Source organism: Dipodomys spectabilis, unplaced genomic scaffold (genome assembly GCF_019054845.1).
Source record: "Dipodomys spectabilis isolate Male_0828 unplaced genomic scaffold, ASM1905484v1 ptg000147l, whole genome shotgun sequence".
Taxonomy (NCBI): Eukaryota; Metazoa; Chordata; class Mammalia; order Rodentia; family Heteromyidae; genus Dipodomys; species Dipodomys spectabilis.
Genome location: NW_024870824.1, coordinates 7740652 through 8029009, shown reverse-complemented (window position 1 = coordinate 8029009; position 288358 = coordinate 7740652). Strand labels below are relative to the sequence as shown.

At 40.1% G+C, this 288358-nt stretch overlaps 15 protein-coding genes, 2 non-coding genes and 1 pseudogene across 19 annotated transcripts; 1 reads left to right on the top strand and 17 right to left on the bottom strand.

Annotated features, from left to right (window-relative positions):
• Positions 1 to 18060: 18060 nt before the first annotated feature.
• On the bottom strand, positions 18061 to 20514 carry Pcdhb1 (protocadherin beta 1). Its single transcript, XM_042691885.1, has one exon. The coding sequence runs from the start codon at positions 20512 to 20514 to the stop codon at positions 18061 to 18063; it is 2454 nt and encodes an 817-aa protein (XP_042547819.1).
• Positions 20515 to 58483: 37969 nt separating this feature from the next.
• LOC122118215 (protocadherin alpha-C2) lies at positions 58484 to 212260 on the bottom strand. Of its 3 annotated transcripts, XM_042692156.1 has the most exons (5): positions 181190 to 183533; positions 150953 to 150957; positions 87364 to 87422; positions 85104 to 85192; positions 58484 to 61186 (listed from the first exon to the last, which is right to left on the bottom strand). In XM_042692156.1, exons 1-5 carry the CDS (start codon positions 183531 to 183533, stop codon positions 60876 to 60878), a joined length of 2808 nt encoding a protein of 935 aa, XP_042548090.1. In that variant the 3' UTR covers positions 58484 to 60875. The 3 variants fall into 3 exon arrangements, with proteins under 3 accessions (XP_042548090.1, XP_042548089.1, XP_042548088.1); XM_042692155.1 differs by lacking the exons at positions 150953 to 150957; positions 181190 to 183533 and adding an exon at positions 209778 to 212260; XM_042692154.1 differs by lacking the exons at positions 150953 to 150957; positions 181190 to 183533 and adding an exon at positions 98447 to 101252.
• Positions 126447 to 126572, bottom strand: LOC122118293. Its single transcript, XR_006149327.1, has one exon. It is a non-coding gene; the product is annotated as a U6atac minor spliceosomal RNA (small nuclear RNA).
• Positions 152881 to 155340, bottom strand: Pcdhac1 (protocadherin alpha subfamily C, 1). Its single transcript, XM_042692157.1, has one exon. It carries the CDS (start codon positions 155338 to 155340, stop codon positions 152881 to 152883), a length of 2460 nt encoding a protein of 819 aa, XP_042548091.1.
• On the bottom strand, positions 155366 to 177320 carry LOC122118013 (protocadherin alpha-13-like). Its single transcript, XM_042691867.1, has 4 exons — positions 174906 to 177320; positions 172076 to 172100; positions 155815 to 156191; positions 155366 to 155701 (listed from the first exon to the last, which is right to left on the bottom strand). The coding sequence occupies exons 1-4, from the start codon at positions 177318 to 177320 to the stop codon at positions 155366 to 155368; spliced, it is 3153 nt and encodes a 1050-aa protein (XP_042547801.1).
• Positions 186022 to 189643, bottom strand: LOC122118012 (protocadherin alpha-11-like). Its single transcript, XM_042691866.1, is given in 3 exon segments — positions 186022 to 186057; positions 187234 to 188136; positions 188138 to 189643. Coding segments are annotated over 3 exon segments (2445 nt in total).
• On the bottom strand, positions 189701 to 197347 carry LOC122118010 (protocadherin alpha-10-like). Its single transcript, XM_042691864.1, has 2 exons — positions 194954 to 197347; positions 189701 to 189874 (listed from the first exon to the last, which is right to left on the bottom strand). The coding sequence occupies exons 1-2, from the start codon at positions 197345 to 197347 to the stop codon at positions 189701 to 189703; spliced, it is 2568 nt and encodes an 855-aa protein (XP_042547798.1).
• LOC122118009 (protocadherin alpha-10-like) lies at positions 202077 to 205216 on the bottom strand. The gene is made up of 2 exons (XM_042691863.1): positions 205186 to 205216; positions 202077 to 204499 (listed from the first exon to the last, which is right to left on the bottom strand). The coding sequence occupies exons 1-2, from the start codon at positions 205214 to 205216 to the stop codon at positions 202077 to 202079; spliced, it is 2454 nt and encodes an 817-aa protein (XP_042547797.1).
• Positions 212261 to 217049: 4789 nt separating the features above from the next.
• Positions 217050 to 219482, bottom strand: LOC122118034 (protocadherin alpha-8-like). The gene has a single exon (XM_042691883.1). The coding sequence runs from the start codon at positions 219480 to 219482 to the stop codon at positions 217050 to 217052; it is 2433 nt and encodes an 810-aa protein (XP_042547817.1).
• Positions 219483 to 224820: 5338 nt separating this feature from the next.
• On the bottom strand, positions 224821 to 227259 carry LOC122118033 (protocadherin alpha-7-like). Its single transcript, XM_042691882.1, has one exon. It carries the CDS (start codon positions 227257 to 227259, stop codon positions 224821 to 224823), a length of 2439 nt encoding a protein of 812 aa, XP_042547816.1.
• Positions 227260 to 232430: 5171 nt separating this feature from the next.
• LOC122118032 (protocadherin alpha-6-like) lies at positions 232431 to 234899 on the bottom strand. Its single transcript, XM_042691881.1, has one exon. The coding sequence runs from the start codon at positions 234897 to 234899 to the stop codon at positions 232431 to 232433; it is 2469 nt and encodes an 822-aa protein (XP_042547815.1).
• A 4821-nt stretch (positions 234900 to 239720) lies between these two features.
• On the bottom strand, positions 239721 to 242183 carry LOC122118031 (protocadherin alpha-5-like). The gene has a single exon (XM_042691880.1). It carries the CDS (start codon positions 242181 to 242183, stop codon positions 239721 to 239723), a length of 2463 nt encoding a protein of 820 aa, XP_042547814.1.
• Positions 242184 to 246554: 4371 nt separating this feature from the next.
• On the bottom strand, positions 246555 to 246884 carry LOC122118030 (annotated as a pseudogene).
• Positions 246885 to 247353: 469 nt separating this feature from the next.
• Positions 247354 to 252782, bottom strand: LOC122118029 (protocadherin alpha-4-like). Its single transcript, XM_042691879.1, has 2 exons — positions 250338 to 252782; positions 247354 to 247359 (listed from the first exon to the last, which is right to left on the bottom strand). Exons 1-2 carry the CDS (start codon positions 252777 to 252779, stop codon positions 247354 to 247356), a joined length of 2448 nt encoding a protein of 815 aa, XP_042547813.1. The 5' UTR covers positions 252780 to 252782.
• Positions 252783 to 257670: 4888 nt separating this feature from the next.
• LOC122118028 (protocadherin alpha-3-like) lies at positions 257671 to 260160 on the bottom strand. Its single transcript, XM_042691877.1, has one exon. The coding sequence runs from the start codon at positions 260158 to 260160 to the stop codon at positions 257671 to 257673; it is 2490 nt and encodes an 829-aa protein (XP_042547811.1).
• A 3172-nt stretch (positions 260161 to 263332) lies between these two features.
• LOC122118027 (protocadherin alpha-2-like) lies at positions 263333 to 268122 on the bottom strand. The gene is made up of 2 exons (XM_042691876.1): positions 265720 to 268122; positions 263333 to 263350 (listed from the first exon to the last, which is right to left on the bottom strand). The coding sequence occupies exons 1-2, from the start codon at positions 268120 to 268122 to the stop codon at positions 263333 to 263335; spliced, it is 2421 nt and encodes an 806-aa protein (XP_042547810.1).
• An 8076-nt stretch (positions 268123 to 276198) lies between these two features.
• LOC122118119 (protocadherin alpha-1-like) lies at positions 276199 to 278646 on the bottom strand. The gene has a single exon (XM_042692030.1). It carries the CDS (start codon positions 278644 to 278646, stop codon positions 276199 to 276201), a length of 2448 nt encoding a protein of 815 aa, XP_042547964.1.
• A 6152-nt stretch (positions 278647 to 284798) lies between these two features.
• Positions 284799 to 284932, top strand: LOC122118291. The gene has a single exon (XR_006149325.1). It is a non-coding gene; the product is annotated as a small nucleolar RNA SNORA48 (small nucleolar RNA).
• Positions 284933 to 288358: the final 3426 nt, after the last annotated feature.

Sequence of the window (288358 nt, the reverse complement as noted above, 5' to 3'; positions counted from 1 at the left end):
TCTAGGAAGATAACATATTACTTGCCTTTTCTGCTAGATTTTCTCACAATTTCCTGTATATTATATCATAACGTGCTGTCTTTAATAAAAGAAGCTCTTTTTTTTGTCAGTTGTGGGTCTCGAACTCTGGGGCTGGGTACAGTCCCCGAGCTCTTCTTTCGTTTTCTGGTAGTTAATTGGAGATAAGAGTTTTACGGTGAAGGAGAAAATGTAAAAACCTGGGTAGGAAGTAACCCAAAAGACCACGTGCCCAGACGTATAAGATTTATTGCCAGCATAGCTGACCAGGGCAAGTTCTCATGAGGAAAGGGAGAAAATAGTGCCATCTGGCTCCTTGGAGAGGCCCCCTTTATACCGGGGGCGGAAGTGGGAGGTGCCTCACCTACTGTGCCAGCGCAGCCATCAAGGGCGGAGATTAGGTCTGCAAGGTGGGTGTTTCCTTACACGTGGACATTCCTACCCATGCTAGCTTGGAACCACAATCCTCGGATCTCAGCCTTCTAGCATGAGCCACAGGCGCCTGGCTAAAATAAGCTTTTGGAAGTGCTCTAATAACACTAAACTATGTCTAGTCCCTACTCATATGAGGAAAGCAATAAAGCCTAAGCTTGCTAATGTTTTCCAAATCATATTTTTTCTCCCTTTTTTCAGTATTAGAGAGTGAATCCAGGGTCATAGGCATACTAGGCACAAACTCTACTAGTTGGCCCACACATACAGCCCTTCTGCCTTTTATTTTGTTTCTCAGATAGGTCTCAATAACTTTGGAAGCTTTCAAACTTGAAATACCCCTGCTACCTAAGTTCCTGGGATTATAGGCATGCACCACACACCAGGCTAGATTTTGTCTTTTCTAAATTGGAATCTTCAGCAAACACAGAGCTCCTCATCCCAGTTTTATCTTGTAATGCTACCAGGAGTCAGAACTAAAAACCTAAGCAATGCAGTACTTTTCCTGAAAAAAACTGTCAAAATCTATTCATATTTACATCTGCTGGCAGATTTCTCGGCTGTTATTTTTAACTACAACTCTGATTTTTACTTTAGGACTAGTGTCCCAAAGAACCTGCAGCCCTGAGTGCAGTTATTACAAACTGTATAAAGGCAAAAAAAAAACAAAAAACAAAAAACCCAAACACATCAAGGCAGATGTCAAATGGTGTGGGGACTAGCAAAGTGTGTTTTACTGAAGCAAAACAAGCCATCTAGGGGGAACAATCAGGGGCAAATCCAGGCCCAGTTATCTAGGAAGAACAAACAAGGACAACCAAAGGCAAGTATTCTCTGGAGCAAAATTTTCCTGGAGCTAAACAATTCATGACACACCAACAATTCCAAGAATATCACCTCTAGAGTACTTAACATAACACAGCTGCAGTCCAAAGAAAGTCCTATATCATTGCTAGAGTTTTTGAAACTGGGTAAAAATTCTCTATCATCCATTAAGCCAAGATGGCATTACTTAGATCTACTATCCATATATCAACACAATTATATTCCGGCTGTGAAAGGCTTTGGGGACATAGATTTGACTACAGCTTCTGCCTGTGTTTATAGCCTAGAAGGATATCATACGTAAAGCAACCATTATGGTGATTTTCATAGGCATTATGAGGCATTAAAGAGATATTTAAGTAAGAAGAACACAAGTGAAGTATCAGGAAAGAGCATTAGAGGAAGTAAGGTTCAAACTAAGTTGAATTTTATTTTACAACTTAAATTCAAACCACCAAAATTATTTTCTATTGCAGATGCTTTATAGAGAATATAATTTTTTTCTTGAAAGGCAGAAACATCATTGCCTATGTGGAGTGAAGTCTTCCCATCAACCAATGAACAGCATGGAGCACTGTAGGAAGTATTGAGGAATGGCAACTAAAAAACCTGGGATGGGACCTTTTTCCCAATTTGAATTTAGCTACCTATCTAGTACTCAATTTAAAGAAGAGTACTTCAGCTTGATACGTGCATGGGTGGTTGATTTTGTTTATATTAGCTTTAGAAAACATTTTAAAGGAAGATTCATATATGTGTCTGAACTATTTTCTCATCTGAAAGATGTAATTATGTATGTTATCTACCTCATGAAGCTGTGAGAATGGAAGGAACCAATGTCTAGGAAATGCTCAGTCCAGTGCCTGGAGCATCCTAGTATTAGTTTAATACTATAAAAGGAAGAGGTTATCTACATATTTCTGCAAACATATGTAAATTTAGGTGACTCCAACAATAAACTTGCCATCTTCTCATCCACATTCTTATTTATGCTAAAACCTTGAACATTTAAGCATGTGGTAAATCATGAGAATTTCACTTACAGGTTTTACTCTTGTCAAGCAGGACTTATTCTCACATCTTTCATTCTCCCTCATATCCTTATTCTCTGTTTTCAATGTATTATTTGATTGTATCTTGTGAAGATACCATATTGTCTTTCACTACCAGCTATTTCTATGAGTTCCTTATACATTCAAGTTTCTAGAATTGATTTCACATATTGTTACTTTTCAACTCTTTATTCTCTCATTTGTTTACAATTAACACTACAATATTCTTGTCAATATTATTATTCCAGGTATATATTATGAGGTCCCGTGTTTACTTGTCATTCATCATCTCATTTGAGCTTTTCATAATTTTAAGCATAAACACTCCCTTCTTACTCCTGTGACAGCAAATTCTTTGGCATTTTTCTCTCTACCAAGTCTTCTTCTTTAGGGACTCTATCTATATTTACATATTGAAATTTCTCAATTGTCTCATAACTAAACATTCTCATTCATGTGTTTTTAGGGTAGTAATTGCTGTGTACTGTCTGTGCTATGATTGCAAGAGCTTACCCTCTCTGACAATAAAACTATTTACTTAAAAGGTGTGTTATGAATTTTTATTAAAATACTTTATTTCTCCCAGACTCAATTTTTCTTGAGAAATAAAAAGTAAGTTTTTTAGACAGAGATATACTTGAATTTCTTTAAAGTAACAGACTACCTGTCTGGATAAGCATTCTATGAACTACCTAATTCTTTCTTTTGACAGTCCTGGAGCTTGAACTCAGGGCCTGGGCTCTATCCCCGAGTCTCTCTGTGCTCAAGGCCACAGCACCACTTCCAGCTTTTTTCTGTCTATGTAGTACTGAGGAACTGAACCCAGGGCTTCATGCATGCTAGGCAAGCACTCTACCACTAAGCCACATTCCCAACCTGAACTACCCAATTCTTCTAATGTAAATTTATCCTGAATGTCATTTTCATATTGTTTATACACTATCAAGTCTCAGAAACTTCCCTCATTTCTACCATTGACAATGGAATGGTATCTCAAGGAAATTATGTGACTAAAGTTTCTTAAAGAGCTCATCAATGATGGAATCCTTTAAGGATGGATATATACTATTATAACAAGCTTTATAAGAATTGTCACTGTGTGGGTGGGGAAAAGAGAGGCTTTCCTCTACAAAGACCAAAAACAAAGATCTCAAGGCTTCTGAGCACGGTAGGCAGAATTATCTTTGATGGTTCTATCTTTCACACTATCCTATCTAATTCATTAGCATATTCTCTCATGACATTATTATGACAAATTATACCACATATTATTTCTATTTGCATCAATTCACAACTCTTGTACAAGACATTTTCATTTGCCCACTGGATTCTTAATAGTCTCTTGTCTTTTTCACATCAACTCATTCCCCCTCCTCAGATACCTCTCCACTGAACAGAAGTAACCTTGTAAAAACAAAATTAAAATTTTATCACTCTCCTGTTGAAATCCCTGCAATAATTTTTCATTATTTTATTATTAAAATATAAAATCTTCAGTATAAACTAAAATAACTGATATGCCAGTGCCCTTGCCTACTTTCCTAGATTCAGGTTTTTAAGCCAGTCCTGAGGATTCAATCGAGGGCTTAGACACTGTCCTTGAGCTTTTTTTCCTCAAGGCTAATGCTCTACCACTTGAGACACTTCTGGGATTTTTTGGTGGTAAACTGGAGATAATAATCTCACGGATTCTCCTGCTCAGACTGGCTTTGAACCATGGTCCTCAGATCTCAGCCTCCTGAGTAGCTACTAGTACAGGCAAGAGTGACTGGCACCCAGCTAGATTCAGTTTTTAACAACTTTCTGTTCAGTTTTTAACAACTAAATGCCTTCACTTTAACTTTAGTCTCCAGGCCATTCATGTTATTCCTAGTGTTGATTTTTTTTCATTTGATGTTCTGTTTCCTCACATTGATTAGTATATACATTCCTTGAATTTTTGTCTGATTAACATGTGTTCCCAAACCCCTTTATTCTGGTATAATACACACACACACACACACACACAAACACATACATATGTTAGTATGTATGTATATGGATAAGTGGATAGTATGCATATCCACAGCTATATGTGCATATGCTTGATAAATTCTCCCCCAGTGAAGGATCTGCCTCTCCCCTCTTGACCCAATATTTATATGTATCTAAAGATGGAATATGAAGGATTAACCCCCACCTTATTTCCCCAGGTCAAGTAAAACAATAGGTGCAAATGAACAAGCAGGTCATTCAAAACTGGGCCTGGCCAAGGACACAACCTTTGGTCCCCAGGGGATAACAGCCCCTCAAACCAGGTGCAGCATTCTACCGGCCTGGCCAAGGACATCGTCCTGAGCCCCCCAACAGACCATAACCCATTTTTTAAATTTTCTGCTTCCTTGTTAAGCTCTATATAAGTCCACCCCAAAATCCAGTCCCTTGCTCAACCTCCAATCCCACGAGAAGATCTTGCCCCTCACCGTTCCTCAGTAAACAGTCCTTGCCTGTTGATGATCCAGTCTGGCCTATTCCTCATCGGTTCTTCCTCCATTTTCCTGAGATGGCCTTTGGAAAATATAAATTGCAAAAGAAACCAAACACTATCCTTACCCTTAAGTGGCTGATAGGGAACAAAGCCATTACTCAGATAATTTCACAAATCAATGATTTAAATTTGACCAAAGACTACAAATAAGTGAGACAGTAGCTCTCAGTGAAACTATACCGATAACATTTTATCTAGTCAGAGCAATCAGGAAATATTTCCCTTAACAAATCATAAAGGCAAAGGAAGAAAAAAAAACAATACTAAAACCAGCATTCATTCAAAACATGAATGCAGCATGCACAGTAAATTTCCCAGAACACATAAGTCTTAATATATCCATTCTCTCCCTTTTCTACCACGTCCACATTTTCAGGGAGGACAATATTTGATCATATCTTCTCATATAAGGGCCCAGTAGTTGGAATCCAAGTAGGTCACTGCAATGTGAATTTTCAATCCAAATCGGAAAAGCAGCTGTTCTAGTTAGTATCGATACTCCATCCTCTTTTATTCAATGAAACTTTTCTGATTAGCCTCAAACACAAGGACGAAATAAAAGGCTACCATGCATTCAATTTTTAAATGTCTTCATTCGCCCAGCTTGCAACAACTAATGGCAAGTGAAACTAGCTTCACCTCTCATTCGCGTAGTTCTGACAGAACTGCTTTTGTTCAGGCATTCTCAGTTCTAAGCTCCCACCTCATAAACAGCGTGAGCAGAAGCTGAAAGCCGGCTCTGTAGAACTCCTGGAGTCCTCAGCCTACCGGAACCTGTCTACCGAGCTAACTTCCGTTTCCTGGGGATAGGACTAATTTCGCTGACGGTACAGGAAGTGCTTGCCACAGGAAGTTCCGTTTTCTCGTTGTGAAAACACGGACTTGGGAAACGTACTGTGTTTGGCCTACCGTGCGAATGCGACTGTCCGTTGCCAAGCAAGTTTAGCTGCTTTTTAAGTTTTCATTTTTAAAATCAAAGGGGCGGAAGCTATTGTCAGCCTGTGTCTCGGAAGCCTAAGAATGATCGCGGCTAGAGAAGCGGCTTTGTGGGTGCGAGGGCGATCTGGCTGCGACTTCTGTCCTCCATCGATCGCTAGGGTTGATCCGGCTGCTCTGGCTGGCTAGGCGGGTGTCCCCTTCCTCCCTCGCCGCTCCACGTGCGTCCCTCCTGAAGCTGCGACCCTCCCCGATAGAGGAGGACCGGTCTTCGGTCCAGGGTATATGGGTAGCTGCGCCCCCCGGCTAGAACCTCCAAAAGCAAGCTCTGAGAAGCGGCTTTGTGAAATGCTCTTGGCTTCCCACTTCCGAAAGGGGAGTTGGGGAGGGGGAGGCGGGGTGTGTGTAGCGAACTTAAAACTTAAGAGGCGGCTAGGACTTTGTGAAGGCTTTTTTAACCCCTCTTTTAAGATGGATCTCTGCCGTCTGCGGCAAGACCTTGGGATAGGATCCGGCTCTTCAGCCAGTGTTCACTGTTTGGAACCGCAGCGCTTTGGCGTTTAAAAGGAAGAAAGCGTGGGGATGAAGTAGGGCTCAGTGGTGTGGAGCTTGTCTGGCATGAGTGTAAGAAAGAAGTGGGAGCCGGGCACCGGTGGCTCACGCCTGTAATCCTAGCTACTCAGGAAGCTGAGATCTGAGGATCACGGTTCAAAGCCAGCCCGGGCAGGAAAGTCCGTGAAACTCTCCAATAAACCACCAGGAAACTGGAAGTTGTGTTGTAGCTCAAGGGGTGGAGTGCTAGCCTTGAGCTGAAGAGCTGAGGGACAGATTTCAGGCCCAGAGTTCAAGCCCTATGACGGACAAAAAAAAAAAAAAGTGGGAAAGAGCTTTAAACATTGTTTTTTAAATCCATACTTTGAAAACAGCCCTCCTTGCTTGCATAAAGTATAAATTCACTTTTCTAAGTGGGATTAAAATACTGCTACGAAATTACCTCAGCCAGTTAAAATTTTTCTGTACCTTACTTGTAAGGCAAAGGTTGGTGTCTTACCAAATGTATAGTTTGGTCGTGCATGTTAATTCAACTTCCACGTATTACATATATTTCCTTTGATATTAAACAGCAAAATAAGAACATCAGTTGTTAGGAACTGGTGTTTATTGCTTTTGTACAGAAGAAAGCTAGAGAGTAAGTGGGTAGGTTGGACAGGTTGGAACACTTAAGAAAAATTACAGATAATTGGTTTAGGTTTTTCAACAAAGAACTTTTATTAAAGTTTATTTGCTAAACTGCCAGTACAGAAAATGTATGTACAGTACAGAAAGTGAATGTAACCATCTGTTAAAGTAGTTTGCACACACAGGGTAAATATTCTTTTCTCTTTCCTCATTCTCTTTCATTTCCTCTTTCATTCTCTTTTGAATTTTGTCTGCCTCTCCCAGTTTTCTTGATACTATGAATTTAGTTCTATTTTCAACATAAAGTAGGATTAACGTGCCTGAGCATAGAATACATGCACAATTGTCAATTAACTATGAGTGTAACCATATACAAAGGAAAACCAAATGTATTAAGAAAAAAAATCCAATTCTTTCCCAAACTGTAAACCTACAATGTCACAATCAGGAAGTTATTTTATATACTAGAGTGCATTTATATACTAAAATATGTGTATGTATATTTGTTCATGGAAGTTAATAAAACCGTATAAATATAGGTTGAGCTATCTAATCCAAAATTTGGATATTATGGTCTGAAAGTGTCACTCAAGTGGTTAAAGCACAGGCTATGAGCAAGAAGAGCTGACCAGACCTGTCCCTACCCCCACAATTAATTGGAAACAATGTTTTGAGATCTCTTTTTTTGAGAACCACAAGACATTTTGGGTTTTAGATTTTTTGTATAAGTTATACTCAGATGGTAAGGTTTGTACAAGTATCCCAAATAAGAAAAACTAAAATCTGAAACACTTTTTATGCAAGCATTTCAGATAAGGATATTCAATTTATAGCTCTAATTGAACCAATAAAGCACATGTACATTCACTCAATTTGTTGAGTGCTTATTATGTGCAAAATAAGCATGCTTAATTTAACATTGATGTTAAGGTTAGATTAAATATTCCATAAGTACAATATACTTTTATAACTCATAAAAAGGTTACCAAAACAAAAGTCTAAATTTGCATAAAATAGCACTTTAAAACACCAATTTAAATACAAGATCTTTTCTTCTAGAGCTGATGTTGTTAACATGTAAGAGTTTGTCTGCAGGTTGATTTTGTCTTCTAATTAAACATAGTCAGGGTTTTATTTTCTTTAAGAAGTTTATTTCTCCCAATAGGAACATAATGCTTAATCCATATCAGTCACTTTAGTGAAAAAAACAAGAGCATGCAGGTATCTTTTGAGAAAAAAAATCTAATGTTGTTTTGTTGATTTTATATTTAATACAATTAACTTTTCTGTTCTCTTATTCACCCTATTGCTAGCTATTTTCCCTTGTGTGAAGACATGCGTATTTAGTATGCATGTATAGAGACAATATTCTCAGACTATCTTGTCAATCAGAATTTAAAATTCAGCCAGGCACCCATGGCTCACACCTGTAATCCTAGCTACTCAGGAGGCTGAGATCTGAGGATTGTGGTTCAAAGCCAGCCTGGACAGCACAGTTAGTGAGACTCTTATCTTCGATAAAAAGATCAGAAAAAGTTGGAAGTGGCTCTGTGTCTCAAGTGGTAGAGTGCTAGCCTTGAGCACAGAGAGGCTAAGGGATCGAGGCTCCAGGACCAGCAAAAAGCAAGGGAGGGAGGGAGGGAGGGAGGGAAAGAGAAAATTTGCAGAAATTGAATTTTAAAAGCCTGATAAAAATTTTCTTAAGGTTTTATTTGGGAACAAAATAAAGGGATTTGATTTTGTGGGGACCACAGATATAACCAAGATTTGTCATTGTGTACCTTTTGAGTATTCTGAGTTTTCCATTAGTTGTCCCAAACAGTTAAATGAAAATTTCTTTCAATGTTTATGAGGTTTTCTTGTGTTTGCAAGAAAAAAAAACTTGAAATTAAAAACTTGTTTCTGAAAAAAGTGAAGGAATTAGAAAACTAATTGAGAAACATCTTGAGGTTTTATTGTGTCCTTTAAGAACTCATTTGATTGAAAAAGATGTTAACTTTCGAAGCTTAAACTAAATTTAATGTTGAAGAACAGGCTTTTCCTAATTCCTCTTAAAGCCATAGGAGTGTTCACTTTGAAATAAATTTGAGGTTAAGAAAATTGGAAGTGTCAATGAAAGGACATACCTGCTAGAAGGTTGTATTCTTAGAGTTCTCTGGGAACACATTTATTTCAACCAAAAGTCTGTAAGGACCTAATCTTAGTTGTAGTCCTTAAGCATATTCAAATTTGGGCATTTTGCAAAAGAATATTTTCCTTAATTATATTATTTTCAAATTTTTATTTTTCTCTAATTAAGGAATTTAATTTTAGAAGAAAATAGTTTTTATGATTCTGTACATTTTTAGTGACTCTTTAGAGAGATATGAATGTGTATATTTGTGGCTATTATTTTCAAAATCAATTTATTTGAAAAGTTAGGTAGATTAAGTTTGTAACTTGGGGCCATTAGAGGTCATTGTATGCATATATGTCCAGTGTGTGTATATAGTCCAGTGTGTGTATATTGTGTGTATATATAGTCCAGTGTGTGTATATTGTGTGTATATATGTCCAGTGTATGTATATTATGTGTAGTCCAGTGTGTGTATATTGTGTATATATATGACCAGTGTGTATATATTGTGTGTATATATGTCCAGTGTATGTATGTTGTGTGTATATATGTTGTGTGTGTGTATATTGTGTGTATATATAGTCCAGTGTGTATATTGTGTGTATATATAGTCCAGTGTGTATATATTGTGTGTATATATGTCCAGTATGTGTATAATTGTATGTATATATGTCCAGTGTGTGTATATTGTATGTATATATAGTCCAGTGTATGTATAGTGTATGTATATTGTGTGTACGTGTCTAGTGTGTATATATTGTGTGCATATATGTCCAGTGTGTATATTGTGTGTATATGTCCAGTGTATGTATATTGTGTGTATATATAGTCCATTGAATCCTACCCATTATGACTGTGGCATGTTTTACAAATAATTAAAGACTTGTAAAGACTAATTTGGCAACATAATGTCAGTGGTTTATATAGATTATTGTGAATTCAGTGGATTTATTGATAGCTGGATTTATAGGTAGATTTATTTATATATTTCCAGGTTGGCCCTCTGGAAGAAAGCATCACTGAGTCCAGCTTCTGTGATTTTTTGATGCATGGTTCTTTCAGAAGATCTTGAAGTAGAATTTCTGCAGTGCATGCTAATATGCTACCTGGGCAAGAACTAGATTCAATATTAACTTTTAACAATTCCTTCATTCTCTCTGGAACTTGTATTGGGCCTACGTTGAAGTTTTTCAGTTTATCTCCCATGTCTTCTGTGACAGTTGTAAAATGAGCCCCCAAATGATTTGATCACCCTCTTAAATTTGATGTCCCTTCCTCTTGAATCTGGTCTCTGATTGCTTGATCCATAGAAAGTATGGTGAAAGTGTTATTTTTCTCTTGTATCAGCAACCATTTCAAAGAAGCCAGACCACATAGACAAGACACATTCAAGTGCAGGAAAAGTCATCTCCAGATAATACTACCCATAACTATTATGCAACCCCAGTCTTGGAGCCTTTCTATTTAAGGCCTCAGGCATCATAGAGCACAGTCTATCCATATTGTGTTTTGTGTAAATCTCTGACCTACAGAGTCCATGAGCATAACAAAATGGTAGTTTTATGCCTCTAAGTTTTGGGGGGTACATTAATACACAACAACAGATAGCTGCAATATATCTATTCTTTCATGAGTCTCACCTTTTGTTTTGTGTTTGTCTTTATTTACTTTAGTGGTATTGGAGTTTGAACTTAGTGCTTTGTACTTGCCAGGTAGGCACTCTACCAATGAGGCAAGTCCCCCCGCCCCTCGCCCTTGTCTGCACTGGTTATTTTTTGAGCTAAGGTTGCCCTTCCTGCCCATGTATGTATCTGGATCACAGTCCTCCTAATTTTTGCTTCCCATAGTAGCTGGGATGACAAATGTATGCTACTGTGCTGAGAAGGGGTCTTTTGTGTATAACTACTGGCCTTGAACCATTATCTTACTCATGTCAGCATCCCAATTAGCTAAAATTAACAAGCATGAACCTTCAGTACCCAGCTTGGTAATATTTTGTTTTGTTTTTGAGACAAGGTCGCACTGTGTACTCCAGTCTGGCCTTGAACTAGCTATATGTAGTCCATGCTGGCCTCAAACTTGTGATCCTTCTGTTTCTGCTGCTAAGAGCTAGGATTACATATGCTAACATAGCTGGCTTGCTTTGTGTTATTAATGAGTTCCTTATGTATATACCAATTCACTAATTTGCTCTTCAGTAGCTCCCACCCTAAATAAATTTATGTCATCTACTGAAGTTTTTTTACATTGAATTTGTTTCATTTCTAAAATTGTATCCTAACTATATTTTATACATCATTTTCCTTCAAGTCTTACATTAGTGTTTTAAAACTTGGGCTGGGTATGTGGCTTAGTGGTAGAGTGCTTGCCTAGCATGCATGAAGCCCTGGGTTCTATTCCTCAGTACCACATAAACAGAAAAAGCCGCAAGTGGCACTGTGGCTCAAGGGGTAGAGTGCTAGCCTTGAACAAAAGCAGCTCAGGGACAGTGCCCAGGCCCTGAGTTCAAGCCCCAGGACTGGCAAAAAAAAAAAAACACCAAAAAAAAAAAATAACATTGTTAGGTGTGTGTGTGTGTGTGTGTGTGTGTGTGTGTGTGTGTGTGTGTGTGTGTGTGTGTGTGTGTGTGTGTGTGTGTGTGTGTGTGTGTGTGTGTGTGTGTGTGAATTGTGGGTCTGGGTCTGGGCATTGTCCCTCAGTTCTTCAGCTCAAAGCTAGCACTCTACCACTTGAGCCATAGTGCCACTTCCGATTTTCTGAGTGGTTTATTGAAGAGTCTCATAGCCTTTCCTGCCCAGGCTGGCTTTGAACCGTGATCCTCAGATCTCAGCCTCCTGAGTAGGATTACAGGCGTGAGCCACCACACCCGGCTTATTGCTGGTTTTGTGAGTATAATTCTTCAATTTGCCTCTGCATAATAATTTTTTAGCAATAATTGTAAAAAAAATACCTGTTCTCTTCTTTCTCCTGTGTCTCCTCACCAATGTCCATCTCCTAGACCACCTGGGCATGGTAACTTGAGCTTCAGGCCCAACAATACTGGAAACAAATGACTTCATGACACTATTGGCCTCAAAGTTCAGTATATAGTCTAGAGGCAGTGCGTATGTTCCCTGGCCTTTGTAGGCCTGCAATATACTAATAGCTTCAGAAATAATTTGGCAATGAGTTTTCAACATTCTTTCATGAATAGATAGATCCATTCTAGATCCTGGCTCTAATGAGTGACTGTAAATTTTATTCTCCATTTTCCTTGGAGGACATTTTATTCTTTGTTTTTTGCCAGTCCTGGGGCTGAACTGAGGGTCTGGGTGCTGTCCCTGAGCTGCTTTTGCTCAAGGCTATTGCTCTACACTTGAGCCACAGGACCACATCCTGCTTTTTCTGAGTAGTTTATTGGAGATAAAAGCATCAGTGGACTTTTCTGCCTGTGCTGGCTTTGAACTGTGATCCTCAGATTTTGGCCTTCTAAGTAAATAGGATTACAGATGTGAGCCATTGGCACCTGGCTCACTTAGTTTTTTTTTGTTTGTTTGTTTGTTTTTGTCAGTCATGAGGCTTGAAACTCTAGTCCTGGGCACTGTCCCTGAGCTCTTCAGCTCAAGGCTAGTGCTCTACTACTTGAGCCACAGTGCCACTCCAGACTTCTCTGTTTATGTGGTGCTGAGGAATTGAACCCAGGCCCTCGTGCATGCAAGGCAAGCACTCTACTACTGAGCCACCTTCCCAGCCACAACTTTATTTTTTATTTTTCGGTTGGTTGTAGGGCTTGAACTCAGGGCCTGGGCACTGTCCCTTAGCTCTTCAGCTCTAGGCTAGTGCTCTACCACTTGAGCCACAGTGCCACTTCAGATTTTCTGGTGGTTAATTGGAGATAAGAGTATCCATGGACTTTCCTCCTGGGATGGCTTTGAACCATGATCCTCAGACCAAAGCCTCCTGAGTAGCTAGGATTACATATGTGAGCCACTGGCACCTGGCTGCCCAACATTTTCTACCTCTGTCCCATGTCTCATTTTGTGTGTGTGTGTGTGTATGTGTGTGTGTGCATGTGCACACCAGTTGTGGAGCCTGAACTCAGGGCCCCAGATTCTTGCTGAGTTAACTATATTTTGTTTATAGCTGGCACCCTACAATTGGAACCATGACTCCAGTTCAGCTTTTTTGCTGGTTAACTGATTATAAGAGCCATGGATTTATTTGTATCAGGTGACTTTGAATTAGGATCCTCAGCCTCCAGAATAGCTCAGAATAGCTCATAAGACATAATAGCTATATCTACCATTTCTGTGTTAAAGTGGTAGCATAGTACATAAAAGCATCAGCTTACTTCACCAACTTGACCAGAGAATCCTTAGTTGTTTTTACTTGTTAATGTTCTGTTTTAATGATAAGTAAACAATATCCAAATTATATTATTAAAAAGTAGTAACACTGCCAGATGCTGGTGGCTCACACCTGTAATCCTAGCTGCTCAAGAGGCTGAAATCTGAGGATTGTGGTTCAAAGCCAGTCCAGGAAGGAAAGTCCATGAAACTCTTACCTCCAATTATCCACCAGAAAACCAGAAATGGCCTACTGTGGCTCAAAGTGGTAGAGCAGTAGCCTTGAGCAAAAGGGCCCAGGGACAGTGTCCAGGCCCTGAGTTCAAGCCCTGTGACTGACAAAAAGAAAGTAATACATAGTTTTGGAAATTAATCAAAGTTTCAGTTCAAGCGTGGACATACAGTTAGAGTTAGTCACATATTTGAAAATATTGAACTCTACAGAAAGTAGATGTTTATATTAGAGAATAATATATGGATGAATTCTACAACTGTGATGCTTTCAACTATAAGAAGAAAACAACAAAAATACATAAACATGGTAAAGTAGTATATTCTATTTATTTTTAGGTAAATTACATAAAACCAGACAGCAGAATTCAATTTTTTATGTATCTGTATATTTAATTTCAACATATACATCTATTTCACATATTTCTTCTACAGCTTATAAATATATAAAACCATTTGCATATAAATTTTAAACTTTTCATATTCAATATTTAACAATTTTGTATCTGTGTAATTAAAATTTTAATTCATGTCAGTATATTTACCTTTGAAGTTCAAATGTTTATCATAAATAAGTCAAGATAAATGAATGTTTTCTTAACATATAAGATTAAAATATGAACTTTGATCAAAGTATCTTCTTTGTGGATAATTTTAGTCTTAAAATCTGTTCATCTCAGCTAAGAGGATTTGCTGAACAAGAAAATAAATGATACTATTGGATTATAACCCAAATGACAAATATCTATGAGTTCATATATAAAGAACTTAGTGTGAAAAAGTGAAAAATGGGCTGGGAAGGTGGCTCAGTGGTAGAGCGCTTGCCTTGCATGCATGAGGCCCTGGGTTTGATTTCTCAGCACCACATAAGCAAAAAGAAAAAAGCTGGAAGTGGCGCTGTGGCTCAAGTGGTAGCGTGCTAGCTTTGAGCTGAAGAGCTGAGGAACAGCACCCAGGCCCAGAGTTCAGGCCCCACAACTGGACCCAAAAAAAAAAAAGAAAGAAAAAGTGAAAAGTATTCCTTGTAGAATAATTTTATTAACTTATATAAAAAAGGAAAATAGGAAACCGTTATTAGAATATTACAGCATCAATTGCCTATCAAAATACACAGAATAGGCTACTGAAGTTAAAGTAGAGCATTACATTTGTACAGCTTCAAAATATTGCTCCACGTATTCAATAGTGATAGAAATACTAAAAGAGTTTACTTTAGGGAAGCTTGGCAGACAGTACCTTAGCCATCTGATCAATATTAACATCACTTTAGGGCCAGGGATGTATCTCAATAGTAGATCACTTGCCTAGCCCTGAGTTGGATCTCCAGCACACAAAAAAGTTACTAACCTCACCCAAATGCTACTGAACCACTATGTACATTTAAATGATAAACTTGGTAAATTTTGTGTTTTCACAATAAAGATAGATTAACATCATGATTGTTATGGCATATTATAGCTGGTGACATCATACATTGAGAGACATAAGGGCATGGCCTCAATCTAATTATGGGAAAATAGCAATCCCAAACTGAGACATTTTACTAATACTAACCAGTATTCTTCAAAAGGCTTATGGTCATGAGAGACAGAGAAAGAATAAGGAATGGGTCACAGGTGGTAGATATCAAAGGCACATATCAACTAAATGCATTCTGGGTTCCTGTATTGGATCTTTTATCAGAAAAATGGGATAATTGGTGAAATATAAGGATGTAGTCTAATAGATTGCACTAAATTTTATTTCTTAATTTTGACAACTACCATAGTTATATAAGACTAAGAAGAAGCCAGGTGCCGATGGCTCACACCTATAATCGTAGCTACTCAGGAGGCTGAGATCTGAGGATCACGGTTCAAAGCCAGCCCAGGCAGGAAAGTCTGTGAGACTCTTATCTCCAATTAACCACCAGAAAACCAGAAGTGGCGCTGTGGCTCAAGTGGTAGAGTGCTAGCCTTGAGATAAAGAGCTGAGGGACAATGCCCAGGCCCAGAGTTCAAGCCCCATGACCAACAAAAACAGAAAACTACAAAAATATTCAGAGTTCCTGTATATCCTCCACTTAACTCTTCTTAGTCTTCTTAGTCTGAGTGCCCAGGCCCTGAAGTCAAGCCCCATGTCTGACAACAAAGTCTTTTCTTCACTACAATCTGTAATGACAGCTTGCCTTAACCCATCCTAGTGCAAGTACACTGGAAAACTACACATACTTCAAATAAGCAGAATGATACCATACTTTATGAAGAATGTTTAATATTAATAAGATAATTCATCACTAGTCTTCATTTGCTTCATCTGTTCTCAAAATACGAAAGTATTGAAAGCACCCATAGGTGATTCCAATTCTACCTTGAACATCTCCATTTTAAAAAATGACTTAGCACTAATTTTAGAGTGTTCCTAGTTATTGAGTAGACAGCCAGGTACCACCATTAGGTATCAGTCATAAATCCAAGAATGAAGTATTCCTCAATAAATGTGATGTGGTATAATTAAAGAGTTTTTAAAGAAGTAGTTTCTATTTTTACAATTCCAGTTACAAATATGACTTCCTACGTGAGAGAGAAGACCGAGAGTGTAAATTTACACAAATTTGTATAAAAATAAGACACAACTTATGCCTTATTAAAATAATCTTGATTTTCAAAGCAGTTAGAATTGGTAACATTCTTGAAATATGCTGTTTTAATGTTGTAAAGCTACAATATTTAAAATACTTCAGCATTTAAAGCTAAAATAGCTTATGAAGGCAAATAATGATGGTTCAGAAGAAGGGTAACTTATTTCCCTATTTCATCTTATAAAAGATTTACTAGGAAAATCATTTTATTTTTCTGTCCCTTTCATCATCACCCCTCACCTCACAACAGAGGACTAAGGGTCTTTTTTTATTGTGTGCTGGTTTGGGGAGCATAATTTAGGGCTCTGTTCCTGAGTTATTTTTGCTCAAGGCTACCACTCTGTCACTTGAGACACAACTCCACTTCCAGCTTTTTTAGTGGTTAATTGTAGATAGAAGTCGCATGGACTTTCCTGCATGGGCTGACTTTGAACTGTAACCCTCAGATCTCTACCTCTCAAACAGCTAGGATCACAAGCATGAGCCTGGGTTTTAGTGACCACATCTGATACTACCTAGAAGTTTCTCATGTCTTAAAGCCATCTAATTGGTATTGGCTTTTTGTGCCAAGCGCTGGTGATCTTTCCTGAAAATCTACCTACTTGAGAGGCTAAGATTGGAAGGACCACAGTTTAACCAATAGCAGGGTGTTGTTGTGCATGTTGGTCATCTCAGCTACATGGGAAGCTGAGGCCAGCAGGATTGTGGTTTCAGACCAGCTACACAGAAAACTCCAGACTCCATCTCATGACGGAGTCATCCCATCTAGGACAAGGAAGCCTAACATATGCAGTCCAGACACAGATTCAGGCAAAAAGTGAGACCTTATCTCCCAAAATGAGGACAAAATACAGGCATCATACTGCATTGAAGAAGCTGCCTAGCAAGCACAGGGATCTGAGATCAGTGTTGCCAGTACTGCCAAATAAAGAACTGTTTTTAAAAATGTATTTTTGTCTTTTAGTTGTTCACAGGCTACAAAACAGTTTAAAGTAAAATAGTTTAAAGTAATTTTAGCATGTAATGGCACCATAAAATATTCTACACTGTTCTGTGGTAGTAATTTACTACAACAATCCTAATTTCTTTAAATTTTCCTCCATCTTTTATTTCCCATATTCAAATAACTTTCTAATAAGGCAAGGACTTGGGAACATGCGAAAGATTTGAGACTTGTCTGCAACCCCAAATAACCATTAGAAATCTGTGTCTGGTCTGGGTATGGTTGCATAAGCATGCAATCCCAGCCACTCAGGACGCAGAGGTCAGAAGGACTTCAGTTTGAAGCCAGGCTACACAAAAATAGAGAGCCTAACTCAACCAGTAAGCCAGGACTAAAAGTTTCAACCAAGTACCAACACCACATACACACACCAAAAACTGGAAACTATTTTGCTTCCCTGTAAATATATTACTGTCTAGCAGATAAGATTTTAAAGGCAAATGCCCAGCTATCTCCATGGAGATAAGCATTTCCTAGGTCATTTCCTAGCATTTCATTTGATTTTTTTGTACCATAAAAGAGATGGAGAACAAGTTCCTTCCATATACATGTTTCCATACAATGGCATTTCTTTAGTTTTCTAAATGAAAAAGTGATGTTAGATAAATGGCTCAGGGATGAGGATAACTATTTTGTACTAAGGCAAATTTTACTGGGTTTCTCATTTTCAGTAAACTAGGTACTGCTTTGTCTCTACCAAAGCTGCAGTACCACCACCACCATTTTTGTTTCAGTAAGAATGGAATATTTTTGCATACTAAATATAACATTCTCTTCTTCCTGAGGGCTGTAAGAGCTACATATAATCATCAGATACCTGAGCATGGCCCTCTGACCCCCGGGACCTTTTTCTATTAGAAGGTAAACTAGAACCATTCTCTGTTTTTTCCTGTCCAGTGGCATGAGGGAAAGGGAAATTGGGCATAAAGCGCTTAAGAAACCGGAGCTCACTAGTGCCAGTACCACTGGCTGAGCACATTTCATATGAACAAGGCTGGGATAAGGATCCATTGCCTCCCCCTTGCACCAGATTGTTAGGGAAATTACAGTCATCATAGAAAGGCTCTTGAATTGTGAACTTTTCTCTATGTTTAATCTTCTGGCAAATGTGTATGATGAAGATCACTGTGACAGAGACAAGAAAGAGAAAGGAAAGCACAGCCAGAGAGATGACCAAATATTTGGTGGTTGGATTTACCTTTCTAGAATGCTTAGATGTATCCCGGAACTGCAGATAGGGTTCTGAAAAGCCATCCACTAGCAGGATGTTAAGTGAGGCAGTAGTGGAGAGAGCTGGTTGTCCATGATCTTGAACAAGAATGATTAGCTTTTGCATCATTGGGTCTCTCTCAGATATCTGCCTCAATGTACGGATTTCCCCATTTTGTGGTTGAACAGAAAATAATCCAGGGTCAGTGGCTTTAAGTAGATGGTATGAAAGCCAAGAATTCTGACCTGAGTCACCATCAACAGCCACCACTTTGGTCACCAGGTAGCCGGCCTCTGCCGACCTGGGCACTAGGTCATGACAGGGGAAAGTGCCATTTTGAAGTGGGTACAAGATCATTGGACGATTGTCATTGTCATCCAGGACAACCACTCTGACAGTGACTTGGCTACTCAGAGACAGGAAGCCCCCATCAGTTGCCTTTACCACAAACTGGAAATCTTGGATAGCTTCATAATCCATGGTTCTCAGTGCATAGAGTTTCCCATTGTCTGAATTTATGGAAATGTAAGCAAAGACAGAGAGATCTCCACTTTGGGGAGGCAACAAAGAATATGTTACCTGGGCATTCTCACCCAAATCTAGATCTTCAGCATGGACTTTGCCAATAAAAACTGCAGGACTGTTGTTTTCCCGAACAGTCAAGATGTAGGAATCTTCCTGAAACACGGGAGGATTGTCATTAATGTCCGAGATGAGCACCTCTATCACTGTCTCTGTGGACAGGTTAGGTGGTCCGGTATCCACAGCAACAAGGGTGATATTATACCCCGAGACGTCTTCCCGATCCAAGCTTCTGCCAGTGACCAGCGAATACGAATTCCGGAATGTGGGTTTGACTCTAAAGGGAAGATCTTCCTTGAGGAAGCAGGTGATTTTGCCTCCCACTCGGATGTCCCGGTCTCGGATAGTGAAGAGGGCCACCACCGTCTGCAGTGGTGAGTCCTCAGGGAGAGGGCTGGACACAGAGGAGATGGTGACTTCAGGAGGATTGTCGTTTACATCCACCACTTCCACCAGGACTTTGCTGTGCGCCGAGAGGCCTCCTCCATCTGTAGCTTGAATATCAATGTCGTATGTTTCCGTCGTTTCAAAATCTAGGGGCCCTCGGAGCCGAACTTCTCCGGTTCGAGAGTCGATCTGGAATGTCTGCAGAATTGCTTCTGGGTTTTGAGCTAAAGAGTACGTTATCTGCTTGTTGGTGCCTTCGTCTTGGTCCGAAGCAGTCACCACCGCCACGAAGGAACCGTTGGCGCTGTTCTCGGGTACCTGAGCCCGGTACACCAGGCGCGAGAACTGAGGCACGTGGTCGTTGACGTCCAGAACCACCACTCGGATGTGGGCGGAGCCAGACTTGGGCGGGGACCCGCCGTCCACCGCCGTGATTGTCAAATTGACCTCAGGCTCCTCCTCTCGATCCAGCGGTTTATCCAGCACCAGCTCCGCGTACTTGGGCCCGTGGCTGCGGAAGCGGGTGTGCAGGTGGAAATATGCATTGACACTGAGGGTGTAGTTTTGGAGACCGTTGAGGCCCACGTCCAGATCCTGAGCGCTCTGCAGAGGGAACCGGGAACCCAGTGGGGTGCTCTCTGGGATCTTTAAAACCGGTTCCTTGTTTAGAAAAACCGGGGCATTGTCATTAATATCAAACACCCTGACTTCTGCACGGAAGGACTGCAACGGCTCCACCAGCACAATTTCGAAGTGCAGAACGCACGGGTCAGCTTTGCCACAAAGCGATTCCCTATCCAGTTTCTCCTTCACGAACAAATCTCCAGTCTTGCGGTGGAGCCGGAAATGCAACCTGTTGCCCTCAGAAACCAGCCTCGCCCCGCGCTCGGCCAGTTTACCAACCTCCAGCCCCAGATCCTTGGCTACATTGGCCACAAACGAGCCGCTCTCCATCTCCTCCGCCACCGAATAGCGGATGGTGGCGGCTCCCCCCACCGACACGCACACGAGAAGGAGCAGAATCCTCACCTGCCTGCTTTGCAAAGGCTTCCTGCACTCACCCGTCGTCATCCTTTCTCAAGACGCACGCCCGGTAAATCCGCCAGCTGTGACGGATAGAGTTTCGCTTTTGTAGGAAAGGCCCAGGCAACAGGTGCTCCCCCTCCTTTCACTGGCCTCTAACCGCAGCCGAAGGCTTAGTCCAGCCAGGTAAGCTGTTTTGCACTTGAAAGAAAAATTCGCATTGAGTAACACAAGTCCCTAGTCTGTTGGATGTATTTATAGGTATGTTGTCATTCCTGAGAGTTGGGCTGAGGTTGGAAGTTTGTTGCCAGAGGAACCGCAGACGCACCTGCTAATTCCCTTCCAGGAGAGAAAGAAAAAAATAAATAAAGTCCTTGGGAATTGAGAAGCCAAGGATACCCGCTCAAGTTGAAGTCATTGTTCCTGCCAGTCCTCTGGGGCCGCCGGCAGTGACACCTTTAAAGCTGTATCTGCACACTCCACAGTTCAACAGAAATGGCGAAAGGATCTTTTTTTCTCCTGGAGGCCAAAATATATGAGCATTAGGAAAGCAGGGGAGAGTGCTGGGGAGTGTTAAAGAAGAGGAAAAGCAAAAAGAAACAGAGCAGGCAGGCATCCTTCAATTCACACAAAACCATTTTTCCCCCAGACCCTCAAAAGCTCAGGAAGCAGTTGCTGCTTATTGCTAACGCTTATTATAGCAGTAGTATTTATTGGGCATGTTTTATAGGAACTAGGACTATGTTGGGTGGTTTACATGCATTCTTAAAATGTGATGTGACTGTCACAGGAGAGACCAGGTCACATCCAATATCCTCCTTTAACTACTGAAAGTGAGAAGTAAATTGCAACTTAATATGTCTGACTGCAAAGTGTATGCTCCCAATAAATACATCATTCTGTTTCCCAGATAATGTATTAGATAAATCAATTAAAGATAAATGCTTGGTTTTGGACTTTAAAACAGCAAGATGAAATCCATTCTACCTTTCCTACTTTAAAAAGCAAAAAGCCACAGGAGCTAAAGTCCTAACTGATGTAATCACATGCCCAGTTCATACAGTACTCCTGGCTGTACAAGACTTAGAGCTTATCTTCTGGCCTGGATCATGTTAATTATAAAAAAAAAGTTTGATTTGCCATTCATGGTCAGTACTTTAAATTCTAGATGATGCTTTACAGTTACTGTCACTTAAGAGAAACCTCAGTTTCTACCAGGCACTTTGCATCCAGTATAAGAGTATATTCTTAAGCTGTCTTCCTTCACTTCTTCTTAAAACCATAAATGAAGTGTACAGCAAATGATAGTTTAAATCCAGTTTCATTCTCTCATTACTTAGTTGAATGTGAGATCAATACTTCAATACTGTGTTTATCTTGCATTCATTTACTTCTGTTACCACTTGATAGAATTTCAATGTGGATTGTCAATGCACTTTTGACAAAAACACACCTGTATCAGAAACACACCTGTGGTTAAACAAAATTGTGTTTTGCAATGAACAAAAACTACACACCATAGACAATCCTGGGGTGTTTCAATAGAAAGTTGTTAGAAATGGACATGTGATATTTGGTTTTGTTTTAGCTGATTTGGGAGAGACTTGAAGAAGGATTTTGATCTGGCATGAATGCATAAATGGATAAATAAGTGGAGTTAGTTCTATGATGGTTTCATTAACAACCTGTTATAGAAAATAAGAATGGCATAAAGAAGCTAACAACACTACTATTTAGCAAATATAGATTGTATGAAGTTCTTTTTTGTCAGTGCCTAGATATGATTATGGAGTACTCTGTTTTTCTCTTGATCTATAACCATTACAGATTGGACATCTTGGTTTTGGGCCTTGTTTTTGTTTATATCTGTCTTTATTGTTGTCTTTTCATTAGTATATGTATTATTGACAGTTATTAGCATCATCAGTAGTATAACATTATATAACATTATTAGCATAGTTGTACAACATGAAAGGCCTAATTATAAGAGAGCACTGAATCCTAATCACTAGATGACCAGGAAAGGTGAAAGGCTTAATTGTGATATTTCCATACATACATATAATGTAATCTATGTTTATTCCAGAATTCTTAACCTTTTCCCCCAACTCCTGCTTTGTAGCTTTCTTGCAAGTTCTTTTAAATGGATTTCATTATGGCTTTATGTGTGAACAAAATTAACTTTGATCATATTCTCATTCTCCACACCCTTTGTTCCCTGCTCCACTTCCTGCTGGTCCTTCCCCAGTAGTCCTCCTTCTACATTCATGACCTTTTTGTGTACATAAGAGGAAAAATGTGATATTTATCTTTCTGAGTCTCCCTTATTTTACTTAACATGACAACATCCAATTTGATCCATTTTGGGGAAAATGATATAATTTTATTGTTTTTGCAGCTGAATAATACTCCATAGTGTACATATACCGCATTTTCTTTATCTGTTCACACACTAGCCAATCAACAGATTGGCTATTGTGAGTAGTGCTCCAATAAATGTGGTGGTACACATTTCTTTTAGTTGTTGCATTTATTTTTTGCCAATCCTGGGGCTTGAATTCGGGGCCTGGCCACTGCCCCTGAGCTTCTTTTTGCTCAAGACTAGCACTATAACCACTTGAGCCACAGCGCCACTTCCAGCTTTTTCTGTGTATGTGGTACTGAGGAGTGGAACCCAGAGCTTCATGCATGCTAGGCAAGCACTCCACCACTGGGCCACCTTCCCAGCCCTGTTGTATTTCTATTTATTTTAAACCAGAATAGTTTAGAAAAATATTTTATGATGTTTGTTTTTATTCCATGAGAATGATGTCTTTTTTTTTGTCTGTCATGGGGCTTGAACTCTGGGCTTGAATGCTGTCCCTCAGCTCTTCAGCTTAAGGCTAGTGCTCTACTACTTGAGCCACAGTGCCACTTCTGGTTTTCTGGTGTTTTATTGGAGATAAGAGTTTCACCGACTTTCCTGCCCAGTCTGGCTTTGAACCACGATCCTCAGATCTCAGCCTCCTGAGGACAACAGGCATGAGCCACCGGCACCCGGCATGACAATGACTTCTTTTTCATGTCACTGCCTTGTAGGGTTGTACTGGAGGCTGAATTCCGGTGTACTAGGCAATTGATTTACCATATGAGCCACATCCCCAATCCCTTATCTTTTGTTTTTCTGGTAGAATCTCCAGCTTTTCACCATAACATCCCCAGACTTTGTTCTTCCAACCTCTGCTTCTTAAGTAGATGGGGTAACAGGCATGAACCACCATGCTTGGCTCTTCACCAAGTTTCCTAATAGAATATTTTTCAGTTGAATATACTAGTACATAACTATAATCCCAGCTATCTGGGAGGTGGAAGCAGAAGGGTGTCAAATTTGAAGCCAGCCTGGGGAAAGTAAGAGCCTAGCTTTAAAAAAAGACCTAAAAGGCCAAAGGCCTGGCTCAAGTTGTATAGGTCTTGACTAGCATACTAGAATCTCTAGGTTCAATCTCCAGTAAAAGAAAAGAAAAAAGTATCTTTTAATTATTTTTATAAATATCAGTAGTTATTGGAGCTACATGTCCAAAATTGTTTTATTAACCAGTGCTTTCCAGTATACACGAATGAGATTTATCTTGAATTAGTACATCCAATTATATTCTGTAAGTTTTCATTATATGATTACATTGTACTTTATTGTATAATATTTTATTATATAACCTTATATATACCTACACACATATATATGAAATCATGGAACTTATACTTTCAATTCACTAACATAAATTTCCTCATTTCCTTCTCCTATTTAGGCTTATATTTTCCTCTTCCCAAAGTCATACTCCTTAGTTCCTAATACTATCAATATATTTGCTTATTATATAAACATTAAAATATACATAAAGTTTTGGAATCCCCCCCAACAACAAATCAGAAAGAAACAATCACCCCATTAATAAGTGGCTAAAGATGTAAAGAGAGACTTCTCAAAAGAGGAAATAAAAATCTCCAAGACACACTTCTCTAGCCATAAAAGAAATGCAAATCTAAACACACTGAGATTTACCTCAACCCAGTTAGAATGGCTATATTCAAGAACTCTAATAACAACAGATGCTGGAGGGGATGTGGCCGAAGGGGAACTCTACATCATTGTTGGTGGGAGTATAAACTTGTCCAACGACTTTGGAAAGCAGTATGGAGGTTCCTCAAAAGACTCCACATAGAGCTCCCCTATGACCCAGCAATCCCACTTTTGGGCATTTACCTGAATGATCACAAACAAGACCTCACTAAAGCTACCAGCACAAGTATGTTTATTTACCATAGTAAATTATTATTATTTACCATAGCTAAGATATGGGACCAACCCAGATGCCCCTCAGTAGATGAATGGATTAAGAAAATGTGGTACATATATACAATGGAATTCTGTGCTTCCATCAGAAAGAATGACACTTCCCCATTTGTAACAAAGGGAAAGACTGGGAAAAAATTATATTAAGTGAAGTAAGCCAGGCCCAAAGAAATATGGCTTCCCTTATTTGCAAAAACTAGTATACTTCTGGGATAATCTTACCAGACAAGCAGAGAAGGTCAAAAGCTATGTACATATGACCATATAAGATGATGCTAAGCAAAATGAACCCCAAGAGAGGGACACAAGAGATTTTTTTCTTTGTGCTGTTGTTTTTAATGTACTATGTGATTTTGTTGTTTCTTTTGTATATTTTTCCTCTATAGTAAAACCCCTGTTGTCACTATATTTGATTCTGGTGCCCTGCATCTTGTATATACATTTTTCTAATTTGGGGAAGGGATGGGAAATGACAAAGTACTGAAACAAGGATGCAGGTTGACCCATTATAACAATGAGACATACAGACACTATGTTGAAAACAAACTTTACAACTTGTGGGGGAGGGAGGAGTTGGGGAATTGGGGAGGGAAGGGATGTAGGGGAAAAACAAAGGAGGGAGTAAAAATGTTTGATAGGAAATATACTCATTACCTTATTCATGTAACTGTAACCCCTCTGTACAGTATCTTTACAATAAAAAAAATAAGAAAAATTTTGGAATTGCCAGGCGCTGGCTGCTCACACCTGTAATCCTAGCTACTCAGGAGGATGAGATCTGAGGATCGAGGTTCAAAACCAGCCCATGCAGGAAAGTCCATGAGACTTTAATTTCCAATAAATCACCAGAAAACCAGAAGTGGTACTGTGGCTCAAGTTGTAGAGTGCTAGCCTTGAACTGAATTGCTGAGAGACACCATCCAGGCCCAGAGTTCAAGCCCTATGAGAAAAAAAATGTAATTATTGTACTATTACTAGAATGTGTGGGGGGGGTATTTGTTTTTTGTCGGTCATGGGGCTTGAACTTTGGGCTTGGGAGCTGTCCCAGAGCTCTTCAGCTCTAGGCTAGTGCTCTACCACTTGAGCCACAGAGCCACTTCTGGTTTTCTGGTCGTTTAATGGAGATAAGAGTTTCACAGACTTTCTTGCCTGGGCTGGCTTTGAACCTCGATCCTCAGATCTCAGCTTCCTGAGTAGCTAGGATTACAGATGTGAGCCAGTGGCACCTGGCTAGAATGTGGTTTTTGAATGTTATTTCAAGCAAGCCAGAGAAATGTAACTTATTTCTAATGTAAATAGAAATGCAGTTAGTACCATTGATACGGAAACAGGAAAGTGTGATGACTCTTCTCACCCATCATAAAGGTCACAACTGTTACTCCTATGACAAAACATAGTTTAAAGAGAAAAATATAACAAACTTATTAACCACAATTTTATATGACATGAGGATCTTCAGAAATGAAGATCCAAAACTTACAGGAAACTTTTTATATTCAGGTCTGTTGAAAAATGGAGAATGTGTAAAAGTGTGATTAGACCACAAGAATATGATGTAGTGATAATTGAGAAAGAAAACACAGCAAATCCTGTGCAGATTCTTTTTGGCCTCTCTGAGTAGCATTCCTCCAAGGGAAAGAGCTTAGTGGTAAAGTGGTAGTCAAAAGGTCAGATAATTTCCTTCAGCCAACTCCTACACAGAAAGGTTGGAGTAAAACTTCCAGGTTTTATGTCTCCCTTTCGGGAAAGGAATTTCAAGTATCCATGATCTGCCTTGGGGAACAGGAATTCTCATTTCTATGGATTACTTTAGTGAAGAAAGATAGTAAAGATAGGAGGGCAGATTTTGCCCTCCTATCTTTTTTGTGAAACACTCATTAAGCCAAAGCATCATACTTTGGAGTGTCATTTTCTGAGCCCAACACTAGATACAAACTGTTTTTACTAGTTACTCTGTTTTTCAATACTATATTTCTTGCTTATAAAATCCATTTATATTTTAACTTATTATAACACTTATGTAAAATGTATTTGTTGCCTCTAAGGCATATGTTTAAATGTTTCTGAGATTGCTCTGTTTAGTTTTGACATTATTTTCAACATCATTTAGAAGACATATACTAACTATAGTATTGGAGTCTTCCTACATTTATTGTTTTTAATATTGCCTCCAAACTTCAAGCCATTTGTGATTTAAATATTGATGATATTTATTGAATATTGATGATATTTTAATAACAATCCCATCCTATTTTTCTTTTATATATGTACTACTTAATGCTGATTCCTCTCAGGAAAACTATTTTAGAAGCAGCTGTATTTTAAAGCATTGAGGTCATACCTGCAGTTTTTCAAGTATTTAAGAACTCTATTCTTCTACTATGTTCTTTGATGCATTTGAGGTTTCTTTTCATATTGGCAGATACAAGATGCTTTGGGGCTTAGAAGTCTTTCTTTGGCAGCTGGGTTGACTGCAGCTGCTTTTGAGCTCCCATCTGTTGCTTTATATGATAATACCTCTTATTTTTCAACATGTGCACACACATATAATGTTTCCTTCTCTCACAGTAACATAAGAAGCCACAATATAAATGAATGCCATTAGCAAACCAGATTTATTTTACACTCTTATTTTAAACAGATGGCATTCATGTTCTTATTCATACTTATTTTTCTATTGATAGTGTAGGTTACAGCTGACTATACTTGAAATCCGAGAATGTGTGGAAAAACATTTAATCAAATGAAGGCTGGATTAGAATGACAATTCTTCCCCTTATTAAACTCTAGCCAATTTATTCATTTTAAAATTGAGGATAATTCACAGTACAAAATTCAGTGTGTAAAGCTTTAATTCAAATTAATATTTGTCAATAAAATTTTGCTTTGAATATTAAAGCAGAAATGGTATCCCTTACTTCCCATGTTCAGGGATAACTGGATTACTCACAAACAAAACGGAGTGTTCTTCTTGTATTTCTTAAGAATGATAAATTTGCTTGAAAAAAAATTACTTTACTCTCAACTTGCTACAGTTCTTTTATACTGTAGCCTATACATCGAAACACAAAATAGCACTCTGACTATGCAGCAATCACTTGTTTTGAAAGTTGGAAAGAATAATGTTGAACTAGTTGGGAAGGGGAAATTACCACAAGACATAGAAATTGGATGGTCAGTTGGAATTCTTATTTCAAGGCCTCTAAAAAAACCTGTAGCCAGCTTTTGTGCATTTTGTTTTAAAAAAATTGGGTCAGCCAAATCATTATCTCCTGATTTTTTTTCTTGCTGTATATTAAATATTTGTATGTACAAAACAATTGGAATGTTCTCCACCCAAAGTTACACATACATCTTTCATATTGACTTAATCATCACTATGTAAAATATTGTAAAAGGACACAGACTAAAAATTATAAGAATATTCTGAATTTCTCATGTTTAAAGGCTTTTTATAGCTTATATGTTAGGCCCAGGTAAAAGAAAAGAAATGTTATTTTTCTCCTAGAATTTCTGTTGTAGTTTTCTAATTTTCTAAATGTAACGACAATTTTTATTTTCCAGAAACAGATCAGAGCAAAACTTTTGGTTAAGCTTCTTTAAGTGTGTTTGGCAAAAAGGTAGAGTTTTCTTAGCACTTATTTTTGTAAAATATATTTTAATGTTTTAGTACATATTTCTAATCACCTATATATGCGAGTATTTTAAAAATACTAATTTGAAAGTAAAAATGTGTTGGAGGAAATGCTTGGAAAAATGGAAACATATGTAAATTATTCTCTTGGGCGGAAGTGACAGATCGTTCTGGAAATTATCCATTCTTTTATACCCATCTATGACTTTAAGAATTGTAAGGGTTCCTAAGACCCACCTGCGGAGATCTAAAATTCCCACACCCTCCAATTTGTGTGTTAGGAGTTTAGGGTCTTGATTCAAAGTACTTTTTGAACTTTATCACACGCAGTTTCCTCTTTCACCACCAGGTGGCAGATGGACACTCTTTTCAGAGAGCGACTGAGACCCTGCCCAACCGGAAGCTGTCATGTATAGAAAATCTCTTTGGCCACGCCTCGAGTTCAGCACCCTAGACGCGGACAGCGACACCGCCCAGTTCAGTCCCATGACTCGCTGCAGAGATTTTCACCTGACAAAGGAACTGGCCAATCCCAACTGGTTCCAAGGACCTCGTGACTGACTAAATGAACAATGCCAGAAATGGAGGGGGGGTAGGATCCCCTTTATTTGGCTTTTTCAGACTGACATGTGAACCAACTGACATTAAATAGCACCTCATGTTTCAAAATCCTTTTTTCCCCCTTCTCGTTTTCTCTCTCATGATCCATTGGAATCCAAGTCCCTGGTAAGTGTGGTCTTGCTGCGGGACAGTCATTATGTTACCCAGCCTCCGTGTGTTGGTTTATTCCAACAAAATGCGTAAGAAGGCAGAGGCGGTGCAAAAGTCTGCCTGAGATATGGCGGCCAGTGCCGCATCTTTCACAATGCTGCCTTGTCAGCTTTCTTAAAACCATCTGGGGAGAGACAACTTGCTTTTTTTGTTCGTTTTTCCCATTAAATCTCACAGACACAAGCAGCAGCTGTTTTGTTTTGTTTTGTTCGCATCAATTGGGCAAAGAGGTTGGACTGGGCCACTAGTGTGCTGCGCGTGACAGTTTAAGTGTCATTTTTCCCAGTTGCCTAGCAACTAATTGGATACGAAGAGCAGACCCGGGCGAGGGGGGGGGGACTGGGGGAAGGGGGGTGGATTTTGATTCAAGGTTCCAAGCGGCAAAAATCCAACAGTACCAGACTGCATATTACCTGACACTAGGTTCTAGAATCAGAGATTAATTGTAGGAATAATGACAAATAAGTAATATTAACAAGCTGAGTTTTCCTTGTGATTTCCTTGTGATTTCCCACTGCTTCAGGCTGCAGTAGTTGAGACTTTTTACCAGCAGAGGGCGAGTTGACCGTAGTTTTCGTCCGTTAGACACTCCCTCCTCCTTCCTTCCCCCTCTGCCTCCTGGGAAATTAATTTAGCACGGAGCGGTTCAAATATAGACTAAGCCGAGGAAGGTGTAATGGCAGGAACGCAGCACGCAGGCCTTGGCTCAGTGCCAGCCCTGTCAGCCTTGGATACGTGGCTGCTCCGCGCGTAACTGCCGGAGGCTGCAGAGGGGATTGCAGAGGTGATCGCGGGAGGGGGGGGGGGGGGGCGGAGGGAGAATGAAAAGCAGCCCCATTCTCAGAAACCATAAGTGTTTGGAATCACTAGCTTCAGAGAATTGAAAAGGTCAGAGGGAGGCTAGCAAGACTCGAATATAAATTATAAAGATTCAAAAGATGAAAGAAGCAGTTTACTTCTCAGGATGAGGAAATCTTTGTTACTGACCCCAAAAAGAGTTTTGCCACTCTAGGGGAAAAAAAAAAAAATAGAGGGAGGGGAAAATGAGAGAAGGTAATAGCAAACTGAAACTCAGTTTTGGTTGTGTGATCTTTAAAAGCGAATGATCAAGCAAGCCAGCTCAAAAGAAAAGACAATGAGAGAAAGCCTGCCAGATTGCAGGACAGAACAATAAAACACGCAGAACAAAGTTAATTTATTGTTGGGCGGAGCCATCCTCATTCGAGGTGGTCATACCGCTCCTGGGGCCACTTTACCTTGCAGTGTAAGATTTTGCAGAATCTCTCTGGGCAGAGCGCCAGAAATCCCATTAATTGAACATGCCCTTTCTCCTCCATATATTTATGTCTCCGAATTCATCTAGCTCGGTTTCAAACTAGTGAAATTAAATTTTTCCTGGAGACCGTTAAGCTAAATTTTATGCAGCATTGCATTTTTTCTCCCTCCATCATTACATTCTGTGAAGTATGCTTTTAAAGGAAATTTCATTAATAGATTCAATTCATAAAAGAATATGATTCTTTTATTTTGTGTGTTAAGGATGGAACAAAGGGTCTTTCACCTGTAAGTTAATTGGTAGGTATTTTTATCATTGCACTACATAACTGACATTAGGAAAGACAAAACTATAGTATAAATTGAGCAAAACTATAGTATAAATTATGCCTGTAATCCTAGTTAGTAGGCTAAGATTTGAGAACTGCAGTTCAAAGCCAGTCCAGACAGGAAGGTCTACAAGACTCTTACCTCCAATTAACAGGTAAAGCACTAACCTTGAGTGGAAAAAATTAAGGGACAGTGCCTTGGCCCTGAGTTCAAGCCCTATACCAGCAAAGGGGTGGGGGAGAAATATCTATACTATAGGAAAGAACAGCACTTTTCAGAAAGCATGATTTGATTGCAGTTCTCATTATTAATTTTTGGATGATTTGCACTTTGATGATGTTGTAGAGAACATCTGTGTTTCTATAGCATTCCTTCTATAAAGGAACACTTGCAAATTTTCTAGAAATATATTGAACTTCATTCATGCTGTACCGGAATGAACAAATGCTTATTAACATTGGCTAATATTATCTCCACACAGGATTCAGAATTCTTTTTTTTTTTTTTAAAAAAATCTAAGTAGTAGGCTAGTGACTAGGCATTCAATGAAAGAGAATATCTAAGCAGCCAATAACCAAAATATTTTCAGCATCATTATTCACCAAGAAACGGACATTTAAGTCACTGTCAAATAAAAGCTGACAGTGATGAACAACTCCTACTCTCACATATTTCCAAATATACACAATCTGCCTGGAAAAGCATACTTTATGACTCCGTAGTGCCTTCATAGGAATATATGATTGTGTGTGTGTGTGTACACAGAGGGAGACAGAATATATTATTGAATGTGTGTATATACACACACTCAGTATAAATACGTATATGCCAAAAATAGATGTACAAATATGTTCATCATAAATCAAACCTGAAAGCAATTCAATTGTATTTAAAAATAGAATGGATAAATATATTGTAGTTTCCACAGACAGAAATATAGCAATGATAGTCTTTAAATTGCTACTACATGTAAAAATACGACCAAATCTCAAAAATGTAATAGTACCTTAAGTGAAATTTAGAAACTAAAGAAAACTTTCCATATGGTTCTTCATTTCAGTTATCACCCACTTTTTCATCATTCTGTAAAATTTTGTCCCATACACAATGCTTTATACATATGTCTACATTAGACTGCAATAAAATATATCTTTAAGAAGACTGAAAACAGATCATGTCATACTCATGTTTAAAAGCAATCAATGGGTGGACAATGTGGCTTAGTGGTATAGTGCTTGCCTGATATGCATGAAGCCCTGGGTTCAACTCCTCAATACCACATAAACAGAAAAAGCCAGAAGTGGCACTGTGGCTCAAGTGGTAGAATGCTAGCCTTGAGCACAGAAGGCTCAGGACAGTGTCCTGAGTTCAAGCCCCAGGACTGGCAAAAATTAAAAAAGGAATAAAAGTAATCAATATTTTCCCATTTGGATTTAGTAAAATTTAATCTTCTTTTCTAGATTTAATAAAAATAAAAGCTGTACAAATCATAAATCTTTTTTTTTTTTTTTTTTTGGTGTCATGGGCTGTCCCTGCACTCTTCATCTCAAGGCGAGCACTCTACCGCTTGAGCCACAGTGCCACTCCCGGTTTTCTAGTGGTTTCTTGGAGATAAGAGTCTCACGGACTTTCCTGCCCCGGCTGGGATCCTCAGATCTCAGCCTCCTGAGTAACTAGGATTACAGGTGTGAGCCACCGGCTCCTGGCCATCAATCTGTTGATAAGTACTTTCTTCCTCACTTTCTTCACTTGAATTACTTTGGCCTTCCACTTATTTCTAGAACTTACCATCCTCTACTTTTCAGTCTTGAGCTGGCTGTTTTATCCCCCTGAAATGTGTTATCACTAGCTCTTTGTATCGCAGAGTCATGATTCTCTTTAGGGAAGCATTTTGAGACTGTCCTATCAAAAGTCCCCATGTCATGTTTTTATATCAGCTACCTTAACAAATTATGGCAATGGCTTTAGACAAAGAAAATATATTATCTATCATTTTTAAAAATCAAAAGTCCAAAATAGATCTCACTGGGCTAAAACCAAAGGTATTAGGTCATAGTACTCAATGTACTTAGGTGGAAATTGCACTGGGTAACTTGAAGGGGATGTTTGAAATTGGAATAAATGGCAGGAACAATGATGGAAGATGCATTGTGCTCATAAACTGACATGTTGAAATCTCTTGGCATACCTACGTAAAGGTAATAAAGATAAATTTAAAATAATAAATAAATGAATAAAAATCAAGGTAATAGCAAGAGTGACTCATTTCTGGATATTCTAAGGGGAAGTGGTTTCTTTGTCCTTTTCAGCTTTTATATTTGGGGGTTTGTGGTCCCTTCCTTCTTCCATGTGCAGCATCTTCAAATCTCTCTCTATGACACTCTTTCTCTCTGTTCTCTTTCTCTGCCATTTTAAGAATCCTTGTGATAATGTTGAGTCTACCCAGAGAATCAGAATGTTCTCTCCACCTCAAAGTTAGCTGATTCGCAGTGTTAATTTCCCCCTTGTCATGTAACATGACAGATTTGTAGATGCTGGGGATTAGATTGAATACATCTTGCAGGAGACATTATTTTTCCTATCACAATCCCTCTGGTTTGTTTGTGTTTTCTTTGAGTTCAGCATAATGCTTTTTTCCATAAGAACACTAATGACAATTTGAAATCATTTTATATCTTCACTCACATCTTCACTGTCACACTGCTCTAGCCTACTGTAAACTCGTTGAGACCAGTTCTTTGTTTCTCTAATGCTTACCTTAATTCCTGGCATATTGCAGAAGTTCAGCAAGTACTTATGGGAGGAATAAATAAATGATTATGATCACTGCCTTTGTTTCAACATTTAAGAGCACTATTTGTGCTCTTCATCTTTCCTGCTTATCTTGTATCTTGGGAGGAGAGAAATCCCTGGAGGAAAAATAAGTTCTCATTGTAGCTCATCATACCCACAGATAGCTTTCTCACATACAAAGTGTCATCTTATTAGACTAAATATTAGTTTGTAAGTTGCCTTCCTATGGAGAATGGCATACCATAGCACTTACACAGTTGAAGAAAAGATAATCTAGGATGAAGAGTTGGAATTCTTTTTTACAGCAGAAAAGTGTGAGAAAAATGTAGCATATGATGTGTCTACCAAGCAGCTACAAAGACAAATGTCAGAAAAGCATTGTTTATCTCTGCTTTATAATGCAGAGTACCAAAAGACTTTTTAAACATTTGGTAATTAATTCAGCAAATATTTATCAATCGTCTACTAAATACCAGGCACTCTCCAAGGCTTGGGGCATACAATATAATATAATTCCTTGCTTTTAGGGATTTTACAAATAGACATGCACATAATACCATATTGTGGAAGATAGAGGTGTTACGAAGAAAGGTAATGTTAAGAAACCAATAGTGCACTGCTTATTTTTTGTTTTCTTTCTTCCTTCCTTCCTCATTCCTTCATCCTTCCTTCTTTCCTTCTTTCTTCCTTCCTCCCTTCCTTTCTTTCTCTCTTTCTTTCTTTCTTTCTCTCTTTTCTTTCCTTCCTTTCATCTTACTTTGTTCTTTCCTTTCTTTCTTTTTGGTACTTTGAAGTCAGGGTCTTACACTTGCAAAGCAGGCATTATGTTACTTGTTTCATATATCCAGCCCTTTTTGCTTTAGATTTCTTTTCTTTTTTATTCTTACATTGCTGAGAGTTGAACTCGTCTCATATTTACTCAACTGGCTTGCTCAGCTGGTACTCTCTCCCACTTGAGTCACTAGTTATTTTGGAGATAGAGTCTCATGACCTTTCTGCCTGGCTTGCTTTGAACTTCCATAGCTAGGATTATAAGCATGAGCCACCAGAGCCTGACAGCTTTAGATCTTTTTCATATAGCATCTTTCATTTATGCCCAGGTTGGCTTGGACCAAGACCCTCATATTTATGCTTCCTGCACAGATGAAATAACATCCTCATGACTCCAGGTTCCATTTTTTATTGGTTGAAATAGAGTCCTCTAACTTTTTGCCCAGGCTGGCCTCAAACTGTGATCCTCCTGACCTCTGCCTCCCACGTAGCTAGGATTACAGGTGTAAGCCATCATGCCTAGCCCAATAGAGGGTTTCTAATGAAGGTTGATTTGCATTATAAAGAAGTCTGGCAGTTGCTTAGGTGTAACAAGGCAACCCAAAAAGGCATTAATTATATGGGGGAAAATAATGGTACTTTGAACTGGGGTGTTTGTGCAGGAGTTAACAAAAAAATAGTCAAATTTGGGATATTTTCTTTTCTCTTTCATTTTTCTTCTTTCTTTCCTTCTTCTTTCTCTCTTTCTTTCTTCTTTCTTTTTTGGTGCTGGTCCTGGGGCTTTAACTCAGGGCCTGAGCTTTTGTGCTAAAAGCCAGTGTTCTACCATTTGAGCCACAATTTCACTTCAGGCATATTGGTGGCTTAATTGGAGAGAAGAGTCTCATGGGCTTTCCTGCCCAGGCTGGCCTTGAACCATGCTTTCCTGAGTAGGTAGGTTTACATGAGTGAGCAACTAGAGCCCAACTTCTTTTTTCTTTTTTTTCTTTTTGTTAGTCCTGGGGCTTGAACTCACTGTGAGACTCTTATCTCCAAGAAACCACTAGAAAACCAGAAGTGGAGCTGTGGCTCAAGTGGTAGAGTGCTCTCCTTGAGCTGAAGAGCTGAAGGAGAGCGCCTAGGCCCAGAGTTCAAGTCCCACGACCGACAAAAATAAAGAAAAAGAAAAAGAGTTTCACAGACTTTACTGCCCAAGCTGGCTTTGAACCATGATCCTCACTCCCCCTGAGTGGCTAGGATTACAGGCGTGAGCCACTGGCACCTAGCTTATTTTATTTTTTGAAAATAATATTTGTTTACATTTTTTGCCAGTCCTGGGGCTTACACTTAGGGCCTGGCTGCTGTCCCTGTGCTTTTTGTGCTCTAGACCAGCACTGTACCATTTGAGCCACAGCTCAACTTCTGGCTTGTGCGGTGGTTAATTGGAGGTCATGGGCTTTACTGCCCAGATTGGCTTTGAACCACAATTCCGAGATCTCAGACTCTTGGGTAGGAGAATTACAGGTGCGAGCCATCAGTGCTGGACTTTGTTTACATTTTGATGGTAGATCAGATGGAGTATTCCAAGTAGCACTGAGAACAAATTGTTTAGACACATTCATTTTGAACTTGAAAAAGAAAAATCAGGAGAGGTATTGAAGATAGTCAGTATAGGAGTTGTTTACTAGGGAACTCTTTTAATGAGTTTTTTTTTTTTTTATAAAGAAGAGAGGAGTGAGCAGTGACTGAAAGGGAAAATGAGGTCAATAGATGGTTATTTTAAGAGGCAAGAAGTAGCATGCTTGGATGCAATAGGACAGATTCAGTAGAGAGGAAAAAATTGATAACATATGGTTGGCAAAAAGCAATTTTCTTGAGAATATGATTTGGGAAGGTATTAATCTCAAATGGAAAGGTATACTGGCTAGGAGAATAGCCAGTGCCCCTAATAGACACACAAAATAAGATAGTGTGTAAGAAGAGCAAAGACTGGTTACTGTGGTAGGAACTTGTAGACTCACTCTTCTGATCCTTTTATTTATAAGGAAGAAGCTATACCAATGCAGAAGATGGGAAAATACTGAAGGTTAGAAAGTGTTGGAAGGAATGAAGCAGTTGAGGCAGAATGGATGGGAAAGGAGAGTAAATGAGCTAGAAAAATTCCACAGGCTTGCCAATCCACATTAAGCACCATTGAAGAAACTGGTAATCACAATACAAAGTTATAACCACTGATAATATGGTAACATTGTATCCTCTTGCATTAATCTATGTGAATCCAAGTTTGATGTAGGCAAAGTTGTAAATTTACAAAGCACTGGATATTTTTTTGTCTGAGACTAGGATTTAAATTCAGTATCTAACATTTTCACTCATTGGTTGGTGCTCTCCCACTTGAGTTATGCCTCTAACCCAGCATTGGATTTTTTTGAGGTTTCAAATATATTTTATTCCTTCAATATATCACATTTTCATTAAGTATATAGGGCTTTCATTCAGCATTGATTATGAGTTGGTTTTGAAATAATTCAGTATTACAGAAGCTGGCATGATTACTGATCTCTCCATTCCTTTGGGGTGACTCTGCCAACTGGGGACAGGTTCCATTCAATTCCAACCTGTGTTGCTGTATAAGTCCATGTAGCAAGACAGAAAGTGATTCCACCAGCTAATATAACATTACCATATTTATCATGGAAATCAGGTGCTCTTTTCTGATGGCTCTGCCTTGCCATTGTTTGCTGAATGCTTCGAACTTGGAGACGGCTTATAGCGTTTTTTGGCCAAGGAAAACATCGCGGACCTGTAGCTAAAACAAAAGCAACGGCAGCTGGGCTTGACCACACGAATTCTCCTTAGGTACCCTTGCAAAGAACCCTGAAAAACAAAATGCCAGCATTGGATTTTTATAAGCAAATATAATGAGAGAGAATCACAGAACTAAATGTGTATAACATGAAAAGATTATAATTTTTTGTGTATGCTTGTCCTGGGGCTTGAACTCCGGCCCTGAGTACTGGCCCTGAGCTTTTTTGCTCAAAGTTAGCATCCTACTACTTGAACTACAGCTCTGCTTTCAGCATTTGGGTGGTCAATTGAAGTTAAAAGTCTCATGGGCTTTCCTGCCCAGACTTTGAACTGTGATCCTCAGATCTCATCTTCTTGAGTAGCTAGGATTACAGGCATGAACGACTGGGCCCTGCTTGTAAAGTTTATAATTATTAACTACAAATATTTAGCTGAAAAGAAGTAAAGTGGTAAGGATTACGAAAAGATTGTAAATATAGTAGCTTTTATGTATTGGGGTGGCTAAAATTATCTTTCAAATTAGGATCTGAGAGAGGTCAAGTTAGAAAAATTGGAGGGATCACCAGAAAGTTTGATATTGGACAATGCTGTAGTTATTGATACCTGAAGATTTTGTTAGACCTTCCTATGAGTAGAAATTCACTACATGCAGGGGCTGGGAAGTTGGCTCAGTGGTAGAGCGCTTGCTTGCAAGCTTGCCTGAGGCTTATGCACCACATAAGCAAAAAGAAAAAAGCCGGAAGTGGCGCAGTGGCTTAAGTGGTAGGGCACTAGCCTTGAGCTGAAGAGCTGAGGGACAGTGCTCAGGCCCAGAGTTCAGGCCCCACAACCGGACCAAAAAAAAAAAAAAGAACTTCACTACATGGAAAAGAGAGAATCAAGGAATAAGAGCATTAGACTATTAGAAGGACCAACTATACAGATGTTGAAATTACCAAGAATATGGGATGGAATAGCACTGGAAGGAATGAGAAGCCAACCACTAAAAATCTCAAAAAGGAGAATGAGTGACATAGAGTTAACAGATAAAAACTACAAGGGCTGGTGGTTGATGGTAACATTTCATTCTACAAGTTCTAAGTGAAGTGATTTTAGCCCCAAGGGAGAAACAGTAATGTTGAAGTCACAAAGAGAAGCAAGAAAGCAAATTCTTATGTCTAGGCCCAATAAGATAAAGGAGAAACCATAGTTGCATTTTTTAAAATAATAAATTGGAGGTAAAATTCCCAGGAATAATGAAATAATGAAGTTAAATAATGAAGGCAATTTTTCAGAAAAAGACTGAGAAGATAAGGAATTTTACTCATGACTGACCAGAGGACATAGTGGAAGGATATAAGGACTTGATAAGGTATGGGGTTTTTCTTTTCATTGCATAAAACCCATAAGCCTACTAAACCACAGGGGAGTTACTTTCTGGGTGAAAAGATAAGATGGGAATCTCCAAACTTCTGGGAACTCACATAAATCAGCAGGTTAATTTTGAGAGTCTCGTGGCACATAGTGGCCACAAGACTAGAGGAATATGAGTAGAGTATGAGGAGTCCAATATTTCTTGTCACAAATATTCAGAATTTGGGGCTGGAGGAAATTCTCACTTACCTAAAACTGGTGTCTTCCTTAAGCAGAGGGCCATACAGTGACTCCTTTTTGACATGTGAAGAGATGGAAGCCAGAGACAAGGGGCAATTGCCATCTGATGGTATAATTTCTTTCCAGAGTCTTTGATTATTATCCATAGTGGGAAAAATCAAGTATCTGGCTTTTCTACCCTTTTGAAGTCAAATCCACTTCTGAGCACTTGCTTCTGGAGAGGTAAGAATCGTGGAATAGTTAGTGCCAGTGGCTCATCCCTGTTATCCTAGTGACTAAGGAGGCTGAGATCTGAGGATCATGGTTTGAATCCAGGCCAGGAAGGAAAGCCCAGGAAATTCATCTCCAACTACCTACCAAAAAAGCTGGAAATGGAGCTGTAGCTAAAGTGATAAAGTACCAGCCTTGAACAAAAACCCTCAGAGACAGTCCCCAAACCCTGAATTCAAGCTCTAGAACCAGCACACACACACACACACACACACACACACACACACACACACACACACAGGGAATGGAGAGATATTAGCCACACTGCCCATGTTGCCCATTTTCCCTTAGGTCAGTGGCCTGTAAGAACAAATGGACAATAAGAATGATTAAAAATTAGTCTTGACTTGACAAATATTCATGTTTTCCTTATAGTTTGGATAAGTACTCTTGAAATGTAGAGAGTTCAGTTTGAACTTTGCAGACAATTCTTTTTAGTTTAAAAGTTGGCTACATCCTATCACCAAGATCAGAAACACAATGGCCTAATCAGTAACTGTGGACTTTTTGAAACATCCTAATATTTAAGAGGAAATTAAAAGCAAGTCTAGCTTGCTATCATTGTTAAAAATCACAAACAGACCACACACATACTGAGTCACTGTAATAATTCACTAGACTTAGTTCACTGAATCTCTGCAGATTCAATTTGGCATCAAATAACAGCCCATTCTTCTCTGCCACAATGGTTGTTTGGAGCTGATGAGTAGACAGATAGCATTTCCACTAGGGGAAAAAAAGAAATAGCATCAGGTGACAGTCTGTTCCAGAAAAAGTCTGGAAATTTATGTTTTGTGTTTTTCTGTCCAAGACTAGCCAAAATTGGAGATTTTCACCATGATGTCTTTCATTAAATCAAGTTAATTAATTAGAGATTCAAATTTCTGAGTTTGCCATTGGTTATATTCCTTATGCAAGTCACAAATTATTCCTTCCTACAGTTTCTCCATCTCTGCAAGTGAAAAAGAAAACTGTCTAAAAGAGCTGAAGGAGATTTTTGAATCATGGCTGACTTAAAACCAGTGTTTCCACACTATCGTACAATTTGGAGAGCATTTTTATGTCTTAGCCTTAGCCAAGAGGCAAGAAAAGCAAACTACATCTCTCCAAAGAAAGCTATCTTACCAAAGAAAGAAACCAGGGTCAGGCACCATACTCAAAGTGCAACCCTGTAAATAATATCTACAAGATGAATTAGGTTCTCAGTGGGACCTGATGTACCAAGACTGAAAAACCTTCTTATATAACATGTTATGGCGGCCACAGGGATTTAATTCACCTTGATACCAATTTACCTAACAGCAATTCTCCTGATGCCAACTTACCTAATTAATACATCTAAAATTAACATTTCTAGAGCAGTAATTCTCAATCACTATGCATGGTGATTCTAATCTAGGGAAAAAAAACTAAATCAACAGCATGCAGACCACAACCCCAAAGATTGTAAATTATTCTGCTTGTAAAACACAACCATTTAAAACTGAATTTAATGTAATACAAGTAGTATTTCCCTACAATATATTCCCAACATTGTATGGGCATGCTGCATGAAACATGCTAAAAAAAATTACTAACTGGAATTGTAACTTAACCAGATGCTCTGTTTTCTTTTGTTAGTTCTAGCAATTCTGCCAGTTACTTACACTTAGAACTGTTTTAGTGTGTGTAGCTCATACAAATTTGAGTGAGCTTATTTAAATTTTTCTGATTTTTTTTTTGTGCTGATCCTTGGGCTTAAACTCAGGGACTAGGCTTTGGTTATCTTTGTTGTTGTTGTTCAAGGCTAACTCTCTTCCACTTGAGCTATGGCTCTATTTCCAGCTATTGGAGATAAGAGTCTCACATACTTTCCTGCCATGACTGGCTTCAAATGGGGATCTTCAGATCTCAACTTCCTGACTAGCTAAGATTACAGGTAGGAGTCACCAGAACCTGGTAAATTTCTGAATAATTTTATGTCTTTTAAAAACTAAAAACAATGAAACAGAGGAAGTATCCAAAAATTCACATGGAACAATAAAAGACCCCAAATAGCAAAAACAATCTTTAGCAGAAAGAACAGTGCTGGAAGAATATCAATACCAAACTTCATACTCCATTACATAGCTATGCTAATCAAAACAGCTTGATACTGGCACAAGAACAGACCTGAGGACCAATGGAATAGCACTGAAGATCCAGAAATGAACTTACAGACCTATAGCCAGCTAATCTTCTATAAGAGCACCAAAAAGGGGGGGGGGGGATGGAAGAAAGACAGTCTCTTCAGTAAATGGTGCTAACAAAATTGGTTAAACACCTGTATATATCACCCTGCACCAGAATCAATTCCAAATGGATCAAAGACCTCAAGGTAAAAGCAGACACCCTGCAAACATTACAGAATGGAATAGGAGAAACTCTAGGGCTCCTTGGCACAAGCTGAAATTTTCTTAATAAAGACCCAGAACACAACAAATCAAAGAAAGGTTGGACAAATGGGATTGCATGAAACTGCAGAGCTTCTGCATGGCAAAGGATGTAGCTAGCAAGATCAATAGAAAGTCCACGGATTTGGAGAAGATCTTCATTAGCCATACAACAGACAAGGGCTTCATATCTAAAATATATGTAGAACTCAAAAAATTAAATCCCAAAAACAAATCCTCAAAGAAACAACTGCCCCATTAATAAGTGAGCTGCAGACTTAAAGACTTCTCTGAAGAGGAAATAAGAATGGCCAATAGACACATGAAGAAATGTTCAACATCTCTGGCCATGCAAAAAATGTAAATCTAAACAACATTGAGATTCCACCTCACCCCACTTAAAATGCCTAGAATCAAGAAATGCAATAACAACAGATACAGGAGGGGATATGGCCAAAAGGGAACACTACTACACTGTTGGTTGGAGAGTAAACTTGTTCAACCACTCTGGAAGGCGATATGGAGATTCCTCAAAAGATTACACATAGAGCTCCCCTATGACCCAGTAGGCCTACTTTTGGACATTTACCTGAATGATTACAAACAAGGGCAAACTAAAGCTACCAGCACAATTATGTTTATCAAAGCTATAAACTATATTAATAGCTAAGATATGGAGCCAACCCAAATGCCCCTTAGTAAATAAATGGCTCAAGAAAATGTGATACACACACACACCTGCATACACACATGCACACAATGCAATTCTATGCTTCCATCAGAAAAAATGACATTGCCACATTTGTAAGGAAATGGAAGGACTTGGAAAAAATCATATTAAGTGAAGTAAGTCAGAACCAAAAACATAGTTCCCATAGTTTCTCTTATTTGTAATAATTGTATACATCTAGGATAATCTTGACAGATGAGCTAAATAGCACAATAGCTTTGTACATATGACCATATAATATGATGTTAAGCAAAATGAACTCCAAGACATGGATACAAGAGGTTTTTCTTTGTTGTTGTTCTCAATGTACATGATTTCCTTTTTCTTTTGTGTTTTCCCCCTGTGGTTTATCCCTTGTTTCCACTGTATTCTATTTTGGTACCCTGGGTATTGTACATACATTTATCTGAACTAGGGAAGGGAAGGGGAATGACAAAATGGTGAAGACAAAGGACAAAGTTAGGACCTATGTAACAATGATACTCACAAGACAGTATGTTGGAAATGATCTGTACAACTTGGGAGGTGAGTTGGGGGGAGGGAAAGAGGGAGAAAAATGAGGGAGGAGATAGCAAGTTAGACAAGAAATGTAATCACTACCTTACTTATGTAACTGTAACCCCTCTGTACATCATCTTGACAATAATTTTTTTAAAAAACAACTAAAAACATTTTTCATTTCTAGGCAGCTCAAAAATTTATTTTAGCCTGTTAGTTTCTAAGAGATTGCCAAAATTTTGTATTACTTTTATTTCCAAAAATATTAATGTATCATACTTTATGTGATTTATCCAATCTAATTTTTGAAGTATATTTTAAAATATTTTGCTTTTTCACCCAAATCTGGTGTTCTAGCTCTTGAGCCATACCTCCAGTCTGCAATCTTTGCTGGTTACTTAGAGACAGAGTCTCATGGACTTTTCTATCTAGGCTGGCTTCAAACTGCAATTCCCAGAACTCAACCTCTTGAGTAGTTAGGATTATAGTTGGGAGCCACTGGTACCTGGCTCTTTTATGCTTTTTCTTAATAATTTTAGATGCTATGTTTACATAGAGAAATTAGATCTATTGTATGAATAGTAATAGCCAGTAATGTGTTACTTAATGATGGGAATATGTTCTGATAAATGTATCATTAGGTGATTTTGTCATTCAAGTGTCATATTATGTTTACACAAATCCAGATACTACATACTACATAATATAGCATATTATTTCTATGCCAAATCTGTATATTATGTTAAAGTGTACTGAATTCTGTATGCAATTATAATGTAATAGTAAACATGTATATATATATATAAACATAGAATATTAGGAATATAGGAATTGTCTATTATAATTGTATGGGACTACCATTGTATAAATAGTGAGTTGTTGAGAAAACATTTTGATATAGTGTGTGGCTTCAGTTTGTCTTTTGATTTTGCTTGTGGTGTTTGTTGTTGTTGTTTTAATGGTCATAATGAAGCTTAAACTCAAGACCTCACACTTCACTTTGCTTTTTCACTTGAGACTGCCGCTTTATTACTTGAGCCACACCTCCACTTCCAGCTTTTTGCTGGTTAATTGAAGATAAAGAGTTTCTTAGACTTATCTGCTCTGGCTAGCTTTGAGACCCTGTCCTCAGATCTCAGCCTTCTACTTAGCTAGATTACAGGCCTGAGCCATCAGTACCCAGCCTCTGTAACTCTTTTATTTTGTGAAACTGAATTACTGAATTATTGAATTACTGTACCCATTAAGTAAAAATGCTTCTCCCCATTCTCACAAACCCTAGTACCACTGTCTCACTTTTATTTTTACATTACTCTTTCTACATCATATAGGCAAAATTGAGTGGATTTTTTTGTAATAAGCTTTTTACACTTCATATAATATCTTTAAGGTTCATACTATATCAGGATTCCTTTCATTTTCTCCTTCTTTTTAAGTATGGGTAAGATTCTATATGTATGCATATACATATGTACAAAATACATCTTACTTAATCATTCATTGATATATACTTGGACATTTTCCATCTTTTAGCTATTCTGAGTAACACTGCTATGAACAATGATTATACTAGATCCTTCTTTCTTCCCCCACCCCCATCCTGGCACTTGAACTCAGGGCCTGAACACTGTCTCTGAGCCTCTTTGTGCTCAAGACTAGCACTCTACTACTAACACCATGCTTTCTTTTGGTTCTGTTGGTATGTACCCCAGAGTGCAAAGTGGTATTGCTGGATCACATGATAATCCTTTTTTTTTTGGATGGGTCCTGGGCTTGAACTCAGGGCCTGGATACTGTCCCTGAGCTTCTTTTGCTCAAGGCTAATGCTCTACCATTTGAGCCACAGCTCTACCTCTGGATTTTTGGGTTAGTATTCTGAAGATAAGACTCTTTCAGACTTTCTGCCTACGCTGGCTACAAACTGCAGTCCTCAGATCTCAACCTCCTGAGTAGCTAAGATTATAGGGGTGAGCCACTGGGCCTGGCTCTATTTTTTTTTTTTTTTTGAAGAAAAATCACACTATTTCCACAGTGACTATTCCGTTTTATATCCTTTCCAGCAGGGCACAAAGAGTCCAGTTCTTACACATCTTCACCAACACTTATTGTCTATTTTTTGTTTTTGTTTGGTACAGACTGCAATGAGTTTGAACTGTTGTGACACTGTAGTGTTGATTTGTATTTCATTATTAATCATATTATGCTTTTTGTGTGTTTATTTGCAGTTTGTATATCTTCTCTGGAGAATTGTCTATTCAAGTCTTTTACTTGGTTTTGAATTAACTCATTTTTCTTTTGCTATTATTGAGTTTTAGGAGTTCTCAATGTATTCTAGATCAGTGAACATACTTTTAAAAATAATAAAAGTGATACAGTTAATTTTAAAAGAAAAAAAGAAGCATATAACCAGAAAAAAGATATCAGAATTTGTTCTGCTTCTTAAAAGTAATCACTCATAAGATTTTTGGCATATTTTCTTCCAATTCTTTTTCTTTATACTTTCTTTTACATAGCAAAATACTTGACTCATAGTAGGCCCTAAAAATATTGGCTTAATGATTAAAGCATATATATTCTTTCACATCTTGATTTTTGCCTTTTAATGATGCAATATGGGAGCATTAACCATAATTGTATCATTAATAAAAATGTGACGAAGAGATTAGTGATAAATCTTTGTGTAATTGTAATTCCAAGAAATGAACAAAATCATTCAAACATCTTTAAAGCTTTAAGTACACCGTGTAAAAGGGTTAGATTTGGGCAGGTCCCAATACATATCACCCTTCTTTATGGACAATATTTAACACAGTAGAAATGTGAAACAAAGAATGCAGATGGTGTCCAAAATATACTTTTTTCCCTAAAATATACTTTTATCATTAGCAAGTCTGACTTAAGGGAACATGTTTCTATCTCCAGACAAATCATTTTATATTAATCTCTACAATTGAACCCAAGCGAGGTATGTCCATCGCACCAGCAGGGTGGAGTAAAACACAGGTTCTTGGTGAAGAGTTGATCCAAAAGGAGGAAAGGGGTCAAGGATGGCTTATTCATACCCTATTTGCTCCTTCAAACTTCTTGCCAGGAAAGTATTTTTCCTTCAGAAGAAGTGAGGGATCAAGGGCATAGGCTAAACATCAAGCCATTTGAGCTCCTGCAGAAGGCAGACAGGAAGGAAGAAGTGTTGGTTTATATCTATACAAGCATCAGAAATAGTGATTTATAAATAATTTTTGTACTGCTGAGGATTGAACTTACAGTTTGTGGCAAATGAGCTGCTACTGAACTATACTCCCAGTCTTACTTAATAAATTAATAGGCAACAAAGTATATATAATTATTTTAGTTTTTGATCTAATTATTTTTTTATTTTTTTGGTCAGTTGTGAGGCTTGAACAAAGGCCTGCATGCTGTTCCTAAGCTTTTTATTTATTTTATTTTTTATTTTTTGGCATTCCATACTAACCATCAGAGGAGGTAGTAACATTAAGTTGGAGTTAAATCACAAGGTCAGTTACCAGAATTGTAAACAATTCTTTTTTTTTTTTTTTTGGTCGGTCATGGGGCTTGAACTCTGGGCCTGGGCGCTGTCCCTCAGCTCTTCAGCTCAAGGCGAGCGCTCTACCACTTGAGCTACAGCGCCACTTCCGGTTTTCTGGTGGTTTATTGGAGATAGGAGTCTCACGGTCTCTCCTGCCCGGGCTGGCTTTGAACCGCGATCCTCAGATCTCAGCCTCCTGAGTAGCTAGGATTACAGGCGTGAGCCACCAGCGCCCGGCTAGAATTGTAAACAATTCTAAATCACTGTATAGTAATTCTTGAAAGCAAATGTACTGAAAAACAATTAGAATTCATATAAGAAATAAGAACTAAAAAAACAAAAAATAGAAAGATTTAGTGAATTTACTCAAATAGAAGCAGTTTAAAAGACATAGAAATGAAAAATATTAGAAATCTATGTACAAAAAAGCAGACATAAATTAGTCAGCTCTGGACATTTCCAGTTAAATATTCATAGATATACATATTCACCTTTTTCTTCATATAGAGATAAACACAAATGTGATAGGAAAATTCTGGAAAAAAGTCAGAAATAGTAAAAATACACTCTCAAGTTTAAAAATGGTGTGAAATATGTTTCACAGAACAACACTACATAATGTAAACCCCTGATTTAATTCCATGATTTTCATCATGCCAGAAGCATGATTGGTTTTAATTTTTTAAAAAACTAGATATTGGTATCCTATTACATTGGCTTATTAATAATTAAGGCATTTTGTATACATGGTATCAGTGTGGACAAAGAAATTTTAATATTGATTACTTACTATGGTGTTTCAAACTTTCAAAATCTTTTCAACATAAGAAAATAGCTGCATCCATTACAGTGTTTCTTATAAAACACAAATTAATGATTGGTCTTTGTAGTTCTAGTAATAAGTCCTCATATTTCCTCATATAGCATAAATGTTCTTTCTTCACAGTTCCTGAGCTTTTGTTCTAGGCTAAGTGACATCTAAGTCTATTTAAGTGATAGGCTAGTACTCTATTTCTTAAGTCACAGCTCCACCTGTTTTTCCAGTGGCTAATTGGAGATGAGTCTCATGGATTTTCCTGCCCAGGCTGGCATTGAGCCACAATCTTCAGATCTTGTCCTCTGGAGTAGCTAGGATTACAGATGTGAGTTACCAGTGCTTAGCTTTGTTGTATCTTTAATGAAGTAGAATGGTCCAATATTTCCCACATTAAAGATTTCATGGTGAATTATCTATTTTATGTCTTATAGTGTGGTGATTTTTCTGATAAATTTTTAAATATAATTTTATGGTTATTGTTAAGATGTTATACAGAAGGCTTACTATATTATAAATCAAGTAAGGAGTATTGTCCTTTGGACAATATCACTCCTTCCTTCCTTTTCTCCATTTTCTCTTCCTATCCTTGCCCACAAGTTACCAGAGCTCATTGTCCACATTGTGTATACTAAATAGAATGATTGCATTTGCTCACTCCTCCTCCTTCCCTTTACCCTTCCTCCCCCCCTTTACCCTTCCATGAAAAAGGAAAAAAAAAACTCAAAAGCAAAAACAAATATTACCACCACCAACAACAATATTAATATTTTTTAGGATTCTTTATTCAAACAAATTACCCTCCATTGTGTTTTCTGTTAAAAAAATGTCAGTTCATTTGTATTTGAAATTTGGATTTACAAATTGAATTTATATAATTATTTCAATTCTGTTCTTTGTGCTTTAATTTTTCATCTTTAAGCTTAGAAATCTCTCCTTAACAGATATTTAATAGGAAAGCACATTTGTTTTACTCTAATTCTTCTATGTTTTAACGTATGAACATCTCTTTAATGTAAATAGTATTTATGATGTTCTAATATGGTGGGAGTGAAAAAAATAACCTTTTTCTACCTTCAGCTATCTGCATTTCCAATTTTCCTCCTCTTGGCTCTCTACTTACTCGCTCCATAGATTGGCAAAAAGAAAGGAAAAGAAATGGAAAAGAAACACAAAACTAAGTGATTTGCATTTTCTTAATTAGAAGAGGACTGTTGTCCCCATACATGATCAGCTTCTTTTAGACACTTTCAATTTCCTATTAGTAGGTTAAAATATGTATGTTTTCCTGAAATTAAAATAAAAGGATCTGAGTATTCAGTATAAGTCTGAAATATGAGAGAAAATGTCAGTTTTTAAGACAAATGTACTCAATAAAGAGTAAATTCACATGTCCTATATAAAATGGGGCAAGTTGAAAAAATTAAAATTTAACTTAATTAAATGTTACAAGCATGCCTATCATCCCAGCACTGGAGATGCAGAGGCAGGAAGTTTATGAGTTTGAGTCAGCCTGGGTTACATAAAGACTGTTTCACAGAATTTTGGTTAGAAGAAATGGCAAAGAAAAGTAGAAATGAATCATTGGGAAAATATCTAAAAGGAGATAAATTAGAGCACTAGAAAGAGAATGAAGAGGAAAGAAATAGAAATTGACTCCTAATCACTCAGATAGGTGTAGTGTAAAATTATCTATCTAGTGGTGGTGTATTTTTTATAAATGGGAAGATTCTTTTTTTTCTGGTGCTGGTCCTGGAGCTTGAACTCAGGTCCTGGATGTAGTCACTGAGCTTTTTCACTCAAGGCTAGCACTCTATCACTTGAACTGAACCTCCACTCCTAGCTTTTTGGTAGGTTAATTGAAGAAAAGAATCTCATGGACTTTCTTCTCCAAGCTAGTTTCAAACCCTGATCCTCAGATCTCAGCCTCCTGAGAAGTTAGGATTACAGGTATGAGCCACCAGCATCCAGCATGGGAAGATTTTTAACATTTGAAATCAGCACATTTAGGCTGGGAATGTGTCTTAGTGATAGAGTGCTTGTATATTATGCATGAAGCCCTGGGTTCGATTCCTTAGGACCACATAAACAGAAAAAGCTGGAAGTGGTGTTGTGGCCCAAGTGGTAGAGTGCTAGCCTTGAGCAAAAGAAGCTCAAGGACAGTGCCCAAGGCCTAGACAATTTTTTTTAATTAGCACATTTATCGTATAAGTTTCACTGTGATAATTCCATAGATATATACAGTGTACTTTGAACAAGTTCAACTCTCTGTTATACCCTAGTACCTTCTTTCCTCTATTATTTCCTCCTCCCCACCCCCCACTACCACAAACAGTCCCCCTTTTACATTCCTGTCCTATCACCACCACCATCATCATCATCATCATTGTAGGTCTGGATTCCACAAATGAGCAAAAACATCTGTATTTGGTTTTTCTGAACTCAGGGCCTAGGCTCTTATGCTCAAGGCTATCACTAGAGATATAGCTTCACTTAGAGCTTTTGTGGTGGTGAATTGGAAACAGTATTCTCAGACTGCCTAGGCTGGCTTCAAACCATGATCCTCAGATCTCAGCCTTCTGATTAGCTAAGATTACAAATGTAAGCCACCAGTGCCTAAATTGTATTTTGGCTTTTTCTCTTTTTTGTCAGTGGTAGAGCTTGAACTCTAGGCCTAGACACTGTCTCTGAGCATTTCTGCTCAAGGCAAGCGTTCTACCACTTGAGCCACAGTGCTATTTCTGGTTTTCTAGTGGTTAATTGGAGATAAGAGTTTCTTTGCGTGGGCTGGCTTTAAACCATAAGCATCAGATCTTAGCCTTCTGAGTAGCTAGGATTACAGGCGTGAGTCACCAGCTCTGGGCTTTGTATTTTGGTTTTTCAGGTGTGGCTTATGTCACTGAATATGATACTCTCCGGTTTCATGCATTTTTCTGCAAATTACATAATTTTGTTTTTCTTTATGGCTAAGTAAAGAAATGGCATATCTATATATTTTTCTTTATGTATTAATTTGCTGTTGTGTACCCTGGTTGATTCCACAGTTGGAATATTGTTAACAGAACTATAATAAACAGGAGTATGCAGATATTTTTTATTATATATTGATTTACATGCCTTCAGATATATGCCAAAGAGTGACATGTCAGGATCATAAGGAAGGTCTAATTTTAGTGTTTTGAAGAATCTCTATACTGAGTTCCATAATGATTGTACTAGTTGATATTCCCACAAACACCCAAGAGAGATCTTTTCTCCCTGTTCCTCACTAGCATTTATTATTGTTTTCTTGATGATTGCCATTCTTAATGTGATAGTACCCTATGCCTGATGCTATCTTAATCTTTTTATAGATATTAATCCATTTAACCTAGTGTCCTTTTTGCTGGCGGTAAGGTGGGAGGGTTGGTAGGTTTGCACTCAAGGTCTTACAACTTGCTCAGTTTATCTGTGAATTTCTACCACTTTTGCTACTTATTTTCTGCAGGGCTGATTTCAAACGGTCATCCTCTAAATTTGAACCTCCTGAGCATCTGGAATTACAGGTAGGAGCCACTGGCTCCCAGCCTTAGTTATCATTCTTGATACATAGTGAGACAGTTTACTTTGTTGGTGCTGTTAACATATGCTACCAATTTTATTTTTCAATGAAGTTAATACCTACAGCCAGCAAGCTCTGGTTTTGCTACTTTGAGAATTAGTAATACTTGTATTCATGTGCCCAGAGAACAAGAAATAATGACATGTGAAGTCCTTTTTAGGAAAATAGAAGACAAATATTGTGTCCTCGGTTTGGCCATGATGAAGACTGAAGCATAGAATTCTAGAGCCAAACAATTGGCCTTCTGTGCTTGATAGTTCCTTTTCTTCTTTTTTTTTTTTCATTTTCAAGGTGATGTACAAAAGTAAGGTGGTGATTACATTTTTTTGTTTATCTTGTTATCCCTTCCCTCATTTTTCTCCCTCCCCCACCAGTTGTACAGATCATTTCCAACATATTGTCTTGTGAATATCACTGTTGCATGTGTGCTAGATAGTTTTTAAGCTATCCCTTTGGGGCACTGGCCTAATGCACTACGTTTCTTCTACTAAAATGTCAAGTCTGCATTTATTACAGTAATTATCCACTACACAAATATATAGACTGAACATTGATTCTGAGATCATGCACTAATCTAATATATCTACTGAGCCAAATAACAGCATCAATTTTTCACATAGTTGCAAAGCCAAATTTGCTGTTCAGATACTGAAAGGCATCCTGTATTCTGGTAAAGAGTTGACTCTGTAATTTAGACCAGTTGATTTTCTTCTGTGGGAAGAGATGGAATAAAATTTATAACTTTATAGTAATTCATGAAATGAGAGCTGAATGGCAATCATTTGCTTAGCATGTTTTCAAAATGAAAGTGATATGAACGTCATATGTAATATTGGGCAAGATGTAGAAATTCTCACAACTGTTGATTCGAAAAAATGCTGTGTTTCCATAGTTCAAAATTAATTATGTATAAATGGTTTAATGTGCATATTGTTTTCCTTATTCTACTTCCCTTATTCTACTTTGATGCCACATTTTGAACTAATTCTAAGGGAGTAATTGAACAAAGGGACCAAATGTGGCAAAAGAGCACTCATTGGGGAACTTTCTGTGGTAGTGAAAATTTTAAAGACTTCAATATCTATGAACCAAGAACTGATTAAATTAAATATAAAATAAATAATCATATCATAGAATACATGCAGGTAGTTAAATTGACTTATTTGCCTGTATGTGGGGAAAATAAAATTATCGAAGTAATACCTGTATATTTATTGAGCAATATCTTCTTCTTGCCTCTTCCTTCTAGGCAGAACACAAGAATGAGCTGGGTTTTTTTGTTTTTTTGTTTTTGTTTTGTCGGTCGTGGGGCTTGAACTCTAGGCCTGGGCACTGTCCCTCAGCTCAATTTCTTCAGCTCAATGCGAGTACTCTACCACTTGAGCTACAATGCCACTTCTGGTTTTCTAGTTGTTTATTGAAAATAAGAGTCTTATGGACATGCTTGCCCCGGCTGGTTTTGAACCATGATTCTCAGATGTCAACCTCCTGAGTAGCTAGGATTACAGACGTGAGCCCGCGCCCAGCAAATGAGATGTTTTTCCTTCTAGAGAATTCAGTCACACTGTAAGCTTTTCTCTATTCCTTTATTCATTGCTTTGTTAGGGACTTGTCAACTTGAAGAATAATGAAGAGTTAATATTTTTCTCAGCTCTGCTTCTTTCCCTCCTTGGAATTGTATTGCCTGCTGGGATTAAAAATTGTCATCTCCCATGTTGTCTGTTTTGCGTGATAGTAGGGTTCCTTTAGCAATTACATTTGGGCTAAACACTAAACTGTCCTCTAACTCATCTTTAACAATAATAAAAAAGATCTTTGCTTTCTTTTGTGCCACTCTTCTATCTTATTAACTAACTTGGTACCCTGGAAAGAAGCTGCTATTTTTATTTTTTGGTAATAGGATTTGAACTCTGGGCCTTGGGCTTGCTAGGCAGGTGTTCTACCACTTGAGCCAGTCTTGTCCATATTATTAAGTCCTTTCAAATACCTGGTTACATATGTATTGAAAAGAGAGTGAAAGAAACACTTTTAAATTCCCTCCCTCCCTCTTCTTCTTCTGTGTGTGTGTGTGTGTGTGTGTGTGTGTGTGTGTGTGTGTGTGTTGCTGGGGATCAAACCCAGTGCCTGGTGCATGCTAAGCCAATACTCTATCACTGTGCCACATCCCTAGTCCTTCGAATTCTTAGTGGTACCTCTTTGAAGATACTTCACTTGCCACTTTGTGAAGTCTAGATCATATATTTTATTTCAAGGAAAAAAATAAAATTGTGTCACCTTTAGAATCAATAAGAAGAAATTAATAATATAGTATTTTACATAACAACAGAAATAAAGTATAACAATTAAATAATCTCTCTCTCCCTCTCTGTCTCTCTCTGTCTCTCTCTCTCTCTCTCAGATCATGCATGATAATGCATGCATATGATCCCAGCAATTGGAAAGCTGAGGCAGAACCACAAGTTTAGGCCAGCTTGTGCTACATAGTGAGATCCTACCTCAGTAACCTAAACCAAAATTACAAAAACAACACTTTACTCTCTCTATAAAATTCATATAGCCTCTATATATTATACTATTTATAGCTCTCAAAATATAATGAAATAGGTATTATTTTTCAATTCTGGTGGCCTCTGCTCTCGCACTACTATTGTTGTTTTTGTTGTTGTTTTCTTTTTGTTGTTGTTTATTTGCCAGGTCTGGGGCTTGAAGTCAGGTGCTGTCCCAGAGCTTCTTTTGCTCAAGGCTAGTAGTGCTCTACCTCTTGAGCCACAGCTGTACTTCTGACCTTTTCTATTTACGTGAAACTGAGGAGTCAAACCCTGGGTAAGCACTCTACCATTAAGCCACATTTGTAGCCCCTGTTTTTTTGTGTGGGTTTTGTTTTGTTTTGGTTTTGGTTTAAATTCTCATTCACACTCCACTTATCTCCAGCCCATGGCTGATGGGACCACAACTGACTTGAAGTGATCTAATGTTTTTCTCTCCATGAAGAATTTAGAATTGGCAAATAGAAAAGGAAGGTAGCTTTTTTTCTTTATTACTGACTCAATGAATTGCAAATTTAGAACCTGTGGAAAGAAGAAAGAGAAGGAACTGATCTGCAGAAACATAAAAGGAATGAAAGAGATTAAAAGAGATAACGATGTTAAATTTTAGAAAAAAAATCTGGCTTTGGAATTGCTGCCTATAGTTCCTTCTGGAAGTCCAACCTCATTCTCATCCTTAGTTTCGAGGGATAGCCTTGTGTCATTATATAGCTATATTCTTTTTAAGCTTACGATAAATGGAATTAGTTTCTAATCTGCAATGCACATAGCTGCAAGTAGAAATTATCTTGTCCCACAGCCTTTGAATGTGGCCTATGCAAAGAAAGTTCCTAACTATTCTAATTTTGCCTGATTTGAGTTCAGTCCATGCAAGACCTTTTCCCTGGTGACCGCTCACTTTGCCTTCCTATCTCAGTATTACTCCTAAGGATGTGCTCTGTGTTCTAGAATTGCCTTACCAGAGTTGGCTTCTAAAGTTGGGCTGTCAGTTTGCTGCATCCCCTTTTATTATGATTTTTAAAATATGATTTTATTATTATTAAGGTGTTATACAGAGAGGTTACCATTTCTATTGTTTTTTTTTAAAAATATGTCTGCCTTGATCCTTAGCTGTCTGAGATTCATTATGCGCTAAGCAGTTGCTGTTTTTTTGTTCTGTTTTGTTTTGTTGGTCATGGGGTCTAAACTCTGGGCCTGGACACTGTCCCTCAGCTCTTCAGCTCAAGACTAGTAGTCTACCACTTGAGCCACAGTGCAACTTCTGCCTTTTTCTGCTTATGTGGTGCTGAGGGCCTTATGCATGCAAGGCAAGCAATCTACCACTGAGCTACCATCTCAGCCCCCAGTTCATTTTCTTAGAGTAAAATTGTTTCCACAGGTACTAAGTTTATACATCTACTTCTCAGTTAAGGTATAACCACCAAGAAAAAGGTGTGAGACTGCTACCTATCTGTGTTTGACCCATGAGCTTGTGTCTGAATTGTCTTTGAGCTCCTTTCTTTCATATCATACATACATGTATCCCACAAAACTATTCTGGAAATATAAATGAAACGAATCTTTTAACCTTTTCCTGTTTGTCTTGTGAATGTATCTGTTGCTGTTTGTCATTACCCCTCTATAAATAGGACCACAATTCACTGTTTATTACTAAAAATGAGTCTGTGTTCAGATAAAGGAATATGATTATTAAAGGAAGTCACAAGAATCTCAAAAGAACTTTCCAAATTTTCTCTTTGGAATATACTCAGGCTAGGCAGTTTATAAAGCTCGTGTACAGAATTATTGGAAAAAAGTGCTATTTTTATGTGTAGCACCAAAACTCCAGATATAAGCCAAATGCTATAATGAAGGCAGAAATAAAAAGCATTAAGATTCAAATTTACACAGGAATTTAAAAGATTTTTGTTTTAGATTTGACCTGAAGAGACCTCTGTGTTGTTAAAAAATAAAAATTACTACAATTCTTGGTAAGAAATGTACTCATTATCTTGTCCATGGAATTGTAACTGCTCTGTACAGTATTTTCACAATAAAAAAATGAAAAAAAAATAAAAATTACAGGGCAACAATTATGGCATTATTTTATTTGTCTGTCATGGGTCTTGAACTCTGGGCCTGGGCACTGTCCCTGAACTCTTCAGCTCAAAGCGAGCACTCTACCACTTGAGCCACAGTGCCACTTCTGGTTTTCTGGTGGTTAGTTGGAGATAAGAGTCTCACAGACTTTCCTTGCCTGGGCTGGCTTTGAACTAAGATCCTCAGATCTCAGCCTCCTGAGGAGCTAGGATTACAGGTGTGAGCTACTGGCGCCACGCTGCTTTAAGAGAAAACAAACCTATGTGTAAGTGACATATAGGAATGTATGCATAGAGAAAATGTGGAACAACATCTAAAACTTAAAACAAACCAACATGTAAATATATATATGAATGCATACATGGAGAAAAATAGGGGGAAAACACACTTAACACTGTTAATATTGGAGCCCTTTGTGAGAGGTAACTGAAAGAAGTTGGTGAAAAGAATTGCAATTTTTCCTAATACACCTCTGGATTCTTTAGTTTATTTAAAAGAACATGCATTACTTTTATAATAAGAATTCAATACTACATAATACTAAATAAAAGGTAGTGAAGGCAACGTCTAAAATAGGAGTCATTTAATCAATCCTCCTTTGTGTTTATACGTCAATTATCCATTTTTTTCAGCTCTGTCCTTAAACCAGCTGCTCTCTGAATTGTTCTTGTTCTTTGTGTATACATGATCCCTCAAGAGACATAATTTTATAATATAAAAAATTGATGAGTTTTATATTCCTCTCTATTCGTTTCTTCATTTTTACTTCCTTTTTACTTCTTCATTTTTATACAGACTAGAATGTATATTGTTGAAGTAACCCCAGTAGTGCCTTCTCAGAGGGGCTTAAACTCAAAGACAGGTGCACAGATTAATTAGCACAAAAGACCTTTAGGATTTTATGCCTACCAGGCAAAAAAAGTGATCCCCATGGATCAACCTCTGAAGAAAACAGAAACCAAGAAGTACTTTACCTACCTGGTTACAACAATAAATTTGTTATGTAGGCACAGTTTCTAAGGGAGGACAGTGTCTTATTCATTTACTAAAACTCACTTCTGAATAATAGAAGTGTGTGTGAGTGCGTGCGTGCGCGCGCGTGTGTGTTGTGTGTGTGTGTGTGGTGATGGTGGTTCTAGTGATATTTACAGAGTTTGGATTCAGAGCCAAAGCTTTCAGCTTCTTGCTCACAACTGGCACTCTATCACTTGAGCCTTATCTCCAGTCCAGCTTTTTTACTGTTTAATTGAAGATTCGAGCATACTGGACTTTTCTGCCTAAGCTAGCTTTAAAGTGCAATCACAGTCTCCTGAGTAGCTAGCCTTACAGGTATGAGCCATTAGAATTTGACTTATTGAGTTCTTTTAAAGAGTGAATCTTGTGTTCTATATATTTGGGACTATATATGTTAAGATAGATGTGACTTAACTTCTTCTTTATTACCTGTAGTTTGCTAGGCAAGTCTAGAGATGTTTTGTTCAACTGCCAAAAGAAGTTGTTAGAAGTGACTCTCCTTCTTGTGAAGTTGTCATACTTGACTCCTTTGAGATTTATTCGTTTGAACACGCAGTGGTGGCTTCAACCCACTTTGTCCTTGGCTTTCAGAATATTGATCACTGAAGTGGAAAAGCTATGAACACACTGATCACTCCAATACTGCAATGGTTGTTATTCAGAATAAAAATAGGTAAGGAGCTATCATACTGGCTTTTTTTTTTTGCCTCCAGAGTTGAGCAAAATGGGGAGTAATCAATAAAATATTTTGTTCCAACTCTATATTGATTTATCATTTCTCATTCACATTTTACTCAACAGGAAAGTATCCTGAGTCTAACAGACATATATATATGATAAAGAGGTAAGGGAAAGGATTATTGATAATAATGATTTATTGACCACTGTAATATGTTAGACATGGTGCTCAAAACCCTTTTGAGTATGGGAAGGAATAGGAAGGGAAAACAAAGAGGAGGCAATAATGCTTGATAAGAAATCTTGATAAGAAATCGTTATCTTGCCCATGTAATTGTAACTCCTCTGTACGGTATTCTCACAATAAAAAAAACATACCTTTTTGAGATTATTTTTCTAAAATTTCCCCACAAATATAAGGCTTATCCTATAATTATTACTTAGAAATAAGGAGATTGAGAAACAGAAAGCTCTCTGTCTAGTTAGTGACAGAGCTGTTCCAGGCTATTTATAAATACAGTCTCTATTTATATCTTGAATCCTAGAGTAATTATTAATGGTTTCTTTTCCACCTTAAAAGTGACATAAATAGCTGGGCATTGGTGGTCCAGGTGCTGGTGGCTCATACCTGTAATCCTAGTTACTCAGAAGGCTGCAATCTGAGGATTGAGGTTTGAAGTCGGCATGGGCATATAAATCTATAAGATTCTTATTTACAGTTAACCAGCAAAAAGCCAGAAGTAGAGCTGTAGCTCAAGAGGTAAAGATAGAGCCTTGAGCAAAAAGTCAATCAACAGCACAAGGCCCTAAGTTCAAACCCATGTGTACACACTTGTAAAAGCAAACTAAACAAATTATATGATCATTCTTTCTCAAGGTTTCTTAGTCTTCACACTATGGACATTTGGATCTAGAAATTATTTGCTGTCAGGGGCTATCCACTGTATTGTAGGGTGTAACAGCATTCCTGAACTCTACCCAATAAATGCCAGAGTAGCATCCAGAAATAGACAAATGTCCCCTAAGGACAACATTCCTCCATGCTGAGAACCATTGTATAAAGCCTATGTTCAAAAAATTTAACTACAGAAGGACAATCTAATCTATTTGTTACAGAACATGTACTATGAACTGAACCTTTCCAGTAGAGTGATTGGCATATACTCTGTACTCAATAAAAGTTAATTTCTTGGAGGCATTATTTTACTTTCCAGTTGTACAGAAGTGCAAGAGCTAAAGAAGGTAATGAACAAGATGACTATAAGAGCTCTAGTGATAAAAATTAGTTTTCTGAGATTATTAAAGACTAGAACAGTGTACTTGGAAATAACTGCAACCTCTTAGCTGCCAATTTTAGCAATAATGGAGACAGTTTGATTTTTGATTCCTTTGATGTTTTGCCTTAGTGATGAACATAAAAACCAGGGTGACAGGCAGAGATTGACACAGTAAGTTTCATATTGCAGCAATCTTCTTTTGTAGTAATAGCTAATGATAATCCATGTTCTATTTTCTTCTACTCTACTTAGAAATGACCACCATTGCTTTCATACCACCATTTTCCATTTATTAGCAATAACAGAGGAAATACCAATAGCACCAATTAAAAATGAATCCACATGACGTGTTTTATCCTTACAGCTGTAATAACTAGTAACTAACATGGATTGGAAAGCACTTCTGCAAATTTAAAAAGTGCTGAACAGATACATTATAATTATCATCATTAATAAATTAGCCCGATTCTCCTAGTTCAAAAGGCACGTAAGGTCAGTTACATGGGCTTCAGTGGGGCAAAAATGATTACAACCTACAATGTAGCAATGGTTCACATGTGTTTGCAACAAGTTTTACCCCATGCAATCCTGCAGAGCTGAAGTTACACACCCTTCAAAATATGGGAGAATGAAGCTAGAAGTAGACAAGACACTTTTTTTGAGATTTAATGCCTTTTTTTATAACAGACTCCTACCTCTTTTATATTAACTTTTAAATAGATAATACAATTAAGCAAACTTCTAAACTGTGCATAACAAAATTAAAATGCCTTATTTAAGATGACAGTAAATTTTATTATTTCCCATGAGCTGATATTCCAGACAGCATTCAAATTTCAAAGTTTCCTATAACTTCCAAGAGGTCAGATTCATAAAATTTGTGCTTGAACACCCTCAGGGAATATCTTCAGTACTTATTCCAGAATTGTTTCTAGAAAAAAAGCTCTATTCATCCTCTTGCCAACAGGAGTCTTGGCAAGAGACAGCTCTTGGCTGACCACAAATAAAATTCCTTGAATCACCATATCTTGATTTAAGAAAGAAATTTTACTGTGTCTTTCATACACAAAAGCTGATTAACAATGGTTAAAAAAACACTACTCCACTTTTCCACAGGTGTACAAAAGGAAGTATAATGGGATTACATTCAACAATAAAGCTTAAAGTTCACTCTAGGTAATAGTTGCATTAACATTCACATACACAAGCACAGAGTAAGTATATTTCAGGAGTCTTATAATAGCATACAGCATACATATGGGAGATTGATTTCAGGTAACATCATAGGTGTTAGTAAGATTAGCAATTCAGAGTGTTATGAAAAAGGAAATCTAAATCAAAGAGAAGGTGTAGGCTAGCACACCAAGACAAGTCACAGAATTAGAGGACTGAAAAGTCTGCTCACTGTATGGATGAGAAAACAGTATTTTTTTCTTCAATTTCTGGGTCTTGATATTATAGTTGAGAGAAGTTTGTGTATTCAAAGTGCACATCATTTTTCTTAGAAAAGAGAGAGAGAAAGATTCTTTTATTAGTAATTAATACATGCAAGAGGGAGCCCCAGAGTGACCTGAAAGAGTAAAGCTGTGATTGGCAGGTAGCCGGTATAATACAGATGTTCCAGGCAATTCTCTTAAAGCACTTCAGTAGCAGCAATGATCATTTCAATGGCTGTAGACTGAATTCTCTTTTGAGGGACGTTCAGGGGAATTGTATTCATCATATTTCTCTTTAGAGATTTATAACTATAAACTTTCTCTTTTTTTTAAATAAATCTATCAAACAACAAACAGCATAAAGTGAGGTGTTGGGTTTTTTCCTTTTGCTTTTGCATATGTATTGTTGGAAAAGGAGCTTGCCTTTTCATAAACATTGTGTGCAAAAGAATGTTTAATAAAGTGAGCACAGGACATGTACAGGAAACACATCAGAACTGCTTCAGTTGCCCCTGGCTGGCCTTCTGTTAAACACTGAACTGTTGGTTCGCATTACATGGTTTTAGGTACGATACCACAGCCAACAGACTTTAGGGACTCCTAAAGCCTTGTCAGTGGAGATAGTTTTGTCTGATAGAGGATGACCATCACCTCTTGAGTTGTAAGATTTAGAAAGTCTGGTCCCTTTGAGTTGTTTCCTTTTCCCCTCCAGAATGATGATGACTGTTTATTTCCCTTTGTTCCCCAGCCATTCTTGAGCAAACTAGTCTAACCTGACCCATTCCAGCCAACATTTGGCCCTCAAACATTTGTTGTGGCTACATCATAGCAACTGGCCACAAACAATCTGAAAACCTTTGAACCTGCCCTGCAACTGCCATCAAGACAGGATCCCCAGAGCTCAGGGAAGAGAGTCCAACTTTCACTGACAGGGCTGGGAAGCCTTTTTTTTTGCGTTGGAGAAGAAAGGATACTTGGGTCTGCTTTTTAAGTTCCGAAAACAAGCCAGAGTGGAGAGCGAGAGAGTTAACACCAGACTTAGGAAAGCTTTTAAGACAAAACCTGTTATTTGTGACCTAGACAGACACAGGGAACTTCCTGCAGATTTCTGAGGTCTCTAAGAGGGCTCATGTGGGTAGGAGAAAGGAGCAGGGAATTGCTACATGGGAGAGATTTGCCATTATTACAAAAACTGGCTAAGTGGCTTATTTCCATTTGATGACCTCACTGGTCACTGTTGTCAGTGGTGCTGTTCCCTTTCTCTTTTTTCTCCTGGGTCTTGTTACCCTTCTTCTTTTTCTTCTTTTTCTTGGTCTCCTCCTTTTTGCCGAAGGTTATGAAGTCACTTTTGTCAATTTGGCTGTTAGAAGGCTCCTGCCGGATGGAGATGATTGCAGGAGATCCTGGGATAATGAATTTGTCTGGCAACTCACCGGGACCGGATTGTTTGGGGTTGCCTGGTCCATATTTAAAGGTCCAGCTGTTGCTGTTGACACCGGCACCAACTGGAGGGGACACCTCTCCTGCTTCTGGTTCTGAAAAACAAAACATCACAAATATATAACAGAGTCGATGTAGAATATTTAAGAGGCTGTCCAGACAGCCATGTCCCAAAGAAACCATGAGATATAGCATAGCAATGATTTAAAGGAGAAGTCAGAGCTGGAGAGAAAGAGTAATGGTTTGCCTGGGGAAAGAGATCCCATTGGCAATGACATTGACACCCTCTGACCTCACAGCAGCATTTATGTATCTGACACTAATCCTCAAATAGCATTTATGTTCTGTTATAGTTTGATATTGTCTGGGTCTGCTCTTTCCATTCCTTAGTTCCTATACTACCAGTCTCTTCTAGTTTAGTGTTCTTGACCGCTAATTTTTGTTTGATTTTTCTTAGCACTGTTCATATAAGCTGCACTATATTATTTCCAAAACCAATGATCACATTTTAATCCTCATCTTATTAATTTCTTTAGGAGCATGAGTCATTTCCTCTTGAAACACCTATTCATGCATTGTTTGTCATGTAGTAGAACCTCCACATTTTTTTAGTTCAAATGAACCCCTGTTACAAAGGATAGATGACAAGAGTAAACAAATAGAAGCTTCATAACACTTACATTTCATACATACATAAGACACATCGAGGGAAGGACTAGTTCCCAAAGAGGTGGCTTTGAATTCTAGCTGAAAGTATTTGACAGACAAAAAAAAAAATGGAATTTGAGTAGCTCGGGCAGCAACTTACAGCAAGATCAATAAATGCCATACAAAGACTAGTTAAGGATTTTACTATAGAATCTTTTGGTACTATCCCCAGGCTGTTTCAAACTGTCTTCTACGGTTAAACGTTGTTCCGCTTGGTAGATGCAGGTAAAGATACGTTTTCTTTGAAAATCTAAATTCAGCCTTTAGGCAAACAGAAGAGCAAAGAGGTTTCTTGTACTTGCTTCTTCTTAGTTGCCTTCAACTTAACCTTCCTATGTTTTGTAGAGGCGTCTTCTGCTTCCCCACAGCCCAAATATCTTCCTGACCTTTCTTTTTTTTAATTATTTTTTTTAATTTTAATTTTTTGTGAACATACTGTACAGAGGGGTTACAATTACATGAGCAAAATAATGCGTACATTTCTTATCAAGCATTACAGCCTCCTCCTTTGTTTACCCTTCACATCCCTTCCCAGCCTCCCTCCCTCTCCCCATCTCCCCACTCAATCCTCCCCCCCCACCAACGTTGTAAAGTTCGTTTTCGACATGACAACTTGTACTTCTCATTGTTGCAACAGGTCCACCTGTATCCTTAAACGACTTGTTTTTCCCCATCTCCTCCACAAATTATACCGCCATCAAACATAGTGAAAGCAGGGGTTATATTGTGGGGAAGGGACATACAAAGCAACAAAGAAATAATCTTATAAATGCATTAGAAACAAATGCATGAAAGAAAAAAACATTAAAATACATATCTAAGGGTTCATTTTCCTAACATCACATTATCTGACCTTTTCTGCTTGACTCATACATATACTAGATATTGCAAATAAGGGAAACCATGGGACCTATGTTTCTTGGGGCTTGGCTTACTTCACCTAATATAATTGTTTCCAATAGACACATGAAGAAATGTTCAATCTCCCTAGCCATAAAAGAAATGCAAATCAAAACAACATTGAGACACCACCTCACTCCAGTTAGAATGGCAAAAATCAAGAACTCTAACAACAACAGATGCTGGAGGGGATGTGGACAGAAGGGAACCTTACTTCATTGTTGGTAGGAGTGTAAACTTGTTCAACCACTTTGGAAAGCAGTATGGAGGTTCCTCAAAAGACTTCACATAGAGCTCCCCTATGACCCAGCAATCCCACTTTTGGGCATTTACCCAAATGTTTCCTGACCTTTCTTTCTGGTTATTATCTTTATCAACATGTTGACACTTTGTTGGGTTTATACCATAACTCTCCTCAGCTTTCTCTACATTCTCTTCTTTGTGGTTTTTCACCCATGTTCCTGGGTATAAATATCCACAATTTCAGTTCTTAGGAAGAAAGGCAGGAAGATCTTGAGTTCAAGGCCAACCTGGGCTACAATGAGATTCTGCCTAAAAATAAATATTCAGAAGTTGGGCACTAATAGCTGATGCCTGTAATCCTTGCTATTCAAGAGGCTGAGATATGAGAATTATGACTCAAAGCCAGTCCAGGTAAGAAAGTCCATGAGACTCATCTCCAATGAACCAGCAAAAAAGCCATGGTAGAACACTAACTTTAAGCAAAAATGCTCAGGGATAGACCAGTGCCCTAAGTTCAAGACACAGGACTGGGAAAAAAAGTATATTAAAATATGCTAACAAGAACAGATTTCTATTTAGAATCCATATCTCTGTGTGTTCCAAACTCATGCTGACCTGGTATCTCTACTTGGAAATTTTAGGGAAATCACAAACTGAGGGAATCTGAAATGCAGGTTTGATTTCCTTTTACCTATTCTTTTCTAAAATTTTCTAGTCTCAGTAAATGTATCCCACTTACTCCACTGCTTGAGCCAGGAAGGTCAGAGCTATATTCTCCATTTTTCTTTCTTCTCCATTCTCCATTTTATAACATTACCAAAATCTGTCATTTTGATCTTGATTCCTTTCCTCTTCTTTTCCACTCTTTTCAGGAGGTCATTATCTCATATAAATTACAGCAATAGCTTCCTTCATGCACAATCTGTTTCTGCTTTTCTCTAATCTTCCACCCAGTCTTTTTTAAAGTCCTTCTCCCTTTTTAAAAATGGAAGTATGGTGTACATATAGTAATATCCTTTAAAAATAACATCAGATTAGATCATCTTCATGCTTCAAATGATGCAAAGGCTTTCTACTGCCTTAAGAAAAGTCAAACTCTATTAAACTATTTAAGTTCTTTTAAGAAATCTAATGGTTTTTATTCTCCAAATCTACAAGTCTTCCTCTTACCACTATACTCCAGCTACACAGGTATTTTTCAGTTCCTCAAAAATTGCTTGGAGTTGCTTTCTCTCATAATATAATAATATAATGCTCAGATTCTTCAAGTCTGTGCATGAATGTAATTTCCTCAGAGGGGCATTCTATGACTACAGTAGTCCCTTCCCCCCAGTAATATCTAACACTCTAAGATCTACCAAAGCAATATAGGTTTCTATTTATTCACTATTGTGTGACCAATGCCTAGCACAATTGCTGTCCTACTGGTTATGTAAATATTTGCTGGGTGGATGAATAAAGATACTGCTGTGAAAAGTGGAAATGGTACCTCTTCAGCAGTTCCAACAACTCTCTACAGATGGTACTTTTGGAGTCCCTAAAGTCAGTGAGGTAATGCATATAAAGTGCTAAACCAGATCCTTAGCACAATGGAAGAACTCCATAAATGGTATCACATATGGCTAACTATATATGGCACAGCTCTTGGGACTAAGAGGGTCAGATACTGTAAATTTACTGTAAGCACAGGGAGAGGAAATAAATTTCTTCTCCCCACCAAACTCCTTCCTTTATACCATATCTGCCCTTGCAGAGATGACTTGATCACATTATCAAGAGGGGGCAAGGGGTATTTTTTTTCTCTGAGGCTAGGTAATTGGTTTCAGTTGTCTAAGAGAATCAAATCTTTCATTAAATTCAGCCAAAATCTACCTGTTAACCTTTCAGATAAAAGCTCTGTTTTTGAAAGACAGAGATGAAAGCAACAAATTTAGAAACAATTTTAAAGCCTCTAATGTGGGACCTAGAATTGGGTTTCAGAACCACCCCATAAGTCTTTAGTTGCCCTTACAAGAGCCTAAAATGAGTTTGTTTGTTTTTTTCCAATCATAGCCAGGACTCCATTACATGAGGCCTCAGGGCTGTCATCTAGAGAAGCAAAGCCCAAAGATCTACACATTTGTGGAGTTAGAGGACATTTTAGCTATGTCTATTGACATAGTGGCCTCTTCACATCAGGACTACAAAGAGCTAATCAACTTCTTTAAACTGAGCTTCCCAGGCCTTTGCCAGGATTCTTAGGTCTGTGACTGCCAAACTTCCAAGAAGCAATCAGAGGTCTATTCAGGTGCATCATCCATGTATTCAGCATTTACAGAGCATAACAAAAGGTGGTTTCTCAAATCCCTCCCACCTTAAGTGCCATGAGGTGCCTAACCTCAGGTTGTGGTGGAAGCAAAACATCTCCAGTGGCTGAGGAGTATCAGCCCTCTTACAGAGGTGAAAAGATAGCTTAAGGATCTGATAAACAACATTTATTGACCTCCTTAACCTGAGTTCTTTTTGGCTGAAAGCCCTGAAGACCCTTGACTAGCTTGGCCAATAAAATGCTGTCTTTGTGGCAGATTCAATACACAGAACCTTTTGAAGAAGATAAAAAGGAAAGAGGAACTAATTCTGTTCTAAACTCCAGCCCAACGTCAGTCTCAACCGCTGTTCAACTGAGGGTATGTTTGTTCTTTCAGTGCTTCCTCTTTTCTCCCAGCAGAGATCTCCCTCAGGTCTCGCCCAAGATCTAGCTCACTCTTAGAAAAGAATGAGATATAGTTGAGACCCAAATGAAAGGCCCTATTAGAGCCTAGAAAGAGGATTTAAAACAGACCGCTTAGGGGGAATCTCTGTTTGGACAGAGCTCTTTGCAGACATTCAGATTACAGTCCAATAGGATTTAAAAGTTTTAAAAGAACATAATCATCATTATAAAACATTATTTTTCTGTGGGGATGACTACTTGTTAATTTTTTCATAATATATAGGGATATATGTAAAGAACCAAACTACAAGGCCATGAGTTCTATTTTCTGCACTTGAAAGACCTTGACATGTATCACTTGTATATGAAAATAATTTTTAAAACCGAAAAGCATATATATCTTCATTATGTACTTTAAAAACTGCTTTTTGGAGATTAAGTGTCAACTTCAAGTAATTTTTTGAGACTTAGGGACTAAGTGGTTGAAAAACCAAATGCCAAGAAGGTCCTGATGCCTCACTTGTAAAACTCACCTTGAAACCCCCCATTCTGAGCTGTTCTGGACAATTACTAAGGCCAGGAAGGTGTTTTCTAATTTCCATGGCTTTCCTCTTTCAGTCTTCACAAGAACCATATGAAGTAGGTATGACTAACATCCATGTCTGTTTTATGGATGAGAGGACTTAAAGACCAATGGATATATTAAAGGTGAAACCTAGGCCTCCAATCTAAGCAGCCTCTGGCTATGAGACTCGTGGTGGGCTGTATACCCAAGTCCTTTGAAACCCCTAAAACGTAAGTATGGCAGTTGTTAGGGTTATTAACTGTTTTGTTACCTATCTGCTTGACAGAGATGCAGGCAAGGGCCTCTAAACTAGAATCAATTGAAAGAAGTGGAGGTGGGGGAAGGGTGTGGATGCCACAGTGACAAGTCAGGAAAATCACAGCTCAGTCTCCAGGTCTCAGCCCCGCCCCTTCACTCCCCATTCATCCTTTTGTTACTCTGAGATTTCCGCGTTGAGGTTAATAAAGAACTTCCAGAAAACCCATCATTTTGATTAAAGCCGGGGCCTACCTTGCCAGACAGCACTCCGGAGCCTGCCTACCGCCCGCTCTGCTAAGTCAGAGCACAGCCAGCAAAAGCTATTAAATGATTACACACGCTTCCGGCCCAGCCAGCCAAGCTCCCCTGGACTGCTTGTTCTCCCGTGTGGGCTGCTGCTTCTGGCTGCCCAGGGCAAGAGTCAAGGCCCGAAGAAGCTCTGCAGATTCTGGGGCTGCGAGTCAACTTCCAGGGACTTTCTGCACAGGGACACGCCTCCTCTTCCTCTTTCTAGACACCTCGGCTACTTGGCCCAGCCAACTGCATTCTTTCAAGCAGCTGATTTCTTTTGTGCCCCTCGTGCTTTCAACAGCCATTTCATCTTTTTCTCTCAGAATTTAGGAGATTGTGCAAATTCTACATGCTTAGCAAAAGCAAAATAAATAAATAAAAGCTGCCATCTAGCCATTGAAAACCAAGGTCATAAAATTTCACCAGCTTGGTCTCCACCCCCTTTCTCGCCATTTGGGGGTGGGGGGACGGGAGGAGGTTGCAGACCCACGAGGCCAGCACCGCCCACCAACCCTTTATGGAGGAGGCAAAGCTAAGCTAAAGAATCACTGTACACGACGAAACAGTCTGAAATCCAAATTTGGTCCAGGATCATAGAGACAGGGAGAAAGCTGAAACATCTGGGCAAGCATTTCCCTGATCCTTCTCTAGACAGTGGAAAGAACTGTTTGTGGAAACAAAGGAAGGGAAACAAACTCTCTGTACTCTTAAGAATTTAAGCTCTTTAATCAGAATACTAAAGTTTAAACCTAGCTACATGATGTAAGTTTTGTGTTGTTCAGCAAATTATTTAGTATCACTTACCCTCAGTTTCCAACTGCAAAGCATATAATAATAGTACCCATCTCAAAGGATTGTTATAGGATTAAATGTAATTATGCTTACACAGCACGCGGCAGGGTGATTGGCACAAAGCAAAACCTCACTCAATTTAGCTTGCTAGTATAATTACAGCAGAAGATTCATTTTTTTAAAGACTATTGATTACTTATCCTGATTCAAGCAGTTTATTGAGTATTTTGCCTATGTGTATTTAAATAACTTTTATCATAAGTAATCAAAATTATATATTATATTTAAAGGACTATTAGTTTATAGATAAGAAATCTGAAGACTTTAATCATAGCAGGATGATTTGAACTGTATCATACTGGTATTTATTTGATAATGAACCTGAAAATTTATTCTCTCACTGACTCCTGGCTCCATAACCCAACAGTTACTTTGTTTCCTTAACTTCTTGGGGAGCTTTAGGAATGAGTGGCAAGAGAGAACTGAACTGCAATCACAGATAGCATTTTGATCCCCAGAGTAGCTGGAGAGGGGTGGGTACATGGGATTGGAAGTCAGGCTTAACTAGCTGAAGGCTGATCCTCTTCCATTCTCTCAGGTGGTTGGAGCAGCCCATTCCTGAGTGTTTCATTCGCTGGGTGGGATAAGTTATCTGGAAGAAGTGCTTAACCACTGTTTGCTGCCTCAGGCCACAGCTGGGCTCATTTTCTGTAATCTTGAAGCGGAAGAGAGAAATACACTTGGCATATTTTTAAAGCTACAGCTCTTGCTTTGTGCCCAAAATAACTCTGCCATTTCTAGGTTAAGAGTACAAAGACATCATGTGCTGCAAACCCAGATTCAAACACTGGAATGGCTACATCTTCAGTCAGCTTAAAAAAAAAAAATCCTATTTCTTCTTTCAACGACCCCCCACAACCCAGCAGAGCTCAGGCTGCATGGTTTTTCTCTACCTTATTTTCTGATTGCTAAGGTCCTCAGGATCTAGGGAGGGCAATTTCCCTTTATAGCCTCTTCTCAAATCCTCCCTCTTTAGCTGGCTATTATATTCTGCATGGAAGGGAATGCTTAGAGAATGTAGGTTCAGTCTCATACAACCTTGAGTTAGAATTGTAGCTTCACCACTTGGCCTTCTCATCACCCATTTTTTTTCATACATAAAAACAGGATACAATATTTGTCTAATGGTATTGTGAGCATTAAAGAGAGACAAGGCTCATAAATAAACGGAATAAAGTCTGACATTCAGGAACTCTGAAATAAAGAATAGGTATATAGTGATCCACTAGGAACCCAATTCCCCTTTTAACAACCTATTGCAGGAGGCTACTCATTTTTTGGCGGTTGTGGGAGGCTGAACTCTGGGTCTGGGCGCTGTCCCTCAGCTCTTCAGCTCAAGGCTAGCACCCTACCATTTGAACCAAAGCACTACTTCCCAGCTTTTTTCTGCTTATATGGTGCTGAGGAATGGAACCAAGGGCCTCATGCATGCGAGGCAAGTGCTCTATCATGGAGCCAACTTCCTGGCCCCTCCAGGAACTCTTTTTTACAAAGACCCTCCTCCCATCAAGCTCTGATCCTTCTGGGAGCCACTGAGGGCTTCCAGAGCTAAAGTTTTCCAGCTTAGAAATGGTTGCTAGGGAAGGCGCTCTTTACAGGGCTCTCTGAAGGAGGTACACAGCTAAGACATGGTAGAAAGCACACTGCACTACATATCAAAGACTGGGTTTAAACAAGAGTTCCATAACTCTTCTTTCTATGTTCTACTATATTATTTGGTTAGCCTTGATAATTTCCTCATCTGTAAAATGGATATAATAGTTGCTTCTGGAGTCATTGTTATTCATGCAACTCATTTTATTATGCATAATATATTAGCTATTATACTAGGAATTAGGAATAGCGATATGAATACTATTGGGATAGGTGCCTTATTCTTGGAGAATTACAGTGTTAGTGGGAGAAAAAGAGAAGTAAGTGAATAAATACAATAATAGTTTTTTTTTGGGGGGGGGGGTTCCGGTCATAGGGCCTGAACTCTGGGCCTGAGCGCTGTCCCCCAGCTCTTCAGCTCAAGGCTAGCACTCTACCACTTGAGCCACAGTGCCACTTCCAGCTTTTTTCTTTTTGCTTATGTGGTGCTGAGGAATCGAACCCAGGGCCTCAGGCATGCAAGGCAAGTGCTCTACCACTGAGCCAACTTCCCAGCCTCTACAATAATAGTTTTTAAAAGTTCAGACGAGTAACTGTTATAAAGATGGCATTGACCTTTCTAGAGATAGTATTGCCAATAGTTAAGAACACAGACTCAGAAGTCAAACAGCCTCGATTCTGATCCTCCTCTTCTATGTGACCTTATTAAACCTCACATGTCTCAATATTTAGTATAATGCATATGTAACAATCTCTGGGAGTAGATATACAGATTAAAGAATCTTATACTTGGAGCTTATACCGGTGGCTCATGTCTATAATCCTAGCTACTCAGGAGGCTGAGATCTGAGGATCACAGTTCAAAGCCAGCCCAGGCAAGAAACTTTGTGAGACTCTTATCTCCAATAAACCACTAGAAAACTGGAAGTGGCGCTATGGCTCAATTGGTAGAGCGCTCCCCTTCAGCTGATGAGTGCAGGGACAGTGCCCAAGCCCAGAGTTCAAGACCCATGACCAACCAAAAAAAAAAAATCTTTAACTGGAAGGGAGATCAATGAAAACTATAGCAAGGTCAGTACAACTGCAGATAAGAGAATGCCAATTTTATGACTTTCATATCCTATGGCCCTACAATCCCATTATAGATAGTAGGATGCATAATAATATACCTGTATAAAACATGCATCTACACTGTTTAAAAACAAAAATACCACTATGAAATTGGACACATAAATTAAAATATAGGCCTACAAGTTTAGGTAGAGCTACATATAATGACCTACAAAGGTGTCTTCAAAACACACAGAAACAAGCAAATGCACATACCCAAGCTATATGCATAGTAATATTCTGTTTTGCTCTGTGAACAGCTACATGCCTTCAAAAACATAGGAAAATGTATTTAAAAATTATGTAATTAAAAATTAATTTGGGGTCTAGGCATTGTCCCCAAGCTTTTTTTGTGCCCAAGGCTAGCACCAGTTGGGGACAGCTCCACTTCTTACTTTTTGGTTAATTGGAGATAAGAGCCAGTCAGGGATGGCCTGCCTCATCCTCAGATCTCAAGCTCCAGAGTAGCTAGGATTACAGACATGAGCCACAAGTACCAGGAATGTTTGCTGTTGTTTGTTTGTGTTTTGTTTTGTTTTGTTGGTTGGTCATGGAGATTGAACTCATTGCCTGAGCACTGTCTCTGAGCAATTTTTGCTCAAGGCTAGTTCTCTATTACTTTGAGCCATAGCTCCACTTCCAGTTTTGAGTGGTTAATTGTAGAAAGAGTCTCACAGGGACTTTTCAGCCTGGGCTGACACTGAATCACAATCCTCAGATCTCAGCCCCTTGAGTAGCTAGGATTACAGGTGTGAGCCACTGGCACCCAACATTAGGCATGTTTTATCACTTATAAAAAGAAAACTGATCTACCACTCTGGAACAAGATATTGATTGACAGTGCAGAAGGTCATACAGGGAACTCTGCTTTTTGCTCCATTTTTCTGCCAAATAAAAACTGCCCTTTTAAAAAAATAAGGGTTTTAAATTAAAATTATCAACAGTAGTTGCCTTACAGAAGCAGGAGCAACTGAGAGAAAGAGCATTTTAATACAAATAATGTTATACTGTTAATATATGCAGCAACAATGCAATTATATTTCAAAATACACTAATTTAAAGCTTTTATGAAAATTCTGGGAGATGTATACTATTAGCAGTAGCTGTTTCTAGAGTACAGAACAGGAAGTAAGCAATGAGGTATTACTGTTTTCTTTGTTTTGCACAGATTTCATCTTTTACAATCTTTGTGGTTTTTATAACTAAATAAGTAGAAAGAGAAAGAAAGAAAGAAGGAAGGAAGGAAAAGAAAGAAAGGAAGAAAGAGAGGTTAAAAGAAACATTAGATCAATGTGGCTCAAAAACTGAGACACCACGTAGCCTGGATCCACTACAGAATTTGCAGGACCTAAAGCACATGAAAATGGGCAAGGGGACTTTGTTAAGAAATTGAGAACCCCAGGACAGTGATAGCATGCTATGTAGCCAATCGGGACCTTTCTAGAACACATCCCTTGAAGCCAGATTGGCCTGAATCCAGCCCACTGCTGGGTTCTTCCTTCTGTGCAGTCACATGACAGTGACTTCCCCAAAAGTTTCAGAGACAGCTCTACCTGGGACTATGGGAGGCATGATCGTTTTTGCCTAACCATAAAGTAGCTTTCAAGCTGAGGTTGAATTTTCCAACTCCTCTACCCTCCTCCCTCACATTACAATCTGTGATTCTTAAAATTTGGCAGCAATCCCAGGCTCTGTGTTGCTGTGTCACTTCTCAGTCTTGAGGAACCATTTCTAGACAAGTAGTGCTACCCCTGCAATGAGCATATAAAATGGAGTCACTGTCTGGACACTGTCACAAAAGGAGTGCAAGGTAACAAAGAACCCCCCCTCCACCTCCATCACTACTACCTACTCTACACACTTCAGTCCCATCCATTTAATCTAGCCAAAACATTTGGGGTTCGATTTACTTCGTAGTAGGCATTTTGCTAAACATTAGGACATTAAATTGAGGGAAAATAGTTCTGATAAAGTTTTGGGGTCCTTCCCACAAGCTAAGAACCAACACAAGAATTTTGCATATATTATTCTACTTAATCATTACTACAATCTACAGTCTTTCCCCCTTTTTTGACACATCATGAACTAGAGACTCAGGCTGCACAATTCATAGATAGTACAGCAGGGATTTGAAGCACTGTGTATTGCTGACTCCCTTAAGAAACAAATCTCACAAATCTGATTTTTCACAGGCTTGATCACACCAAATCTAACAGAATTTCCTAAGAGCATCTTTTTTTGGGGGGGGGGGTCAGTCATAAGGCCTGAACTCTGGGCCTGCGTGCTGTCCCTCAGCTCTTCAGCTCAAGGCTAGCACTCTACCACTTGAGCCACGGTGCCACTTCTGGCTTTTTCTGATTATGTGGTGCTGAGGAATCGAATCTAGTGCATGCAAGGCAAGCACTCTACCACTGAGCCACCTTCCCAGCCCCTAAGAGGATTTTTAAGCTAGTCTTTTATAGATATAAAAAAAATGCTATGTTTACCTCCACTTTCAATATCCAGGTCTAGACACTTAAACTTTCCAATCCATGCTTTGGGAGAAGAAAAACATAAAGCTCTTAGATCATTAGCTTATCTTGACATCTCATAGGTTGCTTTCAAAGACTTGGTAGAGCTAAGTGACCTTAAAAGAATCTTGTTTCCTAAAACAAACTAAACTCCTAATATGCCTCTCCATTGCCAGAAAGTGAAGCTACACGTTTTTGTGGTTTTTATTTTTAATGAAGATATTTAAGACCCTACAAAATCTGATTCCAGTCTACCTTTCTAATCTCATTTCCCACCAGCTCTCTATCTTACCCACCCATCAAATACACTCCTTCTATTCACCCAGATAATGCATGTGATTTTTTTGCATCTATTATTTTTTTAAAAAATTAGAATTTCTATTTCTCTCCATATCTCATCACCTATCAGTCTGCAATATCTAGTACTAAATGCCACATAATCCCTGAGTTTATACCCTAAATTCTTAATTCCACTTTCTGGGCTCCTGTTGTATCAATTATTCGTGGCTGATGAGAAAAGGTTTGGGCCCTGTGGAAACTCTTTGGGAAACCCTGTCAGGAAAGGTTGACTATCTTGCCTTCTTTGCATAGAGTTTGTACTGATTACCACAGAGATAGACTGTATTGACAGGATCTGGTGGCTTGTCTCAGCTTTCTTTCCCTTCATTGTTCCCGCTTCTACATGAAACTACTGTAGTCCTCATAACATGTTATATTTCCATCTCTTTATATTCCTGTCTCTCCCATAGATTATACAGATATGACTGTTACATTTAATATTTTACTCATGCCACCTAGTAAAAGGGTGATTCTAGCCTGATGGATGACTATAAAGTTCTGACCAAGTTATACACTGAAGCCAAGCCAAGGAAAGCACCTAAATAGACTAGTTCATTTAGCCAGAAACAGAGTATGACTCAGGGAACTCACACTTGCTGGGCTTTCTTGTTTACAGGTAATCGTCTACTACTTGAGCCATTCCTTCAGCCTGATTTTTGGCTAGTCAATTGGAATTGGAGTCTCAAAGATCTTTCTGCTTAAGCTGGCTTCAAACCAGTTATCAGCTTCCTACATAGCTAAGTATTACAGGATCTTTTAGATCTTTTAGATCTTTTATCTCTCTGTGTGTATGAGAGACAGACAAAGTGAGAGCATAGAATGAGGAGCTTAAGTGAGAGAGCTACTTGTGCTGGTTAATTGTAGAGTTATAGAGACCTGCTGGGAAGGTGGTTTGTGTGAGGATCTCCCTAATGCCCTTCAAATCACAGTCATTTAGAAGCTATTATCCTGGAGGTAAGGTTGTGACCTTAAGCGAGAAAGACTAAAGAGGCAAATCTGTATCTCTAAATCCTTAGGTTTAAAAGAACACACAAAAAAGATCATCCTCCCTAAAGAAACTTCCCCAAGGCAAATATATAGACTCAATTTATACATGTGTACCAAAGGAAATTGCCACTTTTTTTTTTTTTTGGTCGGTCATAGGGCTTGAACTCTGGGCCTGGGCACTGTCCCTGTGCTCTTCAGCTCAAGGTGAGCACTCTAGTGCTTCCAAAGGAAATTGAAGTGATGCTAACGATTCACTACTGATTACAGACAGCAGGGATACTAGTTGGATTGACATCTCTTGACATAGCTCATAGGGGATGCTGGCCTCTGAGATGGGTCTTTCATGGGTTCTATGGCCTTAACACAGCCAGAAGTAAAAAAGATTGATTTACTCTCTAATCAAATGCTAAGACCCCAGGCTTTAGAGGGAGCTATGGTCATTATGAAAAATGTGCCTAAAAAAAAAAAAAAATACATCTTGAGATCCACATGTATTCACAGAATTGGTTCCAAGCCACTTTGCCTCCCATCCTCAATACAGGACATAGTACTGAGGAAAAGCAGCAGGTGAGATTAGGAATACTGACCAAAGAAATCTCCCTTCACTCACTCTCTCACCTACTGTATAGACTAGGCTATATCCTCCTTCAGGGAAGTCCTGGGTGTACGTTTAGTTTGCTTTCACCTAGACACAGATGCTAGATGCATACAAATAAGAAATGTGCATTGTCCCTGTCCCTGTCATTCTTTTGTGGACAGTGACTTCTCACTAGCTACCATGTCCTGTGATTGACTTCTTCTAAATTGGTAAGTGGATGATCAAATAGTACTATAGCTTTTTGGTCCCTTCTCCTATCTTCAGAGCCAGCAATGAAGCATCTACAAATCCCTCTTTCACTTTTAAGGACACTATGATTACATTGAGGCCACCTGGATAATCATATTTAATCTATCTCAATATCCTTAATTTAGTCACATTATTAAAGTTCCTTCTTATATAACAACATATTGACAGGTTCTGGCAATCAGGATGTGGACCTTTTGTGAAGCATTATTCTGCCTACCACAAGGTCTTTATGGTGGCTCTGTGTGTGTGTGTGTGTGTGTGTGTGTGTATCTGTCTGTCTGTCTGTCTGTCTATGTCTGTGTGTTTATAAAGTTTAGTAGAGGTGAAGATGAAATAAGGTGCACATTAGGAACATGAAGCGGGTATAATGAAACAAATGGACTCCTCTAAATTCCATTTAAAGACTACTAATTCTCTGGTATAGTCTAACTAAATACCCATCTCCCCTCCAAACCTCAACTATTCAAGAAAAGATACAATGTATTTCTGTATTGTTTACCCTCTATCTCTTTCCATTATTTCAAATGTCCCCCCCCACACACACACACAATATATAGTCCCTGACAATTGGTTTGGTTTGGAACTCAGACAGTGGAACTAAGCTATTTCCTTTACTTGTCATATGGGGCAAAAAATAGTAACATGTTAAATGTACAGGGTTGAATTCCAGCAGATATGGATTTAAATACCACCTTTGATATTATATTCATTAACAAATTCAACAAACATTTTTGAAGCATTTCTTAAGTTGAACATAGCACATTTACTAGCTGTGTGAATATAATAAAGTCACTTAACTCCTACCAGCGTCAATTTCCTTACTTGAAACATGGAATAATAATGAATTTCTATCAAAGTTATTTGTAATACATATGAAGTGCTTATATTACAATTCACAATAAACAGTAGATATTGTTAAGTTTTTCTTCTTCTTGTTCTAAAACACTATTGCCAGACTACAAGAGACAATGATACAAGACTTAAAGACTTCAAAGTTACTTGCAGTGTCATATATATTTTCAAAAACTTTGCTCAGAAGATGCTTTTTCTTTCTTTATGCTAATAGAATTTAGCTAAGAGGAGAGAAAATTTTTTATTCTCTGGCTCATCACCAAACACTGACTCAAAGATGCCTTCCTCAGAGCTATTTATATATCTATTTATATAATCTTCCAAAATCTGACCTCTCTTAAATGCAGATTGGTATATATATATAATGTAATTCACCCATACTGGCTAGGTCTTCTAGCCTTTCACAGACCTTTAGAGTATTCATCTCACTCCAGGTGATTATGATTATGATTATGATGATTATTGTTACTAGTGATTTTTAGGATTATTATTAGAGAAGTGGCAGGTGTGTTCTTGGGCAAAACAGTATCTATGATACAGAGTCAAAGAAGACTGTCACTACTCAGCTTTAGCCTAATATGTTACCTACAACAAAACCTATGAATAAAGGATTGGTCACCACATGCTCATTTAGACTTTCTGTACAAAGAGAGTTTCACTCTTGTTTAACCTTGACAGTTTTTTACATGTGTTGGTAGTTGTAATTTAGATGCTCAGTGTTTGGGTTTAGCAGACAAGTGAAACATTTCCAGTAATGATAAGTTTTCAGTGTCCCTGGTCACTTGTGGGCCTAACTTTTGTTCCCCAAAGTTACTTTGTCATACTCTAAACTTCTATAGTTATATCTCTTGAGTTTAATTATAAAAAAGCTCTCAGATTTCCTATTTAAATAATAGCACAAACATCCTTTTCCCTGGGTTTCCTTTGATAATATCATCTTCAGGATTGACCACTCCTGTCCTTTGCTTAGATCTTTCTTTGGGAGATAACACCATTTGAGACAGCACTGTTGCTGTAGAAGTCTTGGTCTCAGTGAGGTAAAGAGTAGAAAAGCATCTTCATCTCTCCCTCCTCCTTCTTGTGAGTAATGCCACACCAAGTGCTGAGGCAGAGAAAGTCCCCTCCCCAATCCACACATTACCAGGCTTCCTGACAATCAGCAATCTTATGGGCCTTCCCCAGAGGCCCTTGGTCTCCAGCTAGCGCTTGACCTGAATGTGTTTCTCCACATTAGTCAATGACCTTCTCAGCCACAAAGTTGATTGCTTATGTGAAGATGAGTTTTTCAAGTTCCTCTGGAATCTCAGATGAGCTTCTCAAAAAAAAATTTACTACAAAATTCCTTTTGTCACCAAGATGACTTTAATTTCTAGTTTACTGATATTGGTGGGGCTAAGGGCAAGGCTTCTAGAGATACAAACTTAAAGGAATCAGAACCAATCAGTACATTTTGCCATAAACTTGGGTCAGAAACAAGTCTTCCTTACATAAGCACAGAGGGGGAGTTCCTAGACACACACACATCCACCCCATTCTAAACAAACTCCAGCAATCTTTCCCCAGAACAAAGTGCAGACTCTCCACCTGACATTTCTGCTTGGCACAATGCTCTCAAACACACTGGAAATCTTGAAAGCAGTCAGGCTCCTTGGACCTTTGAAACATTAGGATCTCCCCTAGGAGATACTTGATTCTTGCCTTTGATAAGAGGCTTAAGAAATTAAGCTGCAAACACTGGTATATCAAAAGCAAACTCGAATGGCAATTCAGAAATTGTTTGGTTCCAGATAACTCTCTCAGATAAAAGAAAGATGAACTGCATAGCTTTCCTAAGATGTAGTCAAAAGTTGTTTCTCAGGACAAAGTCTTCAGGAACCATTTTACATTGATTGAAGACTGTTGGCACTTTAAAGGGATCAGTGATAACCAAAGAAATTGTAGTTGAGTCTCTCCTTCTGGACCCTGCATTAGCTTGCTTCTCTACATCTCTGAGATTTGAGGGAAACTGCAGCCAAGGGGAACAGCTCTTGCTGCTCTTGTCTACTCATTCTATATGTCCTCAAAACTGGCATCCAGAGGCACACATCTAAGTGTATGTGAGATTGGATAGTTTTTAGAAGACATATGGTCTCCATTTGAGACCACTGCTATGGAAAAGGTTCTATTCTTAGGAATCATGGCTCTTACTCTACCATATTCTGCTAGGACTACCAACCCTAGAAAAATGGTATAGGGAATGAGAACGAATCAGGAAATACAGGGTTTTCAATGAGAGGACAATCTTAGAAACTACTACATAGGAATGTTTCATTTCAGAAGAAGCAGGACATCCTGAGTCCAGCCTTTTATTTACATGGCAATTTAAAATGAAGGTGCTGCCAGGCACTGGTGGCTCATGACTATAATCCTAGCTACTCAGGAGGCTGAGATCTGAGGATCAGAGTTTGAAGCCAGTCCAGAGAAGGAAAGTCCATGAGACTCTGATTGGCCAATTAACCACCAAAAATCCAAAAGTGGGACTGTGGATCAAGTGATAGAGAACAACCTTGAGGGGAAAAGCTAAAGGACAGCACTCAGACTTGAGCTCAAGCCTCAACACTGGCATAAAAAAATAAGAGGTGCAGAGTATCCCTCCAAGAAGAAAATGAAGAAAGTGACCCTTGGATAGAGTCAGAAAGATTTTAGGCTTCATGCTTCTCCTAGGTAGAATGTTCACTCTTTCCAGCACCATCTTGCTCCCTCCATCCAGGGGCATCTACCACAAGCAAATCCCCAATACATCATAAGCTACATAGAGAACTCCCACACACACACTGAGCTTGCGTCCTCCAAAAGTAAAATTGCATCTTACAAGGACTTACTTTCCTGGGTTAGAAATGACAAAGGCAAGCTGGCACTCATGAACTGTCAGATGGAAGGTGAGAGTGGAAGGCATTGACAGGAGGAAGCTGCTCATTCACAGGTTCCCTGATCTCATTTTTTTTTTCCCTAATAAGGATGTGTACACACCTCCTCGGCCTGAGATTGCCATGACAACGGTAGAAGTCGAGGGTGAGCAGGTTAGTGGAACAGCAGGCTTTCTAAATTCTCCAGCAAGGCTGGAGGCTACATTCACTGATGAGATGGAAAAATTCATGTTGACAGTTCTCCTAAATGTACTCCAAAAACTTAAGGACCACAGCTTCTTTCAGGGGAAGATTTAGAAAGAGAGTCTCCAAGAGTATCTCCTGAGGGAGTTGGTTTTTCAGAAAGGCAGGAATCCCTAAGATAAATAAAACCTGGATATCCTATAAAAGTAGGGCACATAAGCTCTCTCCATTTTCCACAGAGTAAAGAGATGAGACAAACCAGGGCAAAAGCAATTCCCCCAGGGAAACAAACAACAACAGCAAAACGTACATAGCTTTCCTACAGAGAAAGACCCAGGTCTAAATTTTAAATGGAAGAATGGACTAACCGCCAGAAAAATCATTTTAAAAAATCTGTTATTTACTAAGCTCTTATTGTTCTCCAGGCTCTTAAATACATATTTTGTCACTTAATTCTTATAACATCCTTATGGAGAGCACTCTCATCTGTATTTTACAGGGAATTAAACTGAGAACTGACTAGTCAGAGTTGAAAATAAGGAGTATTGTGGTTTGAGATCAATGGAGGCAAAATGTTAGCAAGGTCCCCATGTCAACAAACAAACTGGATGTTGTGGTTCTCACCTGTAATTCCAGCTACAAAGGATAGGTAGAATGAAGGCACTTGACAAGATAACTAAATAAATGAAAAAATAACTAAAGCAAACAGGAACTGGAGTGTGGCTCATATGGTAAGGCATGGCTGAGCAGCCATGAAGCCCTGAGGAGGAAGGAAGGAAGGAAGGAAGGAAGGAAGGAAGGAAGGAAGGAAGGAAGGAAGGAAGGAAGGAAGGAAGGAAGGGAGGGAGGGAGGGAGGGAGGGAGGGAGGGAGGGAGGGAGGGAGGGAGGGAAAGGAAAGAGAAAGGGAAGGGAAAGGGAAAGGGAAAGGGAAAGGAAAGGAAAGGAAAGGAAAGGGGAAAAAAGAAGACTACAGCATTTAAATTGTCCCAGGGCCATACAACTTCTGAGTGGCAGAGGAAAAATTTGAAGAAGGGTCACTCTGATTCTGGAGCTGGAGTTCTTAGCAATTAATTATCTCCCTGTGTGTTAAAGAACCAGACAATGTCAAGAATATTTACTTTAAGTCAATTATTAAAGTTTAGGGCATATTTGGATCAAACAGAGTGTTTGTTTAAATGTAGTTTGCTAAGAGATTCTGATCTGGTAAGTCTAAGGTAAGTCCTAAAAATGCACATTTGAACAACTTCCTAGGTATTGTTGGTATTGCTTTTCCTGGAACTATACTTTGATAATCATTGTAAACCTAGGGTCTCCAACCAGGCCTGATTGCCTTATTAGCCTTCCCTACCTCGGTCCCAGATGCCCAGAGGTCTTGCTTCACAAGCTATAATGTTATCTTTGGTGAAGATGTGTGTTTTGGAATTCCTTGTGCTCTTTTAAAAACAGACAGAACAGTGGTCCCTTGGTATCTATGGCAGATGGGTTCCAGGATCATTGTGAATACTCAGATCTGCAGATGATCAAGGAGCTTATATAAAATGGCATCATATTTGCATATAAACCATGTTCATCTTCATCTATACTCTAAATTGTCTCTAAATAACTTATAATACATAACAAAATGAACATGCCATGTAAGCCAGACATGGTAGCTTACACCTGTAATCCTAGCTGCTCAGAGGCAGAGTAGGAGGATCACATTCCTAGGCTAGCCTGTGCAGAAGTTAATGAGACCTCATCTTATTCAGTGAGCTGAGTGTGGTGGCTCCTATTCAGCTATGCTGGCCATAGGTAAGAAGATTGTGGTCTGAGGCTGGCATGGCAAAACCACAAGATCCTGCTTGGCACTAATGGCTCATGCCGCTAGTATTTTTTTTAATACTAGCTACTCAGGAGGATGAGATCTGGGGGCTCTTTGTTTAAAGCTAGTTCAGGAAGAAAAGTCTGAGAATTTCCATGTCCAATTAACCAGCAAAAAGCCAGACTAGTAGTATGGCTTAAGTAGTAGAGCACCAGCTGTGAGCAAGAAAGCAGAGTGTGAGACCCTGAGTTGAAGCCCAGGTACCAGACAAATAAAAATAAAAACAAAAACCTGAGACCCTACCTGAAAAGTAACTAAAGCAAGCAAGCAAACAAACAAATAAACAAAAAAACCTAGCAGGGTATAGCTCATATAGTATAGTCCAGTGCTCACAATTCAAACCCTAGTGCTGCCCAAACAAAATGTTATCTAAAGAGTTATTCAACTATATTGTTAAGTACAAGTTTTCTTATACTTAGAAGACAAGAAAATATCTGTGAATGTCTAAGATGAACACAAATTTGAAGATGTGATAAGCCAATTATATTTCCCATTCTAAAATAAGTTTACTTTTGTCTTAGGTAGGTTAGAGTTGGGGTGTTTGTTTTTATTTATTTATTTTTGACAAGGTCTCTCTTAAGTAGCTCAGGTTGGCTTCAAACTCACAAACTCACACTGATCCTACCTCAGACACCCAAGTGCTGAACTTACAGGCCTGTAGAACCACACCTGGCTTGCATCAGATGAGTCTTGAGATCCCAGGAAATGTAGAAACAGAAGCATGGAAGAATTATAGACGACAGCAAAGCAGCCTGGGCCTCTACAACCTGGACCAGTTTATTGAAAAGCAGGGACCATTTTTGTATAATCTCCCAGAATTTCCTCAAGAAAGCTTTCATTAAGACCTCTTCAAAGCACTCATACTGAGAAAGTTAAACAGAGTTGTTTTACAAGTATCTGCTTCTTTAACACCCCTCCCCCAAATGCAACCTTCTCTCTGAAAAAGAAGCTGTAACTGTATTCCTTATATTCCCTATTTAGCTAGTTTTCTCTCTCTCTGCTCAGTCTCAGGGGAAGCTGAAAGGCAATAAGAAAGCCCATGATCCAAGTTTGTTCACACAGAGGCAAAGCTTGAGGAAAGAACCAGTAATCAGGATTAACTAATTTAATGCCTGGCTTGTTTATACTGCAGAAAACATCACCTGGTGATGTTTCCATTGATCCCTTCAGAGTGGTATCTTTATGGCTTTTGCACACTGTGAAAATAAATGAACAGTTTAGTAACAAAGCAAAAGAATTAATCAAAGGAGAAAAACAAGTCCCAGAAACACATATGAATAAGTAGTAGTGCAAAGCTTGCTCCAATCCCTTTCTGACTATGGCTGCAGCTGTTGCAGGTGTTGGTATGAAAAGAGCACAGACACAAGTGGAAGAAAATGTGGACTACAAGCAGGTTTTAGAAGCAACTGCACCTTTACTATGAAGCACTAAAGGCAATGGAATCAATGAAATGCAGGCTCTGTTTGGGACTGGAAACAATTGGAGAGCATTTTCCTGTTTTCACTCTATCTCTAGGGGAGAGCTGGGGGTGATGGGAATGTAGAGAATTCAGGATGATCTAAGCAACGTCAAGAGGGCCTGTGCCTGGGCCTACAAATGAGAGCAACTGAATTCTGGCCATCAGGTTATGAGTCAAAGCCATATCAGAAACTGCCCACAACAAAAGTATTTATTGCATACAACAAAAGTATCTTGAGAAAAGGCGTAAGAAGAGAAGACATTTATTAATAGTATATGTCAAACAATATGTTCAGCTCATGGATCTCAATTATGTTCTGCTTACAGAAAGGGTAATTAAGAAAGTAAGAATTTAGAAATTTTATCTATGTTTGGACCTGAAATTCAACTCAGATATGAATCAAAATCACATTCTTAGTCTTTATGCCATATTCTCTCCAAAAAGTGAAGAAAGTAGTTTGAGTCATGAAACCTTAAAATACCCAAATGACAGAACAGAAGGCAGGAGAGGACCCTTTTAGCTTTGTATAATTGGTGAGGAAGCATGTTGTGAAGCATGGTAAGGTCACATCTTCCAAATGAGTAAAGTGAAAGATGTGAGCTCTAATCCAGCACAGTCCATGAAGACTATGACTTATGCATGCTTCAGTATCTAATAGGGAAGGGGAGCAATGGAGACCCACTCCTTACCTTTCATTAAATATATCATTTTTAAAAAAAAAAATCCTCTTGAATTTGAAGTAGAGACCTGGACCAGATGCCAGAAATAATCATTGATTCTCATTTTGTATTTGTCTAGGAATGTACACAACTAGCATCCTTAATGAGGAGAATGTATTCAAAGCTAGTTCCTGCCTCACTAGCATGACTCCTAACACCTTAATGAGAACTCTGAAATGAAGGCAGAGCAACAGGGCTGGTTTTGTGGGGAATGCTTTAATTAGGTAGATCGTAGCTTACCAGATGCCTTCTTATTCTGCTACATTTGGTAAACTAACACCACTTTCTCCATCTTCATCCCTCCATTACTGGCACTGAGGTTGAAGATTTGGGTAACAAACTCTTTCATGTTCTTCCCTTGCCAGCTGGCAATATTAGCCCTCTAATAAATTGCGTCAACTTGTGCATTTTTTGGACAAATCTCACTTAGATGAATTGAGCAACATTCACAAATAGCAAATGCTGGCTGATTAGAATCAACGAAAGCCCATAGAGTTGCCAGCAAAAATAGGGACTTAGCTGCACATGTTATTTAGCCTAGTCATCTGAAAGGCACCTGATTATTTTTAGAAAGAACTTTTTACATTCACATTCTTATGTCATCTGTTATGCATGTATGTAAATATTCATTTGAATTTGAACAAGTTCTTGCAAGCCAGCCATACCACCAATATATGTATTATACACATTTGGATATGAAGCTAGACACATTTGTACTTGAATCCTATCTTGGCTATTCAAAAACTATGTGAACTTGGCTACATTTCTTAACTTCTAACTTCTATGCTTCTTCCATTTAAAAAATTAAAATATATACAATAAATCATTTGCAAGATTTTCATAAGAAATAAATTAAGTGTTTTAGGTACTTGGCACAGTATATAGGCATATTATAGCTTGATAATTAGTAACTACTATGTTCACTGTAGTTGGTTGATTAATAGAGGATTGTGACAGACACCATTGTAATCTCTAGCAACCTATAAACCTCCCTTTCTAAAACTGTCACAGAGATGAATCTCCAAAGCCATATTTTTATTATGATACCACTTTAATGACTGGGCAAAAATAAGAAAGTGTGATTTCAAGCACCTTCCCATTGCTTACCCAGCAAATTAGTTTTTTCCCACACTACACAATCTCTTTTCTGAATCTTTGGATTAGGAACTAGTCCTCATTGGTCCTCTAAGAGACTGTGAACTGCTCATGTTTGGCAGTGCTCAGGTCAAGGCAATAACATTCTGTCTTCAGAGAATGTTGCTGTGTAGGGACGAGCTGTTCTGACTTTCTGACTTGGACTGAAGACAGTAATGGCTTAGCTTAAAAACCACATGCATAGGGGGCTGGGAAGGTGGCTCAGTGGTAGAGCACTTGCCTTGCATGCATGAGGCCCTGGGTTCGATTCCTCAGCACCACATAAGCAAAAAGAAAAAAGCCGGAAGTGGCTCTATGGCTCAAGTGGTAGAGTGCTAGCCTTGAGCTGAAGAACTGAGGGACAGAGTTCAGGCCCCACGACTGGACCCAAAAAAACAAAAACAAAAAAACTCCTATGCATGAGCTAAAGAGCTGAGGGACAGAGTTCAGGCCCCACGACCGGACCCAAAAAAAAAACAAAAACAAAAACAAAAAAAACCTCACATGCATGAGAAACCCTATTTCATCTATTTATCTATTCCCTTTAGCTTGCTACTTTGAGTGGGTTTCCACTGTCTTCAACCAAAAGGTCTTTGAAGGTAGTGTTATCTATGTACATGTGGGCCACCAGATTTTTCTGTGTGTCTAGGATGGTCTAAGCATTTAAAAGCCATCTGATTGTTTTTATAAGAACTTTATACCCTTATATACCCTTACTCATTAATGGTATATTTTTTCTTTTCTTTTTTGGTACTGTGGATTGAACCCAGGATGTTGCACTTGCTAGGCAAGCACTTTGTCACTGAGCTACATCCCAGCCCACCCTTATTCTTATGTCATCTCTTTTCACCACTTGAAGCACATTAAGCATAAATCAAAATACTACTAATTTTGTGTGTAAATCATATTTGTATGGGAGAAAAGAAAGAACAAAAAGAGAGCTATGACAATTCCTCACGATTTCCAGACCCAAACAAGTACAGAGAGACTCCAGCATTTTACCTGGTGTTGCACTGGACACTGTTGGCCACTGCTGATCCGGCCCTCCTGGACCAGCCCGTAAAATGCCAGCTTCTTCCAGGTGTACAGAGCTGAATAACATACAACCCAGTCAATGGTCAGACCACAAATGACTTCCCAGCCCTCCTTTCACCCTCAGTAATTGCTCCCATCTTTGGAGAGCCACTGAAGCTAATACATTTTTTACATGCTTGAACTGCAGCAATTATTGCTGAGCAGTCACCTTGTATAAACTGTAAAAGCATGACTGACTTCCTGCTTGCTATACCACACTGACAATAAACATACCCATCCTTATGGTAATTTTAGTTTTCATAAATACCATGTTGTGCTCACTGAATCTAACAGAGAGCCCACCAGGGGGAAGTACCATTCTTAAATCTTAATGTTGAAGCAGATCTGGAGAGCAAATTCTCAAACAACCCAGTGTACTCCACTGTGAGAAAGAAATGATTGTGTAGTATCAGTTTTGATTTTACTTTTTATCCTATTTAAACTTCATAACGTCTTAATTGAATTCTGAATGAGAGTATATTTGACTTTCTTGTTCATTTGAAAATGGGACATAAAAATGACACGTTTCAATAGTGTCATTTTGAAGGTGCATCTCATAACTGGTAGTTTTCAAGCAAAACACCAATTCACTTGCAAAGGTAAGAACTGGTAGTATAAAACATGCCTTTACATATTGTGTGGCTCTGCTGTAGCTCGGGTACAGACAAAAGCTTCAGTTTGTCTCTACTAAGGATACAGAATTCCTTCTGAATTCCTAAAGAAATCCTAGTATTCTAGTATCTGCCTCTTTCTGGCCTAAAATCATGACCCAGTTGCAATATGACATCTTGCCAAGCCAACTACAAATTTTCTGCCCTTCCTCGATGACTCCTGGTTCAGAAATAGCACCCAGTATAACGATTTCTTTCATTTATAATTCTTGAGAGGGTGTTAATTTATTTTAATTTAATGCATTTTTAATGGGCTACAACTAATTTTTCACTAACTCTATATATAAGCTTTTTCTTTAGGTATAGATTTAGGTTTGGTGTAGATTTGATTAACCATTGTCCAGATATTCAAGGGGCCTAGAGATTATTTATTTAGAGTTTATTTTTTCTTTGAAATTAAATCATTTGATAGCATGATTATTAGTTTCTTGGCCCTCCTCATTTTATGTACAATGATAGTCACAAATAGTGAGTGGATAACAGATAGTAGATCAGCTCTGGAAATAATAATTACTACCAAAAAAGACAAAGTAGGGCTGGGCACCCATGGCTCATGCCTGTAATCCTAGCTACTCAGGAGGCTGAGGTGTGAGGATCACAGTTTAAAGCCAGCTTGGGCAGAAAAGACCCCATGAGACCCTTATCTCCAGCTAACCACTGAAAAACTGGAAGTGGTACTGTGGCTCAAGTGGTGGAGGGCTAGCCGTTAGCACAAAGGGGCTCAGGGACGGCACCCAGGCCCTGAGTTCAAGGCCTGCAACTAACAAAAGAAAAGATAAAATAGAAAAGCAAAATTATATTTAATCTGAGTCTTAGAATGATGCTATTATTCTAGGCTAATTTAAAGTAAGCTAGATTTGGTCCACAGATATCCAATAAAGGCCCTTCATATGGCTCATTGGCTGAAAAGCCCATGCTGTTGATTACAGTAAGAAAGCCAAAAAGATGGAGGAGACAAGGAAATTATACAAGGTGAACATCAAGAAGCACAATAATTATTGTGGTTAACTGGTCAGTGTGAAATAGAAAATCAAGGTAGATAACTTATGCATATACATTGCACAATGCACCCAAGTCTGAAAGTATCAGACTTACAGTAATTACAATATTTCTGGTGATACGTGGAGTTGGACTCAAGCCCTTGTGCTTGCTAGAAAGGTGCTTTACCTCTTGAAACACGCCTTCTAGCTTTAGTCACAACTTTTTTCAGGAGACAGAAAGTATAAATAGAGAGGAAATGGAATTACTTCCTCATAGGAATATTTAATTCTTACTTGACACATTGTTGTAGAAATTTTGATAAAAGTATATAGAAACCTGTCTCTTATTTTCTAGTACTCCATAAACATTTGGCATTGACAACTTCCAGTGTTTCAAGGAATAGACACGGAGACAAAAACAATCATCTTTTCCTGATAGTGTATCTGAAGCTTCTCAGTGTAAACAGCAGTTTCTGGAGAACAGTCTGAACTATATCCAGTTAAAGTTATTCCTGAGTGAAGGAAGGAAATACATACCTATGCATGCCTGCTCTCAGGGAAGCAGAATAACGCCAGTCAGGATTGGGCTGTCGTGGCTGCAAAAATCACAAGAGGGGGTTCTGTTAAAATGGCAAAACAATGTTGTTATACAATGCAGTTAATGGATTAAATATTTTCAGGCATCTAAACAAAAATATTGAATAAAACATTTCATATGCAACTATAAGATGATATCTGAATACTATGGGGGGAAAATCACGTTTAGAAATACTATAAGGCCCAGCTTTGGCTCTGCCTTGTTCAAAGCAGGTCTATGCTCTTAAACCACTAAAAGAAAGCAATCTGTCTTGAGATAGGAAACATTTTCATTGCTTTTGCTCTCAAATGCCCCATTAATGGCACATCCTCAATTCAGCATTCTAGCTATCAGAAGACATGAGTCTACACAAGTTCTGCTGGCCTGGCTTGACTGCAGAGAACTGCAATCTGCTGCTGGCTTTGCAGACTGCAGCATGTTTGACCCAGGATGGATATGCCCTGTCATAACACCAGCAACTGATAGCAGGCTCTCCTACTGCTAAAGATGTACACTAGAGAGATAGGAAAACAAACCATTGCTGAGCTTGACCTTGTTTTGCTACCTAATCCTTTTCCAAGAAGGGTTCTTTTACCCTGCTTCTGTTTCAGTGCTTTACTTCCTCATTCAATTTCTCTCTGCTAAGCTCTGATTGTTTAACCAGGAGTAGCTGAAATCTGAGAAGGTCCTGACTCATTCTGCATCCACCTGACTGCTGGATTTCTTTTTCTTTGTACACAGTCTACAAACTGCCTAAAGTAAAGGAGGAAAATGTGAGGACCTAAAAACTGTTTGAGGAACTATGCGCTGTTTAGATGCTACTCACAATCACTGGGTACTAATGACTACCACTTTCTTGATTCCATTAGCCTACATTTTATTATGAAAAACTCATGATAGATCGGATTCTAGATGTGTTTTCATGAACAGAGATTAAAGTAGGTCTACTACTAAATACAGAGGTCTAGTGGAAAGATGGGGGAGGTAGGTTGTAATTATTTGATTATGCTTTGGTTATAATGATCATACCTGGTAGTTACAAAGCTACAGTAATACAAAAAAGCCATTTTTGTCAATAAAATTCTTGTTCCTATTATGCTTGTAGTTCACTGAAGAATGCAACATATCTTGTAAACACATTTCATAACACTAACAGAAGCTATCAGCATTCCAGCCTTCTAGCAGACTGGGTGGGGATGGCTACACAGTACCAGAGAGCCAGAGTCAAGGCCCAGAAAGTTAACATACTGGGAATATTTTAGCTCAAACATCCATCCTCTTAGGTCCTCTTTTACTCTGATGGCCAGATATGAATATGAAAGCTATTCTATCCTTGGCTTTCATGTTCACAAAATGCTATTGATGGTTCATATAAAACTATCTACAGTTCAAACAAAATGAGTTCCCATTTCTTCCCAGTAGTGGTAGGAAAGAAAAAGCATTTGCAATATAATTTTATAAACGTGATAAAAATACATTTTTACTCATCATCATGGTCGTCGTCATCATCATCATCATCATCATCATCATCACTATATCTGCTCTTGTCACCAGCAGCACCAGTGTTAGCTTGTCCACTGAGAGAATCTTCCTTCAAGAAAGACTGACATGTGTTGAACAAATGTTCTCAATTTTTCCTATGATTGTATAATATTCATGATGAAAATTGCTGCAACTTCATCTTTGGAATGAAATCAGCAACCTCATTTTGCTGAAAGGCATAGTTCTATCATGACTGAATGGGAAACTCAGTTCATTATGCAATCTTACTTCCTCAGTGACACATTTTATTTGTCATGCTGTGATTTTCTGTAACTGTCAACACGATTCTCAGATTCATTTACATGGATTTCTAATAATGGTAAGATCAGACAGAGGAAAGGAAAAGAAGAAAGTAATCAGTACTCCATGCTGTTTTAAGTAGTTATATAATATTAGATGATGGAATAAGCACTTCACATATACTATTGTGTATATTTGGGGTGTACGGTGGGTTCTTTTGCGGGCTGTGGGGCTTGAACTCAGAGTTTGGGCACTGATCCCAAGATTTTTGCTCAGTGTTAGAACTCTATCACTTTGAGCCACAGCTCCATTTCTGGTTTTCTGGTGGTTAATTGGAGGAAAGAATCTCATGGACTTTTCTGCCCAGTTTGGCTTTGAACTGTGATCCTCAGATCTCAGCCTACTGAGTAGCTAGAATTACAGGTATGAGCTACCAGTACCTAATGTAATATTCCCTTCTCAGACCAGAAATGCTAGGATTTTTAATGGTTTTCTCATAAAACATACAAATGTCTTCAGGTATACATAAAGACTGCTTCATCCTGGGTTATAGCTATAACTTTGAACCTAGGTATTTGGTATGTTTTAAAACTATTTTTCCCCCATGGTATAACCCCTGTTGTCACTGTATTTGATTCTGGTGTCCTGCATCTCATTTATACATTTTTCTAATCTGGGGAAGGGAAGGGAAATATCAAAATGCTGAAATAAGGTTACAGGATGACCCACTGTAACAGGGAGATGTACAAGACACTATGTTGAAAATGAACTTTATAACTTTGGCCAGGGAGAGTGGGGGGGGGGGGAGCGGGAGGGCTGGGTGGGAAACAAAGGAGGTGGGGAGGAAAGGGATAGTAGGGAAAAAAACAAAGGAGGGGTAACAATGCTTGATAGGAACTGGACTCATTACCTTGCTCATGTAACTGTAATCCTTCTATATAGTATCTTTACAATAATATACATATTAAAAATAAAAAATAATATATATATCTATATATTTTTGTCGGCCATAGGGTCTGAACTCTGAGCCTAGGAGTTGTCCCTTAGCTCTTCAGCTCAAGGCTGGAGCTCTACCACTTAAGCCACAGTACCACTTCTGGCTTTTTCTACTTCTGTGGTACTGAGGAATCGAACCCAGGGCCTCATGCATACAAGGCAAGCACTCTACCACTGAGCCACCTTCCCAGTCCCTAAAAATACTTTTAAACGAATGAACTATTATACAAGGTCAATAATGTCATATTTAAGTTACAAAAATGAGAAATTTGAGAATTAAATTATTTGCCTGATTTAGTGAGTTTGGCTGACAGTCAATTTTAGGTACCTATAAAAAAAAAAGTATACTTTTTAAGTAAACATGTGGAATGATGTGTATTTTGTTTCACTTTTTTACCCCTTTTCTTACTTTGAGTTTCTAAATATCAGTGTGGTGTGTGTGTGTGTGTGTGTGTGTGTGGTGTATATGTGTGTGCGTGCACATGTGTACATGCATGCACATACGTGCACGGGCATTGCTCCTCAGACTTGAACTCAGGGTTTGAGTGCTGCTTTCCCTGAGCATTTTTGCTGAAGGTATTCTCTCACTTGAGCCACAGCTCCAATTCTAGTTTTTTGGTGGCTAATTGGAACTAAAAGTCTCATGGACTTTCCTGCCCAGGTTGGCTTCAAACCCCAATCCTCATATCTCAGCCTTCTGCATAGTTAGGATGGATTATAGGTGTGAGATATTTGTTCCAGCCAATATAAATTTATTATAAAACAAAATTAAGGGCTGGGAAGGTGGCTTAGTGGTAGAGTGCTTGTCTTTCATGCATGAGGCCCTGGGTTCTATTCCCCAGCACTACATAAGCAGAAAAAAAAAAAAAGCTGGAAGTGGCACTGTGACTCAAGTGGTAGAGTACTAACCTTGAGCTGAAGAGCTGAGGGACAGTGCCCAGGCCCAGAGTTCAGGCCCCATGACCGACAAAAATAATTAAACATAATACAAATTTAATAAACTTGGAAATTTTTCAGTTGAAAAGTTAACTCTTTCTTTCTCTCATATGAGACATACATTAGGGACTTGGACTGTGATTATTGAGTTCCCAATTATTTGGATAATACATCTCAGGACTATGCCTAATTTCCATTAGTGAAGAATTCTAGTATTTTCTGTTGTTCCAAAGTTTAATCTTTTAGGATAATAGTAACAAAACCCCAGATATGGAAAAAGTCAGTTAGTAGTGTATGTTGGTGATAGAGTATCATTGAAGAACAAGAACCCATTTGAATTTCTTTTAAAATTATAGCAAAGATTACCAGGTGCTGGTGGCTCATGCTTGTAATCCTAGATAGTTAAGGAGCCTGAGACCTGAAGGTCACGGTTCTAAGCCAGCTTGGGCAGGAAAGTCCATGAGTTCATCTCCAGTTAACCCACAAGAAGCCAGAAGTGGAGCTATAGCTCAAGTGGTAGGAAGCTACCCTTGAGAAAAAAAAAATAAACTCAGGGACAGCACTTAGATCCTGAGTTCAAGACCCAGGACCAACTACAAAAAATTATAGTAATTATTAATTTATCCTGTAATGATTTATAATAAATAAATTTAATTTATTTTTTATTTTTATTTATTTATTTTGTTGGTTGTGTGCCTTGAACTCTGGGCCTTGGTGCTATCCATGAGCTCTTTAGCTCAAGGTGAGTGCTCTACCACTTGAGCCACTGCCACTTCCAGTTTTTTTTAGTGGTTCATTAGACAGTTTCACAGGGTTTCCTGCCTGGACTGGCTTTGAACCATGATCTTAGATCTCAGCCTCCTGAGTAGCTAGGATTACAGGCATGAGCCACCAGTGCCTGGCTAAATTATTTTATTTCTAATTTGTGCCATAGGATATTTGAAGTACAGAAGGATGAATCTCTTCTTCTAAAACAGATTTAAAGTGAAACAGGTTAAAAATATCCTATGTTATTCATAAACTCACATGAATGCAGAATGAGATAATATTGTCTTATAACTCTGGAAATCTATGTTGATGTAATCAATAAACTGTTCTCTGAGACTTGAAATGACATGTAATATCTCCTTTTTCACACTAACAGGGTTCCATTATAATGTCTCTATGGAAGATTCTTCATAATGATATTTTATGAACATTAAGATAACTGTGGTGAGCTGAATTCTAAGATAATGCCAACATCCCCCACATCCAATGGTACTTCCTTGCATAATCTCCAACCTGTGATTTGATGGATCTTACTCCCACATTTTCATTGTATAATATAGCTCACTTGTGTTTAAAAAGGGGTGGGACTAACTCAAACACATGAGCCTTTTAAATCCAAGTCCAGAGGTAAGAGATAAAGTGAGACAAGTTTGAGGTATAAGAAAGATTCCATGTTAGGGAAGATTCTCTATTGCTAGTTTTGAAGATGGAGTAGGCCAATGTGACAGGGCCTAATATCAACCTTTAGGAAGTGAGAATGAGTCTCCAGCAACAGTAGGTAAGAAAATGTGGGTCACAGTCCCCAAGGACCTAAATTCTGCTAACAATTTAAATGAGCTGGAAAGTGTATTCTTCTCCAGAGCCTCCACAAGAGTACTGAGCCCAGCCAACATGTTGATTTCAGCCTTAAGAAAATGTGAGCAGAGAATTCAGCCACATAGTGCAGGATTATGAGATACCAAGTGGATGAGATTGCAATCATAAAGTCATGGTAATTTGTTATGAAACATCATTAAAATAATATATTAAGACAAAAACGATATAATATTGAATATAATCACTGCTGTTTTCAAGTAAGAAGATGATAAACCTGAGAATTCTGTGTGGAATATTTCTCTCTAAATGGTCATTTACAGGCCTAATTCACAGAACAGAAAAGTAAAATAAATATGACTTTAAAATATATTCAATGGGTTCCAGTACAACAACAAATGCCAAGTCTACTTAATTCTCAATACACAGCCTGCTAGCACAGCAACTACCCTCTTGCTCACAGCTACACCTCCCTGGAGCCCAGAGTTTGACCCTGCAAGGCCAGAAAGGAACTAACATTTTTCTTCACCTTTGCAATGTCAGGTATTTCTTTGCATGTGTCAGTTTCAAATTCTGTAAAGAAAAAATTCTTGCATAATTTTTGGGTTAACAGAATTAAAACACTGAGAAGGAATCTCCCTGTCCTTAGATTTTTTTGCACCTATGATTACAGATTAAAGCACTAAAATATTATCACATGGTTCAGATAAATTTATGATTGTCTTATAATATGCATAGAAGAAAATCTACGCAGGGAAGCCCTGTAAAGGTCACATTCAAAAACATATAGAGGTTTAGCCCTATCAAATTCTGCTTAATTTCTGGGGTTAGTGATGGTAATTTTTCTTCAAACATTTGCAAACTGACATTATTCTGACCTCTCATTGAGAGCAAAATTTGGTTGCTAACCAAGGCAAGTATCTAGAATTGACTCTACTATTCTGTCAAACCAATAGCATGCCAATAGACAATGTATAATATGCCAGGCGATGTCCCTGCAGAGTGTTCTGAGTTAGACCAGGTGCCCGTGTGATAGCTCACTCTGGGTCAGAGGAAAGGGTAAGCGAATGACATTCAAGCCACAATAAATAGATTTCTTCATCAATCAGTGTATACAAGATAAAGAGAGAAGAGATCAACCCTAATTCCATCTGGCTCAGAAGTCTGTAGAACAATAAAGGAAAGAAGTAATCTGACAAAGATATTTTATTCTTGGACCAAAGAAAACCTTTTCTCAGAACAGTCCTATAACTGATATGAAACTGGCAAAACAAAATAGCTCCACCCATTGAAAACTGGCTATCTGAACCAAGTGCTGGTGGCTCACAGCAATCCTAGCTTCTAGGGAAGCTGAGAATGGGAGGATTATGGTTCAAAGCCAGCCCAGGTAGAAAGTTCACAAGACCCCATCTCAACTGATAGCTGGATGCAAAGGCATATGCCTGTCATCCTAAATTATGTGGGAAGCTGAAAATGAGAGGATCATGGTTCCAGACCAATATGAACAGAAAAGTCTGGGAAACTCCATCTTAATGTAAAGATGCCAGGCATAGCTGTACACATTTGCTAGTCCAGTTTGGATGGAAAACCTAAAATGGGTGGATCACAGTGCAGGGACACTCAAGGACAGAAAGTGAGACTCTTTCTCAAAATAACCAGTGCACAGAAAGGGTTAGAGACATGGCTCAGTGGTAGAGTTCTACCTGGCAATCACAAGACTGTGAGTTCAAAGCTAGTATCACCAAATATATGCATATATGGGTATCACAGGTGAAACAGTGAAATGGAAGTTCATAAATAGAATTATTGAGCCAGGTGCTGCTAATTCTAGCTACTCAGGAGGCAAAGATCTGAGAATTGTGATTCAAAGCCAGGGCAGGAAAGTCCATGAAACTACTAGCTCCAATTACTCATAGAAAAATCCAGAAGAGGTGATGCAGCTCAAGTGGTAGAGTGCTAGCCTTGAGCAAAAGATGTTTAGGGGAAGCACCCAGGCCCAGAATAAATAAATAATAGAACTTTTGGGTTATTCTGATCATTGTGCAACTTTAAAAAAATCAACATCATGCACTGAGTGTTAATTTTGTTTCAGAACAGGCCATCAAATTAATGCCAGCTCTGGAGGAAATTAATTAAGAAACAAACAAAAAGAAGAGTTTAACTCTTTCAGGTCACTGGATTTAGGGTAAATATGCACAGGCAGTGCCAAAAATAACTAAGGATTTGGTGACCAACTGCTTTAAAATAAGTGAGAGTGAATACAAACCTTATATATCTCTGCTATTCCTTTGTAATTTCCACAAGCTGTGCTAACTAGCCCTATGGAGGCAAAGTTAGATAAATCTGCCCAGAATACTCAGGGTGACTCATTAGCAATCACACCACAAATATATTCTATCTGAAGATCCAACCTTTTCTTATAGAGACTATGACTGGGGTGCCAATTCTTTCAATGTGAGGCTTTCAGAAGTCTCCAATGACAAATTTGGCCCTTCACTACACAGGTGACTCATGAAATGAAATATTTTCAAATAAACACCAATAGATTAGAGCAAAAAGAAAAACTTTATGAAAGAACAGAGATAAAAATATCTCTGTAAGCTTTGCCAATAGTAAAGCAGAAACAAAGATATTGGCTAGTAGTGACATTTTACCCACTACATCCACCCCCACACACTTATTATCTCTTCTGTATAAGGGTTTACTCTTTCCAAAGAAAATCAACTTATACTAGTAGATGAACTATTAAAATAGTATCCAAAATGTCTACCTATCACATATCAGAAGTAATATGAACATTGAGATTTCTGGATACTCCTACCATTAAACTAAGAAATCTTTGGAGTCAGACAATCATAACTTGAAATACTACTAGCTGTGACTGTGCATATTATGTAACCTCCCTGAGCTTATTTTCTACTATGCTGGATGTTTGTGTTTCTTTAATCATGCCTTACAGGGAATGGGAACTAAAACTACATCTAAACATATTACATCACAGGGTACTTTTATGCAGGAGGGTAGTCAGTGAGTATAAATTCATTTACTCTTCATTTCCAATCCCCACCTGCTTTATGTTATATTTATAATATATACTTTATATATATTTACATAAAGTATTTATACAAATATATATTTATAAAGTTTACTTACAAAATATAATATTTTCAAAGTATTTACTTCTGAGTTCCCAAACATCAGCTCCAATTCTGGCTTTCTGGTGGTTAAAGTCTCACAAATTTCAAAGTACAATCCTCAGATCTCAGCCTCCTGAATAGCTAGGATTACAGGCATAAGCTACCAGTAAGGGGTTCCCATCATTTTTAATGTAAGCACATGGCATTAATAACACCCCTAGCACTTTCCTGACATCTGCAGTAAGTAAAGAGAAAATTCAGCTTTGAAACTTGGGGCTGGGAAGATGACTCAGTGGTAGAGCATTTGCCTTGCATGCATGAGGCCCTGGGTTCGATTCCTCAGCATCACATAAGCAAAAAGAAAAAAGCCAGAAGTGGCGCTGTGGCTCAAGTGGTAGAGCGCTAGCCTTGAGCTGAAGAGCTGAGGGACAGCGCCCAGGCCCAGAGTTCAGGACCCACGACCGGACCTCCCTCCCCCCCAAAAAAAAGAAAGAAAGAAAAGAAAAGTAAAAACTTAATACAGCAATGATGACTTTCAAAACTGAGTTACTTTTGTTCCTGTTTTACCATGCTGCAAAAATGTGACTCACTCTCTATCCTACAACTGCAATCATTTCAAGAGCTTCCAGAATTGTCTAGCAGAAATTTGCCTCTATTAAGCCCATGCACTGTCCTGGCAACATCCCACAGGAGTAATCACTTCCTAGCATAATTTTCCCCCTAGATTGAAGGTTTGTGTACAAAAGCACCTATTAACATAGAGGTCAGTGTAAAACAGAAATAGTTCATGCATCAAATTGCCCCAAGCTTTGAGTCAGTAGGAAAATGGTAAGAATGTCATTTTTCTGAGGTTCAGCTCACAGCTGGTGGCTATGATGAGCAAGCCTTTCCCAACTTGCATTCTATTCCTCTTCTGCAACCTATACCAGTCCCAAAGGACTTCATAGGAATTTGCTAAATGTCTACATTATCATTATTTAAACCCAAATCTTTTTGTATGCTTCCAAATGCTATAACCTAAGATTTCTGCTTCACCAGTTCTTGGTTTCTTTGATTTACTACCCTTCTATTTTCTTAATCTGCAACCTGCCTCCTGTGGTTTACTCAGCATAGACTAACATGAGGCTCTTCTGATACGTAAATATATATCCATCTGCAATACCCAAAGGAAAATCTACTCTTGACTAATAATGAAAAATTCTGTGCTTGCTTATGTATTACCTCTTTCAAGATCATTAATTTAGCATGTGACAATATGAACACTAATAAAACATAACAATGTGTGAATAAAAAGATATCACAAAAACATACAAGAGACAAAATATTAATTCATTTGCACTAATGCTAATAGCCCTAGCTAGAGTAGTGGTTCCGAAGGATAATTCATCACTATTTATAGGGTAAATTTTTAGCTTTTGCAATTAAAGTTTAATATATCACTTCAAGCATGCATGTAGACAAAAAATACTATTCAAACACACTGATACACTCATTCACTTTTTGATAATTTATGCCCATTGTTCATAACAATGAGCAAAATTGCCTTATTCTTAAAACTCAAACCTAGTACATATACTGCTAATATCTGTACTTATGTGCAGTAACTCATCCACGTTCCAAGCCTTTTGTAGCTATTACAAACCAAATTTTAGTAAAAAAAAAAAAATGAGCATGTGCTTTGGAAGTATTGTTATTTTACTTAAAGACATGAGGAGCTTGAAAAGTCTACTTCATATCTCATCAAATGATCCACTGGGAATCAAAAGATGATGGATTGCACTTATGAGGAATGTAGAAATATAATCTTCAAATGAATTCAGCGTATGCCAAGAAAGGTAGCAAATTGGAATTCTTTTTCTCTTTCTCCCCAGACTCTGTTCTGATGTTCAATGTCCCCATCTCATTCTACCATCTCTACTGCCTAGCCAGACAGATTGGTACTTGAGGTTTTGCCTTAATCATTATCCATTTCCTCATACAGAAGAATGACCACATCAGACAGCTACAGCAAACTCTGGATTCAACATAAGGGCTACATACCATGGCTTTATCATGATGTGAATTTCCAGAAGATCCTATTACATTATCTAGTGAAATTACTACAGTTACTAACTAGACAACGTGCACTGCAGACAGTCCAAAGTATGAACAGGACTGGTATACAGAGGTGACTCTAACAGCCCCTAGAGGTCTCAGAGCTTTTCTAGAAAAGAAAGAAATAAAAACAGTCCTGCAGGATTTAAAAAAGTAACAGCAGAGGCCTTTTCTCCTTGAATCGCATAATGTTATTTCCTAAAACATTATTCTTATTCCCAGGCCTGTTCTATTTCCCTACAGAGCTGTGCTTTCATATCACATATTTAAAACTAATCCTCACTTTTCAAACAATTAAATGGATTATTCCTGATACATGTGAAAAGAAAAATGGGAAGTAAAACAATTCCTTAGTGCTTCTTTTCTAGAAAGGAAACACCAGATTACAAGCAGATCATTAATATCATTTACCAATAACTCCTGTCAACTAAAAATTCAGAAGACCATCCACATACTATTACGAGACATGTAAAAAATAATGCATTGTCTTCTAGAAGACCTTTGACCACTATCTCACCTCATTTTGAGGAACAGCCTCATTTTTGAGAATAATCAGGTTCCCGGCACTCTGCCCACTCTGGCCTGTGAGGTGCCTGCTGTCAGTCACTGCTGCTTGGGCTCCCCCAGGCCCTGGTCCTGTCTGGGCCCCTGTGTTGTAAAACATAAAAGTATCACTCCCTGAGCCTGCTGTCAGGCAGGCCTTGTAGCAGTAGGTCTTGGTGAGGGAGCCATTCCCTCGAACCTCAATGAAATGAGGCTGTACTTTGAGGCCATGTGGTATCCTGGCATCAATATTGTTGTTGGCCTGCTTGTACAGTTCTGCAGGGCACCGCTCCCTCACTCCACAAAAACCTCCACAGCATGAAGTGCCATAGGCAGCGTAGTGATAGCACTTGATGATGCTCAAAACAATGATTGTCAAAAGAAATATAAAAGATACTGTGCTTAATGCTATTATCAGATAAAGTGTAATTTCAGAGTAGGTCCGAGGGCTCTTAACATGTCTCTGAGTATCCGGGAGGATTTTAGAAACCCTGTCCACCACAGCTACTGTAATGGTCACAGAGGCTGATAGTGACGGCTCTCCATTGTCACGGACCACCACAGTCAGATTGAAAGTTGTACCACTTTCATCTCCTATCTTCCTGGTAGTCCTAATTTCTCCTGTGTGCAGCTCCACTTTAAAGAGGTCCATGTCAGAAGTTTGGGCTAGATGGTAAAAGAGCCAAGCATTTTGCCCAGAGTCTGAATCCATGGCTATAACTTTGGTGACCAGGTAGCCAGCTGGGGCAGTTCGAGGCATCATCTCAATGGCTGCTGATGAATTGGTTGAGGTAGGGTACAGGATGTGAGGGGCATGGTCGTTCATATCCACTACATACACATTGGCAGTCACAGTGCTGCTCAGTGGTGGACTCCCCTTATCTTGGGCTTCCACAGTCACAAAGAACTCCCGAAACTTCTCATAGTCAAAGGAGTTGACAGCATAAAGGCTGCCACTGGCACTGTTAATGGAGACATACGAGGTGACTGGCAGCCCTTGAATCTCCCTGTCTAGGAGAGAGTAGGTCACCTCTGCATTCTCCTTTTCATCTGGGTCTGTGGCTTGCACGGTGCAGAGTAACACCCCAGGCAAATTGTTCTCCTGGATGTAGATGGAATAGGAGTCCTTCAGAAAGCTGGGTGGGTTGTCATTGATGTCAGAGATCTCAACCCGAAATGTCCGCTGGGATGTGAGCTGTGGTGTTCCCCCATCAGTGGCTGTCACTGTGATATTGTAGGCAGCCACTCGCTCCCGATCTAGTGGCCCACTCACCTCCAGTGTATAGGAGTTTCCAAAGCCATTCAGCCGGAAGGGCAAGGTGGCCTCCAGACCCAGTCTCACTTGCCGGTTGGGACCTGAGTCTTGGTCATTGACGCTGAGAAGAGCCACAACAGTGTTGGGTGCAGCGTCCTCAGGCACTGGGCTATATAGGACCGTGAGCACCACCTCCGGTGCATTGTCATTCACATCCACAATGTCCACCAACACCTTGCAGTGACCCGCCATGGGCACTGGACCCCGGTCAGTTGCTTGCACGTAAATCTGGTAGGAGGAAGCCTCTTCATAATCCAGTGCTCCGCTTACTCGAACTTCCCCTGTCCTGGCATCAATGCTGAAGAGCTGCCTCTCCCGGTCCGAGGTGTAGCTGCTCAAGGAGTACAGGAGCTCACCGTTGGAACCCTCATCCGGGTCCGAGGCATTGAGCTTCACCACCAATGTGCCTGGAGGAGCGTCCTCCCGCAGCTGGACACGATAAGTGGACTGATCAAAGGCGGGAGAGTTGTCGTTAGTGTCCAGGACCCGAACAGAGATCTGTGCGGTGCCCGAGCGAGCTGGGCTGCCCCCGTCCATGGCTGTGAGAACAAGGTGGTGCAAGGCTGCCTGCTCACGGTCTAGGCCCTTCCGCAGCACCAGCTCCAGCACCTTACTGTTCTCCTGCAGGGGTTTAAGGTCCAGTTCAAAGTGCTCATTGGGGCTCAGTTCGTAGGTCTGCACCGAGTTGGCTCCCACGTCCGGGTCCTGCGCGCTCTCTATATGAAAGCGCGCTCCGGGTGCCACGGATTCGCTTACCTGAAGCTGATAGTCGGTCCGCGGAAAGCGGGGCGAGTTGTCGTTGATGTCGAGTATTTCCACCTCCACGGTGCTCACCGCCACGGGGTTGTGTGCCAGCACTTCCAAGCTGAGCAGGCAGCGAGGCCGCTGCTCACACAGCGCCTCCCGATCAATGCGCTCGTTGACGAAGAGCGCGCCACTCGTCAGGTCCAGCTCCAAGTAGCGTGGGCTGGGCGCACCCTGATGGCTGATGCGCAGGCAGCCCGGCCCCAGGCGCCGCAGCTCCAGACCCAGCGCTCTGGCCACGTTGCCCACCAGCGCGCCCGGTGCCTGCTCCTCGGGCACCGAGTACCGTAGCTGGGAGGCCGCTGGGCCCGGTAGCAGCAGCAGCAGCAGCAGCAGGAAAGACAGCAGCAGCAGCCAGGGTAGGGGCCGCCGGACGCGTGGATGCTCTGTCGCCCCGGGTTTGGCGCCCGCCTGCTCCATAGCCACCGGCGGTGGCGGAGGCAGCCGGGCAGGGCCGGAGGCAGCAGCTTGGCCAAGCCGAGCTCCACGCCCGGCCCCGCCTCCGCCTCCGCCTCCGCTCTTGCGGCCCCAAGCCGGCTCCTCTAAGCCTCACGCGCTAGCAAACGCCTGGGGCCGCTCCCCTCGCAGGGCCCCCTCAGGGGCTGCTGGCCCCGCGATCCCCGCTGATTCCCCATATCCCAGCTCCTCCACTCGCCTCAAGTCTGAGAGCTCTAGTCCGCTTCCTGCCGCTGCTGCTGCTCCTGGGGGGGAGGAAAGAGGAAGCAGGGAGGGGGGAGGGAGGGGAGAGGGGAGCGCTCAGCAAGTCCAGCTCCGATTCCGCACCAAAGTGATGGACAGCGACCCCAGACTGCCCAGCCGCTCCAGCTACTCCAGCTCGGTCTTCCTGCGCCCTGGACCTGCGGGATCCCAGCAGACCGCGGGAACAAGGCCACTCCCTAGCCTCCCTGCCCCCACCGTCCCGTGTCTCCTCCAATCTCCGAGGCCTCTCGCCTGTTACCGGCGTCTTGTGAGGGGATTAGTCTGGGGAAAGCAGTTAAGTCCCTAGTACTCCGGTTGTCAGCCCTAGAAAAGATTTCCAAGCGCAATCCAGGAAAATAAACTGAAGGCCCTCAGCTAAGTCTGAGGACCTGGGCGGCGACTCTAACATTCAAAGGAAACAAACGCAGGGGAGGCGCTCAGGGATTACTAGGAAGGGGTCTGATTATTATTTGTCTGATCCCACATCCTCTCTGTATCACTCTTAAAGTAATATGGAAAGTGCTTGCTTAAATCCTAGGTCAAAGCACAGCGGATAACATGTGCCATCCTATTTCTGGGAACAAACCAAAAACTAGCATCCTGGGATCCAACACTCAATACTGCTCCCAGCCAACTGGGCCTCACTTTCGGTGTGTGCTTTGGTAATAAGTCAATATTTGAGTGTTTAAATTTCTCTCTAAACAATTAGCTCCATGAAACTGCAAGCAACCTCGTATTTGACCCCTGTTGACCACAGTTGAAATTTTAAAAGATTCATCTCTCAAGACTTCCCTAATCTTCAGCGTTGGTTCTGCTTTTCTTTCTTTCTTTTTCATTTTTCATTCAAGACATTTTCTTTCAAGACTGATTTTTAATTTTTTTTTTTCTTTAATGGATGACAATGTCTTCAAGAGCCTGCAAAACCATTAAATCAGGAAAGTTCCTCTTGATCTTCCAAGCCAGGCTGGAACTCGAACTCTGTTAATACTTTTCAGTTAAAAAAAATTTTTTTAACTGCTGTTATTAAGCAAAAAGTAGGAAGCTGGGATTTATCTTCTAATAGCGATTTTCATGGTATCATCTATAAATATGAGTGGTCAATGGGCCTCTGGGTTTCTGTGCCCCTAAGACTCCCCTTCTATTGCTCCAAAGGTCACACATAGATAAATTCTCTTCAGTGAAGAAGGAAGCAGAAGCTCAGGAAGCCTTCTGTGCTGTGTCATTGCCTCTGCTCGTTCTGAATAGTCATTCTTCCCAGCTCTCTTATCTCTTGCACAGAGGTTTAAAATAATCCCCCTTCCATGCCCCCCCCTCAAAGGCATTCACTAATGTCTTTTCTCTTCCTAATCTCCAAGTATCCTTGCCTTTGCAGATTTTCTCTCTGGATCTCTGAGTAGCTATGGAGTGGAACAAAGCCAGGGTGAGACCTGGCATTTGGCATACTTCTCTCCTTGAGAGAACCATTGAAGGAGCCAAGGTTATGATCCTAACGTCTTTTTCAAAGGCCTGAGCTAGCACATCCCTTCATTCCACCCACCAAGTGCACTAACAACACTCCACAACCTAATTTTATTCTAGAGAAACTCCCAGCTTCCTCCAATCACTGCTGCATCTTATTTGTCCTTTTTGTTCCATCAAGGGTGCAGAGTGGGAAGCAATTTCTATCCAAATCTATTCGTGTCTCCTTCCTTAGGTCTCTGGCTTCTCCCTCTTCAGTCTGCATCCTCCCCCAAATATCCCTCAGTAACTCTGTCTGTTGGCTGTGGTAATTTGATCTCAGGCAGCCTTAATCTCTCAAGTGCACAAATTGTAGACCTGGCCTATGTCCTCACCCATTACTTATTTCTGAAAACAAATGGCTTATAAGTGGAATCAAGTTATAAATTGTTAGGGAAAGTGACCCTTTTCCCCTTCATCTCCTCCCAGCTCACATAGTAGCTGCCACAGCTGCCCATAGCTCAGAAACCTGCCCCTGGGCATTGACCATGCATGGCCCTGTGCCCCTGAAAAGATCACAAGCACTTAAGGAAGAGATTAAAGTGACAAAGGCTTGGTGATGTTTTTGACAGAAGCCCCCAAGAGTCATGTTTTGGGAGAAAAAGAAAAGATTTGCCTTTTAGCAATACTGTCATCTTCCAGCAAGAATACCTGCCAGGTTGTTCATTTTGATGCTTGCAGGATCATAAGTTCCAAACAGTATTTACTCTTTCATTGACAGAGAAGGAAAACTGAGCCAACACACTTAGCTTCCTTTTCAATGACACTGTACTATAGAGATGGTATTCTGTATGTTTGACACTATAGTAATTTAATTCCTTACACTGTTGTACTGAAGCTCATGCCAAATGCTGGAATGTGATTGTTTGGAATGTTAGAAAGTGGTTTCTGAATATATTAATGCTAATGCCTCAATCACACTAGTAGTCATTCCTGTCCTTGGACCTTCCAGTGCCCTCAATTAAATAACAGAACAGTGGTCATTAATGGTCATTAATTTGATCAGGTTTGACCTGACCATTATCTATCAGATAAAGGGACCTTGTTTTGTTGTTTTTTTTTCTTATCATAAAGGTGATGTACAGTGGGATTACAGTTCCTGATTTTTGTTTTTAATTTCCACAAACTGAGAAAGTTATAATATAAAGAAGAGATCACAGATGTCCTCAAAGTTTAACATGATTTAAAGTGTTTTTTTTTTTTAAATTACTAGGAATAATGGTACATGTACTCTATAATCTCAGCTCTTGGGAGGCTGAGGCAGGAGTATCACCAATTTCAGGCCAACCTAGGCTACACCGAGGCTTTGATTCAAAACAACAAAAACAACAAAACATTCCTTGTTTAAAAAAAAAGGGGGGACTGGAGCTGGGAAGGTGGCTCAGTTGTAGAGTGCTTGCCTTGCATGCATGAGGCCTGGGTTCGATTCCCCAGTACAGCATAAGCAGAAATGGCCAGAAGTGGTGCTGTGGCTCAAGGGGTAGAGTGCTAGCTTAGAGCCTTGAGCTGAAGGACAACACCCAGGCCCAGAGTTCAGGCAATATCTTTATAAATGTATTATTATAAGCCATAATATTTTATATTTCTGATATAAAGTAGAAACTGTGATAACTACTACTGCTTTTTTTGGCAAAACCCAAAACTATGGTTAGAAATCCATAAACTCAGCATTATGTTTATTTACCACATGCTAGACAAAAACTCGGAAATGGTATACCTCAATTATATTTCTTAATTATATTTGTAAAACACATCTCTCATGAGATTGCTGGTCACAGAAGCGAAACCAATCATATCAAAAATACTGGCACTCAGTAAACTGTTAATTGACATGAATTTCCTTTCTCTATTATTAATATCATTGCAAACAATTTTCTTTTGGTAGCCAAACAATCTGGAGAATTTATCAGTTGCTTTATAAACGAGTGCTATTGAGCTTGATAGAGACTGGTTTTAATGCAGTGATTGTTAATGAGCAGTTAGAAGTGAAGGCATGCTTACTAAAAACTACTTTGACTTAACTGAAAACTGTAACTTTAAGCCCATAGAATTACTGTTTCCAATTGGCATTTTAGATTTTTAGCGGGTAGAATCATTGATAAGAAAAGTGCTACAAGCACAATTTATCTGAATTCATTGAAGAGTCTCCCAACATATCCACAAAACAAAAATTAAGAACAGGTGCAATAGAGGATTGTTAGGTGATTTCATAATTACTTGAATAGCAGTGTCCAAGAATGTTTTACTAATGGCATACTTCAACCTAGAAGGAGAATTCTAATGTGGCACTACAGGATCCACCTTTGCTCTTATCCTATTCTACCTTTTATCAATGATAAGAGGAAAAATCAGCAAGTGTCTGGGCCATTCCAACTTCAGGTTAAGCTACTTTGAACTAAGATCTCAACTGTGTAGGATAAGCAATATTTTTATTTCCCTAAAATTAGTATCAGGGGTCTGGGAAGGTGGCTCAGTGGTAGAGCGCTTGCCTTGCATGCCTGAGGCCCTGGGTTCAATTCCTCAGCACCACATAAGCAAAAAGAAAAAAGCTGGAAGTGGCGCTGTGGCTCAAGTGGTAGAGTGCTAGCCTTGAGCTGAAGAGCTGAGGGACAGCGCCCAGGCCCAGAGTTCAGGCCCCATGACCAGACTCCAAAAAAAATAAAAAATAAAATAAAATAAAATTAGTATCAGTGTTCTATGTGTGATTCAGTGCATGCCCCAAATTCATAAGTTTATATGTAAGCTAATTTCTGGCTTCTAATACTGGCATTAAAATCTTTCCAAGTTTCCATTCATTACTTGGGCCCTCTTCTTTCAATAGAAAACTTTGGCCCTGTTTCTCTTTTGTAATTGTTGGGATTTTAGCCACAGAATAACATAAAAATGGAATTTGGCATTGAATAACATCCTTGTACCCAATGTTTCCAAGTGGGTTTTAGCCAACATATTCATTAATTTCTACATATATTTATGTTTGCATATACCTATTTCTGTCTATATATACACAAGCACAGTTAGGTGACTTAAAATTGTTTGAACAGTGCCCCAAGTACATCTATTAATCTTTTAATGGGGTACCTCAATCTGGAAAGTAGGAATTCTGCAAAATGGAAACCTGAAATTCTAATGGAGGACTACAAGTATCCATCTTGTTCTCATCCTATTCAACATTTTATCAATGACTTAAAACTGAGAGGTAACAAGTTGTGTTACCAATAGCTGGACAGATTGATAGATAGGCTACATACCTACATACATACATACATACATCATATGTGATAGAAATGGTTGAGGCACTGCCACGCCACCTCCTGCGGAGTCTGTGTGAGAGATCGCGCCAGGCAAAGCAAGCTTGAAGGAAGCATGCCTGCAGGAAGGGGGTGTTGGTTCAAGGCATCCTATACACTTGGCTGCACCTTTATTGCCTCTACCTTTATCCTTATTATATTCTTCTTGGCTGTACATTCATTGCCTTTATTATCGTTTTGGCTATTTTTCTATTGATCTGCAAACAGGGCATGTTGTTTCTTTCCAGTCCAATAGAGACGACTTCTCTGAATAATAAAGACTAGGACCAAAGATTAGATGTGGACAATGCCCCAATCAATATATCATCTGATGTGACGCTGTCTCCAGAAGCTCCTGCAACTTCACAAGCAGTTTTGCGGCTTACTCATAGTAAATATAGAAATTTAAAATTTCCAGATATGTTACAACAGGCAGAATTAATGAATTAAACTAAACCAGGAGTTATCCCAAAAACACAGAGAGTTCTAGAAAAAGGGACCCCTAATAATAAAAGAAAAAGAAAGATTCCCCCAACAGTTATGACTAAGTTTGGTCCAGCTTACTTTATAGGGAATAGATGGTGGTTTCCCACAAAATATAAAGTTAGTGACATCACATTTCCTGAGCTGAACGATGAACCATTGCCTTATACAGGAGTTTATAAAGATGGAAATAGATGGATTAATGTAAAAGGAAAAAGTATCTTGGTACTCATTAGATTTTATGCAAAGATTCGGTAGCTCTAGACCATTATGGTGTTTATTATCAAAATAACAAGATAGTTTAAACTAACAATTAGAAATTTAAGTGAACAAATATTGGGATTAAAATTATAGGAAACGGAGAATGCCTGACTCAACTTGGAAGTGGTTTTTAGGATGATTTCAAAGGGGCTTGAAATTTTATGGAAAAAATAAAAAGAGTACAATATAAGTACAGCCCTGTCTTAGGTTTGTTAATTATTAAACATAAAAAGGCTGAATAGATGATGCATTGTATTAAACAATATGCTAGACTTGTTTCGCCCCACTTAGCTTAAACAGTTGGTGGGATAGTCATCAATTTTCATGTAACCCATTAATGCTTTGCTTTTTAAAAAAATTGATTACGTGCTTAAATAAAGAATCTATATCACAATCACACACTGTATAAAAATGTTAATTCTCCTTAATAAAGATACACTCAGATGCAACTCTTTTGACTCTGTATCTGTTTGTCACTTCGCCGACTCCTTGCCCACCTATCCCGAGATCCCTGTCCTGTTGGTCCCAGTGCTCCGGCTGAGCTGGTCTGTCGCAAGGCACTTTGAACTTGAACTGGTTTTCAAGCTAGGCCTTGAGCTTAGTTTAAAGAGAGCCCAGGTTCTACTTTCTATACCCATTCATTGTATTTGTTGCTTAGAAGACAAGAAAGAAAGAAAAAAAACCCTGTACAATTCCCAAAAACATCTAGTCATGGGGGGGGAAGGGGGTAAAGGAGAAGGTTTGGGATTGGGGGGGGAGGGGGGAGGCTGGGAAGGGATGTGAAGGGTAAACAAAGGAGGAGGCTGCAATGCTTGGTAAGAAATGTATGCATTATCCTGCCCATGTAATTGTAACCCCTCTGTACAGTATGTTCACAAATTAAATTTAAAAAAAAAAACATCTAGTCATATTTTCAGAGTATCAAGTATTTAGAGTAATGACCAGCCTAATAAGATTGGCCTTTCTTTCTGTTTCTAGTATTAGAGTTGAACCCAGTACCACTCACATGCTAAGCAAATGTTCTAGAACTATACTATATTCCCAGACACTCATTTCTCTGTTTTTTTTTTTTAACTGTTTAACATGACAACTGGCCACTACACCTGTACTCCCAATTAAGAAATTTTTTTTTGGCTGGTCCTGGGGCTTGAACTCAGGGAGTGGGCTTTGTCCCTGAACCTCTCTGTGCTCAAGTCTAGCACTCTACTATTTTTTTTGGGGGGGGGGGGGCGGGGGGAGGTGTGTTCCAGTCATGGGGCCTGAGCTCTGGGCCTGGGCACTGTCCCTCAGCTCTTCAGCTCAAGGCTAGCACTCTACCACTTGAGCCACAGCGCTACTTCTGGCTTTTTTTTTCTGCTTATGTGGTGCTGAGGAATCGAACCCAGGGCCTCATGCATGCAAGGCAAGCACTCTACCACTGAGCCACCTTCCTAGCCCTACCGCTCTACTATTTGAACCACAGCTTCACTTCTGGTTTTTCTGCTTTTGTGGCACTGAAGAATCATACCTAGAGCTTCATGCATACTAGGCAAGCACTCTTACCACTAAGCCACATTCCTAGCCCCCAATTAAGAATCTAATTGTGAGCCGAGCACCAGTGGCTCACTCCTGTAATCCTAACTGTTCAGGAGCTGAGATCTGAGGATCACGGTTCAAAGCCAGCTCAGGCAGGAAAACCCGTGAGACTCTTATCACCAATTAACCACCAGAAAACTGTAAGTGGCACTGTGGCTCAAGTGGTAGAGCGCTCACTTTGAGCTGAATTGCTCAGGGACAGCACCCGGGCTCAGAGTTCAAGACCCATGACCAACAAAAACAAAAAAAAATCTTATTTTTAGCCACACAGCAGTGGCTCATGCCTATAATCCTAGCTACTCAAGAGGCTGCAATACTGAAGATTGTGGTTCAAAACCAGCCTAGGAAGGAAAGTCTGTGAAACTCTTATCTCCAATTAATACCCACAAAAGCAAGAACTGAAGCTGTGGTCTAAACACTAGCCTTGAACAAAAATTAAAATGTCAGGAACAGCACCAAGACCCTGAGTTCAAGCCCCAAGTCTCTCTCTCTCTCTCTCTCTCACACACACACATACATACACACACACACACACACACACACACACACACACACACACACAGAGACACAGAATATTAATGTTATTATTGGTCACAAACTATTGAATTCAAGTATTTTTTTTTTTTTGTCAGTCGGGGGGACTGGCTACTGAGCTCTTCAGCTCAAAGCTAGCACTCTACCACTTGAGCCACAACGACACTTCCGTTTTTTTCTGGTTATATAATGTTGAGGAATCAAACCCAGGGCCTCATGCATGCAAAGCACTCTACCACTGAGCCACATTCCCAGCCTCAAGTATTTTTACATGGAATTCTATTCAGTTTTCTTCCTAATTATAAGTTTACTTTTAAAGATTTCAATTAGATCCTTTGTATATGTTTTAAATGGCTGGCCTTAGTAAAATCATGCTGTAGAAAAATTTATTTTTTATTTACCAACCTCTTCTTTCATTACTATTACTCAGTCTACAATATTCTATGTCAGTGGTAGATTTTTACAGATAAGTTATTTTTCAAGTATAAATGCCATTTGTCTACTTCTCATGATGAATTTTGTTACATAATTCTCTTAGTAATTATATGTGTAACACAAAAAGTGGGTAGAATACGAATCCTCTAGATTATCTCAGTTAAAATGTACTGTTTTATGAATGTTAAAGGACACTTGAAGACATTTTGATGAGATAATCAATGGTACCCAAAAATCTTTCTGTATCAAAACTCATTTTATTAAAGTTATTTAGAAATGACCTAAATATACTTTGGTTTTGCTTCTATGTTTTATTTTCTATCCCAATCAAAAGAAATAACTGAAATAACCAAGAAAAAAATCTGGGACTTATTCTATAAGCAGCTTTGAATGAAAGATCTCAAAGATCTTAATGCCATTTAACTTGGTGCATCTACAACACCATGTCTTGGTTCATGACAACTGAATGTAACTTTTCAGTACAAAATAGGAAAAATATAAAAAAAAACTCTGAAATTAACTAATAATTTATTTTAATTTATTATTTAATTTAAATCTATTGGTCAATTCTCTAATCAATTTAGTTAACGAAACATAATTTGGGGGTAATGAATGAGTTGATATTTTGCTAGATGTATGAAGTTGATTTCAAGTGAAATTCTCACCCACTTTCTAATTCAGTGTTACATCTATTACAACAGAGTTGTCACTTTTGGATATTCAATATCCTTTGTAATTAATATTTCATCATAGCCTCCCATGACTGGTTTGCTACAGTACTCTCAAACTGAACTACTATTCCTTTGATCCAATTATCATATGTTCATTTAAAATTTCAACTGGATATAAAACATTTATTGGTTCATAAATCAATGTACTCACAAGATATATCAAATGGCTATGCTTTATGGAATATGAGAGTTTAGAGCTTCTTAAGTTGGCAGGAATTGAAGAAATAGACTTTCAAATTATATTAAGTCATTTCCAGGGGTAAATAATGGCACATGATAATTCGTTTACAAAGTAACAAGTATATTGAAAAAGTCAGGCTGGGGGTTTCCTGTAATTTATTTTTATTTTCTAATTGGCCTCCTATTTTATTTAGGTTGAAGAATATTTAAAACATACATTCTTCTTTTCTTTTTTTTCTTTTTTTCTTTTTTGGTCTGTGGTCCTGAGGCTTAAACTCAGGGCCTGGGCATTGTCCTTGAGCATTTTTGCTCAAAACTCGTGCTCTACCACTTGAGCCACAGCTTCTACTTCCAGCTTTTTGGTGGTTAATTGGAGTGGAGTCTCATAGACTTTCCTTCCCAGGCTGGCTTGGAATCATGATCCTCAGATCTCAGTCTACAGAGTAGCTAGGATCACAGGCATGAGTCAACAGTGCCTAGCTTAAAAAGTACATACACTTAAACCAAATTCAATTTATACAGAATTGCTAAGAACCCTGAAAGTTAAAAGTCTTTTAAAATCACATTCTCCCACAGTTAGGCCTCTAACAGATAATTGTATATCCTTCTAAATTTTCACTTATGTGTGTATACACACACACACACACACATATATATAGAGAGAGAGATTTTACAAAGTATACTCTATACATTATTGCACAGTTTTATTTTTATTTTTAATTTTTACTTAACATATGTCATCATATATGTACATCCTTCTATGTTAGTATTACATACAGTACTTCTTCCTTCTTAGTAAAAGTGACATAATAGTCATTTTACAGATCATCTGTAATAGAATGAGACATTCTATTCATTGTACAGATCTATAATACTCATTGTACAGATGATATATACAATGAATATCATATCTTTACTCCACAGTTGAATATTTATGTGTATTTCTGAAAGTGTGTTCATACAGATGTTTATATGTTTGGGCTGAGAGGTGCTCAGTTAAAAGTAGTCACATTTAGCCAGATGCCAGAGGCTCACCCCTATAATCCTAGCTACGCAGGAGATCTGAGGATTGTGATTCAAACACTGCCCAGGTGGGAAGTCCATGAGAATCTTATCTGCAGTTAACCACCAAAAAGTTGGAAGTGAAGCAGTAGCTTACCTTGAGGGAAAAAAAAAAAAAGCTCAGGGACAGTGCCCAGATTTTGAGTTCAAGCTCTAGGACCAGCACACACACACACACACACACACACACACACACACACACACACACACACACTGCATTCATATTTAAATTTTAGTTAGACATACCAATATGTTTCCTTAAATTTTATATCTGTTTAATGCTAAATAAAGCAATTCATTTACTTCTGATTTGTCTCCAAAAGTCTTAGTTCATAGTGTAATAAAGAAACATAAGATAATGTCTACCAAAATATTTTGTTTTCTTTAATAAGAGTCTCAATTTATAATTTATATTGTATGATGTCTATAACCTCACAAGAAGTTCAGCACGCTTCTTTGGATTTATTTTACTTAAGCTGACTAATGTTGTGGATTTAAAATTATAACTTTAAGAATGTATGTTCATTGATACCTAATTATATAAATATTCATTTGACCTGTTATCAAAAAATAAAGAATCATTAAATTTAATTCTCTGATAAATGACATATTTAATCAAAATGTTAAAACATCAGGTCTAAGTAATCTTAAAAGAGCCTCTGGACCAAAGAAGGAGAGTTTCACTAAACAATAGAGAATAATTGTAAATTCTAGTGTTTTATAGTAGAGTGAGGGTAGTAAACAATTATTAATTGTCCATTTTTAAATAACAAAAGAAAGGATTTTGAGTGTCCTCAAGGAAAACAAATAATAAATATGGTAATGAATTTGCTATTATTCTAAGCTGACCACTATATATTATATAAATACATTGAAATATTATACTATCTTGTACATATGTACAATTGTTACATGTCAGTTACTCAAAGCAACTATCAACTCTCAGCGGGCTCTTGACAATACAATAGTCCCCTTCATCCATGGTTTCATCTTCCACAGTGTCAGTTGCCTGTGGTCAACCATGGTCTGAAAATACTGTACAGAACAATAAGATATTTGAGAAATGAGAGAAAACATTCACATAACTTTTATTGTATAATGTCTGTTTCAAGTTATTGTTTTTAATCTCTGAGTGTACCTAATTCACAAATTAAATTTTACCATATATGTATGGAATAAAATTATCTCCAGGCATACTTTATTTTATTGTGCTTCATTTTTGTTGTACAATAAAATCCTGCATGGATAGTACACTTTTTTTGTTTGCTTGATTTTGCAAATCAAAGATTTGTGGAAACCCTATGTCCAGAAAGTCTATCAAGGTAGGTGATGGTGGCTCATGCCTCTAATCCTAGCTACTCAGAAGGCTGAGATCTGAAGATCAAAGTTCAAAGTTAGCCCAGGCAGGAAAGTCCATGAGACTTTTTTTTTTGTCAGTCCTGGGGATTGAACCCCAGGGCCTGGGCACTGTCCCTGAGCTTCTTTTGCTCAGGATCTTTATCTGTTCAAAGGCTAGCACTCAATCACTTGAGCCACAGTGCCACTTCCAGTTCTTTCTGATTATGTGGTACTGAGGAATCAAACCTAGGGCTTCATGCATGCTAGGCAGACAGTCTACCACTAAGCCACATTCCCAGCCCTCCAGGAGACTCTAACCTCCAGTTAACAAATAAGTGAAAGTGGAGCTGTGGCTCAGTGGTAGAGCACTAGCCTTGAGCAAGCATAGCTCAGGGATTGCATCCAGGCCCTGAATTCAAACCCCAGGACCAGAAGAAAGACAGAAAGGAATAAAGGAAGGAAAGACGGAAGCAAGGAAGGAAGGAAGGAGGGCAGAGGGCAGGAAGAAAGGAAGGAGAAGAGGAAATGGAAGGAAGGAGGGGAAAGGGAAAGAGAAGGAAAAAAGAGTAGGAAGTGGAGCTGTGGGTCCGTGGTAGAGCACTAGTCTTTTGAAGAGACATAGCTCAGGAACTTCCCCAGGACCAGAAGAAAAGAAGGGAAAGAAAAGAGAGAAAAGGGAAGGAAGGAGAAAGGGAAGGAGGGGAGAGGAAGGAAGGGAAGGAAATCTGTCAGCATCATATTTCTAATAGCTGTGGTGATCATTTACATTTTATAGCAATTCAATATTTTTGGACTGGCTTCTCTTTGTATCACATTTTTAAGGTTTATATATCAATTTCACTTTTTTTCATATATTTTCTTACAAGTGTATAATGTACATTGAGCATATTCACATCCTCATTACCCTCTCTTTTTTTTAACTTTTTTTTTGTGAAAATACTGTACAATGGAGGGGGTAACAATGTTCAAGAGGAAGTGTACTCATTACCTCACTCATGTAACTGTAACCCTCTGTATAGTATCTTTACAATAATAATAATAAAAAAAAAGAAAATACTGTACAAAGGAGTTACAATTACATGGGCAAGATAATGAGTACATTTCTTATCAAGCATTGTTGCCTCCTCCTTTGTTTCCCCTTCCTATCCCTTCCCATCTCCCCCCACCCCCCGCCCTGTCCCCCCTGTCACCACCAAAGTTGTGAAGTTCGTTTTCAACATAACGACTTGTACATCTCGTTGTTGCAATGGATCCACCTGTATTCCTATTTAAACAATGTGTTTTTTCCCTTCCCCTCCACAAATTATGCCAACATCAAATACAGTGAAAGCAGGAGTTATACGGTGGGGGAGGGACATACAAAGCAACAAAAAAATCATCTTATAAATATGTTAGAAACAATCACATGAAAGAAAAACATTTGAATACTTATCTTGGGGTTCCTTTCGCCTAACATCAACTTATCTGGCCTTTTCTGCTTGTCTCAGACATATACTAGTTATTGCAAATAAGGGAAACCATGGGACCTATGTTTCTTTGAGCCTGACTTACTTCACTTAATATAATTTTTTCCAAGTTTTTCCATTTCCTAACAAATGGGGCAATGTCATTCTTTCTGATGAAGGCATAGAATTCCATTGTGTATATATACCACATTTTCTTGATCGATTCATCTACTGAGGGGCATCAGGGTTGGTTCCATATCTTAGCTATAGTAAATAATGCTGCAATAATAATAATAATAGTAGCTTGGGTAAATGCCCAAAAGTGGGATTGCTGGGTCATAAGGGAGCTTTATGTGGAGTCTTTTGAGGAACCTCCATACTGCTTTCCAAAGTGGTTGAACAAGTTTACACTCCCACCAACAATGCAGTAAGGTTCCCTTCTGTCCACATCCCCTCCAGCATCTGCTGTTATTAGAGTTCTTGATTATAGCCATTCTATCTGGGATGAGGTGGTATCTCAATGTTGTTCCGATTTGCATTTCTTTTATGGCTAGGGAGGTTGAGCATTTCTTCATGTGTCTATTGGCCATCCTTCTTTCCTCTTCAGAGAAGTTTCTCTTTAAGTCTTTACCCCACTTATTTATTGGGCAGTTGTTTCTTTGAAGATTTGCTGTTGGGGGATTTAATTTTTTGAGTTCCAGGTATATTTTAGATATGAAACCCTTGTCCATTGTATGGCTAGTGAAGATCTTCTCCCAATCTGTGGGCTTTCTATTGATCTTGCTAGCTATGTCCTTTGTCACGCAGAAGCTCTGCAATTTTATGCAATCCCATTTGTCCAACCTTTCTTTGATTTGTTGTGTTTCTGGGTCTCTATTAAGAAAATTTTGGCCTGTGCCAAGGAGACCTAGGGTTTCTCCTATTCCATCCTGTAATGTTTTCAGAGTGTCTGCTTTGACTTCGAGGTCTTTGATCCATTTGGAGTTGATTCTGGTGCAGGGTGATATATAAGGATCTAGCTTTAGTTTTCTACATGTAGTTAACCAATTTTGCCAGCACCATTTACTGAAGAGGCTGTCTTTCTTCCATTCTATTTTTTTAGCTCCCTTAGCAAAGATTAGATGGCCATAGGTCTGTAGGTTCATTTCTGTTTTCAATTCTATTCCATTGGTCCTGAGATCTGTTCTTGTGCCAGTGCCAAGCTGTTTTGATTACTATGGCTTTGTAGTACAGTTTGAAATTTGGTATTGATATTCCTCCAGCACCATTATTTCTGTTAAGGATCATTTTTGCTATTCGGGGTCTTTTATTGTTCCATATGAATTTTTGATTGCCTCTTCTATTTCCTTGAAGAATGAGGTTGGAATATTGATGGGTATCGCATTGAATTTGTAGATAGCCTTGGGAAGTATGGCCATTTTCACGATGTTGATCCTTCCAATCCAGGAGCATGGGAGGTTTTTCCACTTTCTAAGTTCTGTTTTGATTTCCTTTGTCAGGTTTTTAAAGTTTTCATCATAGAGGTCCTTCACTTCTTTGGTTAAGTTAATTCCTAGGTATTTTATTTTTTGTGGGGCTATTATGAATGGAGTTGCTTTCCTAATTTCAGCCACGCTTTTCTCATTGTTTGCATACAGAAAAGCCATTGATTTTTTTTAATTTAATTTTATTTTATTTGTGAACATACTGTACAGAGGGGTTACAATTACACGGGCAGGATAATGCGTACATTTCTTACCAAGCATTGCAGCCTCCTCCTTTGTTTACCCTTCACCTCCCTTCCCAGCTTCCTCCCTCCCCCCCCAATCCCAATCCTTCTCCTTCCCCCCCCCCCACACCGACGTTGTAAAGCTCGTTTTGGACATGACAACTTGTACTTCTCATTGTTGCAACAGGTCCACCTGTATCCTTAAACAACTGGTTTTTCCCCATCTCCTCCACAAGTTATACTGACATCAAATATAGTGAAAGCAGGGGTTATACTGTGGGGGAGGGACATACAAAGCAACAAAAAGATAATCTTATAAATGCGTTAGAAACACATGCATGAAAGAAAAAAACATTAAAATACATATCTAAGGGTTCTTTTTCCTGACATCACATTATCTGACCTTTTCCGCTTGACTCATACATATACTAGATATTGCAAATAAGGGAAACCATGGGACCTATGTTTCTTTGGGCCTGGCTTACGTCACTTAATATAATTTTTTCCAAGTTTTTCCATTTCCTAACAAATGGGGCAATGTCATTCTTTCTGATAGAGGCATAAAATTCTATTGTGTATATATACCACATTTTCTTGATCCATTCATCTACTGAGGGGCATCTGGGTTGGTTCCATATCTTAGCTATAGTAAATAATGCTGCAGTAAACACAGTCGTGCTGGTAGCTTTAGTGTGGTCTTGTTTGTAAACATTTGGGTAAATGCCCAAAAGTGGGATTGCTGGGTCATAGGAGAGCTCTGTGTGAAGTCTTTTGAGGAACCTCCATAATGCTTTCCAAAGTGGTTGAACAAGTTTACATTCCCACCAACAATGAAGTAAGGTCCCTTTCTGTCCACATCCCCTCCAGCATCTGTTGTTGTTAGAGTTCTTGATTTTTGCCGTTCTAACTGGAGTGAGGTGATATCTCAATGTTGTTTTGATTTGCATTTCTTTTATGGCTAGGGATGTTGAACATTTCTTCATGTGTCTATTGGCCATCCTTCTTTCTTCTTCAGAGAAGCTTCTCTTTAAGTCTTTCGCCCACTTATTTATTGGGCAGTTGTTTCTTTGAGGATTTGTTGTTGGGGGGTTTAATTTTTTGAGTTCCAAGTATATTTTAGATATGAGATCCTTGTCCGTTGTATGGCTAGTAAAGATCTTCTCCCAATCTGTGGGCTTTCTATTGATCTTGCTAGCTATGTCATTTGCCCTGCAGAAGCTCTGCAACTTTATGCAATCCCATTTGTCCAATCTTTCTTTGATTTGTTGTGTTTCCGGGTCTCTATTCAGAAAATTTCGGCCTGAGCCAAGGAGACCTAGGGTTTCTCCTATTCCATCCTGTAATGTTTTCAGAGTGTCTGCTTTGACATCAAGGTCTTTGATCCATTTGGAGTTGATTCTGGTGCAGGGTGAAATATAAGGATCTAGCTTTAGTTTTCTACATGTAGTTAACCAATTTTGCCAGCACCATTTACTGAAGAGGTTGTCTTTCTTCCATTCTATTGTTTTAGCTCCCTTATCGAAGATTAGATGGCTATAGGTCTGTAGGTTCATTTCTGGGTTTTCAATTCTATTCCATTGGTCCTGAGGTCTGTTCTTATGCCAATACCAAGCTGTTTTGATTACTATGGAGAAAAGCCATTGATTTTTTAGGGTTAATTTTATAACCTGTTACTTTGCCAAAGTTTTGAATCAGGTTGAGTAATTTGTGAATGGAGTTCGTGGGACTCTTTAAATACAAGATCATGTCATCTGGCAAAGAGGGAGAGTTTTACTTCATTTTTCCCTATTTGGATGCCCTTTATGTTTGCATCTTGTCTTATTGCTGTAGCTAGGCATTCTAATACTAGATTGAAGAGGAGTGGAGAGAGTGGACATCCTTGTCTCATTCCTGAGTTAAGAGGAAATGGCTTTAATTTTTCACCACTAAGTATAATGCTGGCTATAGGTTTGTTATATACAGCCTTTATTGTATTGAGGAATGTTCCATGGATTCCTAATTTTTCCAGAATCTTCATCATAAAGGGGTGTTGGATCTTGTCAAATGCTTTTTCTGCATCTATTGAGATAACCATGTGGTTCTTATCCTTGCTCTTGTTGATGTGATGTGATTATATTAATTGATTTGCATATATTGAACCAGCTTTGCATCCTTGAAATGAACCCTGTTTGATCATTACCCTCTCTTGACTCTTTCTCCTTCCCACTGGCCACCTTCTTCCCAAAGAACTCCCTTCTCAAAAAAGCACATTTTTAATTTAAGTATATATATATATATTGTTCTTAGATATAGTGTTATTACTAATTACACAGAATTATATAAACATAACTTTTTAAACATTGAGAAATCCAAAGTCGTGATATTCTTTATTGTGGTTATTTTATTATAAAGGTCTTAAACTAAATCCATAACATCTCCAAGCATGCTTGTGTAAGGTTTGATACCATATGTAGTTTTTGGATCTGTAGAATATCTTAGACTGTATCCCCCACAGATATAGGAGAATAATGAAAGCAAAAATAAGCATATTTGAGGAGGAAGGGCACCAAAAATAAAAGAAAAGGATGACATATAGTTTCTGTGTTTGTTGTTTTGGACAGAGGCAAATTGAAGTTGTGGCGCACAGTATGAGTAAGCTAAAACCTTGGTAGATAGTCTTCAGTTTCTCAGGCCCAAGGAGTAAGGAAGAGCTAGGCACAATGAAAATTGTTGGAAAGGAATCTTTGCGTGTAGAGAATCACATAAGGACAATTCTTAAATTGTGTACATAAATTCTCACACATCTTTCCTGATACCTTAATCAAAAATAGCTACGCCTGAAGTTAAAAGAACTAAATTCAGATTTGAACCATTACCCAGAATAAGCAAAAAAAGAGTTTGCATTTTAAGTCTAATCAAAATTATGAACACCCTTCCAAGATAAAACAGAAATAAGTGTCTCCACAATGTAACAATCATAATATCATGTATATAAGCATATATATTCCTTGTATATTCCATATATATACTCACATATATATTCTTTTTTTTTTTTTTTTGGGTCCGGTCGTGGGGCCTGAGCTCTGGGCCTGGGCGCTGTCCCTCAGCAATTCAGCTCAAGGCTAGCGCTCTACCACTTGAGCCACAGTGCCACTTCCGGCTTTTTTTTTTTTCTGCTTATGTGGTGCTGAGGAATCGAACCTAGGGCCTCATGCATGCAAGGCAAGCGTTCTACCACTGAGCCACCTTCCCAGCCCCCTCACATATATATTCTTTACAACCACAACAATGTAAATAAATATATCTAAAAATAGTTGTACACTAAACCTAAAATGGATTCTAATAAATATCATAATAATTCAAAAGACAACAGGTTTGAGAGGATGACAAGAGAACAAAAAAAGAGGAAACTAACAGAAAACAATATATTGGATGACAAAAATCCAAATGTCAATAATTACACTAATGTTAATGGACTAAATACTGCGATTAGAGGACAAAGAACATCCAAACTGCCTTAAAAAAAACAGCAATATTGTTGGGCACCAATGGTTCGTGTCTGCAATCGTAACTATTCAGGAGGCTGAGATCTGAGTACTGCACTTCCAAGCCAGGCAGGCAGGAAAATCTGCACCTAAAAAGCTGGAAGTGTAGCTTTGGCTTAAGTGTTGGCCCTGAGCAAAAAAGCTCAGGGACAGTGTCCAGTCCCTAAGTTCAAATGCCAGTACTAGCACATTAAAAAAAAATCAGCAAGCTCTAACAATATGCTTTCTATAAAGGCATACTTTAAACAAACAATGGGTTATGACATGGCTTATGACATGGCCTAGAAAATAAAATTTTCTGAATTTAAAAGCCAGGAGTGAGTGGGGGAGAGATTAATTTTTTGTATGTTTTTATTGTAAAATACTGTACAGAGGGGTTACAGTTATATGAGCAAGGTAATGAGTACATTTCCTATTGAGCATCGTTGCCTCCTCCTTTGTTTTCCCTCACACCTCCACATCTACCCTGGAGAGATGAATTTTTAAGGTGATACCATAGAAATAGTAAGAATGTGACTAAATGTTCCACATTAATGCCAGGTAAAATATGTTTGACAAGAACAACAACAAGCCCAAAAAGAGATTTTTTTAATGATAAAAGTACCAAAAATAAGTAAATTATAAAAATTATAATTAAGTATGCCTAGTAACACAGCTTCAAATTACCTCAAGTAAAAAATAGACACAAATTGAGAGGTAAAATATGATATTTTAACACTGTTCTTTAAGTACTTGATAGAATATATAGCCAAAAAATTAGTAGAGACATGAAAGTATAGTATAATTATATTTATAATTCCTTATACTTAACAGCACAAAATAAATCTTTTCCAAATGCACTTGGAAGGTTCTCCAAGATAGACCTACTTTTGGACTATATAACAAATCTAAATAAACTATAAAAGATTGAAATTATGCAGGAGTATATTCTCTGTCTCCCCAAAAAAGCATTAGACTAGAAATCAAGTGCAAGAAGATCGCTAGTAAAATCACAAACATTTATAAGTTTGAACACAGTTCTAAGTAAACAATAAATAAAAAAAGTAAATCCTAAAAACAATTAGAACATACTTTCAAATGATGAAGAACAAAAAGGATTTGTCAAAATTTGCTAGATAAAGCAGTTCTTAGAGATAAATTTACAGCTTTAATTTTATTAAAATAATTATATAAATCAATTATCTAAGAATAAATCTAAAGAACCTAAAAAAGAACAAAGCAAAATCCCCCAAATAAAGAAAAGATCAAGCAGAAATAAGTGAAATAAAAAAATAAATAAACAATAGAGGATATGTCAATAAAGCCAAAGCTGGCTCCTGAAAAATACAAGCAAAACTTATGAATCCTTATCCAGAACAATGAGAGAGAAGGGGGAGGGAGAGAAAGAGAGAAAAAAAAATATTGTCACTACAGATTATACAGATATTAAAATCAAGAGACTATTCTGGGTGAATGCTGAGGATTGAACCCAAGGTCTCAGATATGTTTAGCATTTGTTGTTCCACTGAGATACAATCCCAGTCCAAGATGAGAGAATATTAACAGCCACATGGAGTTTATTTAAGGAATGCAAAACATGTTGGGAAACAAATGTAACCAACACATTAATAGGATAAGGAAGCAACCTGCATGCTCATTTCAATAGGTAAGAGAGCAAGTACTTAACGAAATTCAGCAAGTAGAGATGGGTGCTGATGGCTCATGCCTGTAATCCTAGCTACTCAGGAAGCTGAGATCTGAGGGTCACGGTTCAAAGCCAACCCAGGCAGGAAAGTCCGTGAGACTCTTATCTCCAATAAACCACTAGAAAAAAAACCAGAAGTGGTGTTGTGGCTCAAGTGATAGAGCGCTCACCTTTAGCTGAAGAGCACAGGGATAGTGTCCAAGCCCAGAGTTCAAGCCCCACAACCGACCCAAAAACAAAAAAAATTCAGCAAGTACTCATGAGAAAACTCTTACCAACTAAACAAGAAATAAAAGGGAACTTCCCCAATTTAATAAAATAGTTAAGAAGACTCTATGGCTAACCTCATGCTTACTGGGAAAAGGGCAACTCTTTCCCTGTAACTATAAGTAGTAAGGTAAGGATGTTCACTCTGACTTCTTCTATTCATATTGTGCTAGAGTTCTTAGCCATTGTAATGAAGTAATATAAAGAAATAATGATATCAGGCAGGGTGGAGGGGCAGACAGACAGCATCATCTCCATCACTTTGGGGCACTGGAAGGTGTGGGCCCTTCGCTGGGTCTGAGGCCAGGCCCCCGAGGTAGGCAGTGGTGGCTGGCGCTGTTGTAAGCTGGGGCATTGGGCCTGTGGAGAACATCCATCCCAATCATTTGTGACCCCTCCAACTCCTCCCACCCATGTTTAGCCCCCTACCACTCTCCCCTGGCGCAGTGCCTTACGCAGAGGTGGTCACAGCAGGGTTTGAACTGAGTCCCACTACCTCAGGGGACACCTCCTCCCCAACTTGTTCAGGCTTCTCCACCAGGAAGCCTCCATTACCTCTTCCCACTGCGTCCCTGAAAAGTCATCCATTCACCCATTCTCCCTTTCACCTGTTGTCCTGTTGTACATATTGCCTTTGTTGACAATAAATTATTTTTTATTAAAAAATGAGTATAAAAGATAAAAGGAACAAATGTATCTATTTGCAAATGATGTGATTCTTTACTGATAAAATTCCAAGGAATCTTTAAATCTTGTGCTTATAGATACATAACTGTGTTTTATATGCTAGCAAATGAATTGAAAAAGGAAAAAAATTAAAGTTCATTTATCATTTTAAAACTATAAAATATTGAGGAATAAGTTAACAACTTTCAACCCTAATAACTACTGAACATTACTGAGAGAAATTTTTACTCAAATAAATGAAAGAATATATGGTCATGAAACAAAGTCTCAATGTTTAGATGTCGTATCTCCCCAAATTGATCTTTAGATCTATAGATCTAGTAATATTTTTGTTGGAATTGACAAGCCAATTCTGGAATATCCTACAATAGCCAGAGCAAATTTTAAAAGTGGAACCAAGTTGAAGGACCTACAGAGCCAATTTGCAAATTCATAAAACTGCAACATCACCAGGCTCCAGTAGCTCATGACTGCAATCTTAGCTGCTCAGGAGGCTGAGATCTGAGGGTTGCGGTTCAAAGCCAGACAGGGTAGAAAAGTCTATGAGAATCTTATCTCCAAGTAACCACCAAACACCACAAGTGGATCTGTGATTCAAGTGGAAGAGCACCAGCCTTGAGTGAAAACAGCTAAGGGATAATGACCAGGCCTTGAGTTCAAGCCCTAATATCTGCACACAGACACACAGACACAAACACAGACACACACACACACACACACACACACACACACACACACAGATTCCTTTGCCTTAATTGCATATAGTTAGTTCTTTTTAAATTTAGATTTAATATCCAAGGCATTTGGGATTTACAGCTTCTTAGTAATAATTTTATACCTTAGATATAAATTAAATTATTGATGTTATAAATACTCCAAACTAAGTGTCGAAGAAGAGAATATTCATCTGTCATAAAAACTAAAAAAAGAAAAAAAGCTCTTAAGTTCAATCAGACCACCCTAGGAATATTCTTTGCCATAGAGATTTTCTAAAGAATTATTTACTAATTGATAAATGAATTGCAAGATTGAAAACAATGTGTCTTAAGTAAGTAAAGCAGATGGGATGCGAAATATTCAAAATTAAAGATAAAAAATTACATAATTGACTCATCTGCTTATGTAAATATCAAGCCTTTAGATAAAAGCATAAACTACTTATTACACAGAAACTAATTCTTGTTTGGTGGTAAACTCAATATGAGAACACTTGTGAGCCCAAGAACAATAGATCATGAATAATACCATATAAAAAGCACAAGCTGGTGCTCTCAAAATTCTGCGTCTCTTTGCTCTACCATGACAATTCAGGAATATTTGATTTTCAGTTGAACAAAAATTATGAGACATCACAGCCACAAATTGTTACTGACAGTGCACTAGTATACATACAGCACTGCTATAAGCTTCTCAATATTTAAATTAATTCTTAGTGACAGAGGGCAAGGGCTTAGGAGATACATTTAATCTTATTCACATTAATAATTAAATATCTATTCAGGCTGTCATTAACCTTAGAACACTTTGAAGGAGATTAGAATATACCTTTCTTTCTGAAGAGAAGTAGCCAAATGTAAAGTACTTCTGTATTACATGACATTTTTCAAATATCAACAGAACAGAAACGGGAAACTCTGTCTTATTAACTTCCTGGATATTTATTTTACTTCTGAGTGCTCAAATGGGGAATAGCAAAAAATCTAGCTTAGCTGCAATTTGCAATTAATTATTAGACTTGATAAAAAGTATTTTTAGTATTTTCCAAAATGATCCCAAATGTGGCTGCCAAAAACAGTTGTGTCAGAGAACAATTATATCCTCAAATATTCTGAAAGGTTAAGACAATACTCTTAATTACAATCATTTACAGAAGAAATAAGGCAATATTAATTGTGCATTGAGAACAGAAAGAGGTTTCTGAAATGACAGGAACTATATAGCGAAACAGATGATTATGAAAAACAAGGGAAGTTTTCAAGTCACACCTCACAATTAAGGGGAAACATACAAATGCCACCACAGAGCTTCAACAGAGTTGTAAAATACAAAAATAGTAGGAAACCCCAGAACTTTCCCAAAGAAATTCTCAAACTTGCTAAGGTGTTTCAAGGCAAAATAATCTGATAGTTACTTTTAGAATGTATGACTACATAAATTAAAGGAATAAACTCCAAAGCCACATTTAATTAGAACACTATACTTATGCTTTATCCTACTCTACCTAGAAAAATTCTGAAAAGATTTCTATAGTAGCCGGGATAGTTGTGGTCTTCAAATACATAAAACATAAATCATTTGAAGTAGAAAATATGATCCTCAACTCCACCTAAGAAGCCTCAGTCCTTTAATTACCAACTTTTCTCATCACCAACTTTTTCTCTCCTACCAGCCCTTTGTCAACTAAACATAAGCTTATAAGAGAATTCTTGTCTTTACCCTTTGAAGCTGCTTTTGGCAGAGTGTGCAACAGCATCATAATGAATATGTCAGAGATCTCTTTGATTTCTGTGAATTCCTACAACTGCAGCCAACTGTTCTTCAAACTTCTCTCTTTTTTGGGGGGGAGGGGTCGTTAGTGGACATTGAACTCTGGGCCTGGGCGCTATCCCTCAGCTCTACAGCTCAAGGCTAGCACTCTACCCCTTGAGCTACAGCGTCACTTCCGGTTTTCTGGTGGTAAATTGGAGATAAAAGTCTCACGGCCTCCTGCCAGGGCTGGCTTTGAAGGGCGAGTCTTAGATCTCAGCCTCCTGAGTAGCTAGAATTACAGGCTTGAGTAACCGGCGCCCAGCAAACTTTCCTCATTTGATTGGTATAAAGCATTCTTTCCTGGATTTTATCTTCATCTCCTACTATTTCTTTATTATATTGTGGACTTTCGTTCTCTCTGACATTAAAATACTTTGCACACGATTTTAGTCTTCTCTTTCTCTTATCTCTTTGTACATTGTTTATTGTTCCATTGACACCCCATTGTCTCATCTAGTATTAACTTTATATATTATTAAATCAGTCTTTGCAATCCAGCCTTTCTCTGATCAGTGAACTCAACTAATATCCACCTTTTCTTGGATGACATTTCTAAAACTGAACTCATAATTTCCAAGAACCTTGATAGATTCTATTTGTTGTTCTACTGTATTCCTCATACTTAGAAACTTAACCCTACCAATTCTCTCCGTCAAATCATATTAGATTTCTTTCTCCTAAGATAGGTGTAAATCTCCATAATTTCTTAACTGAATATTTTAGTAGTAGTCTAATCTCCCTTCTTCCAGCTTGTATACTGTATAATTTCCCTACTGTAATGTCTATACTTAAACTCTATTTTTTCCACATGCTTGTGTGTGTGTGTGTGTGTGTGTGTGTGTGTGTGTGTGTGTGTGTGTGTGTGTGTGTGTGTATTGGTACTGGTACTTGAACTGAGGACCTGGGCACTGCCCCCTTAACTTTTGCTCAAGAGTTGGAACTCTACCACTTGAACCACAGCTCCAATTGCAGCTTTTTGGTGGTTAATCGAAGATAAGAGTCTTACACAAATTTCTGCCTAGGCTGGCTTGCAGGCTTGTTTTTAAGTGTAATTTTTTGGGGGGAAAAAACTTGCCATGTTAAAATAAAATAGTAATCTTGTTTAAAAAAAAAAAGATTGCCACAGGACCAAATCCAGCTAATTTTGGAAAAATACAATTTTGCAAAATTCTTTCTAATGAGCCGGTCAGGGATGAATACTGCCTGCAATCCTATCTACTCAGGAGGCTGAAATTTGAGGCTTGTGATTCAAAGCCAGCCTGGGCAAAAAGAGCCTGAGACTCTTATTTCCAATTAACTATCAAAGACCTGGAAGTAGAACTGTGGCTCAAGTGGTAGAGTACTAGTCTTGAGCAAAAAAGCTCAGGGACAGTGCCCAGACACTGAGTTTAAGCCCCAGAATCATCACGCACATACACATACAAAATAAGTCTACGAATGCATTATACCACCACACATTTATGCAAGATTTTTAAATATTATTCAACAAAGTTCCTATTTTCCCTTTCATCTCATTAAAATCGTATTCCTACATATTTCATATGTACTGATTTTATGAGCATTTCTCTTGGCCATTTAATTGTTTTACCACTGGTGAATATAAAATGTGTAATTATTTGGATCCACATCAACTATACAGGGACTTTGATATGATTTTAGCTTAATTAATTATATAGTAATCTAAATAATTATTCATTGGAAATAGTTTTATTTTCTAAGTTCACAATTTTCCACTCCTAGTGTGCACAGCTATTGTGAACATCTATCATATAGCCACCATTTAATATGGAAACAAGCTGAGTTATCGTAGTCCCACTATAATTGTCATTTTCTAAGATGACAAATACTTTGTAATAGTGTAGGACTTTAAATCAAAAACAAAAATGGTGAATTGTATATTTTAGTAAATTTCACTTTATGAATTGGTTTATTGAATGATGATTAGATGCCACAAAATAGATGGCAATGCCTTACTCATATGTATGTTATCAGGATCAAAAGTCTCTTCTGTCCTTCTCAAAGGGAATGCTAACTTTCTTCACTCTCATATAACACTTCAGTCTATTTTTAATATAAGTTAATTTTATAGTAAAACACCACATACTTAATGATTTTAAATGTTCATGGAACTGTTTTTAAGAGTTATATATATATACATAATAAATAATAAATACATAAATACACTGTAACTGTATTTGTGTGCTTGGGTGTTGATATTACAAATGATTTCTTCTTTTTCCAAAAGATGTATAAGTGATAATATTTAGTGGAATAGTTGCTTTGATGTCTTTTCATGTTTACTGATTCTCCATCTCCTTAGGATAAAATATAAAATCGTCACCATTAGGTTGAGTTATCTTTCAATTCCCTCTAAATGGATTTGATTTACCTGGAAATCTGACAAAATACTTGCACTTATATACGGTATGCTTCAACTAACTAAAACTATTTTCAGCAGCCTCTATGTTTGCTTGCTTGCTTGCTTACTTTTTTTTTTTTTTTTTACTAGTTCTAGGGCTCAAACTCTGGGCCTGGGCACCATCCCTGAGCTTGTTTGCTCAAGGCTAGAGCTCTACACTTGAGCCACAACCCCACTTCTCACTTTTTCTGAGTAGTTGATTGTAAATGAAAGTCTCACAGACTTTTCCTGCCCAAGCTGTCTTCCAAACACGATCCTCAGATCTTGGTCTCTGAGTAGCAAGAATTACAGGCATTAGCCACTGAGCCTGACCTGTATGCATTCTTATTCCTCCAGGCATTTTTTTTTATGGTGTTCACTGTGACTGAAATACCCATTCTCTAGTTCTACACCCCCTTGTTTCCCAATTTGTTGATTAATTATTCTGCTAAATATCCTTTATGGGAAGACATCCCTGCCTACCCTATACTCTGACAAATGCCATACTAAGTTGTTTGCTTCCTTTCTGTGTTTCCTATGGCATATGGATGTATTCTAATTTTAGCTTGAATGTCATGGCATTATAATTGATGGTCTACTCATCTACTGTTAAATATCTTTTAATAATATGAATTATGGGCTGGGAAGGTGGCTCAGTGGTAGAGCGCTTGCCTGGCATGCATGAGGCCCTGGGTTTGATTCCTCAGCACCACATAAGCAGGAAAAAAAGCCAGAAGTGGTGCTGTGGCTCAAGTGGTAGAGTGCTAGCCTTGAGCTGAAGAGCTGAGGAACAGCGCCCAGGCCCACAGTTCAGGCCCACGACTGGACCCCCCCCAAAAATATATATATATGAGTTATATCTTATTTCTTTCCACATTTTATTTTCTCTTAAAAACATGTTTATCAAATGGAATGACCAAAATATGGGAATATGACCACTGTTTCATGTCAAGTAAAATCACAAATATCCCCTTTAATAAAGTTTGATTATGTAAATATTTTGGGAAAAAGCATGTGCCTTAGTCCTACTACTAAATACTTCATAGATCTTATTTCTGAATAATTTTCTTCCAAAATCAATGATATATATATATCATATCAAATTTTTGGGAAGTCAAGATTTAAGACCTATACTAAAGCATTTGAGTATTACTTAGATGTTAGTCTGTTAGAGATCAAATTGTATAATAGGGAATAGCAGTTAATTGCATCCTAAATTATTCACAGCAGTCATGCTACTGAAATCAACTAAACATTCTGGATGAAATATTAAAACAATTATCTTGGAAAGGAGTTGGGAATCTGACAAGATAGTTACAAACTCTTGGGACAAATTCTGGATGGAACCTAACCTAAAAGAGGTGAGCATAATATTGGATTTGCCTTTTGTTTTAAAACCATTCATCAACACAAATTTGGACAAAAATTAAGAAAAGTATGAAGTGAAGAGGAAAGTATTAAAAACCAGGATGTACCCAAAACACAATTGTCATAAGACCTCCAAAGTATATTAATATTAAACCCCAAAGAACCAAATTCTCTAGCTACTGGTATATCAAAACTAAACCCTTCTGTTCTCCAGCCCAGAGGAATGATGAGGAGAAAACAGGAAGAAATATATACCAATAAACTAAGACTGTATCTTGGACATCCTGCATATTTTCAGCTATAACCACATACTCTAAGTATCCAAAGACCTTCAAGTCTTAAATTTTATTTAAAGTTGTTAACAGGCTGTAGAACTTGGGCACTAACAGGAGTAAATAAAAATCTATCCTGAAAGAAAGTACCTTCATCTAAGCTTTTCTGACAAATGATATTTTCAGAGTAATGACTATCATAAATCAAAGAAAACCTGACATGCATGTAAATATACAGCTGTGAGAAAAAAAAGCAGCTGAAATGACATAACAAAACCTTACTAGCAAACTTAGACTCTGGAATTATTGGATAAAGATTTAATAGTTAAAAATAGAAGACTTTAAAATATTTTCAGGAGACTTTAAAATATTTTCAGGAAAGAAAAAACCAGAAGTCATAACAGATTTAATTAGTAGTAATTAGAAACTTTCCAAATGAAAAACAGCATCCAAAATTAACCTCAAAAGGGTACTTTTTTTGTTGGTGGTTGTGGGACTTGAACTCGGGATCTGAGTGCTATCCCTCAGCCTCATCTGTGCTCAAGGCTAGCTCTCTACCACTTTGAAGCACAGCACTACTTTCAGTTTCTGAGTGGTTAATTGGAGATAAGAGTCTCACGGGGACTTTTTCTGCCCAGACTAGCTTAAAACTCATATCTCAGCCTCCTGAGTAGCTAGGCTTACAGACATGAACCACCAGTGCTGGCTTCAAGAGGTAGTTTTAAAAACATCGTAGAGGGGCTGGGAAGGTGGCTCAGTGGTAGAGCACTTGCCTTGCATGCCTGAGGCCCTGGGTTCGATTCTTCAGCACCACATAAGCAAAAAGAAAAAAGCCAGAAGTGGCGCTGTGGCTCAAGTGGTAGAGTGCTAGCCTTGAGCAGAAGAGCTGAGGGACAGCGCCCAGGCCCAGAGTTCAGGCCCCACGACCAGCCTCCCCCCCAAAAAAAATCTTAAGACACATAAGGAAATAAAATTTGTAAAATGGGAAAATGATAGTAAGAAATTACTAATAGCAGCACAATGATAACTGTACAACTCAGAAGGCAAGGAAAAGATAACTTTAATATATCAAAAGGCAATAAAAGACAACCTAGAGTTTTTCACCAGGGAAACTACCATTTTACAAATGACATGACAAATACCTTCTGTGACATTTCAAGTAAATATAAGCCCTAACAGTCATCACTGGCAGAAATAAAAATAAATTATAAGCAATGCTAAATGATTGTAGCAGAAAGGTACTAAATGTTTTAGTCTGATTAAATATATAAATGAAATAACTTTAAAACATATGAAGCAAGAAAGTGATGAGCTCACTGGGTGCCAGTGGCTGATGCCTGTAATCCTAGCTACTCAGGAGGCTGAGATCTCAGGAAAGTCCGTAAGACTCTTATCTCCACTAAACCACCAGAAAATTGGAAGTGGTGCTGTGTCTCAAGCAGTAGAACACTTTCCTTGAACTGAAGAGCATAGGGACAGCGCCCAAGTCCAGAATTCAAGCCTCACAGGCCAAGAAAGAAAGAAAGATAGAAAGGAAGGAAAGGAAGGAAGGAAGGAAGGAAGGAAGGAAGGAAGGAAGGAAGGAAGGAAGGAAGGAAGGAAGGAAGGAAGGAAGAAAGGAAGGAAGGAAGGAAGGAAGGAAGGAAGGAAGGAAGGAAGGAAGGAAGGAAGGAAAGTTATAAGTTCTGAGAAGAAATAAACAATTTGCTACTCATAGCAGAATACAATGTAACTTCCTCAGTAACTGATAAAACAAGCAAACAAAAAAGAAAAAGAATACAACCAGTAAACTTGGACATATATAGAACATTACAATAACCAATTTGAGAATATTGTCATTTCATGAACATGCAGAATATTTACCCATAAGACTAAGCATTCACATCCTGAAAATACCACCAAGTACTACCAGTGAGAGTAATAGATATACAGCTACATACAACACAAATTATAATATTTAGCAATATACACACACATACAAGTTTGTTATTCCTAGCATTTAAGTCTTCCATGTCCTTCTTAATTTTATTTTGTTTCCTTGGCCTTCTATTTCTGCGTAAATTACGGTAAGTTTTCTGAGTATGGATTTCTCTGTTCCTTTTTGGAGTCCAGCCATTTCTGTTTAATAAAATTAAAAATGATATTATTACATTGAAGCTTATGGCTGTTTTATCTTCCTGGTGTATTGACTCTTTTACCATTTTATAATTTTCCTATTTATATATAGAAGTCTTCTTGCAATAATTTCCTTTTCATGTTTTCCTGTGGCATTTATCTCTTTCAATCCTTTACTTTCAACCTTTTTCTTTTTAATAAAGGCATGCCTCTCATAAGTTACATGTGGTTATTTAATTTCTGACCAGTCTATCTTGTTAAATTGAACTTTTAGTCTAATTACTGGTAAACATATTTAAGTCTGCTATCTTACTACTGGCTTTGACTTATGTCAACTGTATAAACTGATGTTTTTCTCCATTCTTTTATTCTTTTGAATTAAATACATTTTTATCTGCTGTCTCCTAACCGTTAGTTTATTTGTCATACATAACTTAAATATTTTAATTATACTAATCTAGAAGCTATAACATGCACCTTTGACTTACAAAATATAATATAAACTTTTATTTCTGTTTCCAGGACAATGCAATGGGCTTATAACCTTTTAGTCATATTGATTTATCCCCCTATTTTTAGTATTATCCACATACATTTCAGTTCATTTTATATTTTAAGCTATACTATGCATTATCATCTTATTCATATCTATCTCCTCTCCCTTCCTTCCTTCTTACCTTCCTCCCTCCCTTCTTTCTTTCCTTCCTTCCTTATTTCTATTCTGGGAATATTTTTCATATACCTGAAGAAAGCACTATTTCTCTCAGTATGGACCTGTCTAGGATGTATTACCTCAGTTTCAATTCACTAAAAATTTCCTTTACCTTTCTTTTTAAGGATTTTCTTACTGGGTATAAAATTCTAGGTTTGTAGATGTTTCCTTTCAGCCCCTGGAAGATATTTCACCATTTTCTGGTTTCTATTTTTCTTGTGTGGTCAATTGTCACTTTCATTATCATCCTCTTAAAGGTGGTATGTCTCTTATTTGCTAGCTGACAAAAGATAGTTCATTGAAAGGGGAACCAATGAAATAAATCTATAGAAAATATTTTTTTAAACACAAAATGGCCTGTGAAGGTGGCTCAGTGGTAGAGTGCTTGCCTTGCATGCATGAGGCCCTGGGTTCTATGCCTCAGCACCACATAAGCAGATAAAACTAGAAGTGGTGCTGTGGCTCAAGTGGTAGAGCACTAGCCTTGAGCTGAAGAGCTCTGTGACAGCACCCAGGCCCAGTGTTCAGGCCCATGACCAACCAAACACACACACACACACACACACACACACACACACACACACACACACACACAAACACACACAACAATATAAATAGTGTAAAACACCACCATTATGGTGGCTACAACATAAGAACAAGTACTATTAGCAACTTTAAGCCCATTCACTTTAAAATTTAGATTGCAAAAATGTATAAGAAAATGTCATTAAATAAACGGAAACAACAAAGATGCCCTATATACGTCTGTGATTATTGCAGTCAGTAATGAATTAAATAAATGGCCTCATAAAAGAGACTCCAGAGAACTACCTTGTTTCTTCTATGATGTGTGAAATTATCAAGATGTCTTTGTGCTTTATCAATGAGAAAGTGGATCCTCAATATATGTGAATCTGTCATTGCGTTCCTAACCTTTGAGCTATGAGAAATAAACTTTTGTTGTGTTTTAAACTATGAGTTTTTGTTAGTAGCTAAAATGGAGTAAAACAAATTTTTTCAGAGTTGCAAAAACAGTAACACATCTCAACTTATCAGCATAATGTTGATACCAAACTCTGATAAGAATACTTCAAGAATAAAAATTAATGGCCAATTTCCACCATAAGTATCTTAAATTTTAAGTAAAGTACTAGGAAATCAGATCTCTGATATAAAACAAGGATAATCTATCACAACTAACCTAGGTAGTTTGCCTTAAATTTTAACTAATGCAAGAATTGTTAAAAATAAATAACTGTCATGATATTAAGTAGAAGAATAAAATTCATATGATCATGTAAACAGAAAAATATCTGGAAAATTCAGCAACTGTTGTGGTTTGAATTTGAAATGTACCTACGGGATCATGTGTTAAATGTTTTTACTCCAGGTGATAGTACTATTTTGAAGAAGCAATGGAAATAGGGCAGTTGGAGTCCAGGTAGAAAAAGCAGTTCACTGAGGGGATGCCTTTGAAGGTTTTTAATGATCCATGGACCCTTACACTCTCTGTTTCCTATCTACCATAAGTAATCTATGCCCTCCATATGCTCTGCCACCATGATCCTCTGCTGTACCAAGGGTCCTTTAAGTTGTTTTCTAGGGCATTTTGTCCACAGCAATGAAAAATAATAATATGATGTTTTTTAAGAAATCCAGGAAATTAGAAAAAAGAAGGAAACTTCCTTAATCTGATAATCTCCTTTAAAAATGAATCAGACAATATATTTCATATTAAAGATTAAAAATTCAATTTCTAAGATCAAAAATAAGATATTATCATCATTATCACTTAGAGTAGTATCATGATAGAAAATAAAATAACTATTTTTAGAAATAAAATAAGGAAAAACAAACATTACTTGGTGATAGCATCTCAAAATATGTCAAAAATCTACCTTATATAAAATAGTACAAATATGGATATATAACATATGTAACATATTTATATATAAGCATATGTAAATATATAAATATAAATATGTGGATAATATATTAATATTAATAACACATTACTATACATTAATATATTAATTCTTATCTAAATATATAATTCTAAATCTAAATATATTACATATTAATATATCACAAAACATATTAGTATTTTAAATATATAACATATTTATATATAGGTATATAAATGTATATATAATTAATGCTATACAACAGTGGGAGTTTGCCTGAGGCCAAGCAGGAGCCACCTGACAGGCTTGAGCAAGCCCAAGGCCAAACATACATCACCCAGTGGATGCGATTGAGCCAGCCTAGAGCCAAGCACACAGCAGCATGGGGCCAAGAGCCTACCAGTCTAGTGCCACAAGTCCCTTATTCCATGGGAAGTGGATGCCATCCAGGGACAGAGAAGGTGCTACCCTGGGATTACAGAGTGGGAAAAATCTCCTGCACTGCCCTGTGAGAGCCCTCCAAGGCCCAGGTTTGTCCCAATACAGGATTCTGGTGGACACAACTTTCCATTAAAACATAGTGGGAACCTACATCTTCCTCTCCCTTCACCCTGCACCCTCACAGGGTTCAAATGAGATCCAGGCACTGGAATGCTGCTCCCAGTCCCTCTGGAAATAGACACAGTCCAGAGTTTGGGCCAGAATGAGCCCCCCACTATGACTAGTGGGAATCTGTCTATCCCAGATACAGAACTGGGCACTAGACTGCTGTGTGCCACATAATGGGAACATATCACTGGGCCTAAACCTAGCAGAACACCAGACCATTCCACACACCACAGAACCCCAACAACTGGCCAAGACACATTATACTACTAGCATCACCCAGAGTTGAATATTGCCTAACCCAAAAATCTGACAGAGATCCATCCAGTGAATCACACTCCACCACATACTTCACAACCTGGACAATCCCTGAACCCAAATGTGAAAATCACAACAAAAGATTACAAAATTCATGAATCAAATCAACAAACCAAATCCAAAAGCCAACAACAGTCCAGGGAAGGAGAAAAGATGGAGGACAAAAGAAACATCAAAGAAATTATGAGAGAATTGGCTGGGAAAAAAAGAGAAGATATCCAAAAACAAATTGAAGAATAAGAAGGAAATGACAAAGAACATACAGATAGCCAAAAAAGATACAGAGAGAAAAATAGAAACTACACACCTCATCATGAGAACTGACCTCCACAAAGAACTTTGAAGCATAAAAGGTTCAATTTCCCTATTGCAAATCACAGCGGAATGGACAGGCACCAGAATAAGTATTCTTTTTGTTGTGGTGGTGGTTTTTTGGGGTTTTTTTGGGTCCAGTTGTGGGGCCTGAACTCTGGCCCTGGGCGCTGTCCCTCAGCTCTTCAGCTCAAGGCTAGCGCTCTACCACTTGAGCCACAGCGCCACTTCCGGCTTTTTTCTTTTTGCTTATGTGGTGCTGAGGAATCGAACCCAGGGCCTCATGCATGCAAGGCAAGCACTCTACCACTGAGCCACCTACCCAGCCAAGAATAAGTATTCTTATGGAAAACAGAGTACCAGACTTGAGGATAAAACAGAGGAATTAGAAGAAAAAAAATCAAAGACATGGAAAAAATACTCAGAACATAGCAAAGAGAAATCCAAGAATTGGCAGACTAAGCCAAAAGATCAAATTTACACATAATTGGGATCGATGATGGGGAACAATTCAAAACTAAGGGCATTGAAAATCTATTCAATTTCTGTTATGAAAAGTTCCCCAATATTTAGAGAAAAATCTCACCCACCTGACAGAGTCATACAGAACCCCCAGGAGATAGGATCCAAGAAGAAATATTCCTAGACACATGATAGTGAAAACATTGGACTTTAAAACACAAGGAATTAGCCAGGCACTACTGGATCATGCCTGTAATCCTAGCTACTTAGGAGGCTGAGATCTGAGAATCACAGTTCAAAGCCAGCCTGGGCAGAAGTGTTCCCATGAGACTTTTATCTCCAATTAACCACTCAAAAAACCAGAAGTGGTGCTGTGGCTCAAGCTGTAGAGTGCTAACCTTGAGCACAAAGAGGTTCAGAGACAGTGCCCAGGCCCTGAGTTCAAGCCCTAGAACAACAACAAAAAAAAAAAAAACCAAAAAAAAAACAACCAATCCAATGAATTGATATTAAATGCAGCAAAATCAAAGAAGGAGCTATATTGCAATGGAAGAAAGATCAGAATCCTGCAGAATTCTCCACACAAACTCTCAATTCAAGGAGAGCCTGGAATGGTATAATTCATGTCCTGAAAACCAACAACTGCCAACCCAAACTGGTATACCCAGCGAAGCTATCATTTACAACTGACAGTGAAACTAAAACCTTCCATGACAAACAAAAATTAAAGGAATTCCTGAACACTAAACCAGCATTACAAAGAATACTAAAGGGAAGCAAACCATCTGAAGAAAACAATTAGACAAAATTCAGTAGAAGACCAGTTTAGTAAGTACAGGAAGGGGAAAGAAGCAAAATACAGGAAATCAAGAAAATGGCAGGTAACATGACATGTCTCTCCATAATAACCTTAAACATTACCAGACTCAATTCCCCAACCAAAAGAAGTAGAGCAGCAGATTTTATTAAAAAATAAGATCCATCCATTTGTTGTCTCCAAGAGATACAGTCAAAGATAAAAATAAATTCCAAGTGAAGGGGTGGAAAAAATATCTTTCATGCAAATGCATCCTGCAAGAGGGCAGGAATAGCCATATTGGTATCTGATAAGATAGATTATTCACTATAGTCAGTATAAAGAGACAAGAAAGGAAATTACATATTAATAAAGGGAATGATCCATGAAGAGGAAATTACAATGGTAAATATTTATGCATAAAAAATGGAGCACCTAAATACGTTAAACAAATGCTTTTGGTCTTACAGAACATGATAGACCCAAACACAATAATAGTGGGATATTTTAATACTCTGCTCTCACCAAAGGACAGGTTAACCAAACAAAAGATAAGCAAATAGGCCTCTGAACTACATGACACCATAACCCAAATGGGCTTAACAGATATCTACAGATTATTCTACCCAACAACAACTCAATTCACATTCTTCTCAGCAGCCCATGGAACATTCTCCAAAATTGATCATATCATAGAACACATAAAGAACCTAAGCAAATGCAAGAGGATTGCATTCTATCTGACCATAGGGGAAGCAAACTAGTTTTCGAAAACAAAATATATTGAAAAAAACCAACACATGGAGACTTAATAACACACTACTGAATAACACCTGGATCACAGAAGAAATTAAGGAAGAAATTAGAAATATCTTACAATCTAATGAAAATGAAAATGTCACACTAGAACCTCTGGGATATAGCAAAAGCAGTGCTGTAAGTTCACACATAAAGAAAACAGAAACAGCTTGAGTAAATAACCTCATGATGCAATGAAAACTGCTAGAAAATAAGAACAACCAAACCAAAAACTACTAGGATGGAGAGAGATAGTAAAGCTTAGGGCAGAAATTAATGAAATAAGTAGTAAAAAAAAACTATAAAAAATGAAACAAAAAGCTCTTTTTTAAGTTAATAAAATTGACAGACTACTAATGAGATTGATGAAGAGATGAGATTCAAATCAATAAAATCAAAGAAATCCAAATGATTATAAAAGACTACTTTTCAAAACCTATAATCAAAAAAGAAGGAAAACTTAGCAGAAATGGACAAATTGTAGAGACATACAAACTGCCTAAGCTGAACCAAGAAGATATAAACCAGTTAAACAAGCCAATAACACGAAACAAGATTGAGGAAGTAATCAGAAATCTTTCACAAGGAAAAGCCCAGGCTTGGATGGATTCACTGATGAATTCTCTAAGACTTTTAAAGATGAACTAACACCAATACTCCTCAAGCTTTTCCATGAAATACAGAGGGAGTAATTCTAAACTCATTCTATGAAGCCAAAACCAGGTAAGGATCCAACAAAAAATAAAAAAAAAAGAGAACTGCAGACCAATTTCTCTGATGAACACAAATGCAAAACTCTTCAAGAAAATACTAGCCAACAGAATACATAAACAAATTTTTAACTATATATTATGACTAAATAGGCTTCATATCACAGACTTAAGGCTGGTTTAAGATATACAATCAATAAATGTAATTCACCATGCAACAGAGCCAAAGACAAGAACCACATGATCATCTCAATTGATGCAGAAAAATCTTCAACAAAATAAAACATCTATTCATGTTAAAAGCTTTGGAGAAGCTAGGATAGAAGGAACGTTCCTTAAAACAATAAAGGCTATATATGACAGACCAACAGCTGACATCATACTGAATGGGGAAAAACTAAAACCATTTCCCCTAAAATCGGGAGCAAGGCAAGGATGTCCATTCCTTTTCAATATAGTTCTGGAATTCCTAGCCAGAGCAAGAAAGCAAGAAAAGGACATAGAGGGATTCACATAGGGAAAGAAGAAATCAAATTATCCCTATTTGCAGATGGCATGATCTTATTCCTGAAGGATCCAAAAAACTCCATTCCCAAACTCCTAGAGCTGATCAATCACTTTGGAAAAATAGCAGGATAAAAAATTAACGCACAAAAATCAGTAGCCTTTCTGTATGCCAACAATGTATAAACAAGCAGAAAGGGAAATCATGGAAACAACTTCATTCACAGTAGCCTCAAAAAAAAAAAAAAGACATAGGAATTAACCTAACCAAACATGGAAAAGATTTTTATAGAGAAAACTATAAAAAGCTGGAGAAAGAAATCAGAGAGAACACCAGGAAATGGAAAGACCTTCTATGCTCATGGATTGGTAGAATTAATATTGTGAAAATGGCCATACTGCTAAAAATGATATACAAATTCAGTGCAATCCTCATCAAAATCCCAATGACATTCTTTACTGAGAATGATCCAAAAATGCATATGGAACAACAAAAGACCTAGAATAGCCAAAGGGAAAAAAAAAGCAATGATTTTTTTTGTGGTAGCAAAATACCAGACCTCAAACTCTACTACAGAGCCATAATAAAAAATAACAAAAAACAGCTTGGTATTGGCACCAAAGATCAAAGAAATAGATGAAAAGATACAGAAATAAAACCATATACTTACAGTTATCTGATATTTGATAAGGGAGCAAAAGACATACAGTGGAAAAAAAATAGCATTTTCAGTGTTGGGAAAACTGGGCATCTATATGCAGAAAACTAAAAGCGGATCCCTGTTTGTTACCATGAACTAATAACAATTGGATCAAAACCTCACCATCAGATCCAAAACTTTGAATCTTGGGCTGGGAAGGTGGCTCAGTGGTAGAGTGCTTGCCTTACATGCATGAGGCCCTGGGTTCGATTTCTCAGAACCACATAAGCAGAAAAAGCCGGAAGTGGTGCTGTGTTTCAAGTGGTAGAGCGCTAGCATTGAGCTGAAGAGCTGAGGGGCAGCGCCCAGGCCCAGAGTTCAGGCCCATGACTGGACCAAAAAAAAAAAAAAAAAACAAACTTTGAAACTTCTGCAAGAGAGAGTAGGAGAAACATTAGAGCTTATAGGGATAGATAGTAACTTCTTTAATAGAGTTCCAGGACTGAGCAAGTGGTACTATATCAAAATTAAAATTTCTGCAAGCTAAGGACATAGTCACTAAACTTGAAAGACAACCAACAGAATGGTTAAAATATCTTTTTTTAAATTGTGAAAATAGCGTACAGAGGGGTTACAATTACATGAGCAAGGTAATGAGTACATTTCTTATCAAGCATTGTTGCCCCCCTCCTTTGTTTCCCCTTACCATCCCATCTCCCCCCTCACCCCCCCCTTGTAAAATATCTTTGCCAGAAACACATCAGAAAAAAAGCCTAATATCCAAGGAGCTCAAGAAACTAACCCCTCCCAAATCTAATAAGCCAATCACTAAATGAACAAGGGAGCTAAGGAGAGACTTCTCAGAAAAAGAGGTAAGAATGGCAAAGAAACAAATAAGGAAATGCTCATCATCCCTGGCTATAAAGGAAATGTGATTCCATCTCACCCCAGTAAGATTGACCAGTATGTTGAATTCAAACAACAACAAATGTTTGTGGGGATGTGGGAGAAAAGAACCCTTCTGCAGTGTTGGTGGGAATGTAAACTAGCAGAACCACTTTAGAAAACAATCTGGAGGTTCCTCAAAAAAACTAAACACAGACTTACCCTATGACCCAGACATTCCACTCCTGGGCATCTACATTGAACATCATGAGCCAGAATATGATAATGACACCTGCACATCCATGTCCCGTGCCGCACTATTCACAACACCCAAGATATGGAAACAGCTCAGATGCCCCACAATAGATGAGTGGGTCCAAAAAATTTGATACCTGTACACAGTGGAATTTTATACAGCCATTAGAAAGAACAAAACAATGTCATTGAAGGGGATGGATGGAACTAGAACAAATCTTGTTAAGTGAAGTGAGCCAAGCTTGAAGTGGCAAAAGGTGCATGCTCTCTGATACGCAGAAATTAGTTATAAAATGCACCGGGATATGACAACTTATATAGGATTCTAGATACACACCGTCAGACCAAAAGAAGATAGTCATAGGAGAGAAACACAAAGGTGCAATGCCTAAGTGCTTCTTCATATTTATATAAAATAATATACCTTCTGAATCGAACTCCAAGATATGGAAACAAGAGATCTATTTGATCTGTTTTTAGCTTTTGATGGTTCTTGTCTTCTTTACCTTACATATGGTATATTCACACACATACGTATGTGTGTGTGTGTATATATATATGTGTGTGTGTGTGTGTGTGTGAATATATCTATCTATCTTCAGGAGGGTGGGAGGGAGGACCCATAACTTGAGGGGAAAGGGGTGAAAAAGAAGTGGAGCTCACTGGACACTGATGAAAGTGAACGATGCAACTCATGGGTAGTGATGGGCTGGGAGGTGGGGGTGAGGGACTGGGAGAAAGTGAGGGAAGAAAAGACACTGTATAAAGGAAAATGCACTCATTACCTGATTTTTGTAATTGTAATCCCTCTGTACATCACCTCTATAACAACAATAAAGTAAATTATTTTTTTAAAAAAAAGAAACCCAAAGGGCTAAAAACAAATAAGTTAAACTTGAAGCAGAATAATGAGCGAACTTACTCAATGGCACTATCAATACAAATTTAAAGCTGTATGTTTAGCACAGAATGGTATAAAAAAAGACAAATTGAGTGGTGAAATAGAACTAAGAATTAGGAGACAGAAAAATGTTTTCTTTCATTTGGTCTACAATAAAGGGAGCACCTCAGAATTCATAGTGAGAAAGGATGGGCTTTTACTACCATTGTCCAGAGGGTGAACCTGTGTTCAGCTATTAGTGCTGTGTATATAGAATATCCAACTGGATTGACACACATGCAAAATGAATCCTGACTTCTACATTATATCATGTTCAAAACATGATATCAGGTGATTTAAGATCTGTATGCTCAAGCTAAGAAAAAGAAAGCTTCCAGAACTACAGCAACCCCTAACCAGATGTGGCTATTTATATTAAGTTTAATTAAAATCAGTATCACTAGTCATTTAGGTTGTTTGACTATATTTCAAATGCTCAGTAATGAGTTCAAGCCCAGTGGCACTGGCACATACACACACAGGCACATACACACACACACACACACACACACACACACACATCTCACACACGCACAGCAAGAAGGAATGAGTTTTGAAAAAACAGCAAATATTTCTATAGAATATTATAGTGTAAAATCAAGTTTATCTTTATAAACAAAAAAGATCAAGTAGAGAAGAATGTGTACTATATGGAACAGTAGATGTTAAAATACTTTACCTATATCTTCTTTATAAATTCATCTAGAATCATGTGAGCATTTCAGAGTTATAAAGAAAATAAAAACAAAAGCAAGCCCTAAATTTAAAGGCAACTTGAAACAAATGAGCCTAACTATTGTATCTAATTGGTGACTGTATACTATTCCAGAAAAAAATATTCAAAAATACTTTAAAATAATGAAATGCAGTAATTTTACTTTATATGCCTATGGTAAATACACCTTATAAATAGAAAGAATGGCAAAAATATTATAACCATAGTTAATTCAGTGCTAGTATTGCTATCTAACAATTGTTTGAGTAGTGTGGAATAATGTATGGTTAATTATGCTAGGTAAGTTAACAATGATTGTAATTTGGTTAAGAGAAATGAGATACAATTCTAAAACTGATGAAGAATCAATCTTAGCATGATGAACTTGATGTCAATTCATATGAATTTGTGATATATCCCATATTTTTAAATGAATATCCCTTAATTCATTAAGCAAAATACTTAGAAACACTGATGGATTATGTAAAATAACATTCCTACTGTCCAAATTATGTCGCTAAATATCATCTCCGATCAATAATAATTGAAGGGCTCTTAAAGAATGACTAATTCTAGACTTTCAGGAGGAAATGTACACAAGATATCATGGACATCTTGTCATACCAGAAAGCAAGGGAAGACTACTAAATGCATGTGGGAAAGATTCAGAATATCACCACGGAGGAAAATTAGTTTTAGAGTACAGAAATTCCAGTATTGTTTCTGCAGTTTTGTATGAATATACAATTACTTCAAAAGAAACTGTTTAAGATACAAAGATTCAGTAGACAATCTAAACAGAACTCTATTTAGCAAATCTAGCTTAATTGAAGCATTAAAAAACTAATAATTGCAATGTTTTGCGCCATACCAAATAGGCTTAAGTTGGAGGTTTTGTTGTTGTTTATGTGGTACTGAGGAATCGAACCCAGGGCCTCATGAATGCTAGACAAGCACTCTGCCACTAAGCCACTTTCCCAGCTCCAAATTGGAGATTTTGATGCGTTTAAAAAAAAAAAAAAAAAAAACTGGTTGCTCATGCCTGTGATCCTAGCTACTCAGGAGGCTAAGATTTGAGGACCCAAGTTCAAAACCAGCTTGAGTAGGAAAGTCTGTGAGACTCTTTTATCTAATAAACCACCAAAAAGCTGAAGCTGAGCTATTATTTAAGTGCTAGCCTTAGCAAAAAAAGCTCAAAGACAGTGCTCAGTCCCTGAGTTCAAGCCCCAGAACCAACACACACACACACACACACACACACACACACACACACACAAATTTATTAGTCCCTTTTGTAGGACACTATGGAACCAAATAATTATTGTGAAGACTGCTAAATAAAGTGAAAGAGTTTATCCTGCTTTTCTTTGGTGACTGTGCCTCACAATGGTCAAACAGCTGGAGAGGCAGGAGTTTCTTTCTACAAAAAGTTCCACTTATTAAATAAAGGATAACTGCATTAGAACAGTGATTCTTAAAATGTGATCGGTAGGCTCTTTGGGTACCTATGAGCAAACGGTCATGTTGAGAATAAAGCTCACAATGAAATACCTCTCTTAATAACTAATGGAAACTAACATAAAAAATAAAGCTAAAGCATTGTCTTTCCCACTGTATTTTCATTTGCACTAATGATGCTAAAGCTCTAATTGGTAACATTAGGCATTGTAGATGGAGTGAAGTTAATGACTGTATGAGTAATCACTATATTCAGGATCATGTGTTTGAAGAAAGAAAAAGACCAGTGAAAATATCCTTGAAGCACTGAACATCATTAATTTTGTTGTCCATCAACAAGCACATAAATATTTTGTGAGGAAATAAAGGAAAAGTGTGCTTAAAGCGTTTCTACGTATTGAAGAGTAGTAGTTGGCCAGAGGAAAAGCACCTTGCAATTGTTTATGTTGCAGGCTGAACTCAGAGCTTCATGCTCATCATTTTTAGAGTGGAAAGGAATGAGTCTGGCACTGGAAGGAAACAACTGGCAGAATTTACTGTGAATACCACAGCTAAGATATGGAACCCAGATGCCTCTCAGTAGATGAATGGATCAAGAAAATGTGATGTGGGGTGTGTGTGCATGTGTGTGTGTGTGTGTGTGTGTGTGTGTGTGTGTGTGTGTGTGTGTGTACATGCAATGGAATTCTATGCCTCCATCAGAAAGAATAACACCACCCCATTTGTTAGGAAATGGAAAGACTTGGAAAAAAATTATATTAAGTGAAATAAGCCAGTTCCAAAGAAACATAGGTCCCATGGTTTCCCTTATTTGCAATAATTAGTGTATGTCTAGGACAAGCAGAAAAGGTCAAAAGCTATGTACATATGACCATATAAGATGATGCTAAGAGAAATGAATCCCAAGATAGGGACACAAGAGGTTTTATCTTTCTGGCTGTTGTTTTTACTATACTTATAATGTATTATGTGATTGGAAGTGGCGCTGTAGCTCAAGTGGTAGAGCGCTCTCCTTGAGCTGAAGAGCTGAGGGACAGCGCCCAGGCCCAGAGTTCAAGCCCCACGACTGACAAAAAAAAAAAAAAATCCTATAATGTATTATGTGATTTTTTTTGTTTCTTTTGTATGTTCTTCCCCCACAGTATAACCCCTGTTTTCACTGTATTTGATTCCAGTGCCCTGCATCTTGTACATACATTTTTCTAATTTGGGGAGGTGAAGGGAAATAACAAAATGCTGAAATAAGGATACAGCCTGACCCATTGTAACAATGAGATGTACAAGACACTGTATTGAAAACAAACTTTACAACTTCAAGGCAGGGGAGGGAGGAGTTAGGGAGGTGGGGAGGGAAGGGATGGTATGGGAAAAACAAAGGAGGGGGTAACAATGCTCGATAGGAAATGTACTCATTACCTTATTCATGTAATTGTGACCCCTCTGTACAGTATCTTTACAATAAATATATATATTAAAAAAGAGTTTACTGTGAATAACATGCAATATTTTGAGTGACATTTAAATGTTTGGAAATCTTGTGTCCACCACTGTGAACTTCCAGCTTCTTTTTTGGCAGGGGGCGGGGGGTCTGGTCATGGGGCCTGAACTCTGGGCCTGGGCACTGTCCCTCAGCTCTTCAGCTCAAGGCTATACGCTCTACCACTTGAGCCACAGCACCACTTCCGGCTTTTTTCTTTTTGCTTATGTGGTGCTGAGGAATTGAACCCAGGGACTCATGCATGCAAGGCAAGCGCTCTACCACTGAGCCACCTTCCCAGCCCAACTTCCAGCTTCTTAACACTGAAAACTTTCTGATATCTGTGGTAGTGTGAAAAAAAATGTGATTTTTTTTGTATTGCATACTAACATGCATCCACATTTGAAAGATCTGCATAGCTCAGTGAGCCAATGATTTCCAAAGGATCAATAAATCTGACTTTGGAAAATTACATAAAGGAAAGCCCCAATACAACACAACACACACACACACACACACACACACACACACACACACACACACAAATGAGATAGTCATACCACTGTAATGATGAAAATTAAAGAAATTAATAATACCAAATATTACAAGGATTTAGAGTATGTAGAACTCTCAAATGCTGCTGGTGGGAGAGCAAATTGGTCCAACTAATTTGGGAAAATGTTTTTAGCATCTACTAAAACAGAAACCTTATCATCAAGTAGTTCCCACTGCGAATTCTACAGCCAACAGAAATGCAAAATACATGCAACAAAAGACATGAGAAGGAATTCTCACAGCAGAATTGTTCATGATAGCAAGAAAAAAATGAGACTAAGTTAATAAATAGGAAAAATAAATTATAATCTATTTATATAATAATGTTATCAGGAAATTTCACAGACGAACTGTAATCCATATCAGTATGGATGAGTATACCAATACAAAATAAAGAAAAAGAAATCCAACATAAAATAAAGATGCCATATGATTATATGTATGCTTAATATGGTTAATATATGCCATATATTGAAATTCACATTTAAGAAGGGAATCATAAGAGGGGAATGTTTGAGGTACTGGCAATGTTTGGCTTCTTTTTTTCTAAACAAACTTTAATATGTTACAATTTATATAAGATTATCCACTTAATACATATCACTGAACTTTAACAAGCACATATACCTATATAACCACAACTAAAAGGCATAAAATATTTCTGTCATCTAGGCACCAATGGCTCATGCCTGTATTCCTAGCTACTCAGGAGGCTGAGAGCTGAGGATCATGGTTTGAAGCCAAATCAGGGCCTTTATCTTTAATTAAGCATTAAAAAGGCTGGAAGTGGAGCTGTGGCTCAAATGGTAGAGTGCTACCTTTGAGCAAAAACAGCTCAGAGACAGCATCTAGACCATGAGGTCAAGCCCCAGAACCAGGAAATATATATTTCCATTATTCCAACAAATTCTCTTGAATTTTAATTTGTTCAGTAGTGGTTACATAAATGTGTTGGGTTGGCTTTTGATTCTTTATCAAGGTGTGCATTTTTGATATATGAATTTTTGTGTATTATGCTTCAATTAAACTTTTTGAAAATAAGATTTGTTTGGGTAGCTAATTCCATGCTTACTTTAAATTTTACAGCCTTAACTACATACACCACAAATGATAAAAACAAAAATCCTGGGGGCTGGGAAGGTGGCTTAATGATAGAGCACTTGCCTTGCATGCCTGAGGCCCTGGGTTCGATTCCTCAGCACCACATAAGCAAAAAGAAAAAAGCCAGAAGTGGCGCTGTGGTTCAAGTAGTAGAGCACTAGTCTTGAGCTGAAGAGCTGAGGGACAGCGCCCAGGCCCAGAGTTCAGGCCCCACGCCAGGACCCAAAAATTAAAAATTAAAAAAAAAATCCTGGTAATCAATATGCTGAACAAGAAACTAGAAGACAATGAGCAAATGGAGAGTGATATGGGAAAGGGTAGCAATTAGCTGAAAAATAATTATAGGGAGCAAATATAAAAGAAAAATAACTCAAGAATCCAAAAGGTAGCCTTGAAAAAGCTAAAATAACTAATAAACTACTTCCAAGGCCAGTCATTTAAAGAGGGGACAATAATCCATATTGAAAAGGAGTTAGCACTACAAATCCTGCAGATGTGAAAAATACCACAGAGGACATTATGAAAAACTTCATTCCCAAATATTTGAAAGTTTGAGAAGTGGCTCTGTGGCTTAAGTGGTAGAGAGCTTGCCTTGAGCTGAAGAGTACAAGGACAGCGCCCAAGCCCAGAGTTCAAGCCCCAGGACCGACAAAAAAAAATGTACTCATTACTTTGGGCTGGGAAAGTGGCTCAGTGGTAGAGCGTTTGCCTTGCATGCCAGAGGCCCTGGGTTCTATTCCTCAGCAGCACATAAGCAAAAAGCAAAAAGCTGGAAGTGGCGCTGTGGCTCAAGTGGTAGAGCACTAGCCTTGAGCTGAAGAGCTGAGAGACAGCACCCAGGCCCAGAGTTCAGGCCCCACGACCGGACCCAAAAAAAAAAAACAAAAACCAAATATTTGAAAGTTTGTATGAAATAAACACAATCACATTTATAGAAATTAAACATGGAAAATAAAATTGTGAATAATTCTATTACTAATAAATTTAATTTTCTGATTTAAATTTTCTCACAAAGAAGACTTTAGAAAAAGAGAGCTACACTAATGAATTCTACAAATATTTAAGAAAAGCAGGAAGTGGATATTTGTCTCAAGTGGTAGAGTGCTAGTCTTGAGTGAAAGAGCTCAGAGACAGCATCCATATCCTGAGTTCAAGCCCCATGACCAAGAAAAAAAAAAGCAAGAAAAACATCACCAATCTTAAACACTGACAGATATTAGAGAAAAGCAGATAGAGATGGAAATAGGAAGAGAGAAAATCTAACTAGTTTAACAGGACCAGCATAACCTAGATAACAAACCCTGAAGATAAAAGAAAATGACAGCTAGAGGCATGGCTCAAGTGCATGTAGAAAGTATGAAGGCTTGAATTCAAACCCCTGTACTGGCAAGAGGAAGGGAGGAAAAGGGAGGGGAGGGGAAGGATGAGGGGATGGGAGGAGAGGGCAAACAAATCTTAATTGATAAACATACTTTCAAAAATCCCACTGTTAAAGTGTGTGTGTGTGTGTGTGTGTGTGTGTGTGTGTGTGTGTGTGTGTGTGTGTGTGTGTGTGTGTACAGGCACACACACGCACATGCGCATTCATGAGCCATTGGTCATAGGTCTTGAACTCAGGGCATATATGCTGGCCCTATACTTTTTTTGCTCAAGACTAGTACTCTACCACTTGAACCACAACTCCATTTCCAGTTTGGGGGAGTGGTGGGAGCTTGGTATTCAACTGGAGATAATACTCTCAACAGACCTTCCTGTCTTGGACCGCTTCAACAACGATCTTCAGATCTCAGCTTCCTGAATAACTAGGATTACAGGAATGAGCCACAAGCACCTCACTTAAGATGACTTAATTTGTTGTTTGTACTCACTGTCAACTTCATTTTGAGTTTAAACAAAACAGCTGCAATCTTTGCTTTAAGATTTTAAAGGATAACTACAATGTGCCTGGATCCAGACAGTACATCTCTGACGATATGTCATTAGGGAGCCTCTATAGAAACCGAACATATGTAGATGACAACCAGATGGCTCGAGGAACAGCCAAGAATTTAGGATGGAATGGAAAGAAGGCTTTTTTCTCTCTCGGCAGAACACAGAGAATGTGATTATATACTCATTCCAAACAGGTTCCAGATGGATATATAATGCCCTTCTGAGTTTATAGTGTGCTAAGAAAATTATTGTCCTAATACCTCTATATGAAATTAGAGGTATTATTAAAATTATTGTCCTAATACCTCTAATTTCATATGTACAGTTTAAAAGAGACATGTAATTTATTTATATTCTGAGCCTTCTTTTATCCCATCAATTAAAATTGTAAGTGTTCACCTTTTATCAATCATTGTTAGTTTTTTTTAAAGATTTACTCTAACATATCCTTATATTCCATAATACTTTCTTTCAGTCAGGATCCTAGACTTTGTTCCATATTCACTTGATGTCTTGACAAATATTGTGATATTCACATACTATCCAAATGAGCACTGAATTTAGTCTACCTTCATTCCAACTCAGCTAAGTGAATTTAGTCTCTGGATTATTATTATTTGCCTCTGAATGCTGCAAATATTAAAGACAACAAAAATCAATAGGTCACTGGCATTATCACATATTGTCAATACTTTCCCACTCATATGTTTCCCAAATATTGCTTTTCTGTCTGTCCACTCAAATTATAATAGTATCTTCCTTTCCTTTTTACTGGTTACAAAAATATTATTATGTTGTATAAATGAGTCTTTTAAGCCAACTATATTTCACATGCATGCAAGCTTCCTTAGTTCCAGCACTCTAATAATTTTTTAAAGTGTGGCCATCAGTTTCAAAGTTAAAAATCGATGTAAGGAAATATCTCAGTATCCTATGGAAAGTTTGTTCAAGGAATATGTGTTAACAAATAAAACACCTTGATTACCAAAATATTATACTAGCTAAAAACTGACATTGCAAAGGGGAAAAATCCATATTCTATATAGCATGGAAAAATTAGTTTAATGCTTGAACAATAATACAGTCATATAACATTGGTATTGCAAATTATAATTCTCGTATGGAATATTTTTGTCAGTCATGGGGCTTGAACTCAGGGCCTAGGTGCTCAGGTCCCTGAGCTTTTTTGTTCAAACCTAGTGTTCTACCACTTTGAGCCACAGATTCACTTATGGTTTGGTTATTTGGAGATAAGAGTCTCATGGATTTTCCTGTCCAGACCGGTTTTGAAACATGATTCTCAGACCTCACCCTCCTGAGTAAACTGTAAATCTGAGGATTATAGATGTAAGCCACAATGCCCAGCTTATATGCAATTTTTAATGCTGTTTCTCATGCATTTTGCTACATTAACATATATTATCTAAAAATTGCTACAATAACAATTTTTAAAATATTTATAAAAGTAATTCATTAATTGTTAATATACATAATACATTTAAGCTAAAATGAGAGAACTTAAAATTTGAGTAAAATATTAACATGCATCAATGAGCTAAAAAAAGCTGAATGAGAGTATGAGGCTCTGAGTTCAAGCTTCAGGACCAGCCACAAAAATAAATATATAAACAAACATGTATCAACATGGTCCTATGAATAGGCATATATAATCATTGTTTTATAAATTGTTTAATAAAATTCAAATAACAAATGTTTTATTCCTAGATAGTTTTATTCCTAGAATTCGGTATACTATGACAAGTATTCCTGACTAAAGAATCAAGATTAGGAAAAAAAGCATCAAGATTGGAACAAAATGAAATTAAGTAAGAGAAACAAATAATAAATGTCTGTATGAAGTACAAATGCCCTCAGTCCACTGAAGTTATTTCACTCACATTTTTAAAAATAATTACCTGTTCCATAAAAAAATAACAAGCCGGGCTGGGAAGGTGGCTCAGTGGTAGAGCGTTTGCCTTGCATGCCTGAGGCCCTGGGTTCAATTCCTCAGCACCACATAAGCAAAAAGAAAAAAGCTGGAAGTGGCGCTGTGGGTCAAGTGGTAGAGCGCTAGCCTTGAGCTGAAGAGCTGAGGGACAGCGCCCAGGCCCAGCGTTCAGGCCCCACAACTGGACCCCCCCCAAAAAAAACAAAAAACAAAACAACAAGCCAGTAGGCTACCTGAAAGTATAGTATCAATGAAGCTGGAAAATGATAGGGCAGCCAGGTGAATGGAACAGCATAATAGTCCTGTATAAACGGCATATGTTACTTTATCATTCATATAAGTTTAAAGATGGAATGAAGAGAGAGGCATTTTTCTCTAGTGTTAGCCATATTTTTCCTTTTTCAATTTTTTGTTATTATAAAGGTGACATACAGGTGTTACAGTTACATAAGTCAGGTAGTGAATACATTTCTTTTTGGACAATGTTACCCCTTCCTTCACTCTCTCCCAGTTTTTCCCTTCCATCCCCACCAAGAAATTGTATAGTTCATTTTCAACATAATGTCTAGTGAGTACTCTCTGCTGCATTTATTCACCCTTTGTCCCTCCATGTCTGTGTCTCCCCTTACCCTCCTAAAGACATACAAATGATCAAATAAGACAAAAAAAGAAAATGAAAACAGCAGCAAAGAAAAAAATCTTTCCTCATTTTCTGGAGTTCATTTCAATAAATATTATTTTGTACGATCAGAGGCATATAGGCATTTTGCCTTTGTGTTTCTCTCCCAAGATTATCCTCTTTTGGTCTCACTGCATGTGAATTCCTAGAGTCCTGTATAATTTATCATGTCACAGTGTATTTTAAATCTAGTTTTTACATATGAGAGAAAACATGCACCACTTTTCTCTCTGAGCTTGGCCTACCTCAATTAACATGATTTGTTCTAGGTCTATCCATTCCCCTGCAAATGACATAATATTATTCTTTCCAATGGCTGAGTAAAATTCCATTGTGTATATATACCATGTTTTTTAGATCCACTCATCTATTGTAGGGCAGCTGGGCTGGTTCCATAACTTGGCTATTGTGAATAGTGCAGCAGTGAACATGGATGTGCAAGTGTCTTTTTGGTATTCTGGCCTGTGATGCTCTGGATACATGCATAGGAGTGGTATGGCTAGGTCAGTTATTTTTTCTTTTAATTTGTTACTTTTCTCTTCCAGAGTTATTGACCTGCCTATGACTTACTTACATTGTCTTTTGTGGTAAAAATGTGTTTCTCAAATAGCCCCTGACTTCCAAACTTCACTGGTGGTCTTATCACTAGTATTCTCCAAGTCAGAATACTAGTTATTTGTTACACAAGGCAAAAGGAAGGAAGGAAGGAAGGAAGGAAGGAAGGAAGGAAGGAAGGAAGGAAGGAAGGAAGGAAGGAAGGAAGGAAGGAAGGAAGGAAGGAAGGAAGGAAGGAAGGAAGGAAGGAAGGAAGGAAATGAGAGAAGGGAGGAAGAGAGGGAGGGAGAGAATCTGATTGATAGGGAAAATGTTAACATTATGTCAAGGGCTTTGTACTTGAAATGTGAACAATGGGGTGAATCACTTTTCTCCTTTAAAATTAACTGAGCTCCTGTAAGTAGCATTCCCTGAAAATATCACTATGAAGTGATGTGTGGTCCTATTAGTTCCTTTATCAACTATAGAACTGGATTCATGTTTAGCTCTAAAATAGAGGCTTTTCCATGCTAGATCTAGTACCAAAAAAAGTTGTTTCAATACTATATGTCATCAGGAAGAAAATAATATCAAAATGTATTTGAAAATGGCCACTAAGCAACCATATATACACATGTAAAACAGAAAAGAAAGTTAGTTTTTCTCTGTGTTGAATAATGTTACCACTCAATTCATATATTTGCATATTTATCTGTTTATTCATTCAGAAATCATCTTATATATTTGATTCATGTTAGATTATATCATGTGAGAAAGTACTAAGTATACAAAAATAATGGCTGTAAATCTATTATATTTGCAGTGGACATCGTTATTTGAGGGAGAGTAACTCACAATCCACTTTCCCCCTTCATTGCCTAGAATAAAATAAGGAATATTTTATTCCATTTTATCCATGATTTCTTGTATCTATGATTTCTATATAAGGCCAGAAAGTAATCATACAAACTTGTTAATAATGATGTAAAAATTTTGTCCTGACTACAATCATAAATTTTGACTGCCAAAAGCCACTATAGATAAAAGTGAAATACTTGACCACTTCACTCTTTAGTAGATGCACTATTCTCAAATGTGTTAGTTTCTTATTTGTTAAGTCTCCTTGACTTCTAAATAATAAAATTAAATATAAATTGAATGGAAATTGAGTCTACCCTTGAACACAAAATTATTTCTGACATCAAGATTAGTCATCCTTTTTTTTTAAATGAAATACATTAAAAACACAAGATTATCAAGTCCTATATGTAATAGTATCATCTTTATATTAGTACAAGTAGGTGTTTTGAGACATGTTTATGATTTCTATGTATTTACAAAATTCTAATGTGGAGTCATTGGCTGCGTTTTGGAACGCATTCCTCAAAGATTATTTTGCCACATCAATATTCATAAAAAGTATAGGATATAGAGTATGTTGCATCTGATTACATAGTAAATCATTTACAATCCAAATCTATCACAAAGCCTTCTCTGATCCCTTACTTCTCTGCCCAATGTTTTGTCTCTCCCTTTGTAAATGCACACTACAACTTATTTATATATATTCTGTGGTTATCATAACCTTTTTATGATGTATAATGGTTTAAATAAATGTTTCCCCATATTTTGCTCATAATATGAGGACTCTTACATATTATTCATTTTTCATTTTAGGTGTCAAAGTGCCTTACACATGTGTTACCCAAGAAAAATCTTGGCACTTTTTTATTTTTAATTTTAGACATCTATGAAATATTATTTTTATTGTTTATAAGTTTCGTGTTTTGCCCTCGTTGCTCAAAAATAAACTATGTAAGTTCCTTTTAGGCTAGAACAGTATTCTAATACTTTTATACTCCCAGAATTCTTGGCTAAGAAATGTTCAGTTCAATTGACTAAATGTTATCAATGGTTCATCTACGAAATGTTTCAGAACTCCTAACATCTATCTCCTAGTCAGAGGAATCAAATCCAAAAAAAAATGTTGCTTACCATGATATTGACATTTGCATGATCTCCTTTCCTGTTGCGAATCTGAACACAGGATATTGGTATATTCAGTCCTACACCAGTGGCCAGATTTCTCAGGTCAGTAGTGTTGTATTCCCCACACAAGAATAAACTATTATTATCAGAACCAAGCCCCAGAGAGGCTCGATAGAGATAGGTTTGAGAAAGTCTCTCAATTGTAGTGACATCTATTGTGGCTGATGTCATGCAAGGATTAGAAGTCATCTTTCGTCCATGCCTCAGATCCTTTGAAGAATGACAGCAGCTCTGAGAACAACAACCCAGGCTCTGTCTCAATTTGGTACACACAACGAAAAGTAAGCATCCCAGAAACAAGAAGGAAATGCAAGCCAAGGCAATTACTAAGTACAGGTTCTGGCCAGAAAGCTGCCCTCCTGGTTCCCACATATCTTCAAAGTCTGGAAGGATCGCAGGGGCAGAATCACTCAACAACACACCTATAGTGACAGAGGAGGAAAGCGGTGGCTCTCCATGGTCCTGAACCACTACCACCACCTTCTGCTTAACTGCATCTGTGGGAAGAACTAAACGCGCAGTATGAAGCTCTCCCATAATGGCTGAAATACTGAAGAGGGTAGCATCAGAAGCCTGAGAGATGTGGTAGGAGAGCCAAGCATTGGAACCACTGTCTGCATCCTCTGCTACTACTTTTGTGACCAAATGTCCAGTTCTGGCAGAGCGAGGTACAATTTCCACTGGGATAGAGCCATTTCTGGGCAAGGGAAACAAGATGACTGGTGCATTGTCATTCCTATCTATCACAAACAAACTGATGGTCACTGTGGCACTTCTAGGGGGAATGCCACCATCCCGGCCTTCCACTTGAAAGTGAAACCCCCTGAGTTGCTCAAAATCAAAGGAAGTTTTAGCAGTGATAGCCCCACTGGATGGTTCCACTACCACTAAGCTAGAGGCTGACAACCCTTCAGAAATAACATCCAACAGTTCATAAAAGACATGGCCATTCATCCCCAAGTCTGGATCCTTGGCAAACACATAGCCTAAAGAGGCTCCAGGGCCATTATTTTCAGCCACAAAAAGCTCCTGATGTGCTTGATGAAAGCTAGGTGTGTTGTCATTCACATCAGAGACTGACACAGTGAGTGTCCTTTGGGTGCTGAGTGGAGGTGTGCCACTATCTGAGGCAGTTATCAAGACCTGGTATTCACTTGTCTGCTCCCGATCCAGAGGCCCATCAGTCAGCAGGCTGTAGTAGTTGTCAAAAGAAGACTTCAACTGAAAAGGACCACTGCTGCTCATGCTACAAATGACCCTACCATTGAGACCAAGGTCCTCATCTTTTACACTAAGAAGAGCAATCACTGTGCCTGGGGTGGCATCCTCAGGTACTGGACTGGAGATAGTCATGAAATCCATCTCTGGGGCATGATCGTTCACATCAGTTACTTCCACCAGCAGTTTAGCAGTGCTAGCTAAACTGAAGGCACCTTCGTCTCTTGCTTCTATGTATGCCTCCAGTAGAGTTTCGGGGGGACCCAGCAAAGCAGCTACTCGCACCTCCCCACTTTTTGGATGCACGTGAAAGAGGTGTCTCAGCTCTGCTAGGGTGCTATTGCTTAGGGAGTACCAGACTTCCCCATTGGAGCCTTCATCCGGATCGGAGGCCTGAACTTGAAATAACACGGTCCCATTGGATGCAGTCTCTGGAACCCTGGTGTGATACACCGAGCGCTCAAAAACAGGTGCGTTGTCATTTGTGTCCACCACTATGATGGTTACCTGTGCGTCTCCGGAGCGCGCAGGCAGCCCTCCGTCCTGAGCTGTGAGCACCAGCAGGTGGGTGACACGTTGCTCTCGATCCAGCGCTTTTTCCAACACTAACTCTGGGTATTTGCTGCCGTCGACCCGTGACCCCATCTCTAGGCGGAAGTACTGGTTGGAACTTAGGCTGTAGCTTAGCACGGCGTTGCTTCCCTCGTCAGCATCTTGGGCATTGGCAAGTGTAAAGCGGGCTCCGGGGGTTAGGAACTCTGGGATGTGCAGCTGCACATCGCCAGCAGGGAAGAGAGGAGAGTTGTCATTGGTGTCCACGACGTGAACTCGCATCTTGTAAAGCTCCAGTGGGTCCTCCAACATTAGCTCATAGGTCAAGAAGCAGGCAGCTTTGGTCCCGCACAGCTGCTCACGATCTACTGGCTCTCGAACCACCAGGCTACCGCTCCTAGGGTCCACCCCAAAGTAGGGCTCGCTGTGGCTGGACAGGAAGCGAAAGTTCCTCAAGGGCAGATCAGCCGCCGACAACTTCAAGTCGGCTGCAACGTTGCCTACAGCGACGCCCCGTTCCGTCTCCTCAAAGACTGAGTACTCCAGCTGTCCAGCGGCAGCGCCAGAGGAGACCCACAAACAGAGAACAGCCACTCCCCAGCCCACCATCCTCCCTTTGGGTGCCCACGCTCCTCTAGAGATGAACCTGGGACCATGCTCCGGGCTCCCGGAGAGCACACGCCACGGCCGACAGCAGGCTCCGAGGAGGGCTAGAAAGGCAGCGGCCGCCGACGATCCGCCTCCGGAATCTCGGGGAATCACCTCGGGCTGGCCAGCCGGCTGCAAGCTTGGTTTGCTGGACTGAAGGCTGGGCCGCCGTCTGGGAACTTAGAGAGCGCCCGGCGCGGAGGAGCGCAGTGCCGCCTAGGGGCGCAGAGCGGAGGTGCACCGCCGGGGCAGGGAACCAGGTCTCCTCGGGCCGCTCCTTGGCATCTCCGCCCGCGGCCCTGGCCACCAGCGCCAGACGGGACTAGGAGAAACTAACTCGTTTGATCTTTTTCTAGGCCAACGCCCTCAGAATGGCCGGGGTCTTAACTTCCACAGCCTGTCTCTGAAGATTGCTGGGCTCCTCCTGCCAACTACTGGGAAGCAGAACGTGGAGCCCGGAATGCACGGACCCATAGATTCTCCCCACCCATCGTGGCCAGCGTAGCGGGTGAAACTCCGCGGAGGAGCGCGGGGCGGAGGCGAGAGGCGGGACCGTGAGCACGATCGACCACGCCCTCTGGGCTTAAGGAAACAGGAGCCCCAGAGAACCGAGGGCTGCGGTGCATTCCCCCGCTGGATCCCTAGCCTCTCCGCCGTGGGTTGGGGCATTTCGGAAACACTTTTTTTAAATGAGGAGCCGCGGAGATTCAAATGAGACGACAGGGGGGGGAAGCTCGGGCAATCGTATCCGCTTTCAAATGTACTGGGGTCTGGGGCTTTCTGATGCAGCAGAACCCGCGAGCTCAGCTTTTCTGCGGAACAGACAGGAGCTGAGTGAAAGAGGACATGAAGGGGTCAATACTAAGACTCAAACAAACTAGCCCCAACGATGACACGTCCTCAGGGGACTGAAAATGCGGAGGGAAAATACTGAAATACTCAGAGTGAAACTACTCTTTAAATATTCAGAAAACAGAATAGGGCCTACTTTTCCCAACTCCATTTTTAATCCAGTCTTGGACATGGACACCAAAATAGTAATCAGTTCTTTAAGGAACATCTCTAAACCACAACAAATACCACCAAGTTCCAGCCTATAACCCAGTCGCTTTCTCTGAGAGAGAAGTGAGTTAAAGCTGATCTACACTTTTGTTAAACACTGCATTTCTCACTCAAATCTTTTTTCACATTTGTGTAATGTTCAAGGCTCCAAGAACCAAAACATGAAAGACAATAGCTAAACACAGATCAAGGAATCAAAACCCCAGAATATTACATTTTGATTAGAAGATTGACTAAAAGTATTAATTATTGTTGAAACTGGTTGAGGGTGCATGTAGGTTAATTATACAGTTCTCTGGACTTTTGTGTACATTTAAATATTTGTGTAATGCAGTCACATGCAATGTACATTATGTCAAAAATGAACTATACAACGTGAGGGTAGGGACGGGAGGTGGAAAATGGGGAAGAACAAAGGAAGGGGTAACATTGAGGAAGAACCACTGTACTCGTTAACTGGGCGCAGGTGGCTCATGCCTGTAATCCTAGCTACTCAGGAAGCTGAGACGTGAGGATCACAGTTCAAAACCAGCCCAAGCAGGAAAGTCTGTGAGAATCTTATCTCCAATAAACCTCCAGAAAACCAGAAGTGGAGCTGTGGCTCAAGTGGTAGAGTGGTCACCTTGAGCTGAAGAGCTGAGGTACAATGCCCAGGCCCAGAGTTCAAGCCCCATGACCGACAAAAGAAGAAGGAGGAGGAGGAGGAGAAGAGGAAGAGGAAGAGGAGGAGGAGGAGGAAGAGGAAGAAGAAGAAGCCTTGTACTCATAACCTGACTTAAGGAATTGTAACCCTTTCGTACAACCATTTAGTATGGGGAAGGGGGAAGATCCAAGTATCCAACATTTTTTTAATTATATTTTTATTATCTTTAAGTAGTTGTAATTGAGGTTTACTCAACATTCTATTCTAAAGTCAAAAGTGAAAATGATAACCCCAGGGTTCCACCAAGTGTACTCCCTCTTCCCCAACATCACAAAGCCAACCCCTATCCCTTCCAGAAAACTAGAAGAAACAAGAGGCAACATAAGGTGATATAACCAGCAAATGCCTTCTGACTTATGAATTAAGGAATCAGATAAAAATTAAAGCAAGAAATGGGCCAGCCGTTTAAGCAGAGTCATTAAAAGACCTTGTTGGGATGCTAAACAGCCCACAAACATTGAACTTATTTTCATCAGAGTTCAAAACAAAAACATATTATCTGCTTTAGTGCCACAAAATAGCATTTGAACTTCCTCGTCTTAATTTAATACTGCCAGTCCAGCTAAGTGCTTTGAGATGAAAGAGCATACTTTCCGGTTTTTAATTCGCAGTTGAGGAACTATATCTAGAAAAGTGTGCCTAACTTTTGGAAGGCCCCTTAAGGTTAGGTCTGCAGTCAAGCTTTTAGTTTTACCAGGGTTAGAAACTCTGAGCTGCTGAGTCTATGTGGGCATAGATTATGGTGTGAGAAAAAGATTCTCATCCAGAAAATCAGCATGCAAATATTCATCAAAACTCCTTCACATACTTACCAGGTGTCACTTTCCTTTTTTGTGCTTCTCCATTTAAACTGTCACTGGTGTCTACTTCAAAGGATTACATATGTGTCGAGAATAAGTACAGAACACCTACTTAGCAATATCTGTCTTGTCATGAGCATTCCTAACTCTAGAGATAACACTGAATTCTTGTTAAATAAGCTGGACTTTGTCAGAAAGCAACATTTAAGAGAAAAGGCATCTGTTAGCATTATCCCCATCTCCAGTCCTCAGCTCCACCCAGATCTGAGCTCCTCCCTGCCCTAGAGTTCCCAGCAGATAGCCGGCCACTCCCTCTCTGCCCAGACCTACCTGCCCATACCACTTGCCCCAGACCTACCTGCCACCTGGATAGGGGTGGATGCTATATGCTCACTCTCCCAGGGGAGATATGCCCCTCCAATAAACCTTATAATAATCTTTCTCCTGTGCCTGCCTCCCTCTGTGTGGTCCACTGAGATGGTCATGATGGATCCCAACAGTATCCCAAAGATAAAGGCTAAAGATTTTTGCCTTTTGGATAAGATAACTAAATAAACATTAAAATCTTAAGTTAATACAACTTCTCTTCAGTAAACCTTTCATTGCTAATATTTCATTTTGCCATTTTATGGAATTTCCTCTAGTTTCTCCTAATACAAATATTTCCAAGATTTCATTTAAAGGTAATATGCTTTAAATTAAAAACATAATCTTAATTTTTGTGTGGTCTCTGTTGTTCAGACTACCATTATAAGGCTCTACCATTAAAGTTGCCCTTAAGTTGTAATCCAAGAATTTCTAGTTACATTGGATCAGCTCATAATAGAGATCTCCGAACTAAAGAAGAAAGAGTAAATCCGATACCTACCAAAGAGCTTGTAAGCAAAAGGAAACCATACTTCCAACAAGTTTCCTTTGTGCTTAAGATTATTCCCTAGGACTGGCTGGGAAAGCAGCTCAGTGGTAGAGTGCTTTCCTCCTCATGCATGAGGCTCTGGGTTCGATTCCTCAGCATCACATAAACAGAAAAAGCCAGAAGTGGTGCTGTGGCTCAAGTGGTAGAGCACCAGCCTTGAGCTGAAGAGCTGATGGACAGCACCCAGGCCCAGAGTTCAGGCCCCATGACTCATAAAAAAATAAAAATAAAGATTATTCCCTAGGAATATTTTAGGTACTATGGGAATTAAATCAGCAGAATGTCACCATCACATTAAGCTAATCTTACTCCTGCAAAATAGCTTTAAGTGTCCAAAGTGAACTTAATAGAATAGGAAATCACTGAGAGTATATCATTTGATTATGTTTATCCAGTTTCTAGCTAAGTTCGAGGCATATAAAGTAAATACCTAAAGTACTCTTGGCACACAGCATTATCTTCTATTTATTTGTTTGTTTATTTGTTTATTTATTTATTTTGGGTATGGTCATGGGGCCTGAACTCTGGGCCTGGGCGCTGTCCCTCAGCTCTTCAGCTCAAGGCTAGCACTCTACCACTTGAGCCACAGCACCACTTCCGGCTTTTTTCTTTTTGCTTATGTGGTGCTGAGGAATCGAACCCAGGGCCTCATGCATGCAAGGCAAGCACTCTACCACTGAGCCACCTTCCCAACCCCTTATCTTCTATTTATTACTGTTGCTTTTGTGTTGTTGTTGTTGCTGTTGTTGTTATATGTCCTGTAGGACCCTTGCCAGTAAAATTACTATAGTATTTCTCGTATATATTTTAAGGAGCTAGTTTTCTCCATGATAGCTTCTCAATTTCCTGGGCCTTTCTTTATGAATCTACACTACAGTTATCTTTCTGCTGTATTTATTTACTATTTTTTATAATTATATACCAATTTATTAAAAATACTATTCTATAAAAATCATTTCCTATTTCATATTCAAAATGTGGCTAAAGCACTTAAAGTTTTACTGCAGACTGGTTATTGAGCTACAAGAAGTGGAGATCTAGCCAAATTGCAATTTGACAGAATAAGCAATTCCCACTGTCCACCTGCTGCCCTTGACTTGAATCTGCTAAAGACACATTAGATCTACATTATTAGATGTTTAAATCTGAAGTTGATCTGTATCTCCAAGTCTTTTCTTCAGTGGTGCCTTTGGATTGTTTATCCTTTTTCTATATGTCAGAGCTACTTGAGGACAATTATGAGGAATATGGTCAATCTCTTTTTTTCTGCATTTCACAGCTACACTTTTCTATTTGTTAAATTATTTGTTATTTCCCATTTATTTTTGTCAACCTTCTCAAATGAGATTTTTGTCTTGGTTTCATTTTGTTTGGTTTTTTTTTTATTGCAGTGCTGGGTCTAGAAACCAGGGCCTGTTGCATACTACACAAGCACTCTACCACTGACACACACACACACTTGCCCCAAGCACTCCTGTACTTGACTATATACTAAACAGAGCCTGTTCAATGTTACTTTATTTCTGTGACTATTTTGCATTTCTCTTCTGTTTCATGAGTTGTGCCAGCTTGCTTTTTGTGTTCTATATTGATCTTTTAATTTTACTCTTGAAACTCACAAACTATTTTCAGTTCCCTTCACTACCTAAGGCAATTTACAAGTTTTGTGAACAGCGTGGGAGAAAATATATGTGAACCTTATACTTTATAAGATATGTTATTGCCGGGCGCTGGTGGCTCACGCCTGTAATTCTAGCTACTCAGGAGGCTGAGATCTGAGGATCGCGGTTCAAAGCCAGCCCGGGGAAGAGAGACTGTGAGACTCTTATCTCCAATAAACCACCAGAAAACCGGAAGTGGCGCTGTAGCTCAAGTGGTAGAGCGCTTGCCTTGAGCTGAAGAGCTGAGGGACAGCGCCCAGGCCCAGAGTTCAAGCCCCACGACCGACAAAAAAAAAAAAAAAATATATGTTATTATCCAAGATATGTAAGGACTCAAACAATGCAATAGTTTTTTAAAAAATTATCCAATCACATAATTATATTGAGAAACAAAAATCTTTCCCCTAAGAATAGTAACAAACAAGGTTGACCTCTGTTCAACATTGTTCTGGAAGTGCTAGCTCAGAAAAAGGAAAAAAAGATATAGAGACTGTACATGGATATTTATAGGTTTGTTCTTAATCAACAAAAACTGGAAACAACCAAAATATTTATTGCTGTGTGAATAAGCAACTATACAATGGAATATTATTCATCGGTAAAAAAGAAATAAACTGTCAAGACACAAAATAAGGGAAAGAAGGTAGTCTGGAAACACACTCTAAGATTCCAAATTACAGGAAATGCAAAATTAGTTTTTGCCAATTGTTCAAGGTGGGATGACATAGGGAGATTTAGTAGGTGAAGCACAAGTTGAAAGTATTCTGTATGATACTGTTATCATGAGCACAACATATTGGGAATATTTCAAACTGTTAGTATTTTATAGCACAAAAATAAACCTTAATGTTACTATCTTGGGAAGAAATGCAACATGTGGTAAAAGAATACAAATACATTTATATACAAATGTAAGAAATAACCTCACTGAAGGAGATGGAGTAATAAAGTATCCACCCAAGCATCTCTGGAAATAGATGGAACTTGTAAAACTAAAGACAAAAAACTATGTAAGTGTTGTACTCCAGTTAATAAAATAATTGCCCACAGAGGTATGGGTTAACAATTCTGAAACCACTAAACATATATGCTGATATTGAACAATTAAGCAAAAGGATGATGACTTGTGGGGCCAGTTTTCTGTGTTGAAGTATGAAGCTACAGATAAGCATGTGAAAGGGTAGAATGATCTATGTGATACTGGAGATATCACTAAAACTTACATTTTGCTTAAGATAGATAAAGATAGTTGTAAGAAGAAATACTATCTATTTCCTTAGTGTGCCAGCAGAGGGCCCAAAAAATATTTCATGAACAACTGGAGCACCTAATAAAACTTGATTTTTTTTTCTTCTGAACCATTTTAAAGTAAGTTGCAAATATGATGTGCCTTTATTTCTAAACGCAAGTAGTGTATGTTTTCTTACATTCCACAATATGATTAGCTAAATCAGGAAATGAACATAGATATAACACAACTAGCTAAAGACAGACTTGATTCCTATTTTGTGAACTGTCAAACAGTGTCATCTATAGCAAAAGAAAAAAACAGTACTGGAGTCTAGAATCCATTCCAGAGTCACACACCACATTTAGTTGTGATAAATAAATTGCTTTAAGCTAGAATACTTCCTCATTCTATCACAGGCTTGGCATTCCAAATACTACTGGTGGTTTATCTTGAAGAGTGTCTTGTTTGCTATAATTGGATTAAGGACCGATCTTGATTTCTAATCCAATTCAATAAAAGAAACCTGGGGTCCTTGTAGGAATAGCTAATTCTAGAACTGGACCAGGAAGTATATAAGGTGAGTGAAGAGTACTTGTAGTGCCATTAAGAAAGTGCTGAGAGGGGAAAAAAATGGGTGTGTAGAAGGTGTAAATGGTGAAATAAATGAGGTAGTATTAGATCACAGCCCAAAGTATAAAGCAAATATCCACAAACCTTTTTTTATTTTTAGGAAGGAAGGAGTAAAGACAGAAGTACACAAAAAAAATAATTTTTTTCAGAAGTGAAAGCTAAACCAGAGTAAACATAACAGCAAATAAAGACTATAGATAATGCCATCAGAGAATACAAGATGGAAATAAGAAAATAATAAATAAAAAAGGAAGAAATAAAATTATCCCTATTTGTAGATGACATGATCCGCTATCTAAAAGAACCTACAGATTCCACCCCAAAACTCCAAGAGCTGACAAATAACTTTGACATAGTAACAGTATTTAAAATAAATCCACAAAAATTCAGTAGCTTTTCTGTATGCCAGCAATGAGAAGATCAAGAGTGAAATCAAGAAAGCAACCCTATTTGCAAACAGTCTGGAAAAAATTAAAATACCTAGAAATCAACCTGACCATGGAAATGAAGGACCTCTACAATAAAAACTATAACATTTTGAAGAAAGAAATTGAAGAAGGGCTGGGAAGGTGGCTCACTGGTAGAGTGCTTGCCTTGCATTCATGAAACCCTGGGTTCAATTCCTCAGCACCACATAAGCAGATAAAAAGCCAGAAGTGGTGCTATGGCTCAAGTGGTAGAGCACTAGTCTTGAGCTGAATAGCTGAGGGACAGCGCCAGAGCCCAGAGTTCAGGCCTCATGACTGACAAAAAAAAAAAAAAATGAAGACATTAAGACTTTAGATACTAAATCCTCACAAATTCAATGCCCCAATTAATAAATGGCCAAATAAGCCAAATAGAGACTTCTCAGAAGAAAAAGATACATAAAGAAATATTCCACATCTCTGGCCATAAAGGAAATACAAATCAAAATAACACTGAGATTACATCTCACTCCAGTTAGAATGGTCATCATCTAGAATATAAATACCAACAGATGCTGCCATGAATGTAGGTAGAGGTAAAGAAACCTTAGTATACTATTGGTGGGGATGTAAACTTGTTCAATTACTCTGGAAAGCAGTTGGAGATTCCTCAAAAAATTAATCACAGAGACAAGCCCCAGTGGCTCACACCTGCAATCCTAGCTACTGGGGAGGCTGAGATCTGAGGACTGCAGTTCAAAGCCAGCCAGGGCATGAAACTCCATGAGACTCGTTTTTTTTTTTGTTTTGTTTTGTTTTTTTTGGCCAGTCATGGGGCCTGAACTCTGGGCCTGGGCACTGTACCTCAGCTCTTCAGCTCAAGGCTAGTGCCACTTCCAGCTTTTTTTCTGCTTATGTGGTGCTGAGGAATCAAACACAGGGCCTCATGCATGCAAAGCAAGCACTCTACCAATGAGCCACCTTCCCAGCCCTCCATGAGACTCTTATCTTCAATAAATTACTCAAAAAAAGCCAGAAGTGGCACTGTGGCTCATGTGGTATGGCACTCATCTTGAGCAAAGAAGTTCAGGGACAGCACCCCAGTCCAGAATTCTAGCCCCAGGACTGGCCAAAAAAATGCACTCTTGTGCATTTACCCAGGCAATTACAAATTAGGATACAGAGAAGTCACTTGACCAACCATGTTCATTACTTCACTATTTACTATAACCAACGTTATGGAAATGGTACAGATTCCCCTCAATGGATGAATGGATCAAGAAAATGTGGTATATATACACAAAGGAATTTTATTCATCCATTAGGAAGAATGATATTACATCATTTACAAAGAAAATTTATGTTAAGTAAGTCAAGCCCAGGGAAACAAAGGATACATTTTCTCTCCTATATGGAAGAATTCTAAAGAAACAAGTCATCTCATATGGATTCATATACAATCATACACAAAAACATTGACCAAAGTATGGTATATGCAGGGGAGACTATGAGTGGTGTAATTCCTTAGAAAAACTAATAGTTGGGCTGAGAAGGTGGCTCAGTGGTAGAGCGCTTGCCTTGCACGCATGAGGCCCTGGGTTCGATTCCCCAGCACCACATAAGCAAAAAAGAAAAAAGCCGGAAGTGGCGTTGTGGCTTAAGTGGTAGAGTGCTAGCCTTGAGCTGAAGAGCTGAGGGACAGCACCCAGGCCCAGAGTTCAGGCCCCACAACCGGACCCCAAAAATTTTTTTAAAAATTAAAAAAATAAAAACTAATAGTCAATGAATACCAGAAAACTGATAGTTGAAGAGTGTGGGGGATGAGGTTACAGGGAGAGAGTAAACAAATGAAGACACAAAAGGAAAGAGGATGGTTAGGTGAAGTGAACCCCAAGATAAGGATTCAAATGTTTTTTTTTTCTTTCTTGTGATTGTTTCTAACATATTTATAAGATGATTTCTTTGTTGCTTTGTTTGTCCCTCTCCCATGGCATAACCCAAGCTTTCACTATATTTGATGTTGGTATAATTTGTGGAGGGGAAGGGCAAAAACAAATCATTTAAATAGGGATACAGGTGGACCCATTGCAACAATGAGATGTACAAGTCATTATGTCGAAAAAAGAAGGGGGGATGGGAAGAGATGGGAAGGGAAAACAAAGGAGGAGGCAACAATGCTTGATAAGAAATGTACTCATTATCTTGTCCATGTAATTGTAACCCCTCTGGTACAGTATTTTCACAATAAAATTTTTTTTAAAAAGGAAAGATGATGTAGTCATAATATTCAATGCATATCCTATGAAACTACAAAAATTGAGACAAGGAGTTGGGTTGGGAGGGATGGGAAAGAATAATGAAAGAAGAGATATTGCGGGGAATTTGGCTTAGTGGAAGAATGCTTGCTTAGCATGCATGAGGCCCTGGGTTCAATTCCTCAGTACCACATAAGCAAAAAAATAGTAATAAAATTTTGCTGGGTGCCAGTGGCTCACGCCTCTAATCCTAGCTACACAGGAGGCTGAGATCTAAGGATAACGGTTCAAAGCCAGCCCAGGCAAGAAAGTCTGTGAAACTCTTATCTCCAATAAAACCACTAGAAAGCCGGAAGTGGCGCTGTGGCTCAAGCAGTAGAGCACTCGCCTTAAGCTGAAGAGCTGAGGGACAGCGCCCAAGCCCAGAGTTAAAGCCCCAGGACGGACAAAAAAAAAAAAAAAGTGATATTGATCAAGCTGTATTGTACTTACAAACTGATTTGTTGAATGGTAACCCCTTTATACAACTATTTAAAGATAATAAAAATATAATTAAAAACAAACAGAGCATGTCAGGGGCTTATACCTGTAATCCTAGCTACTCAGAAAACTGAGATCAGAAGATCCAGGTTTAAAGCTAGGCCAGGAAGGAAAATCCATGAGATTTTTATCTCTAATTGACCAGTAAAAAAATCTCAAAGTGGAGATGTGATTCAAGTGGTAGAGCTCCATCCTTTAGCAAAAAAAGCTAAGGGGCAGTATTTAAACTACAAATTAGGCCTCAGTTACTGGCATACACACAAACATATACAAGATTGAAGTACCATTTAAAACTACTAACTATGGTAGTTGGGCAGAGTATACCTAACACATATAATTGGAGTCCCTAGAGAAGAAAACTAAACTAAGAGAAAAAATACTAAAGTCTATCATCTTTTTTTTTTCTTTTCTTCTTTGGCAGTCATGGGGCCTGAACTCTGGGCCTGAGTGCTGTCCCTCAGCTCTTCAACTCAAGGCCTGTGCTCTACCATTTGCGCCACAGTGCCACTTCTGGCTTTTTCTGCTTATGTGGTGTTGAGGAAGCGAACCCAGGGCCTCATGCATGCAAGGCAAGCACTCCACCACTGAGCCACCTTCCCAGTCTATCATCTTTTTTTTTTGGAGGGGGGGTCTGGTCGTGGGGCCTGAACTCTGGACCTGGGTTCTGTCCCTCAGCTCTTCAGCTCAAGGATAGCGCTCTACCACTTCAGCCACAGCTCCACACTTCCTGCTTTTTTCTTTTTGCTTATGTGGTGCAGAGGAATCAAACCCAGGGCCTCATGAATGCAAGGCAAGTGCTCTACCACTGAGCCACCTTCCCACCCCCTCTATCATCTTTTTTAAAAATTCCATAATAATAATTTATTTATTTATTGTCAGTTGTGGGGCTTGAACTCTGGGCCTGGGTGTTGTCCTTCAGCTCTTAAGCACAAGGCAAGAGCTCTACCACTTGAGCCACAGCACTATTTCCAGTTTTCTGGTGGCTTATTAGAGATAAGAGTCTCATGGACTGTTCCTGCCCAGGCTGGCTTTGAACCACGATCCTCAGATCTCAGTCTCCTGAGTAGCTAGGATTACAAGCATGAGCCACCAGTGCCCAGCTCAGAATAATAAGTTTTAAAACTATGGATTGTTAACATGTATGCTATGCCAAGAATACTGACAGAAAAGCTCATGCTAAATATATTTTCATACACCTACATATTAAAGAAAGTAAAAAATAAGACAAATTCTTTGAGCATTTAGGCAAAAAACTCTAATAAATACAACTTATAAATAACATAAAACTATTGTTATTAGATATTTTGAAATCAATATTTGATTTAGGAAAGTACTAGCATAGAAAAGCATACTCAATACTGTGGAAAATCGAGTACAGGCATAATTATGTACAGTTGGCCCACCTTGTTTGCCCATTTGTACATGCATTTTTGACAAAATATGATCCAATAATAGTAAGTAAAAAAATTCAAATAAATTTGAAAAACAAAATTTTTTAGTTCTCCCATATAGCTCAGTATGTGCAAGTTCCACATCATCATCACTTGTGTTCAAATCATTGGTAATATTTTGAGTGTCTTCCTGTCCTTAATTTTGTGAAAAATATGTTTTGCAAAAAGAAAATACCACCACAGAAGCAAGTAATCTTATGGTAAGTCTCCCAAGGAAAAAAAAGGGTACATAGTGGGTTTAATTTAAGTGATAAAGCAAAAATTTGAGATTTGTTGAAGGATGGAATGTCTTTACCAGAAATTGAGTGGCATTGTGGAAAAATGAATCAAGCATCTGCAGTATTCGAGTTGGACAGAACATTAAATAGGATCTAGTTTTAGTGAGCAGAGTTAATGAGTACAACAGTATTTTGTGCAGTAATGTAGTCTATTCCATAGAGTTTCAGGTTATGGATGCTTAGACCTATCATATATATGATAAAAGTAAGGTTGAATAATCTTAGAATCTGAATAATCTTAGAATACTGGACTCTAAACATCCTAAGCATTCAATGATTTTTTTTTCCTCAACAGTAGTCTCCTTAGAACCATGCACATATGAATAGCAAGAATTTACAGTACAGACCTATCAGATTGAAAAGCTTGTTTTCCAAAGATATTCAAGAACTCAGTAAGTGTGTGCTTCAAATATTTTCCATAAATTATAGTTTTAGAAAGTATGTCAGCCAGGCACTCATAGATTATGGATTGAAAACTATAATCCTAGCTACTCAGGAGGCTGAGATCTGAGGATCATAGTTCCAAGCCAGCCTAGGCAGAAAAGTCCATGAGACACTTACCTCCAATTAACAAGCAAAAGGCTAGAAGTGGAGGAGTAGCTTAAGTATTAGAGCACCAACCATGAGCAAACAAGCTAAGCAAGGGTGAAAAGCCCTGAGTTCAAGCCCCAGTAGTGGCACATACACTAAAAAAAGAAGAAAATATTTCAATTAAACAATAAACAAAAGCAAAAATATCATAAGATGGTGAAAAATTGAATCATTGGTGAGCAAAGAACATAAAATATATGTGAGAAGATAGATTTGTGGATGAATAGACAATGGATGGATAGGTAGATACATGCATACATGCATACATACTGAAATATAATTGTTATGAAATCATGATTGTTATGAGTTCCTCTTCAAGGAAAAAGAACACATAACAACAAAAGTTCTTTTTAAAAGATAGTACACAAGCAGCTCAACAGACCTAAAGTTGTAAATTAAAAAAGAAATGGATACGTAATATCTCATTCAACTGCTTGAGGAAGAGAAGAGAAGAAAATGAATATAAACTATTTTCAATGCTGAGCCTATTGAGGAGCAGTGCCGTGAATCATCTCAGTTAGGAAAGTGGGAGGTGTCACATTTATTAGTAACAATAGAAACATTGATGAATTAGGAGCCTTGAGAAGCCTTCTCAACTTCCATATGTGAAAAAGTATATTAATAAAATTTATTATTGAAATAAGGCAATTACTTTGAGAAACTCAAGTATTTGGGTGTTTTCTGTTAAATTATAGGAATATTAACTTCATACTCCTGAATAATAAACTTCAATATCTAAAATAACATGCTCACATTCAGAAATTAATTCCATTTTAATTAATCATCATTTATACTCTAAAAAGTTATGGAGTACTATGAACCAATATATTCATATATTAGAATTACCACATTTAGATTATTTTTTTTTTTTTTGGTCAGTCGTGGGGCTTGAACTCTGGGCCTGGGCGCTGTCCCTCAGCTCTTCAGCTCAAGGTGAGCGCTCTACCACTTGAGCTACAGCGCCACTTCCGGTTTTCTGGTGGTTTATTGGAGATAGGAGTCTCAGGGTCTCTCCTGCCCGGGCTGGCTTTGAACCGCGATCCTCAGATCTCAGCCTCCTGAGTAGCTAGGATTACAGGCATGAGCCACCAGCGCCCGGCATTTAGATTATTTTTAAAAACCTTATGTTTACCACATTTGAATAGAGTACTATTTGGACCTAAATAAAAGAAGACAGTACTATGTTCATGAATTAGAAGATACCTGTTTTAAAAATGTTAGTTCCCCCAAAATATAATACTCAGTATGAAACTTTAAAACTAAGTGTAGAATTCAAATGAAATGATAAAGAATTGCCAACCTAGGCTAGGTGGATGATGTGATGCATTGACCTACATGTACATTGGGTAAATATTCAGTCACACTAGTTAACATAACTTTTGTCTCACCAACTTACCACTTCTTTTTTTTTTGTCAGTTGTGGGGCCTGAACTCTGGGCCTGGGTACTGTCCCTCAGCTCTTCAGCTCAAGGCTAGAGCTCTACCACTTGAGCTACAGGGCCACTTCCAGCTTTTTCTGCTTATGTGGTGCTGAGGAATCAAACTCAGGGCCTCATGCATGCAAGGCAAGCATTCTACCAGTGAGCCACCTTCCCAGCCCCCAACACTTCTTATAAAAACATTAAATATGGGCTGGGAAGGTGGCTCACTGGTAGAGTGCTTGCCTTGCATGCATGAGGCCCTGGGTTCGATTCCTCAGCACCACATAAGGAGAAAAAGCCTGAAGTGGTACTGTGGCTCAAGCTGTAGAGCACTAGCCCTAAGCTGAAGAGCTGAGGGACAGTGCCCAGGCCCAGAGTTCAGGCCCCATGACTGACAAAAAAAAAAAAAGTAGAACATTAAATATTTATTCTTTCAGGGATTTTGAAACACCCAATACATTATTAACTGTATCCCATAAATACATACAATTAAGCTGGGCTATCATCTTAGCTACTCAGGAGGCTGAGATCTGAGGATCATGGTTCAAAGCCAGGCCCGGCAGGTAAGTCCATTGGAGACTCTTATCTCCAATAAACCACTCAGAAAACCGGACGTGGCACTGTGGCTCAAGTGGTAGAGCACTAGCCTTGAGCTGAAGAGCTGAGGTACAGTGCCCAGGTCCAGAGTTCAAGCCCAATGAGCAAAACAAAACAACAACAACAAAAATACAATTATTTGTCCATTAAAATAAAATAACAAAAAATTTTAATTAAAATAAGAAATAAAAGTAAAAAATAATAAAAGTAAATAAAATTAAATCACTGGTATTTGTACAATGAGATATTAAGTATTAATTTAAACCATAACAATTAAAATTAGATGTCAATTGTACTGACATAAGACAAAAAGGCTAACAAAATAGATCACTCAGAAACTGACCCATACAAATAGAAATATTACACATGTGACATGAGTAACAGCATGAAGCAGTAAAAGAAATACGTTTTTACGTGATATTATGTATATGAAAAATAAGACTGTACATTTCCTGCATGTGTATGTTCTAGAAATGAATTCTAGAAATATTGGAGAACAAAATATAAAAAGCAAAAATTGTTAAGTTCCTAATATATGAAATAGGAGAATATGTTCATCATCTCAGAGAGGGATGCATTTCTTAATCCAGAAACAAAAAAAAAGTACCAATCAGAAATTTTAAATATATAAAGAACAACTGAATCAAGAATTTTGATAATAAAAATAGACCCTTTAAAGCCAAGTGCCAGTGTCTCATGCCTGTAATCCTAGCTACTCAGGATAGTGGTTCTGAGGATAGTGGTTCAAAGCCAGCCCAGGCAGGAAAGTCCCCGAGACTCATCCCCAATAAACCACTAGAAAATCAGAAGTGGTGCTGTGGTTCAAGAGGTAGAAAGCCAGCCTTGAGCTGAAGAGCTCAGGGATAGTGCCCAGGCCCAGAGTCCAAACCCCACCATCATCACCACCAACAACAACAAAAATAGACCATATGTGGGGGGAAAGGCCAGAATATATATACATAAATGTATGTATGGCATAAATGCTTAAATTCTACTAATCAGCAACAAAGAGGTTCAGAATACAAAATAATCAAAAATGTTTGCTTCATAAAGGCATTTAAGTTTACTATCTAATAGTGATTACTATTATAATAGTGAAAAGACACTCAACTTCACTTTTTAAAAAACACTAATTAAACCCCCAAGGAGAGGCAGCTCTTCATCCAGCAAACTTTAACTGTAACAAGTAGTGGAGAAGAATAGAGCAACTAAATTAATTAAAATTAATTAAAATTTAATTTTAATTAAAATTAAAATTTATTAAACAATTTATTTAATTTTTAATTATTTAATTTGTTAATTAAATAAATTGAAAATGATTCAATAAATAATTTATTAAAACATTAAAATAATAACATTTTAATTTTAATTTTTTGGGGGGGGTTCAGTCGTGGGGCCTGAACTCTGGGCCTGGGCACTGTCCCTCAGCTCTTCAGCTCAAGGCTAGAGCTCTACCACTTGAGCCACAGCACCACTTCCGGCTTTTTTCTTTTTGCTTATGTGGTACTGAGGAATCGAACCCAGGGCCTCAGGCATGCAAGGCAAGCACTCTACCACTGAGCCAACTTCCCAGCCCCTAATTAACCAAGATATCAAGAAATGGTTCAAAACAAATTGTTTTCTACTCAATAGTCTATTTTTAAGAAATGGAAACAATAAATTACATATGTAAATAACATGGAAAAATCCTACAAGCACAGTGTTCAGTTCAATAATAAGGAAATGCAAAACTAAACTATTTATTACAAACAAATAATAATAATTGCAGTCATGCAAAAGGTGACCTCTGGGAATCTGACAGGGCTGTGATCACGTAGATATCAAAAAATAATACTGGAGTGCCAGACATGTTCTAGTTCTTTGAAACTATACTATTTTTCATTTATAAATATTTCCTAAACCACAGGTATGTTTGTGTGTATAATTACTTTTTAGTAAGTATGTTACATTTTACAGCCAAAAAATGTTCAAACACAGAAATAACTAGAAAAAGTGTGCATTACTCAAACAAAAACTGTATTTGAACTTACAAATTAGGAAAGAAGAGGTAATAAGTATTCATTTGATCAAACCATCACAACCGGAGAAAAAGGCACAAATAAAATAACAAAAAATATGTAGTACAATGGAAGAAAAAATGCAATGAAGCATACCATCCATAATATAAACTTGAATGATCTAAATTCAGAATTAAAAGAAAGACATTATCATATTGAGTTTAAAAGGGAATATTCATTTCTATGCTTTGTGTGTGTGTGTGTCTGTGTGTGTATGTTTGTGTGTGTTTGTGTGTGTGTGTGTGTGTGCGCGCGTGTGTGTGACTCCCAGGGTGTAAACTCAGGGCCTGGGTGCTTTCCCTGAATTTTTCTACCCAATGCTACTGCTCTATCACTTGAGTCATACCTCCACTTCCACTTTTTTAGTGGTTAATTGGAGATAAGAGTTTCATAGACTTTCCTACCTAGCTGGCTTCAAACCAGGGTCCTCAGATCTCACTCTGCCTCCTGACTAGCCAATATTACAGACAAAAGCCACTTGTGTATCCTTTACTAAGAAGTATAGTTAATGTAATCAATAAAGTTAATGTAACCAATACAGGATTAACAAACAGATATCCACACTTGAGCACAATTTTGTGCTCAAATCTACTGCTATTGTATTGGAATTTAAAGAAACAATACAGATATGATGAATACTGTTTGTCAAACAATAATGTAAGGACTTCTGTGTGCTTTTTCTTGATAAACAAAAAGTAAACTACACAAAATGTATGAAGGAAGATAAGGAATAGATAAGGAATGGGGAAAGCACACACAAATGAGATGAACCCTAAGATTGTCCACATTTCCTCTTTAAGGCAATTTCTAAACACTGCCAAATTGTTTACTGGGGGAAATATTATACCTGGTTGAGAACCACAGCTTTAAAAACACATATCTGGGCATGCACACACACACACACACACACACACAATCTAGCACCTGACATTATAAATTCAAAATATCTGGCACCTGAGAGGCTGGGAAAGTGGTAGAATACTTGCCTACCATTCATGAAGCCCTGGGTTCGATTCCTCAGTACCACACAAGCAGAAAAAGCCAGGACTGGCATTGTGGCTCAAGTGGTAGAGACCTGACCAAAGATCCAGTAATGAAAAGAAGAAATAAATCTTATACAAGAAGAACCAATCAAAAGAAGCATAATGACAAAAATATTCAAATTAATAGAAAAGAGTGTTCAAATATTTATTATAATAATCCTTATATTTGCAAGAATATAGACAGAAGATTAAAATTAAGTGAAGATAAAATAAAATTTGAATACCTGAAAGGAATCTTACACCAATAGGAAACAAAGAAAGAAAGAAATGTACTGGCTAGGATCAACAGATATGTTACTTATAAAGGGAACATCAGTGAGTTTGAAACCTTTAAAATATATAAACAAAGGATATCCAGTGAAGCACAGAAAGAAAAGATACAAAAATGAGCAAAGTTTCAATGACTTGCAGGATAATATCTAACAATCCAACATATGTATAATTGAAATTCCAAAAAGACTAGAAGGAAAAAAAAAAAACGTTGAATAAATATGACTAAAAGTTTTCCCAAATTGAATGTAAATGGTAAATCTAAACATTCAAGAATATCAACAAGCCTAACAGCTAACATTAAAAAAACAAAAACTAGACTAAAGCACATAATCAATTTGCAAAAGTAAGTGACAAAAATCAGTGACAATGTATTTGATTCCAGTGCCCTGAATCTTTTATATACATTTCTCTAGTTTGGGGAAGGGAAAGGAAAAAACAAAATGCTTAAATAGGGATACAGGTTGACCCATTGTAACAATGAGATGTACAAGACACTATGTTGAAACCAAACTTTACAAATTCAGCTAGGATTAGAAACTTAAGTCAACATTACTGACATTAATGTTCTTTTTTGTGCACCAATTCCACATGGCAAAATGATTTCCATAGAAATGAAACACTGCTATTGGGCTGGGAAGGTGGCTCAGTGGTAGAGCGCTTGCCTTGCATGCATGAGGCCCTGGGTTTGATTCCTCAGCACCACATAAGCAAAAAGAAAAAAGCCAGGAGTGGCGCTGGAGCTCAAGTGGGAGAGCACTAGCCTTGAGCTGAAGAGCTGAGGGACAGCGCTCAGGGCCAGAGTTCAGGCCCCACTACTGGACCCCCCCCCCCCCGAAAAAAGAAGAAGAAACACTGCTATTTTAGAGAATATATAAAATGATACAACATATTTTACAAGGAAAACAAAGCAAAAAAGATTCAAAGTGTTTACTCATATATAGGTGAATAATAAATAATAATTGTCTATCAACACTATGGAATACTACATGATACTAAAAGTGTCAGGATATTGTGGAGACATAAAATGCATCATACAGATTAATTTTTCAAAGAAATAATAGCAAAAATCTTTAGGTGTAAGTACATAATTGTCTGATATTTAAGCACAAATAAAATGTGAAAATAAAATCGCAGGGAATGTATAAGACTTCTGAGAGTAAACAATGATGTCTCTTAAAGACAACAAAGATAAATGAACAGAATGTATAAAAACAATGATTTATAAATTAACACATCTATATGTATAGATTTAAATTAAATTTTTAAAACTTCAAATTATTAGTTATGGTTAGCCTCATTAGAACTAGCTTTTGTAAAATGTTTAAGATCTCACACCATAGGATTTTTGTTTTGTAAATACATATAAACATTTTAAATGAGAAGGCCACAAAAAAATAATATTTCTGGTTTTGGACAATGAGGTTGCACTACAGGAAAAAAAAAAAAAGCAAATCCAAATAACTAGAGAGGAAGTAATCAAGTACAAGAGGGATTAAATACTGAAGAAATAATCTCAAAATTGGAGTTAAACATGGCTTAAACGAGTAAGTTTTGCGAGGAAGGCTACATATTAGTATTAAAAAAAACCATTTTTAAATATTCGAACTTACCTCTTTCGGGCGTTCTACCTGCCCCTCCCTCTGACATGGTTCTTCTGCTGAACCCAGAGGAGGAGGAAGACTAGGGCTGAAGGCCATGAGATCCGTATTGGATGGAACCACTGCTGAGCACACCTTCTGCCTCCTCTGCTGGGAGTAAGTCAAACTCCCCACCGCGCTGGAGCACACCAGCACAGGCTTCCCAGGCGCGCACGCGCCCTCGCTCCGCCCCACAGCCGCCCCAGAGCACCGCAGCGCCACGTACAGCACCAGCGTCAGCACCAGCAGGCTGCACACCGCGCAGATGGCGATGATCAGGTACACGTTCACGTCCACCAGCGTCGCCTCCGAAGCCACGGCGCCCTCCGATGCACGCAAAGACAGCTTGGGCGATTGGCCGCTGTCCACCAGAGACACCAGCACCGTGGCGGTGGCCGTCAGCGCCGGCTCGCCATGGTCCTTCACCAGCACCAACAGGCGCTGCCTCGCGGCGTCCGCCTCGTCCAGCGCGCGCGTGGTGCTGATCTCGCCCGTGTACAGCCCCACGCGGAACGGGCTGCGCGCACCGGCCGCCGCCGGCTGCAGCTCGTACGACAGCCACGCGTTGTAGCCAGAGTCCGCGTCCACCGCGCGCACCTTGGTCACCACGTGGCCAGCGCCCACCGAGCGCCACAGCACTTCGCTGCGCGCGCCGCCGCCGCCGCCGCCGCCGCCGCCGCCGGGAGGCCCCAGCAGCGCAGGCGCATTGTCGTTCTCGTCCAGCACGAACACCTGCAGAGTCACGTTGCTGCCCAGGGCGGGCACGCCAGCGTCGCGCGCGCTCACCTGGAACTGCAGCAGCTCCAGCTCCTCGTGGTCCAGCGGCTGCAGCGCGTACACCTTGCCGCTCTCCGCGTGCACCGACACGTAGCTCGACAGCGCGCGCTCGCCCACCCGCCGCTCCACCAGCGAGTACGACACGCGCGCGTTCTCCTGCGCGTCCGCGTCGCGCGCCCACACCGTGAAGATGTGCGAGCCGGGCGCGTTGTTCTCCTTCACGAACACCGTGTACTCGGCCTGTGCGAACACGGGCGCGTTGTCGTTCACGTCGGCCACCTCCACCGACACGCTGGCGGTGGCCCACAGCGGAGGCGAGCCCCCGTCACGCGCGGTCACCACCACCTTATACTCAGAGGTGGTCTCTCGGTCCAGAGCGCTGTCCAGCACCAATGAATAGTAATTTTTGAAAGTGGACACCAGCTTGAAAGGAGTGCGGGGCATTAGGGAACAGGTCACTTGTCCATTGGCACCAGAGTCACGGTCGGACACACTGATCAGAGCAATGACAGCATTAGGCTGAGTGTCTTCTTTGACAGGGAGTGACAGGGAAGTGATAGTTACCTCTGGTGCATTGTCATTTATGTCTAGTACTTCCACCAAAAGAGTACAATGACCTGTCATTGGAATGTTTCCTTTATCAATTGCCTCCACTGGAATTTCATAAAACGTGTTTTCTTCAAAATCCAGTCTGCCTTTTGTCCTAATTTCTCCACTGTAGGGATTTATGTCAAATGCATATAGCACTGCGGGAGATATAGGTCTTCTAAAGGCGTAGAATACATCTCCATTTGTACCATGATCCGGATCTGTGGCATTTAGTTTGAGTATCAATGTCCCATTGAATACATTCTCCAGCACTCTGACTTTATAAATGAGTCGATCAAATTCTGGGGCATTGTCATTCACATCAGCAATGGTGATGAGCAGCTGCACTGTGCCGGTGAGCTCGGGTTTACCTCCATCAGTGGCTCTCAATAATAAACTATGCTCCTCAATTTCCTCTCTGTCCAATGTTCTCTTTAATACTAGTGACAATGAAGACATTTGCTCACGCTTGTTTGGTGTGTCTAAAGCGAAATAATCGTTGGGATCTAGACGGTAAGTCAAGGCCGAGTTTACTCCAATATCTGCATCAGATGCGCCATCTAGTGGAAATCTCGTTTCTGGAGGTCTAGATTCTGCAATGATTATGCTTTTGTTCCTTTCAGGAAATACTGGTGGGTTATCATTAATATCTTTCACCTCCACCTCCACGTGGAACACCTGCAGCGGTCTGTCCACGATCACCTCCAGGTGCAGGCTGCACTCCGCGCTGCGCCCGCACAGCTCCTCCCGGTCGATCCGACCATTCACAAACAAAATGCCATTCTGCAGATTTACCTCCAGAAGGTCCCCGCCGCCCTTGGACGCCACCCGGAACAGGCGCGGCACCAGCTCTGTCAGCTCCAGCCCCAAGTCCTGCGCGATGCGACCCACGAAGGTGCCGTGTTTGGCCTCCTCGGGGACGGAGTAGTGGAGCTGGCCGCTCCCAGATTCCCAGGTAGCAAGGAGCAGAAGCGAGAGCATCAGGCTCCAGGATCCTCGGCTTCTTTGCCAGGAAAACCGCATGATACACTCAAAAGGCTACAGTATATAAAATATTTTACCTGAAAGTGCCTCGCAAGGACCAGTTTTTATGACGTCCTAGTGCAGGAGAATTTGCCACAGATTTTCAAATACCTGGCAAATTTTCTGGAGGAAGAAACGGTAGCTTTCTCTTCAGAAGTGTTTCAGTGAAGAGCGACACCATGTGCATGAGTGTGTAAGTGTAAGGATGAATATCTTCCCATTTCCCAGCGATTTAAGAGCTTTATTTATCTTCTGATTTTTATTGCAAATATGTGGTTGAAGATTCAATGTTTGCCTTTCCAGAAGTAGTCATTCTATTCCACTCTGCCTTGAATGATGTTTTGTGTCTTCCACTTTTTCCACAATATATTTTACATGTGTAAATTAATATGCAAATCTTTAAATGGAGAATATCATACATGTTTTTTGGATCAATCATCTTCTAGTTCTTTTAGGCCCTTAGGCCTTGGTGGTAACGTCCTTTTTTGTGATATTTTTCAAGACCTTACACACACAACAGCCGTTGACTCCAAATGGAAACTTAGCAGTAACATAATGAAACCAATATTGGCAGATGTCGGTAAGTAATATACCTGATTTGGAAGCTAGGGGTGTGGTTCAAATGGTAGAGGGACAGCCAAGCAAGCACAGGCCCTGATTTCAAATCTCAGTTCCAGATAAAAAGTTCAATGAATACATCATTTATACATTCTTCTGAGTGTGAAGTATGAATATACTTTTGCTTGTAGGAAATGTCTACTCAAATGTGAGTGTGGTTTATACATAAGCACACAGTAATCTGTACAACAATGTTCTAAATTTTTCAGTTCTCTTTGTAGAAAATACAGCAAAAACAACCTGTGCATTTAATAATGTTTAAAGCACTTACAGATTAAATTTCTTTTTTTCTCCCCAATCTTATTTCATCATTACTGAACCTTACTATCATCTAAATTGATTCTAGTGTCCCAAGTCTATAACAATAACTACACAAAGATGTTAATACATCTTTAACAAGAAAGAGAAAGGAATTGTGCTTTTTTCTGTTGCTATGGATACCAAGTCATAAAATTCCAGGCTACATACCATAATGAAAAATAGACTGTAGCTCTAATAATTACCATGTTTATTCTGAGTATACTTGAAATGGTAGTATCCATAACCATTTGTATTCATTTCTCTGGCTCACCTGAAAATTTATGTGGAGTATTTGGTATTCTCTTGCCCGCCTAATCCTCTCCTGGTCCATCATTTTAATATATTTCACTCTTACAATATTCTTGCTCTTACAATAGTCCCTTGATTTATTCAAGTACTTTTTATCTATCAGACTCTACTTACATTGCTTCACTTCTCCACCTACACCACATCGTCAATCATTTACTGTATAGACATGAGACACCCTCAAATCATTCATCTATTTAAATTCTTCTGCTAACATTCTCTTTAGACGCCAACATACATTTTCTCCATTCTTCCTATTGGTCTGCTCAAAAAAAGTTCTTGTTTAACCATGATAAATCTAATAAATCATCTTTAATTCAACTCTCAAAAAAATTTATAATCTTCTGTCTCAACTTCAGCCCTACTACGACTTTCACATCATCTTCCCTTTGAGATATAAATCATAAAAAGTAACTTAAGGGCTCTTTTTTTTACATCAATACTTTTCTATAAAAGTATCTATTTTTCCCTATTGGTTCAAAGAAAAATGGTCCACCATTTTAAGACAATACTATTTTCCATTCTTTTCTTCTTAACATTTTCATCTTCACCTTCATTCCCTGATGCCTGTCTTTCCTTTAGTGTCTCCTTTAGTTACTTCTTTCTTGCACCTATAAGATACTCAAACACTTCTAATTATGTACTTAAACATAATACTTCTAGAAAAAACTGCTGTTTATCTCCTTTTCTTCGCCTATGATTAACATGCATATTTATTTTATGTGGGCTAGCAGTTGCCTATTCTCCCTGTGATTTTAAGTCTATTGTAGGTCAAATAAAAAGGTTCTCCTCTCAGTTCTCCAGAGGAAACACAGCCTAATCAACTCCTGATCCAAGGCTGTGAGAGAATAATTTTTTTTTATCTTATACCACTCTTTGGTCATTTCTTATAGCAGCCCTAAAAACTGATACAACTTCCCACCTAAATTCTTTCCTTGTACATTATTTTTTCAAACTCTCTTAATGATTTTATACTTTCACAATTTTATTTTTCATAAAGGAATTACTCTCAAATCATTATCTATAATCTGAGTTCCACACCCATATTTTCAATTGCAATAAAATTATCTTAGAAACTCTAAATTAGTATGTTATTAAATGTTACTTTCCAATCCCTTACTGAACACACACACACGCACACACACACACACACACACACACACACACACACACACCACAATTTCTTCAGCTCGGCTGGAAAATATAGTTTGGGGAAATCTCATTCTCCCAGTTGACCAAACAAAAAGAGCAAATGCTATCAACTTTATAATTTCTCTTGTATGTCTTTAGTCAGTCATCATTTCCTGTTTCTATTTTGCTAATGCCTCTTGTATGTGGTTCTTTTGATTCATCTCTATTGCCATAATTTAAGTCTCCATGTCTCTTGATATCTAAATTCTTATAGAATATTATCTACTGGTTTTCCATACTTCAGAATCTCTAGTTCTTTGAGTATACATTCAACAAAGAGAACTAAGCTCATTTATTTTCCCCCTGTAACTCTTTTCTATTGAAAGGTTATCTGTCCTTCAAGACATATTGGCATAAAATAATGTCTAATCACTGGACCTCACTCCCTTCTAAGATAGGGAATATTTCCCAGCCAATATATTTCAACATATTAGTTCAAGAATGATCAATTAAACATATGCTATATTCCAAAGGAAGAGATATTGGAAGAGAAGCAAATGTTAGAACTTTAATGCCTTCCAAACCAGGCAAAGAGGTAAAAAGTTTTATATTCTGATCAAAGAGAAGCTTTTTAATACATTTGTAGAAGAAACTTGCAAAACATAAAATGTGCTTTTGAAGGTTCACCTATAATGGGAACAGAGTAGTATAACAACATAATGACTTTGGAATCCTGGGAAACTAGGTTATGAACCACTTCTCAATATCTGTGGGACTTCATTTTTATCTGTAAAATATGGCTGGTAGCTGTAGAACTTGCACTGTATACCTTATTTGATAATTTATGGAAGTAATTCAACTGAAAGTATCAATAGATGACCTGGACAGCCACAGAGGTCCCTATGTATTCTGACACTTTAAATCAGAGAATCTCATCAACCATGGAAGGTGTTGCCCTACAATTTGAGGGGCTGAAGCAGGAGGATTTTTAAGGTTAGCACCACCCTAGACTACAAAATGAGCCACGTGTCAACAGAAAAGAAAATATAAGAACTGAGGATGTAGATTCAGGATAATGTGCTTACCTAGCATTCAAAGGCCATGAGTTTAGTCTCCAACACCTCAAAAACAATAGCATTAATTGTAAGATGTGCTATTATTTATGTGCCACCAAGAGAGAAAAAATCCAAACAAATTGTTTTCAGCTATCATTTAGATTATATTTAAATTATTTAAATTAACGATTTTGTTATATTTTATGTATATAAAAATAGCATAGTGGCCGATGTCACTTAAAATAACAAGGTGTTACTCAAAAGACGAATGTAAGACCAAAAGAAGCTCAGGAACGGCCCCCAAGCTCTGATTTCAAACCGTCCAAGACTGGGACAAAAACAAACAGGATGACATTATGAAGGAAAATAAAATACAGATGTAATTATAAACCAAGGCATTAAAAGAAACAAAAATAGTTGAATGATGCCAATTACTTACTTCGCTGAGATGATTTAAACCATCCTCTTGAGGTTGTGGAAGACAAGGACTGAAGGCCATGAGATCCGCATTGGATGGGACCACTCCTGAGCACACCCTTTGCCGCCTCTGTTGGGAGTAGGACAAACTCCCCACCGCGCTGGAGCACACCAGCACAGGCTTCCCAGATGTGCAAGTGCCCTGTACAGGCGCCGCCCAGCAGCGTAGGGCTGTGTACGAGAACAGCGTGAGCACCAACAGACTGGACACCGCGCAGATGGCGATGATCAGGTACACATTCACACCCACTAGCGAGGTATCTGGGCCAACAACACCCAAAGATACCCGGGAAGTCTTAGGCTCCTGGCTGCTGTCCACCAGAGACACCAGCACCGTGGCGGTGGCCGTCAGCGCCGGCTCGCCATGGTCCTTCACCAGCACCAACAGGCGCTGCCTCGCGGCGTCCGCCTCTTCCAGCGCGCGCGTGGTGCTGATCTCGCCCGTGTACAGTCCCACGCGGAACGCGCTGCGCGCACCGGCCGCCGCCGGCTGCAGCTCGTATGACAGCCACGCGTTGTAGCCAGAGTCCGCGTCCACCGCGCGCACCTTGGTCACCACGTGGCCAGCGCCCACCGAGCGCCACAGCACTTCGCTGCGCGCGCCGCCGCCGCCAGCCCCGGGAGGCCCCAGCAGCGCAGGCGCATTGTCGTTCTCGTCCAGCACGAACACCTGCAGAGTCACGTTGCTGCCCAGGGTGGGCACGCCAGCGTCGCGCGCGCTCACCTGGAACTGCAGCAGCTCCAGCTCCTCGTGGTCCAGCGGCTGCAGCGCGTACACCTTGCCGCTCTCCGCGTGCACCGACACGTAGCTCGACAGCGCGCGCTCGCCCACCCGCCGCTCCACCAGCGAGTACGACACGCGCGCGTTCTCCTGCGCGTCCGCGTCGCGCGCCCACACCGTGAAGATGTGCGAGCCGGGCGCGTTGTTCTCCTTCACGAACACCGTGTACTCGGCCTGTGCGAACACGGGCGCGTTGTCGTTCACGTCGGCCACCTCCACCGACACGCTGGCGGTGGCCCACAGCGGAGGCGAGCCCCCGTCTCGCGCGGTCACCACCACCTTATAGTCAGAGATGGTCTCTCGGTCCAGAGTGCTATCCAGTACCAATGAATAATAGTTTCTGAAGGTGGACACGAGCTTGAAGGGGAGGTGTGGTGTCAGAGAACAGGTCACCTGTCCATTGGCACCAGAGTCACGGTCGGACACGCTGATCAGGGCAATGACCGTGCCCACTTGCGCATCCTCTGGCACAGGGAGTGACATTGAAGTAATGATTATCTCCGGTATGTTGTCATTCAGGTCCAGAACTTCCACCAGAACCATGCTGTGCCCTACCATGGAAGGAATTCCTTTATCAATGGCATTAATTTGAATTTCATAAGCATTGTTCTCTTCATAATCAAGGTTCCCATAAATTCTAATGTCACCAGTGTCTGCATTTATTGAAAATAGACATTTTTCGCTCCTTGGCATAATCTTTCTGATTCCATAGGAAATTTCTCTATTCAAACCTTCATCTGGATCAGAAGCGTTTACTTGAATTACTCTTGTGTCATTTTGGACATTTTCAAACAGCATAACTCTATAACTAGGCTTATCAAACTCAGGTGCGTTGTCATTTACATCCAAGATGGTTACTTGAATCTGAGCAGAGCCTGTTAACTCTGGTTTACCTCCATCAATGACCATCAGCGATAAGCTCAGTTCTTGCGTTTCTTCTCTATCCAGTAACTTCCGAAGAATTAATACAGGCAATACATTCTTATCCTTTTTTGTTACTATTTTAAGTGCAAAATACTCATTTACACTTAACATGTAGGTCAGAAGAGAGTTAACACCTATATCTGCATCAGAAGCGCCCTCTAGAGGAAACTGACTGTCCAGAGGGACAGACTCATAAATGAGTACCTTCTGTTCTATTTCTGTGAAAAAAGGCGGGTTGTCGTTAATGTCCTTCACCTCCACCTCCACGTGGAACACCTGCAGCGGCCTGTCCACGATCACCTCCAGGTGCAGGCTGCACTCCGCGCTGCGCCCGCACAGCTCCTCCCGGTCGATCCGACCATTCACAAACAAAATGCCATTCTGCAGATTTACCTCCAGAAGGTCCCCGCGGCCCTTGGACGCCACCCGGAACAGGCGCGGCACCAGCTCTGTCAGCTCCAGCCCCAGGTCCTGCGCGATGCGGCCCACGAAGGTGCCGTGTTTGGCCTCCTCGGGGACCGAGTAGTGGAGCTGGCCGCTCCCTGATTCCCAGGCAGTGAGGAGCAGAAGCGAGAGCAGCAGACGCTGGGACCTCAGCCTTCCTCCCCAGATAAACACCATTGCAGACAATGCGGTCTTTGAAGTGGAACTGCCTATTTTAAAGAAGCACTAGCAGGAGATCTTTTATGAAGAGTCTCCGATTTCTGTAAGTATCTATGCAGTAAGTTTTGTCCAGAGTTCCGGTCACTATGGAATCAGTCCTCTTCTATGAATGGTTGGAATGTGGGTGCGGTGACAAAATGTTCCTTTTTCATTATTCTGAGTTTATAGCGACATCATGCGACAGATTATGTATATACAAGATAAATCCTTAGATTCTTTATAGATACACCATTTGTTGGTCACTCTTATTCAATTCTTGGATATTTTTATGCATCATTTTAATGATAGTATTTATATCCACGTATTTATATACAAATATATATATGGTATATATACACATATGATATAGTAACAAAACAAAAATACGTCAACTATGTAATTTTTTAAAACTTCTGATCCAAAGCTTATCACTAATCTTTGAAATATGGCCTGATTGAAGCTATTCTTTAACTATCATGGAGAATAATATAAAGAACAATATACCTAATTCCTGCCTGATTATGACTTACAATTCAGTGTTTTATTTTTATTCTTTTTGAAGCAGTTTATAGAACATTTGGAAGGAATTATATACCATCGAATAAATGAAACTAAAATGTTTAAAAACTAACCATTATTTCATTATCTAAATTGTTTTAGTCATAAACCAGTAAATATTAGAATTCATAAAAAATAAGTGAAGTGTTATTACTTTTGGTTCCTTGGTGCTTAATTATGATGGCTTTTATGGCCACAGTTCTCACTCCTCTAACATTTTAAAGCAAAACCTGAGTATCAGTTCTATGGAGTTCAGTTCTAGCAAGATGAATTTTTTTTCATGTAAAATGTTGAGTCAAAGCTTCCAAATCTCACAGCATTCTATAGTGACAATGGAAGACTAATATAGAAAAGACCTCCAAGTATTTTGGAGCCAAATCTGATATTTATTTCCTCTCTAAATCTTCCTCTATAGGACAATTAGTAGTTACTCAGAATGTACTGCTCTTCAGAAAATCAGAATGGAGACTATGATGCAAGTGAGAATCAAAAAATCATTTATAATATTATTGATTAACTCAAGACTAGAATGTCACAGTGAACAAGTAACTGTAGATTTCATAAGCTCATGAATGTACACATCAAAAAAATCTAAGTGCATAATTTTCTGCCAGCCTTTTACATTTAATAATAACAACTGAGAGACCTTGATAAAACAACAAGCAAAATACAACTGAGAATGGTTCCACAAGCATAAATCAATCCTAAAACTGCCTACTTGATAAAGGTTTGAATTTTGGTGTTTCCAGACTATTTATATTATCTAATGTCATCATGAAGTCTTTCATTCTATATTTTCCATTTTCAAAAATGTCAGCATACCATAATTGCAAAAGAACTTTAATGAAAAACAGTGCATTTTGTAGCTCTCACACACTGTTTGAGATAATAAAATTATTAAAGAAATAGAATTCTAAATTTAGCTTTCACAAGGTTGAACTAGAAAATAAAATGGAGCTATAATTTTATACTAAAGAATGTAATCTTATGAAGACTAAACATAAATCTGTTTTTTAAAAAATTAGTTCATTAATTATTTTTGTCATGCACAAGTAATGATTGATCAAATTTAATCAAAATAACCCAATGTCTTTTTTTAAATTTCAACTTAAATTTCAACCTTTACTTAGGGATAGGCAATAATGTATGACCTACATAAAATTCACATTTATTATCTTTACATGGTTCCAACATCGATATAATAATTTAACCACTTTTCCTTCAAAGATTTTGTTTTTGTTTTTGTTTTTTGGTTGTTTTTTTTTGGGGGGGGGGGGTCCGGTCATGGGGCCTGAACTCTGGGCCTGGGTGCTGTCCCTCAGCTCTTCAGCTCAAGGCTAGCGCTCTACCACTTGAGCCACAGCACCACTTCCGGCTTTTTTCTTTTTTCTTATGTGGTGCTGAGGAATCGAACCCAGGGCCTTGAGCATGCAAGGCAAGCGCTCTACCACTGAGCCACCTTCCCAGCCCTCAAAGATGTTTTATATTTTGTATCACATTGCCTAATTTTAAATACTTGAAACTGGTTTTATTGAATTGATGCTGAACTATGATGTTCTTGTCCCAAGAATCAGAAATGAGCTTCAGCATGCATTCCTTTAAAATACTGTGGCAAGGGCTGGGAAGTTGGCTCAATGGTAGAGCGCTTGCCTTGCATGCCTGAGGCCCTGGGTTCTATTCCTCAGCACCACATAAGCAAAAAGAAAACAGCCGGAAGTGGCGCTGTGGCTCAAGTGGTAGAGCACTAGCCTTGAGCTGAAGAGCTGAGGGACAGCGCCCAGGCCCAGAGTTCAGGCACCACGACCGGACTCCCCCCCCCCCCCCCAAAAAAAATACTGTGGCAAATGGTTTGGTATGTTAAGGGAAAATGGCCATTTGTGAGCCTTAAAGGTGTTGTGGTTCCATCACTCTACAGCATCTTAGCGTCAAAGAGAAGAACAATAGTCTAGGGATAAACGATGTTTCTCACACTCTTTTCATATGATTATCCCATATGGAAAGGAAAACTAACAAACATTAAAGATAGTCATTAGAAATAAAGCCATTAAAATATCAAATATATGCAACAATTGTCAGCAAGCATTTATCTTCATAGAGAAAACTTCTGGAAAAGTAGTAAAGAAATCTAATGAGGAGCTAGTGAGTGCCAGTTGCTCATATCTATGACCCTAGCTACTCAGGAGGCTAAGATCTGAGGATCATGGTTCCAAGCCAGCCCAGGTAGAAAAGTCCCTGTGAGAATATGTAAATGGCACTGTGGCCCAAAGTGGTAAAACCTTAGCCTACAGCAAAAGCACTTAGGGACAGAGCCCAGGCCCTGAGTTCAAGCCCTACAAACAACAAAAATAAAAAACTAATGAACAGATAAAGCAGATATTATGGCTCATATATGACTAATACATGCATGTCTTAAGCAATGGTGCATTATTTGGTTGAAGAATTTTAATTGCCTTGTTTATTTTGGAAGCTGTCTTGTGTTAACTTGTATTTGACAAATATTTTGCCATTTCATGAGAAAAATCAAGACAAAAATTACATTATTTTAATGCAAGCAGCAGATTAGAATGCAAGATTTGCCTCTTTTTCTCCAAATATGCTGAATTTGGTTGTTCCACAGCAGTAGCACCATTATGAGTACTCAACCCAATAGAAAAAAAATGTAAGTCATTTCAGAGCAAATGAAGAGGGTTCCCAAATTGAAACAAGCCTTTTCTTCAAAGGTCAACTGATCTCATGAAATGAAAATAAAATCACAGCAAAACATTGCTAACAAACATCACCAGTGACTCCCAGTGCTCATCCACATCATTATGATTAGAGATAAAATGGTGTGAGTAGGTCACAAAAAAGAAGCGATTACTTCTGCTCAAGTAACAAAGCAGACAAGTAATCTTTGTCAGTTATTATGCAATTTTCTCACAGATAATTGAAAAAACAAGACATTTTATATTTCATCATCTGATTATATGATTAAAAGACAAGCTATAGGAATTATCCAGCATTGAAGAGACATTGTTGTTTTTAATTTAAAATAGATTAAATTTTTTCACAAAAGTGAATTCCAAACAATTGAACACACACATTTGAAAAGGAGGAATTTATATTTAAAAAAAAAACTCACCTGTGCAAGGTGGTTACATCCTGACTCCTGTCTCTCTCTTTCGTCTTCTCTATCCAAATTGGGAGTCAGACTCGGGCTGAAGGCCATGAGGTCGGTCTTGGGCGGGCCCTCCCCAGAGCACACCCTCTGCCTCCTCTGCTGAGAGTAGGACCAGCTCCCCACCGCGCTGGAGCACACCAGCACAGGCTTCCCAGGCGCGCACGCGCCCTCGCTCCGCCCCACAGCCGCCCCAGAGCACCGCAGCGCCACGTACAGCACCAGCGTCAGCACCAGCAGGCTGCACACCGCGCAGATGGCGATGATCAGGTACACGTTCACGTCCACCAGCGTCGCCTCCGAAGCCACGGCGCCCTCCGATGCACGCAAAGACAGCTTGGGCGATTGGCCGCTGTCCACCAGAGACACCAGCACCGTGGCGGTGGCCGTCAGCGCCGGCTCGCCATGGTCCTTCACCAGCACCAACAGGCGCTGCCTCGCGGCGTCCGCCTCGTCCAGCGCGCGCGTGGTGCTGATCTCGCCCGTGTACAGCCCCACGCGGAACGGGCTGCGCGCACCGGCCGCCGCCGGCTGCAGCTCGTACGACAGCCACGCGTTGTAGCCAGAGTCCGCGTCCACCGCGCGCACCTTGGTCACCACGTGGCCAGCGCCCACCGAGCGCCACAGCACTTCGCTGCGCGCGCCGCCGCCGCCGCCGCCGCCGCCGCCGGGAGGCCCCAGCAGCGCAGGCGCATTGTCGTTCTCGTCCAGCACGAACACCTGCAGAGTCACGTTGCTGCCCAGGGCGGGCACGCCAGCGTCGCGCGCGCTCACCTGGAACTGCAGCAGCTCCAGCTCCTCGTGGTCCAGCGGCTGCAGCGCGTACACCTTGCCGCTCTCCGCGTGCACCGACACGTAGCTCGACAGCGCTGCGCTCGCCCACCCGCCGCTCCACCAGCGAGTACGACACGCGCGCGTTCTCCTGCGCGTCCGCGTCGCGCGCCCACACCGTGAAGATGTGCGAGCCGGGCGCGTTGTTCTCCTTCACGAACACCGTGTACTCGGCCTGTGCGAACACGGGCGCGTTGTCGTTCACGTCGGCCACCTCCACCGACACGCTGGCGGTGGCCCACAGCGGAGGCGAGCCCCCGTCACGCGCGGTCACCACCAACTCATAGTCAGAGGTGGTCTCTCGGTCCAGGGCGCTGTCCAGCACTAATGAGTAATAATTTTTGAAGGTGGACACCAGCTTGAAGGGTGTGTCAGGCGTCAGGGAGCAGGTCACCTGCCCATTGACCCCAGAGTCAAGGTCGGACACGCTAATCAAGGCAATCACGGTGCTGGGCTGAGCATCCTCAGGGACTGAGAAGGACAGAGAATTCACGATGATTTTAGGGGAATTATCATTAGTGTCTAAGATTGCTATCCAAACGGTACAGTGACCGGCCATTGGGGGAGTCCCCTTATCTGTGGCTTGCACTTCAATTTCATAAAACTTATTTTCTTCATAATCTAAAGATCCATTGACCCTCATTTCTCCATTATTTTCATCTAGTGTAAATAAGTGTCTTCCATTGGGTTTGATGGATAACAAGGAGTAGGTTACCTCGCGGTTTACTCCTTCATCTCTATCCGTGGCGTTCAGCTTTATCACAAGAGTTTCTTCTGGAATGTTTTCCATCAGCTTTACTCTATATTCTAACTGATCAAATTCCGGATCGTTGTCGTTAACATCCAAGACTTGAACAAACAGCTGAACTGTGCCTGTAAGTTCCGGTTTTCCTCCGTCGGTAGCTGTCAGTAGCAAATTAAATTCCGGGATTTTTTCTCTATCCAGAGACTTTTTTAATACAAGGGACAGTCTTTTCATCTGCTTACTATTTGTTGGTGACTCCAGAGAAAAATACTCATTTTGACTCAGTCTGTAGGCCAGCACCGCGTTCTCTTCTATATCCGCATCAGACGCGCCCTCTAGCGGAAAGCGGGACTCGGGTTGCTTAGATTCAGAAATCAGCAGCTTTTGTTCTTTGAGAGAGAAGACCGGCGGGTTGTCGTTAATGTCCTTCACCTCCACCTCCACGTGGAACACCTGCAGCGGCCTGTCCACGATCACCTCCAGGTGCAGGCTGCACTCCGCGCTGCGCCCGCACAGCTCCTCCCGGTCGATCCGACCATTCACAAACAAAATGCCATTCTGCAGATTTACCTCCAGAAGGTCCCCGCCGCCCTTGGACGCCACCCGGAACAGGCGCGGCACCAGCTCTGTCAGCTCCAGCCCCAGGTCCTGCGCGATGCGGCCCACGAAGGTGCCGTGTTTGGCCTCCTCGGGGACGGAGTAATGGAGCTGGCCGCTCCCGGTCTCCCAGTATGCCAGGAGCAGAAGCGAGAGCAGAAGTCGCAGATTACCCAATCCCCTTCTCTGAAAGCCTACCATTGCATATGAAATTGGCTTCTAAAATAAAAATTCTTTACACTTACAGTACCAGAGACTTCAGTTCAGGTTTAATGTCGCGCTGAATTTTTGAGAAGGTTCAAAGGATCCTTTTACAGCGTTCAGCTTATGCTGAATGCCGGACTGTGCAGCCCAAGCTATGGCCGAACTCTTTCCCTCAAGTAAAGAGCGACACCTGGTGCCTGAAATTGTGAGTACTTTCCATTTCACCCACTATTTCGTAAACGTTTTTCCGTAAATAATTCCAAAATTCTTATTCATGAAATATTCAGAGTTTAAGTTACATTCACACCAAATACATATGGAAATAGCTCTTTATTTCTTGGCTAACATATTTTAAACATTGTTTCTATTTCGTTGAGTTAATTTTTCTTTTGCTCCCCTAAATATTTAGAGGGAAAAATGGTTTTTTAAATATCATGTTAAAACTAGGATAACCATTTCCTGAAGGCCTTTGTCCCGCATATAAAAATATCAAATTTGAATTCCCTTAAGTCCAGCCTTCCTGGTTACTTAGGCTGCTAGGAAGCTCAGGGGAAAAGAAAATGCATTTGACAGTGGGGGGGGGGGGGAGTGTTTTTTGCTGAACCGGGAGCCTTGTGTATATTCAGTAAGTGTTCTACCACTGAGCTACAGGCCTAGACTTCATGTTCTACATGCTATGTTCTTATCCATGCCAATGATCCTTCTCAAAACTCTTAATTTCTTGACGATGACCAGTAATACTAGTATAAATATATATGTGGTATAACTCAGTGTTTCAGCACATATATCTATTGTGTCATGCTCAAATCAGGGTTATTAACATATCCAGAACTTTAAATATTTGTCATTTCTTTGACATGAAAATGCAAAAAACTCTCTTTTACTTATATTGAAGTATATAGTGCACTATACCATATCTATGTTCTTCTGATTTGCTATTGCATTCAATTACAAGTAACTTTATGTCCATTTAAAAACAAGAGAGCAATCAGAAAAGCCTTCGAATTTTGTCATTTAAAACATAGAAAACATAAAAAATGGGAAAAATCTGATAAAGATGAATTTTTCATTGATGTGATTAATGTGATTTCTCACATTAGTTGCATTGTTAATAGTATAAGAGTTCAAAATGTAGCTGGGCGCCAGTGCCTCACATCTAAATATTCCTAGCTACCCAAGAGGCTGAGATCTGAGAAAGTAGGAAAGTCCATGAAATTCTTATCTCCAATAAACCACCAGAAAACCGGAAGTGGTGATGTGACCCAAGTGGTAGAACACTCACCCTGAGCTGAAATGCTCAGGGACAGCATCCAGGTCCAGAGTTCAAGCTCGACAATCATTTTTTTAAAAAAGATTTCAAAATAAGAGTCAATGATATTACAGAAGTAATCTTTTGGAATTTTATTATCATTAATTAAAATCAACATGGAAATATCTGTACTATTTGGTCTTTCCACATAAGCAATTTGGTTTCATTAATTCAATCAAGATATACTGATGAAATGGTTTGTTGTAGAAGGATCAAGTTTGCAATCAATGACAAATCAATCCTTGGTTCAAGGGAAATGATTCTTGAATATATTTTTACTCAGTGTCTGATATTTATTAAACCATAGAAAATAGTCAAACAAGCAAGCAGTTAGACTAAATGACTATTGTCTTGAAGATTAGAATGGAATTTTATACAGTACTAAGTAATAAATAGGAATAGTTGATTTTAGTTTTCTAGTCTTGAAATTTTTCCCTGTATTTTCATATTCACTTGACACTAGGGAGGAAAGAAGAAATGATGCAACAAAAATTTAGAGAAACAAGTGATTCAGAATAAATATCATGCTAGCTTGAATATTTTAACCTAGGAGAGATGATGGTATCACACATTTGAATTAAAACAAGATGCTACTTTAAGTGTTAATTGCAAATAGTACATTAATTTATTTATATATAAAGTGCACTGAGTGAACACCCCGTCATTAAATAATTTGATTAGATGTTTGAATCTGTAAGATGGTAATGATCCATTGTTTGCATGTTTGGGCTGTGGTATTTCAGGTGTTACCATCTCAACCCCTCCCAGAGTAAATATTTTGCTCTTTCTGAACTCATATTTGTAAATAGGCCTAAAATCTGGCTATTGACAATATGGAGAAATTTTATCAGCTTCATTGTTCCAATGACTTTGCAGATGCAATTGTGCCTGACTTTTACTAAACTAATGCAATTAGTCTTAAATTCTGTTTTTGCCTGTTCATCATATATTAGAGTACAACATCTTATATTCTATTGGCCTTATTATCATCTATTAATATGCCATGTAATTCTAGTGCTATTTCTGAAAACAAACAGAAATAAAATGTGAAACCACCTTGGAACCCCAAGAGATTATTCAAAATCAGACTATACATTTCTCTCCAAGTATTGTACTAACAAAACTGTAGAATTTACTCAATGGTGTTGACTCTGCTCTGTCATGGATTACTCAAGTAAACAGAGCTATTTGACCTCAAATCATTTGTTTGGTTTGTATGATGCAAACAATGCTAGATCCATAAAGACCTATTTACAACTAAAGAATTTCATAGGAAACCACTATCTTAAAATTGTTAATAAAATATGCAATACTGTAAACACCATGAAGCTATCATTAAAGAATCTTGATACTGCGTGGCAAAAGGTCCTCAAGCCTCTAATCCTGTCTATTTGGAAGACAGAGTTCAGGGGATCACAGTTGGAGAACAGTTGGAGGAAAAAGTTTGCAACTAATGTATTGAAGTCCTCAACCAATGTATTGAACAGAGAGAAGATCTGAATAAAGCTCTACATTCCCTTGAAAAAAAGAATGGCTTGCTCCATGCCAGTGGCTTGCCTTTGTAATACTAATTACTCAGGAAACTGAAATGTGAGGATTGAGATTCAATGACAGCCCTAGCAGAAAAAGCCAAGAGATTCTATCTCCAATTAACCAGCAAAATTCAGTACTAAGGTATGGCTTAAGTGCTAGAACACCAGCCATGAGCAAAAAGCCTAGCAATAGCAGAAGGCCCTACCTGAATTCAAGACACACACACACACACACACACACACACACACACACACACACACACACACACACACACACACACACACACACACACACACACACACACGTGGAGAAAGAAAGTGAAAGAATGAATCTAATTCTTAAGTATATTTATAGGACAGCCAAATTTGGTGGACAAAAGTAGGTAAATAACAGCTTCTCTTATCTTTAAAATTTGGAGTCATATGTACATTACTTTGCAAATTATTCTAAGGACTAAATGAAATAATAGATATTAAGCCCTTCACACCATATCAAGCAAATACAAATAACTTACAAAATGGTAGTTCATTATATGAAAAGCAAAAAATGCCATCAATGAAAATACTCTATCAAAATAAGCTAGAATATAGGAGGTTTTCCTAATGTTCATCTTCATAGATAGTATCCTCCCCAAATTCAACATTGAAGACAGAAATTGCCCCGATACTTCAGCTATTCTATTAACTTCACCATTTTTATAGCATGGTTTTCCCTTCAATATGTGCATACTGATCTATGGTTTTTACTTCCAGATAGATAGATAGATAGAACTTATTTCTTCACATTAAAATTATAATTAGAACCCAAAAGAGCCAGGTACCAGTAGCTCATGCCTGTAAAGCTAGCTAGCTGAGATCTGAGGATCACAGTTCAAAGCCTGCCCAGTCAGGAAAGTCTATGAAACTCATATATGCAATAAAGCACCAAAGAAAGCCAGACATGAAGCTGTGGCTTACATGATAGAGCACTAGCCTAACACAAAAATGCTCTGGGACAGTGCCCAGATCCTGAGCTCAAGCCCCATGACTGTCAAAAAATAGCACATGCTTATCATCCTAACTTTGTGGGAAGTATAATAAATTGCACTCTAGGCAGTACAGAACAGGAAGTGAGACCCAATCTAAAAATAACCAGTATGCAAAAGGACAAATGTCGATGCAACAGAAGACTGGCTTCTTAGCAAACATGAGAACCTGAGTTCAAACTCCAGTATAAATTTATCTACATTATCCACCTTCAGTTCTGAAGTGTGATCCACATCATGATTGCCAAGTGGAAATGCCTTTATTGATATTTCATGGCACTTATTCTTACCTCATTCAACAGCAACTTGAACTCACATAAACCCATTGGGACAAGTACTTCCCCATGCATGAGAAGACTCTCAAATTCAAAGCACAAAGAAATACAGTTTTTTTCTATCTTAATCACTTCTTTACAACCTCAGGACAACTACCAAGAATGGAAGAAAAATAAGTGGGATTCATGCTCAAATTATAATCTTCTAAGTAAGTACTAAATAGTACATTAAACCTAGGACCCACTATGCATATCATCTTGACAATAAAATTAAAATTAAAAAAACCTGGGGTGAAAATTAATGGACTCAACAATCAGATAAGCCTATTCAAAATGAAGCACCAAAGTGTTCTCTTTAAAGTAAAAGGCTATGAAGAAAACAAGCTTGAAAATATTTAGAGAGGGGCTGGGAGGATGGCTCAGTGGTAGAGCGCTTGCCTTGCATGCATGAAGCCCTGGGTTCAATTCCTCAGCACCACATAAGCAAAAAGAAAAAAGCCAGAAGTGGCGCTGTGCCTCAAGTGGTAGAGCGATAGCCTTGAGCTGAAGAGCTGAGGGACAGTGCCCAGGCCCAGAGTTCAGGCCCCATAACCGGAAAAAAAATAAAAGAAAATATTAAGAGATTAATGACATAAAAGAAAGATCACTTCCAAACTCAAGGAGACACCTCTATTCACTGCTACCACCATCTCTGAGAAGCATGCCATTAAACATTAAATTCATCAAAAATATGGTGGTTGGATCATACATTATATATTATTAAAGTTAAGAATTAAATGATGTTTGAAAACAAAAATTATGAAACTGAATATCGCTGAGTCTGTTGACTATGTATTCATAGTAAGGACTAGAAGACACCAGGTAGAATAGAAAAACTTTCTACATAAATGAGAAGTAGACTTCAGCTGTGCCTCTATTCTATATTTCAGCCATCTTCACAGCAGACTTAATTCCTATATCAGCAGCAGTACACAACGAATATTCATAGTAAGTGTAGTGAGAAGCAAGGAAATAAGCTAGTATTTCCAGTGTACCTTAAATAAGCCATTCCAAGAAAAAGACTAAAATGAAACAAATATATGAAACCCACTAACTCAAATAATAAATTGATGAACCACATGAACAACATAAACACATGAATTAAAATCCATGATTACTATACTTACATTCCCAAAGTTCTCTTGTTGGACTCCACTATCTCCAGAAACTGAACTAGGAGGAAGACCAGGACTGAAGGCCATGAGGTCGGTCTTGGGCGGGCCCTCCCCAGAGCACACCCTCTGCCTCCTCTGCTGAGAGTAGGACCAGCTCCCCACCGCGCTGGAGCACACCAGCACAGGCTTCCCAGGCGCGCACGCGCCCTCGCTCCGCCCCACAGCCGCCCCAGAGCACCGCAGCGCCACGTACAGCACCAGCGTCAGCACCAGCAGGCTGCACACCGCGCAGATGGCGATGATCAGGTACACGTTCACGTCCACCAGCGTCGCCTCCGAAGCCACGGCGCCCTCCGATGCACGCAAAGACAGCTTGGGCGATTGGCCGCTGTCCACCAGAGACACCAGCACCGTGGCGGTGGCCGTCAGCGCCGGCTCGCCATGGTCCTTCACCAGCACCAACAGGCGCTGCCTCGCGGCGTCCGCCTCGTCCAGCGCGCGCGTGGTGCTGATCTCGCCCGTGTACAGCCCCACGCGGAACGGGCTGCGCGCACCGGCCGCCGCCGGCTGCAGCTCGTACGACAGCCACGCGTTGTAGCCAGAGTCCGCGTCCACCGCGCGCACCTTGGTCACCACGTGGCCAGCGCCCACCGAGCGCCACAGCACTTCGCTGCGCGCGCCGCCGCCGCCGCCGCCGGGAGGCCCCAGCAGCGCAGGCGCATTGTCGTTCTCGTCCAGCACGAACACCTGCAGAGTCACGTTGCTGCCCAGGGCGGGCACGCCAGCGTCGCGCGCGCTCACCTGGAACTGCAGCAGCTCCAGCTCCTCGTGGTCCAGCGGCTGCAGCGCGTACACCTTGCCGCTCTCCGCGTGCACCGACACGTAGCTCGACAGCGCGCGCTCGCCCACCCGCCGCTCCACCAGCGAGTACGACACGCGCGCGTTCTCCTGTGCGTCCGCGTCGCGCGCCCACACCGTGAAGATGTGCGAGCCGGGCGCGTTGTTCTCCTTCACGAACACCGTGTACTCGGCCTGTGCGAACACGGGCGCGTTGTCGTTCACGTCGGCCACCTCCACCGACACGCTGGCGGTGGCCCACAGCGGAGGCGAGCCCCCGTCACGCGCGGTCACCACCAACTCATAGTCAGAGGTGGTCTCTCGGTCCAGGGCGCTGTCCAGCACTAATGAGTAATAATTTTTGAAGGTGGACACCAGCTTGAAAGGCACGTCTGGCTTCAAGGAACATGTTACTTGCCCATTGACATTTGAGTCAGGATCAGTTACACTAATCAGGGCTATGACGGTTTCCAGTGGGGCATCCTCTCGAATGGGGAGAGACAGCGACGTTACTAACAATTCTGGAGCATTATCATTGATGTCCAAGACTTCTACCAAGATTGTGCAGTGACCAAACATTGGAGGATTGCCTTTATCAACTGCTTCTACTTGAATCTTCCATAATTCGGTTTCTTCAAAGTCAATATTTCCATTTACTTTAATCTCTCCACTGGCTGAATCAATATGAAAAGTAGCCCGAGTCTTAGGAGAAACATCGGTTGCAAAAGAATAAAGAATGTGACTGTTTGAACCTTCATCCAAATCCGAGGCGTTAGGCCTAACCACCACGGTACCATTTCTTGCATTTTCCACTAATTTTACACGATATACTGCTTTGTCAAAAACTGGAGCATTGTCGTTTACATCCAGTACTGTGATAAGTAACTCCACCGCTCCTGTCAGCTCAGGTTTGCCCCCATCCGTTGCTTTAAGCACCAAGCGAAGCTCTGAAGCTACTTCTCTATCTAAATGTTTTTTTAATACTAATTCCAGAGGTTTTACCTGCGCGTCCTTGGTTGGAATTTCCAGGGAGAAATACTCGTTGGGGCTCAGATTATAACTCAAGTAAGCATTAGTGCCAACGTCTGCGTCTGAGGCGCCCTCTAGTGAGAAATGAGAGTCCAGAGCTCTGCTTTCAGAAATAAACAGATTCTTTTGTATCGCGGGAAATATCGGCGGGTTGTCGTTAATGTCCTTCACCTCCACCTCCACGTGGAAAACCTGAAGCGGCCTGTCCACGATCACCTCCAGGTGCAGGCTGCACTCCGCGCTGCGCCCGCACAGCTCCTCCCGGTCGATCCGACCATTCACAAACAAAATGCCATTCTGCAGATTTACCTCCAGAAGGTCCCCGCCGCCCTTGGACGCCACCCGGAACAGGCGCGGCACCAGCTCTGTCAGCTCCAGCCCCAGGTCCTGCGCGATGCGGCCCACGAAGGTGCCGTGTTTGGCCTCCTCGGGGACCGAGTAGTGGAGCTGGCCGCTCCCTGATTCCCAGGCAGCGAGGAGCAGAAGCGAGAGCAGCAGACGCTGGGATCCCTGGTCACCAGGTCTGGCAGTTAAAGTCATTCTCTCTTTTGATTAGTAAAACAAAATTTCATAGCCAAATGCAGTTGTTTTAAGACCTCTTTCTTGAGATCTTCCTGTCGAAGTTCCAGCTAACCTTACAATATGGGTGAATCGGGAGTCTTTAAAGCACCGGAACAGTGGAGTTTTCTTTCTGATCTTCAGATAATGACTTTCTTCTGTTAAAATAATATACTCTTCCTGGAGAACAGCGGCATCCTGTGGCTCAAAGTGTAAGTGCTATTGAATTATCTTCTAGATGCTTTCTGAGAACCTTTACATTTTTGTGTATGTCCTTCTTCAGGGGCTTTAAAAAAGTCTTTTGTATTTCATAGGACCAGTGGAGTATTAAAAGTGGTTTTGTTTTACAATTAGAATTCCATGAAGTTTTTCATATTGGGGATACACATCTAAGAGAATGTACTGCTTCTCTACATGAACTATCATGTATAACGATTTGAATACATTTGTAGAATGTTGGTGATGGGGTTCTTTTTCAGTTTTAAGAAGAAATCATTTTGAATGACGTCTTATCAAGTCTATTCCTAGAAGTCTGAAATTTTTCATTGCTTAATCTTTTTACTGTGTTAAAATGTCCTAAACATAAGGTCTGATTATACAGATGAAAACTCAATATAGCAACCTCAGCACAATGGAATTTCAAATAAAAGCCAATATGCTACTATCCCTCCTTTTTTATTTCTTGTGACATTAATGAGTTTTCCCAGCCTAGGCTCCTGCAATCTCTAAGCAAGTCTGTATATTTTCTCTCACCTTAGAGTTTCTTTCCAATCACTGTATCTTCTTTTTTGTTGTTGGTGGTGGTGGTCATGGGCCTGAACTCTTGCCCTGGGAACTGTCCCTCAGCTCTTCAGGTCAAGGCTAGCGCTCTACCACTTGATCCACAGCACCACTTCTGGCTTTTTCTGCTTATGTGGTGCTGAGAAATGGAATCCAGCACCTCATGCATGCAAGGCAATCACTCTACCACTGAGCCACTTTCCCAGTCCCCCAATCTTCTAAAGGTGAATATATGCCATTTCCATTCTGTAGAACAAATTCACTCTGAATTGTATCCATTGTTTATCTTGTAAAGATAGTCCTTTTCCATTCAGAAATGCCATAAATTTCAATTACATCTGTCTATTTACAAATTTTTCTCAGAATTAATTTGAAGAAACTAGGATACGAAGTTTATTCCAATCCTCATTCACTTAATCGTATTTACTGCTTTTAGCCAAAGTACAATAGCATTTTCATAAAAACTTTTGTCAATGGCAGTAAACTTTATCAGTATTGCCTTAAGAAAAAAGTTGTAATTATTCTCAAGAATATAAGAAACAAATTAGCTAACATCTGAGTACATCCAGTAAAATAGAAGCTATTTAGAAAATCTCAAATTTCCCTACTAAGAAACCACTGTATATGGATAGGCAAGAGTATCTTAGATTTTATATAAAAGTAAGTTTCAGTCTTCTTTTGAACACTTTTTAAGACAGTGATTTAATTATAATAAGTCTATGCTTACATTTATAGTTCTAGTTACTTGTAATTATTTCTATGATGGAAGATGTAAGTCTTAAGCCACCATATTGCATAAAATAATAACAGGAAAAAGTTTAGCCCAGGGAGTTAACTAAATTCACAGAGATAGTAACAAAGAAATTCTTTTTTAAAAACTCCTCTGTTTTCTGATTGAAATAATTTGGTCTCTTTGGAAATGACTCTGAAGTGAAATGAATGTACATGAAACTTCTGTGTTAAGAATTCTGTCACCACCAGGTGCGGGTAGCTTACACCTGTAATCTTAGCTACTCAGGAGGCTAAGATCTGAGGATCGTGGTCCAAAGCCAGTTCAGGCAGGAAAGTCCTTAAGACTATTATCTCCAATTAACCACCAGAAAACTGGAAGCCGTGCTGTGGCTCTAGTGGTAGAGCATTAGCCTTGAGATGAAAAGCTGAAGGACAGCGCCCAGGCCTAGAGGTCAGGCCCCATGACCGACAAAAAAAAAAAAAAAAAAAGACTTCTGTCACCAATTAAGTACATACAAAATGCAATTTGTCAGCTGGGCACTGGTGACTCAACCTGTAATCTTGCCTACTCATGAGACAGTTTGAAGTCAACCCAGGCAGAAAAGTTTTGGGAGATGCTTATCTCCACCTAACCACTCAAAAACCTGAAGTGGCACTGTGGCTCAAGTAATAGAGTGCTAGCCTTTAGCTAGCCTTTAGAGGCTTAGGGATAGCACCTAAGCCCTGAGTTCAAGCCCCACCTTGGACAAAAAATACAATTCATCAAGTTCCAAATCCTGAGGATTTCATATAGCTAATAATTATAGTATCACAATAACCTATGTGTTAGTTATTCGTCTCAAAATATGCTAGTAAGTAAGGTGTGGTAGCTTGTAATACTGGGATTTTGTGAGGCAGAGATCAGCCTGGGTTATATAGCAAGTCCCTCCAAAAGGAAGGAAAAATAAAAATAACTAAAACAGGAACATGAAAAAGAGAGCCAAGTAGCATAAACAATTAAATTGACAAAATGTAACTTGCTATTAGGTCAATAGCTCAGATTTAGAAATACTTCTGAATAAAATCAGCTCTTATTACAGAAAAAGAAGAAATTTTAAAATAGTACTAAATATTCAAAGGTAGGACTGGAAATATAGCTCAATGGGAGAGTATGTATACTATGTATTCGATCCTTGGTCCAGTCCCCAACACAACAATAGCCAACAATTTTTTAAAATAAAAAAGATACTCAGGGAATACCTCTAGTATCTGTGATTAAAACATATCATTCATAAACCTATTAGTCTAGTTTCAAGTGAAGTGTTTACTCTGCATTACTTTAAAGAGCTAGAGTAATTTCTAACAGCTGGAGTCTAGACAGGCCAATGAAAGCATCAAAACTGAAAACATGCTTCAATTCCTGCCCCAATGATCTTGGTGGCATTGCATAAAAATGCCAAAATTTGTTAGAAGTTATTTGGAAGCACACACTGAAAAACATATTCAATCTTTTAAGATAAAAAGGAAAGAAAGCTCGGAGTCAAAGCAGACACTCTGAAAACATTACAGGATGGAACAGGATAAAGCCTAGGTCTTGTTGGCACAGGCAGAAATTTTCTTAATAGAGAGCCAGAAACACAACAAATCAAAGAAAGGTTGGACAAATGGGATTGCATGAAATTGCAGAGCTTCTGCATGGCAAAGGACATAGCTAGCAAGATCAATAGAAAGCCCACGGATTGGGAGAAGATCTTCACTAGCCATACAACGGACAAGGATCTCATATCTAAAATATACCTGGAACTCAAAAAATTAAATCCCCCAACAACAAATCTTCAAAGAAACAACTGCCCAATAAATAAGTGGGCAAAAGACTTAAAGAGAAACTTCTCTGAAGAGGAAAGAAGGATGGCCAATAGACACATGAAGAAATGCTCAACTTCCCTAGCAATAAAAGAAATGCAAATCAGAACAACATTGAGATACCACCTCACTCCAGTTAGAATGGCTAAAATCAAGAACTCTAATATAACAACAGATGCTGAAGGGGATGTGGACAGAAGGAAACCTTACTGCATTGTTGGTGGGAGTGTAAACTTGTTCAACCACTTTGGAAAGCAGTATGGAGGTTCCTCAAAAGACTTCACATAGAACAACCCTATGACCCAGCAATCCCACTTTTGGGCATTTACCCAAATGTTTACAAACAAGACCACACTAAAGCTACCAGCACGACTGTGTTTATTGCAGCATTATTTACTATAGCTAAGATATGGAACCAACCCAGATGCCCCTCAGTAGATGAATGGATCAAGAAAATGTGGTATATATACACAATAGAATTCTATGCCTCTATCAGAAAGAATGACATTGCCCCATTTGTTAGGAAATGGAAAGGCTTGGAAAAAATTATATTAAGTGAAGTAAGCCAGGCCCAAAAAAACATAGGTCCCATGGTTTCCCTTATTTGCAATATCTAGTATATGTCTGAGTCAAGCAGAAAACATCCTCTCAATTCTTAACCATGATCAGGACACCTTCCTTAAACTTGAAATGCCATACTTAGCTATTATAACCAATGCCTAAGCCCAACAAAAGGAGTGAAGCAAAACTGGAAAAAGTAAATAAATAATTAGAACACTGTTTCTTCTAGATGAAAAGTGAATAATCCAAACTGGTAAGGGGTCAAAACTATTGAAACAACAATAAAAATTTAAGGCTTCAAACATTTATAAAATCTCAAAAAAAAACAAAAGAATTACTGGGTAACAACTGCCAGACTAAATTACTGCACTTTTAAAGAACAGGATAATCACAGAATTTTGAGGACCTGATAGGTTATTTAAGTTTTGGTATACTGAACAATCATGGGGAAAATCATGCGGAAAGTTATTCATGTGTGCAGTATTTCGCTAATGTAATGAGATCAAATTAAAGTTTAATTTCAAGAATAAATGAAATATTTGTAAGAGTGGGTATCAAATCATCATAAGGCATCCTAAATGCACAGTTTTATTGAGGAAAAATACTGCCTACACTAAACCTTAAAATATTAAGTACCAAGAAAAGTGAACCACTGATAGGATAGACGAAATATGAAAGAACTTCAAGTGAAAAGACATTTCAAAGCATTACTAGAAATATTTGTGCATTATAGTATCAAGACAATAAAAACATTTTCAGGTCAAGATGCTGGACGAAATGGAACAAGACAAAATATTTAAAAGCAATATGTAAAAGTGTGAAAACCCACCTTCCCAGATTCGTCCCCTCCAACTGACTGATCTTCCATTCCCATGTTCGCCACTGGACCTGGGGTAAAGCTGGGGCTGAAGGCCATGAGGTCGGTCTTGGGCGGGCCCTCCCCAGAGCACACCCTCTGCCTCCTCTGCTGAGAGTAGGACCAGCTCCCCACCGCGCTGGAGCACACCAGCACAGGCTTCCCAGGCGCGCACGCGCCCTCGCTCCGCCCCACAGCCGCCCCAGAGCACCGCAGCGCCACGTACAGCACCAGCGTCAGCACCAGCAGGCTGCACACCGCGCAGATGGCGATGATCAGGTACACGTTCACGTCCACCAGCGTCGCCTCCGAAGCCACGGCGCCCTCCGATGCACGCAAAGACAGCTTGGGCGATTGGCCGCTGTCCACCAGAGACACCAGCACCGTGGCGGTGGCCGTCAGCGCCGGCTCGCCATGGTCCTTCACCAGCACCAACAGGCGCTGCCTCGCGGCGTCCGCCTCGTCCAGCGCGCGCGTGGTGCTGATCTCGCCCGTGTACAGCCCCACGCGGAACGGGCTGCGCGCACCGGCCGCCGCCGGCTGCAGCTCGTACGACAGCCACGCGTTGTAGCCAGAGTCCGCGTCCACCGCGCGCACCTTGGTCACCACGTGGCCAGCGCCCACCGAGCGCCACAGCACTTCGCTGCGCGCGCCGCCGCCGCCGCCGCCGCCGCCGCCGCCGCCGCCGGGAGGCCCCAGCAGCGCAGGCGCATTGTCGTTCTCGTCCAGCACGAACACCTGCAGAGTCACGTTGCTGCCCAGGGCGGGCACGCCAGCGTCGCGCGCGCTCACCTGGAACTGCAGCAGCTCCAGCTCCTCGTGGTCCAGCGGCTGCAGCGCGTACACCTTGCCGCTCTCCGCGTGCACCGACACGTAGCTCGACAGCGCGCGCTCGCCCACCCGCCGCTCCACCAGCGAGTACGACACGCGCGCGTTCTCCTGCGCGTCCGCGTCGCGCGCCCACACCGTGAAGATGTGCGAGCCGGGCGCGTTGTTCTCCTTCACGAACACCGTGTACTCGGCCTGTGCGAACACGGGCGCGTTGTCGTTCACGTCGGCCACCTCCACCGACATGCTGGCGGTGGCCCACAGCGGAGGCGAGCCCCCGTCACGCGCGGTCACCACCACCTTATAGTCAGAGATGGTCTCTCGGTCCAGAGCGCTGTCCAGCACCAATGAATAGTAATTTTTGAAGGTGGACACCAGCTTGAAGGGTGTGGCAGGAGTCAGGGAGCAGGTCACCTGCCCATTTTCTCCATAATCCTTGTCAGACACCCTAACCAGTGCGATAACAGTGCCCAACTGGGCATCTTCTTTTACCGGGAGCGCCAAAGAGGTGATAACTATCTCTGGTGAATTGTCATTTTCATCTAAGATTTCAACTAGGACAGTACAGTGACCAGCCATAGGTGGATTTCCTTTATCTGTAACATCTACTTGAATTTCATAATTGTTGCTGTCTTCAAAGTCAATAGCATCATTTATCCTTATTTCTCCTGTCCTTTCATTTATCAGAAATTTCCTTCGTACAAGATCTGGGACTAAAGAGCTAAATGAATAGACCAGTTCCTTGTTTATTCCTTCATCTGAATCAGAAGCATTTAACCATATTAGTAACGTTTGGTTCGCTTGATTTTCATACATCTTCACTTCATATACAGATCTGTCAAATACGGGAGCATTATCATTGGCATCCAACACCAGGATCAATAAGGAAACAGATGCAGTAAATTCAGGTTTCCCTCCATCAGTTGCAATCAGCAACAATTTAAGCTGAGGATTTTCTTCGCGATCTAATAATTTTCTCAGAACAAGCACTGGGAATTTGCCTTTGTCTTTTTTGTTCATAGTCTCAAGAATGAAAAATTCGTTTGAACTGAGTTTGTAAGTAAGCATTGCATTCTCTCCAACATCTGCATCTGAAGCTCCTTCTAGTGGAAATCGAGAGTCAAGCAGTCTAGTTTCTGGTATCAAGATTTTTTGTTCTGTTACAGAGAACATTGGAGGGTTGTCGTTAATGTCCTTCACCTCCACCTCCACGTGGAACACCTGCAGCGGCCTGTCCACGATCACCTCCAGGTGCAGGCTGCACTCCGCGCTGCGCCCGCACAGCTCCTCCCGGTCGATCCGACCATTCACAAACAAAATGCCATTCTGCAGATTTACCTCCAGAAGGTCCCCGCCGCCCTTGGACGCCACCCGGAACAGGCGCGGCACCAGCTCTGTCAGCTCCAGCCCCAGGTCCTGCGCGATGCGGCCCACGAAGGTGCCGTGTTTGGCCTCCTCGGGGACCGAGTAGTGGAGCTGGCCGCTCCCTGCCTCCCAGATTGCGGGGAGCAGAAGCCAGAGCAGCAGCCGCCAGGCTCCGCGACTGCTGGATATGTAGACCAATAGCCTACCTTTGTCTTGCTTTACAAATCCATGAATACTCCGTCTGGAACGCACACACGCACTACCATTTCCTGCTCGGTTCTTTATTTCCATTTTCTTACCGGGATGGCTGAAATCTCACTATATATCTACTTCCTGGTCCTTAAAACCCAGAAGATTACTGCTTTGTTCCTAAAAGCTACATATTTTATGGACGACAGCGACATCCGGTGGCTACATTTGTAAGTATGCTGCCATGAGTTTAATAACTTCTTTCATTCATACCTTTTAGTTCTATTTTTACGGATTTTTATCCCCATGAACACTTAAAAAATAAAACTCGTATTGTATCTCTTTAGTATATAGTAAGTTCTGTAGAGCCAAAGTGAAAATTTTTCTTTAATGTAGAACCTGAGAAGTGATTCTTTCCCTAACCTTATAACTTTTTTTTTCAAACACCTTAGTAGTTGCATGCATACTGAGTGTAATAGGATGTTATTTGATGACAAGCATAAGTACCTTCAAGTTATAATACTGAGTTACTGCTCTTTATGATTGAGATTCGATAAACTTTTAGGATAATTTCAAGTATTTTTCTCTCTGAAATATATGTAACTCCTAAGTCCCAGTCAATAGCAGCATGTAGATAATTGAGTTTCAGCACCAGCTATTTCTCCACTTAGATTGTTATAACCTTTTTTATTAACCATGTGAGTGGTAACTTCCAGGTGTTATAGTTTCCACTTTTATAACACTGGTAGAATTATCATATGATGGTTGGATTGTGACATCTGTAAGTGCTTTGGATAATACTTTAAAGAGAATGAACATTTCAAACATGAGAATTATTCTCAGACCTCAGTTTGTGCACATGAGTTCTCACAATGTTCACAAACAAATTTGACTTATCAGGGAAAATATTACCTTTAGAATGTTGTATTCTCCAATGCCTTTGTTTTGCTATGACACTGACAGAAAAGGCTGGTTCTTGTCTTTAAGGAAGTATAGAAGTGCTCTCATTGATATAACAATGTACATTGAGTAGAAAGTTCAGTTTATGGTATCTTACAGGGGCAAAAACTATCTTAATTATGATTCTAAATAAAGCAGTTCACAATTTTATGACTTCTACTTTTAGAGCCAAGTAGTTTTGTGCTATTATGTTTAATTTTTTCAAGTATAGAGAAGCTATAGTTCTGGTATTTATCTAATATCTTTATATAATAAAATGTGATCAGGTCTTTTCCTCACTGCCTACAATGAAAAGTATTTTTAGTGAGCACAAATTGCTCATGACTGGAATCCTAGCTACTCAGAAGGCTTAGATCTGAGGATTTGTGGTTTGAAGCCAGCCAGGCAGAAAAGTCTGTGAGACTTATCTCCAAAATCAGTAAAAAAAAAAAAAAAAAAAACGGGAAGTAGCACTGTAGCTCAAAGTGGTAGAACACTAGTCTTGAGCAAAAGCTTTCAGGGATAGTGCCCAGGCTCTGGGTTCAACCTCCACAACCAACAAAAAAGTATTTGTTTTTCTTTTGCAAAACTTGGAATCAAATATTCATGAGCCAAAATTATACACGAATGTCTATGTGGCTAAAACTTTGAATTCTCTCTTTCAAAGAAAGGAAAATTTAATTTAAAACTTTGGTCCTATATAAAGTTAATTTGTAAATTTTAACAATATATTTGTTAAAATGTATTTCTAAATATATATATTATTTCAAACTATTTCAGTCATTACAAAATAAATGACAGAGCCACAATATTTACAAAATGAACGTGAATGGGAGCTAGTTAGTGAAACCTGGCATATAATTACTTTCTATAAATTATAAGTAATTTTCTATAGCTTTTTAATCTTTTAGAATGAGTTCAATGTCAAAACCATTTACATTCTGATTTTAGGTGTTGCATTCTTTTATAAAGTATAAATTAAAATATAATTGGTTGGTTTTCCATCTAAAATACTGGTATTTAATTTGAATTCTAGAATTTATTTAATTTAGAATTCAATTCTAGAATTGAAAAAAACAAGCATATACTTTAGTTTATAATAAAAAATAACTTTATAATCATTAGAACATGAGAAACTAACATGAATAAAACTACATTTCAACTAATGTGCATTTTATACCAAATGATATTAATAACATCAATATCTCAATATGGCGCTCTAATACTGAAAATTGTAAGCTAGTTAAATCACTTCTCTTCAAATAATAGGAAAATATTTGGTTAAACATTGAACAGAAGAATATATCTAAAATATAAGTTCAACAAGAACCACCTTTGGTGCCCAACAAAATGTAAATTTTTGTAAATTATATTTTGATAATTTATTTTGGAAATTTTGAAGCCTTAAATGTTAATGTTCAATGAAAACTCTCATTGCTTCTAACCCAGGTAACATTAGTAAGATGAAGGGCAATCTGACTGTGGCCCTCAATATGCCTAGGACAGGTTTGGTTTATATCTATAGCCTTGTCTGTTTAGTTTTACTTCCTCTTTCACTCTTAAAGTGCCTGGAATTGAGTGATAACCTAGCTTGCCCTATCAACTGATTATTACTTCAAAACTGATATGGGGGGCTTGGGAGTGTGGCTTTGTAGTAGAATGCTTGCCTTGCATGCATGAAGCCTTGTGTTCCATTCCTGGGTACCACATAAACAGAAGTGGTGCTGTAGCCCAAGTAGTAGAGTACTAGCCTTGAGCAACAGAAGCTCAAGGACAGTGCCCAGGCCCTGAGTTCAAGCCCCAGGAAGGCAAAAAAAAAAAAAAAAAACACTAGTATGAGGAGCTTCCTTCTGAGTTTCCTGCTTCTGGCTTGAATTGAGGACCCTTTGCCTACAGAAACATACAAGGTGAGCTCCATGCTTTCACCCCTATGTTGAGTTTCTCACTCTTATTCAGTCCCAACTTCCTGAATCTTGTTGTGCTCATGTTTTACAATGCCTTTAAAAATGTGTTAGTAAGATATTTACAGTTTCTCTGAAATTGGAATATAATGACAGCCCATAATCTGGGAAAACACTAAAGATTAATGTAAAGGACTAATTTACTAATAATAACCATGACCCATAAGGAATAAATATCACTATGGGAGACATATGGAGTGCTCCAAAAATTGCTCTAAGCAACAAAAAAAGATTTGTCTTAGCTGGGCACTAATGGCTTAGGTGTGTAATCCTAGTTACTAAGGTAGCTGAGATACAAGGATCATGGTTCCAAAATCAACCCAGGGAGAAATTAATCACCAAAAAGGGTCCAGAAGTGGAGCTGAATCTCAAGTGGACACTAGCCTTGAACAAATAAAGCTTGGGGACAACAACCAGGCCCTGAATTGAAGCCCCAGGACTAGGGAAAAAAAGAATTTGTCTCGTGCCAAGTGACATTTGTAATGTCTCTCACTCAATAATACATACTCAAATACCTGAACCCAAGCTCAATTGACATATGAAACAGAAAATGCTGCAAAACCAGATATATTTCAAAGCATAAGTCTGAATGTAATGTGAATTGTGCTGATAGTATGTTTAACAAAAGGATAGCAGGCTCTACCTGAGTTTTGAACACTTATTTTCAGAGAAAAAAAACCCTGAAATAATATATCTTAAATACAATTTACTTGTATTTTCACCATTATTACTATGACACTATTCATTCATATAAAAGTTACTCTTACTCCACTGAAATAAGATCATTTGGCTGGTAGGGAATGAAATCAGAGCTTCATGAATGTGAAGAAAGCATTGTGATTTTATCTAAAAAATACCTTGGAAAAATACCTGATACAATATGACATAAAAAAGAGGATTGAGAGATATATAAATCAAGAAAAGTCTGTCAAAACATGAACTGAAGTTAAGCACTGGTGGCTCATGCCTGTACTCCTAGCTATTCAAGAGGCTGAGACCCAAGGATCATGGTTCACAGCCAGCCCAGGCAGAAAGTCCCTCTGAGACTCTTATCTCCAGTTAACCACACAAAAACTGCAAGTGGAGCTGTGGTTCAAAGTCGTAGGATGCTAGCCTTGAGCAAAAGAGCTCAGAAACAGTACCTAGGCCCGGAGTATAAGACCCACAAACCAAAAGAAAAAAGAATTGAAAAACACAGCATGTATAACCTAAATATACAATGCTCAAAGGACCAACTTGAAAGCCACAGACTATAAGCAAGAAAAGTGTTAACACAAACTGACTTAAAAAGCGCAAGAATTTTGTCTTCTAGAATACCAAAGGAAAAGTAAGTTATCATCTAAGATGGGGAAAATTTAAGTTCAAAACCATAAATCTAAAGACAAAAACTTTATATTCCAGAATTATGTCACCAAACTGAGAAGATCTAAAAAATTGCTTTATGAAGGAAGCCTATCAGGAATTTGTTTTCTATAGCAGAATATAAATGTATTATAATTTTCTAAATGTAGCACAGTCAATCAACATATTCTCATAATCTATATTGTCAAATACTTAGGAATATATATATATATATGGTTTTGAAGGATCTATTTATAACTTTTTTGAGAAAACTAGGGTATTATATGGAGAAATTATTTCCTAAGCTTCACGAGAAATCACAGAAGAAATACTAAGTGATGCCAAACAAGCTTATTTGAAGAAAATCTCAATCTAAAGAAATATAGAGAAAGTGAAGAGGTTATAATCAACAATAGAATACTGCCAGGCACCATCGGTTCATCCCTGGATACTAACTACTTAGGAGGCTGAGATCTGAGGCTCACAGATCAAAGCCAGCCTAGGCAGTAAAGTCCATGAGACTCATCTCCAATTAACCACCAAAAATCCAGAAGTAGAGATGTGGCTCACGTGGTAGAGGACTTAGATTTGGAGGGGGAGACGCTCAGGAACAGTGCTCAGGCCCTGAGATCTAGCCCTAGGTCCAACCCAAAAATATTGTCAAATTCTGGAATAAGTGATACAGGTATTTTGATATTTTCAGAATGAGTTACACAACATTATTTTTCAAAACCCTACTCATCTTCAAGGGTTACGGCAGACCAGCCGTACAACCCAAAGCCACTGGTCAAAGGTCCTAACTAACGTTAATTGAACCCGAAAATGGATTGTCCTTGATCAACAATTTACCATAATTAACATTAGGAAAGGTAAAATAAATTATTCAAATCCAATGCTAATTGAAACGTTGATTGCTATTTGATAATTTCTACGAAAATGAAAACATTAAACATATCACGGGAAATAATAAATACCTTCAAAAGAAAAGATATAAATAAACAAGACACTAGACACCTACCTTCCCAGAGGAGTCCAAAAACGTAGATGGCTCTCCCATCCCATCTGAAGATCCAGGACAGGGTGGAAGGCTGGGGCTGAAGGCCATGAGGTCGGTCTTGGGCGGGCCCTCCCCAGAGCACACCCTCTGCCTCCTCTGCTGAGAGTAGGACCAGCTCCCCACCGCGCTGGAGCACACCAGCACAGGCTTCCCAGGCGCGCACGCGCCCTCGCTCCGCCCCACAGCCGCCCCAGAGCACCGCAGCGCCACGTACAGCACCAGCGTCAGCACCAGCAGGCTGCACACCGCGCAGATGGCGATGATCAGGTACACGTTCACGTCCACCAGCGTCGCCTCCGAAGCCACGGCGCCCTCCGATGCACGCAAAGACAGCTTGGGCGATTGGCCGCTGTCCACCAGAGACACCAGCACCGTGGCGGTGGCCGTCAGCGCCGGCTCGCCATGGTCCTTCACCAGCACCAACAGGCGCTGCCTCGCGGCGTCCGCCTCGTCCAGCGCGCGCGTGGTGCTGATCTCGCCCGTGTACAGCCCCACGCGGAACGCGCTGCGCGCACCGGCCGCCGCCGGCTGCAGCTCGTACGACAGCCACGCGTTGTAGCCAGAGTCCGCGTCCACCGCGCGCACCTTGGTCACCACGTGGCCAGCGCCCACCGAGCGCGACAGCACTTCGCTGCGCGCGCCGCCGCCGCCGCCGCCGCCGCCGCCGCCGCCGCCGCCGGGAGGCCCCAGCAGCGCAGGCGCATTGTCGTTCTCGTCCAGCACGAACACCTGCAGAGTCACGTTGCTGCCCAGGGCGGGCACGCCAGCGTCGCGCGCGCTCACCTGGAACTGCAGCAGCTCCAGCTCCTCGTGGTCCAGCGGCTGCAGCGCGTACACCTTGCCGCTCTCCGCGTGCACCGACACGTAGCTCGACAGCGCGCGCTCGCCCACCCGCCGCTCCACCAGCGAGTACGACACGCGCGCGTTCTCCTGCGCGTCCGCGTCGCGCGCCCACACCGTGAAGATGTGCGAGCCGGGCGCGTTGTTCTCCTTCACGAACACCGTGTACTCGGCCTGTGCGAACACGGGCGCGTTGTCGTTCACGTCGGCCACCTCCACCGACACGCTGGCGGTGGCCCACAGCGGAGGCGAGCCCCCGTCTCGCGCGGTCACCATCAACTCATAGTCAGAGGTGGTCTCTCGGTCCAGAGCGCTGTCCAGCACCAATGAATAGTGATTATTGAAAGTGGACACCAGTCTGAAGGGGGCAGGAGGCGTCAAGGAACAGGACACTTGTCCATTTGCACCTGCATCTAGATCAGTCACACTTATCAGGGCAATAACTGTTTCCAGTTGTGTGTCTTCTTTAATAGGGAGCCGGAGTGGTCTGACCTTCAACTGTGGAGCGTTGTCATTAATGTCCACAACTTGCACCAGAACTGTACAGTGGCCAGCCAGAGGGGGCAGGCCCCTATCTGATGCCTCTACTTGGATGTTATACACTTTCCTTTCCTCAAAATCAATAAGCCCTATCACTGTAATTTCCCCACTCACAGAGTCGATGTGAAACTTGGATTTTATCTCTGGAGAAACATCGCTGGAGAAGGAGTACGTGATCTCCCCATTCACACCTTCGTCTAAATCTGAGGCATTCAGGTGAGTTACCATGGTCCCGATGGGAACGTTTTCTGGCAGCTTCGCTGTGTACAGCGTCCGGTCGAAAACCGGAGCATTGTCATTGGCATCCAGTACTGTGATGAGGAACTGAACCGTGCCAGTCAGCTCGGGTTTGCCTCCGTCCGTGGCCGTGAGCCATAGGTAGAGCTCCGGAGCTTCTTCCCTGTCTAAAGGCTTGCGCAGGACAAGCCCTAGAGGTTTTACCTGCTCGTGGGTGGGTGGGACTTCCAGAGAGAAATATTCACTGGGGCTCAGTCTGTAAGTCAGCAGAGCATTGGCTCCAATGTCTGCATCCGACGCGCCCTCTAGTGGAAGCCGAGAGTCAAGCAGCCTGGATTCGGGGATAAACAGATTCTTTTGTGTCGCAGGGAACACAGGCGCGTTGTCGTTAATATCCTTCACCTCCACCTCCACGTGGAACACCTGCAGCGGCCTGTCCACGATCACCTCCAGGTGCAGGCTGCACTCCGCGCTGCGCCCGCACAGCTCCTCCCGGTCGATCCGACCATTCACAAACAAAATGCCATTCTGCAGATTTACCTCCAGAAGGTCCCCGTGGCCCTTGGTATCTAACTGGAACAGGCGCGGCACCAGCTCTGTCAGCTCCAGCCCCAAGTCCTGCGCGATGCGACCCACAAAGGTGCCGTGTTTGGCCTCCTCTGGGACTGAGTAATGGAGCTGGCCGCTCCCGGCTTCCCATATTGTGAAGAGCAGAAGTGAAAATAGTAGATTCAGGCTCTCTAGGTTGGTTCCGCCTGAGAACACCATTTCAAGTGCAAGATCTTTTTTTAACTGGTGTATGTTACCTCGAAACTCAGAGAAATCATCTTCTTGTCTCAGCTTCACTCTCCTAGGTTCGCCATTGTTCGTTACAGAGTGAAAAAGAATGGAGCGTGTTTCCCAGGGGAAGGGGGAAGGATTCGTCTTGAATCAAAGAGAATGCCATGGCCAAGAGTGACATCATGTGGCTCACAGAGTAAGTACAGATTGTATGAATGAACCTTGCACTATTGACCTGTAAACTTTATTCCAACCTCTGAATTTTTTCTTATAAATTACTATTGAAGTAGAAGATGATGTTTCTCTATGGTGTGAGCATATTAGGTTGACCTCTCAATGCACAGCCTGACCATAATTGTAATTTTTCCATGCCCTGAGTAAACTTTCTACACAGTGTTCACCTATTGTCAAAATGAAGTTTAAATGGAACAGTTAATCAATTAAAATTTTCAAACTATGACTGTTTATTTTGTTCTGAAATTTAGGACTTCTTTATTTATACATTCAGGATCCTGGCTCACTCTTTTCCAGTGAAAAGAATCAGGAAAATATAAACAATTGTTTGATATCATTTCCTTAAGTAATTGTAGTTAAGATCTTGCATGGGAATAAAATATGCATCTATTTTATCAGCTTATACTAAATGATTTGTTAGCATTTATATTATCTGTTCCAAGTTGTGAATCCTTCCTATACATACAGTTTGATTCTCTTTATCTTTATCATTTGGAAATAATTAACTCTTTTACAATTTCCAATACAGTTTGTATTATCTTTTCATAGTACATTTAATTTAATTACTATTCTTTAGTAGGGAATCTATGCTTTTTTGCAGTACTGTGGTTTGAACTCAGAACTTCAAGCTTGCAGAACAGGCACCCTTCCACTTGAACCACACCCTAACCCACCAGAATGTTAATTTTTTTGGGGGGGGGGTCCGGTTGTGGGGCCTGAACTCTGGGCCTGGGCGCTGTCCCTCAGCTCTTCAGCTCAAGGCTAGCACTCTACCACTTGAGCCACAGCACCACTTCCGGCTTTTTTCTTTTTTGCTTTTGTGGTGCTGAGGAATCGAACCCAGGGCCTCAGGCATGCAAGGCAAGCGCTTCTACCACTGAGCCACCTTCCCAGCCCCCAGAATGTTAATTTTTAAGTGGTGTTTGGGTTTCTTTTTTTGCCTACTTTCTACTGAAGCAAAGGTCAAAAGTGACCTTTGCTTAAGTTAGATTTTAGTCCTTCTTGAGTTTCAAGCAAAATTCATGAATCTTTATTGTATTGTTCATATTTCTATATAGCATTTTTCTAAGTCATAGCAGTAAGAGGTACTGCTAATTGTTACTGTCTGTACCATTGCCATGATTTCCTAATTTATCTTCCCCTTCAACCTCATGAAACACTGTGTTTGCTTTACTCAAAAACTTTTCATATTATTTCTGTGGAGAGTATACCCAGATAGTATCCAAATGTCAATTAGGGAGTGGGAGGACAGAGGACCATTTTGAAATTATTTGTTAATAAGAACTCTCAGTAATAGAAGAGACTTTTGCTTCTATCTACTGTTTTGGAAAAATAACATTCAAAAGGAGTGATCAGTAAAGTTTTACTCGAGGCAATATAAATATGGACAGAATAAGAAGTGTAAGAGTAAAACGGCTTTCACAAAGAAAAGGTTCAACATTCCATCCTAATATTAAGTTAAGCATATAAAAACAAAGACCATTTTAAAATTGAGATTTTTATTTTTATTTTGGGAGGTCCGGTCGTGGGGCCTGAACTCTGAGCCTGGGGGCTGTCCCTCAGCTCTTCAGCTCAAGGCAAGCACTCTACCACTGAGCCACCTTCCCAGCCCCTAAAAATTGAGATTCTTAATAGACAACTAAAATACTAAGCATGAACAGGTCATATAAGAAATATAAAATCAAGGAGCTGAGAAGGTGGCTCAGTGGTAGAGTGCTTGCCTCACATGCATGAGGCAGGCCCTGGGTTCAATTCCTCCATACCACATAAACAGGAAATGCTGGAAGTGGTGCAGTGGCTCAAGTGATTGAGTGCTAGCCTTGAGCTGAAGAGCTGAGGGACAATGCCCAGGCACAGAGTTCAAGCCCCACAACCAACAGAAAAAAGAAAGAAAGAAATATAAAATCAAACCAGAAAATAATTTAGCTTTTGGATTCCTTTCTTTTGGGTAAATGCAATAAAATATGATCATAAACAATTACACTACTGTTTTATAGGTGAGAAATTTTTAAGAAATATGTGAATAACATAAGAATTGAGGTTGGAGGCGGGGCTTGGTTGATAGGGCACAAGCCAATGAGCAATAGCGTCATGTACCAAGTTCTGATCTCAGCCAAAATAAAAGAGAATGTGGAGTACTAGAAGCCTTATATTAAGTCTTGCCATGCTCAAAATATAAGAAGTAGTTAATATAATTCAAGTGAAACAATAAGATGCAAAGAGGGGAAAAGAGAAAACTTGAAATACAGCAAGGAAAGTACCTTTGACTTTACAAAGATATACTCCAGAATACTAAATATTTCTACATGAATAGATGAGTCCTGATCATCCTGCATACTCTGTGAATATATATACACAAATGATACATTTGGGTTGTAATAATCCAATTATTAGATTGGCTCAAATCTAATAATCTAATCATTATGCACAGTATTTATAAAATATGTTCTTGTCATTTTGAATGTCAATGGGGGTCAGAATGCTTATAGTCATTTGAACACAGGACCACACACATTCTCTGAAGTATATTTTAAAAAATTCCAACTCATGTGAAAATGACACTACTATATTGCTTAATTCTGGATTTTAGGGGACTAAATGCAATTATTGCCTAGATATAGTTGTTCAAAAATGTTAACTTGTTAAAAAGCTGTAAAAGGGCTGGGAAGGTGGCTCAGTGGTAGAGTGCTTGCCTTGCATGCATGAGGCCCTTGGTTTGATTCCTCAGCACCACATAAGCAAAAAGAAAAAAAGCTGGAAGTGGCGCTGTGACCCAAGTGGTAGAGCGCTAGCCTTGGGCTGAAGAGCTGAGGGACAGCCCCCAGGCCCAGTGTTCAGACCCCACGATCAGACCCCCCAAAAAAAGCTGTTAAAAATATTCGCCAAAATATTTACTTTTTTCCCCAGTAGACTCTAACATGTATACCTTAGCAGGCATATACCAAATTTCAACTAGGTTATCCTCTTATTTATACTTCTCACATAACTGTGATGACAGATATGACCACGATGCCAAGCTTTTCTTAGTTGAGATGGGGTTCTTGAAACTGTTTCTCTAAGTTGGCTTTGAACCTCCATCATACCAATCTCTGCTACCCTTGCAGATATGATTACAGAAATGAGCCACTGCAGTCAATAGAAAAATTATATGTGAGGGGCTGGGAAGGTGGCTCAGTGGTAGAGTGTTTGCCTTGCATGCATGAGGCCCTGGGTTCGATTCCTCAGCACCACATAAGCAAAAAGAAAAAAGCCGGAAGTAGGGCTGTGGCTCAAGTGGTAGAGCGCTAGCCTTGAGCTGAAGAGCTGAGGGACAGCACCCAGGCCCACAGTGCAGGCCCACGACCAGACCCCCCCCCCAAAAAAATAATAATATGTGAAATCATTCTATGCTATGTCAGTCAGCATTTGAAACAAGAAAAATACTATACTATGGAGACTAAAAAAATTATTCAAATTACACTTTGTATATGAATAGAATTCTTACAGTGGAACCTCTTCCACTAACAAGCAAATCTTAGCACAAAAACGAAAAAAATAATCCGGGTGCTGGAGGCTCACACATTTAATCTTAGCTACTCAGAAGGTTGAGATATGAGGATCACCGTTCAAAGCTAGCCCAGGCAGGAAAGTCCATGAGACTGTAATTTCCAATAAAACACTTAGAATACTGGAAGTGGCACAGTGCTAAAGTGGTAGACAATATGCCTTGATCTGAAGAACTGAGACACAGCACCCAGGCCCAGAGTTCAAGACCCACGACCAACAACAACAACAACAAAAAAAAGACCAAAAGAAAAAAGAAGTTTGCTAAACTAAAATCATAAAAAATGACACTCAGTATAAGGATAAAACACTTTTATATTTTTATAGTCAAGTGTATATTTCGAGCAAACCTTATGAAGTACGGTTAAAGAGTCAATGAAAGATAAGCTGGAATTAGTGGCTCATGCCTGTAATCCTAGCAAATCACAAGGATGATTCAAAGTTAGTATTAAAAGAAAGAAGAAAGTACATATGATTCACTTTCCTTCCTTCCTTCCTTTCTTTCTTTGCTTTCCTTCTTTTTTGTCTCAGACAGACTCAAAATCAGTACTGTCGCTTTTAGAGCCTAGAGCTCTACCAACTGAGCAACACTTCAACCACCAAGATTCATATCTAATTAAGTACCAAAAAACTGAGTATTTCTCAAGTCGTATAGCACTAGACGTTAGCAAAAAACCCTAAGGAACAGAACCCAAACTCTCAGTTCAACCTTCAAAACCAGAACACACACACACACACACACACATCCATCAAGGCTGAAAGGTTTGGATGACTAACATTAGATACACACAAAAATTATGTTTTTATGAGAGGAAATTATCCAGTGAAAACTTGATTTGAAGGAAGGATAGCATGGGACATAAAAGGTATTAATTTTTGATAAATCACCTGACCCCATGAATTTAGGGCACAGTAAATATAGAAAGACACATCTATCAAACTATGATAATATTTCAAAAGGGCAATAAATTATACTTTAAATAAAAATTTAAACTGGATGAAATACATGCAAATTGTGAAAACGTTAAAACTAATAATACCACAAACAAAATTTCGGACTTAAAAAAATAGACTTACTTGAGGGCAAGGATCAACATTTAAATCTTGACTGTTTCCTGCACCTGCTGATCCCGGACAGGGTGGAAGGCTAGGACTGAAGGCCATGAGGTCGGTCTTGGGCGGGCCCTCCCCAGAGCACACCCTCTGCCTCCTCTGCTGAGAGTAGGACCAGCTCCCCACCGCGCTGGAGCACACCAGCACAGGCTTCCCAGGCGCGCACGCGCCCTCGCTCCGCCCCACAGCCGCCCCAGAGCACCGCAGCGCCACGTACAGCACCAGCGTCAGCACCAGCAGGCTGCACACCGCGCAGATGGCGATGATCAGGTACACGTTCACGTCCACCAGCGTCGCCTCCGAAGCCACGGCGCCCTCCGATGCACGCAAAGACAGCTTGGGCGATTGGCCGCTGTCCACCAGAGACACCAGCACCGTGGCGGTGGCCGTCAGCGCCGGCTCGCCATGGTCCTTCACCAGCACCAACAGGCGCTGCCTCGCGGCGTCCGCCTCGTCCAGCGCGCGCGTGGTGCTGATCTCGCCCGTGTACAGCCCCACGCGGAACGGGCTGCGCGCACCGGCCGCCGCCGGCTGCAGCTCGTACGACAGCCACGCGTTGTAGCCAGAGTCCGCGTCCACCGCGCGCACCTTGGTCACCACGTGGCCAGCGCCCACCGAGCGCCACAGCACTTCGCTGCGCGCGCCGCCGCCGCCGCCGCCGCCGCCGCCGCCGGGAGGCCCCAGCAGCGCAGGCGCATTGTCGTTCTCGTCCAGCACGAACACCTGCAGAGTCACGTTGCTGCCCAGGGCGGGCACGCCAGCGTCGCGCGCGCTCACCTGGAACTGCAGCAGCTCCAGCTCCTCGTGGTCCAGCGGCTGCAGCGCGTACACCTTGCCGCTCTCCGCGTGCACCGACACGTAGCTCGACAGCGCGCGCTCGCCCACCCGCCGCTCCACCAGCGAGTACGACACGCGCGCGTTCTCCTGCGCGTCCGCGTCGCGCGCCCACACCGTGAAGATGTGCGAGCCGGGCGCGTTGTTCTCCTTCACGAACACCGTGTACTCGGCCTGTGCGAACACGGGCGCGTTGTCGTTCACGTCGGCCACCTCCACCGACACGCTGGCGGTGGCCCACAGCGGAGGCGAGCCCCCGTCACGCGCGGTCACCACCAACTCATAGTCAGAGGTGGTCTCTCGGTCCAGAGCGCTGTCCAGGACCAATGAGTAATAATTTTTGAAGGTGGACACCAGCTTGAAGGGTGTGTCAGGCGTCAGGGAGCAGGTCACCTGCCCATTGTGTCCAGAGTCAGAATCTGACACGCTAATCAGGGCAATGGCGGTTCCCAGTTGAGCGTCCTCTCGAACAGGCAAGGATAAAGACGTCAATGCAATCTGAGGCGCATTGTCATTTTTATCTAATACTTTCACTAAAACCGTACAGTGCCCTGCCATCGGAGGGTGTCCTCTGTCTGTTGCATCAACTCGGATTTTGTATAAGGTTTCTTGTTCAAAATCCAGATTCCCTTTAATTACAATTTCTCCTGTTTTCCCATCTATGCTAAACTGGTCCAAAACCATGGGGGAAAGGAGGCTACTAAACGAATATGAAATTGCCCCATTGGTTCCTTCATCACGATCAGAAGCATTCACTCTGATAACCATTGTTCCATTGTCTGCGTTTTCGAATATTCTCACCTCATATTCCGACTGTTCAAAACTGGGAGCATTGTCATTCACGTCCAGCACGGTGACCAGTAGTTGGAGAGAGCCCGTGAGCTCAGGTTTCCCTCCATCGGTGGCCATCAGGAGTAGGCTGTGTTCAGGAGCCTCCTCTCTGTCCAAAGATTTTCTTAACACGAGTTCAACTTGTTTATTTTCTTTGTTCTTTGAATTCACACTAAGCGTGAAGTAATCATTAGAGTCAAGCACATAGGTTAAAACTGAATTTGCTCCAAAATCTGCATCTGATGCGCCCTCTAGCAAAAATCGAGAGTCTAGCGTTCTAGATTCTGAAATAAACAGCTTCTGCACTTTTACCGGAAACACAGGCGGGTTGTCGTTAATGTCCTTCACCTCCACCTCCACGTGGAACACCTGCAGCGGCCTGTCCACGATCACCTCCAGGTGCAGGCTGCACTCCGCGCTGCGCCCGCACAGCTCCTCCCGGTCGATCCGACCATTCACAAACAAAATGCCATTCTGCAGATTTACCTCCAGAAGGTCCCCGCCGCCCTTGGACGCCACCCGGAACAGGCGTGGCACCAGCTCTGTCAGCTCCAGCCCCAGGTCCTGCGCGATGCGACCCACGAAGGTGCCGTGTTTGGCCTCCTCTCGGACCGAGTAATGGAGCTGGCCGCTCCCTGCCTCCCAGGATGACAGAAGCAGAAGTGAGAGCAGCAGACACCGGGGATCCGGAGCTCCTTCCCAGGAAAACACCATGTCAAGTATTCCTTTTGTTCTTCTTTGAAAATCTTGTCTTGATATGTAGATGAATTATTGTTTTGTCTCGAATCTTTTAATTCTATTCTGCTTCACAAGACACTGCTCAGCAATTAAAAGATTTACGTTGCTGCTGAAACGTCATTGGCTCTCGTTTAGCCAGAACTTGACAGACAGCGACATCATGTGGTGCCAAGGTGTAATGATCACAATTTAACTTACCTCCACAACAATTGTTTTACATAAAATAAATGTTATTTTTTTCATAAGTTAATAGTAGATCCTTACCTTTACCACTTGCAGATATACTTACTTTTTGGCTCTTTAAAGTAACTGAGTTTCAAAGAGGGATCTCTCTCTTCATAGTTAAAGCAGTATCTTCCCAATATTTTGAATGTTTTAAAACATGACTTGTATATCCATCATGGACAATAGCAATATATGTTTCTTCTGTGCTTTTGTGCAGAAGGTTATATTTATCTGGTCATTGGAATATCTTTTTCCCAAGAGAATTATGAAATTCCAACTTTTCTTAAGCTAGAGTTTATTTCATCTTACATATTATGAATTATTGTACATTTCTGCTTTTCTTTATTCAATAGATGTTTGATTTCTTACTCTGTTCTACTTACTAATGCAGGAAAAATGAAAGTGCATGTTCTTTGAATATTGAATCTCTGAATAGTTTGATAGTAGAAATAAGAATTTCACTTAGAACATTTTCCTTCGCAGACTTCTCTACCAACATTAGCCCTGGTAGTATTTCTACCATTCACTTCTGGCCATCTCTTTGCTGTTCAGATGTATGTATATTTTCCAATGTTCAGAGTCTAGCCTTTTAATTGGAAAGTTCCTTTCCTTTAGGTATTTATATATATTCTTCCCTGTCTTCAAGTTAATCAACGTGTCCAACATATTTAAATCCATATCAACAGGCCCGGACCTTCATTCTCCACTCAACATTTTTGTTATACCTTAACCAAAGTCAAAAAGTTATCTAATCAATAGGTATTCCCAAATCCACATATTTGAAGATCACAAATTCTAGAACATAATCACTCCCCAAACATATGTATAAGTAATTTTATTATTCATTTCACTTATATAGAATATTTAAAGTTTGTCTATATTCTCTCCATTATTTGGTCATTCCTGGGGCTTGAATTCTGGGCCATCGGCACTGTTCCTAGGCTTTTTTATACTTACGGCTCTACAACTTACACCACAGCTCAATTTCCAGCTTTTTAGTAGTTAATTGGACATAGAGTGTCACACACTTTTCTGCCTGGGCTTTGATCTATGATCTTTGGATCTCGGCCTTCTAAGTAGCTAGGACTACAGACGTGAACTACCAGCACCTGGCCAGCCTCTCCATTTTTACATATCATAATTTTGTCATTATGAGCACAGCTTCCATCAGATTAAACCTCTAATGGATTTGCCTTTCTGTGAAACAAGCATCAAAACCTTATACTAAAGTTAGGATATGCAATATGTGACTATGAACCAATCTTCCCAAAGTGATCTTTATACACTTTCCAATATAAATTGTATTTTCAAGAAAGATATAACTTCAATAACTTCTTTGTCCAAGGTATTTCTTTTATTATCTATCAAAATTCTATCCATACTTCAAAGTCCAGCCCAAAAGTAAATTCTTCAGCCAATTGCCAATGGTCCATGCCTATATCCTAGCTATACAGAAGGCTGAAATCTGAGGATCATGATTTGAAACTAGCTCATACAAGAATATCCCTGAGACTGTTATCTCCAATTAACCACCCAAAGCAAGAAGTGGAGCTGTGACTAAAGTGGTTCAGCACTACCCTTGAGCAAGAAAGCTAAGGGACCTGGTCCCAAGTTCAAACCCCAGGATTGACACATACACAAAACAAATTCTCAGGCCTGGGAAGATGGCTCAGTGGTAGAGTGCTTGCCTTGCATGCATGAGGCCCTGGGTTCGATTCCTCAGCACCACATAAGCAAAAGAAAAAAGCCAGAAGTGGTGCTATGGCTCAAGTGGTAGAGCGCTAGCCTTGAGCTGAAGAGCTGAGGGACAGTGGCCAGGCCCAGAGTTCAGGACCCACAACCGGACCCCCCCCCAAAAAAAAAACAAATTCTCCAAGTATTAATTATAGATGCCTCCATTGTAGATGATTATCGAAAAGGAAGACTTTTCAGAGAACATGTATTCCTCTACAAACTGACTCCAACATATGGCAAGTTTCAGTTACCAGGAAAATTACTTTTGAGCAGATTCCTTTAATTGCACTCAGAAATTTCATTACATATTAGATCCAATTCCTTGAAACTTTTAATGTGAATACAGTTCCTATGCAAATAAGAAAAAATTCAAATATGATATAGTAAGCATCATTTCAAATGGAACAAATTTAAATTTCTTTTGGTAAATGCTAATTTACTGCTCATTGGCAAAACTACTGAAAATGACACAATATGTGGATTTTTATACCTCTAATTTTCTCTATACTGAATTAAAAAAAATACAGGACATTCTAGACTAACTTCTTAATGGGTGGTAGAATTTTACCAACTATGAAAGTTGATGGGTGCTTAAAACAATATTTGTAAATTTTTCAAAACAACCAGATAATTAATTTGTGCTCTCCACCAAAGTGTTCCACATAATAGAAAACTGAATAAATTATAATATAACTACTTAAAGTTAAAAAAGGAGAAAATATAGATTAAATTTGAAGTGTTAAATCATGCTTTAAAAAAAAAGAATATTGAGCTGGGCATCCATGGCTAATGCCTGTAATCTTAGTTACTCAGGAAGCTGAGATCTGAGGATCGCAGTTCAAAGCCAGCCCAGGAAGGAAAGCCCAGGAAGTGAGACTCTTCATTAACCACCAGAAAACTAGAACTGGTGCTGTGGCTCAAGTGGTAAAGCACTAGCCTAGAGCTGAAGAGCTCAGGCCCAGAGCCAGGGTCAGAATTCAAGCCCCATGACTGACAAAAAGAAAAGAAAAAAAGAATATTGTACATGTGCTTAATTATGGAATATATAAAAGAAACATCTGTTTCAGGCATTCAGGTGGGTAAAATGAATTGCAAATAAGGAACAAAACACTATAGAACTGTCACCTAAGATGTGTTTTTAAATGGTATTAATTCATTACCAGCACAATTCTAAAAAGTAAGATAAGAAGTCACTAATACATAAATACAATTCAAGGAGACAAAAAAGATAAGTTGATGCAATAAGAAATTAAAATAATTCAATTGCTACATTAAACATAAAAGTAAAATTAAACAGATGTTACAATACATACATTAAATGAAATACGGATAATATATGGAATGAAAAAATCAGAATAAATATTGAAGGTTTTTTTACTATCTAACTTTTGAAGATTGCATGTGACTAAGGATGTGGCTCACTATTAGAACGCTTGCCTATCATCCCAGAGATTCATATCTATCGCAAGGTTACCCACCACCCAAAAAAATCACCAGCACACTAGATAATTATAATGATACACTATGTGAACAAAGAAATCCATGCTTCTGAATGGTGTATTATTCATTAAAAATTTATATTAATCAATAATAATAATTTCTTATATAAAAATTGAATCTTGCCAATGGAATAGATTAGAAGATGCAGAAATAATACCACATGCTTACCATCAGCTGATATTCGACAAAGGACTAAAGATGTACAGTGGAATAAACATGGCCTCTTCAACTATTGGTGCTGGGAAAACTGGGCAGCCACATGCAGAAAACTAAGAGGATCCCAGCCTATCATCATTAACATCAACAGGAAATGGATTAAAGACCTCAACATCAAACCTGAAACTTTGAAACTACTGCAGGACAGAATAGAAGAGACACTAGAACTTATAGGCACAAGCAGGAACTTCTTGAACAGAGTTCCAGGGTCACAACAAATTGGAGAGAGACTCAACAAATGGGACTACCTTAAAAATAAAAAGTTTCTGCACAGCTAAAGACATAATTACCAAACTAGAAAGACAGCCAACCACTTGGGAAAAGGTATTTACCAGCAATATATCAGACAAAGGCCTAATATCCATTATATACAGGGAGCTCAAGAAACTAAAGCCTCACAAATCTAACAAATCAATCATTAAATGGGCAAAGGAGCTAAAATGAGACTTCTCAGAAGAGATAAAAATGGCAAAGAAACACATGAGGAAATGTTTATCATCCCTGGCTGGAAAGGAAATGCAAATAAAAAAATCTGAGATACCACCTTGCCCCAGTCAGAATGGCATATATCCTAAATTCAGCCAAAGACAAATGTTGATGGGGATGTGGAGAAAGAGGAGCCCTACTGCACTGCTGGTAAGAATGTAAACTAATACACCACTCTAGAAAGCAGTCTGGAGGTTCCTCAGAAAACTACACAGACTTCCATACAACGCAGCCATACCACTCCTAGATATCTACCGTGAGCAAAAGGAACCAGAATACAAAGACACATGCACCTCCATGTTCCTTGCTACACTCATCACAATAGCCAAGATATGGCAACAACCCAGATGCCCCACTACAGATAAATGAATCCAAAATTGAACTACCTATATACAATGGAATATTATACAGACATTAGAAAGAAAAAATAATGGCATTCTCAGGGAAATGGATGGAACTAGAACAAATCATATTGAATGAAATAAGCCAAGAACAGAGAGAAACACGGCAATGGTCTCTGTGATATGCAGGTGTTAAATTCAAAATGCAACAAGATATGACAAAGTAAACAGGACACAAGAAACAAAGGATGTCTTCTTAACTTGTCATATTGTTTTTAGAAGACTCTATATTCTTGACCCCACATATGATACATACATGTGCACATAGAGGGAATATAGGAGGAGGGCACAGAATCAGAGAGAAACGGGTGAAAAAATATAGCAGACCGGTCAATTAGCTGCACGGGAAATTGATGAAAGTGAACGAAGCAAACCAAAGGCAGTGATAGGAGGGAATGAGAAAGAAGGAGGGAACAGCATGCACTAGGAAAAAAGGAAATAAATGTACATATCACCTAATCTGTAAATCTGAAATACTTGTATTGTCAAAGTTTGAAGAGTTCAAAAGCTTTATAGACCATGATAATGGTAATTCGCCTTGTGAAAGTTAAAATATGTTTGTGATTTTAGCTAAGTATCACTATCCTAAAATATTGTTAAATTTACGTAATCACTTAATCACAAAGAAATTTATTTTAAAAAGATGGAGTCTTGTTAAGTTTCGATAAAATTCTGGAATCGTCTACACACCAAAGACAAGCGTCAAATTCATGATGATCCTGACTCAGGCTGTATTCCTGGGATTATGTGCATTAAAAATCAAACCCATTGAAATTCACATTTTCAAAATATTCAAAATAAAAATATTTACGACTCACGTTGTCTGCAGAGGTGGGACCTTGAGGAAGATTGGGGCTGAAGGCCATGAGGTCGGTCTTGGGCGGGCCCTCCCCAGAGCACACCCTCTGCCTCCTCTGCTGAGAGTAGGACCAGCTCCCCACCGCGCTGGAGCACACCAGCACAGGCTTCCCAGGCGCGCACGCGCCCTCGCTCCGCCCCACAGCCGCCCCAGAGCACCGCAGCGCCACGTACAGCACCAGCGTCAGCACCAGCAGGCTGCACACCGCGCAGATGGCGATGATCAGGTACACGTTCACGTCCACCAGCGTCGCCTCCGAAGCCACGGCGCCCTCCGATGCACGCAAAGACAGCTTGGGCGATTGGCCGCTGTCCACCAGAGACACCAGCACCGTGGCGGTGGCCGTCAGCGCCGGCTCGCCATGGTCCTTCACCAGCACCAACAGGCGCTGCCTCGCGGCGTCCGCCTCGTCCAGCGCGCGCGTGGTGCTGATCTCGCCCGTGTACAGCCCCACGCGGAACGCGCTGCGCGCACCGGCCGCCGCCGGCTGCAGCTCGTACGACAGCCACGCGTTGTAGCCAGAGTCCGCGTCCACCGCGCGCACCTTGGTCACCACGTGGCCAGCGCCCACCGAGCGCCACAGCACTTCGCTGCGCGCGCCGCCGCCGCCGCCGCCGCCGCCGCCGCCGGGAGGCCCCAGCAGCGCAGGCGCATTGTCGTTCTCGTCCAGCACGAACACCTGCAGAGTCACGTTGCTGCCCAGGGCGGGCACGCCAGCGTCGCGCGCGCTCACCTGGAACTGCAGCAGCTCCAGCTCCTCGTGGTCCAGCGGCTGCAGCGCGTACACCTTGCCGCTCTCCGCGTGCACCGACACGTAGCTCGACAGCGCGCGCTCGCCCACCCGCCGCTCCACCAGCGAGTACGACACGCGCGCGTTCTCCTGCGCGTCCGCGTCGCGCGCCCACACCGTGAAGATGTGCGAGCCGGGCGCGTTGTTCTCCTTCACGAACACCGTGTACTCGGCCTGTGCGAACACGGGCGCGTTGTCGTTCACGTCGGCCACCTCCACCGACACGCTGGCGGTGGCCCACAGCGGAGGCGAGCCCCCGTCACGCGCGGTCACCACCAACTCGTAAGTCGACTCTGTTTCCCGGTCCAGACTGCTCTCCAGTATCAGAGAATAATAGTTTTTGAAGGTGGACACCAACGTGAACGGTGTGTCGGGTGTCAGGGAGCAGGTCACCTGCCCATTGTTGCCAGAATCTCTGTCAAACACGTTAATCAAAGTTACCACTGTGCCTGGCTGCGTGTCCTCAGAAATAGGGAGAGACAGGGAAGTAAGAGTCAACTGTGGAGCGTTGTCATTAATGTCCACAACTTGCACCAGAACTGTACAGTGGCCAGCCAGAGGGGGCAGGCCCCTATCTGATGCCTCTACTTGGATGTTATACACTTTCCTTTCCTCAAAATCAATAAGCCCTATCACTGTAATTTCCCCACTCACAGAGTCGATGTGAAACTTGGATTTTATCTCTGGAGAAACATCGCTGGAGATGGAGTACGTGATCTCCCCATTCACACCTTCGTCTAAATCTGAGGCATTCAGGTGAGTTACCATGGTCCCGATGGGAACGTTTTCTGGCAGCTTCGCTGTGTACAGCGTCCGGTCGAAAACCGGAGCATTGTCATTGGCATCCAGTACTGTGATGAGGAACTGAACGGTGCCAGTCAGCTCGGGTTTGCCTCCGTCCGTGGCCGTGAGCCATAGGTAGAGCTCCGGAGCTTCTTCCCTGTCTAAAGGCTTGCGCAGGACAAGCCCTAGAGGTTTTACCTGCTCGTGGGTGGGTGGAACGTCCAGCGAGAAATATTCACTGGGGCTCAGTCTGTAAGTCAGCAGAGCATTGGCTCCGATGTCTGCATCCGACGCGCCCTCTAGTGGAAGCCGAGAGTCAAGCAGCCTGGATTCGGGGATAAACAGATTCTTTTGTGTCGCAGGGAACACAGGCGCGTTGTCGTTAATGTCCTTCACCTCCACCTCCACGTGGAACACCTGCAGCGGCCTGTCCACGATCACCTCCAGGTGCAGGCTGCACTCCGCGCTGCGCCCGCACAGCTCCTCCCGGTCGATCCGACCATTCACAAACAAAATGCCATTCTGCAGATTTACCTCCAGAAGGTCCCCGCGGCCCTTGGACGCCACCCGGAACAGGCGCGGCACCAGCTCTGTCAGCTCCAGCCCCAGGTCCTGCGCGATGCGGCCCACGAAGGTGCCGTGTTTGGCCTCCTCGGGGACCGAGTAGTGGAGCTGGCCGCTCCCTGCCCTCCAAGCTGCTAGAATGATCATAAACAGGAGTTGTCTGCTCTCCAGTTTGTGTTCTCTGGCGTACACCATTTCCAGTTGTGACGTTTGATAATCATCAGCGAAGCTTTCCTCAGTTATTTAAAGTACCCCACCTCTTTCAGTCCAGATATTCTGTCCATTTCTGAGCATCCGAAGAGTTAAGATTGTGGGGCGTCTCTCCGATTGCAAAGGAAATGACTTCGGTTTGTGAATTTGAAACCACTTCATGGATAAGAGCGACATCATGTGGCAGAAATAGTAAGTGGGAATTTTTAAAATTAATTCTATAAGATGAAATTTATTGCAGGTTCTGGAGTTCCGAGCTGAAGTTTTTTCTTCACTGTAGTTCAAATATAAAGCACCACTTCTCACCCTTTTTTGTGTTCTTAGTGATTAGTTGCTTCTGAGTAATGTGAATATAATCTTGGTGTCCTATATTCATAGAAAATCTTTTCCATAATTTTAAAAACAATAATAACCTAAGTGTCAATAAAATTACTCAACCTACGTTTAAATTCCTCAGTTTCAGAAAATTCCATATTCTTAATTTCAGTATCACCCCGTGGAGAAAACTGAGCATACTGATATCAATCTAGTATCTTAAGAATCTCCCAATGGAAGAAAAGGTTAAAATGCCTCTCTTTTTCTTTTAAAGATCAACTATGCAAATAATTTTTAATACTAGAAGTACTAGTGGATTTGGAGAGTCTTTGAAGGCAAGATTTTGTTTGTTAAAGTAACAAACAAAAATAGAAAAATAGTATTCTAAAAGTCTTGTTCAAAATTTATATATTCTTCTGTAGGGATTTGTGATACCCTTATTTAGTTACTCAATCCATCCTTTCTAAATCTTGTCTCCTGAGTACACATCTGTTTTTGTGTCTCTAATGTGATATTGTTTGTTTCTTTCATATTATAAATTTCATTATTACCTAAACTTTGGAGGACATTCATGGTTTTTACAGCAATTCTTTAATCAAGTCTTGGAATACTTTATTCTTTCTGGATCTACTTACCAGAATTACCTTTCTTGTATGCAAACATTGGATCCCAGGGTTCCCAACTTCCAGAATAATTCCTTTTGTGTTCAAATGCTTTTCAAGTTTTCTATTTGTTTGCATTAGTTTGCATGACTCTTGTTGTCCTTGACTATTGCAAAAGTTTCCTGTGGTTTCACCTTTTTCCACTTCATCTTTACATTTATTTCCCAAAATGCTCTTTTCAGTGTTCGTCCACACCATATGATACTTTCACGTAGCTTTTCAGAACAGTCCATTTCTAGTATAATACTCAACAGTCCCAACGCATTTTTCTCATTTTATTTGTCTTACCTCATTCATATGAGAACCATTTCTTTATTCAATGTAGGTTGTTCCAAGTATATTTGGAATTTTGATTTCACTCATTTACTTAAATTCCTCTTCCCAGGAATATTGATTTTTCTCAATACATCCCCAAGGAAATGTCTCCATTTTGTAACCATTAAAACTATCATTACTCTGAAACTTTCCTTCAGAGAACTAGATAGAGAAAATTCTATTCTACTTCTTCCACACTAAGATTTAACTTACTTGAACTTCTTATAATGGTCTGCCTCTATTATGGTCATGGTATGTATGGTTCATCTTAATTTTTTCATGAAATTCTTCGAGTCAGACATCAAGAGTTGATTCAACTCTTCCTTGAAAGACAGTTTTATAGAAACTCTCCTAAAAACTTAAAATGTTCACTCAGTCATGATAACTATGGTTTTTCTCTACCTTCGAAGAAATCAAGCTGTTTAGGGATTACTGAATGTCATTTTTCTATACAATAATATGCTTCATTGATTATTTCATCTATAGGTGATTTTGTTATTCATATATGTGTAGAGGATTGGGGAAGTTTTCTTCTTATTCCATTTTTGCAATACTAATGTGGGTTTAAAATTATGCACTCTTGGGGCTGGGAAGTTGGCTCAGTGGTAGAGCGCTTGCCTTGCATGCCTGAGGCCCTGGGTTCGATTCCCCAGCACCACATAAGCAAAAAAAAAAAGCCAGAAATGGCGCTGTGGCTCAAGTGGTAGAGTGCTAGCCTTGAGCTGAAGAGTTGAGGGGTAGCGCCCAGGCCTAGAGTTCAGGCCCCACAACTGGACCCAAAAAAATAAAATAAAATTATGTACTCTTAAAAAACAGGATATTATTATGGTATCTGACCTTTCAGAACTGAAACTGAACACATTAGGGAGAAGAAACCCCACCCAGTCCTCTAGTAGATCTTGAGAAATTTTTAAATATGGAAAAATATGCAATCCAAGTTTAATGTTATCTGCTGTTTCCTGAAAAAATATTGACAAAATACCAACACCATCTTCAGGAAGTCACTGAGGTGGTAGAGCACAGTGAATCAAGCCTGTAATCCCTGTTACCCAGGAGACAGACCTTGGTGAGATCATGGAAGCCCAAGCTGGCCAAAAAGTTGGTGAGACTGAATTTCAACACACAAGCCAAACATGGTTGTGTGAAGACGGCCATAGGTAGGAGAATCACAGTGAAGGTCAACAAACAAACTAGAAACACTGGCCAAAAAATAAATTAATTTTTTGAAAACTGAGGGCATGGTTCAAATGGCAGAGCACAATATGAGCTGGAGGGGCTGAGTTTAAATTTCAGTCCTATGCAAAGAAGCAAGTCACTGAGGACTTAGCACTTTATGTATCTTTGGAATCTATAATTATTCCACTGCCACTGCCAGAATGTCAATTCAATTCAGAACTTTGGGAGCTAATCTTAAATTATTTTAAAAAGGCATGGCTTTTAAAATGCTATGAATATCTCAGAATAATTTGGCAATCATGGCCTTCCTACAAATAGCAAATACCTTTACATAAAATTAAAATCTTATGGAATTCATAATGACACTTTCCTGATATAAACTGACATAAAAGGTTTAATCTTCCTTTAAAATATTAAGACTAAGTTTAGTTACCCAATTAATATTTGTCAGACTAATACCACATTAAAATTACTATATATTTGCAGCAATTCCCTGTATATTAAGGACAACTGCTTATCATATTAATAGTATAGGCCAGAAATTGAGAGCTTAAAGATAAACATTCTATCTAAAACAGCACAAAATGAAACTCAAAGGGGTAAACAGCATGGAAGGATAGCATCAAGACTTCCAATGTTTTGTCACTAATTTTTGTTGTCTTTCAAGTAAAGAAATAATAGGTTAACTATACACAGAGAATAGTGATCACATTAGTATCTGAGGCTCCATTGAAAAATGACCCACCAGAGATACAAATAAAAAGAGGAGAGTTGCAAGGGCATAGTAATACAGGGGTTTTAATGGTTTTGTTTGCTCATTCATTTGCTGCAGTACTGTGGATAGAACTTAGAGTATGTGTGTGTTAGACAAGAGTTATACCACTGAGCCACCTCTCTAGCAAGAGGACACATATATCATATAAATGTTCTTTTTCAAAGGTCAAATTATCTCTAATTACAATTTCTATATTATTTGCATACCTAACAAATTGAGTAGTACCCACACATAAAACATGGTTAAAGCGTATGAAAATATCTCATTCACACTTTCATCTCCATCAGATGTTCATCTTTATTCCTAAACACTGATGGAAAACAATGATCACTGGGGAATATGTAAAATAACATACTATGCAGACTTTCTACCTGGCTCAAATGGAAGAAATTTAGCCTGGAGCCTCCAAGTAAGAGCTCTAGGCCCTAAGTTCAAGTTCAAGTCCCTTAGAGAGAGAGAGAGAGAGAGAGACAGACAGACAGACAGACAGACAGAGACAGAAATAAAAACACAACAGCAAAGCATTTCCAAAAAACATACTAAAGGTAGCACTTCCATAGAAATGGATACATTGGAAATGTTATGTAACTTAGTAGTAGAGGCCTTGCCTACAATTTCAGAGGGATTGAGTTTCTTCCCAGCACTGAGAAAAAGAATTAGGCAACAAAACGTATATGACACATGATGATATTTCAAACTCTCTGGTAGATCTATTCAGGAGGCTGAGATCTGAGGATTGCGGTTCAAAGCCAGCCCAGGCAATAAAGTCTGTGACTCTTATCTTTAATAAACTACTCAGAAAAGACTGGAAGTGACATTTTGGCCTAAGTGGTAGAGCATTAGCCTTGAGCACAGAAAGGCTCAGGGACACACCTAAGCCCAGAGTACAAGCTTCAGGGTTGGTAACAACAACAACAACAAATCTAAGCTTGGTGTCAGTGGCTCAAGTCTTTTCTTTCGTTACCAACGAGGTTGAAATCTGAAGTTGCAGTTTGAAGACAGCCCAGGAAGAGAAGTCTGAGACATATCTCCAAATAACCACTAAAAAGCCAGAAGTGGAGCAGTATCTAAAGTGGTAGACTGCTAGTCTTGAGTAAAGAAGCTTAGGTAGGGCTGGGGAGGTGACTCAGTGGGAGAGCACTTGCCTTGCATGCATGAGGCCCTGGGTTCAATTCCTCAGCACCACATAAGCAGAAAAAGCCAAGAGTAACGCTGTGGCTCAAGTGGTAGAGCACTAACCTTGAGCTGAAGAGCTGAGGGACAGCACCCAGGCCCAGCGTTCAGGCCCACGACTGACCAAATAAAAAACAAAGAAGCCTAGGGACAGCATCCAAAGTTCAAACCCCAAGACTGACACCAGAATGAAAAAAAAATGTATATACATATTTATCTCCTAAGGTTAAAATGTACAGACTTGATATATAGGTAATGAAAATATCACTGTGAAACATGAAAACCTCTACAGAAAAAAGAACTTGTGAAATGAAAGTGACACTTTCAATATAAAAATACATGAGGTGTGAAATGCGTGAAATAATGCTTACTAATTGAATTTTAAAAATTTTAGAAATGAAAGACTAAGAAATAGAATAAAAAGATGTAAACATATATAGACACCAATGGCAAACACATGTAATACCAGCTACTCAGGAAGCCGAGATCCGAGAAGCCTGGCTTGAAGCCAGCCCAGAAAACAAAGTATCTCCAATTACCTACCAAAAAGCTGAACTGTCGCTGTGGTTCAAGTGACAGAGCACTAGCCTGGAGCAAAAGAGCTTAGGACAGAATCCCTTAGGATGAGCTGCAGGAACAGCACATTAGGGGAAAAAAGATACTAAAGTGAAATCAATTGATTTTAAAACGATAATACACATTATATACACAATAAATTTAAAATGAAAATTAAACATGAATTACTTATATGTATGTAGACTTACTATTGCACAACGATCTTCTTTCAACTCCTGATGGTCTCCTACATCCATCCCCACAGAATGAGGAGGTAGGCTGGGGCTGAAGGCCATGAGGTCGGTCTTGGGCGGGCCCTTCCCAGAGCACACCCTCTGCCTCCTCTGCTGAGAGTAGGACCAGCTCCCCACCGCGCTGGAGCACACCAGCACAGGCTTCCCAGGCGCGCACGCGCCCTCGCTCCGCCCCACAGCCGCCCCAGAGCACCGCAGCGCCACGTACAGCACCAGCGTCAGCACCAGCAGGCTGCACACCGCGCAGATGGCGATGATCAGGTACACGTTCACGTCCACCAGCGTCGCCTCCGAAGCCACGGCGCCCTCCGATGCACGCAAAGACAGCTTGGGCGATTGGCCGCTGTCCACCAGAGACACCAGCACCGTGGCGGTGGCCGTCAGCGCCGGCTCGCCATGGTCCTTCACCAGCACCAACAGGCGCTGCCTCGCGGCGTCCGCCTCGTCCAGCGCGCGCGTGGTGCTGATCTCGCCCGTGTACAGCCCCACGCGGAACGGGCTGCGCGCACCGGCCGCCGCCGGCTGCAGCTCGTACGACAGCCACGCGTTGTAGCCAGAGTCCGCGTCCACCGCGCGCACCTTGGTCACCACGTGGCCAGCGCCCACCGAGCGCCACAGCACTTCGCTGCGCGCGCCGCCGCCGCCGCCGCCGCCGCCGCCGCCGCCGGGAGGCCCCAGCAGCGCAGGCGCATTGTCGTTCTCGTCCAGCACGAACACCTGCAGAGTCACGTTGCTGCCCAGGGCGGGCACGCCAGCGTCGCGCGCGCTCACCTGGAACTGCAGCAGCTCCAGCTCCTCGTGGTCCAGCGGCTGCAGCGCGTACACCTTGCCGCTCTCCGCGTGCACCGACACGTAGCTCGACAGCGCGCGCTCGCCCACCCGCCGCTCCACCAGCGAGTACGACACGCGCGCGTTCTCCTGCGCGTCCGCGTCGCGCGCCCACACCGTGAAGATGTGCGAGCCGGGCGCGTTGTTCTCCTTCACGAACACCGTGTACTCGGCCTGTGCGAACACGGGCGCGTTGTCGTTCACGTCGGCCACCTCCACCGACACGCTGGCGGTGGCCCACAGCGGAGGCGAGCCCCCGTCTCGCGCGGTCACCACCAACTCATAGTCAGAGGTGGTCTCTCGGTCCAGAGCGCTGTCCAGGACCAATGAGTAATAATTTTTGAAGGTGGACACCAGCTTGAAGGGTGTGTCAGGCGTCAGGGAGCAGGTCACCTGCCCATTGTCTCCAGAGTCAGAATCTGACACGCTAATCAGGGCAATGGCGGTTCCCAGTTGAGCGTCCTCTCGAACAGGCAAGGATAAAGACGTCAATGCAATCTGAGGTACATTGTCATTTTTATCTAATACTTTCACTAAAACCGTACAGTGCCCTGCCATCGGAGGGTGTCCTCTGTCTGTTGCATCAACTCGGATTTTGTATAAGGTTTCTTGTTCAAAATCCAGATTCCCTTTAATTACAATTTCTCCTGTTTTCCCATCTATGCTAAACTGGTCCAAAACCATGGGGGAAAGGAGGCTACTAAACGAATATGAAATTGCCCCATTGGTTCCTTCATCACGATCAGAAGCATTCACTCTGATAACCATTGTTCCATTGTCTGCGTTTTCGAATATTCTCACCTCGTATTCAGCCTGTTCAAAACTGGGAGCATTGTCATTCACGTCCAGCACGGTGACCAGCAGTTGAAGAGAGCCCGTGAGCTCAGGTTTCCCTCCATCGGTGGCCATCAGGAGTAGGCTGTGTTCAGGAGCCTCCTCTCTGTCCAAAGATTTTTTCAACCTGAGCCCAATTTGTTTGTTGCCATCGCTGCTTGTTTTCACATCTAGCGCGAAATACTCACTAGAACTGAGTTTATAGGTTAAGGCAGAATTTGATCCAACATCTGTATCTGCTGCGCCCTCTAGTGGAAACAAAGAATCCGGCAGCCTAGATTCATAAATCAGCAATCTTTGCTCCTTCACTGGAAACACAGGCGGGTTGTCGTTAATGTCCTTCACCTCCACCTCCACGTGGAACACCTGCAGCGGCCTGTCCACGATCACCTCCAGGTGCAGGCTGCACTCCGCGCTGCGCCCGCACAGCTCCTCCCGGTCGATCCGACCATTCACAAACAAAATGCCATTCTGCAGATTTACCTCCAGAAGGTCCCCGCCGCCCTTGGACGCCACCCGGAACAGGCGCGGCACCAGCTCTGTCAGCTCCAGCCCCAGGTCCTGCGCGATGCGTCCCACGAAGGTGCCGTGTTTGGCCTCCTCGGGGACGGAGTAGTGGAGCTGGCCGCTCCCTGCCACCCAGGCAGCAAGGAGCAGAAGCCAGAACATGAAGCATCGCCTTCCTAGTCTGCCTTCAGTGGTCAAATCCATATGAAATACCTCCTGTTCTATTTCCATTAGAAGTTTTTTCCGGCATAAAGAAGAAAATATCTTTGATTCCACGTCTGTTAATTCAATCTTTCTGCGTCCGCCATCATTCAGCAGTCTTGGAAGAATGCAGCAAAAAGCTTGTGCTTTGTACACTAGCTAGATGTAAATCCATGGTAGACAGCGACATCATGCGGCTCCAAAGGGTAAGTACTGAATTCATATAACCACTGTACTTTCATCATTCTTTAGTATTTTTTTACCTTACCTTTAGAGTAAATCCTTTTGTGTGTGATTTTCAGAATCCGTGTCACTATGTGTAATTCATTTCATAATTGACAGTAAGTTCCATGGTTATCTACTGCAAACAACTTTCAATCCAATACTTCAAATTTGGTACCAAGTTTAGACATTTCAAATATGATGCAAACTTGTCTTGGAAATTAGAAATGTGACTTATTCTATAAATTTGGCTAAAGCAGAAAATTGCCTATCTGCGTTTATCAGAATTGCTTTGGATAAATGATGTCATTTGAGATTAACAATTTTGTCTTAGTAATTTCAACCTTATAGATGTTGACGTCCATTGTTTCTTTTCTCAGTAAAATGTCATATATGCTTAAGGCTCTTTTCTGTAATAATAGGATAGTAATTTTAGCGCACATTTACAACAATTTTTGAGGTAGATTTTACTATATAGCCCAGGCTACACTCCAGATACTCCTATTGTAGCTTCTCCAGTAATGAGATTACAGAACTATGCTATCATGCCTGAATCTACAAAATTTATTAACTTCTGGATAGTTGATATTAGTCCTCCCACTTCACTTACTTCCCTCCCATATATTAAACACTTTCTGATGGAAATTTTACCCATTTGTGATTTGTTTCTTTGGATTCTTCACTTGTTCTTAAATGACCTTGTCCTGATCTCAGAGCTTCAGCCCCCTATGTGGTTTACCCTTATGTGTTCTCATTCCTCTTCCATGTTCCAAACGAAATCTTTCTGATGTATTCACAACCCACATCTGCATTCCCCCTGTTCTATATTCCTGTCACCTTCACCCCCACATTCTGACTCCTAGATAGAAACATGTAGAATATAAAAACATAAGTACTATAGAAGCATGACTAATAATTAATGCCCTAAATTCAAATATTTGAAATGCACATTTTGGTTCAATGGCACAAACACTGTCATGTCACCAATAGAATTTTTAAATTACTCTTTCTCCTTGCTGACCTTATTCTAAGGTGGGCTGTAATCTGCCTTTTTACATATGTATCTTTATGAGTACAATTTAAATAAAATTTACTAAATATAGAAATGCCAACATATTAGAATCACTTTGAGTGACCTACAAGGAGATCATAACTATTTATTTTCAACTTTTTCCAATATCAAAATTATTTTGCAAACAATAATGTGTATTTCTCCCTTCGCCAATATGACATGTGTCCAAGCTGAGTTTTTTTAATTCTTCTATTTTTATCTGCAAAAGTGGGATAATCGTATCTTAACATAAAGCCCTAATTTCAACTTGACCATCAGTTTATCCTTTATGTTATTATTTGGATTGATTAAAATCCCTCTAAGGAAAAGAAAATCAAGTTACCAATAAAAATTTTCAAACAAAACATTTTACACTCACTTTCTTCCACTATTCTGACATACGTAAAGCCTCACAAATTTTAAAACAAAGCCTTTCTTCTATTAGAAGTTCTGTGTTAAAATAATTCACTTGAGTCTATTTTCTAGGTCTTTCACAGACTTCATATTGTGAGAAAACAAAAAGTTTATTGCTAACAGCCACCAAATATAGAAATTCCTTTGCCTAGAAGAATATAAGGATTCATGAAAGAGATATTGGCAATGTGTTGGTTGAAGGTTTTCTATAGTGGCTGCTTGTCATATAGGCATGGCTAAAGTAAAGCATAGTTCCTTCTTTTTTGTCAGTAATGGGCCTGAACTCTGAGTGCTGTTCCTCAGCTCTTCAGCTCAAGGCTAGTGCTCTATCACTTGAGCCACAGTGCCACTTCTGGCCTTCTCTGCTTATGTGGTGCTGAGGAATCGAACCCAGGGCCTCATGCATGTAAGGCAAGCACTCTACCACTAAGCCATCTTCTCAGCCCCTAGTAAAGCATACTTTCTACCTAAATTTTCTACTGGTAAAAATTAACTAGCTGGGCACCAGTACCTCACGCCTGTAATCCTAGCTACTCAGGAGGCTGAGATCTGAAGATTGCGGTTCAAAGCCAGCTCAGGCAGGGAAGTCCATGAGACTCTTATCTCCAATAAACCACTATTAAACCAGAAGTGATACTGTGGCTCAAGTGGTAGAGTCTCCTTGAGCTGACGAGCTGAGGGATAGTGCCCAAGCCCAGAGTTCAAGCCCCACGACCAACAAAAAAAAAATTAGGGCTGGGAAGGTGGCTCAGTGGTAGAGTGCTTGCCTTGCATGCATGAGGCCCTGGCTTCGATTCCTCAACTCCTCATAAGCAGAAAAGAAAGCCAGAAGTGGCGCTGTGGCTCAAGTGGTAGAGTGATAGCCTTGAGCTGAAGAGCTGAGGGACAGCACCCAGGCCCAGAGTTCAGGCCCCATGACCGGACCCCCCAAAAAAATTAACTAAAAATTAATACTGTATTTTCTTTCCATTGCAGTTCTTCAAATGTTCCCAAAGCTTAATAATGCAATCTAGTTGGTTTGTAGGTTTTTTCAGGTAGAAAATAATAATTATTTTGTAAACAAATAGCCTACATTTTTCTCTATTTTATTTATTGAAATAGTTCAATCAAGTTGTAGAGGAATATAAAGTGGAGGAAACTTGTCTCTATAAATAAAATAACTTCTTCATTCTCCAAAGAAAAAATTATAAACCAGAGAGTTTATATATTGCAAGTGTTTGTGCTTGTCTTGTATTTCTTTTGGACTGATTTAGCTTGGTTGAGACAGGTCTGGAGCTCTTTGTTCTCCTACTTAAATCTCCTGTGTGTTGTGCTTACATCTGTGCACCACACACCCAACCAAGAGGAAAATTTTCTAAACAAATATAGTAAGATTTTTTAAATGAAAAGACTGGACAATTCTTTCTTATCAATATAAGCAATGTTTAAAGGAAAATGTGCAAATTCCAGGAAAATTGATTCTTTCACCAAATTTCAGGGCTAACTTTTTGGGAAAATAAATTATTGCATATCCACACAATGAAAAACTATAGGTGGAGATCAATGGATTGAAAATCTCCCTAAGAATCCATAAAGACCAAGAAATATTACATGAAAAAAATTAAAAGGAATTCAACATCACAATGAAGCATATCCTTGTACAAATAAAAAAGTTAGCCAGGTGCTGGTGGCTCATGCCTATAGTCTTAGCTATTCAGGAGGCTGAGATCTGAGAATCATGATCAGAAACCAGCCCAGTAAAAAAGTTCCCATGAGACTAATCTTCAATTAACCACTCAAAAACTCTAAGTGGAGCTGTGGCTCAAAGTGGTAGAGCACTAGTCTTGACCAAAAAAAGTTCAGGGACAGCGCCCAGGCCCTGAAAGTCCCACAACTGACAAAGGAGACAGAGAGGGAAATGAGTTAAATCAATACTAACATTTGTAAAACATTTCTATGAAAACATTTTTAGAAATAAAAATCTTGAGGTAATCTAAACAAAATTTAGTACATTTGTGGTAGAAGTGGAATGGAAGGCTGGGAATGTGGCTTAGTGGTAGAGTTCTTGCCTAGCATGCATGAAGGAAGCCCTGGGTTTGATTTCTCAGTACTACATAAATGGAAAAAGCCAGAAGTGTTGCTGTGGCTCAAATGGTAGAGTGTTATCCTTGAGCAAAGAAGCTCAGAGAGAGTGTCCAGGCCCTGAGTTCAAGCCCCAGGACTAGCAAAAAAAAGAGTAGAAGTATCAACTGTACTATTTGTGCTGCTAGAATTTTAAATGGTATTCAATAAACAAAACCACTACCTGAACATTTAAAATTAAATTATTAAATGTATCATAAGTATGCAAAAGCAAAGACAAAGTTGAACGGAATCATTACTACACAAATGAGAAGGTAAAAAAGAAAGTAAATTGCTATAGCCAATAAATAATTGAAAGTGAATAGAAAGGGAAAATCGTAATTGATGTATTGGTGTAAAGCATTCAGTGCATTCATAGAGATTTTAATAAGTTTTTTAACCTCTAGGTCTCACAATATCCTCTATAATGTTTTCTAGAGATTAAATAGGATATTGTTATATAAGATTTTATGTCAGCTGTGCGCCGGTGGCTCACGCCTGTAATCCTAGCTAAACCAAGAGGCTGAGATCTTAGGATTGCAGTTCAAAGCCAGCCGGGACAGGAAAGTCCGTGAAACTCTTATCTCCATAAACCACCAGAAAACCGGAAGTGGCGCTGTATTCAAGTTGTAGAGCACTAGCCTTGAGCTGAAGAGCGAAGGGACAGCACCCAAGGCCAGAGTTCAAGCCCCAAGAACAACAACAACAACAAAAAAGATTTTATATCAAAAAAGATTAACTGGTTACTTAATATAACTACAGCCAGGAGTGGTAAAGCCTATCTATAATACCAGTTCCTAAGGAGGTTGAGATACTAAGTCTGGAGTTAAAGAAAAATCAGCCTGGTGCTACATAGTAAGACATATGACACACATGGAAAAGAAAAAGAAAGCATAGTGACTGCAAGATTTTGTGCAAATATGCTATGGCCAATAGGCTAGCTTTTTCAGAACTATGTATTAGGTATTACAGATTATGCATTAGTAAAAATTAAACAACAAATATCTAATAGGAAGCTGCTAAACTATGCATAAATTAATCTTAATTAAATACAGTTAATATATTTAAGGAATTACTATAAAAAATGTAGTACGTTTTGAGAGACTCACGTTGTCTGCAGAAGTAGGACCTTGGGGAAGGCTGGGGCTGAAGGCCATGAGGTCGGTCTTGGGCGGGCCCTCCCCAGAGCACACCCTCTGCCTCCTCTGCTGAGAGTAGGACCAGCTCCCCACCGCGCTGGAGCACACCAGCACAGGCTTCCCAGGCGCGCACGCGCCCTCGCTCCGCCCCACAGCCGCCCCAGAGCACCGCAGCGCCACGTACAGCACCAGCGTCAGCACCAGCAGGCTGCACACCGCGCAGATGGCGATGATCAGGTACACGTTCACGTCCACCAGCGTCGCCTCCGAAGCCACGGCGCCCTCCGATGCACGCAAAGACAGCTTGGGCGATTGGCCGCTGTCCACCAGAGACACCAGCACCGTGGCGGTGGCCGTCAGCGCCGGCTCGCCATGGTCCTTCACCAGCACCAACAGGCGCTGCCTCGCGGCGTCCGCCTCGTCCAGCGCGCGCGTGGTGCTGATCTCGCCCGTGTACAGCCCCACGCGGAACGGGCTGCGCGCACCGGCCGCCGCCGGCTGCAGCTCGTACGACAGCCACGCGTTGTAGCCAGAGTCCGCGTCCACCGCGCGCACCTTGGTCACCACGTGGCCAGCGCCCACCGAGCGCCACAGCACTTCGCTGCGCGCGCCGCCGCCGCCGCCGCCGCCGCCGCCGCCGCCGCCGCCGCCGCCGCCGCCGCCGCCGCCGCCGCCGCCGCCGGGAGGCCCCAGCAGCGCAGGCGCATTGTCGTTCTCGTCCAGCACGAACACCTGCAGAGTCACGTTGCTGCCCAGGGCGGGCACGCCAGCGTCGCGCGCGCTCACCTGGAACTGCAGCAGCTCCAGCTCCTCGTGGTCCAGCGGCTGCAGCGCGTACACCTTGCCGCTCTCCGCGTGCACCGACACGTAGCTCGACAGCGCGCGCTCGCCCACCCGCCGCTCCACCAGCGAGTACGACACGCGCGCGTTCTCCTGCGCGTCCGCGTCGCGCGCCCACACCGTGAAGATGTGCGAGCCGGGCGCGTTGTTCTCCTTCACGAACACCGTGTACTCGGCCTGTGCGAACACGGGCGCGTTGTCGTTCACGTCGGCCACCTCCACCGACACGCTGGCGGTGGCCCACAGCGGAGGCGAGCCCCCGTCACGCGCGGTCACCACCAACTCATACTCAGAGGTGGTCTCTCGGTCCAGGGCGCTCTCCAGCACTAATGAATAGTAATTCTTGAAAGTAGACACCAGCTTGAAAGGGTTGTGGGGTGTTAGGGAGCAGGTCACTTGCCCATTAGCACCTGAGTCGCGGTCAGACACACTGATCAAAGCAATGACAGTGCCTAGGGGAGCATCTTCTTTGATTGGCAAAAATAGGGAAGTTATGGCCATCTCAGGGGCATTATCATTCACATCCACAAGTTTCACTGTAACTTTGCAATGACCACTTAATGGGAATGGATTTCTATCCAAAGCATCAATGTAAATTTCATATAACTTTCGGTCTTCATAATCCAGTTCTCCCTTAACCTTTATTTCACCACTGGTGGAATTGATTATAAATTTAGATTTTACATCATCAAGAACAAGATTACTGAAGAAATATACTATTTCTTTATTAATGCCTTCATCTGCATCTGATGCATTCACTTTAACTACTAATGTCTCTCTTGGTGTATTTTCCAACAATCTGACGTTATAAGTGGACTTCTCAAATACAGGGGCATTATCATTTGCATCCAAAACACTGATCAATAATTGAACTGTACCTGTTAATTCAGGTTTTCCTCCATCAATTGCAACCATTAATAAATGATGCTCTCGAGTTTCTTCTCTGTCTAACGATTTCTTCAAAACTAGCTCTAAAATGTTTGTTTCTTCTTCGTTTCTTTTAACATCCAAGTCAAAATACTCATTAGGACTGACCTTGTATCTCAGTTCTGCGTTTGCTCCCACATCCAAATCAGACGCGCCCTCTACTGGAAATCGCGATTCTGGCATTCTTGACTCTAAAATAAATAACGTTTGTTCTGGCCGAGAGAATCTAGGAGGGTTATCATTAATATCCTTCACTTCCACCTCCACGTGGAACACCTGCAGCGGCCTGTCCACGATCACCTCCAGGTGCAGGCTGCACTCCGCGCTGCGCCCGCACAGCTCCTCCCGGTCGATCCGACCATTCACAAACAAAATGCCATTCTGCAGATTTACCTCCAGAAGGTCCCCGCGGCCCTTGGACGCCACCCGGAACAGGCGCGGCACCAGCTCCGTCAGCTCCAGCCCCAGGTCCTGCGCGATGCGGCCCACGAAGGTGCCGTGTTTGGCCTCCTCGGGGACCGAGTAGTGGAGCTGGCCGCTCCCTGCCTCCCAGATTGCGGGGAGCAGAAGCCAGAGCAGCAGACACCGGAATCCCGGACTTTTTCTCTGGGAATATAGCATCGCAGTCTTGTTCCCCCTCTCTAATCTCTATTGCATCAACGCAATATAGCCTCACAAAACGGAATTCCAAACTATATCTGCTTTGGAGCTTCTGTGACAGCAGAAAAATGGAAGATCCTTCCCCTTTCTAAGTACAATGTAGTCACTGCCTCTTTCCCATAGTGGAGGGAGTGAAAACCGCGCGGTGTCTAGCGACATCATGTGGATGAACGCGTAAGTATTTTTCTTTTTCTTTGTTTTATTTACCTCATATTAGTGAGTTACATCTCAAATATCCAGTCAATCAAAATATCTTTAAATTAAAGTGAATCATGCTGAATACATAGATTAAAGCATTACAAAATGATGCATGTGCAGTTACAACACCCCAGTGCTTATTGTGTATTAATGTTTTATTTATAGAGGATTTTACAAATCTGATCAAAAGAAGTTTTAATAGTTATAGCTTTTTCTTTCTCTACTTAGTCTTAATGAATTTCTGTTCAATGGAGAAAAAGTGATAGTGTCCATTAATATGCTTTTCCTGTTATGGAAAAAAAATCTCATGTTATTACTTTATGAGAAAAGACTTGACATTTGACTCATATTTACATGTTAAGTTGTATTTTCTTTTTGAATTATCACTTATATTTTTCTTTCAAAAATCAACTCTAAACTTGAACAATACTTTATCAGCATATATGTTCTCTAAGTCTGAGTTTCATTGAAAACCCCAGAAGAATAAATTTTTTCCTTGAATTTTTGCATGCCATTCTATAATTCAGATATTACAGATTACTTTCTTGAGTAATCAAGTTCCTTAGTCTCTTCTCTAAAAATACTCATTCATCTTTAAACACAACTCTTGTATAAACAGAACTTCTTTTAGTAGAATGATTTTTTTTGTAGTGCCAGGTATTGAATGCAGGGTTACGTGCATTTAAATAGACAGTCTAGCACTAAGCAACATGTGTAGTCTGAAAATGAATTAGATCGTGGAAACGATGTAATGTTTTAAGGTGACACTTAAGTTCCTGAAATAATTCAGTAAAATTTCAGAAGCAAGTATAATTTAATTTGCATGAGGGTATCAGTGTCCTTCATTTTTATCAAGTACAAGTAGGAAAGCTGAATTTCTCCTCTGTAGAAAACCATACAGATCTACTAGAGTATAGGGAGATAAAAGGAAAATTTGAAGCAATTTTGTAAATCTTCACAAAAAGAATTTGTGCTGCTATGCCAACTGACCTCTCAAAAGCTAAGGTGGAAATTAATTTATCCTATTGTGTGCATATAATATACATCATAGTATTGCTTGTAGAATAATTCAGAAAAGAAAGAAAAACTGAAGAATTGTGATAAAATATAGTATATTTCAGTTTAGGTATGAGGATTACGCTAACATACTGCTGAGAAAATAAAAAATAAACAATCTTCCATAGAAGTATATTAGTTTTGTAAGTGTCAAATGAGCTTATTTAGTGGAAAAGGGCAAGAAACTAAAATAAAGTATGTAATCTGGGGCAAGTTTTGTTATGTATCTGGACTACACTTAATTAATCAGTTCCAGAAGAAAACACATGGAAATGATCATTTCTCAGATTTTGTCCAGTATTAGAATCCTAGGTAAACTGGAGGGTTTCCTCTTTTTTCTTTTTTTTTAGGGTTTTTTATTTCTCTAATATTTTATTGTAATTATATTGTTATTATAAATGTGATGTACGGAGGGGTTACAGTTATGTAAGGCAGGTAATGAGAACTTTTTTTGGACAATGTCACCCATTCACTTGGATTCCCGAATGGATTTTCATAGTTAGTATCCCAGGTTTAAAAAGATAAAATAACTAATGGGCAAACACACCTGTGATGGGTTGGTTCTTAGTGGAGAAGAGAAAGAAGCAGGTTTTAAAATAAAATACAAATTTTCATTTAAGTTGATCTATGAAACACAATGAGGGTATTGAATAGGAGCAACAACAATGAAATATCATGAAGATTTTTAATTATACATAGTACTTAAGAAAAAAGGAAAGTCACAGTATCTATTTCAACTCAAGATTTCTAATTAACTCCCTAAATCCATTTAGAAGTTTATTCTTCTTCCTCTGAAAGGAGATACATCATCCAGACCAACCACAGGTTTTCATGCACAATGTCCATAATTCAATCCAAAATTATCAAACAACCAAAAAAAAAAAGATCATGGAGAAAACATAAAACAAGAGAGTGTGATAGAGGGAGCAAGATTGCTTAGAATACAGTGTAAACATGTGGTGATATAACAGTGAAATTTCCTTCCTGTATAACATATACAGTAATAAGAGAGCAATATACACACCAATGATTCTGTTTTTAAAGTGATGAAACAAATCACAAATAATTGTGATTCATTTTTTGAACTACATACACAGTGAACAATTTAATATACATAGACACACATACACACACATAATCCATAGCCTATTTTTAAATGAAAAGAAAATTCTAAAACTGAAAAGGCCAGAATTGCAGTTAAGAATTCAGTTGATGATTTGGGTAGTAGACTGGTTAAGAAGAGAGAATTAGTAAAGTAAACCAGGGAGCAGAAAAACATATGCACCACGCAACAAAGGGAAAAGTTGATTTTAAAGCTGAAATACTGTGTGAAAAGATAGATGATATGGTGAAAATACTTAATAAATATGTGCTTTGAGTAACAGAAGAGAAAGAGATGAAATATGGTACTGAAGCAATATTTGAAGGTAGACTGCTAATTTTGTCTTAGGAAATTGTAAAAAAAAAAAAAAAAAAGGAAAGAAAACTGCAAGCAAGGTAAACTAAAATTTGTCATGTAATAATGCTGCTAAAATCAAAAATATATAAAAGTAGATAGGGAAAATAGAACATAATATCTAAATAATAAACTTGATAACCATCTTCTCAAAGGCTATGGAAAGAAATCTTCAATATGCTAGAAAAAAAATAACATCTAATATAGAATTCAGTCCTCAACAAACTATTTCACAAAAGGATAGTGAAATACAAACTTGTCCAAATATCTTTTTCACAAGAGGAATGATTCCAGAAAGAAACATCAACATTTATGGGTGTGAATTATACAAGACAATAATAAATAATGCTCGTGTACCTAGAACATATGTATAATCAAAAGGCCTATCAAAAAGGAATGATATTGATTGAGATGCATTGTACTGATAAACTGGCATCTTGAATTGAATCTTCTTTGAAAAACTAAAGATAAGTAGTTTTTGAGTAGTTTTGGGAGGTCAGTCGTGGGGCTTGTACTTTGGACCAGGGTACTGTCCCTCAGCTCTTCAGCTCAATGCTAGCGCTCTATCACTTGAGCCACAGCACCCACTTCCGGCTTTTTCTGCTTATGTGGTGCTGAGGAATGGAACCCAGGACCTCATGCATGCAAGGCAAGCATTCTACCACTGAGCCACCTTCCCAACTCCTAAAGATAATTTTTTAAAGCATATCAGTAACAGAAAGTGAGGGGTACATAAAAGTTGTTACTCAAGGTCCTAGCACTGTTTTGACTTGTAAAACTATTTATTTAAATTAGGTTTTTAACAAGTCAAGACTGTAGTTGAGCCGGTGACTCATGCCTGTTATCCTAGCTACTCAAGGGGCTGAGATCTGAGGATCACAGTTCAAGTCTGTGAGACTCTTATCTCCAATTATCCACAAGAAAACCAGAAGTGGCACCTGTGGCTCAAGTGATAGAGCACACTGGGCTGGGAAGGTGGCTCAGTGGTAGAGTGCTTGCCTTGCAAGCCGGAGGCCCTGGGTTCCATTCCTCAGCACCACATAAGCAAAAAGAAAAAAGCCGGAAGTGGCCCTGTGGCTCAAGTGGTAGAGCGCTAGCCTTGAGCTGAAGAGCTGAGGGACAGCGCCAGGCCCAGAGTTCAGGCCCCATGACTGGACCAACAAAAACAAAAAAACAAAAACAAAAAAACAAGGATGGTGACATCAGCAAGATTGTGTTACATGTATGATCAGATTATCCTTTTCTAAGATGCCAAATCAACAAAAATATACAGAAAAGTTTCCATTATGAGAAGTCTAGAACTGAAGTAAAAGGCTCCAGATTTGTTTAAAAAAAAAAAACTTTCCATATCAAGTGTGGTGAGAAAATTCAGAGCACCTTCTTTTAAATTGTCTTTTTAAACTGTCATTATTTATTTCTTAGTTTTTGAGAATGTCCTTACCTTGACAATATAGCAAACAAATTTCAACTCTGATTGTATGCAAAAGAACAGAAGATGATCTGCTTCGCAATTAACTTTATAGTTCAATTGCATACAGTCAAAACGCTAAGTGAAAAAGTTACCTAAAGCTACAGCTATTAAATACTAAAAAAAATTAATAGTTTATTATAATGTATTTTCTTTAACAACCTAGGAGTTTTGCAGCCATCATAAGTTCCAGTGAAATTTCAGGTGTAACTGGAAATTCAGAAATCCATAGAGCTGTTAGTGTAGCGAACCTTGTAGGTAAAATTCATTCACACTTTTGATAGTACATGTGAAGGGATCTCTCTAAAATTGACCTCATTTGTTTTATTCTCAGTAAACTCTGACCCATGCCACTCAACATGGCCTTTATTATTTCTGATGTTAATGCATGCTCTCTGTTTACAATAAATCTGTGACCATCAGAAGATATTACCTTGACATACAAGGCATCAGAGCCTTCACAGCCACCACAGGTTTTCTCCATCCATTATGGTTTTATACAATTTTACTTTGGTTCCACGGGAACTTTAGTAGTTTCTTGCCAATCCCGCTGCTAATGCAGCCACTGCAGCAGTTTTCCCCAGCATACCACCACAGCCCCTGCACCAGGGCCGCCCCGCCCCTACCCCCAGCTGCTTGCCTCCTTGCATTCTTAAACAAGTCGAAGGAATTACTTCCGACAGGTCACCAGCATCAGAGCACCTTCTTCCCACAGTCTTTTTTTTTTTTTTTTTTTTTTAACAATCCTGTGCTCTATCAAGATTAAACGGCCAATTTCTAACTTCTCCCTTGGCCAGGAACCAGAAAAGTTGAGAGCACATCCTGACTTTTCAAAATAAGAGCCACTCCCTAAGGAACCAGTTTCAGTGTCACTTTTTAACATGTTAATGAAGCCCAACACATTCTAGGCAACTTAGAGCAGCATACACACACACAAGAGTCTAGATGGTATGCTAGTGCTGCAAATGAACAAAAGTCAACATACATAGATTTAACTGCTTTGGAATATAACATCAGATATCCAATGTTGTGGAGTCTAAGTGGTAGTAAAGGTCTCTGTTCTGTATCATCTAAATCAGCACATAGAGAGGACCCAGCAAATTCTAGATGCTTAGGGACCACTTAGAACAAAAGGACTGTGCAGATGCTATTTTTCTAGAGTATCCATGGTACAGTAGACAGACTCCAAAGGGATCAGGGATTCCTAGATACTGGGGAAAAACACTAGTAAGTCCCTTCACCTAGAAATATATAGAAAAGTTCAAATAAAAATCATCCAAGAGAAGGTTTGAAAGGACCCAGAATCTCTACTCAGATTAATTGATGAAAGTTCTTTTCCTAACAAAGCCAAGCCAGGAAGACTGGAAGAGATAGTACCGAGAAATATTACAATACTAACAAGAAATAACAAAAATAAGAAAACAAGGGGGACTTAACCCTTTAATCCTAGCTACTCAGAAGGTTGAGATCTGAGAAATGCAGTTCAAAACCAGCCAAGGCAAGAAAGACTCTGAGATTCTTTTTTTGTTTGAGTTTTTTTTAACTTTTTTTTTTTTGTCTTTTCTTTTTTGGTACTGGGGATCGAACCCAGGACGTTGCACTTGCTAGGCAAGCGCTTTGCCACTGAGCTACATCCCAGCCCGACTCTGAGATTCTTATCTTCAATTAACCACCAAAAGGCTAGAAGTGGAGCTGTGTGTAGCTCAAATAATGTAGCAGTAGCCTGAGCAAATAAAGCTCAGAGACTGTGTGCAGGCCCTGAATTCAAGCCCCAGGACTGGCACAGAGAGACAGAGACAGAGACAGAGAGAGGGAGACAGAGACAGACAGACAGAGATAGAGACAGAACAGGCACAATCAAAACAATTTTTGAAATCTCTATAAGTCAGATATAAAGGAATGGAGCATATTAATTAGATGACAAAGTATTCAAACAAATCATAATAAAGATGCTCAATGAGCTCAGGAAAATACAGCATGAACAAAAAATAATCTCAGCAACAGGAAAAGTTTTATAAACAATTAAGCAAGCTAGGCCCTGGTGGCTCTCACCATCCTAACTACTCAGGAAGCTGCCATCAGAGGATCATGGTTTTAAGCCAGGCTAAGCAGAATCTCTTTTATATCTAATTAACCACCAAAAAAACCACAAGTGGAGGTGTGGCTCAAGTGGTAAAGCACTAGCCCTGAGCAAAAAGCTCAGAGATAGCACAAAGGCCCTAAGTTCAAGTTCTAAACAAAGGCTAATAACCACCTAGAAAGTAGTTCAACCTCATCAAAGTGAGAAAATATGAAATGAATTTAAAATAAGATAAAAAACATTCCATTTCATGATTGAAATGAAAATAATTGAAAAATGTATTGATTATCTGAAGCAGCAGGGATTCATTCATATATACAACTAATACAAACATTCATAAAGGAAAAGTTTGTCATTATCATCTACTAAAATCAAAGCCAAAAATACATATTCCGTAATTCACTAGCCCAACTACCAGAAAAATACTTAGAAGAAGTGTGCATGTACCAGTGCCGGTGGCTCAAGCCTGAATCCTAGCTACTCAGGAGGCTGAGATCTAAGGATTCAAGTTCAAAGCCAGCCCTGGCTAGGCTGGGATTCAAGTTCAAATCCAGCCCTGGCAGGAAAGTCTGTGAGACTCATCTCCAATTAACCACCAGAAAATCGGAAGTGGTGCTGTGGCTCAAGTGGTAGCTCACTCTCCTTGACCTTAAGAGCTGCAGGACAGCACCCAGGCCCAGAGTTCAAGCCCCATGACTGACAAAAGAAAATAAATATGCATGAATGACTCCAAAGAAAGGTACAAAATACTTATAAACAGCATCATAGACATTCAAAAACCCAATACAAATTCCTCAACTATGTACTAGATCATAGCATGCTTATGAAATAGCCCTAGATGTGAAACAAAATGAATGACCACCACATGTAAAAATGGAGGATGGTTTCAAAAGTAATGATGAATAACAAAGGCAAAGGACACAAACACTGTGTAATTTTATGTAGGGGTTCAGGAAACATGTATTAATTGTAAACATCAAGTGTGAGATTATATATTAAAGAAAATAAGGGAAAGTAACTTAGGGTCATGTGAGTAGCATAAGGAATGAAGATGGGTAGTTGGCATGGTAAAGTGGTATTACTTTTTACCATATTCATGTATGTTTTTAGGTAAATATATGTGAAACTTTTTCCTAAACTTTGATTTCATATGGTAAAGACAGTCAAAAGGAAATGTATTAGAAGCTACAAATATATGTGTGTTGATAACAAAGAACGAAAGAAGGCAATATACACTGCTTTGATATCTTCTAATACCAAAGGAATATAGACAGCTGTCACTACGTTGCCAGTCTAGTGTCAACCTAATGCTCTCAAATGAATATCCTACCTCAGTTTCCCAGTTACCTCTCAACTTCAAAAGACATTAATTAAATAGTGCTGTGGCTCAAGTGGTAGAGCACTAAACTTGAGCTGAAGAGCTAAGGCACAACACCCAGGCCCAGAGTTCAAGCCCACGACCAACAAAAACAACAACAACAACAAACAAGCAATAAACAAGAATATATAAATGGGAGGGGAGAAAACCAAGGAAGAGGAATCTAACAGTGACCAGGCAACACTAATTGAGATCATAAACTGAAATTCACTTTTAATATATCTCCAAACGAGGGCTGGGAAGATGGCTCAGTGGTAGAGTGCTTGCCTTGCCTGCATGAGGCCCTGGGTTCGATTCCTCGGCACCACATAAGCAGTAAAAGCCAGAAGTGGGGCTGTGGTTCAAGAAGTAGAGCACTAAGCCTTGAGCTGAAGAGTTCAGGGACAACACCCAGGCCCAGACTTCAGGGCTCACAACGGACAAAAAATAAAAAATGAAAAGATATTTGCAAAGGAACAGAACCACAAAAGCATAAATACAAGGATGTTGTTTAAAGAAAAATTACTCACTTTGACGGAGAAATCTGGTTCGCCAGCCACTTGCTCCGCTTTATCAGGGTTAACTGGACAGGGTGGAAGGCTGGGGCTGAAGGCCATGAGATCCGTATTGGATGGAACCACTGCTGAGCACACCCTCTGCCTCCTCTGCTGGGAGTAAGTCAAACTCCCCACCGCGCTGGAGCACACCAGCACAGGCTTCCCAGGCGCGCACGCGCCCTCGCTCCGCCCCACAGCCGCCCCAGAGCACCGCAGCGCCACGTACAGCACCAGCGTCAGCACCAGCAGGCTGCACACCGCGCAGATGGCGATGATCAGGTACACGTTCACGTCCACCAGCGTCGCCTCCGAAGCCACGGCGCCCTCCGATGCACGCAAAGACAGCTTGGGCGATTGGCCGCTGTCCACCAGAGACACCAGCACCGTGGCGGTGGCCGTCAGCGCCGGCTCGCCATGGTCCTTCACCAGCACCAACAGGCGCTGCCTCGCGGCGTCCGCCTCGTCCAGCGCGCGCGTGGTGCTGATCTCGCCCGTGTACAGCCCCACGCGGAACGGGCTGCGCGCACCGGCCGCCGCCGGCTGCAGCTCATACGACAGCCACGCGTTGTAGCCAGAGTCCGCGTCCACCGCGCGCACCTTGGTCACCACGTGGCCAGCGCCCACCGAGCGCCACAGCACTTCGCTGCGCGCGCCGCCGCCGCCGCCGCCGCCGCCGCCGGGAGGCCCCAGCAGCGCAGGCGCATTGTCGTTCTCGTCCAGCACGAACACCTGCAGAGTCACGTTGCTGCCCAGGGCGGGCACGCCAGCGTCGCGCGCGCTCACCTGGAACTGCAGCAGCTCCAGCTCCTCGTGGTCCAGCGGCTGCAGCGCGTACACCTTGCCGCTCTCCGCGTGCACCGACACGTAGCTCGACAGCGCGCGCTCGCCCACCCGCCGCTCCACCAGCGAGTACGACACGCGCGCGTTCTCCTGCGCGTCCGCGTCGCGCGCCCACACCGTGAAGATGTGCGAGCCGGGCGCGTTGTTCTCCTTCACGAACACCGTGTACTCGGCCTGTGCGAACACGGGCGCGTTGTCGTTCACGTCGGCCACCTCCACCGACACGCTGGCGGTGGCCCACAGCGGAGGCGAGCCCCCGTCACGCGCGGTCACCACCACCTTATACTCAGAGGTGGTCTCTCGGTCCAGGTCGCTGTCTAGCACCAATGAATAGTAATTCTTGAAAGTGGACACCAGCTTGAAGGGTGTGTCAGGAATCAGGGAGCAGGTCACCTGCCCATTGGCTCCTGAATCCTGGTCTGATACGCTGATCAAGGCTATGACAGTGCCCAAAGGAGCGTTCTCTTTAATCGGAAGTGAGAGAGACTTGAATTCCAAATCTGGGATATTGTCATTGATGTCCTGTACTTTTACAATAACTCTACAATGGCCAGATAGTGGGAGCTGTCCTTTGTCTGTGCCCTCCACTAGAATTTCGTAGGATTTGCATTCTTCAAAGTCAATATAGCCATTTACAATAATTTGTCCTGTGATTGGGTCTATGTAGAACCTGTTTTTCACATTTGGTGAAACATCAGTTGAAAATGAATAAACAACGTCTCCATTCAAGCCTTCGTCTAAGTCAGAAGCATTCACTTTAATTACCAATGTTCCATTTGGAACGTTTTCTGGCAGTTTCACCGTATACAGCGGTCTGTCGAAAACCGGAGCATTGTCATTGGCATCCAGTACTGTGATGTGTAATTGAACGGTGCCAGTCAGCTCAGGTTTTCCTCCGTCAGTGGCAGTGAGTACTATAGAAATCTCCGGCGTTTCTTCTCGGTCTAAAAATTTCCTTAATACAAGCCCAAGACCTTTTACCTGGTCATCATTTGATGGTTTTTCCAACGAAAAATATTCATTGGGGCTCAGTCTGTAAGTAAGCAGAGCATTGGCTCCGATGTCTGCATCCGACGCGCCCTCTAGTGGAAACCGAGAGTCAAGCAGCCTGGATTCGGGAATAAACAGATTCTTTTGTGTCGCAGGGAACACAGGCGCGTTGTCGTTAATGTCCTTCACCTCCACCTCCACGTGGAACACCTGCAGCGGCCTGTCCACGATCACCTCCAGGTGCAGGCTGCACTCCGCGCTGCGCCCGCACAGCTCCTCCCGGTCGATCCGACCATTCACAAACAAAATGCCATTCTGCAGATTTACCTCCAGAAGGTCCCCGCGGCCCTTGGACGCCACCCGGAACAGGCGCGGCACCAGCTCCGTCAGCTCCAGCCCCAGGTCCTGCGCGATGCGGCCCACGAAGGTGCCGTGTTTGGCCTCCTCGGAGACCGAGTAATGGAGCTGGCTGCTTCCTGCCTCCAAGAATGCAAAAAGGAGAACCGAGAGCAGCAGGCGCTGGGATTCCTGGCCATTTGCCCAGGAAAATTCCATCTCAAGTGCACTGTACCTTTTTTTAAAACTTAGGATCTTGTCTCAGAGTTAGTAGAAATCATCTGATCAGTCAGTCCAGTGCTACTACATCCTTCATTTTTCAGTCGTCCGATGGAGGATACAGCTTCCAGTAAGAATGGAAGGATTTTTTTTTCCCTCTCTCTGTTCTCTTCTTTGAGTTCTATTTTGTGGTAAAGTGCGACATCATGTGGCTCAAACCTGTAAGTATTTTTGTTTCCAAAATCCACACTACTAGAATTCTTGTTTTTCCAGCTTCAATATGTGTTTTATATCTTGCTGAATAATATTATATTTTTTACCACAAAGGTATGCATATTATGATCCTTAGTTTTAACAAAGCACCAACTGTTGGAAATCCTCTTTTTCATGTAATTTTTAAGTAGAGATAACCACTTGTGGTTAATATACAAATATGCAATTGCAGTGTGTTGATTAGGAAAATCATGATTGATTTTGTGTGGGCCTTACAATACTAGGGGTTGTTATTAATGATTACATCCTGTTCTTCGTTGGAATCATATTATTGGTACTGGATCTTAAGAAAAACAATACCTAGAAAACATCTGATTCCAAGAACATGCTATTGAAATAGAAACTTGAAAAGTGTTGTTAAAAGAAATTAAGAACATTATACTAATTTAATTGCATGTCTTTCTTGAATTATCTTAGGGCTGAATGTGCAAGGAAGCTTAATAAGGAAATGTGAACTTGTAAGAAACAACTTATGTGGAAAAGTGTTTCAAACCTTTTTATTCCATAAGCAGAAATAGTATTACAATATATTACTTTCATCCTCTATAAACTCCACCCTGTTCTCTAGTGTCTAAGATGTCTTGCTTTCTATTTTCTCTTCTTGTGCTCAGATATCTTGGTAAAACAGGATAATTTCCTACTTCAAAGCACATTTTTTTTCACTAAACATTTAAATTTCCAGCCTGGCACTGGTGGCTCACGCCTGTAATCCTAGCTACTCAGGAGGCTGAGATCTGAGGATCACGGTTCAAAGCCAGCCCGGGCAGGAGAGACCGTGAGACTCCTATCTCCAATAAACCACCAGAGAACCGGAAGTGGTGCTGTAGCTCAAGTGGTAGAGCGCTCGCCTTGAGCTGAAGAGCTGAGGGACAGCGCCCAGGCCCAGAGTTCAAGTCCCACGACCGACAAAAAAAAAAAAAAGAAAGAAAACATTTAAATTTCCCCATTAATTGAATTCTTTGCAAACCAAATCTTCCAGTTTATAACAATTTTAAAGCTCTTTGATCCATGAGGAATTTTATGAAGAAACGAGTTTAACAGGCCTTTCCCCCATGCCACAACACCAGATTGAGTCACTTGTGACCTTTATTACTTTAATTTCTCTCCTGCTAATAATTGAATATGTATTCCTGTTTTGAAAGAAAAACTTTTAAAGATAAATTTTGTATTCTAGTAGCTAAATAGCTCATAATACTTACCTATTACATTTTTATCCTGTGATATTCTTTGCCTCATAAAATTGTGTTAATTTAAGTTGATCATATAGATAGTTAGAATATGCTTTACCATCTCTGTAATTGTTCTAGAAATGTAAAAACATTCCAAAGACAATGCCCTAATTAAAATGGATTTCAGTTTCCATGTTTAAAAAATTTTAAGACTTTACCTTAATTTGCACATCATTTTTTGACATCTTTGGAAGTTTTTTTTTTGGTGGTGGTGGTAGTGGGGCTTGAACTCTGGGCCTGAGCACTTTCCCTCAGCTCTTCAGCTCAAGGCGAGCACTCTACCACTTGAGCTACAGTGCCACTTCCCATTTTTGACATCTTTGAATCATTCTGAGTCTATTCTGCTGAATGGAGATGTCCAAAAAAATTCAGTACAATATGTATTACCTACTAAACTTAATATGGGTGGGAAGAGTTGTGAAAGCCATTTTCAAACTCTTTTTGCCTCTAAAATCCTTACTTTTTTCCTAACTATGTCTCTAGCACAAAAAAAATCCTGTGAAAATAGTTTCAAGCTCCCCCCCTATAAAGAGACACACACATGAAGATTTAATTTCTGGATAAAGAAAGAAAAGAAAGTACTTTCACTGTGTCCAAACTGCCCAAACTGAACACAAACTGAACCCTTTAAAAAAAATAACTACATATTTTGAGGACCCTGGAAGAGAGTAGAAATAGGTCCTTTCCCTCTTACTGTATTTTACAGAATAGTTAATTGCATATATTCAGGACACAACAGAATAAAATGGATATTTGTTTGAAATAAATATTAAATATTCATTTAGTGCAGCAGCAATGCAATAATAAAAATTTAAGAACATTCTAAATGTCTTTGTCAAGGGACTTATTAATAACAAATTTCAGGAGGAGAGCTGGATTTGAAAGATGAGGTTCCCAGACAAGTATTTTGGATGACCCTATGATTTACAACAGGAAGGTGACAGGACTAGGGAAGTTAAGTACTGAATAGAGTCTGGACATGATGTAGCTAATACGTGATGGACAAGGGGACAGATAGGGTTAGAATCAAAAATGAAATACAAGTAGGAAAACGGAGGAGTGAAGACAATATCCATTTTACATGTTGGCTTCCCCACATTATCATTGAGTGTTCATCAGATTTTACCTGGCAACTAATTCTCTAAGGAAATAAGATGGGAGTCCAACTACAAAAACGGAGAAATAAACATACACATGGGGCTAATCATTTGAAAGTAGTCTCACTTGAATGTTATTGAGGACACATATCTGAAGGTTTCTACTTATTGCATGAGTAGTTTTGAGGTAGTATTCAGAGGAAGCTACTAGTAAGGACATTGACTTAAAAAATTTCTTGACATTAGCCTCACAGTATTGTATACAAAAGATGTTAATGCATAAGAAGTTTTCAGCAGGGCTGGGAAGGGGGGTTACAGGAAGACTGCTTGCCTCACATGCATGAGGCCCTGGGTTCGATTCCTCAGCACCACATAAACAGAAAAAGCTGTAAGTGGCACTGTGGCTCAAGTGGTAGAGCATGCCCAGACCCAGAGTTCAAGCCCCATGACTGACAAAAAAAAAAAAATGTTTTCACCAGTGCCATAAAAAAAAATGATACTAGTATGGATGTTTTAAGTTACATACAATGCATTATTTTCTATAAATTCTTCAAAAGGCAAGATTTAAAATGATATTTTAAAACACTAATTCAATATATTATGTATTAAATGCATTTCACATTAATATTTAAATATTGCTAACAAAAATAGTAAGAAAGTGTTGGATGCTGGTGGCTCATGCCTGTAAACTAGCTACATAGGAGGCTGAGATCTGAGGATCATGGTTCAAAACCACATCTGCCAGGAAAGTCTGTGAGACTCTTGTCTCCACTAAACTAGCAAAAAAAAAAGATGGAAATGGAGCTGTGGCTCAAGTGACAGAGCACTAGCGTTCAGCAAAAGAAGCTCAGAAACAACTTTCAAGTCCTGAGTTCAAGTCCTAGGACTAGCACCAAACAAAAGTGAAGTAAAACAAAAATGCAGGAAGTGGTGCTATGGCTCAAGGGATAGAGTGCTTGCCTTGAGCTGAAGAGCTGAGGGACAGCACCCAGGCCCAGAGTTCAAGCCTCACGACCGACAAAAAAAAATTTTTTTTTAAAATGCAATTCAGAATATATTATTATATATTTCCCCAATTGGGAAATCTAGCAACACTAATGATTTGCCAAATATGACAATGAAGTCTCTCCTTCTTTTACCAGTCCTGGGACTTGAACTTAGAGCCTAGGCACTGTCCCTGAGCTTCTTTTTGCTCAAGGCTAGCACTCTACCACTTGAACCACAGTGCCACTTATGGTTTTTTATGTTTATGTGGTACTGAAGAATTGAAACCCAGGGCCTCAGGCATACTAGGCAAGCACTCTACTACTAAGCCACGTTCTCAGATTGAAAATGAAGTCTTAATAAAATTATGCTTAAATAGAAGAGAAATAAGACTTGAAATATGAATAACAGAATAAAAAGGGCTTTATAAAAGACGAGAAATAAACTGATTTAAAACTGATGATGTAAAACAATGATTTTTTTAAATGAGTTAAAAGTCTTAAATTTCACTCAGAAACAATCTAACACCTACTATGACCTATGACTTCCCAATGGAAAGAGGCAAAAAATATTGAAGCCCTTGACCAGGGATTAGATGACTACATGTTCCAGCCAAATTCTGAGAGCCAGGGAAAGGGCGATATTGTCCAAAAAGAAATGTACTTTTTACTTGACTCATACAACTGTAACCCCTCTGTACATCACCTTTATATTAACAATAAAAGGGGAAATAAAAATTAAATTTAAATTTAAAATTCTCTTAAAAATGCAATTCAAACTGGGAGAGGAAAAGGAAAAAGGGGATATTCTCCCAAAAAGAAATGTACCCATTTTGTTTTTGTTGTCATTCATAAGGCTTGAACTTTGGGTATGTGCACTGTCTCAGAGCTTTTGAGCTCAAGGCTAGCACTCTACCACTTCAGCCACAGCGCCACTTCCGGTTTTTTCTGTGTATGTGGTACTGCGGGATTGAACCCAGGACTTAAGGCACGCTAGGAAAGCACTCTACAACTAGACCACATTCCCAGCAAGAAATTTATTCTTTACCAGTTATGTAACTGTAACCCCTCTGCAAAATACATTTACGATAACAAAAGAAAAATTTATATGCAATCTATGCAAAAAATGTTTTTATTTATACCCATGTAGCAATAAGTATTCCTTAACCAACTTATCAACAAAAACAAAAAATACAAATGCACATTTTAGAACTTTCTCTTGAATCATGAAAATTAAAGAAATCTCGACATCTTAACTTAAAAATTAGTGCCTAGAAACGCTAGTTATGGAGAAAATAAAAAAGAGAAGTTAACGTTTAAAATATCTCCAAAGGAACACAACCGCCACAGCATAAAAACAAGGATTTTTTTTAAAAGAAATATGACTCACTTTGACGGAGAAATCTAGTTCACCAGCCAGTTGCTCCGCTTTATCAGGGTTAACTGGACAGGGTGGAAGGCTGGGGCTGAAGGCCATGAGATCCGTATTGGATGGAACCACTGCTGAGCACACCCTCTGCCTCCTCTGCTGGGAGTAAGTCAAACTCCCCACCGCGCTGGAGCACACCAGCACAGGCTTCCCAGGCGCGCACGCGCCCTCGCTCCGCCCCACAGCCGCCCCAGAGCACCGCAGCGCCACGTACAGCACCAGCGTCAGCACCAGCAGGCTGCACACCGCGCAGATGGCGATGATCAGGTACACGTTCACGTCCACCAGCGTCGCCTCCGAAGCCACGGCGCCCTCCGATGCACGCAAAGACAGCTTGGGCGATTGGCCGCTGTCCACCAGAGACACCAGCACCGTGGCGGTGGCCGTCAGCGCCGGCTCGCCATGGTCCTTCACCAGCACCAACAGGCGCTGCCTCGCGGCGTCTGCCTCGTCCAGCGCGCGCGTGGTGCTGATCTCGCCCGTGTACAGCCCCACGCGGAACGGGCTGCGCGCACCGGCCGCCGCCGGCTGCAGCTCGTACGACAGCCACGCGTTGTAGCCAGAGTCCGCGTCCACCGCGCGCACCTTGGTCACCACGTGGCCAGCGCCCACCGAGCGCCACAGCACTTCGCTGCGCGCGCCGCCGCCGCCGCCGCCGCCGCCGGGAGGCCCCAGCAGCGCAGGCGCATTGTCGTTCTCGTCCAGCACGAACACCTGCAGAGTCACGTTGCTGCCCAGGGCGGGCACGCCAGCGTCGCGCGCGCTCACCTGGAACTGCAGCAGCTCCAGCTCCTCGTGGTCCAGCGGCTGCAGCGCGTACACCTTGCCGCTCTCCGCGTGCACCGACACGTAGCTCGACAGCGCGCGCTCGCCCACCCGCCGCTCCACCAGCGAGTACGATACGCGCGCGTTCTCCTGCGCGTCCGCGTCGCGCGCCCACACCGTGAAGATGTGCGAGCCGGGCGCGTTGTTCTCCTTCACGAACACCGTGTACTCGGCCTGTGCGAACACGGGCGCATTGTCGTTCACGTCGGCCACCTCCACCGACACGCTGGCGGTGGCCCACAGCGGAGGCGAGCCCCCGTCTCGCGCGGTCACCACCACCTTATACTCAGAGGTGGTCTCTCGGTCCAGAGTGCTATCCAGTACCAGTGAATAATAGTTTTTGAAGGTGGACACCAGCTTGAAGGGTGTGTCAGGCGTCAGGGAGCAGGTCACCTGTCCGTTGGTACCTGAATCACGGTCCGACACGCTGATCAAGGCAATGGTAGTACCAACTTCAGAATTTTCTAATACCGGTAATGCTAGTGACTTGATTACTAATTCGGGTGCATTATCATTTATGTCCACAATTTCCACTAGAACTGTGCAATGATCTGTCATTGGGGGATTTCCTTTGTCTGTCGCCTCTACCTGGATTTCATATAATTTGGTTTCCTCAAAATCTAGGTTAGCGTTTACTCTGATACATCCATTGACAGGATCTAAGTGGAATTTCGACAGAATCTCAGCGGATATGTCTGCGTGGAATGAATATACAATGTCCTTATTTACTCCTTCATCCAAATCAGAGGCGTTAACAGTCACTGCTACAGTACCATTTGGTGCATTTTCAAATAATCTGACTCTGTAGAGCGTCCTCTCAAATATTGGAGCATTGTCGTTTACATCTAGGACTGTGACCTTCACTTGAGTAGTGCCTGTAAGCTCTGGCTTCCCGCCATCTGTTGCTGTTATTAGTAAATGATGCTCAGAAGTATCCTCTCGATTTAAAAGTTTTTTCAACACGAGACCAAGGGATTTTATGTCTTCATTATTTCTTTTAACGTCCAAAGTAAAATACTCAGTGGAATCAAGGTTATAAGTCAACAATGCATTTGTTCCGATATCTGCATCTGATGCGCCCTCTAATGAAAACCGCGACCCAAGCTGTCGAGATTCAGAAATAAACAGATTCTTTACTGTCATTGGGAAAACAGGTGAATTGTCATTAATATCCTTCACCTCCACCTCCACGTGGAACACCTGCAGCGGCCTGTCCACGATCACCTCCAGGTGCAGGCTGCACTCCGCGCTGCGCCCGCACAGCTCCTCCCGGTCGATCCGACCATTCACAAACAAAATGCCATTCTGCAGATTTACCTCCAGAAGGTCCCCGCCGCCCTTGGACGCCACCCGGAACAGGCGCGGCACCAGCTCCGTCAGCTCCAGCCCCAGGTCCTGCGCGATGCGGCCCACGAAGGTGCCGTGTTTGGCCTCTTCAAAGATCGAGTAATGGAGCTGGCCGCTCCCTGCTTCCCAAATTGCAAGGAGCAGAAAGGAGAACAAAAGGCGCTGAGCTCCAAGACCTTCTCTCCAGTAAAACACCATTGCAAGCGTCTTCAAATAGTTAATCGCTTACATCGATTGAAAATTTAAGAAACCAGAGATCCTTACTCCTTCCTTAAACTCCTTACACTTAAAATAATATTTCAGAGGTGATGAAAAGAAAGCGTCAGATGAATAAGCAATGCAGTCAAGCTGGCATCTCTTTTGTGTAGAAAGAACTTGTGGTGGACAGCGACATCATGTGGCTAAATGGGTAAGTAGCGTATTTACCTTCTTTTTTGCAAGTAGTGTATTTATCTTCTTTCTTGTAAGTAGCGTATTACCTTCTTTTTTGTGCGCGCTGAACTTTCCTCAAATTTTTATTTGCACCTGTGATTTCCTTCCTCTAATAATTATTTATATTTTATCAAACTGCAATCATTGTGTACCGCCTCATGATTTAAACTATTCCAATTCATAAGATGCAGAAAAATATTTATTTTGGTTCCTTTTATTCCGTGAGAATTTTTTGAAAATGCTTACTATGGGAAAATTGCTGTTTTGTATGTCTTAATGGAAATATTCTATCACATTTTTACATCATACCTCTGAAACATATTAATATAATTTCCTTTCTAACAGTACATGATGATTATGTAACTTAAAAATGACTAACTGGTGATGCTTGGTAAAATCTCATTTGATTCAGATGACACAATTTTAATTATTTGACCCTCTATACTACGTTTTATGGAAAAATCAGAGATTTGTGTTTTATATTCCCCATAGCATTAAAATGTTGAAGTGTTTTGAAAATATGTATGTCACACCCAAATATATTTACTTTTATATTATTATTGCAGTTGTCATAGCTAACAAATAGAGTCTAACAAAATAGGTTCACTTACATTTGTTAATTTGTAGGATAAATGTTAAATCATTCTTGTGTGTTCCAAGGCTTCAAACACCTAGGCATCACTCCACTGCTAAACTAAATCCCAATCCAGAATCAGACATTGGAATGAAGTTCTTATGTAAATTTGGTTCCAGTTGCAGAACAAGGGAACTGAATTTTGTTGCACTTACAGTGCTTCAAGTAAAAATAAATTTGTGTTTAAAATTTCCATACCATTTGTGCATTTCAATTTATCTTTGTATCCTAAAATGCTCACACAAAAGTAAAATCTGCTTGTTATGATCTGTACTCTGAAAAGGTGTTCCTTGAAAGAAGCATTTATTTAACCTACCATGGAAAGAAGAAAAGTAACTGCAGAATATGACTCACTAGACAACTTACAAGAGACTAGGTAATGACTTATTTGAAAGACCTCTGAATTCAGTGAGTGGAATGAGTCCTCTGAGCATTTGAAAGTTGATCAAAAACATTCATGTGGAAAGGGAAAAATAAGGAATCGGGGGAAATATAGGATTTCCAAAGTTTTTCTTTCTGCTAGAACACTTAAATGAAATCCAACATGCGATTATAGTATTAAAATAGTGGGTTTTCATACAAGTCTTTTTTGTGTTTCATATTTCATTAAATGGAAGCCAGTGTGACAATTTACTCATACTTTATCATCAATATTTAAAATAGAATAAACTATCAAGGTTACAGTGAATAGATGCTTAAATTAACTCTTTCAAATAAAATAAGTGGTTGCCTTAATGACGTTTTATCAGTTATATAATTTCTAGTTGCTCCAAGTCAGAAAGATGAAAAAAGCAAACACATGTTTTGAGGGGGGTTTGGGTTTTTGTTTTTAGTATGCTGGAGATTGGACCTAAGTTTTTGTCCATCCATGCTAGAGCTAGTATCCTATCACTGAGCTGTATGCCCCAATTCTACTTATTATTTCTGAAAGCTATGGATCTTTGAAGTAATTACAGACATAGATGTGGCAGTTGGTACTTTGATATATCTTTTATTTCTTGCCAGTCCTGGGGCTTGAACTTGGGGCCTGGGCACTGTCCCTGAGCTTCTTTCCCTCAAGGCTAGTATTCTACCACTTGAGCTACAGAGCCATTCTGACTTTTCTGTTTATGTAGTAGTGAGTAATTGAACCCAGGGCTTCATGCATGCTAGGCAAGCATTGTACCACTAAGCCACATTCCCAGCCCACTTTGATGTATCTTGAAAGGTAATCTAGTTTGAAAGTGAGAATCAAATTATAAATTTTAGAGAATTTAATATTTGTGAGTTTCTTTTGACAATTTATTGTAATTGTACACATTTTATTATATTTGTAACACCAATTACAAAATAGAATGACATATGGAAACTTACAACAGAATAATCTCTGTTACTGATGAATAGGAATTAAAGAATACTAAAGAGTCTGGTGGCATGGCTCACGTTTGACATGCCTACCTGACAAGCTCCAAACTCTAAGTTCAAACACCAGTATCAAAAAATAATATTATAGTATTAAAGAAGATTAGGCCAATGTGTATATAAGGTAAAGTAAACAGTTTCTATCCCCTAGACATCTCTTTAAGCAAATTGATCAAGAAAAAATGTAAATAAGAAACCAATAAAAATTTATTGGGCAACAGGTTGTTACTCATGGAAATCATGGATCATCTGAATATAATTTTAAAAGCTTATTATTTATTTACAGCAGAAATACAGTGGTAAAACAGACTTCCAGTAGCACAGATTTTATCTCACTATACATTCTGCAAGCCAGTCTCAAGAAGGCTGTGAGTAGCCATGATATTCCAGGATGATTCTCTTTTTAAAAAACGAAATGGGGGGAGGTTTTCCCTCATTCCGGTCATTTATTTTCTCTGTAAAGTCTCAGGTAAACTTTTCTAGTTCTCAGGAAATATATGCATATACATATGTGTATATACTCTGCATTTTGAGACATCAACTCTGAGGAGATAAGTTTCCTGTATAAATAGCCTATATATAGAAAGGGAGGGAGGGAGGAAGAAAAGGAGGGAGGGAAGCAATGAAGAAAGACATTTCCAGCCTCGAAATCATTAATTAATAATAAAACTGTGTTTTAGAAAATAGACTATCTTTAAACTGACTTAGATTTACTGACCAGACTCCCTGACTCCTTTAAAAGCAGACCTCAGATGGAAATGGTTAGTTTGCCCTAATTGTGAAATGGCTGAGGCTATAATTGCACAATGGAAGTTATTTATATAGACCATAATGTACATATCTGGAGAATAAACAGAAAATAATTAAGATCCAAGTGGTAGAGAACACTTTTATATAATTATTTCACCCAAACTCATCTTCCTGTGGTTGACAAAACTAAAGAAAGAACATTTCCAGGCTGTGTGCTCAAGCCCGTAATCCCAGCTACTCAGGATGCGGATATCTAAGGATTGCAATTCAAAGCCAGCCAGGGCAGGAAATCTGTGAGACTCCAATTAACTACCAGGAAACTGGAAGTAGAGCTTTGGCTCAAAGTGGTAGAGCACTAGACTTGAGCAAACACAAAGCTCTGGGACAGCACCCACGCCCAGAGTTTAAACCCCATGATGAACACACACACACACACACAAACACACACACATACACACACACACACACACACACACACACACACACCATTTCCAGGTATAACATTTACTAGTCAAGTTCAGTATTTTAATTACCCCATATAAGAGCTTCCAATGAAAATATAGTCATCCAATACTAGGATTTGCCTTTTATAAAATTTAACTTGCAATAAGAATGTTGCCAGGTATAACAGTGAGCTCATAGTAGAAGAAAATATAATCCCAGAAATAATGCGAGGTGCCAGAGAAAGTAGTGAGTCATTGCACAGAGGAGGACAAAATGCATTAGGCTGATAACACCGATACTGGAAGAATGACTAACCAAACACTCGGTGGATTGTGCCTGTAATACAGCTACTCAGGAGGCTGAGATCTGAAGATTGCAGTTCAAAGCCAGCCCAGGCAAGGAAAGTTTGTGAGACTCTTAGCTCCAATTAACCACCAGAAAATTGGAAGTGGCACAGTGGCTCAAGTGGTAGAGTGCTCACCTTGAGCTGAAGAGCTGAGAGACAGTGTCCAGGCCCAGACTTCAAGTACCATGACCGACAAAAAAAAAAAAAAAAAAAAAAGAGCACTCTTCATTTAAAAAGAAAAGGAAATTTGGGCAGTGGTGGCTCACACCTGTAATACTAGCTCTTCAGGAGGCTGAGATCTGATGATCCTGGTTCAAAGCTAGCCCAAGAAGAAAAGTTTGTGAAAACTCTTACCTCCAATTAACCACAAAAAGCCAGAAGTTCATCTATTGCTCAAGTGGTACAGTACTAGATTCTCAGAAGCTCAGCAACAACACCCAGGCCCAGAGGTCAAGCCCCAGGTCTGGCAAAAGGAAAAAAAAAAAAAAAGAAGAAGAAAAGGCTTCCGTGTTTGGCCAAGTCCACCATGATTATAAAATGGCAAAATTAAGAAGGGATCTATTCTGATTGAACCATTTTGTTGTATGACTCAGAAATTTTGCACTATGAAATCTTTATCCCAAATAACAGGCTAGTATAATTAAAAAAGACAAAACTAATATCCTCCACATTCCTGAGTGTTGGCATGTGTTGGATGAAACATGGCAGACACTTTTGGAGGACCCAGCCTCCAGCAAGGCTATATTCAAATACAAGGGAGAAAAAACAACTTATTAACTGTTGTATAAACAGAGGAACACAAATACTTTCTCTGGCTATAGTGCTGGGGCATGACCTAAAACCTGTCTACTACTCTCATGAACCTTTTCCTACTCACTGCTGTGCTCTACCACCTGAACCATGCCTTCAGTTCCAGTTTCTTGCTGGCAAATTGGAGATTAGAGTCTAGAGGATGTGACTAGCCAGGCTGGCTTCAAATCTTCATCCTCATATCTCAGCCTCTTGAGTGGCTTGAATTATAGGCAGACCCACCAGTGCCTAGCCATGCATGCATTCTTTATTCAAAGAACAATGAAGCAAATGTCCAAAGAGAAGAATATATTTAATTTCTAATAAAATTCTGATGAAATGCTTGTGTCAGTTGGATATCTGTTATTTAATAGCCAAATTATTTTCATTTTCCCATTTCTGGTTTTTAAATTTTTAACAAAAATTTAAATTTTTAAGAAAAAACCTTGGGGCTGGGAAGGTGGCTCAGTGGCAGAGCGCTTGCCTTGCATGCCTGAGGTCCTGGGTTCGATTCCTCAGCACCACATAAGCAAAAAGAAAAAAGCCGGAAGTGGCACTGTGGCTCAAGTGGTAGAGCGGTAGCCTCGAGCTGAAGAGCTGAGGGACAGCACCCAGGCCCAGAGTTCAGGCCCCACAACCGGACCCAAAAAAGAAAAGAAAAGAAAAAAACCTTAAAGCAAATATTAAAATATCAAACTTATTGATACATTTTGAATGTTACAAGTTCCTATTACTCATGGGGATTTAATTATGAATATGTATATAAAGGATGGTGCAAGAAAAATATTCTAATGGATCAATTAGATTTTCATCTGTTAATCTGTGAATCTCCGATTCACACATACACAATGTTGGATAGCAGCAAAATGATTTAAAAGGCGCAATTTCAAATTTAAACAAGATATAATAAACAACGATATTGAAAGATTCTAGAAATGTTAAGAAAGATGAAAATACCTACCTTTCCTATGTATTCTGAGTCTGAGGGCTGTGGTTTTTCTTCTGCGGAGTCTGGACCTTGAGGAAGGCTGGGGCTGAAGGCCATGAGGTCGGTCTTGGGCGGGCCCTCCCCAGAGCACACCCTCTGCCTCCTCTGCTGAGAGTAGGACCAGCTCCCCACCGCGCTGGAGCACACCAGCACAGGCTTCCCAGGCGCGCACGCGCCCTCGCTCCGCCCCACAGCCGCCCCAGAGCACCGCAGCGCCACGTACAGCACCAGCGTCAGCACCAGCAGGCTGCACACCGCGCAGATGGCGATGATCAGGTACACGTTCACGTCCACCAGCGTCGCCTCCGAAGCCACGGCGCCCTCCGATGCACGCAAAGACAGCTTGGGCGATTGGCCGCTGTCCACCAGAGACACCAGCACCGTGGCGGTGGCCGTCAGCGCCGGCTCGCCATGGTCCTTCACCAGCACCAACAGGCGCTGCCTCGCGGCGTCCGCCTCGTCCAGCGCGCGCGTGGTGCTGATCTCGCCCGTGTACAGCCCCACGCGGAACGGGCTGCGCGCACCGGCCGCCGCCGGCTGCAGCTCGTACGACAGCCACGCGTTGTAGCCAGAGTCCGCGTCCACCGCGCGCACCTTGGTCACCACGTGGCCAGCGCCCACCGAGCGCCACAGCACTTCGCTGCGCGCGCCGCCGCCGCCGCCGCCGCCGCCGCCGGGAGGCCCCAGCAGCGCAGGCGCATTGTCGTTCTCGTCCAGCACGAACACCTGCAGAGTCACGTTGCTGCCCAGGGCGGGCACGCCAGCGTCGCGCGCGCTCACCTGGAACTGCAGCAGCTCCAGCTCCTCGTGGTCCAGCGGCTGCAGCGCGTACACCTTGCCGCTCTCCGCGTGCACCGACACGTAGCTCGACAGCGCGCGCTCGCCCACCCGCCGCTCCACCAGCGAGTACGACACGCGCGCGTTCTCCTGCGCGTCCGCGTCGCGCGCCCACACCGTGAAGATGTGCGAGCCGGGCGCGTTGTTCTCCTTCACGAACACCGTGTACTCGGCCTGTGCGAACACCGGCGCGTTGTCGTTCACGTCGGCCACCTCCACCGACACGCTGGCGGTGGCCCACAGCGGAGGCGAGCCCCCGTCACGCGCGGTCACCACCACCTTATACTCAGATGTGGTCTCTCGGTCCAGAGCGCTATCCAGCACTAAAGAATAATAATTCTTAAAAGTAGTCACCAGCCTGAACGGGACGTGTGCCGTCAACATGCAAGTCACCTGCCCATTGGTCCCTGAGTCGCGGTCGGACACCGTGATGAGCGCGATGACGGTGCCCAGCGGAGCGTTTTCTTGGATGGGAAGCGAGAGAGACGTTATTGAGACTTCTGGTGTGTTATCATTGATATCCACAAGTTTTACTGAAATTTTACAGTGTCCTGACATTGACGGAGTTCCTTTGTCAGAAGCAATAACTTGAATATCATAGGATTTCATTTCTTCATAATCTAATTTCCCCTTAGTTCTGATTTCTCCTGAGGTGGGGTCTATTTTGAACTTTGTCAGTATAGAAGAGGACACATCACTACTGAATGAATATACAACCTCCCTGTTTGATCCTTCATCTTCATCAGAAGCATTTAGTTTAATTACTAAGGTGCCATTTGCAATGTTCTCTAGCAATTGTACTTTGTAAAGGGATTGGGAAAAAGTAGGCTCGTTATCATTCACATCTAATACTTTAATAATTATTTGAACGGTGCCCGTGAGCTCAGGTTTGCCCCCATCCGTAGCCACCAGTAATAAATTAACCTCAGCACTTTCCTCTCGGTCCAGGGATTTCCCCAGCACAAGAAACAAAGATTGGCTTAGTTCATCATTAGTCTGTATATCTAGAAAGAAAAACTCACTGGGGCTGAGTCTGTAGGAAAGAAGAGCGTTTACTCCAATGTCTGCATCAGATGCTCCCTCTAAAGGAAACCTGGAGTCAAGCAACTTTGATTCCGGAAACCGAAGAGTCTTTACAGTCGTTGGAAATGCCGGCGGGTTGTCGTTAATGTCCTTCACCTCCACCTCCACGTGGAACACCTGCAGCGGCCTGTCCACGATCACCTCCAGGTGCAGGCTGCACTCCGCGCTGCGCCCGCACAGCTCCTCCCGGTCGATCCGACCATTCACAAACAAAATGCCATTCTGCAGATTTACCTCCAGAAGGTCCCCGCCGCCCTTGGACGCCACCCGGAACAGGCGCGGCACCAGCTCCGTCAGCTCCAGCCCCAGGTCCTGCGCGATGCGACCCACGAAGGTGCCGTGTTTGGCCTCCTCGGGGACCGAGTAGTGGAGCTGGCCGCTCCCTGTCTTCCAGAGGAGCAGTAAGGAGAGCAGCAGACATTCCCTGACGGGTAGGCCGGGTCTCACAGATGTCATTACTAATCCTCAGTGAGTAGATCACATTAAAGGAGCTCGATTTGCAAAAATTTAAATATTCCAATCCTTTCTCAAGTCCTGCTGCTTCTGTTATTGTTCCTCTATCTGGACTAACAAAGGGGCTCTCGGTAACTTCCTTTTTTTTTCTAGAGAACACTCTCTGGTAGACAGCGACATCATGTGGTTAAGATGTAGTTTTGTATAACCATCTTAGGCATTTAACAGTTTAGTAGCCTTAATAATCACGTTGTTATGAATTTCTCTTGCAAAATTGAACTTCTATATCCACTTGACATCAGAACCCCTTGTAGTGGGGTCTTGTATGTACCAAGCACCACTGTACTTTCTGCTTCTGTAAATTTCACTACCTTCGATATTTCTTATTAGTTAAATCATAAAATATTTCTTGTGATTGACATCCAACTTCACACAATGCCCCAAAGGTTCAACAATTCTGTAACATGTGGTAGTATTTCTTTCCTTTTCCATGCTGAATAATGTTCATTGTGCATACATTCTCCATTTTGTTGGGCTACTTCCACCCTTTACTACTGTAAATAGTATGTAAATATCTATTGGAAACCTTTTAATTCTTTTAATTATGTTATTTTTGTGTGTGAGCCAGTCCTCGGCCTTGAACTCAAGGCCTTGGGACTACCCCTGACCTTTTTACTCAAAGGTAGCTAGCTACCAGTTGATCCACAACCCCACTTCCAGCTCTTTCAGTGGTTAATTCCGAATGAGTTTCATGGACTTTCCTATTTAGGTTGGCTTCTAACTGCAATCCTCAAATCTCAGCCTCTTGAGTAGCTAGGATTACAGACATGATCCACCAGGCTTATGTTATCTTTTTTTTTTTTTTTTACTGTTTCTTCAAAGCAAATATATGTTATATTTATTTTTCAATATTCAAAGGCTGTAAAGGGGGTTATAATTTAACATTTCCATTTATGTGTCCAGTGCTTCTTGAAGGTCACCCCTTCCATCATACTGCTCCCTCCCCCCTGTTCATGACACCCAAACTTCATGTTATATTTCCCACTTCTTTTATCATAAAAGTAATATTGACTATTATGAATACCTTTGTCCCTTGTTTCTCAGAAGAATAATTTAGTCCATTGAAAATATATCTACTGGGGCTGGGAAGATGGCTCAGTGGTAGAGTGCTTGCCTTGCATGCCTGAGGCCCTGGGTTGGATTCCTCAGCACCACATAAGCAAAAAGAAAAAAGTCGGAAGTGGCTCAAGTGGTAGAGCACTAGCCTTGAGCTGAAGAGCTGAGGGACAGCGCCCACGCCCAGAGTACAAGCCCCACAACTGGACCAAAAAAAAAATTGTGGAAACTATATCTACTTATATCTGTTACAGTTGTTTCGTGATTTAATTTTGATTTTCGCTTTACTTGCAAATGCTTGGAAATTAGTGATGTATTAATTTCTTACTTGTACAATACTACCAATTTAGGAATGTTCTCTATATTGCATTTGAATTTAATGCAAGAGTAATACAAGTGATCTCCTTTTCAATACTAATTATTTGAAACTATATTAGCTGGATTCTTTTGAGTAAAATATGAAAATAGAAGAATAATAAAAATAATATTAATATGAGAATAAAGTAAAAACTAATTGATAAATGGTTCAGCAAGCAAGATGCATAATAATGGGTCATTTTCAGTTATGCCATGTATAATACTAGGAAGCTAATTTTTGGATTTAGCTTTGTAGGGCAAAGAAGAAAGCAAAATTGCAAATTTTACAGAGTTCACTCTGAAAAGCAAAGAAAATCTAGCTTTTCCTAGGCCTAGAACCCAATAATAATTTTTCCCTAGAGTCCAATATCTTAAATACTTATCCACTCCATCTATGAAAGAACATACTTATATTAATGTCACTTCCACAATGAATCTAATCTAAAGTAATCTTACTTTTAAAAAGCAGAACATCATTTCTTGCTTTATACATGGAAATGAGCAATCGTTTACTGGTTTTAAACAAAAATAGGTCTACATACCTTTATAATATCATTAGGAAAATAACTCTAGCTTTATCATTTCTTTCCTTCTATTCACTGTCTCAAATTGACTTTTCTCATACAATAGTAAAATGGTCAAAGTAGCTTTTAGGCTGCATTTTTCAGTTTAGTGACTGTCAAGATAAAATGTTCTATTCCTAAAAGAAAAAAAATCCTATGATCCAGTTTAAATGGTATGTCTTTCCTTTAGTCAGTACTTATGATGATTCCCCTATTGCTCATACATGAATCACTTATTAATTCCTAAAGCCTGGAAATAAAAATAAAAAAAAAAACAGGCGTATCTAAATTATATAGACTGAAAAGTTTAGTTCTTGTGGAAACCATGACATTTCCCAAACTTTCCTGGTGCTTAAATTGTCTGCTGATGTTTTCAGATTAGCCATTTTAGCATTATATGGTTGCAATGCTATTGCTTATTTACAATATCAAGCATTTTTACATAAGCAGTGATCAACATATTGATCTCGTGACACATTACAATATTGTACCTGATCCCAACTATTAGCTCCATGTAACATGCCTTGCTTGAGATAATTTTTTGCATATGTATGGCACAATTATGTTGGATTTGGAAAATGGCATTAAAGAGGCATTGAGGCTTTTTTTTTTTTTTGTCGGTCATGGGGCTTGAACTCTGGGCCTGGGTCCTGTCCCTCAGCTCTTCAGCTGAAGATGAGTGCTCTACCAATTGAGCTACAGCACCACTTATATTTTTTCTGGTGGTTTATTGGAGATAAGAGTCTCACAAATGTTCCTCCCCAAGCTGGCTTTGAACCGTGATCCTCAGACCTCAGCCTCCAGAGTAGCTAGGATTACAGGCGTGAGCCACAACACCTGGCGCATTGAGATTTTTTTTTTAAGATGTATATTATCTCTCTTCCTCACCCACAGAGCTAGGGATACCATTGCTAAATACCCAACTACTCCTCCAGTGAACAAAGGAAACTGAGAAGTCACTCAACATATATCACAAACTTCACTTAATATCTTGATATCTACTGTAGGTTGAAAAGTACTGCTGAAATATATTTGCATACAGAACCTCTCAGAATATGAATGGCCTTTGGAGATAATTAAGGCAAAGATATTGGCATGAGATCATCCCAGATTTGGCTCATCATGAATCCAATGGCAATAGACCTTTATTTTACAAATAGCAGAAAAAGTGAAGGTACACAGTGACACAAAAATATGATTGCAAGGCTGGGAAGGTGGCTCAGTGGTAGAGCGATTGTCTTGCATGCCTGAGGCCCTGGGTTCGATTCCTCAGCACCACATAAGCAAAAAGAAAAAAGCCAGAAGTGGCACTGTGGCTCAAGTGGTAGAGTGCTAGCCTTGAGCTGAAGAGCTGAGAGACAGCGCCCAGGCCCAGAGTTCAGGACCCACTACTGGACCAAAAATAAAAAAAAAAGTGATTGCAGACACAAGAAACTGAGTTATGTTGTCACAAGTCAAGGAATGTCAAGCATTACCCAAAAAGATGAAGGTGCAAGGAAGAATTTTCCCCTTATGTCTGCAGGAAGAATGTGGTCCCACCAGCCCTTAATTTTAAACTTCTAGCCTCTATGACTATGAAAGCAAATGTTTCTGCTTCCTTAAGTCATCAAGTGTGTAGAGATTTGTTGCAGCATGAAAATTAAACTAATGCAGGATGCACTGCTAAAAGTGGATCATTGTATCTATTAAAGCAAGTTACAAATTCTACAGCATTTACAAGTCCAAGCATTCATTCTTAGAGAAACTTCAATCTGATATTTATCCAGACAAATACAAAAACAGAGAAGGAAAAAAAGAAGGGGAAATGGATTTCACTAAGCAAGAAAAATAGGGGATACCAATGACATTTTTTTTGTCGGTCATGGGGCTTGAACTCTGGGGCTGAACTCTGTCCCTCAGCTCTTCAGCTCAAGGTTAGAGCTCTACCACTTGAGCCACTTTGCCACTTCCAGTTTTCTGGTGGTTAATTGGAGATAAGAGTCTCACGCACTTTTCTGCCCAGGCTGGCTTTGAACCGAGATCCTCAGATTTCAGCCTCCTGAGTAGCTAGGATTACAGGCATGAGCCACATGTGCCCAGCTACCAATGACATTTTAAAGGTCAGCTTATCAATATTCTGTATCACCTTTTATAAACAAGAAAAAGAAATCACAACTGGTTTCTCCATGAATTCCAAATTACCTAATCTGCTTAATAATCACTTGCATTAATTGAAATGTCAGTAATAATGCTTTTGATCAGTTGTATTACCTCTTGCAATATTCTACTCATAAAATGTGTTCTTTTCATGTTAGCTTAATAGGGGGCTGGGAAGGTGGCTCAGTGGTAGAGTGCTTGCCTTGCATGCATGAGGCCCTGGGTTCGATTCCTCAGCACCACATAAGCAAAAAAAAAAAAAAAGCTGGAAGTAGTGCTGTGGCTCAAGTGGTAGAGCACTAGCCTAGAGCTGAAGAGCTGAGGGGCAGTTCCCAGACCCAGAGTTCAGGCACCATGACTGGCAAAAAAAAAAAAAAAAAGATGTGTAACTCATGTTAGCTTAATAACACTGGAGCACCAATGAATATAGTGTTGTGAATTCACTATTTTTATTTTGGAAATAAATACAATTTTATTTGTGGATTCTTCAAAGTTCTTTATGGCTTTAGGAGACTTCTTACAACAACTTTTTTTCCACATATGGGTTCAGCACCCAAGATTTCTTTGACTTCATGTCATCTCAGTAACAACTTGTGCTTTTATAATTGTTGTAAGAGGAGAAGGTAACAGAAGAGTCTCTTGTACTGGCTGCTACATGATTATGCCTCAAAGTGACACATACACTTCACTGGCCAAGTAAAATCACACAAGTGTATTTCTTCAAGACATTAGAGAAGTGAACTCCAGTGCTCCCAGGAGGAGGAAGCCAGAAATGCTGAAGGTGTCTACCAAAATAAACAACTACTTTACATTTTCATCTCTTTGTATTTTTAGCTACCAATCTCAAAGGCGAATTTAATAACACTTTACATATCTTATTACATATCTTTGTATCAGAACATAGAGCTACATTTCTAGTCTTCAAAACAAAGCTATCAGAGTTAGAGGTGTAGCACACACAAGACCCAGAGTTCAAATGGGAATGAAACATTAACCACAGGAAATCCATTCATGTTTATGTTAAAATAAATAAGTAATAAATGTCACTCCACATTTATCTTTTCCTACATTCTAAAATAACTCTCCATAAACAAAAACACTGAACAAACGTTGTAATTCTAAACTGATGTCTTTTGGTTTAACAGTGATTAAGATTTATCTCGAAGTTAATGTTTTTGACTAACCCAGAAAACATCTAACCCTAACAACAATTATTGTAACATAGAAATAATAGTGTCTTTATCCTTAGATGTATAATTAACCCAAAACTTGGTTTTCAGTAGTAATCCAAATGTAGTTGCTTGAAGGCAGGCCTAAATTCCCTCAGGCTAGATTTAAAGGTCAATGGAATTATAACAAGATGTTGGATTTCACTAATAACAGAACTGTTCATCTCAGTGAAGTATAATGAGATAATTCCTTTTCAATCTTTATAATGGGATGTAAAGGGGAGACATTGATCAAGATGTATTGTACAAATAAATAGACATGTAAAATTTAAAATCATTTGTAGTTTTAAACACCAAACTCTGAATCAAACTCTTCAGGTTTAATTAAAGGAAGTATGTATTTATCCTTTACACACTTACATTTTTAGTTTGGTCTCAAAATACAGTTCTTTCTTTTTTTTTTTTTTTTTTTGGGGTCCAGTCGTGGGGCCTGAACTCTGGGCCTGGGCACTGTCCCTCAGCTCTTCAGCTCAAGGCTAGCGCTCTACCACTTGGGCCACAGCGCCACTTCCAGCTTTTTTCTTTTTGCTTATGTGGTGCTGAGGAATCGAACCCAGGACCTCAGGCATGCAAGGCAAGCACTCTACCACTGAGCCACCTTCCCAGCCCTCAAAATACAGTTCTTTCTATCCCTTGCAGTTATTTATTTTAGTTGCTCTTTTCAATGCATTTTCCAGCTAACTTAATTTTGTTTTTCTCTTGAGTTGAGGTAATAAGAATTAGACAGTTATGGGCTGGGAAGGTGGCTCAGTAGTAGAATGCTTGCCTTGCATGCATGAGACCCTGGGTTCAATTCCTCAGCACCACATAAGCAGAAAAAAAAGCCGGAAGTGGCGCGGTGGCTCAAGTGGTAAGTGCTAGCCTTGAGCTGAACTGCTGAGGGACAGCACCCAGGCCCAGAGTTTAGGCCCCACGATCGGACCCCCAAGAATTAGACAGTTATCTGGCACTATATAACAATAAAACACAATTTAGAAAAGAGGGAATAGCCTGCTTTGTAATCTGCTTTGTTTCTAAAAGACTAGCTAATAATAGTCAGCATTATATTACCTATTTTTTGAAAGTCACAAATAGAATGAGATCCTCTATTATAGACACCTTAGTTTCACAAAGAAAACTGAAAAAAGTATTTTAAAAAATCAGGCCAGGGCTGGGAAGATGGCTCAGTGGTAGAGCGTTTGCCTTGCATGCATGAGGCCCTGGGTTTGATTCCTCAGCACCACATATGCAAAAAGAAAAAAAAAAATCAGGCCAAATTCAAGACTTTCATAATTGCATTGTTATTTTAAATAGTTTAGAATGTTGTCCTGTTGTACAGGGTATATTAAGGCATTACAGTAATCCTAACATGAAAAAAGGATGACTTATGAGGATAATCTGTGCCTGACCCCCAGTAAAGTGTGAGATCTTATCTGAAACATGACTATAAGTATAGCCAAAAAGAGCTGGAGTATGAATTAAGTTATAGTGTGCCCAGCAAGAGTGAAGCACTGAGTACTGTTTTGTTTTGGTCTTGTTTGGGTTTCCTTTGAAAAGGCGCTACCAGTTTAGCCCAGGCTGGCCTTAGATCTCACATCCTCCTACTTTATCTTCCCATTTGAGATTACAGGCTTCAGTCCCGTGCCGCACTTCTCTTGTTCTTTCCTTTTGGACTTTGGACCAAGTGTTTAAAAAAATACTCTTTTTAAGCCAAATGCCAGTAGTTCATACCTGTAATCCTAGCTACTCAGGAGGCTGAAATCTGAGGATCACAGTACAAAGCCAGCCAGAGCAGGAAAGTATCTGAGACTCTCATCTCCACCAGAAAAATTAAAAGAAGTGGGGGAGTGGTTCAAGTGGTAAACCAATATCCTTGAGCAAAAAGTACAGGGACAGTGGCCAGGCAGTGAGTTCAAGTCCCAGTACTGGCACAAAAAATTTAAATATTCTTTATTGTAAATTACCTTAAATATTTAATAAAAGTCAATGCATTATAATAGAACAAACAATGTTTTGAACATTTGAAGAAATCTAGCAATTACATTTGTTTTCTGAGTCTCAGCACCTTTATCCAAGAGAGAAAAATGAAGTTTCTCTTCACAGTAATTGGAAGGATTCAGTAGATTAGAACAGCTCTGAGTAAATCAGAAGTGCTCCATGAGTATTTCCTCACTAGATCTAAATGATGAGGTCATATAATAAGTATTCTATACCCTGGGAATAGTATTGGAAATTTGTTCATAATGTCAAGTGAGTGATTATATATTTTAACATGGGTATTAAAATATGCAAAATACATTTTAACCTACATATGATTAAAACTATTGATAACTGCCCACTTTGAAATTTAGAAGGTAAATGATTTCTGGAAATTTGCTCCCAGGGATTTCTTCAGGAATTGACATGGGAGGGTGATTTAAGATAAGAAATAAACCTTAAGATTATAATTCACTTTCTTGTGACACTGTATTGTATATGATCAACTCTTTCTTTACCCAGCAATTATGAGACCATCTGGTTCATCCCAAACAGTGCCAAAATATTAAAAATCGACATTAACTACTATGGAAGTATTTCTTAAAGGATCCTATAACGTAAATCAAAGGATATAATGATTTCCTTCTACATTATTTTTGTTTGCTAGATTTTAAGATGCCATTTCTAAGAAAGGTTACATAAGTTAAATCTAAAAGAGAAACTTAAAGCCAAAGCTTAAAAGTTAAACTTACATTACCAGAAGGATCCGAGTTCATGTCTGGAGGTTCACTTCTTTCTGATAAGTTCACACTTGGAGGCAGGCCTGGGCTGAAGGCCATGAGGTCGGTCTTGGGCGGGCCCTCCCCAGAGCACATCCTCTGCCTCCTCTGCTGAGAGTAGGACCAGCTCCCCACCGCGCTGGAGCACACCAGCACAGGCTTCCCAGGCGCGCACGCGCCCTCGCTCCGCCCCACAGCCGCCCCAGAGCACCGCAGCGCCACGTACAGCACCAGCGTCAGCACCAGCAGGCTGCACACCGCGCAGATGGCGATGATCAGGTACACGTTCACGTCCACCAGCGTCGCCTCCGAAGCCACGGCGCCCTCCGATGCACGCAAAGACAGCTTGGGCGATTGGCCGCTGTCCACCAGAGACACCAGCACCGTGGCGGTGGCCGTCAGCGCCGGCTCGCCATGGTCCTTCACCAGCACCAACAGGCGCTGCCTCGCGGCGTCCGCCTCGTCCAGCGCGCGCGTGGTGCTGATCTCGCCCGTGTACAGCCCCACGCGGAACGGGCTGCGCGCACCGGCCGCCGCCGGCTGCAGCTCGTACGACAGCCACGCGTTGTAGCCAGAGTCCGCGTCCACCGCGCGCACCTTGGTCACCACGTGGCCAGCGCCCACCGAGCGCCACAGCACTTCGCTGCGCGCGCCGCCGCCGCCGCCGCCGCCGCCGCCGCCGCCGGGAGGCCCCAGCAGCGCAGGCGCATTGTCGTTCTCGTCCAGCACGAACACCTGCAGAGTCACGTTGCTGCCCAGGGCGGGCACGCCAGCGTCGCGCGCGCTCACCTGGAACTGCAGCAGCTCCAGCTCCTCGTGGTCCAGCGGCTGCAGCGCGTACACCTTGCCGCTCTCCGCGTGCACCGACACGTAGCTCGACAGCGCGCGCTCGCCCACCCGCCGCTCCACCAGCGAGTACGACACGCGCGCGTTCTCCTGCGCGTCCGCGTCGCGCGCCCACACCGTGAAGATGTGCGAGCCGGGCGCGTTGTTCTCCTTCACGAACACCGTGTACTCGGCCTGTGCGAACACGGGCGCGTTGTCGTTCACGTCGGCCACCTCCACCGACACGCTGGCGGTGGCCCACAGCGGAGGCGAGCCCCCGTCACGCGCGGTCACCACCACCTTATACTCAGAGGTGGTCTCTCGGTCCAGAGCGCTGTCCAGGACCAATGAGTAATAATTTTTGAAGGTGGACACCAGCTTGAAGGGTGCATTGGGTGTCAAAGAGCAGGTCACCTGGCCATTCACACCTGAGTCGAGGTCAGACACCATAATGAGGGCGATAACCGTGCCAAGTGGAGCATCCTCTCTAATGGGCAAAGACAGGGAAGTGATTGCCAGTTCTGGCGCATTATCATTTACATCCAGCACTTTCACCAAAACTTTACAGTGATTTGACATCGGAGGACTTCCTTTATCAACTGCCTTCACTTGAATTTCATAGGATTTCTTTTCTTCATAATCCAGATTACCAATTACTCTAATTTCTCCTGAGGTGGAATCAATTTTGAATTTTTCTTGAATGTCAGGAGGAGCACCACCGCCAAAGGAAAAAATTACTTCACTATTTACACCTTCGTCAGCGTCAGAAGCATTTAGCCTGGTCACTAATGTTCCATTTGCTATAGTCTCTAATAAGTGAACTCTGTACAGGTCCTGGTCAAATACGGGGGCATTATCATTCACGTCAAGTACAGTGATTAGCAGCTGAACTCTACCTTCTAGTTCTGGTTTACCCCCGTCAGTAGCTGTCAATAATAAATGAAGTTCTGGTGTTTCTTCTCTATCCAAAGACTTTCTCAGTTCAAGAGAAAGAGATTTACCCAGTTCATCATTTGCTCTTATGTCCAAAGAAAAGAAATCACTGGGACTCAGAGTGTAAGTGAGAAGAGCATTGGCACCAATGTCTGCGTCAACAGCGCCCTCTATCGGAAAACGCGAATCGAGTTGTCTACTCTCAGAAATAAATAACCTTTGTTCTCTGTTCCGGAAGACCGGTGGGTTATCGTTAATATCTTTAATCTTCACCTCCACGTGGAACACCTGCAGCGGCCTGTCCACGATCACCTCCAGGTGCAGGCTGCACTCCGCGCTGCGCCCGCACAGCTCCTCCCGGTCGATCCGACCATTCACAAACAAAATGCCATTCTGCAGATTTACCTCCAGAAGGTCCCCGCCGCCCTTGGACGCCACCCGGAACAGGCGCGGCACCAGCTCCGTCAGCTCCAGCCCCAGGTCCTGCGCGATGCGGCCCACGAAGGTGCCGTGTTTGGCCTCCTCGGGGACCGAGTAGTGGAGCTGGCCGCTCCCTGCCTCCCAGATTGCGGGGAGCAGAAGCGAGAGCAGCAGGGGCGGGGCTCTAAGGCCTCCACTCCCGGGAAATACCATCGCAAAACAGTACCTTTCGTACCTCTCTTGCTTTACTCCAAAATCATACTTTCAATACCGTCTTTTCAATCATTTTCTCCTTGCCATTTCTGTCTTCTCTCAGCTTGCGACGAAATGGAGCTTCCTGTTTTAATTTATAGTGTCTGATATCTCATTCCCATTGAAAGGACTTTGTGGTATACAGCGACATCATGTGGTTAAGGTGAATTTTAGCGCCATTCATTGGTCTTTGAAAATAGTCTATATTCATTTTCAGACCATTCAACGCAATCATTTTCAGTTTATGTCCTCAAAAAAAAAGGACATTTCAACTCTTGTGTGACTCTATACCGTTCTTTAGCTATTAACACAAACATTACAGTTGGATTTAATAAAATTTGTATCATATTTAAAATGATTTAGTGACACATACATTTACTATTAAATACTTGTAACAGTATGCTGAAGTTTTAATATAATCCACTCTAGCCACTAAAGTTCACCTATATAAGACAGTGTGACTATTTTATATGATATTGACAGTTAAATTAAGTATTAAGTATATGACATTTTAAGGATTTTGTCTGGTATACATTTTAAATGTCTTCATTGTATAAACAACTTCATTCTCTGACTTCAAGTGTTCAGATAAAGATATTTGGAAACCTCCTTTCTTGCTTGCTATGTAACATAATGACCTATGTTTTGAACTTATAACTTTATTTTTCAAAAGTCATTATATTATTAAATTATTGTTGGCTGGATCTTTTTTGCTACATAAACTTTTCAACTATACCTTTGTCCTTATTAAGGCCAAACATTGTTATAGTTTAACGAATGATCTATCACTATCCAGAACAAAACCCAAAAATCTTAGAAGCCCATCAACAAGATGAAAAACAAAATTGCAGTATGAAGATTGCCTGTCTTAGAAGAAATTATTTGAGAATGACCAATCAATAAACTTCAATTCAATTCATAATCAAAACTCCATAGTGACATCAAACTGACTAAAAACAAGTAATAAAAATATATTCCCAGCTGAGCTCTGGTGGCTCATGCCTGTAATCCCAGCTATTCTGGAGGCTGAGATCTGAGAATCGCAGTTCAAAGCCAGCCTGGGCAGGAAAGTATGCAACTCTTATCTCCAATAAACCACCAGAAAACTGGAAGTGGCACTGTGGCTCAAGTGGTAGAGTGCTAGCCTTGAGAAGAAGAGCTGAGGGACAGGGCCCAGGCCCAGAGTTCAAGCCCCAGTACTGACAAAAAAAAAAAAAAAAGAATAGAAAACTATATTAACTAAAATAAAACCCCAGTAAAATAAACTGGCCAAATAAGAGTAAATAAGCTAAAAGAAAAGCAAGCCAGGTACTGGTGGCTCATGCCTGTAATCTTAGCTACACTTACTTCTGAGGAACAAGGGTCAAAGCCATCCCAGGCAAGAAATTCAACCTCTGAGACTCTTTTTTTCCTCTGAGACTCTTATCTCCAACTAACCACCAGAAAACCGGAAAGGGACAGTTGGCTCAAAGTGGTAGCACAATAGCCTTCAGCAGAAAAGCTCAGGGACAGCATTCAGGCCCTGAATTCAAGCTCCACAACCAACCAAAAAAGGAAAAAAGATAGAAAACCAGAAAATACCTAATGGGCAGTAAAAAGAAAATAGACTGAAAACTTTTTTAATGCATAGATATTTGAGCCTATATAACTCATATCATATCATTGTAGTCCTGAAGGTAAAGAAGAAAAAGGAGATTGATAAAGTACTCAAAGAAGTAATGAAAACGGGAGCTGGGAAGGTGGCTCAGTGATAGAGCGCTTGCCTTTCATGAATGAGGCCCTGGGTTCAATTCCTCAGCACCACAAAAGAAAAAAAGCCGGAAGTGGCACTGTGGCTCAAGTGGTAGAGCGCTAGCCTTGAGCTGAAGAGCTGAGGTACATTGCCCAGGCCCAGAGTTCAGGCCCACGACCAGACCCCCCCAAAAAAATTTTAAAAACCACAAATATAGTAAAACAAGGAAGTAAGTAAACCTTAAGACATGTGATAGTTAAGCTTCAGAAAATAAAAGACAAAAAAACTTGAGAACAATAGAAGACACATTACCTACTCTACATGGGGAAAACTATTCTAATTATAGTAATTTCCCATGAGTAAATATGAATTTACAGAGGAAGTATCATAATATTTTTTAAATTCTGAATTAAAACTACCAATCAGAAGCCTAAATCCAACAAAAACTATTCTTTTCAAATGAAAGGAAAATCAAGAAATTTTCATGTAAATTAAAAGATCATTTGTTGCCAGCATATCTACACTAAAAAAATTACTAAATATTCTCTTAAAAGAAAAGAAACAGGCTGGGAAGGTAGCTCAGTGGTAGAGTGCTTGCCTTGCATTCATGGGGCCCTGGGTTTGATTCCTCAGCACACATAAGCAGAAAAAGCTGGAAGTGGCACTGTAGCTCAAGTGGTGGAGCGCTAGCCTGGAGCTGAAGAACTGAAAGACAGTGCCCAGGCCCAGAGTTCAGGCCCTAGGACCAGCAAAAAAAAAAGAAAAAAGAAAAGAAAAAAAAGTAAAGAAAAGAAACAATTGGGCATTGGTGCCTCACACCTGTAATCCTAGCCACTCAAGAAGCTGAGATCAGGATCACGGTTTGAATACTGTGAGAAAGTTCCTAAGATATGAGAAATGTCCAGATGAGACACCACAAACAGCTCATTGGTTTACACAGTCCTTCTGAGATTGTTAAGGAGATTACTTTCACAGTATTGAGCAGGAATGGGTGTTCAAGTCACTATTGCAGATGCCTAAGTAAACTACTTTAATAAACTAACATGTCAGTTAAATTTTACAGACTTTTATTCAGAATATTAATGGATTTTAGAAATAGAAAAAAGAAATTGTAGGGGCTGGGAAGGTGGCTCAGTGGTAGAGCGCTTGCCTTGCATGCATGAGGTTCTGGGTTTGATTCCTCAGCACCACATAAGCAAAAAGAAAAAAGCCAGAAGTGATGCTGTAGCTCAAGTGGTAGAGTGCTAGCCTTGAGCTGAAGAGCTGAGGGACAGCATCCCAGCCCAGAGTTCAGGCCCCACGACCAGATCCCCTCCCCCCCTCCCAAAAAAAGGAAAGAAATTGTGCTGTAACAACAAATCAAAGAAAGGTTGGACAAATGGGATTGCATGAAGTTGCAGAGCTTCTGCATGGCAAAGGACAGAGCTAGCAAGATCAATAGAAAGCCCACAGATTGGGAGAAGATCTTCACTAGCCATACAACAGACAAGGGTCTCATATCTAAAACATAACTGGAAGTCAAAAAATTAAATCCCCCAACAACAAATCCTCAAAGAAACAACTGCCCAATAAATAAGTGAGCTAAAGACTTACAGAGAAACTTCTCTGAAGAGGAAATAAGAATGGTCAATAGACACATGAAGAAATAAATGCTCAACTTCTCTAGCCATAAAAGAAATGCAAATCAAAACAACATTGAGATACCACTTCACCCCAGTTAGAATCAAGAACTCTAATAACAACAGATGCTGGAGGGAACCCTACTGCATTGTTGGTGGGAGTATAAACTTGTTCAACCACTTTGGAAAGTAGTATGAAGTTCCTCAAAAGACTCCATATAGAGTTCCCCTATGACCCAGCAATCCCACTTTTGGGCATTTTACCCTAATAATCACAAACAACACCATACTAAAGCTATCAGCACAACTATATTTATTGCAGCATTATTTACCAAAGCTAAAATATGGAACCAACCCAGATGCCCCTCAGTAGATGAATGGATCAAGAAAATGTGGTACTTTCCCAGTTCTCTCTCTTTCCCTCCTCCCTTTCCCAGCTCTTTCTTTTCCCAGCTCTTTCTCAGCTTTTTCCTTCTCAGCTCTTTCCCAGGCCTTTCCCAGCCTCATGGAAGGCCAACCTGGCCTGGTCCCAGCCTGTCCACTGAATAAACCTACCCCTTACCTGAATAAAAAAAAAAAAGAAAAGAAAATGTGGTTTATATACAGAATGGAATTCTATGCCTCCATCAGAAAGAATGACATTGCCCCATTTGTTAGGAAATGGAAAGACTTGGAAAAATTATATTAAGTGAAGTAAGTCAGGCACAAAGAAACATAGGTCCCATGGTTTCCCTTATTTGCAATAACTAGTATATGTCTGAGACAAGCAGAAAAGATCAGATAAGATGATGTTAAGCGAAATGAACCCCAAGGTAAGGACAAAAGTGATTTTTTTTCTTGCTTGCTATAGTTTCTAACGTATTTATAAGGTACCATGTAATTTTTTGTTTTTTTGTATGTCCCTCCCCCATGGTATAACCACTGCTTTCACTGTATTTGATGTTGGTATAATTTGGGGAGCAGAAGCGAAAAAACAAATTGTTTAAATAGGGATACAGCCTGACCCATTGCAATAAGGAGATGTACAAGACGCTGTGCTGAAAAACGAACTTTACAATTTAGGTGGGGGAGAGGAATGGAATGTAGTTGTGGAGATAGGAGGGAAGGAATGGGAGGGGGAAAACAAAAAACAAAGGAGGAAGCAACAATGGTTGATTAGAAATGTACTCATTACCTTGTGCATGTGATTGCAACCCCTCTGTACAGTATTTGCACAATAAAAAACTTATTTAAAAATAAATTGTGCTATAAATTTAAAGAAGGAGGAAGTGGTGGAGAAAAAAGAGGAGCAGGAGGACAAGAAAGAACAGTAGTATCAGCAGCAGCAACAGCCAGGCTCCTGGTGGTTCATGACTGTAATTTTAGCTACTCAGAAGTCTAAGATCTGTGGATCTGCCAGTCCAGGCAGAGACTTAACCTATAAGTAACCAAAAAAGCTGAAAGTTTGGCTCAATTGGCAGAACATTAGTCATGAGTGGAAGCAAAGCCCTGAGTTCAAGCTCTGGTACCAGCTTAGAAAAAAAAAAAAAAAGGAGGAAGAGAAATAAATATGGATAAATAAATCTGAATTTTCTTCTTTTGAGTTTTCAATATAGAAAGACTGTCTGAAAAGAAAAAAGGATACATAATGCAACCATTGATTGAAGAAAAGCTAGACTAGAGAGAGAGCTTAGAGTAAGGAAACATAAATAAGAGGACAATCCAACAAGACATAATTATTTCAAAAAGTGTAAATACCCAACAAGACAGATGCAAATGTCAAGTATAATTTGATAAAAATTAATACAATAAAACAAATGGAGATATAGACAAATCCACAATTACAATTGGAGAGCTCAACATTCCTTCCTCAGAAATTGATTGAACAACTGCAGAGAAAATCAGCAGGAGAGGGAACTCAGAAGCACTTATTAACCAGTTGCCATTTATGGAACAGACCAGTCAAAAAAAGCAGAACACACATTCTTTCAAGTGTCCATGGAACATATTTCAAAGTATATCATACTCTAGGATTCTAAGATATAAGCAAATCTCAATAAACCCAAAAGACATGAAACAGCATAGAATGAGTTTTGTCTACAAATGGAGTCAAATTTAAATCAACAAAGAAAAATCTGGAAATTTCTTGAAAGTTAAAACACACCTCTAAATAACCTATGGGGAACTGGAAAAGGATTAAAGCTGAATAAAAAAAAAAAAATCATGTGCCAGGTGCTTGTGGCTCATACCTGTAATACTAGCTACTCAGGAGGCTGAGATCTGAGGATCGCGGTTCAAAGCCAGCCCAGGCAGGAAAATCCATGAGACTCTTATCTCCAATAAACCACTAGAAAACCAGAAGTGGCACTGTGGCTCAAGGGGTAGAGTGCTCGCCTTGAGCTGAAGAGCACAGGGACAGCACCCAAGCCCAGAGTTCAAGCCCCACGACCGAACAAAAAAAATCATGTGACAAAGTTGGGTAAGAACAAGAGGGAAAAAAATAGGAGAAAGTGAGAGAAAGGGTGAAATGTCCAAAAAGAAATGTAGCATGGAGGGGGTGAAGTTGAGGGGATGGAAAGTGGGAAAAAACAAGGGAGGAGATAACATTGTTCAATAAGAAATGTCCTCATTACCATACATATGCAACTGTAATCTCTCTGTACATCACCTTGACAATAAAATTAAATTAAAAAAAGAAGTATATTCATTACCTTACTTATGTAGCTGTGACCACTCTGTACACCACCTTTATAATAACATTAAAAACTTTAAAAATTATGTGATATTCCTTTTCTGAGCAAAGTGACATCAACTTCATGGTGCTCATCTTATATCATCCAGGGACAAAACAACCCATGTTTATTCCAGCATGGCTTTTGATCTTTGCCTACACCTGGTTCATTCCTTGGACACACGTGAAAAAAAAAATGTGACAAAGTAAAAAGAAGGGCAGAGAGGTAATTGTATAACACTGCCTTAATCAATTTTCCACTACTATAACATAACATCATAACCGGTGGAATAGATACACAATAAAATATTTTTGGTTCAAGGCTATACACATCCTACCACCAACTGGTGCTTCACTGTGTTGTGGCAGGAGTTGAAAAGGAAAATAAGCATATAAGTCAGAGAGATAATGGGACCTGCTTCAAAGGTAACTAAGGTACTTCCAAGATAACATTAATCCATTCATGTAGATTGGAATTCTCATGACCTAACCACCTTTTAAAAGTTGAACCTCTTTATACTATCACAATGGTAGTTATACTAAGACATTAGTTTTTGGGGTTATTAACATCATAGCAAGTGATAATGACATACTTGGGAAAAAGAGGAAGTGTAAAATCAATTATCTAAGCCCTAAGCCCACCTCCAACTCAAGAGCCTAGAAATAAAAGAGCAAAACAAATCCAAGCAACAATACTCCGTTTACTAATTGGAAGACTCAACATTTCATGGATAGATGTCAGTTTTCCCTAAATTGATAGGTAGATGTAAAACAATTACAAAATGCCAATAAGATATTATATAACTTGATGTGAAATTATTCTAAAATTTATATAGAATAGAAAAAATACTAAAATAACTAAACTACTTTTGAAAAACAAAAATCTGGAGGAATTAGCAGATGCTACTGTAGGATAAACAGATATGTAGACATGCAGATCAATGGAATAAATTAATCTAAAAATGAATCCATGGAAATGTGCCCACTTGAAATTTTCAACAATGTGCAAAACCAACTAACTGCAGAAGAGATAAGCTTAAAATAAAGTATTAGAGAAATCAGACATCCATAGACCAAAAATAAAATAAACTCCACCTTAAGCCTCAGATCATACTAAAATTAATTCAAAATAAATCCCAAACTAAAAAGCACATAAAATCCTAAAATTTTCAGAAGCAAGAAATATATGCAAACTCAGTAGTAGATAAGAATGAACTATTGATCCATTCAACAATCTAGATGAATTTAAAGGATTATACTGAGGGTTTTTTAAAGCAATCCCAAAAGGTCAGACGCTGTATGATTCCATTTATATATCATTTGTGAAATGCCAAAATTTTAGAAATAGTTAACGGGTTAGTAGTTGAAGGAATTAAGAAAGAGAATATCCAGGAAGGGAAATAAAGGGGCAATGTGAAGTGTATCCTTTAGATGATGGAAATGTTCTGTATCTTGACTGTGCCAATGTCAGTGATATTGAGTATGATACTGTATTGTAGTTTAACAAGATATTACCATTAAGAGAAATTGAGTGAATAATAGAAAGGGTTATTGTTTCATATAATTGCATATGAACCTATACTTTCTCAGAAAAACAAACTTATAATACTTAAAAGCCCTAAACCACTGCTCCCCAACAGAAATAGATTTTTTTCCTTTTTTATTTTTTTGTCAGTCATGGGGCTTGAACTCTGGACCTGGGTGCTGTCCCTGAGTGCTTCAGCTCAAAGTTATTGCTCTTCCACTTGAGCCACAAAGCCACTTCCAGTTTTTGAGGGACTAATTGGAGATAAGAGTTTCACGCACTCTCCTGCCCAGGCTGGCTTTGAATTGTGATCTGCAGATCTCAGCCTCCTGAGTAGCTAAGATTATAGACATGAGCCACCAGTGCCTGGCTAGAAATAGATTTTTTAAGTACACCCAAAAACTGTCTCAATGCAACTTTATAGAGAATCTAAAAAATAGTTAAAGGATTAGAGCACCAACCAAATGCCTGCTCAACAAAATTTAAGCTTGAATGTTTCTACCATAAACTATATATGAAGATGCTAGACACCAGTGGTTCACGCTTCAAATATTAGTTACTTAGGAGGCTGAGATCTGAAGATCATAGCTCAAAGGCAGTCTAGGCAGAAAAGTACAAGAAACTATATCTCCAATTACTTGGCAAAAATGCTTAACTGGATCAGAAGATTGTTGCCAGCTATGAGTGAAGAAGCTGGGCAAGAGCACAAAGATCTGAGATCAAGCTGCCCAATAGCATAAACAGAAAAATAAAGAAACTATAGATGAGGATACAGCTGTTTATAATATATGTCCACACATACAGATATAGGTGATATATAGATACGTATATAGATACATTGAATATATTTTACGTTATTATATATAGTGTGGTTTGATATCTGTTAAAAGCTGGGTACACAGATGGTGAAACTATTTTGGGAGATGTTCAAAATTCTAGAAGTTGGGTCTAGCTAGAAGAAGTAGGTCACTTGAGGTATGCCTTTCAAGGACATATCTTTTTCCTGGCTTTTATTCATTGTTCTCTCTCAGCTTGGTATTATATAAGTGTAGTCCAGTTTCCAGTTTCCTCCCTTTAACCAGAAAAAGCAAAGAAGGACTTATTCACAAATTTTAATTGGTCTTTTCTAGCCTGTCTAGTAACATTGGAGGAACTCTAGCAGGTACCTGTTTGTTTGTAAACTTGAATTTTTAGTGGAAGAAGTACTGCCCATGGGTGATTTCAAACCTACAGACTCTTGAAATAAGAGATTCTGTGTAGGGGGCTGGGAAGGTGGCTCAGTGGTAGAGCACTTGCCTTGCATGCAGGAGGCCCTGGGTTCGATTCCTCAGCACCACATAAGCAAAAAGAAAAAATCCGGAAGTAGCGCTGTGACTCAAGTGGTAGAGCACTAGCCTTGAGCTGAAGAGCTGAGGGACAGCGCCCAGGCCCAGAGTTCAGGCCCCACGACTGGACCCCCCTCCCCCAAAAAAAGAGATTCTGTGTAGGGACACCTAAAACCCAGATCACCAAAAACCAGAAGATAAGTTGCCATGAGTCTCCTTAGGAAATTGAGTCAATCAAAACTAGCTTCATTAAGCTGGGTCCTGGTGGCTCATGCCTATAGTCTGAGGATCGAGGTTCAAAGCCAGCCCAGGGCCATGAGACTCTTATCTCCAATAAACTACTAGAAAACTCGAAGTGGCTCTGTGCCTCAAGTGGTAGAGCATTCACTTTGAGCTGAAGAGCACAGGGACAGCACCCAAGCCCAGAGTCCAAGCTCCATGACCGACAAGAAAATATATAGGTAATTCTATGAAATAAGAAGGAAGATTTTTTTTAAGTTGACCGTGGCCCTGAATATAAAGTAGGGGTGGAACAAATGTGGAAGCAGTAGAAAAGGAATAGAATGAGTTTTCCTGGATCCACAGCTAAAATAATTCAGTTTTTCACATATCTCATTTGATTTGAATAAGGAACTATTCAGTGAAGCAACATAGAGTCTAAATTCTAGTTGAAAACTGATTACCCTTTTGTTCTAAGTTATCACTAATAAAGGTAAAATCCACTCCAAAACTTCCCCACAATGACTTCTATAATTCTAAATT

Bases quoted from the DNA above. Each gene is read 5' to 3' on its own strand.
- Pcdhb1 (XM_042691885.1), bottom strand. From the start codon at position 20,514: ATGACGACGGGTGAGTGCAGGAAGCCTTTGCAAAGCAGGCAGGTGAGG.
- LOC122118215 (XM_042692154.1), bottom strand. From the start codon at position 101,011: ATGGAGCAGGCGGGCGCCAAACCCGGGGCGACAGAGCATCCACGCGTC. The intron at 85,193-87,363 runs GTATGTATTTCC...TATGTTATTCAG, and splicing joins CTGAGAGCAGGCATGCATAG to CTCTGTACACCTGGAAGAAG. The intron at 61,187-85,103 runs GTAAAATGCTGG...TTTGTTTTTCAG, and splicing joins AGTGTCCAGTGCAACACCAG to AACCAGAAGCAGGAGAGGTG.
- Pcdhac1 (XM_042692157.1), bottom strand. From the start codon at position 155,340: ATGGTGGGCTGGGGAGTGGCTGTTCTCTGTTTGTGGGTCTCCTCTGGC.
- LOC122118013 (XM_042691867.1), bottom strand. From the start codon at position 177,320: ATGCGGTTTTCCTGGCAAAGAAGCCGAGGATCCTGGAGCCTGATGCTC. The intron at 172,101-174,905 runs GTAAGTTCGAAT...TTCTGAATTTAG, and splicing joins AGGTAGAACGCCCGAAAGAG to ATCATTCAAGTTTATATTAT. The intron at 155,702-155,814 runs GTAGTTGGCAGG...AGTTTCTCCTAG, and splicing joins GCTCCACGTTCTGCTTCCCA to TCCCGTCTGGCGCTGGTGGC.
- LOC122118010 (XM_042691864.1), bottom strand. From the start codon at position 197,347: ATGACTTTAACTGCCAGACCTGGTGACCAGGGATCCCAGCGTCTGCTG. The intron at 189,875-194,953 runs GTAAGTATAGTA...TTTACGAAATAG, and splicing joins AACAAGAGAACTTTGGGAAT to TGGGTGAAATGGAAAGTACT.
- LOC122118009 (XM_042691863.1), bottom strand. From the start codon at position 205,216: ATGGTTAATAAAAAAGGTTATAACAATCTAA. The intron at 204,500-205,185 runs GTGGAGAAATAG...GCAGTCGCGGAG, and splicing joins AAAAGGTTATAACAATCTAA to CCTGGCGGCTGCTGCTCTGG.
- LOC122118034 (XM_042691883.1), bottom strand. From the start codon at position 219,482: ATGGTGTTTTCCTGGGAAGGAGCTCCGGATCCCCGGTGTCTGCTGCTC.
- LOC122118033 (XM_042691882.1), bottom strand. From the start codon at position 227,259: ATGGTGTACGCCAGAGAACACAAACTGGAGAGCAGACAACTCCTGTTT.
- LOC122118032 (XM_042691881.1), bottom strand. From the start codon at position 234,899: ATGGAAATAGAACAGGAGGTATTTCATATGGATTTGACCACTGAAGGC.
- LOC122118031 (XM_042691880.1), bottom strand. From the start codon at position 242,183: ATGCTATATTCCCAGAGAAAAAGTCCGGGATTCCGGTGTCTGCTGCTC.
- LOC122118029 (XM_042691879.1), bottom strand. From the start codon at position 252,779: ATGGAATTTTCCTGGGCAAATGGCCAGGAATCCCAGCGCCTGCTGCTC.
- LOC122118028 (XM_042691877.1), bottom strand. From the start codon at position 260,160: ATGGTGTTTTACTGGAGAGAAGGTCTTGGAGCTCAGCGCCTTTTGTTC.
- LOC122118027 (XM_042691876.1), bottom strand. From the start codon at position 268,122: ATGACATCTGTGAGACCCGGCCTACCCGTCAGGGAATGTCTGCTGCTC.
- LOC122118119 (XM_042692030.1), bottom strand. From the start codon at position 278,646: ATGGTATTTCCCGGGAGTGGAGGCCTTAGAGCCCCGCCCCTGCTGCTC.